This window comes from Phycomyces blakesleeanus (genome assembly GCF_001638985.1).
Source record: "Phycomyces blakesleeanus NRRL 1555(-) unplaced genomic scaffold PHYBLscaffold_22, whole genome shotgun sequence".
Lineage (NCBI taxonomy): Eukaryota > Fungi > Mucoromycota > Mucoromycetes > Mucorales > Phycomycetaceae > Phycomyces > Phycomyces blakesleeanus.
Genome location: NW_017265155.1, coordinates 79,337 through 353,323, shown reverse-complemented (window position 1 = coordinate 353,323; position 273,987 = coordinate 79,337). Strand labels below are relative to the sequence as shown.

At 36.7% G+C, this 273,987-nt stretch overlaps 85 protein-coding genes and 2 non-coding genes across 87 annotated transcripts; 41 read left to right on the top strand and 46 right to left on the bottom strand.

Moving 5' to 3' along the window:
• The first annotated feature begins 1,029 nt into the window (after positions 1-1,029).
• On the top strand, positions 1,030-1,709 carry PHYBLDRAFT_159876 (hypothetical protein). Its single transcript, XM_018434078.1, has 3 exons — positions 1,030-1,183; positions 1,245-1,543; positions 1,658-1,709. The coding sequence occupies exons 1-3, from the start codon at positions 1,114-1,116 to the stop codon at positions 1,685-1,687; spliced, it is 399 nt and encodes a 132-aa protein (XP_018287257.1). The 5' UTR covers positions 1,030-1,113; the 3' UTR covers positions 1,688-1,709.
• Positions 1,710-2,482: 773 nt separating this feature from the next.
• On the top strand, positions 2,483-4,121 carry PHYBLDRAFT_188388 (hypothetical protein). Its single transcript, XM_018439492.1, has 3 exons — positions 2,483-2,567; positions 2,674-3,246; positions 3,350-4,121. Exons 1-3 carry the CDS (start codon positions 2,503-2,505, stop codon positions 3,960-3,962), a joined length of 1,251 nt encoding a protein of 416 aa, XP_018287256.1. The 5' UTR covers positions 2,483-2,502; the 3' UTR covers positions 3,963-4,121.
• A 1,178-nt stretch (positions 4,122-5,299) lies between these two features.
• Positions 5,300-7,377, top strand: PHYBLDRAFT_39715 (hypothetical protein). Its single transcript, XM_018440130.1, has 5 exons — positions 5,300-5,461; positions 5,540-6,086; positions 6,195-6,444; positions 6,586-7,088; positions 7,149-7,377. Exons 1-5 carry the CDS (start codon positions 5,384-5,386, stop codon positions 7,307-7,309), a joined length of 1,539 nt encoding a protein of 512 aa, XP_018287255.1. The 5' UTR covers positions 5,300-5,383; the 3' UTR covers positions 7,310-7,377.
• A 982-nt stretch (positions 7,378-8,359) lies between these two features.
• PHYBLDRAFT_86467 (glycosyltransferase family 39 protein) lies at positions 8,360-11,281 on the bottom strand (the record flags this gene model as incomplete). Its single annotated transcript, XM_018443648.1, has 11 exons — positions 8,360-8,991; positions 9,089-9,354; positions 9,426-9,672; positions 9,759-9,854; positions 9,983-10,166; positions 10,242-10,401; positions 10,474-10,582; positions 10,656-10,804; positions 10,894-10,970; positions 11,094-11,169; positions 11,223-11,281. Coding segments are annotated over 11 exons (2,055 nt in total), but the record flags the coding sequence as incomplete, so codon positions are not given.
• Positions 11,282-13,393: 2,112 nt separating this feature from the next.
• On the bottom strand, positions 13,394-15,129 carry PHYBLDRAFT_188385 (hypothetical protein). The gene is made up of 2 exons (XM_018439491.1): positions 14,921-15,129; positions 13,394-14,825 (listed from the first exon to the last, which is right to left on the bottom strand). Exons 1-2 carry the CDS (start codon positions 15,120-15,122, stop codon positions 13,570-13,572), a joined length of 1,458 nt encoding a protein of 485 aa, XP_018287253.1. The 5' UTR covers positions 15,123-15,129; the 3' UTR covers positions 13,394-13,569.
• A 277-nt stretch (positions 15,130-15,406) lies between these two features.
• Positions 15,407-15,855, bottom strand: PHYBLDRAFT_66821 (hypothetical protein; the record flags this gene model as incomplete). The annotated part of the gene is made up of 2 exons (XM_018441689.1): positions 15,407-15,689; positions 15,722-15,855. 2 exons carry the CDS (start codon positions 15,853-15,855, stop codon positions 15,407-15,409), a joined length of 417 nt encoding a protein of 138 aa, XP_018287252.1.
• A 2,748-nt stretch (positions 15,856-18,603) lies between these two features.
• On the top strand, positions 18,604-20,264 carry PHYBLDRAFT_149614 (hypothetical protein; the record flags this gene model as incomplete). Its single annotated transcript, XM_018432305.1, has 7 exons — positions 18,604-18,730; positions 18,790-19,262; positions 19,393-19,479; positions 19,618-19,752; positions 19,829-19,888; positions 19,944-20,093; positions 20,154-20,264. 7 exons carry the CDS (start codon positions 18,604-18,606, stop codon positions 20,262-20,264), a joined length of 1,143 nt encoding a protein of 380 aa, XP_018287251.1.
• Positions 20,265-20,510: 246 nt separating this feature from the next.
• Positions 20,511-21,634, bottom strand: PHYBLDRAFT_159873 (hypothetical protein). The gene is made up of 4 exons (XM_018434077.1): positions 21,483-21,634; positions 21,276-21,347; positions 20,940-21,120; positions 20,511-20,868 (listed from the first exon to the last, which is right to left on the bottom strand). The coding sequence occupies exons 1-4, from the start codon at positions 21,515-21,517 to the stop codon at positions 20,578-20,580; spliced, it is 579 nt and encodes a 192-aa protein (XP_018287250.1). The 5' UTR covers positions 21,518-21,634; the 3' UTR covers positions 20,511-20,577.
• A 2,496-nt stretch (positions 21,635-24,130) lies between these two features.
• On the bottom strand, positions 24,131-27,434 carry PHYBLDRAFT_172463 (hypothetical protein; the record flags this gene model as incomplete). The annotated part of the gene is made up of 2 exons (XM_018436810.1): positions 24,131-25,326; positions 27,230-27,434. The coding sequence occupies 2 exons, from the start codon at positions 27,432-27,434 to the stop codon at positions 24,131-24,133; spliced, it is 1,401 nt and encodes a 466-aa protein (XP_018287249.1).
• An 83-nt stretch (positions 27,435-27,517) lies between these two features.
• On the bottom strand, positions 27,518-27,820 carry PHYBLDRAFT_149611 (hypothetical protein; the record flags this gene model as incomplete). Its single annotated transcript, XM_018432304.1, has 1 exon — positions 27,518-27,820. The coding sequence occupies one exon, from the start codon at positions 27,818-27,820 to the stop codon at positions 27,518-27,520; it is 303 nt and encodes a 100-aa protein (XP_018287248.1).
• Positions 27,821-27,940: 120 nt separating this feature from the next.
• Positions 27,941-29,602, bottom strand: PHYBLDRAFT_66825 (CCHC-type zinc finger transcription factor; the record flags this gene model as incomplete). Its single annotated transcript, XM_018441690.1, is given in 3 exon segments — positions 27,941-29,292; positions 29,312-29,328; positions 29,559-29,602. 3 exon segments carry the CDS (start codon positions 29,600-29,602, stop codon positions 27,941-27,943), a joined length of 1,413 nt encoding a protein of 470 aa, XP_018287247.1.
• A 2,051-nt stretch (positions 29,603-31,653) lies between these two features.
• On the top strand, positions 31,654-34,040 carry PHYBLDRAFT_116472 (glycosyltransferase family 22 protein; the record flags this gene model as incomplete). Its single annotated transcript, XM_018428520.1, has 6 exons — positions 31,654-31,869; positions 32,006-32,165; positions 32,250-32,563; positions 32,660-32,860; positions 33,006-33,254; positions 33,348-34,040. Coding segments are annotated over 6 exons (1,833 nt in total), but the record flags the coding sequence as incomplete, so codon positions are not given.
• A 792-nt stretch (positions 34,041-34,832) lies between these two features.
• SSP1 (protein kinase SSP1 related) lies at positions 34,833-35,907 on the bottom strand (the record flags this gene model as incomplete). The annotated part of the gene is made up of 4 exons (XM_018439773.1): positions 34,833-35,150; positions 35,214-35,443; positions 35,535-35,651; positions 35,754-35,907. 4 exons carry the CDS (start codon positions 35,905-35,907, stop codon positions 34,833-34,835), a joined length of 819 nt encoding a protein of 272 aa, XP_018287245.1.
• Positions 35,908-36,704: 797 nt separating this feature from the next.
• PHYBLDRAFT_66828 (hypothetical protein) lies at positions 36,705-37,780 on the top strand (the record flags this gene model as incomplete). The annotated part of the gene is made up of 4 exons (XM_018441691.1): positions 36,705-36,773; positions 36,841-37,238; positions 37,357-37,657; positions 37,715-37,780. 4 exons carry the CDS (start codon positions 36,705-36,707, stop codon positions 37,778-37,780), a joined length of 834 nt encoding a protein of 277 aa, XP_018287244.1.
• Positions 37,781-38,040: 260 nt separating this feature from the next.
• On the top strand, positions 38,041-44,077 carry PHYBLDRAFT_66829 (hypothetical protein; the record flags this gene model as incomplete). The annotated part of the gene is made up of 20 exons (XM_018441692.1): positions 38,041-38,063; positions 38,205-38,410; positions 38,779-38,832; positions 38,930-39,028; positions 39,119-39,256; positions 39,310-39,441; positions 39,501-39,641; positions 39,709-39,780; positions 39,961-40,149; positions 40,206-40,332; positions 40,409-40,518; positions 40,600-40,677; positions 40,781-40,903; positions 40,960-41,988; positions 42,047-42,169; positions 42,259-42,758; positions 42,823-42,969; positions 43,056-43,120; positions 43,167-43,843; positions 43,905-44,077. 20 exons carry the CDS (start codon positions 38,041-38,043, stop codon positions 44,075-44,077), a joined length of 4,206 nt encoding a protein of 1,401 aa, XP_018287243.1.
• Positions 44,078-45,338: 1,261 nt separating this feature from the next.
• On the top strand, positions 45,339-46,524 carry PHYBLDRAFT_172457 (hypothetical protein; the record flags this gene model as incomplete). The annotated part of the gene is made up of 5 exons (XM_018436809.1): positions 45,339-45,351; positions 45,419-45,528; positions 45,681-45,788; positions 46,055-46,087; positions 46,249-46,524. 5 exons carry the CDS (start codon positions 45,339-45,341, stop codon positions 46,522-46,524), a joined length of 540 nt encoding a protein of 179 aa, XP_018287242.1.
• Positions 46,525-47,135: 611 nt separating this feature from the next.
• PHYBLDRAFT_172456 (hypothetical protein) lies at positions 47,136-50,202 on the bottom strand (the record flags this gene model as incomplete). The annotated part of the gene is made up of 7 exons (XM_018436808.1): positions 47,136-47,340; positions 47,413-47,983; positions 48,086-48,858; positions 48,910-49,238; positions 49,302-49,625; positions 49,699-49,922; positions 49,968-50,202. The coding sequence occupies 7 exons, from the start codon at positions 50,200-50,202 to the stop codon at positions 47,136-47,138; spliced, it is 2,661 nt and encodes an 886-aa protein (XP_018287241.1).
• Positions 50,203-50,371: 169 nt separating this feature from the next.
• Positions 50,372-51,087, bottom strand: PHYBLDRAFT_149604 (hypothetical protein; the record flags this gene model as incomplete). The annotated part of the gene is made up of 4 exons (XM_018432303.1): positions 50,372-50,622; positions 50,700-50,859; positions 50,921-51,006; positions 51,054-51,087. 4 exons carry the CDS (start codon positions 51,085-51,087, stop codon positions 50,372-50,374), a joined length of 531 nt encoding a protein of 176 aa, XP_018287240.1.
• A 159-nt stretch (positions 51,088-51,246) lies between these two features.
• On the top strand, positions 51,247-53,292 carry PHYBLDRAFT_178080 (hypothetical protein; the record flags this gene model as incomplete). The annotated part of the gene is made up of 5 exons (XM_018437951.1): positions 51,247-51,417; positions 51,527-52,184; positions 52,237-52,465; positions 52,532-53,105; positions 53,272-53,292. The coding sequence occupies 4 exons, from the start codon at positions 51,247-51,249 to the stop codon at positions 52,581-52,583; spliced, it is 1,110 nt and encodes a 369-aa protein (XP_018287239.1). The 3' UTR covers positions 52,584-53,105; positions 53,272-53,292.
• A 2,383-nt stretch (positions 53,293-55,675) lies between these two features.
• Positions 55,676-58,586, top strand: PHYBLDRAFT_1237 (hypothetical protein; the record flags this gene model as incomplete). Its single annotated transcript, XM_018428944.1, has 13 exons — positions 55,676-55,809; positions 55,855-55,960; positions 56,018-56,096; positions 56,176-56,418; positions 56,494-56,702; positions 56,760-56,866; positions 56,969-57,088; positions 57,161-57,300; positions 57,394-57,489; positions 57,547-57,740; positions 57,841-58,009; positions 58,071-58,338; positions 58,511-58,586. Coding segments are annotated over 13 exons (1,941 nt in total), but the record flags the coding sequence as incomplete, so codon positions are not given.
• Positions 58,587-60,531: 1,945 nt separating this feature from the next.
• PHYBLDRAFT_149600 (hypothetical protein) lies at positions 60,532-60,840 on the bottom strand (the record flags this gene model as incomplete). Its single annotated transcript, XM_018432302.1, has 2 exons — positions 60,532-60,731; positions 60,789-60,840. The coding sequence occupies 2 exons, from the start codon at positions 60,838-60,840 to the stop codon at positions 60,532-60,534; spliced, it is 252 nt and encodes an 83-aa protein (XP_018287237.1).
• Positions 60,841-62,436: 1,596 nt separating this feature from the next.
• On the top strand, positions 62,437-67,884 carry PHYBLDRAFT_156181 (hypothetical protein; the record flags this gene model as incomplete). The annotated part of the gene is made up of 16 exons (XM_018433472.1): positions 62,437-62,566; positions 63,096-63,256; positions 63,497-63,639; positions 63,759-63,880; positions 63,967-64,250; positions 64,316-64,506; positions 64,635-64,839; positions 64,896-65,306; positions 65,374-65,656; positions 65,764-65,903; positions 66,024-66,093; positions 66,151-66,247; positions 66,315-66,691; positions 66,772-66,959; positions 67,027-67,542; positions 67,648-67,884. The coding sequence occupies 16 exons, from the start codon at positions 62,437-62,439 to the stop codon at positions 67,882-67,884; spliced, it is 3,555 nt and encodes a 1,184-aa protein (XP_018287236.1).
• Positions 67,885-69,439: 1,555 nt separating this feature from the next.
• On the top strand, positions 69,440-70,514 carry PHYBLDRAFT_21989 (hypothetical protein; the record flags this gene model as incomplete). Its single annotated transcript, XM_018439771.1, has 4 exons — positions 69,440-69,523; positions 69,584-69,868; positions 69,975-70,011; positions 70,138-70,514. Coding segments are annotated over 4 exons (783 nt in total), but the record flags the coding sequence as incomplete, so codon positions are not given.
• A 1,691-nt stretch (positions 70,515-72,205) lies between these two features.
• Positions 72,206-72,446, top strand: PHYBLDRAFT_9437 (C2H2-type zinc finger transcription factor; the record flags this gene model as incomplete). The annotated part of the gene is made up of 2 exons (XM_018443859.1): positions 72,206-72,268; positions 72,348-72,446. Coding segments are annotated over 2 exons (162 nt in total), but the record flags the coding sequence as incomplete, so codon positions are not given.
• Positions 72,447-76,997: 4,551 nt separating this feature from the next.
• PHYBLDRAFT_172448 (transcription factor E2F/dimerization partner) lies at positions 76,998-78,168 on the top strand (the record flags this gene model as incomplete). Its single annotated transcript, XM_018436807.1, has 3 exons — positions 76,998-77,320; positions 77,578-77,983; positions 78,049-78,168. 3 exons carry the CDS (start codon positions 76,998-77,000, stop codon positions 78,166-78,168), a joined length of 849 nt encoding a protein of 282 aa, XP_018287233.1.
• Positions 78,169-84,916: 6,748 nt separating this feature from the next.
• Positions 84,917-86,500, top strand: PHYBLDRAFT_172447 (hypothetical protein; the record flags this gene model as incomplete). Its single annotated transcript, XM_018436806.1, has 1 exon — positions 84,917-86,500. The coding sequence occupies one exon, from the start codon at positions 84,917-84,919 to the stop codon at positions 86,498-86,500; it is 1,584 nt and encodes a 527-aa protein (XP_018287232.1).
• A 391-nt stretch (positions 86,501-86,891) lies between these two features.
• Positions 86,892-88,243, bottom strand: PHYBLDRAFT_156180 (hypothetical protein; the record flags this gene model as incomplete). The annotated part of the gene is made up of 3 exons (XM_018433471.1): positions 86,892-87,444; positions 87,593-87,912; positions 88,019-88,243. 3 exons carry the CDS (start codon positions 88,241-88,243, stop codon positions 86,892-86,894), a joined length of 1,098 nt encoding a protein of 365 aa, XP_018287231.1.
• Positions 88,244-91,408: 3,165 nt separating this feature from the next.
• Positions 91,409-92,893, top strand: PHYBLDRAFT_66842 (hypothetical protein; the record flags this gene model as incomplete). Its single annotated transcript, XM_018441693.1, has 5 exons — positions 91,409-91,446; positions 91,609-91,689; positions 91,798-91,926; positions 92,055-92,419; positions 92,514-92,893. The coding sequence occupies 5 exons, from the start codon at positions 91,409-91,411 to the stop codon at positions 92,891-92,893; spliced, it is 993 nt and encodes a 330-aa protein (XP_018287230.1).
• Positions 92,894-93,308: 415 nt separating this feature from the next.
• On the bottom strand, positions 93,309-94,611 carry PHYBLDRAFT_66843 (hypothetical protein; the record flags this gene model as incomplete). The annotated part of the gene is made up of 2 exons (XM_018441694.1): positions 93,309-94,030; positions 94,158-94,611. The coding sequence occupies 2 exons, from the start codon at positions 94,609-94,611 to the stop codon at positions 93,309-93,311; spliced, it is 1,176 nt and encodes a 391-aa protein (XP_018287229.1).
• Positions 94,612-96,500: 1,889 nt separating this feature from the next.
• PHYBLDRAFT_172443 (hypothetical protein) lies at positions 96,501-97,935 on the top strand (the record flags this gene model as incomplete). The annotated part of the gene is made up of 4 exons (XM_018436805.1): positions 96,501-96,577; positions 96,662-96,752; positions 97,192-97,261; positions 97,724-97,935. The coding sequence occupies 4 exons, from the start codon at positions 96,501-96,503 to the stop codon at positions 97,933-97,935; spliced, it is 450 nt and encodes a 149-aa protein (XP_018287228.1).
• A 1,919-nt stretch (positions 97,936-99,854) lies between these two features.
• PHYBLDRAFT_172442 (hypothetical protein) lies at positions 99,855-101,762 on the bottom strand (the record flags this gene model as incomplete). The annotated part of the gene is made up of 5 exons (XM_018436804.1): positions 99,855-99,945; positions 100,387-100,431; positions 101,026-101,107; positions 101,255-101,308; positions 101,717-101,762. 5 exons carry the CDS (start codon positions 101,760-101,762, stop codon positions 99,855-99,857), a joined length of 318 nt encoding a protein of 105 aa, XP_018287227.1.
• A 243-nt stretch (positions 101,763-102,005) lies between these two features.
• Positions 102,006-104,245, bottom strand: PbIdh2a (isocitrate dehydrogenase NAD-dependent subunit 2). Its single transcript, XM_018439987.1, has 8 exons — positions 104,117-104,245; positions 103,855-103,929; positions 103,395-103,781; positions 103,125-103,258; positions 102,857-102,959; positions 102,483-102,662; positions 102,217-102,405; positions 102,006-102,115 (listed from the first exon to the last, which is right to left on the bottom strand). Exons 1-8 carry the CDS (start codon positions 104,150-104,152, stop codon positions 102,092-102,094), a joined length of 1,128 nt encoding a protein of 375 aa, XP_018287226.1. The 5' UTR covers positions 104,153-104,245; the 3' UTR covers positions 102,006-102,091.
• Positions 104,246-106,867: 2,622 nt separating this feature from the next.
• On the top strand, positions 106,868-107,731 carry PHYBLDRAFT_182870 (hypothetical protein). Its single transcript, XM_018438688.1, has 4 exons — positions 106,868-107,060; positions 107,141-107,228; positions 107,316-107,331; positions 107,415-107,731. Exons 1-4 carry the CDS (start codon positions 106,959-106,961, stop codon positions 107,428-107,430), a joined length of 222 nt encoding a protein of 73 aa, XP_018287225.1. The 5' UTR covers positions 106,868-106,958; the 3' UTR covers positions 107,431-107,731.
• A 1,523-nt stretch (positions 107,732-109,254) lies between these two features.
• Positions 109,255-110,399, bottom strand: PHYBLDRAFT_172440 (hypothetical protein; the record flags this gene model as incomplete). Its single annotated transcript, XM_018436803.1, has 5 exons — positions 109,255-109,332; positions 109,395-109,695; positions 109,775-109,901; positions 109,985-110,270; positions 110,331-110,399. 5 exons carry the CDS (start codon positions 110,397-110,399, stop codon positions 109,255-109,257), a joined length of 861 nt encoding a protein of 286 aa, XP_018287224.1.
• A 178-nt stretch (positions 110,400-110,577) lies between these two features.
• Positions 110,578-111,197, bottom strand: PHYBLDRAFT_66848 (hypothetical protein; the record flags this gene model as incomplete). The annotated part of the gene is made up of 4 exons (XM_018441695.1): positions 110,578-110,658; positions 110,718-110,857; positions 110,963-111,083; positions 111,117-111,197. 4 exons carry the CDS (start codon positions 111,195-111,197, stop codon positions 110,578-110,580), a joined length of 423 nt encoding a protein of 140 aa, XP_018287223.1.
• Positions 111,198-112,629: 1,432 nt separating this feature from the next.
• On the bottom strand, positions 112,630-113,262 carry PHYBLDRAFT_159867 (hypothetical protein). Its single transcript, XM_018434076.1, has one exon. The coding sequence runs from the start codon at positions 113,251-113,253 to the stop codon at positions 112,897-112,899; it is 357 nt and encodes a 118-aa protein (XP_018287222.1). The 5' UTR covers positions 113,254-113,262; the 3' UTR covers positions 112,630-112,896.
• Positions 113,263-113,454: 192 nt separating this feature from the next.
• On the bottom strand, positions 113,455-113,907 carry PHYBLDRAFT_116503 (hypothetical protein; the record flags this gene model as incomplete). The annotated part of the gene is made up of 1 exon (XM_018428523.1): positions 113,455-113,907. A coding segment is annotated over one exon (453 nt), but the record flags the coding sequence as incomplete, so codon positions are not given.
• A 1,000-nt stretch (positions 113,908-114,907) lies between these two features.
• On the bottom strand, positions 114,908-115,862 carry PHYBLDRAFT_159866 (hypothetical protein). Its single transcript, XM_018434075.1, has 3 exons — positions 115,578-115,862; positions 115,328-115,488; positions 114,908-115,267 (listed from the first exon to the last, which is right to left on the bottom strand). The coding sequence occupies exons 1-3, from the start codon at positions 115,606-115,608 to the stop codon at positions 115,061-115,063; spliced, it is 399 nt and encodes a 132-aa protein (XP_018287220.1). The 5' UTR covers positions 115,609-115,862; the 3' UTR covers positions 114,908-115,060.
• A 217-nt stretch (positions 115,863-116,079) lies between these two features.
• On the top strand, positions 116,080-116,403 carry PHYBLDRAFT_159865 (hypothetical protein; the record flags this gene model as incomplete). Its single annotated transcript, XM_018434074.1, has 2 exons — positions 116,080-116,201; positions 116,248-116,403. Coding segments are annotated over 2 exons (260 nt in total), but the record flags the coding sequence as incomplete, so codon positions are not given.
• A 6,174-nt stretch (positions 116,404-122,577) lies between these two features.
• PHYBLDRAFT_149583 (apses-type HTH transcription regulator) lies at positions 122,578-123,374 on the top strand (the record flags this gene model as incomplete). The annotated part of the gene is made up of 3 exons (XM_018432301.1): positions 122,578-122,770; positions 122,819-122,951; positions 123,011-123,374. The coding sequence occupies 3 exons, from the start codon at positions 122,578-122,580 to the stop codon at positions 123,372-123,374; spliced, it is 690 nt and encodes a 229-aa protein (XP_018287218.1).
• Positions 123,375-123,794: 420 nt separating this feature from the next.
• PHYBLDRAFT_159864 (hypothetical protein) lies at positions 123,795-125,908 on the bottom strand. The gene is made up of 10 exons (XM_018434073.1): positions 125,815-125,908; positions 125,647-125,756; positions 125,430-125,587; positions 125,167-125,305; positions 124,990-125,095; positions 124,758-124,939; positions 124,491-124,681; positions 124,192-124,406; positions 124,009-124,112; positions 123,795-123,940 (listed from the first exon to the last, which is right to left on the bottom strand). The coding sequence occupies exons 1-10, from the start codon at positions 125,892-125,894 to the stop codon at positions 123,885-123,887; spliced, it is 1,341 nt and encodes a 446-aa protein (XP_018287217.1). The 5' UTR covers positions 125,895-125,908; the 3' UTR covers positions 123,795-123,884.
• A 696-nt stretch (positions 125,909-126,604) lies between these two features.
• Positions 126,605-127,301, top strand: PHYBLDRAFT_149581 (hypothetical protein; the record flags this gene model as incomplete). Its single annotated transcript, XM_018432300.1, has 4 exons — positions 126,605-126,791; positions 126,878-127,015; positions 127,077-127,160; positions 127,231-127,301. The coding sequence occupies 4 exons, from the start codon at positions 126,605-126,607 to the stop codon at positions 127,299-127,301; spliced, it is 480 nt and encodes a 159-aa protein (XP_018287216.1).
• Positions 127,302-128,991: 1,690 nt separating this feature from the next.
• PHYBLDRAFT_149580 (hypothetical protein) lies at positions 128,992-130,840 on the top strand (the record flags this gene model as incomplete). The annotated part of the gene is made up of 3 exons (XM_018432299.1): positions 128,992-129,155; positions 130,521-130,759; positions 130,824-130,840. 3 exons carry the CDS (start codon positions 128,992-128,994, stop codon positions 130,838-130,840), a joined length of 420 nt encoding a protein of 139 aa, XP_018287215.1.
• Positions 130,841-131,029: 189 nt separating this feature from the next.
• PHYBLDRAFT_172431 (hypothetical protein) lies at positions 131,030-133,885 on the bottom strand (the record flags this gene model as incomplete). The annotated part of the gene is made up of 2 exons (XM_018436802.1): positions 131,030-131,979; positions 132,802-133,885. 2 exons carry the CDS (start codon positions 133,883-133,885, stop codon positions 131,030-131,032), a joined length of 2,034 nt encoding a protein of 677 aa, XP_018287214.1.
• Positions 133,886-134,310: 425 nt separating this feature from the next.
• Positions 134,311-135,552, bottom strand: PHYBLDRAFT_172430 (hypothetical protein; the record flags this gene model as incomplete). The annotated part of the gene is made up of 1 exon (XM_018436801.1): positions 134,311-135,552. One exon carries the CDS (start codon positions 135,550-135,552, stop codon positions 134,311-134,313), a length of 1,242 nt encoding a protein of 413 aa, XP_018287213.1.
• A 699-nt stretch (positions 135,553-136,251) lies between these two features.
• On the bottom strand, positions 136,252-140,786 carry PHYBLDRAFT_172429 (hypothetical protein; the record flags this gene model as incomplete). The annotated part of the gene is made up of 3 exons (XM_018436800.1): positions 136,252-137,213; positions 138,036-139,497; positions 139,629-140,786. The coding sequence occupies 3 exons, from the start codon at positions 140,784-140,786 to the stop codon at positions 136,252-136,254; spliced, it is 3,582 nt and encodes a 1,193-aa protein (XP_018287212.1).
• A 429-nt stretch (positions 140,787-141,215) lies between these two features.
• PHYBLDRAFT_t202 lies at positions 141,216-141,289 on the top strand. The gene has a single exon. It is a non-coding gene; the product is annotated as a tRNA-Val (tRNA).
• A 1,139-nt stretch (positions 141,290-142,428) lies between these two features.
• Positions 142,429-143,227, top strand: PHYBLDRAFT_73738 (CCHC-type zinc finger transcription factor; the record flags this gene model as incomplete). The annotated part of the gene is made up of 3 exons (XM_018442906.1): positions 142,429-142,847; positions 142,910-143,130; positions 143,154-143,227. 3 exons carry the CDS (start codon positions 142,429-142,431, stop codon positions 143,225-143,227), a joined length of 714 nt encoding a protein of 237 aa, XP_018287211.1.
• An 8,820-nt stretch (positions 143,228-152,047) lies between these two features.
• On the bottom strand, positions 152,048-153,117 carry PHYBLDRAFT_66859 (hypothetical protein; the record flags this gene model as incomplete). The annotated part of the gene is made up of 5 exons (XM_018441696.1): positions 152,048-152,169; positions 152,264-152,344; positions 152,853-152,861; positions 152,955-153,045; positions 153,094-153,117. The coding sequence occupies 5 exons, from the start codon at positions 153,115-153,117 to the stop codon at positions 152,048-152,050; spliced, it is 327 nt and encodes a 108-aa protein (XP_018287210.1).
• Positions 153,118-154,141: 1,024 nt separating this feature from the next.
• Positions 154,142-155,306, bottom strand: PHYBLDRAFT_172425 (hypothetical protein; the record flags this gene model as incomplete). The annotated part of the gene is made up of 3 exons (XM_018436799.1): positions 154,142-154,590; positions 154,716-154,933; positions 154,987-155,306. The coding sequence occupies 3 exons, from the start codon at positions 155,304-155,306 to the stop codon at positions 154,142-154,144; spliced, it is 987 nt and encodes a 328-aa protein (XP_018287209.1).
• A 3,898-nt stretch (positions 155,307-159,204) lies between these two features.
• Positions 159,205-162,576, top strand: PHYBLDRAFT_172423 (hypothetical protein; the record flags this gene model as incomplete). Its single annotated transcript, XM_018436798.1, has 2 exons — positions 159,205-159,702; positions 161,326-162,576. 2 exons carry the CDS (start codon positions 159,205-159,207, stop codon positions 162,574-162,576), a joined length of 1,749 nt encoding a protein of 582 aa, XP_018287208.1.
• A 1,449-nt stretch (positions 162,577-164,025) lies between these two features.
• Positions 164,026-169,016, top strand: PHYBLDRAFT_172422 (hypothetical protein; the record flags this gene model as incomplete). Its single annotated transcript, XM_018436797.1, has 15 exons — positions 164,026-164,152; positions 164,256-164,288; positions 164,357-164,566; positions 164,606-164,932; positions 166,063-166,511; positions 166,734-166,972; positions 167,029-167,036; positions 167,093-167,376; positions 167,445-167,529; positions 167,573-167,657; positions 167,723-167,827; positions 168,115-168,116; positions 168,191-168,285; positions 168,393-168,811; positions 168,902-169,016. The coding sequence occupies 15 exons, from the start codon at positions 164,026-164,028 to the stop codon at positions 169,014-169,016; spliced, it is 2,583 nt and encodes an 860-aa protein (XP_018287207.1).
• A 4,440-nt stretch (positions 169,017-173,456) lies between these two features.
• PHYBLDRAFT_172421 (hypothetical protein) lies at positions 173,457-174,026 on the top strand (the record flags this gene model as incomplete). The annotated part of the gene is made up of 1 exon (XM_018436796.1): positions 173,457-174,026. The coding sequence occupies one exon, from the start codon at positions 173,457-173,459 to the stop codon at positions 174,024-174,026; it is 570 nt and encodes a 189-aa protein (XP_018287206.1).
• A 271-nt stretch (positions 174,027-174,297) lies between these two features.
• PHYBLDRAFT_116486 (hypothetical protein) lies at positions 174,298-174,567 on the top strand (the record flags this gene model as incomplete). The annotated part of the gene is made up of 1 exon (XM_018428522.1): positions 174,298-174,567. The coding sequence occupies one exon, from the start codon at positions 174,298-174,300 to the stop codon at positions 174,565-174,567; it is 270 nt and encodes an 89-aa protein (XP_018287205.1).
• Positions 174,568-174,820: 253 nt separating this feature from the next.
• PHYBLDRAFT_172420 (hypothetical protein) lies at positions 174,821-176,335 on the bottom strand (the record flags this gene model as incomplete). Its single annotated transcript, XM_018436795.1, has 4 exons — positions 174,821-175,204; positions 175,232-175,413; positions 175,492-175,839; positions 176,317-176,335. The coding sequence occupies 4 exons, from the start codon at positions 176,333-176,335 to the stop codon at positions 174,821-174,823; spliced, it is 933 nt and encodes a 310-aa protein (XP_018287204.1).
• Positions 176,336-178,348: 2,013 nt separating this feature from the next.
• PHYBLDRAFT_66869 (hypothetical protein) lies at positions 178,349-180,088 on the top strand (the record flags this gene model as incomplete). Its single annotated transcript, XM_018441697.1, has 3 exons — positions 178,349-178,672; positions 178,697-178,951; positions 179,519-180,088. 3 exons carry the CDS (start codon positions 178,349-178,351, stop codon positions 180,086-180,088), a joined length of 1,149 nt encoding a protein of 382 aa, XP_018287203.1.
• A 559-nt stretch (positions 180,089-180,647) lies between these two features.
• PHYBLDRAFT_66870 (hypothetical protein) lies at positions 180,648-181,606 on the top strand (the record flags this gene model as incomplete). Its single annotated transcript, XM_018441698.1, has 4 exons — positions 180,648-180,785; positions 181,100-181,159; positions 181,190-181,415; positions 181,497-181,606. 4 exons carry the CDS (start codon positions 180,648-180,650, stop codon positions 181,604-181,606), a joined length of 534 nt encoding a protein of 177 aa, XP_018287202.1.
• An 840-nt stretch (positions 181,607-182,446) lies between these two features.
• On the bottom strand, positions 182,447-184,793 carry PHYBLDRAFT_172417 (hypothetical protein; the record flags this gene model as incomplete). The annotated part of the gene is made up of 7 exons (XM_018436794.1): positions 182,447-182,598; positions 182,792-182,965; positions 183,065-183,174; positions 183,269-183,318; positions 184,308-184,418; positions 184,660-184,758; positions 184,779-184,793. 7 exons carry the CDS (start codon positions 184,791-184,793, stop codon positions 182,447-182,449), a joined length of 711 nt encoding a protein of 236 aa, XP_018287201.1.
• On the bottom strand, positions 182,873-182,944 carry PHYBLDRAFT_t200. The gene has a single exon. It is a non-coding gene; the product is annotated as a tRNA-Glu (tRNA).
• A 1,324-nt stretch (positions 184,794-186,117) lies between the features above and the next one.
• Positions 186,118-188,921, bottom strand: PHYBLDRAFT_172416 (hypothetical protein; the record flags this gene model as incomplete). The annotated part of the gene is made up of 7 exons (XM_018436793.1): positions 186,118-186,770; positions 186,915-187,054; positions 187,116-187,292; positions 187,419-187,590; positions 188,170-188,641; positions 188,702-188,771; positions 188,836-188,921. The coding sequence occupies 7 exons, from the start codon at positions 188,919-188,921 to the stop codon at positions 186,118-186,120; spliced, it is 1,770 nt and encodes a 589-aa protein (XP_018287200.1).
• Positions 188,922-189,894: 973 nt separating this feature from the next.
• PHYBLDRAFT_149562 (hypothetical protein) lies at positions 189,895-193,186 on the top strand (the record flags this gene model as incomplete). The annotated part of the gene is made up of 9 exons (XM_018432298.1): positions 189,895-190,059; positions 190,111-190,150; positions 190,267-190,325; positions 190,383-190,461; positions 191,994-192,078; positions 192,152-192,422; positions 192,481-192,747; positions 192,807-192,998; positions 193,046-193,186. 9 exons carry the CDS (start codon positions 189,895-189,897, stop codon positions 193,184-193,186), a joined length of 1,299 nt encoding a protein of 432 aa, XP_018287199.1.
• Positions 193,187-195,963: 2,777 nt separating this feature from the next.
• On the top strand, positions 195,964-197,993 carry PHYBLDRAFT_172413 (hypothetical protein; the record flags this gene model as incomplete). Its single annotated transcript, XM_018436792.1, has 4 exons — positions 195,964-196,103; positions 196,178-196,341; positions 196,423-197,554; positions 197,678-197,993. 4 exons carry the CDS (start codon positions 195,964-195,966, stop codon positions 197,991-197,993), a joined length of 1,752 nt encoding a protein of 583 aa, XP_018287198.1.
• A 594-nt stretch (positions 197,994-198,587) lies between these two features.
• PHYBLDRAFT_172412 (hypothetical protein) lies at positions 198,588-199,769 on the top strand (the record flags this gene model as incomplete). Its single annotated transcript, XM_018436791.1, has 3 exons — positions 198,588-198,720; positions 198,805-199,122; positions 199,258-199,769. 3 exons carry the CDS (start codon positions 198,588-198,590, stop codon positions 199,767-199,769), a joined length of 963 nt encoding a protein of 320 aa, XP_018287197.1.
• Positions 199,770-199,980: 211 nt separating this feature from the next.
• Positions 199,981-201,381, bottom strand: PHYBLDRAFT_149559 (hypothetical protein; the record flags this gene model as incomplete). The annotated part of the gene is made up of 3 exons (XM_018432297.1): positions 199,981-200,030; positions 200,116-200,434; positions 200,581-201,381. The coding sequence occupies 3 exons, from the start codon at positions 201,379-201,381 to the stop codon at positions 199,981-199,983; spliced, it is 1,170 nt and encodes a 389-aa protein (XP_018287196.1).
• A 141-nt stretch (positions 201,382-201,522) lies between these two features.
• PHYBLDRAFT_149558 (hypothetical protein) lies at positions 201,523-202,732 on the bottom strand (the record flags this gene model as incomplete). Its single annotated transcript, XM_018432296.1, has 5 exons — positions 201,523-201,733; positions 201,855-202,077; positions 202,157-202,279; positions 202,438-202,518; positions 202,582-202,732. 5 exons carry the CDS (start codon positions 202,730-202,732, stop codon positions 201,523-201,525), a joined length of 789 nt encoding a protein of 262 aa, XP_018287195.1.
• A 272-nt stretch (positions 202,733-203,004) lies between these two features.
• PHYBLDRAFT_73946 (hypothetical protein) lies at positions 203,005-204,729 on the top strand (the record flags this gene model as incomplete). The annotated part of the gene is made up of 3 exons (XM_018442954.1): positions 203,005-203,060; positions 203,088-203,130; positions 203,518-204,729. The coding sequence occupies 3 exons, from the start codon at positions 203,005-203,007 to the stop codon at positions 204,727-204,729; spliced, it is 1,311 nt and encodes a 436-aa protein (XP_018287194.1).
• A 4,206-nt stretch (positions 204,730-208,935) lies between these two features.
• Positions 208,936-210,300, bottom strand: PHYBLDRAFT_172407 (CCHC-type zinc finger transcription factor; the record flags this gene model as incomplete). The annotated part of the gene is made up of 1 exon (XM_018436790.1): positions 208,936-210,300. The coding sequence occupies one exon, from the start codon at positions 210,298-210,300 to the stop codon at positions 208,936-208,938; it is 1,365 nt and encodes a 454-aa protein (XP_018287193.1).
• A 761-nt stretch (positions 210,301-211,061) lies between these two features.
• On the bottom strand, positions 211,062-212,382 carry PHYBLDRAFT_66876 (hypothetical protein; the record flags this gene model as incomplete). The annotated part of the gene is made up of 7 exons (XM_018441699.1): positions 211,062-211,156; positions 211,278-211,409; positions 211,481-211,583; positions 211,638-211,789; positions 211,872-211,927; positions 212,008-212,176; positions 212,355-212,382. 7 exons carry the CDS (start codon positions 212,380-212,382, stop codon positions 211,062-211,064), a joined length of 735 nt encoding a protein of 244 aa, XP_018287192.1.
• A 544-nt stretch (positions 212,383-212,926) lies between these two features.
• PHYBLDRAFT_159861 (hypothetical protein) lies at positions 212,927-214,027 on the bottom strand. Its single transcript, XM_018434072.1, has 2 exons — positions 213,348-214,027; positions 212,927-213,125 (listed from the first exon to the last, which is right to left on the bottom strand). Exons 1-2 carry the CDS (start codon positions 214,015-214,017, stop codon positions 213,019-213,021), a joined length of 777 nt encoding a protein of 258 aa, XP_018287191.1. The 5' UTR covers positions 214,018-214,027; the 3' UTR covers positions 212,927-213,018.
• A 256-nt stretch (positions 214,028-214,283) lies between these two features.
• Positions 214,284-215,857, bottom strand: PHYBLDRAFT_188370 (hypothetical protein; the record flags this gene model as incomplete). Its single annotated transcript, XM_018439490.1, has 5 exons — positions 214,284-215,134; positions 215,238-215,335; positions 215,417-215,528; positions 215,595-215,702; positions 215,763-215,857. The coding sequence occupies 5 exons, from the start codon at positions 215,855-215,857 to the stop codon at positions 214,432-214,434; spliced, it is 1,116 nt and encodes a 371-aa protein (XP_018287190.1). The 3' UTR covers positions 214,284-214,431.
• Positions 215,858-219,509: 3,652 nt separating this feature from the next.
• PHYBLDRAFT_116552 (hypothetical protein) lies at positions 219,510-220,205 on the top strand (the record flags this gene model as incomplete). The annotated part of the gene is made up of 4 exons (XM_018428524.1): positions 219,510-219,642; positions 219,708-219,865; positions 219,927-220,029; positions 220,102-220,205. The coding sequence occupies 4 exons, from the start codon at positions 219,510-219,512 to the stop codon at positions 220,203-220,205; spliced, it is 498 nt and encodes a 165-aa protein (XP_018287189.1).
• A 798-nt stretch (positions 220,206-221,003) lies between these two features.
• PHYBLDRAFT_182862 (hypothetical protein) lies at positions 221,004-225,444 on the bottom strand. The gene is made up of 16 exons (XM_018438687.1): positions 225,165-225,444; positions 225,043-225,119; positions 224,872-224,986; positions 224,620-224,822; positions 224,320-224,559; positions 223,681-224,127; positions 223,396-223,624; positions 223,155-223,333; positions 222,954-223,079; positions 222,828-222,898; positions 222,393-222,772; positions 222,086-222,339; positions 221,684-222,012; positions 221,565-221,631; positions 221,370-221,504; positions 221,004-221,311 (listed from the first exon to the last, which is right to left on the bottom strand). Exons 1-16 carry the CDS (start codon positions 225,409-225,411, stop codon positions 221,105-221,107), a joined length of 3,306 nt encoding a protein of 1,101 aa, XP_018287188.1. The 5' UTR covers positions 225,412-225,444; the 3' UTR covers positions 221,004-221,104.
• Positions 225,445-226,191: 747 nt separating this feature from the next.
• Positions 226,192-227,312, top strand: PHYBLDRAFT_135806 (hypothetical protein). The gene is made up of 5 exons (XM_018429747.1): positions 226,192-226,287; positions 226,349-226,477; positions 226,546-226,567; positions 226,651-226,880; positions 226,946-227,312. The coding sequence occupies exons 1-5, from the start codon at positions 226,203-226,205 to the stop codon at positions 227,275-227,277; spliced, it is 798 nt and encodes a 265-aa protein (XP_018287187.1). The 5' UTR covers positions 226,192-226,202; the 3' UTR covers positions 227,278-227,312.
• A 1,624-nt stretch (positions 227,313-228,936) lies between these two features.
• On the bottom strand, positions 228,937-229,606 carry PHYBLDRAFT_149547 (hypothetical protein; the record flags this gene model as incomplete). The annotated part of the gene is made up of 4 exons (XM_018432295.1): positions 228,937-229,001; positions 229,053-229,135; positions 229,211-229,495; positions 229,551-229,606. The coding sequence occupies 4 exons, from the start codon at positions 229,604-229,606 to the stop codon at positions 228,937-228,939; spliced, it is 489 nt and encodes a 162-aa protein (XP_018287186.1).
• Positions 229,607-230,503: 897 nt separating this feature from the next.
• On the bottom strand, positions 230,504-230,913 carry PHYBLDRAFT_149546 (hypothetical protein; the record flags this gene model as incomplete). Its single annotated transcript, XM_018432294.1, has 3 exons — positions 230,504-230,641; positions 230,708-230,759; positions 230,822-230,913. 3 exons carry the CDS (start codon positions 230,911-230,913, stop codon positions 230,504-230,506), a joined length of 282 nt encoding a protein of 93 aa, XP_018287185.1.
• Positions 230,914-232,867: 1,954 nt separating this feature from the next.
• PHYBLDRAFT_149544 (hypothetical protein) lies at positions 232,868-233,339 on the top strand (the record flags this gene model as incomplete). Its single annotated transcript, XM_018432293.1, has 3 exons — positions 232,868-232,982; positions 233,040-233,075; positions 233,176-233,339. 3 exons carry the CDS (start codon positions 232,868-232,870, stop codon positions 233,337-233,339), a joined length of 315 nt encoding a protein of 104 aa, XP_018287184.1.
• A 122-nt stretch (positions 233,340-233,461) lies between these two features.
• PHYBLDRAFT_149543 (hypothetical protein) lies at positions 233,462-235,954 on the bottom strand (the record flags this gene model as incomplete). Its single annotated transcript, XM_018432292.1, has 13 exons — positions 233,462-233,616; positions 233,675-233,859; positions 233,917-234,028; positions 234,083-234,235; positions 234,320-234,431; positions 234,480-234,554; positions 234,608-234,707; positions 234,760-234,882; positions 234,953-235,031; positions 235,101-235,183; positions 235,257-235,467; positions 235,518-235,717; positions 235,776-235,954. The coding sequence occupies 13 exons, from the start codon at positions 235,952-235,954 to the stop codon at positions 233,462-233,464; spliced, it is 1,767 nt and encodes a 588-aa protein (XP_018287183.1).
• Positions 235,955-236,410: 456 nt separating this feature from the next.
• PHYBLDRAFT_99254 (hypothetical protein) lies at positions 236,411-237,695 on the top strand (the record flags this gene model as incomplete). The annotated part of the gene is made up of 3 exons (XM_018444089.1): positions 236,411-236,770; positions 236,865-236,925; positions 237,016-237,695. Coding segments are annotated over 3 exons (1,101 nt in total), but the record flags the coding sequence as incomplete, so codon positions are not given.
• A 951-nt stretch (positions 237,696-238,646) lies between these two features.
• Positions 238,647-240,388, bottom strand: PHYBLDRAFT_66889 (hypothetical protein; the record flags this gene model as incomplete). The annotated part of the gene is made up of 4 exons (XM_018441700.1): positions 238,647-239,908; positions 239,962-240,090; positions 240,168-240,233; positions 240,340-240,388. 4 exons carry the CDS (start codon positions 240,386-240,388, stop codon positions 238,647-238,649), a joined length of 1,506 nt encoding a protein of 501 aa, XP_018287181.1.
• Positions 240,389-241,853: 1,465 nt separating this feature from the next.
• Positions 241,854-244,573, bottom strand: PHYBLDRAFT_78609 (secreted arylsulphatase). Its single transcript, XM_018443378.1, has 12 exons — positions 244,296-244,573; positions 244,144-244,234; positions 243,973-244,052; positions 243,891-243,904; positions 243,659-243,826; positions 243,496-243,606; positions 243,206-243,431; positions 243,088-243,150; positions 242,783-243,016; positions 242,653-242,726; positions 242,358-242,587; positions 241,854-242,293 (listed from the first exon to the last, which is right to left on the bottom strand). Exons 1-12 carry the CDS (start codon positions 244,565-244,567, stop codon positions 241,925-241,927), a joined length of 1,932 nt encoding a protein of 643 aa, XP_018287180.1. The 5' UTR covers positions 244,568-244,573; the 3' UTR covers positions 241,854-241,924.
• Positions 244,574-253,832: 9,259 nt separating this feature from the next.
• Positions 253,833-254,951, bottom strand: PHYBLDRAFT_149538 (hypothetical protein; the record flags this gene model as incomplete). Its single annotated transcript, XM_018432291.1, has 1 exon — positions 253,833-254,951. The coding sequence occupies one exon, from the start codon at positions 254,949-254,951 to the stop codon at positions 253,833-253,835; it is 1,119 nt and encodes a 372-aa protein (XP_018287179.1).
• A 1,130-nt stretch (positions 254,952-256,081) lies between these two features.
• On the bottom strand, positions 256,082-257,997 carry PHYBLDRAFT_39747 (hypothetical protein). The gene is made up of 5 exons (XM_018440131.1): positions 257,977-257,997; positions 257,760-257,858; positions 257,475-257,648; positions 256,606-257,341; positions 256,082-256,420 (listed from the first exon to the last, which is right to left on the bottom strand). The coding sequence occupies exons 1-5, from the start codon at positions 257,987-257,989 to the stop codon at positions 256,252-256,254; spliced, it is 1,191 nt and encodes a 396-aa protein (XP_018287178.1). The 5' UTR covers positions 257,990-257,997; the 3' UTR covers positions 256,082-256,251.
• A 4,238-nt stretch (positions 257,998-262,235) lies between these two features.
• On the top strand, positions 262,236-264,753 carry PHYBLDRAFT_39748 (hypothetical protein; the record flags this gene model as incomplete). Its single annotated transcript, XM_018440132.1, has 9 exons — positions 262,236-262,418; positions 262,578-262,851; positions 262,931-263,156; positions 263,227-263,320; positions 263,386-263,725; positions 263,796-263,884; positions 263,946-263,978; positions 264,050-264,124; positions 264,217-264,753. The coding sequence occupies 9 exons, from the start codon at positions 262,236-262,238 to the stop codon at positions 264,442-264,444; spliced, it is 1,542 nt and encodes a 513-aa protein (XP_018287177.1). The 3' UTR covers positions 264,445-264,753.
• A 256-nt stretch (positions 264,754-265,009) lies between these two features.
• Positions 265,010-265,618, bottom strand: PHYBLDRAFT_66895 (hypothetical protein; the record flags this gene model as incomplete). The annotated part of the gene is made up of 3 exons (XM_018441701.1): positions 265,010-265,100; positions 265,339-265,520; positions 265,553-265,618. 3 exons carry the CDS (start codon positions 265,616-265,618, stop codon positions 265,010-265,012), a joined length of 339 nt encoding a protein of 112 aa, XP_018287176.1.
• Positions 265,619-266,120: 502 nt separating this feature from the next.
• Positions 266,121-266,407, bottom strand: PHYBLDRAFT_149535 (hypothetical protein; the record flags this gene model as incomplete). The annotated part of the gene is made up of 2 exons (XM_018432290.1): positions 266,121-266,289; positions 266,391-266,407. 2 exons carry the CDS (start codon positions 266,405-266,407, stop codon positions 266,121-266,123), a joined length of 186 nt encoding a protein of 61 aa, XP_018287175.1.
• Positions 266,408-268,239: 1,832 nt separating this feature from the next.
• PHYBLDRAFT_66896 (hypothetical protein) lies at positions 268,240-268,757 on the top strand (the record flags this gene model as incomplete). The annotated part of the gene is made up of 2 exons (XM_018441702.1): positions 268,240-268,450; positions 268,540-268,757. The coding sequence occupies 2 exons, from the start codon at positions 268,240-268,242 to the stop codon at positions 268,755-268,757; spliced, it is 429 nt and encodes a 142-aa protein (XP_018287174.1).
• A 2,701-nt stretch (positions 268,758-271,458) lies between these two features.
• On the top strand, positions 271,459-272,498 carry PHYBLDRAFT_159850 (hypothetical protein; the record flags this gene model as incomplete). The annotated part of the gene is made up of 5 exons (XM_018434071.1): positions 271,459-271,577; positions 271,641-271,705; positions 271,781-271,856; positions 271,965-272,210; positions 272,300-272,498. Coding segments are annotated over exons 1-5 (545 nt in total), but the record flags the coding sequence as incomplete, so codon positions are not given.
• Positions 272,499-273,987: the final 1,489 nt, after the last annotated feature.

Below are 273,987 nucleotides of genomic sequence, written 5' to 3'. Positions count from 1 at the left end.
TATAGATATAGATCTATTAAATAAAATATATATGATTATAAAGTGGAGGCGAAGCTTTTCTTTTCTTTTCTTGTTTTATTTTATTTTATTTTACTTATAAATACCATCAATCAATCGATCGATGGTATTGCACATCTGTTTATTTAGGCATCCCTCAACCATAGACGATCGATGCCTTTTGATAAATCCCGTCGAATGTCTATAAGAGAGTCATGGAAAACAACCAACAGCCGTGGGTCAGAAGAAGATGGTTGGAAAATGTCCAATAAAGCAGTACGTTCTAGCGTTGTATTACGCCCAAATGATCAATTCCAGTTCCAGGAGCAACTCCAACCACAGCAAATACAGTCACCACAACAACAACAACAACAGCAGCAGCAGCAGCAGCAGGTCATGGGCGCTGAGCAATATTATCCTCCTCTTTCTTCTATTCCTCCTCCTCCTTCTTGGCAACGTTTGGATGGAAATGTGACGTGTTATGGATCTCCTGCAAAACCATTGCCTCCACAACCTCCGGCTCCACCCGCTCGACGTTCCTTGCCTGTCTATAGTGGGACAAGCGATCACTTTAGTTACCCCGTCACACAAGAGCCTTACAGTTACTCTTCAATGGGACAAGAGCAAACAGCCTACAGGGTAGCACAAGACCAGTACCCCTATTCACTCCCAATGCAACCAGATCCGTTATATCCTGTACAGACTCATCCTCATCCTCATCCTCAGCATCAACATCAACCTCATGATCATTCATATTCCACTAGCATGTCACATCAAGAAATCTACCCTTACCCACCCACAGCCACAATGTCAAACCAGGAAGTCTATCCTTACCCACCCACAACCGTAATGTCAAACCAGGAAATCTATCCTTACCCACCCACTACAAATACAATCCCAAACCACCAGGATCTATACAACCACAATCTTCCAATCCAGCAAGATCCATATACTAGTTATCCACCTGCACAGCTTCAAGAGACATATAACAACTATCCGCCAACTCATCAACAAGAATATCCACCAGCCGGATTTGTAGAACCTCATAACAATGCCGATGTACCCCCCAATCAAGCATTCTATAGTGAATCATTGGTAGACCAAGATTTCCATCACATGCCACACAAGGCTGGTTCCATTTCACCAAAAGACAACAAGAAAAACAAAAAGGATACCAGCCCAGAACGTAAGCAAAAAATAAAAATAAATTGAACTTTTTTTTTTTGCTTATTATTATTTGATCATAGGAAAGGTACGCCAGATTACAGTCCAGTCAATCAATAAAGAACATCGAGTGTGGATCGTAGTTGAACCTACAGAAACTGGACTTTCGCTAGCAGAAAAGATCCATCAGATTGCTACATTCCGTACTCGTAAGATCTTAACTATCACAAGTGCATCTGGGCGACAAGTGCCTTTGGATAATCGGCCAGTGTTTGGCAGCTGGTCCGACATGGAAAGTTTCCAGGATGGAGAAGGCTGGCAAGTCACTTGGGGTGATCTAGACAAGAGTGTCGTAGACAGAATATTCTCAAAGGTTGTTCAGGTAAATCAACTCGAATGATATAAAAATCATTTCATCTTCATCTGTCTACCCATATTATATTAACAAGCAATATCTTTTTTTATTTATTTATTTATTCTAAATAAAATAACCTAGGTTGGAGGACGAAAGAAAGATCCAAAATAATTCCTTACTTTTTTTTTTATATAAAAAAATTAAGAATTCACATTCCGTATTGCGATGGTTATAATATACAAACGGCGATTAGAATACCAAAGTATTATCCTTTTTTTTTTCTGTATATAAAAATCGTGCTTCTCAACAAAGATATAATTAGAATTGGAAGCCAAAAAATATATATATATTATAATTTATTTTATATTATATACATGTGTACATAAAGCGTGTTTGTGTGTTGCAAATATAATTTATATATGTATATTTTATATTTAATATTTTGTTGGGAAAAATATAACCGATGGTTGTATTTTTGATTGATTGATTGATTGATTGAGTGATTGACTTATCTGCTTGCCTAACTACCTGTCTAGCTGCTTAACTGAATTATTTGATTTATCAGCCAATGAAACAACCATATTTTCTGTCAATTTAACGCGTCTGACTTTTGCCTTATAGTTAAATCAAGTATGAAAAGCACATGAAAACAATGGGTATTTAAACGGGAGAACCCGAGGGAGAGAAAAATAAAATAAAAATATATAGTACTAATTGCTATTAGAAAGATTGAATATGAATCAAGGTACAAGACAAGAAACCCTGGCGAGTCCCATGCACTTTTTCTATATTAATTTTTTTACTTTACTTTATTTTATATTACCAAGATTTTCAACCGTCCTAGTGTCTCTCTCTCTCTCTCTCTGTGTGTGTGTGTCTTTCTACGTCAGTTGAAATCGCATGTTAAAATACCCCATACAAAGATTTAATAAGATCCCCAGTCCGTCCATATTCGTTTCTTGTTCATCTTTCTCTCTTAAAACATAATGTCTCTCTCCAACAAGCTCTCTATCCGCGACATCGATCTCAAGGGAAAGCGCGTCCTCATCCGGTAAGACTACAGACACACCATCTACAGACATCTTATGAGACGCGTCAATACAATAAATTCATTATTTGCATAAATATCTATATTAATCGTTATTTGGTAACAATAGCGTTGACTTCAACGTTCCTATCAAGGATGGAAAGATCACCAACAGCAACCGTATCATCCAGGCTCTTCCCACCGTCAAGTATGCTCTTGAACAAGGTGCCAGCGCCGTCATCCTGATGTCCCACCTCGGCCGTCCCAATGGTGAGGTTGTCGCCAAGTACTCGCTTAAGCCTGTGGCCGAGGAAGTCTCCAAGCTTCTCGGCAAGCCCGTCGAGTTCCTTGAGGATTGTGTTGGTCCCGAAACCGAGAAGGCCTGCAAGGAAGCCACCGGCGGCCAGGTCTTGTTGTTGGAGAACTTGCGTTTCCACATTGAGGAGGAAGGCTCTGCCAAGGATGCCGAGGGCAAGAAGGTCAAGGCTGATGCCCAGAAGGTCAAGGAGTTCCGTGACTCCCTCAGCCGTCTTGCTGATGTCTACGTCAACGATGCTTTCGGTACTGCTCACCGTGCCCACTCTTCCATGGTCGGTGTCGAGCTCCCCGAGCGCGCCGCTGGTTTCTTGATGCAGAAGGAGTTGGAGTACTTTGCCAAGATTCTCGAACACCCCGAGCGTCCTTTCCTTGCAATCCTCGGCGGGTAAGTTGGTCGGTTGGTTGGGTTAGTGGGATAAGTCAAGTACTCAAACTAAAATTAAATCAATTTCCTATTTTTTTTTATTTTTTTTAAAAAAAAAAATTAGTGCAAAGGTTTCTGACAAGATCAAGTTGATCGAGAACATTCTTGACAAGGTTGACTCTCTGATCATCTGCGGTGGTATGAGCTTCACTTTCAAGAAGACCCTCGATGATGTCAAGATTGGCAACTCTTTGTTCGACGAGTCTGGTGCTGGACTCGTCCATGATTTGGTTGAGAAGGCCAAGGCCAAGAACGTCAAGCTTGTGTTCCCCGTCGACTACATCACCGCTGACAAGTTCTCTCCTGATGCCGAGACTGGCTACTCTACTGATGCCGATGGTATCCCCGAGGGCTGGATGGGTCTTGATTGCGGCAAGGAGTCCAACGCCATCTTCCGTGAGGAAATCCTGAAGGCCAAGACCATCCTGTGGAACGGTCCCAGTGGTGTGTTTGAGTTTGAGAAGTTCGCTACTGGTACAAAGTCCGCTCTTGACGCCGTCATCGAGGCAACCAAGAACGGTGCTGTAACCGTCGTTGGTGGTGGTGACACCGCCACTGCTGCATTGAACTGGGGTGCTGGTGACAAGATCAGCCACATCTCCACTGGTGGCGGTGCCTCTCTCGAGTTGTTGGAAGGCAAGGAGTTGCCTGGTGTTGCTGCCCTTTCTACCAAATGAATCTCTCGTCTGTAAATTTTAGGGTTAAAGCAAAAAAAAAAAAAAACAAACAAAGAAGTACATTTCTCTCAAACAACCTCTTTAACATTATATATATATATATTTTTCTTATTAAAAAACAAAAACAAAAACCAAATTGTGTGTGCGTGTATCTCTATCTTTACTGTTCTGCTTTTCTACCTTCTTTGTGTGTGTGGGTGTATGAATGTGTTTAAGTAGGAACACAAGTTACCAATCTTGGAATGTGCACATATTACACAGTGGTTCAATCATTATCATAATGTTACAAGTATTTTTATAATCAAGGTCACAAAACCAGACCAAACCCCCTTTTACCTTTCCATTCAATAATTCCTAAATTACCTAAGAATCATCCAATGTTCTTACAATAAAGACAAGCCATTCTTTAATACTTGTATTCTATTCGCCTTCACCAGAATATTATGCATTAGCTTAGAAAATTCGAATTTATTCTTTGTTTTCTAGATTTGACCGTAACTCCAAGCCAAACTGCTTATAGTAGAAACCTGGTATGATATATAAATGGCTAGAACGTACGAAAGAAAAAACAGAATTATGGAAAGGTATGGTTGGTATGGTTGGTATACACCGGAAACATCTTTATTAACGTATATGGTGTGTTTGTGATGTGGTCTGTGTCTGTGTCTGTCTGTATCTTCTCCCCCTCCTTAGGTGGAGAATACCCAATTATAGACTGTACTACTTTAGGAGGTCCTCAGTCTTAATTATCATCGTACTACACATATTAACAAACCAAAAAAAGAATTATCTCTTATGATCTCTTTTGTTCTCGTAATGCGTAGTATTGTTCTTTCTTTTATGCCCGATTACGTCTAATCGAGAGCTCCAGAACAATGCATGGTACCGCAAATACTTCCATAATTTACTCTATTGCACTCCAATACATTCCCAAATATGATCATGTATTTCTCCTCTTCCTCTCTATAGGCTGCCTTTTTATTCACAAAAAAGCTTTATATATGTCACCTACAAAAATAAAGTGCAATTGAAATTCAATTGCTTTTAAATATTTATAAAAGTAAAGTAAAATAAAATAAAATAACTGACGGTGCTACCACCGTGAAATGGTAGGCTTGAGCCTTACTATTTGATCCCGTACGACCCAACAATCAATGTCTCCTGAAATAGGCCGGGAATTAGAAGAAAAAGAAAGGAAATGAACATTAAACATGTGGAATGAGATTTTATATATATATTTTTTTTTCAATAGCCAAACCTGTCAAGAATCATTACAGCCCCCTCTTTTTATTCTTATCTCTCTTTCTCTTTCTCTTCATTACTTACCACTATTACCACTTTTTTCGTATTAAATAATACGGATAAGAGCAAGACAGTCTATAGATAGATAGATAACATTTGGCTACTACTATCTTATAATTATGCCAAACACTCTCAGAAGTCTTTCGACATACACCACCATGATGCGTGTTACTTCTGCTGGCAGACCGCACTGCAAAGTAAATAAAAACAGCTCTACAATCAGGACCATCAATTGACGAAACAAGTGTATGTGTATATATAAAAAATATATATAGGACCTTCATGATATTCTTGCTGCCTTTATAATACAGATGCCACTTTCTGATCATCGAACTCTCTTTCGTACCTACCCTTTCAGCTTTACGACCGAAGAGGCAGTCGAGATCCTGGGCCACCTTCAGTTCACTCATGTCCACCGTGGCCCAGATCCGCTTGATCCGACCAGACATGTCTCTACCCGCACAACCACAACATTTAGCATGACAAGTGGGATGGCCAAGACGTTGTGCCAACAGTTTCTTCAGGCAAGACTGATCGAAAACGCATCCGACCCTTCCAATCGACTCATCCGAGACAAAGCGATCTGGTGCCCAACCCCAAAAGGAAAATGCATGATCCAAGACTTTAGTATTCGTGCCCAGATTTCCATTGATCATCTAACTGCCTGTCTCGACAAACTAAAAACCATATCTGTCGTTACACTCGATCGTCAGAATAACCGTGATAACACCTTGGCTTTTTCGCGTCCAAGTGTTTCTTTGGCCTTTCAGTTGATGACTCAATACGTTCCCTGTGATGTATTACTCACAGATGAAGTGAATGGTAAAATATAAGATATAAAATATAAGATATAAAATAGTGTATGTCCCTTTTTGTTGTTGTTACTATATGTATGTATTTACACTTCTATTTTTCTTATCCTTTTGATAGGAGTTGATACCAGAATTGCAAAAAATACCCAATATACTTTTTATGGATCACAGTGTATCGATTGGCTGTGTGAATACACCACCGTAGTCAATAGGGAAGAGGCAGAGATGATCGGCTCAGAATTCATTCTGTGTGGGTGGATCAAATGCTTGACAGACAAACCTCCGGGTGGCAATGATATAATATTTAGATCCTCTCGAAATGCAATCTACCACATCACTGACAGAGGGTGCCAATGCCTTGGTTGGAAGTCATCAGACCACTCGATTCCACTATCACTATCACTGACAATTTCAAAATCAAAATCAAAATCAAATCCTGACCCTGATCCTAATTCTGACCCATATTCATCAAAACGTGAACGAAGCGTGTCAAATTCTTTTACTGACAGTGGATACACTACTACAATCACACCTGGATCACCGCAATCGTTCGACATAATCCCTTTAGCCCGACCCCTGAGTATCTCATACGGTAACCCTACCGACAATGATTTAAAACTCAAGGCGTCATATTATTCTCGTCTTCAAAACATATTAGACGATGCCCTGCTGCGGATGTATTTTCGTGAGTTTATGAAGTCCAATTTCTGCGAAGAGAATCTTTGCTTCTGGGTGGATTATAACCGAGTCGAAAAGAAATGGATTTCTGCCGCAGATTCAATAGTGGTTCGGCGTCAGGTGTGGGCAAACGACTGTTTTCAGATGTACATGACCTATCTAAGCCCATGCGCACCGTCGGAAGTCAATATAGACCATATGCTGCGACAGGATATCATTCGGTACGCAACAGCCTATTTTATCAATCAGGCTGGAATGGCAGGCACACACGCACCATTTAGCACGGCCTTACATCCCATCAGTTTCTTGACAAACACGAACAATACGAACAACAGTGAATCGAGTCAGGGTGCCGCCACACACCTTTTCAACGATTCTGATCATTTGACTAAAGGACTCCCTGAGGAATGTTTGCAGGAACTGATAGAAATGCTCAGATGCGTGAACGAACATGTATGCCGAACTATGGCTCAAGATACAGTTCCAAAGTTTGTCCAGACCCAAAAATACCAAGAAATTAGTCAAAGAAACAAAAGTCAAGATATCAAAGATTAAACAAAGTACATGTATCTGGATAATTACTTATAACAGGCAATACAATACATTAACATCAAAAAAGCAAACCCCAGTCTTTGTGTATATATAAAGAGATAGTTGAGAAAAAAAACGGGAGTTGTTGCATATTTCAAATATATGGTTTAAGGTTTACTTAATATGGTAGTAACAAGATGTAGTAGTTTTCTTTTTATCCCAGCGCACAAGAATTGCAAAATGTTTGTAATTCCAAAAAAAAAAAAAGTACTACTAATTACTTCAAATCACTTGTTGGATATCGTGTTTACTAGGCGTGAACTGTAGTAGTGATAGAAGAAGTATAGGTTATACACCATATTGCAATTTACCTAAAGAAATGATTTGTGATAAAACATAAGTTCTTAAAGCTACATCAGTGAGAATGACATTAGACATAGAGTAGTTTCTTTAGCATAGGCAATAGATAAGTCTAGATCTGCCATATTTTGAACATTTGATTGGATCAGTTGTATTCTTTTTGCATTATCTACAAAAAAAACCGCCCAATAATCTACTAGAATCCCATAAATCGTATTTGCTAGTTAAAAAAGAAGAATTACAACTGATAGGCCAAGAGTTGACATTCTATTAGCTTAAGAAATGCTTAGGAGTCATGACTCTCTTGCTACTCCAACACCTTGAGTTCTACAATTTCTTATAATAGTAAATATAAATAAGAAAGATTGGTTTTAGAAGGATATATGATGGTATATTTTATATATTTAGATATTTTGAGTTTTGGATATTTATACACATAAAATCCTCCTCTCTTTTTGTCCCCCCCCCTTTTTTTTTGTTTGTTTCTTATGTCATTTTTCATATAATACAAGCGCCTGAATTGTATATATAGGTTGTATGCAAAACTTAGGGATCTATAGATGTAACCAAGGTGTTTTCGATAACAGTACTTATTGCGTCATCGGTGTTAATGAGTGATGCTGAATGGTTTGTCAATTGGCTTTCATACCTAGAGAAGAAGAAGAAAAGAAAAAGTTAATAAATAAAAATAAATTTATATATATATTCTTACCCGTCACATCTATATTTCCACGAGGGTAACCACCGTGATGCTTCACACGCTTCACGAGTCCATTCAGTACCATAAGTAAGAGGCGAAAACTCCACAAAACTATAGATAACCAAGGAACAGACCAACACACCCACCAACACGCGTTGAAAGGGTCGAAGGCGCAAAAACACAAGATCAAGACCAACACCGAATACCAAGATACCAAAGTACAACGCAGGCAGATAATGGTGCAGGAACAACTGTCGATGCATGAGGTAAAAAGTAATGTAATGGAATGCCCAACCGGCCACATAAAACCCGGCTGCGTTTTCAAAGAACGGGCGGCGATGAGGAAACCGGTCCGGGCGGTTGGTCTTGGCCAAGAATCGGAAGAATCCCCACAAGATCATGTATGTAAATACCGCCACAGTTGAGAGCCAGTAAATCACAGGGTTTCCGATGTAGAATATTTGTGTTCCTGGCCTTGCCCAAAAAGACACCCCAGACTTGAGCATAGGCCATGTCGAGGGCCGAGATTCATAAGGGTGTGCGCCAGTAAGTCCAGCATTTGTGGTCCACATAACTCGATGCAGCTCAAAAAACTTTCCCCAGAAGCCAGGAATATCATAGCCAATCATATCAACAGGCTCAGGTACTGCAAGTACAAATATATATATATATATCCTTCATCTAGTTAATCAATTTATTCTTGACCTTAAATTGCTAATATTTTTTTTTTCCTTTTTACTTACACAATTCATTTGTGGTTGATTCTATCATCCAAAGGGTTTTTGGTTTCTTTGCACTCAACATGCACGCAACCTCTTGTTGTCCAAATGCCCAATCTGGTAGTTTGACATCGTGGGAGAACAATGCACAATTTTGCGTTGCGTGGACAAGACGGAACTGTGTCTGACGAGATTGAAGTCTTTCTCTTGATTCTTCGGTGGGCCCGTCTTCAATCTCTACTATCCAATGATCGTTGGAATCACCTTCATAATTTGGAAATCCATATGCACTATTACCAAATTTACCAATTTTAGAATTATATATATATATATTGGCAGATAGTTTATATTTAGTTTTTACCTGACTTCTTTGGTGTAGTCATTGTCTGTCAAAGGAGCACTTATATCATGGCTGTGTAGTTTGCGAGGACTTGTAGAGATATGTTCAAGACGAACGATATCGCCATCATAGATCCATTCAAGGGGGGTTTCTCCATCAGACCCAATCACATCTCCTTCCACTTCTTCAGTCTCAAGTGTACTGTTTGCTTTCCGAAGTCTCCACCAGTTGTTTACATCACGATGTGGATATAATGTTACTTGCTGCTCTAAACAATTGGTATACAGGCATAAATCAATACTTGGATTTTTTTGTATGTGTGTGTGTGATGTTGAAGGGTGAGAATCTACATACGTTTGCTTCCTTCAGGGTATGTTGAATTGTGAGAGTGAAGAAAACCTCCATTGGTAGCCAAGTGGCGGATAGTTATATGAGAACCATAGGAAATATCTAATTATTGTGTGTGTGAGTGTGTGTTTTTGGGTTAATTAATTAATTAATTGATTAATTAATTATATATATATATATATATATAGGTTCAGTATTATGCAAATGACTATGCCTTTGATAAAACGTACCAATTGGGGTCTCATCTACTGCATTTCCAACAAGAGTTTGTCTAAAAGTGTTTGACATGTGGAAATCACCATCACCAGACAAAGGAAGCAGCTTAAAGTGAATGTAAAATGTAGCAGTATATATCATAAAAGGTACTATGATAAGACACAGAGTACGAGCAAGAAAGTGATGTACACATTTTCCCTAAAGATATACGTATATAAAGTAAATTGGATTAGGTGTGATATTTTGTAATGTACATGTAAAAAAAAAAATTACCTTTGAGATTCGCACATCTCCTAATATTCTCCAGAGATCTTTGATTGTAGAGAATCCGACTGTCGCAATCACGAACAGTCCAACCCATTTACAGCTCACAGTAAGTCCAAGTCCAATACCTGTCAACGCAAGCCATGTCCACCAACGAGCACCAAAAGGGCTTTATTATTTCAATTTCAGCGACCATTCAATTAGAAATTAATTAATTAATTGAATTTTTTTTTCAACTCACTTATTGATCTGCTTGTAAAACTTGTTGAATGCCATGATTGTAAATGCGGTAAAGAACAGCAAGTATGAATCCAGTAATATCAACCTATTGTTGGTCACCAAACTGTTTTCTATCAATTGCACAGCCCAAGCCATTAATAAATAAACAAAGCTTTATATATATATATATATTCTTTTTGTTACCAAAGCAAACTATCAGCGCGGCCAGTACAGCAGCCAACATTGAATGTCCTCCATCACGGATTGTCAAGTAAGCCATTGGAACCATCAATAACCCCAGTAAAGCACTTGCTGATCTCATAGCTACATAAGGCACTGTATCATCATATACACTATACAGAAACAAATATATGGTTAAATTTCTTGGATAAACTTCTTTATATATATATATATATATTAGTGTCCTGTATATCAAACTTACTTTCCAATGGTAGTAAAATCAAAGTTTCCCTTGTATCCAGCCAGCCAGCCAACTAATGCTATCAACATTTTGGCAAGCTTTTATTATAGTAGAATGTACAAGTATAAATGGTACACAACAATTAGAGAAATTCAAGTACACAAGTACACATGCATACAAATAAATAGATAAATAGTTCTTAAATTCAATGTTGTACTTACAGGTGGATGAACATCAAAAAAGAATGTGCCCTGAATGTACTTTCCTGCAAATGCGCCAAAATGTACCTCATCAAAACTAATACACAAATATATTAATACTCGCTCTCTCTCTTTTAAAGAAAAACATACACAACTTGGTTTGGATGACTAATGGTATGGAATCGAACTGGAATTGCCACAAGAGTCAAAAGAGTAGCGATTGCTGCATCTAAAGTGACTGGGGAAAGTTTCTTTGCCAAGACCTTTGGTGGGTCTTCTGGTGTGACATTATTGACAGCTGGTTCTTTAGGTTGGGATGATTCCCATCTTCGCCGCAACATTGTTAAATGATGATAATGGTTATTGTTCTTATGAAGTTTGTTTTGTTTTTTTTTTTAAAAAAACTTGTTTGTATACAAAGAATAGAAAACCTCTTTTCTACCCAAAAAATATAAAATTATAAAATTATAAAATACAAACGCAGCAAAACGCAGAAAATTTATATTTATATATATTTATTTATATATAAAAACTGTGCGTGCAAAGGGGAAGAAAAAAGAAAGAAGGAATCGGGGGGTGGTTTGAACGGAGATTTGTTGTGCACCAAAAAGGTTTTGTTTTATTTATTTAATAAAATAATACATCTTTAAAGGGCTTAAAGGTTAAATGGTAGGTTAAGGCTATCCAAGAGGGGAAAATGTTGGAATTGAAAGCTCATGAATTTTTATCAAAATGTTTCAATTGGTTTCTTTTCTTTCTTTATAGTGAACAAAATAAAATAAAGTTCTTGATTCCAATGTAAGCAACTTTAACAAGAAACGCAGAAAACACTCCAACATTGTTTTACACACCATAACTAAATTAACAGATCTGCTTGGCTTTTAAACTTTGCAAGAAAATATTGTAGGCAGAGAAAGGCTCGTTAAACACCCAGCTGTAAAACTAACTTTAAAATATGTCAGGTATAGCGATAAACGACATCAATAGAGAAAGGGTAATGTTTTAAAGATCGAATGAATGGATCAAAGTATTTGAACCCCGATAAAGTATTGCTCGATTTTCTTTTAAGGGGAGAAACTTGGCATTGATCCACGTACTGCTAAAATAATAATAGTGACAAAGTCATAAAGATTCAAAAGAGGTGGGATACCAAGAAAAAGAAGTCTTATTGCTGTTTGAATATGAAGAATACATAGACCATTTGGTTGATCAGAACTCTCAGTTCTTTGTTAAATATATTAAAGGAAAGGTCAATAAAGAGAAAAAAGAAGGTAAATGCATGCATTAAATTAAGCATTTAAATGTAACCTTAATATTATCTTTAGACGTAGTTAATTTACTATGTTATAAGGTATCAACATAAACCAAAGTCTTGTGTAATATTTCATTGGCTTTTATTAGTATTAGTATGGATATGAAATCCATGACAGTTTGGATCCGAACATCAGTCTGTATCTTCTTTGATTGTAGCTTGTACAAAGGGGCTTATCTTTCGCGATGTCGTATAGTTTGTCGATAAAACCAATTGCTGGTTTGTTTGCTTCTTTTTTGTAAACAAAGAAAACAATAAAGCAAACCATCTTGCAGCATGCTAATATAGCTACATCTTATATAACATTACGAATATTACTCTATGAACGGTTTGGATAAGCTTCTTTTAAATTGTAAAAGAGCTGATTCTTTTTCAAGTTCATCTTTTTGTCACACTTATCCAAAAGTACATTTGCCTAAATCTTTATTGTATTCAGGTACAATGATCAATGTATGAAATATGATCAATCCTTTTTCGTTGAACTTTTTTTGTTTTGTTTGGGAAGCTCATAATTTTCCGAACAATAGGGGATTTCAACAGCCATTTAAGCTTTTAAACGTAAGCTTCGGAGTTTAAATGTGATATATGATTGGTTGGAATGGATCTATAACCATTAAAAAAAAAAAAAGATTAAAACTCTCGAACAAAATCGCTCAAGAGTTTTAAACTTTTAATACATCCTTGCTTAAATTTGATTATTATTATTTTTGGAAATTTAATAAATACATGATGCAACCATTTTTGCCTCAAAACACTACTTTAAAATTATATCCTATTATCACAATACCTAATAGAACTGAAAGAAGCATTTAGGGTACTCAAAAACACTTAGTAACTCTTCCGTATTATTGGTTACTACTTTAAAAATCAAAGCTTAAGCTTAAAAGCTTAAAGGACTGTTGAAGCCCCCTAATAGCTTATTATAATTTTAAATTAAGGCTTTTATCCAATAATATTCTTGAATTTCCGAGGTTTGTTCGATCTTTTTTTTTCAATTGACCACCCCATTAATAGTTAAAATTCTTATATATATATATATTTTGTCTAGGTAAAAGAAGAGAAACAAGCTTGTGTATACATATGGCTAAAAGAAATAATAATCAACAAATAAAAATAGAAATAGAAATAGAAATACTTATTCTATATAAGTATATATATATGTGTGTGCGTGTGCGTGTGCGTGTGTTACGATGTCAAGGTGGCCTCCATAGTATCAAGAAGAATATCAGCGTGATGAGGCTGGAAAGTCAACATAGGTCTCAATCTAACGGTTCGTTCACCACATCCACCAATGTTCACACCGCGTTGACGCATATCAATCAAGAATTTGTCGCGCTTAGCAGGTGTCTCGAGATCGAATGCGATCAACGCACCCTGCCCACGAACGTCAGAAAGTAATTTACGATCGGCCATCGACTTGAGCTTCTTTTGAAGATAGTCGCCAACTTGTTTCACATTAGAGAGAAGGTCCTTGTTTTCAATTTCATTCACAATAGCAACTGCTTGCATAGCTCTGACAGGGTCACCCATCCATGTGTTGTATAGACGGTAAGGTTGGCTAGGGCGAAGACGGGGGTGAAGATAGAATCCAGCTGCCTGAAATTTCTTGGAAAAGGTCACCATGTCAGGGGCTGTAGGTAAATTCCAGGCTTCATGCGCCCAGAAAGTTCCTGAAGCACCAACACCTGTCTGCACCTCATCCACAATAAACAATACATCATGAGCCTTGCAAACGGCCTGTAAATTGCGGAAATACTCGGGCGATGCATGATTGTCACCTCCCTCACTCTGGATAGGCTCAACAATCACAGCCGCAACAGGTCGAGTCTTGTTTTGGAGCAAAAGATCGACGGCTTCAATAGAGGCTTTTTCGATTGCCCGGTTGTGTTCTTTGTTCTGATCGAGAGGGTATTTGAGTGCTGGGAAAGGAGCGCGTGGCCAGTCAAAGGCTGGAATATCGATCTTGTGGAGCGCCTTGCTCGAGGTGGCAGCCAGAGAACCAAACAAACGACCGTGGAATCCCTGTCCAAAGCTGAGAATCGACATATCTGGAGATCCTGGAGCCTGATTCTTCATGCATGAATGAAGCTCGTCCAGAGAAAAATCCTTATCACCACGTCTTTTGGCTGCTTGGTACATGAATGCAGTCTTGAAGGCGTTCTCGTTTGCGCATGAGCCACACATCACGGTAAAAACATTTGACATTCCCTTGGGAGCCACCTTCATGAATGCGTTCTGGACCGAATCAACCCAGTCTTCGGTAGGGTTGACCCCAAGTGCGGCACGGTTGGCCAGAGCGGTCTGGAAGGCGGGTTTGTTGGTGAGTTCGAGAAAAGCAGGGCTGTTGTAGCCCAAAGGAATAGAAGCAATCTGAGCAAATACATCCAGCAAAGTATTGCCATCCGCATCGACAATGTAGTTTCCCTTGGATTTTGCGAAATCTTTTTTGTTTTTTGTTTTGAAACGGTTCATCAAAGTTAGATAACAGAGGTATATAAAAAGAAGAAACAACTCCGTCTATCTAGTATTGACTTACCAGCGATAAAGAACACGGATCGCGTGTCCTGGAATTTGTTCATACGGTCCATAATAGCTTTTGATGCCGGACCAGGTACACTTGTCTTCATAGATGGACCCTTTGGCTCATCTGGAAAGAAGGACGAGGCCATGCCACGACGTGCATTAGGGTGGAAGGATTTAGCTGTATTAAGAACAGATCGACGTGTGAGACGCAACATTGGGAAGGACAAAAGCAAGCTGGTACTGGATTTATCCTAAAAAAAAATCCTTTAAATAGTCGATGAATGAATGCGTGATTGATTTTTTTTCCTTCTTATTTACGCTCGTGGGAAATCAACATATAGATACACAGATGATACAGTTAGGCTTTTTTTTTCCTTCTTCTTTTTCGTATTTTATTAGTACCGCCAGCGCTTACAATTCACGGCGCTTGAAATATAAGATGCAAAAAGAGATAAAGTTAAAGAAGAGTACAAAAAAGAAGAGAAGAAAGCCCAACTAGCTAATCGAGTGGTTTGTACGGCATTGGTCGCAACATTGTCAGGAAAGAAAAGGATACTGTCAAAGGCAGTAGCCTAATGAGCACAACAAATGGCATGAGCTGTGGTGGAGGCGGCCATAATCTGAAGAGATTGGTGTGAATGAGGAGACCAACGGCCTCAGAAACAGACCTGGACGGGCACAATTGCCCGATTACCGTGTTCCACACCCGAAGCTTGCCAGGGCAGAAGAATACAAAGTGTTGAAGACTATCTACTGCAGAGTGACAGAGACGACAGTTGAGACTAGTGAGGAAAGAGTATGTACGGTGAAAAACAAAATCCGCGGTGGGTGCCATTTTGCAAAGGATCTTCTACCACGAGAATCAATCATAAAGGCGTGATGAACATAAACACCCTTCAGATTCCAGCGAGGTATGGCAAAAGGGAGGAACGGAGGTCCAGATGGCATGAAGAGATAAAGTGAGAGCAGTAGAAGGGAAAAAGCGGATAGATAAAGGAATAGTATGGGGAAGAATATGTGCTCTAGCACGTAAAAGAGGTTGATCCAACATAATCGTAGATTCAAATAGAGCGCACAGACAATAAATATAAAGACATATTTAATAAGCGACAAGTATCAAGTACACGCCATTTCTTACACTATCATTAAATAAAGAATATACCGATAAGAAGGTCACACATCTTAGTCAACATCACTTATCATTCAAATAAGAGCGTGGGTAATAACTTAACAGCATATTATCTATGATAGAAGAAATACAGACGTCACATCATATACTCATATCATTATCACCAATCTTACGCGGATGACATTTTCAGGATGGGGCCACTACCTTTTTTTTGTTGGACTAATTTATTGTTACTACTTTTCCTAGGTCTGATGTCTTTTCTTCAATCCTTTGAAAAAGATGTGTCCTGAAATTCTTAATTCATTTAAATATAAAACCTTCTTTTCTATTATATACTCATCTCATAAGAGCTATTAATCAATTGTACTATAAAATATTATTTTTCTCGGAGATAGCAATGAGACTACTTTGCTCATTGAATATTGGCAATTAAAAATCATGAGGTTAATAAGTACTTTCTAGAAATCGCTTCAATACGAATCTTATCAATAAAAATACCCGTTTTTTCAATTGAGAGAAGTATTTTTTTTGTCAAAGAACCTCTTCCTGTCTTACCAGTTAAAGGTTACAGTGGCATGACAATGGTAATTGCAAAGTTCCAGGAGTTTGCGCCTATAACTAGAGAGAGTATACCAACTCAAGTTTACTTGGAATATGTCATAAGGAAAGGGAACGACATTCCTTGTTATGATATTACGTCTTGAAGTAGCATGTTAAGTAACTATTTTATTATTCTCTATATATCCGTTAATACATTGCAGGTAGCATAAGGCTTTAAGTATATCATTATATATTTAAGAGGATGCTTTTACACTCATCCAAAGCTATTATCCCGTCTTATATTAAAGTGTCTTTATTGTGATACGTATGAATCCTTACGGACCAGATATAATTATTTGATACTGAACAGCAAGTCGCAATTTGTGGTCCGGTAAAGTCAAAAATCGTTTCCCATTAGAAAAGATGGTTCCCCAACAGAAAATGCTGTCCCTTTAATATTAGCAAAACTACAGCTAATATTAGGGGGGGCTTCATTTTCTGATCCTCTAGTTTTAGGGAGACGACATTTACTGGTGGGAGATGACATTTTGATTCTACCGGACCACAAATTGTGGCCTTTTTGGCGGCATGGAATAACTCTATCTGGTCCGTAAGGATCCATTCTTATTATAATAACTAATACAAGCCAGGATACAAAATATTCATAAAGCTTTTCTCATTTGCTTTACAAAAAAGAGTGAATGGGAATTACTTACTAGTTGGCGCTGTCAGATTCTGGGAATATAAGTAGGTAAAAGAAAGAGAAAGACATGATACGCGTAAGTAGGCCACTAAATAGTAAAATACTCAACAAGATTGTGTCACACTCTAATAACAGAAGCTCTTTATGACCTTCTGCATAACTTCCTATTGGTATAGTTTATTTGTGATTAACTATTATTTCTTTATTGTCAAGTCTAAACTTAGGACGTAAACGGCCATTTATTTTAAAAAAGTTCAAAAAAAAAGTTCAAAATTAGTGTAAGTACATATTAGATAGAATTGTGCTTATAATGCCATCTCCGTCACTAAATAAAAACCTTTTATTGCGAGTTTTTCTAGACCTCTCATTCTATCACACATTGTCTCCATAAAAAAAATGCTTCTCTTCTCAATCCTAATGGCAAAGGAAGAATACTAGCCAATTAGAGTCGATTAAGTAAAGCTCCTGACCAATAATATAGCTTATATTTTTGCTCTTTTTTTTGAACTTTTGGTCTGTCCACACCAAGAGTTCATATTTCTTCAACCAACAATTCCTCAATATAATTATTCTTATTTATTTTTATTTATTTTTTGAATTTTTGTATTCAAACTTTCGTTTATATAGGAATGGTTAGAGCACAAAATATCACTGATCTTTTCACTACCTTTAATTGCTAGCTTTTAACTCTTGACTTTGGTAGAATTTAAATGAATTCAAAACCGAGACACTCTGTTAGGTTTTAGTGTAAAGTAATACAGTAGATTGAAAAACCAATCACTTTAGCTGCTACGCAACAAAAAAAGAAAAAAAAAAAGAAAAACTCTTTCCAAGTTTGGGATAAGACAATGGAGAACATTTTTCTTTCTCAAATTTGCAGAACAATCTTTTAAGCACTATGGGTATTTTTTCCAAAATCGCCATCAGAATAACTCACTTGTTCCAAATACCCTTGCTCTCAAAATATATATTATTCGATACTGATTAAAGCTAAATAGGTAGATAGATAGATAGAATTAATACCAGATTTGAACAAGAGAAGCAAAATAATAGTAATTTCTAGTGGTCAATGCTTTTTTCTTTCTTTTTTTTTTTGGATGACTGTCGAGTGTGTACTTATAATGAACTCATTTAAAGGTCACCTTTCCAATACAATGCAGCACTGTATCCAGTAAAATACAAGATTTTAACTTGAAATTGAAACAAATTTGTATTTTTTTTTAGATAGAGAAAAATCATTTGATGTGAATTAATGTTTCTCTCTCTCTTCTTTACTTTCTTTTTCTCTTTAAATTATATACATTTTCTTTATCTATTAGATTTCATGGTCTCATTTACAGTATACACGGAGGAAAATTCCGGAAGAAAGATTAAACGTTGCACCTCATATCATGTCCAAAGCATCCTGACATTCATTGGTGTTAAACACTCTCATTGCCAGCAGACCATGGGTAAAAATACCTTGAACAACAATTTTTTGACGCATGCCTTGCACTCATTGCCATGGTAGATCTAATTGCAAAGGACAATCTCTTCTCGGACACCGAGCCATTCAGCCTGACTAGCTTTCTGAGCCGAATTCAAGGATTACTGGTTAGAATGAACTACAGTAATCCACGCACAGATCTTCAAGTAGCCTGGCATATTATGAACAAACAGGCATCTGTTTGTATTTTATTGGGCGGAACTTCAGGGTGCGGAAAGTCTACACTTGCTAGCTTATTGGCCCACAGAATAGGAATTACGACCGTATTATCCACAGACCATGTTCGATCTCTTTTACGCAGCTTTGATCCACAAAAAAATACCCGGTTATTGTGGGCATCGTCTTATCATGCTGGAGAACCTGCAATGAAAGAGATTGATGAAAACCACAAGAAATCTATCGTAGACGGATATGAGGCCCAGAATTTACTCTTGCTTGATACATTAGATAAAACAATTGCAGGTTACAATAAACGCAACGAGTGCCTAGTAATTGAGGTATGATATATACAATACTCCTTCCCCCAGACCCCTATTGAGCAATTAGAATATGACGAGAGAATATCGATAAGCTATTTAATAAATAAACAATGGAATAAAGAGAAACTTAAAAGAGGTATATATATAGGGTGTAGGACTGTCTGTCGAAAGTATGCGAGTATTGGCCAAGAAACACCCAAATTGCATTCCTGTACTTATATATATCAGTAATGAGGTAAACTTGACTAATATTATCTTATAATTCTTAAACATTTTTATGTTTCTCGATAAACCACTTTCTTTATATTTCCTTTTGTTCCAATTCATCTTTATTCTTTATTGTTTATTTATTTTTTTATTTTTTTAAAAAAAGCAAAAGCATGCTGAGAGGTTTGCAATTAGAGCAAAATACATGACAATGGCACCTCAATCAAACAAGTACATCAATTATTTTGGAAACATTCGTCTCATACAACAACATCTCTGCCAGCACGCTGATCGTTGGATGGTAAAAATTATACAATTCAGAAAAATGCCTTTTTTTTTAAAAAAAAGAAATATTCTTAAACCCAATATGCGTATAGATCCCGAAGATCAACAACACAAATGTAGATAAAAGTCTGGCAATTCTCCATACAACAGTGGTAAGTGATACATGACCCGGTTAAACTGTATTAAAGTACTAATATATATAAAAAGGTTAATGTTCTATCTCGTATGGAACGCAAAGGGCTGGCCTCTTTGATGAACATGGAAACCGGAAAATTTCCTGTTCTGTTTGAAGAATATTCAAAAGTGTATGAAGCCGCATGGAGTTCTAAACAGATGCTACGCAAGATTCGTCTAAATGTAAGGATTTGATTTCGTTGTCGTTATTGTCACATAATCAATAATATTCGTTTTATATAGTCCAAGGATCCTGTTACTAAGAAACCCCGTTTACTCGTTTCTTCGCACCTCCTGGACTTTAATGATCTTAACCATCTAGATGATATTGCCTGGGGTAGTCTGGCATCATAGACAATGAAAAAGACAGGGAATTAAACCCACTAATACGTCTATTTTCACTCCCTCTCCCTTTCTATTTCTATTCCTCTCTAATCTCTCTCTCTCTCTCTCTGTGTGTGTGTGTGGGTGGGTGGGTCTGTCTTGGTTAGGTTTGATCCATGGAATCACAATAACCAAACAATCAATATATATATAAATATATAAATATATATATATATAAATAAATAAAATAAATAAATGAATGAATAAAAGGAAATAAAAAGCTTATAACTAAAAAGAGAAAGTAAATATAAATGAAGAAAAAAGAGGTATCTCATCTAATCCATTAGAGAATTAAACAACCCTTCTTCTTGGTAGCCTGTTCAGGTGGAGAGAGAACAGCTCGGATGGCTTCATCGAATACATTCTTGAGGCCTTTTTGAGTGAGGGCAGAACATTCTAAATATTTGCAAGCACCAATATCTTTAGACATCTGAAGTGCCTGAGAATAAGTAATAGGTGCCATTCTCTTCTCTTTAAGACGCTCGATTGTATCGCTATCCTCGCGTAAATCAAGCTTGGTACCAACTAGGATGATGGGAATATTGGGTGCGTGATGGCTAATCTCAGGATACCACTTTTTAAGATGCAACATCCACTGAATTAATACATGGAATAAATTGCTTAAATAATATTATGTTAACTTGCCTTTGTTCGGATATTCTCAAACGAGGCCGGGCTCACGAGTGAGAAACAGCTTAAGAATACATTGGTTTGTGGGTAGGATAATGGACGAAGGCGGTCATAATCTTCTTGGCCTGCAGTATCCCACAGACCAAGACTGATGGGCTTGCCATCCACCATGACATTAGCAGAGTAATTGTCGAATCTAATATTCAGGGGATGAGAAAATACAATAGACAATAATAATGATAATAAAATAAATACTGCAAAGCCCCTCCTGTTTCTTATACTCTCTTTCTTCCTTTATTTCTTTCTCTTTTCTGTGTATATGTTTATATAATGTCGTTGAATTCAACTTACACGGTGGGGATATATTCACCAGGAAAAGCATTGGTCGTGTATGAAATCAAGAGACATGTCTTGCCGACAGCACTACGATCGATAATGTTATTTTGTTTTCATTTCGAGGAATAAAATAAAATTAAAATAAAAAAGGGGGATTTAAGATGATCTTTCATCTAGAACATAATTTTTTGTTGATGCTTTGTTTAGTGTGCTTGCTCTTACCCATCGCCGACAACAACGCATTTGATAGATTGCATGGTTAAGGAAGGTAATAGAATAAAGTAATGAAAGGCGCTCGAGAACTTTGGACTGTTTCGCCGTATTCGAAGAGCCCAAAAAAAAATAAGGAAGGAAGGAAGGAACAAAGGGAGAACAAAACAAAAAATAAAACCATGGAATTGAACGCGGTTAAACTTGTTGGGTTTGAGTGCATCCTGTGTTACCATTCATGAATGTCTTTGTGATACTTTTTTGCTTATTCAGACACAAATTGTCCATTTCGTTGTAAAGCATGGTTATATAACATGAGGCATTAGCGTATAATAGCCATTACGGATACTTGCATTTCAAATGATTAATTTAAAAAAAGCAAACTCACACCAAAACTTGTTCCTTTTTGTTGCTATTAGTATATAATTTGGATTGAAACTTGCTTCCCAGACTATTCAGTGGTTTTATGCCATATTGTACCGATTAAACAAAGCGATCATCAAAGATCAAGGCTTACGAATAAATACACGCTGATACATTTATGCTTATATGTATATAAATATATACATGCATATCTCAAAAGAGGTAATTACTACCGCAAAAATTAATTTTACTATGAGATTAACAGAATATCATAATTCTGTATTCTGTTCTTGTTCAAAAAGTCTTAAATGTGTAGATTTGAAAATTATTTGAGATAAAGTTGAATAATTTAAATCTTCAAAATAAGACACCAACAGTTCCTTTTACTGCTGTTGAATAAGAAAGAAGGGAAAGCTTTCTCATTATACTTAATATTTGTATTTATTTACTAGTTTTGATCCAGTCTTGTCACGCAATAATCAACCAAATCAATTGCCTAAATTAATATTTGAAATATCAAAATCAATATATATATATACATATATATTATATCCTTAACCTAGCACAAAAAATATCTTTTCATGAAAAAATTAAATGATAATTAACAAACGAAATCTAACCAAAAAGCTAATCAAGGTAAAATATTATATGTTCGACTAAAAGTAGACCAACTTTTACTTAAAGGTTAGATAGTCTATATCTTTTAGAAATTTAAAAGAGGCATCTTTTGAGTTTGGATACAAAAGAACTTTTAGGCTATGAATTGGTGGAGCATGCTTAGCGGACTCTCGACATATGCAATTCAATTGTATAGGAGATTATATTACATGTTAAAACTAACTGTGAGTACATTTTTTTGTGAATTTATAGTAAGAATTTAATAACTGAAGTTTCCCACAGGTATGTTGAATTATACAGTAAGGCCAGCAAAGTATCCTGAGAGTAATAGATACTCATTTCTAGCTGTGCCAGTGCAGTCAAACGATAGGAACACAAGCGTCTCTCCAAACTTACTGTTCATTAAAGATACTTTCTTGTTCTTCTATCTAATGTTTTTTTTTTGGTTTCATTTCCGCATACTATCAAAAATGTATCACAAAGAAGTAAAGGGAGCTAATAATTATGGCCCCCACTAAATTGTAAGTTTTGGAATAGGAAACTGTACCTTTCCACATTTCAATAAATTTCAAAACGTTTTTACAAACAATTAAATGAAAATTAATATTTTCTTTTATCATAATGAAGAAAATGCTTGGTATTTATCTCAAGCTATATGTAACGGAAATACTAAAGCTAAAATAATGAAACGATATTAAACAGTTGTTGTCCACTTTTTTTTTTAGGAGATAGCCCACCCAGACGATTACAATGAAGGGGTAATCAGTTGATATTCTTTCTATTAAAGATTTTGTGGCAAAGCCTTTTAGGATTTAAACAAAGGGTAGCCTCAATATGCTTAACTCGTAGAAGATTATTATGGATTAGACAGCCAAAGCCTGTTGTAAGCAAAAATACACTTTTATTGCATTAATTTTTGTATTCTAGATTTTAGGGAGGTTTGTGCAATTTTCTTAACAAAATTAAAAAGGAAATTGCCCGCCTAAAAAGGAGTAGTTTGTTTCATACTTCCAAAAAAGATTTTGTCAAAAGGGCACCTTTTCCAAAAATTTTGTAAGCCCAATTTGGGCTTTACAAAGTGTCTTCAGCCAATAATTGAAGGTTATTTTTAACTGCTAAACTAACGATATATTCAAAGGAAGATGTAGAAGTAAAATATGTAAAAAAAAATATACTTTAAACAATGTAGATATTATATTAACATGACTTCTTTTATGTCATTCTTTAAAAACTATATATTTGGATTATATATATTACGCACTCTATTACCGATTCTTCAATTAACAATATAGTTTATGTCAATTGATTGACCAAGCATTACCAGACTATCAACTTAACCATTAATACAAGTTAATGTTCGTTAGTTTAGCTGTATTCTATTTCCCGACCGTGACGTGGACCTCAATATGGAAATGAAACTTCAGAAAATTGGTAAGACATTTCTGTCCGTATTAGTACATTGGAAAAGAGATTGGTAAAACAAAATTGCACAAATTTTTGTATGGAGCTGTGACAGGCTCAGATTTATTAAAGTTCTCTGAATGAGTAGGGCAAAAGAGAAAATTACAACATTTGTTTTGAGGGTTTATGGGGGTTATTTGATGTTTTTGGCTTTTTGGTTTTTGACTTGTTTTTGTGTGATTTAAACTTTTTTTTTTTGTTAAAATGTTAATGTGGTGTTATGCGAGGGAAGAGTCAGCGGAGTCAAGCTCGAGCTCTGAGCAGATGCGGGAGATTGATTTCCTAGCAGTGGCAAGAACCAAGGAAGGTAAAAAAGGAGCAGAGTTAAAGTGGAGTGCCCAATGGTGGTCCCAGATAGCAAGGATGGTCAGTCCGAAAACCGAGGCGGCTGGAATACTGGGGTTCAGCGTGGGAGGGAAGAGAAAGGATGTGAATGCCGAGGAAAGTGCAGAAGGTGGTGGGACGGTGCCGAAAAATTCTAACCAAATGCCTAACCACACCGCGGATTTCAAAGGACAAGAAAGAAGAAAATGCTCTTGCGTCTCGATTGACATCTGGCAGATATTGCAGAGAGGTGAAGAAACAGTGAAGGGCATAATGTGGTGCAGAAGAGCTCGGCAAGATAGTTTGTTGTGTAAGCCGCGAAACCAAACATTACGGGCCCGGTGAGGAAGTGCGAAAGACCAGAAAGAGTGCAGTTGGCGAGGGCTAAGATGGGGGCTAAGTGGTTGAGCATTAGCATGATGATGAGAACAGGTCAGCCGGTAAGAGCGCGTGGACAAGCGTGACCAAGGTTTGCCGAGGACCAGAGCAGAGATGAAGGGATCAAAGTCAAAGGGGGACCCATCTCGAGGAGGTATATCCAAATGTCGCGATTCTAGGATGAATGTAGGAATACAAGCTCTGAAAAGGATAGGGTGAGCCACAAGTGAACGGTCGAGAAGTCTTTGTAGGATACGATTAAGAGTGATAAATCGAGGAAGAGGTCTAGCAGGGGCAATGGGCATCAGGACGTCCAAATTATGATCAATTTGGTATAGGTGGTTAACCTTCAGGTCTCGCCAAGATTGTCGGTAGGGCGGATGAGAGGGAGGGCTATTAACCATGGAGGACAAGGGCAACATAAGGCACGTGGATAGATTCGTGAGGACGTCGTCAAACTTGTGCGGGAGGTGGTCCATGGCCTTCAGGACAAGATGAAGAGGCGAATCCAGTGAGCGATGGGTGCGAGGTCTAGAGTCTGGGAAGATCCAAAGTAGAAGGGGATCACAATCCGTATTCTCAGTGCGAAGGAGAGAAGCCATCCATTTGGGGACCAAACCACGGGGACCCAATGGGTTCTGGATTATTGGCTTGAGCCAACGAAGCTGAAGAGCGCATTGCTGTGTAATCGGGTCGAGGATGCCAAGACCACCTTGAAAGCGAGGAAGGCAGAGGGTGTCCAAAGCAATGGGGGGGGGGGGGGGGGGGGAACGAACGGAAGCGGAAGAAACGGCGCATCAGAGTGCGTATTTTTTCGAGAAAAGAGACGGGGAAGGATACTACGCGCAAGACATGCCAAAGTTGGGCGAGAATGAGAGAGTTCATGACAGTGGCACGGCCGCGGAAGGACAGGGTGCGTGAGCCGTGTAGAATACAGCTATTCTCAATCTTAGAAAGAAGGGCCTGGCCAAATGAGTCTCGTTGGGCAATGGAGGAGAAAATTGGATATCCCAGATAGCGAAGAGAAGAGGAGGAGGTCCGGTCATGCCAATCCGTAATATTGTGGGTCCGTAGATGTGAGGACCAGTCTGGCAGGGGTGAGCCCGAAAGTGAAAATGCCTGCGTCTTGTGAAGATTTACGCGGGCGTTGGAAGCCGCAGCATAGGTGTTGAGGTGGGTGTGGAGGCGAGACAACTGCCCTGTGTCAGAAAGAAAAACAAGTAAATCATCAGCGTACGCAAGGAGTTTGATCGGTGACAGAGGAGAAAGACCAGCAGGAACAGATGGTTGAAAGCCCGAGAAGGACTGGTCATGGATCACTCGTCGTAGTAGAGGCTCAAAAACTAGATTGAACAGTATAGGGGAGAGAGGGTCCCCTTGGCGTAGTCCCCGAGATTGAGGCAAAGGGCGCGAGAGGAAGCCATTCACATTTATTTGCAATTTAGTAGAAAAGAAGAGGTTAGAGATCGAGGTGACAAGAGAGGAGGGAAATCGAAAGTGTGTCAGTACTTGGCGAAAGTATTCCGGATGTACTCTATCATATGCTTTCTCCTGATCGAGGAGAAGTCCAACACCAGCTGATCCGTCCTTGGCGGCTTGTGCCATGACCAGCCTGGTCAGCATTCCATTATCGGCGATGAAGCGACCCTGAACGAACCCTGTCTGGTAAGGAGAGACAAGTGAAGTGACCGTGGGAATCATGTGAGCATTCAGCAATCGGGTAAATACCTTGGCATCGGTGTTGATCAAGGCAATTGGGCGCCAGTTCTTCAAAGAGGTGAGATCGCCCTTTTTTGGGAGCAGGCAAACGCAGGTGGATTGCCAGGATTCCGGAAAAATGCCTTTTGATAGGGCGTCGTTGTAGACTTCCGAAACCAGATCACCACAGACTGGGTGGTCTAGTATCAAGCGAAGGATCTCGTAGGGTAAGCCATCGGGACCGGAACTGCTAGAGGTTGGAGTGCGCGACGCACCAGAGCGAATAGTAGACAATGACAGAGGACGAGTGAGGGCAGTCTGCCGACTTTCTGACAGACCAAGGTCAGAAGGCAGGTGAGAGAGCAGGTCGTCCAGAGCAGATTGGTCGATAGGGTCCGGGGTATACAAGCCTTCATAAAAGGCGGCAGCTGCTTCGGTCATCTTTTCGGGGGTGGAACATATTTCGTTTGTTGCAGGGTGGCAAAGGCTGGCAATTGACTTGCGTGACTGACGAGTGGCGATGGTGCGCTTGAGATATCCAGCAGAGGTCTCACCTTGTTCCCGCCAGTGTTTCCCAGCCCTAAGGGACATGATCTCCACTCGTTCAAGTTGGACTTGCTGCAGAAGCCGCTCAACAATAGGCAGCTGAAAATTCTGTGCAGGCTGGTGTCGAAAACGGTGTATTAGTCTGTCTCTCCGTTGTTGCAGGCTTGCTTCCAGGTCGGTGAGAGAGGGTCGGAGGTGGCGAGAGAAACACTTGATAAAGCGTATGACTTCGCTCTTTATCGAGTCCCATCGTGCTTGAGGAGAGAGGTTTGCGGGAAGGGCAGGGATGAGGGTGGATAGAAGAGTGTTGAGGTCGGTGCAGAAAGATGTCAACCCGGCAAGTCGGGGGTTAGCACGCCAAAGTCCCTTACCAGAGGATTGGGTGGAAGGGAGAGCCAAGCGGACGGTCAACAGGCAATGATCGGACCAGTTTTGGTGAATATATCTCACCTGGGAGTCAGTAGTGCGAGGGTGAAGATCAGGAGAGGCAAGAATATAGTCGATTGTAGTGGAAGACAAGGCGCGATGGAAGGTGGGTTGTGGGTTCTGGCCAGGAGGAGTGACACAGTCAACCATATGGTTGTCCAGAAACTAAAGCCACGCTAGTGGGGCACGACGTCCGAGAGCGTAGTTAGAGTGAATGGCATGGTTAAAATCACCTAATAAAATGAAGTTGGAAGGATTGGATGGAATGAGGTCAGGTGTCGACAGTAAGGAAGAAAGAAAATCATAGCGGGGAGTTCGAGAGGCGGGAGCATAGATGACACCCATCTTGAATGGAGAAAATTTATTGTCAGTATGAGTGACAGTTGTAATGATGCACCTGCCGCAAGGACTAAATAAAGGGTCTGTGAGAATAATATGGGGGGAGAGGCATACAACACCACAGTGTGGCGACCATAAAGATGAAGATGACCGAAATTGTTGGTCAAAAGTGTCTTGAAGCATAGAAGAGGAGGCATGGGTTTCTTGCAGGGCTAGTATATCAATTCCCTGAGAGCGTAGGTGGCGTATAAAAAAGGAGCGTGATTCAGGGTGTCCAACTTTGGGTAGACCCCTACAGTTCATTGTGCCTATTTTTATCATTGGTTAATCTTGGCCTCTGCGTCGAGGGCTTTCTTGCTATGTGGGGGAGTGAAGCGAGGAGGTGAGAGGGATGTGTTGCGGCCTATTGGACGTACTGTCCGAGAAAACCGGAGATGAGGGAGGTGAGAGGCATTCTGAAGACGGAGAGTCCGAGCCTCGACTCTATCCGTGAAGTCAGTGATCATGTCGTCGTCTATCTCATCGTCCCAGCCCTTCACAGGAGTGTCAACAGAACGACTTCGGGGACGAGGGCCGGAGGACGTGGTTGTCGCAGATGTTGTCGTGATGGCAGGGAGGGTTGCCGGTAGGGTTAGTTCTGCAGACTCAAGCAAAGCAGGTTTGTGCGGATTGTGCTTGGAAGCCTCGGATCCTCCGTAGGTGAGCGAGAGTGCAGTCGGAATCAGAGGCTTAGGCTCGCGGATAGGTCGATCGAGCTTAACGTTGCGGTGGGGGTGACGGGAGCGCTTGTTTGAGGTCTTAGAAGTCTTGGATGGATCGGAGGAGTGCGGGCAATTGGCTTGCAGGTGGCCGATCTTGTTGCATCCAAAGCACGTTCGGGTTTCGGCTGGGCGCTTAGTGCACTGGGTGACTTCGTGTCCCATTTCCTTGCAATAAGTGCAGTGGGAGCCCATCGAAGGCCACTTACCGAGTATCTTTTGCGTAGCGTCGTATGCTATTTGGTACGTCAGGGAATCGGATGGCACCTCGTCAGTGGGGGTGTTGGCAAGGACAACATATCCAGAGCCGTCAAAAAACCCATACGTTTCGTGAATGGCGATCTCACGCACTTTACCAAAAGGAGACATACATTTCGTGAGCTGTGTAGCAAGTTCCGGATAGGGGACACGAGGAAGCTTGGTCAGGAAAACACGGCGAACAATTGTGCCAATGGGAACAGCCGGTTGAGCGGGAAAAGATGAAACGCCGACTACCAAAGGATGAGAGCACGCTCTCTCACAGTCAGCACTAGTAGCCAGGTGGAGCTCGCATGTATCAGGGGAAGAGCGAGATCCAAGAGTGATTCCCATGTTAACTTCGCGAGGGTAAGCTGCGAGAAGGGCTCTCCAGAAAGGGTCGAAGTTGGGTGACGTTTTTGGTGGGGCGGTAAAGAATACAGAGAACTTAGAGGACCCTACACGCCAGGTACGTGGGGTTGTGTTATTTGTAGAGCTAAAGATAACATGTGGTTGCTTTTCGGTGAGTGGAGGTGCATTCTGTGTAGCTACTTGTGAGTATAGTGGTGTCAGAGTAGGTGAGATTGGTGTGAATGAGGTTGCCAATGGTGGAGATGAGCCAGTGGTGGAGGGGTTTTTGACCCCTGGTGGTTCCGGAGTGTTAATGGAAAGAGCTATGAAAATTGCACAAACCTCCCTTTTCTTTTTGGCTTGAAAAAAAACACGCTTTATAAGGTTTCAAACATAAGTCTAAACGCAAAAATAAACGCATTATATGATTTCGGAGTATATTGGTTTAAATTGAATTGCCTACTACAGTGTTTCTACTTGAGCTCTGTCATGGACGAACGAACCCTTCCTTCCTGGTGTGATAGCAGCCAAAGCACTTGTGGTGATAAGGCGCTTCTTGTAGTAGCTTTTCTCTTAGTCTCTTTTTTACCTTTTCCCTCTCATATAAGTACTGTAATACAAAAATTCAGGCATATTAAACCAATCGCTCAGTGCTTTACACTGTAGCCGACCAATAAATACAAAAAAAAGTGTTTCTACTTGAGATTTTCCAATGCTATCTCGTCTCACTCTTTGTTAGAAATATTGTATATATCCTAGCTACATGTTCACCGGGGGTAAAAAACAAAATAGAAAACCCAAAAACATCATAAAACCCCACATAACCCTCCAAACAAATAGCTTAATTTCTCATTGTAATAATCAAAATCGAGACTTTATCAATAAATCTGAGCCTATCAATAGCTCCATACAAACAAAAAAAGGTACTCACAGAGTGGATAATCGATTATAAAATCACAGCTAATTAAACTTGCCTTTATCTTTTGGTAATTATACAAAAAATACTACTACTTATTGCTTGTATTCCATTTCACTATTAATAATTTAAAATATTACAAAAACTCTCACCAACGTATCTTTAGAACCAGAGACGTTTCTAAGATGCCTTTAATTGTCTTTGGAGATGGACTTACAAACAACCCAAGTGTCAGCTTTCGCAGTTTACGGCATGGGGTATCCTAGAAAATTTACAAGCATCTTCTTGTAAAGCAAAATATTGGAGAATTGTGCCTTTTAGATATCAATGACTTTAACACGTCAAAGGGACTTGTGCACTTTTCCTTTGAAGTTTTGTTCTTTATATTCAATATTGCTTGTGTAGGTTTGCAACTCCTGTAAGACCAAAGACCTAAGCTATTTCCGAAATTCCAATGACAGACCTATCCATTCAATATTAGTTTGCAACAACTGTAATATTTTTTTTGGAATAGGGATGCCATGGCAGCAAAAATCATGCTCTATATTGTGCAGGAAATTTGGAGTGACAATGGTAGGCCAGAAATGTTCAATCGTCGGCCAAGAACAACAATACAAAGCACTACAATGAGTGCGGTTGTTCCTCACTCCGGTGGACGAGCTTTAAGATGCTTGCAGATAAAGAACATTCTAGTCATTTTTACCTCGTCTCAACTAAATCCCCTTTCTATCCTAAATTTTATTATTTTGTGTCTCGATTCTCTTTTCTTGTTTGTCCAAAAAAACTATCATCGTCTCAATCTCAAGCAGAAACACTGTAATAAAAGTTAAATCACCGAAAATGATTCTTCAAAAAAAAAAAAACTACAATTCTACAGTCTAGACAGCAGCGCCAACAAAATGAAGGGCAAACCAAATGCCACGAGCAAGATCCGATTTTGAATTAAACATTTAATAACCGAAATGTCAGCGTATGCTCTAATTCGTCTAAAACGATGACCAAAGCTTCTTCATGTCAATTACATGAATGACGCAAACTTTTATTTTTATTACTACTTTTATTGGTTGGTATTACAATTATTATTATATTTATCGTAAACTACTTGGAAATAAAGCACTATTAATTTTTTCTTTTCTTAAAGATATATACAATTTGTAACTTCTTTATGGATATAATATCACCCGGTTAAATCTAGCTATAACCTTGATCACCAAGAGGATCAAGTCAATTTAGAAATTACACGCAAGGACAGGTCGATTTTTTTCTGCTTTTTACGGGGGATCGGCTCCGTTCTAAAAAATAAATAAAAAAAAGCAAGCATCATAATTACCAGATGCTGTATATAAATATTTTTAAATTTCAGAGAGATCACGTGGCTCCAAATTTCTTCAGATTTTAAGTGTAGTAATGATGGATAGAAAAAAAAAGTAAAAAAAAATATATAATTTTTTCCCTATATTTCTAATATAGGTTCTTTGTTCTTTCTCTTACTATTTCGTAATGGTAAAAGACTCTTACCAAGCTGTGCGCCAGCGCAATACAAAGAGGGCACCTCTTGTAGTTGAGTGTGACCCAAATGCCAAATCTGCCGCTGAGGCAAAGTAAGATTTTCTTTATTTAACTATATGTGCATAATATAAAATATCGAGCGCGTATATACAAACAAAGACAATTAGGTATTTCTTGTCATTCTAACAACACTTATAGAGCCGCACGCGATCTTCTGAGTGAATCCGGAACTTTTACATTATCCCTCAAGTCAGCTTTCCGTGTATTGTTGATCATAAGATGCGCATCTGCTCTTTATAGAACAATCGCAGACTGTGATGAGGTCTTTAACTACTGGGAACCACTCCATTATCTTCAGAACGGATATGGATTTGAGACCTGGGAATATTCTCCCGAGTTTAGTATTCGTTCTTGGGCATATGTTGCTCTTCATGCAATTGTGGGTTTATTTGGAAAGATCTTTGTCTCTAGCAAGGTAAAATACCCCCAAAAAATAAGAGAGAGAAATAGAGAGACATATTAGTATTTTATCAATCAATTACACGAAACAAAAGGTGTAAAGGCTGGCTGTCTAAATGGTGTTATATCAAAATTGTGCATGTAAACTTTAGTTGCAATCGTTCTACCTTTTGCGCATGGCATTGGGAGCTTTCAGTTCGTTCGCAGAGGCCAAATTTTATAGAACTGTTACAGAGGAAGTCAATCCCCACGTTGGTCGTTACATCTTGGCAATTCTGTTCTTTAGTGCTGGCATGTTCAATGCTTCTACAGGTAATATAACAACCACACGGATCCACCGTATATACAATTAACACATTATTATTATACATAAACAAAAAAAAAACACCACCATAGCTCTGTTGCCTTCTACTTTTGCTATGTACACTACCTTCCTTGCATACTCTTACATTCTCCGTCCCCCGAACCACATTGAGCGTGAACGCACATACAAAGCTGTTTTCTGGCTCGGCATGGGTGCTCTTGTTGGATGGCCATTTAGTGCTGTAGTTGGTATTCCTTTTGCTATTGAAGAAATCTTGGTCTTTGGTCGTGATACCACAACCAAGAAGGATGGTACTATTATTCAGGTACTTAGATCTCCCAACTGGCGTATCCACCGCCTTGTACGCTTGGTTGAAGCCATTATTCTTTGTGGTGCTGCTATCTCGGTAAGACTAAATACCCAAACAAAAAATCCTATGTACGCTACTAGACATAAGAGATACACAACTAAATCAAAAATGTCATTATTATAAATTTATCAGATCCCTGTTATATTGATTGATCGTTTATTCTATCAACGCTGGACATTCGTTCCTTTCAACATTGTCCTATATAATGTATTTGGCGGTGAAGGCCGTGGTCCCGAACTTTATGGTACCGAACCCTGGTACTATTACATCGTAAATGGTTTCTTGAATTTCAACATTGTCTTTATCCTTGCTCTTGGTTCTGCTCTCTGCGTGGTAAGTCAGCAGAGGAAATTATATATATATATATATATATATATATGTGTGTGTGTGTGTGTGGGTGGGTGGGTGTGTTTCAGTGCTCTTTGCGATTTATTAGTTTCTTGATCATCAATTCCCAATTAATGAATGTTTCATATAGTTTGTTACAGCATATATTGACCGTAACCGAATTCCCGGAACTCGCAAGATTGATGTCATTTGGCCCTATGTTTTGCTCGGATTGAAACTTATTCCCTTTTACATCTGGTTCGCCATCTTCTCGCTTCAGCCTCACAAGGAAGAACGTTTCTTATTTGTTGCTTATCCTCTTATCGCTCTCAATGGTGCAATCTCTCTTTACTTGATCCGTAGCTGGGCTAGTCGTGTTGCTGGGTATTTTGGTGCAAAGGTAAATAGATGAATATTATATGTGTGTGTGTGTGTTTAAAAGCGTTTCAACTAATTATATTTATTTTTAATTTATTTCGTATATGTATAAAAGGTTGAAACACGCGCTGCCGTACTCCGTTATACTTCATTGGCTGTTTTAATCGTTTTTGCTCTCTTGTCCGTATCTCGCATCTTGGCTGTAATCACTCGTTACAGTGCTCCTTTGAAGATCTTTGGCTCAATCTGGGATGAACGTGCTCCAGATCAGCTGTTCAACCTTGACTATCTCCAAGAAGACTACCCAACCGACCTTTCTAAAAAGACGATGAACTTGTGTGTCGGAAAGGAATGGCACAGATTCCCTAGCAATTTCTTTATGCCCAGCGATGTCCGTGTGCGCTTCATCAAGAGCGACTTTGATGGTGCACTTCCAAAGACATTTGTAGAAGATATTGGTGCTTCTTCATATCTCGAAGTTGATGGCCAACGTGTTGAGTATCGCCCTCGCTTTTATAAGTTTGAGGGAGCATCTGCTATCCAGCCATTCAATGATCTGAATAAGGCTGATCCAAGTGTATATGTCCCACTCTCAGAGTGTGATTACTTGGTCGATTCCGATTTCCCTCTGCGTCCTCTTTCTGTAAATGAGCCTCCATATGTACAGGATACCGCAACCTGGGAGACAATGGATTGTTATCCATTCTTAGATGCTCAAAACTCGCATCAGCTAGCAAGAGCCTTTTGGATTCCCGATTCGCAAGGATTGAAGTGGGGATCGTACTGCTTGTTGAAGAAGAGACAATAAGGCAGGTGCGTTTTAAATGTAAAATAATAATAATAATAATAATAATAATAGTAATAATAATAATAGCAATGACAAATAAATAAATAAATAAATAAATATGCAGAACATTTAAATAAATAAAATGCAATAAATGCAATAAAAAATGAGGCTGTATTAGATGAGGTAAAAGGTAGTATAGGTTCATGTACATTAGAAATATAGTTATTTGGAAGGTGTTAAGGGAGTGAAGCCAGTTCGGTGTCTTCCAAATGTGAGGTTGATGCCTGAAGATGATGACGAAGTTGATTGAAGTCGCTGAAGGGAAGGTCTTTCTGTTGGTTCTTCGTTACCGGAAAAAGTAGTGTCTTCCGAAAGACAAGATATTGGCCGTAGCATCGGAGGAACAACGAATGTGGACGACATGTTTCCTGTGTGAACGATAATTGGCTCTCCTGGCTGAATGTTTGATTTCGATGGCTCGGTTATATGGCTACTATTGTTAATTTGATGATGACTGCTGTTATTTATATGGGTAGTTGTGGTTGTAGGTTTAGAGCGACGGGAGAGGCCGTGAGTAAGGTTTGTGAATGAGCAAGAGAGCTTGTGGAGTGATTTGCGAATTCGGTCCTATAGAGCGTGTTTAGTATTCTTCAACTTCACCATAAAAGGTGTCTCACCATGATCGTTACTGTCTGTGTGACATCTTCCTGGGCCGGTATCTGTTTGTATCGTCTCGGGTCAGCCTCTTCCCACCATATACTTGGGTCTCTGAGATCAGCTATAACCCATGGGTGATGCTATCATAAATTTACGCTAATATAAGTTGAATTGTCCCGATGCGTGAATTTTAACGAGTTTAATTTTCTTTATCTTGTTTACCTTGACTTGCTCAAGTGTGATACGGTCTTCGGGGGATTTCTCTAATAATCTCTGAATTAGGTCCTTAAGAGTATCAGGAATCTCAAATCCAATATTATTTGGGTCGGGAAATGTTAGTGGCTCGGTAGGGATTGTGTCGAAGAGCTCAAATTCAGTCGATGCTATAAACGGACATTGTCCAAACACAAAGCAATAAAGCGTAACCCCCAAGGCCCACACATCAATAGCCTTTGTGATTCTCGGTCGACTCGTCTTTGTCTCACTTTGTAATGACTGTGATGGTTGCGATTGTTGTTGTAACTGTTGTTCAACCACAGATTCACCAGCACAGCATAGTTCAGGTGCAAAGAAGGCAGGTGTGCCTGCAGTTTCGGCTAATTCACGATCAATTCTTGCAAGACATTCTGCAGAACATGCCGGAGCATCTCCCGCCAAGACTTCGTTGAAATATGATACACCAAAGTCGCTTATCTTAGCAACATGGTCACTTGTAAGCAGAAGATTAGCTGGTTTGATATCTCGATGAATAATCCCCTGATAATGTACTATATTAACACCGTCAATAATAAGTAAATATATATATATATGATGTGTTTTTTTGGTTGTTTTTGTATATATATATATATAAATACTCACAATAATCAAGACCACTAACTACATCACGAAATATCTTGCGGATTTCTGGTAGACGTAGAATGGGTCTGTCTTGATCATCTCTCCATTCAATCTCTCCTTTTTCGGTATACTCAAGAGCTATTAATAATACAAGCGTAGATTGATATTTCTTGTTTGTAAGCAAACAGATTTATAACAGCTTTGTAATATAAAAATAGTAATGCCAAAAGTTTAGTTTACCCATATAGATCTTCCTACTCTGAGGATCGTCAATTACTTCCTTTAATTGAACAACATTAGGATGAGCACATTTCTTAAGGATGCTAATCTCTCGTCGGATCTTTTGCTCATTTTCTCTGTACTGTGGTAGATCTGATTTTTTATCGTTCCACATTGGTTGTTGGTTATTGCCATTGTTGCCTCTCAACATGCTATAGCCTAGTTGTCGTCGTCGACTGCGTTTGTCGACAATCTTGATGGCCTAATGTAGTAAAGATGATGGTTTCATCAGTTTTAGTTTCCCCTTTTTTTTTAAAAAAAAAAAAAAGAAAGTGAAAGAAAAAAAAACATTTCAATGGTGTAAGCTTACAACAAGATCTTGAGTGTCCATGTCTTGGGCAAGTTTGACCTTGCCATGGACACCTCGACCAATCTCTCTAAGTATCATGTATTGATTGAGCATCTTATTTCCAGTTGTGGGATCGTAGTCTTTGTGAATCGTGTGAGTAGTGATGACTTCGGGGATATGGAGAGATTGATGGGATATGGCGGTGGATGGACGACGCATTGGTTTTGTTGATTGGGAGACGCGTCTAGGTTCGTGGATAGCTGATAGATTGTCAGCACTTTTCCACATGCTTAGGCTGTGTGCCTTGAGGGGTTGGCCATTGGGCATTTGGAGCGGTTCGCTGGAACGACGTAGCGCACAATAAAAAGGACTGTCGGGTGAGGCCATGAAGAAGAAGAAAGGAAAGCGCACCTAAAATCGGACCGCCAATCAAAGGTATCAGAGATCGGAGAAACTTCTCCACTAAGAAATAAAAAGGTGGAGAGTTACCCAACAAACCAGTTGTATCTTGAATAAATTCATTTTATTTGACAAAATGCATTACGATTTTGGTTTTCTAGTATCCATTGTTGCTCTTTCTTTCTCTTTAACTTGTTTTCTATCCTTGAGCTCTTTGTACACAAATGCGTATATTGTGGTTTGGTCTGGGCTCTTTATCTTATGTTGTAGTAATTCAAGCTATTCGAGTGGTGGTAATTTAAGGCTAAATTTTAGGTGACCTTTATGACAAGAAAAAATAATATTTCATTCAATATGTAGGCAACCAATACAACCTATGCCGACCGAATGGCTGCGTTTGGTCCCCGCTTGTCGGAGAGTGGAAAATTAGGCTTCTTGGTCGAGCCAAGTCAAGATCCGACTGGCTGCATCGTTGTAGAACCTCCGTGCACAGACTGGGTTGCTTTGTTACAACGAGGAGGTTGTTCATTTATCACAAAGGTCCGGAATATGCAAAAGAGTGGAGCAATTGCGGTAGCCGTTGGAGACCCAAACCACCAAACAGGCTGGATTACCATGTACGCACCAGGCATTACATCCGACGTTGTCATTCCAAGTGTCTTTCTTGCTCAAAAAGAATACAGGGCTCTTTTGTATTTATCCAGGATGGTCGATACACCTATGATGGTCCTTCTTCAACTAGACGAGATTATTACTTGGTAATATCTAATATATTAGTCTTTTTAGAACTATTACTACTACTACTACTACTACTACTACTACTATGGATATAACAATAATAACTAACTTATAATTATTCTATTATTCTAAATACAGGCCACTACTTGATATGCTTATGATCTTATTTGTTTCTCCTAGCATTATTATGATATTTATTTATATATCCTATAGACTACGCCAAAGAAAGGCTCATTACATAGATATGGCCCCAATTGAAGTTGTAGCTCGATTACCGATCAAGTTGTTTAATCGAGAAAAGATATGTGAAAATGAGGCCGAGGACTGTGCAATTTGTCTTGAAGATTATCTCCCAGATGAAGTACTTCGGATCCTTCCTTGTAGACATCACTTCCATGCATCTTGTGTCGATGCTTGGCTTACAACCCAAAAGAAATTTGTAAGTTGATTATATTTTCTAGCCTTGTCTTATTATGATTTGTTTGTTTAAATATAGTGCCCTATCTGTAAAAGAGACATCACCTTTTCTACAAACGAAGTGACGCCACTACTAATGGTCTAGTTGACATGGCTATTCTCCGTTTTACATTCTCGACCTATTTCTTTTTTATCTCTTTCTTTACTTCTTTAAATCCAATAATCCCTGTTCTATTCTTGTTAAATTAATGTACAAATAACCCACCTTTGTAATAAATAAGTATCATTTTAACATGTAATTTTATATACGCACAAATTCACATAAATACACACAAATGTATATACATATACATATATACGTATAAACGTATATACATTCATATACGTATTAGTGACTTGCCATTCATGGTCCGTCAAAAGCGTGCATGGTAGAGACCAAAAAAAGTAATAAAATAAAATAGAATAAAATTCTAAAAAAAAGGATGTTCCTTTATTTCACCTCATTTCACCTTTTCTCTCTCTTATTATTTCTTCTATAAATATTTCTTTATTTATTTGCAAAATTTTAGCCTTCAATTCCTCATGTCTTCAAACCGTCCTCTCCATGGTGATCGGCCATTGATTCCTGTGCTATATTTTGTTACAGGTCTCAGTGCAGTTGTCATGGTATACTCTGTTTACTCCCACCTTAAATCCCATTCCGAATCGCATGCAACCCTTCCACGCAAAAAGCGGGATATATTAAAACAGGAATCTAAAAAAAAACTCGAGGATGGTAAAAAAATAGAGAAAGAAAGAAATGTAGAGAGAATGAGTTAAATTAGGATAGAATAAGATGCAATCGACATGCTTCATCCCATTTATTTCGGTCTCTATCCCATATTTATATATATACATACATATATATATATATATGTATATGTGTGTGTCTGCGTTTTGTATATTTGTATATGCATATATAATGTATGTTAGCCATTCAGCTAAAGGCACTCGCTTACATGACTCAGTCCGGAGATGTAAATGTGAAAAGCAGGTTGGAAATCTCGGTTTATTAGACAAATCACTCTATAGTACTTCCTTTATATATATATATATATACATATATACATATATACATATCCTATATGTGTGTATACATATAAGCTCACACTGCCACACTTAGTGCAGTAAAAATTATCCTTGAACGTGCCATGTCAGGTAGATATTAAGTTGCCAGTAAATCGAGCAAAACAAGCAGAAACGAACATGCTAGAGAGTATTATAAAATAACAAAGAAGAAAAACATGGCTATTAGATGCCTATCTTCCTATTATTATCAGTGCTTGTCGTAATGATCAGCCTGTAGAGGACCGATCAAATGCACTTACTACACTTCAACTACTTACACGCCGCGGTAAGACAGAGAACAAAAGCTATTGCTTAATACTACAGCTCCAATCCTGAATATCTGTCCACGCATGTGTAATAAAAACCATTGTATTAGAGAGAAACAAGCCAGGGCTCTTGGCAGCAGGTGCTCTTGATGTACTTGTCGAAGCTCTTAGATGTACTGAGCCAGACATGAAAGAAACCACAAAGCGATACGTAGCAGTAGCCATATGTGATCTCATCCAGGGCAACGGTAGGATTCCTAATAAGTTTGAATAATCTAAGACTTTAACCGATAATGTATAGATGCCAACAAATATGCTATTATTGACTTGGGTGTTCTTGACCCGGTCAAAACAATATTGACATCTACCGATATCCGTAACAACGAGCTGAAGTATTGGACCTTGATGATTCTCTATCAGATTTCTTTGAGTGGTAAAGCGGTTCTTCATACTCGATATCCAGTGTGCTTGTTTACCAAACAATGATTTTAGATCCTTTTCCAAAAGTTCTTATTCGTAGTGGATTCATCGGTCTTATAGCCAAAATGGCACGTATGACCTATGGCAACACCAATATGCCAAAGTTCTGTATGCAGAGTCTGGTACGAATTTTAGCCAATGTAAATTCAACAGGTAATATAACCAAGTCCAAAATAAGAATAAATTAATGCTTAATATGGCAATTTATTAAAATCTATAGAATCCAAGAGCATTTTGATTGAGTTACTCGATTACCATATTGTGGACCTTATTTCCATTTGTCTTCGTGGTGGTAAGACCATATTTTTCTAAAAAAAAAAGTAATCTGAGTTGTAGACTCCTCTTCGTGGTTTTTTTATTAACATTTTTGGTTGCACGATATTTCCATTTGGTAGAAGATGTTGAGTTGATCTACTGGGCATCGGGCCTCATGCACGAATTTGTATTAAAGGGTAAAAAACTACCATATTAAGCAAAATGTCCAAATATGCACAGATGCTTACTACCAATGTAAATATTCTGAGGAGATCAGATATAGCAGCCGACGAATTTCGCAACATTAAAGGCGTTCATAATATCTTGGCCAGTTTATTGTCTGCTGAAGAGATGTATATATCTCGTATTGTTTTACGTACAGTTAAATTCATGGCATACGGTCAAGGTAATAGAAAGCGAATACAATTAATGAATAATAAGTTCTAAACTTTATTTTTCTAGACAAGTTCAAACAAGAAATGATACACACTGGTATGGTCAAGAAGATAATGCATTGCCTGACATTGAACGATGATGATGTTCGGTATTGGGCTATACTATGTATCCACACAGTTTCTGGTCAAGGCAGGTTTATATTTATATATTATAAACTTCCATTATATGTTAACTTTTAATTTAAACACATATTCAGTGGAATCGCATAGTGGGATTCTTGGTGCACCAGAAATCGAAATATTACTACAATTGGGTGTTTCACGAAAGGTTCATGTTGCCATATTTGTCTCAGACATATTATCTTTAATATGCTGTATGCGTAAGTAATTACTGCAAACAACTTTATGCTAATACAGATATATATACTAATATAAGTGCTTGTCAAAAAAATTGATTTTAGCCACTAATACGGACGGTATGGCTCCTCATATAGACTCTATTGTCACCACATTAAACTCTCTATTGATGTGGGAAGAGCGTGAAGTGCAACAAAATGCGGTGGGAGCCATATTCAACATTGCTTCTCTTAAAAGTAGGTAATATTGAAGTTCTGTGATGCATATACTTATCCAATATTGTAGAGAGCTTTGCTGATAAGGTACTGGAAGTCTGCTTTGATAACATCATGTCTGTTTGTGTAACTTCAAACTTTGAGCGTGTTCAACTAACATGTGCGAAAGCAATTGTAATGCTTGCCATCAAATGTAAACAATATTATTTTTAAATGTCTATTACCTTTACCAACGTTTTCTTTTATTAGATTCGGATGATCCAGAAATCAGTACACGAGTCGGACTAAAGGTCCTTGAATCACTCATAAAAACCACAACTAGTATTGCCCAGTCAATACTTCCAACAGTTATGATGCAAGCGCTTATCCAAGAAGCTAAAAAAGGTGTATTTATTTTAACGGCTCTTGACTATCATACAAACCAAGATCAGCTACCAGCAGAATCCTATGGGATTTTTGAGCCGGACTATATCAATGTCAATTCATCTGGAACCATAACCAATGCCTCACGTCTCGAAGAAATGCTCCAGAACACGAATAACTTTGAGGATCGCTTAGAGGGTGTACTCGAAGACTCCAGTAATACACCTGTAGATCGCTCTAATAATGGACACTCGGAGAGCTCTATGATAAACGATGAATTTTTGTATGAAGGTACCTCTTCTCAGGGAAGAGATTACTTAAAGTCTGCCGAGCTATCTCTTGGTGCCCGCCGAAGAATTAGTGGCGCATTGAGTGCATTAAAAATCATGCTGGAGAATGATCAACTTGTACGTCAGATTGGCGAAAAACACATAGATAATGTACGAAATACAGTACGAAAACATCCTCGTGAACACGAGACACGTATTGAAGGCCTGTTATCAGATTCCATGTGCGAGTTTGTAAAAGTTTTAGTCTTTATGGCTCTTTACCCAGTTCTTGAAATATGGGCTCTTCGACATGGACCTAGCTTGGATGCAGATAAGATTGACGAAGCCATAGCAAAAGAATCCTACCGTGAATTGCTGGTGTGGATACGAGATTCAATGCGAATAGATCAGAAACTCACTGCTATTACTCCTGCTACCACAAGTGCTTCATTTCACAAACATTCTTTGGATAGCTCATCTGAAGATAGTGAAGATAATATGGATATGATGCCGGGGCAAAAATATAAACGCAAGAAAGGGAACTATCGACACCACTCTCCTTCTTTTGGCGAGTCTCAGGCTACCAAGATTTATACAGGCCTCACTACACGTTCACTTATGACTATCAAATCTCTCCTTCGTTTCGGTAACGTATTATATCAATAAAATTGAAATTCTAACACAATAATATACTCTGTGTTTAGATTCTGCTCGGATTTACTTGGTGCAAGAGATGAATATTGTTGAAGTCTTACTGTATCTGTTTGAAAGTTCCCGCTCCCTTTCTGATCATATACTAGCATGTATTGGTGTTTTAGTGAACTCTGGTAAGTGTCATTATTACTATTTTGGTGAGAAGATCAATTTCTTGTAGTGTAACAAGTTTCAATTTGTTGAATGCCGTTGGCTCATTTAGATTACTACACATTATCAATATCAACAATCTCATTACAAACCTTGATGGTTGTGTTTTGGAAGCATATGTTGTTCTCGTTGAATCACAAACGATCGTTTATTTCTTATGCTCATCTGGTCATGGCCTACGGAGCACACGCTACTCGGTCGCATGACAGAAGCACACATACCATTGGGTTTGCCGAAATTGACATGAACACACGCACACCGTTCTGCTTAGTAAACCCAAGCTGTAAACTGAGTGTACGTAATGAAGCATGGACCTTTGAAACCATTCGTTGTACAGAATGCACACCAATTATATCTGATGTACCGAACAGCTTAGCGGAACGTTATTGTTTCGAAGTTGTTTTGGATACAGATGGACTTATGCAAGTTGGGTGGGTTTCTGATGCGTTTGAAATGGATCCTGAAGGGGGAACTGGTGTGGGTGATGATGATTTTTCATATGGATACGACGGCTGCCGCGCTAAGAAATGGCACGGAAGAAGCTCGGCATATGTAAGAGAAGATATACTATTTGATACGGAATGAAGCTTTAGACTAATTATTTGTATTCTCTCAGCGCACTGCTTATGGACAGACATGGGCAGCTAAAGACGTTATTACATGTGCTATTGATTTACATCTTGGAGAATTACGGTATTACCGAAACGGGGTTGATATGGGTGTTGCCTTTACTGAATTAGATACAAATCAATCTTGGTATCCAGTATGTCTCTCTACTTAAAATTCTATACACACACATCTTATCCGTTGTCTTATCCTTCCGTCTTTTGCAACATGTTTCTCCATTAGGCTGCATCTTTATCTACCGGACAATCTCTTAGTTTTAAGTTTGGTGGCCCTTTGGATCGGATAAAGTAAACAGCCATTCTTTTTTATAAGCTTTTCTAACCATAAAAATAGATATATACCTGAGGGATACAAAACAATCTCTGTGTTGGCTCAAGCTTCCGGTTCGACTTACATGGAGCTCCCACCACCTCAGATAAACGCTCGCATTTATACCGATTCATGCGCTAATTACTTGTCGGATATAGGGATGTCTAGATCTGATATAAATACCTTTACAGAGCTCACTGATGAAGGAAATGTCGAGCCCAACCTTAGACCTATTGACGGGCTAGACTTTTGGAATACTTCTACATCAGAAAATTATACAAACGAGCGTTTCACTCGAAGAGTATTTATTTTGCCTAAACCGAGTTTTCGACTGTTCTCTCAACAGCCGTGCGAAGAAGACTTAAGAACTCTTCCCAGTCTATATTTTGAGATCGCGCTTGTTTTCTGTCAGAGTGAGGAAGACTTTATGGATTGTTCCCTGGAGGGACAGAGTAACTCGGATGAAGAGATTATGGAAGCATGGGCAGGTCATAGTGTTGTCACAATCGGATTCAGAAGTTTATCACCTATTCAAGTCCGCCTCAAGTATCATTCAGCAACTCAACAAGCTATTGTATGCCAAGGTCGCTTCGCACGCACAATGCCTTTTACTTTAAACATTCAAGACGGTGATGTAATTGGAATGTTTTACATCGAAGAGACGGAGCGCGTTGGAATTATCGTTAATGGAGAATCAACTCGTAAATAATCTATTATTTTAATAATCGATAAATGCGTGAATGTTACTGATATATTATCTAGTTGTCGTACACCTCGATAGGAATAGTGGATTTAGACCTTTCATGCCTTATGAGCATGGTGCGGCAAAGTCTCGGATCAATTACGGAGACAAACCATATCGTTGGCAGCGTGCCAGTGCAATATCTCTCAAAGAGAAATCTTGTAGATATCTTAACCGAGTATTAGGATATTAAAGCTTACGTCGACATAGTCTTCTTTTCTTTTGGTTTTCGATATCTAAAAAAAAATATACAATGATAATACCTTCCTCTTTGCATTCACATTGAAACACATTCAAAATATTATTAATGTTAAGGAGTTTGACCATTCTTCAATGCTTTACAATCAAACTTAGCAGCGCTTTGATTGCCATCCTAACGATAGGGGTATTCAGCTGGATTCTATATATAGTTTCTACATTCATAAAGCAATATCTTATTTTGAATAGATAATGATTGGAAATGAAATAAGTGAAATATAAGACGTGAACTATGAGACAATAACTGATATTATAGTTTTTTGCGATTAGATCACAGAAAAAGATTTATATACACTCGACACATTTCGTTTTTCTTTTTAAAAGCGACCAGTAGCAATAAAAGAAAAAGCTGGTCAAATAAATTATGGGATATTAAACAATCTCCCAAAAATCTGAATATTAAGATGATTTGCGGGTTGTTACAAAACAAAATACCATTATTTGATAGAAGATCTATAGTTGTTTCTGGTACATATAGTGCCTTGAACTCGTGAACATAAAGCAAATAAAAAAATCCTAGGCAAGAAAAGGATCCTTAAGTTCAAAGTAAGATTTTTGATAAAGAATTTTATCAACTTTTTTTTAAGAAAACGGTGCGTTCATAAAACATATATCTAGGTTTTTTTTTAATCGACAGACCAATGCTCTATGAAAATATTAGCAAAATTTCGTTTGATAGTCGAAAGCCCAAACTAATTTATCCGTTTTTTTTCTTTCTCTCTACCTTGTACAATTTTTGTCTTAATGTTTCTTATTCCTAAAAACCAAAAGTGATTTAACAATCCCTTAAAAGTTAAAGAAATAAATAAAGACAAAAAGACTAGATTTATTAAGTTGGTAAAATGTATGTATACACACACGTATATATACAGATATAATTTTCCGTTTGTTTATTTTCCTAATACGGACTTAACTTCCTTCTCTGCATTGTATATCTATAATATACATTGTATTGTTTTTAAAAGGCGAAATGTCTCTAAAAGATAGCATGGCATAGTGATATAATAATAAGAAAATTAAGAGTTCGAGTACTAGCTTGAAGGATAAAAAGAAAAGATTGGCGGTATATTTTAAATGGTTGTATGATTTTAATTTTATCCAAAGAATTAAGTAGGCTTATATTTTATATCTCATTTTAATATATAATTCATGTACTAAGTTATCTAGAAACTTTCAAAGATATTTAAGCGTAAAAAATGACAGATCAGAGTAAAGTGACATAGGGCATGCATTTGTACGTCTTCTTAGAGGTACTTCTTTTTATAATATACTTTAGAATTTGTATTTGATAATATTTCGCTTATTTTTGAAATCTTATGTACATTATTATTGAGGTATTCGGGATTGTTATTGGGCCAGTATATCAATATTGAGAAAGTAGATAATGTGAGAGTTTTATTTATTACAGATACAAGAATAATATTGTTTATATATGTAACTATTAAAATTTCAAATCCCTGTTGTGTAATGACTGGTTTATAATATATGATTGTACAATGTACGTGTGCACGGTATATAACAGTTTTGGGTATTGTTAGCTTGCCAGGTTCATTAGCAATAAAGAACCAGTGCCTGGTTGCGGAATCTGTTCTTCAATCAATTATGGTGTGTATACCAAAAATCCAATAAATCGAAGAGGTGTGCAGGTACGAATATAATAGAGGCAAAGCCAAAAGTGACCAACCTTTATTTGGGTGTCTAATAGCATCTATAGTATCTAAATTTGATGTTTACATCGAATAGATGTAATAAAGCCAGAAATAAATAAATAAATCATGAAATTTTGGTTACATAATAAGAAAGTGTTCATAAATCTAAGTTTCCTGATGTGGTCTTTTTTCAACGGTATTTTTTATATTTATTTTTATTGCCACTCTACTAAACATTTGTTTTCTATATTAAATACCAAAAGAGCAATAAGAAATCCAGCATTGACAGCTTTACAGTGAGTGTAAAGTCGAATTTAAAACTTATCACTGTAAATGGTCTTACTTCTTTTATTTTATTAGTAATAGCTTTTTTTTAAATGTTCTTTATTTGAGATAAATATAAAAGCATTCGACATAATTGAAGTATATACATTTCTACTTATTATGTATATTTTAGAGCTATATTACAGTTTCGGTACTCTTAATACATAAAAAAATACGAAAACCTGAAAATTATATCTTTCAGCTCAAAAACATGCTAATAGAAGAACAAAAGGAAGTAACTATTGCTTACCAAGCTATCAGTAATAAAATTATGAGCGTTTTTTTTTGGCTCCATTTAATGACAATGTATCGTAAAGAAGTATGCTACTCTTTTCAGAAGTTTTTTTTTGCTACTTGCGTAGGATACACCCTCACTTATTTCAGTATATTGTTTTATTTACTCATCTAACTCACTATAGTACTAACACATTATCTTATACAAAAATTCAAACATATATTGTAGAAAACAATAATAATAAACTGTATTGTTTGATATATATATTATTCAATCTTTATGCTACTGTTTCAATAATTGTACTTGGACTTAATCCCAGCTAATTTGTCAAATAGTATATGCGATAGCTATAGACATAATACTTGTAATGTTTCTCTTATTTACATCACTTCTTTTGGTCCATTTGTATCTGTTGACTAGATCCAAGTGTTATAGCATTACTTTGCTATACACCCGATTATATTGATTATTTCTTGTCTTCTGAACTCTTTGGCTATATATATTTTATCGGTTTTATGACTGTCGCCTCTGCTGTTAGATTAACCCTTAGAGCTTAGCAGCAAGTACTACTAAAGATCTAACTTTAAACCTTGATATATATTTCTTTTTTTTAATAATATATCATGCTATACTTTGTTTTATTTTCACGCTAAGATAGGAACTACGTTACCCAATGTTTACTGTTTGGAACACCAATATTTTGGGGCTTTAAGTAAAATAATGATAATATACGCTCCCAGTATTTGTGTCTTACATGAAATCATTCTAACTAAATTATGTGCATTCTACAAGTAATTCATTAGCCAGTAGAACATAAGAGTTTCAAAATGCTCATTAACACTAGCATGTCGTAGCCCGTGTTTCTCCGTAGGATATACTTGTAGATAGTGCGGCTTATTAAACTTTACAAGCAAAGAAACCAAAGATTCGGTGTGTCGGAAATGAACATTCTCATCAATCAATCCATGGGCTATTAATAATCTATTCTCGCTAAAAATTCCATGCAAAGCTAAATTGTTAACAATATTCTCTTGTATATGCTTGTGGGCCTAGTTAACTTACCAATCTGGAAACCTTTCTACTTTGTTAAGAATGCTACCCAGATCATAGGCCGAAGGATTTTCGGAAGGTAGCCCAATATATCGTTCTGTATACGCTGAATCATACAGCTCCCATTGAGTTACAGGCGCACCTGCGATTGCTAGCTTGAATATATCCGAATATTTTGCAAGACCCATGAGACTCAAGTAACCACCATAAGACCATCCTGTAATAGCAATCCTCGAAATATCAATCACACTAATTGTACTACCATCAGCCGTTGGTTCTGCGCCAAACTTAGTATTAACGAGGTGGTTTAATCCATCAATCTGATCTCTTAATTCTACCGATCCCAAATGGTTCTTGATACCAGCCTCAAAAGCCAGACCTCGGTCACAAGATCCTCGGCCATCTATTATTACGACTGCAAATCCAAAGTAAACCGACATCAGGTACCGAAGAAGACGAGGGAAGCGAAAGTCATTTGTAACCATCTGACTCTTGGGACCACCGTATACATGAAGAACTGTGCGGAAGCTAGTGCCAGCAGTGTAGTGGAAGGGCTTATACAAGCAGCCATAAAGCTTGATTCCTACAGCATATAATGTAAGTTTATAAATATATTAAGATATATTTTTATGCATAATATAGCTTCTAGTATTTATAATATTAATATATCTTTGAATAGTATTACCATCGTGCGATAGAAAGTCAAACATTATGCCTTTTGGCATCTCCATAGCCGGAAACGGCTCAAGGCTAAATGCGGGAATATGTGATTTACTGAAGTGACAGGTGAAAGTGTGCTCTGGGTTTTTTTTCATGGTAGGAAGTGATGTTAATCGAACCGTGTTATCATTTGAAACAACAGGAAGCCCGTTAAAGGTTTCAAAGCTCAGATAACATAATATTATGACTTGATGGCACTCTAAGCTCGAGAAACAGTCAACAAATATTCCACTTGAGGGGAATACGGTGACGTTGTGACTGAAGCCAAGTTCAGTAAGTCGGGTTGCTGGAACAGGTAAGTCGTGTGCATAGCAAGTCACATAAAGATGACTCTCTAGTGGGCCATCTTTCTTTGCCATAAAGTAAACAAGTCTCCTGGACTCATCCACAAACAGTGGTTTATCTATTACACACCATTCGCCGTCTGTCAGCTGTGTAACAGAGGGTTTGGGCTCGTCAATATTCTTGGTAACAAGGTAAAGATGTCGATAGCCTGATTTTTCCGAGCTCCAGATAAATTGAGTAGAATTTGGATCAGAAGAATCTAAGAAATAGTAGGCGTCCGAAATATTGATCCACACATCCGTCGTCTCTTCCCAAAGAACCTCAATTTGCGCACGAGATTGGGTTGAAGAAATTTTTTGAAGCTCGTACTCTTGTGGGCTGAGAAAAAGGGATATTGGAATACGGACAACCTCAGTTTTCTTCTGGTCTCTAGAGAGGAGCTGTGCCCAAACACTGATTATCATATTAGTATTAATAAACAATTTAATAAAAGAAATTACATACCTCTTCATGTCTGGTAACCAGCCAAAACGTACAATATACTCGGTCCACGGAAAAAGAGTTTCTATTGATGTGTCCCAAAGTCGCTTTCTCACAACTTTCTTAGCCTGAGAATCAAAGGTCACTATATGCATAACACTCGAAGCATTTGGTCTTCCTGCGCGAGGATAATGAAACGGTCCTGAATCTGTGGGGTACATATTCATTGGTGTACAAGGGGTAGTTATCATGATAATGTCAACATTATCTTCAGATGTCTCAAGGTAGAGTATCTGGTTAATATTTTCGTCGCAAGGTCCCCAATAATATCCTGTGAAACGACGAAATTCTTCCTAATAATGCATGTATTGAATATTTTAACTTCTAATATACTCAATACACAATTTTTTACTTACTTGCATCACATATTCTGCCACACCACAGCTCATAGAGGCATGTTTAGCATTCAGAGAGCAGAATGTGAGTTGTGTCTCCTTTCCTTCCAAATCAGTAACCCAGATGTCATTGTCTCGAATAAAAGCAATAAAATTTCCATCAAATCCTCCAAGCTTTGGATCAGCGCGTATAGGTTGATTGGCAGATTTGTGGCCTACTTGTTTGGGCGATGTTAAATTAAGGATATCATCTGTTGGGCTGTTCTGTGGCGATTCTGGTGAATTACAGCATGGTCTTGAAGTATTTACAGAGTTACTGGGCTTAAATGGCAAAGATTCGGGTGTCTAATAAAGAGATTTTGGGTCACTAAAAAAAACCAAAAATCTTATCCCTTTGATCCACGGGTTATATTTTTACCTCTCCTCTTTGGCTCACGTAAATTGCCCCTGTAAATACAAACATTGCCTTGTCATGGATATATTCAAACGAAGTAATTCCTTGTATAGGATGACGATTGGGTGTAGGGCTGTGATCGCAAGGATCAATATACTCTGTTATTATAGGATTCCACGGTATGTGAGGTAGCCGAGATAAACGATGTAGATAGGCGTGCTCTTTGGAAGTGGATGCAGTTCTACAGTCTACAGGGTAACTTTAGTCAGGCATCATACTCGGTGCGTATATACCTTTGCTGTGCGTTGTGACATGATGCCGAAGAGTTAATTGATACAACATCATGTTCCGAGAGAGACATGATTCGGATGAGCGTTGATTCGCAAGGAATGTGAGACTTTGACGGGAGTCATCGAGGTAAAAGTCTTTGACAGTCGCGAGTGCTTGTGGAGAAAGATTGGCCTGGGTCGCTGCTCTGAATGATCTGACCTGGCCGCGAATCTGATCCCATGTATAGGCCTTGGACATGACAAGCAGAAGGGTGGTGACGCTTATTTTCTACGTTTCTCAGTCATCCTGCATCCCCCTTCATGCGTCACACAAATATCCAATACTTCTATATAGGCCCAAAAAAAAGGGGGGTGTGGGTGTGGCTTGATATATCTTGTGAGAGCATTATTCTCTCATTTATTTATTTTTATTGTGCCCATTGGTGATTGTTTCCAACCAAGTTGTGATATATCACTTCTCGCGTTTTGTTTGCGTATAACTCTTCTAACTGGTCTTGTTTGCGTCTGAATTCCTGGGCAACTTGCGCCCGCCGCTCCTCTACTTCCGCCATAAACAGCGCCTTTTCACGTTCCAACAGTTGTACCCGTTCAGTTCCTGATTTTTCCATCTTCATAACTGCTGACTGCAATTCATCCATAGCAGCATTTGTTCTTGTTGCTATTAAGATATGTATATTTGTACATGCTCATGTATGCCCAAGGCTTGAAAAGTTTCTTTGTACATGTTATACACACCTGCATCAACTGTAGCATCCCAGGAAGTTGTATTTTGCAGAGATTTTTCTAATCTTTGATGACATCCTGTCAATTGAACATAATTAGATGCTAATGTGTCTGGTCCAACAAATGTATTCGAGGCAGTTTTTTCTGATGAATCGTCAATTTTATCGAATGTCTTTTGTTTTATTTATTTCTTATGTTAGTCAAAATTATGTAATGACAATTGAATTACTTACATCAAAATGTACTACAAAAGAATCCAGTGTTTGCTGTAATTCTCTATGGGACTTTCCCAAGATAGCTTCATTTAACTGATTCGCATCTACATTGTGCATTCAGAATACAAGACTTATTAAGTTTGTGATTTACCTTGGATAATTGGAGTGACATCAAAGATGACCATGGTAAAGTTAAAATAATATTTTAATCTCCATCTGACCTGAGGGTCGTAAAACACCCAAATGCATTTTGTGAACAGGTCTCCAGCAAAGCAAGTCACATTTTAATTGTATTTTTTCTGTCAAAAAAAAAAGCATCTACTCACCTGTCAAACACCAACACCATGGAAAACATTCATGAGGAACCTGCTCAGAAGAAGCTTCGCGCAGAAGAGGATGTTGCCGTAGAAAATGTAGATGAGACCCAAGTTGTTTCAGATGAAGAAGACAGTTATTCGGCTGAGGATTTAGAAAAAGGCCATGCCCTCATTAAGGCTGTCATTGCTGGTGACCTGGTAAGTCTACAACAAATGACCTCTTTCTATCTTTAGCTCTACCTCTTTTATTACTATTACTATTACTATCATCAAAAATACAAAATAATAAATACTTTATGTCTATTAGGATAAAGCGAAGGCTTTGGTAGAAGATGGCGCAGACTTGTGCTTCCGCGATGAACAAGGCCGTACTCCTCTTCACTTTGCTGCCGAGAATGGTCACCTCGCAGTTGTAAACTGGCTATTGAGTGAAAGACATCCTTACAACCTTGTCGATAATGCTGAAGTAACTGCCGGTGAACTAGCCTTGAAGAACAAACACCTTGAAGTGTATGAACGTCTAGTAGATGAAGGTACCCGTGCGGAACTTGTTATCCGTGCTCTTAAGGCCGCTTTCCAGACAGACGATGATGAAGCACCCAACGATGAGTACCTTCACCAAAAATTGCACTATGACGATAACAAGTTGCTGGACGAGAATGACGATGCAGTTATGATGGGTTGGGAAGGACCTCTTATGGTGGAGCATGCTAAGGTCATGTGCCCTCGTGAAGGTTTATCTGTTCTCAATGTTGGATTCGGTCTTGGCCTTATTGATACTGAGCTCCAGAAGTACAAGCCTGCTCATCATTACATTATCGAAGCTCACCCAGATGTGTATGCTCACATGAAGGAACTTGGTTGGGATAAGAAGGAAGGTGTTACTATTCTCTTTGGACGTTGGCAGGATATGGTACCTACACTCACTCATTCGTTTGATGGTATCTTTTTTGACACTTATGGAGGTAATTGTTATATCCGGCAAGAGAGTGTAAATATTAACTTTTTTAAAAATAGAGTTCTACGACGATTTGCGAGCATTCCATGATGCAGTGCCAAATATTCTGAACACAGATGGTGTGTACACTTGGTTTAATGGACTTGGAGCAACCAACCAGTTTTTCCACGATGTTTACTGCCGTGTGTCTGAAATTGATCTTCGTGAATTTGGCTTGAGCACCGAGTATGTGGAGATGTCAATCGCAACTGCCGATGAAAAGGGTGTTTGGGATGGTGTGCGTCAAAGGCAAGTTAATCAAGAAGATATATATATATATATACTTATTTACTAATTGACTTTTTCTTTACATAGATATTGGGTACTTGATACCTATAAGCTTCCCATCTGTAAATTCTTAAACTAGATCAATCTCTCTGTACATTAGGCTGTCATTTACACAACAATGCCATTTATTATTGATATTTTCATTCGTTCAAAAAAAAAACAAAATTTATGCAATGAGTTCAACAACACCACCAGCAGCCTTAATCTTCTCCTCAGCGCGACGGGATACAAAGCGAGTGCGGACAATGGCAGCCTGGGAAATATCACCCTTGGCAAGGACCTTGCCGTAACCGTGCTGGAGAGCATCAATAACGGGAACCTTCTCGGTGTTCTTGTACTTCTCACGGACACCTTCACCAGCCAAAGACCAGAGAGAGTCGAGGTTGACAATAGGACGCCAGTACTGGTTCTGCTTCAAGTGGAAGTGACGCATACCGACCTTACCGAAGTAACCAGGATGGTACTTATCCATGTTGATACGATGATGGTGCTGACCACCAGCAAGACCACGACCACCAGGATGCTTTCTGTGCTTGCCAACGCGACCGTGACCGGCCGAGACGTGTCCGCGCTTCTTTCTGTTGTGGTGGAGTCTGGTAGGCTACGAATGAGGGGTAATGCTGATTAGCCAATGATGCTCATCGATCATCGCAAATGTCGTCATGGTGGTTGATCAAATGTCGAATCCATCTATTCTCTCGACGTTTCTGCTAATAGCATCCATCTTCCAAATCGTTCTATCAAAGCATATGCTCTCTTTCACTCACCATCTTGAACTTGCAAGGTGCAGAAAAAGGAGGGTTCTATTCAATGTCTGCCATCGTCTGTAATGGTTCATTCATCATTTACAAGACCGACTAGTGCGACAAATTTCGGTTCGGACTTCTTTTTTTTTCTTCTTCTTTTTTGACGTTCAAGTTTTTTTAACTTGAAATTGAAACGAATTTGCATTTTTTTTTAAACCAACCAAAATTATTTCTGGACCAACGTATTTATTTTTAGACAAGCGAGCGATTTATTACAATTTCTTTTTTATATCCTAAAATCAAGTTGGTTTTATTCACTACAACCCTACTGAAGAGTCTTTCTTATACTGGGACTATTGTGATAATGTTGGAATGCTTGGAAACTTCAATACTGCTGTTGAGGATGAGATACGACCAGTAACAATGTAAGAAGTAGTAAGCAGTATTTTTAAAGTTGAATGAAGTTTCCACCATAACACCTCGGACATACGAGGAATATTGAGAGGGCCATGTTGTCCGTTTTATTAATTTAGTTCAGGAAATTGGATGATTAACATCAAAGGCAGTAGAGAAAGACAGTATGTTTCGTACCTCTGCTTAAAAGCTGATTGAAAGCTTCGTTCTTTCTACATTCCCGCCAGAGAAGTGAGCGTCAGATTTTTTGATTTCCTATTCCCAATAAACTACAGGCCAACTTCTTGATGTTATATTTTCCAAAAATCTTAACTGAATAAGATGGAACTCCGTTTCTTATGAATAAAGATATATATATATATTATAAAAGAAAGGAAAAAATAAAGACTGATATATGGCGTGACCATCACGAGCCTTGATTACCACTTGGACTCTATTAAGTATACTTGCTACAAGAGTATGGAGAACTTCCGGGTCAAGACTCTCCAATTTTTGAAGAATACAATCTTTGAGATCTTGGGGATTATTTATATATCTTTTTCTCTCTTGAGCTAACAGCTAATATGTGTGCCTTGGTCTACAGATGATGACACCAGCCGCCGTCGGTAAATTCCTTTGATGGCATATATGCATAACTTTCGAAAGAATTACGTCTCACGCTCAAACAAAGACTTTTCAAATCTATAACACTAAGCTTCTCTGGCCTCCAAGGTTTGGTCTTTGGCTTTACAGTACAAATCTCTTCTCGACGTTTGATGGCTATGTTTATTAATAGCAGAAAGACGCCCATGAGGCTTGTAATAGCAGCTTGGGTGTTACAGGCTTTATAGAGCTGAATAATGCATATGCCCTCACACCCTGGTAACTCATGTCTCTTCCAGAAGACAAACATCAAGCTATTTAATTTCTTTATGACATTAGCTATTTAGTCGTAAGAAAGAAAAGAGTTTTACAAAAGGAAAGAGAATAAGATGTGCTCAAAAGAAAGATGTGCTTCTGGGGAAGCAACGATGTTTTTCTTTTCTTTTCAAAGTATATTTTATCTGTGCAGTTATATATATATAGTTTTTACAGTTACTGAAGAAAAGTTTTTCAATAAAATTATGCTGAAAGGTTTGCTTGAGAACAGATAACTGATAGAAATTGCGTCTATACTTTCTCTGAATTTTATAGATTTTTAATAATATTCTCTTATTCAAATTACAATGTACTTGACGAAAGACTCGAGTTGGATTGTATTGTCTTTCTTTCTTTCTTTTTGAAGTATTGTTGTACTAATTTATATCTGACCAGGAATCCAAAAAGCGTGAGGAAGCATTGACTGAAATAATATTTAATCTCGACTTCCATAAAACTCAGCTAGACCGGATATCAAAGCACTCAGATACATATTATTCCATATCACCCTACGTTCTCAACACATCCTCCATATTTACTCTTTATGTAAACACATAGCAGGAACTATAAGTATTTATAAAAAAAGGTTTATATCACTGGTTGTACTATTTTATGCGAAAGTTACAATTTATTTGAGGTAATATGATTGGATCATCTTAACGAGAATATGTATTGATTTGAAAAAATACAATAAAAAAATACTTTTTTTTTTTTTTTACAATTTGCGAATAATTAGTGAAAAAAGTATTCCCAATGCACCGGAACTATACGTCACTCTCCGAATGACGTCCGCCGGGAAGAGGTGCAAATAGTATTGATCAACACGCGACATTACTCGTGGAAAGGCGGCTCTTCTGGTGTATGCGCCCAGCTTGACATGTCTAACTCACCTGCGCAACAACAGATTACGCCTGCAGTGGGTCCTTCTGGAACCGTCCCTGAGCTCATTCAGCAGCAGCAGCACCAGCAACAACAGCATCACCAACAGCAACAGCAACAACAACACCAGCAACAGCAACAGCACCATCACCAGCAGCAACAGCAACAGCAACAGCAGCAGCAACAACAGCAGCAACAGCAGAGTAGCAATGTACAACAGCAAGCAGCTGCCGCTTCACTTGCTAATCTGCCATCGCAGGCTGACCTCGATAAGATCGTCGCTTCTTACCTCCAAAAGAAAGGATACAAAGCAACAGAAGCTATTTTTTTGCGCGAATCGGGCGGAAACACCCAAAGTCTTGAGGAAATGTCCCAAGAATTCACTCCTCCAGCTGACACAAAGTCTGTACCGAGCCATGTACTGAAGTATAAGGATGCTGAACAGGGCGATCCAGATGCTTACAATGTGAGCTACAAGAGCTTACGAGAATGGATTGAAAATTCCCTGGATTGGTACAAGGTGCAGTGATCTCGAGTGCGCGATTGAGTAGATTTCTTATACAATTTTGACTACTAGCCTGAATTACGATCCGTTCTCTTCCCTATTTTTGTTCATGCTCATCTTGATCTGGTCAGTAAGAATCTTCCTGAGCAAGGTAAGAAATATGTGAATGTTGATTAATATATATATATATATTAATTTTTTTATTCGTTACTATTATAACCGTTCAATAGCCAAATATTTTATGGAAACCTATAAAGACGATCATGTAGAGCTACACACTCCCGATTTGAATAGACTTGCGACCATTACAGATCCACAACATGTTCGAGAGAATGAATTAGCACAGATGTACAGAAACAACAAGTATAATCTGCGTATGTCTAGTGTTCCATTCGAGCTATTCTTGAATTATCTTCAGGACAACAAGTTTATGCTGTTGCTTCGCATTGTGAACCAATATTTGAATATTCAAGGTAATCTTAGCTAGCATATATATATATATATATATATATTAAGAAAAAAAACTTAGCGTACTCACCAAACTCTAGTGGTTCATGGCAAACTCTTGAAATCCGCGGGCGGATTGGAAATGGACGATGTTATTGGCATTACTGGGCACGACTCGCAACAGATTGAGGCATTCAATCACCAAAGCATTCAACTTGGACAACCGCAGATGGACCCATCATTTAAGGAAGAAATCGAACAAGCGTTAAAAGAGAGGGACAGTGCGAGAAAGGACGAAAATGGAGAGAATGTAATTATTCATGTTAGTTAAGCAATAATAAGCTTATGTGGCCTATTGACATTGTAGATTACCAATGGAGATCCTGTACCTTCGTTGTTAGAAACATTCAAACGGGTAAAACAAGAATCTATGACAGACGGACCTGCTTTTGGAGACATTCCTGTTCCACCATAGTAAGTCCGAGAACGAAATATTCTGTGTATTTTTTTTTGTTTTAGTCTTGATTTTTTTTTTGGTTTGTTTTGTGCTTATTTGTGTATGTATTTACGGTATAGTCGAGGAACTGATATTCAGGCAGAGATCGACTCATTAAAGGATCTCGGCAAGCGTATCACTCTTGGGAGTACATCACTACCTAGCATATGCTGCTATACATTCCACAATACACACGACAGGTAGCATAAGAGTAGCATGAATATACGATATGTTTTGATGTTGTGAGTTCTGATGTGATGGTGAACTTCTAGTCTGAACTGTGTTACAGCAACAAAGGATGCCAGTCTCCTTGCCGGTGGATTCTCAGAATCGTACATCAAGATCTGGAGTCTCAAAGGCGAGAAGCTCCGAAGTCTTCGAAACACATTAAACCCGGCCCATGTCAATGACTGTAATGATGGTGTAGACATTACCACGGAAGAGATCTAAATGATTTACTCTCTAGATGCGGACCTCAATCGACAGAAGGAGCGCCACGGATCAGATTACAAACGCTTGGTGGGTCACTCAGGTCCAGTGTATGGCCTGAGTTTTAGTCATGACAACAAGTACCTGATTTCTTGTTCTGAGGATAAGACTGGTAAGATAGTCGAGAGTTTGCTTAAATAGTATATATCTAAAATACTATTTAATATAGCTCGTCTGTGGAGTACCCAGACATTTACAAATCTGGTTTGCTACAAGGGACACAACTACCCTATTTGGGATGTTGATTTTGGACCCTTTGGTTTCTATTTTGCTACTGCTTCTCACGATAGGACGGCAAGGTTATGGAGCTGTGACCAGATACACCCTCTTAGAATTTTTGCTGGGCATCTTTCAGACGTAGACGTAAGTATATTGTTCAATAATAATAATAGTAATAATAATCATATACCATTTAATATGTTTTCTTTTAATTTATATTAACCTTTATTTATACTATACTTAGACCGTCAAATTCCATCCGAACTCTAAATATTTAGTGACAGGCTCGAGTGATCGTACTGCTCGTTTGTGGGATGTTCAGAGAGGAACGTGTGTCCGTGTATTTACTGGACACACTGGAGCAATCAAAACTGTGGCTGTTTCTCCCAACGGTCGTCTTATGGCATCTGCTGGTAAAAATATATGTTTCGATAATGAAATAGGACTAAGTTGGTAACTGACAGAATATTATAGGTGAAGATAAATCTATCATGCTATGGGATTTAGGATCCGGAAGACAACTCAAGAAGATGACTGGACACACCGGATTTATATATTCACTTGATTTCAGTGCTGATAGTAATGTACTTGTGTCTGGTGGATCTGACGGAACTGTCCGCGTGTGGGATGTCAACAAGGATACACACACAATTTCATCATCCCTGGTAGCAGGAGCCGAGAGGACAGATAGTAAGCGGATACGAGTAGATGAATCCGCTAGAAACGATGAAAGAAATGGCAAGTCAAAAGATAAGAAGGACAGTTCTAAGGACAAATCAAAGGAAGACGAGAAACGAAGAAAGGGTGTAGCTGAGAGGTACGTTTTCTTTTTTCTTTTTTTTTTTAAATAAAATAAATAAAAAGTGTGTCAAACGAGTGTATTGAAGCAGAATGACTTTTGGATTTTATAGTAGTGATCATCTTGGCGTGTTTCCCACAAAGAACACTCCCATCTATGATGTCCAGTTTACCAACCGTAATCTTTGCCTAGTATCTGGAGCATTCTCTTCACCTAGTATTGATAGTTAACTAAACAGCATCCGCATAAACAAGACAAATAGGAATACTTTTTTTTAAAGAAAAAAGAAAAAGAAAAAGAAAAGAAAAAGACAAAAGAAATAAAAATGCACAAAAAAACACAAAAAGAAACAAGCACATGTAAAGAAGAATAATAAAATTAAAGAAAGTATAAGGTCGTTTCTAAAACTGCGTATCGTTTTATTATAATAATTCTGGGCTAGGACAAATCCGACATTACATATACATGTATATTACCACAGTGATAGATCAAACAATTGATTTTTACAAATAAAAGCTAAGCTTCATATATATATTTCTATACTGTCAACTCTTTATTTACAAATATAAAAGGTGTTATTTTCACCCCTTCTCTCAGCTCTTTTTGTAGTGATTAGTCTAAGTAAAGTCGAGTTCATATAGGTTCTGTGTTTCCTATTTCCTGTAAGGATATCATTTCTGACATGCCTTAAAAAATATATTTCTTGTATCGGAAATTTCGTTTAAAGAATTCAATAATTATTAGAGACTTATCTAAAACATCAAGAGCCTGATATGATCAAGCTTTGTCATTCTTTATATAGTGCAAATAATGATAGGTATGTATGAATTTTCAAAGATCTTTTTAATGTTCAAAATTGAAGACTCTGGGATTTTATTTAGCACTAAAAGTATGGACTAATTAGAAAAAGAAGAAACTTTATTATTTAATAGAGAAAAATATAAAAAAAAATCATTACTATTTTTGATACCTTTTTATTTAAAACATATTTTTATCCGGAATATTTTATTCATATTACATAGTCTAGGATAGCTGTACTGCTGGTTCCAGTCACATTCCCTAACAAAAGGATAAAGCTCGATCACTTCAGTAGTGTCTATTTACTAATTGCTTTTCTTTTTCACTCATTTATATATAAAAACACTATTAGTATCTAAATATCTTAAAAAGTAAATTTTGGGAACGTCTGTTATGCTTTGCACTACTATTCCTTAATAATCTTACGGGAATCACTCCTTTCCTTGAGAAATCATCTTGACACTTCACTTAACAGTATAACCTCATATCAATAAAACTCAACTAGGGATTCGGCATTCCGCCTCCTATGGTATTGTGACGAGATTTCGTTAATATACATGTTTACTTTTTGCTTTCTTTTCTGTATTTTACTTTTGCTTAAATATTGCTTTAAAATATGTATATTGGTTTATTTTTTAGTAGCTTTTGGATTGCTTTTGTGTCTACTTGTAAAAGCAAAAGAAGAAGAAAACTTTCTTTTACCCTTTTTAACAAGAAGTGCACAGACCAGTTTAGAGTAACCTACGAATCGCCGTTATAGAAACTTGTACTCCACTTTAAGAGTTATTACTACACCGATAAAAACTAAACTCTTCCTTACTCTTTTTACTTCTTTGCTTATTTGCTTTGATTTACTTCACTTTGCAATATTTGTTTGATCAAATTTTACTTGTCATTACTACTGTCATAGAACAGTTACACAATCCTACTAAAAAAGAGTATAGAACTATGTCACTGCTCTGACGTGGGAGGCAAAAAACACCCCTGGCAAAAAAAAGCGCAGTCCCAAACTTTAGTCGCAGACTGCGGGTATATCAAAATAAAGCCCATTCAACCGACACGGTTTTCTTCTCTTTAGCTTTTTTTATACTCTGGAGACGGGTACCCCCTGATTGCCTGTAGTTGAGTTTGACGCGCTACCTATGGGTCGATTGGGAGACATTCTTTTTCCATTCTGTGCAGGAAAAAGTGGAAGTGCGTCGTCTCTAGCTTCTTAGTTAATTCTTAGAGGCGCAGATCAACATTGTTCTGAATTGTGAATTTAATTGTATAATTTCTGAAACAATGGCGACGAGCAATGTTTAAAAAAAGCTGCCGCCGAGTTAGCATCATGAAAGTTTATTGAGTGGAGGACGGGGAGGAAGTGGAGTTTACTGCCGACTCTTCATGAAATCCTTGTTCGAAGCTCTTTGGAACTGACGGTGTTGCTTGGTAGTCGAACACGCTGGACCCTGCTACTTTGTGGTAGGTTTCTCTGGTACGTTCGCAGGCCCTTCTCAGTGATGAGATAGGGCAGTTGGGATGAACCCGGTTGTTGTCTTACGCCACGGATTAACACCATTCCCACACCTCCTTCGCTACCAAGTCAGGTTTACGTCCTGAGGGAGATTGAGCCGCGTAATGCGGGGACAAAGAACTTGGTGTCATGCTTTTTATTTTTTTACATTAGTAAAAAAAACATTAAGTGAAATCATATAAAATAAACTAGCTTCTTTATGTATATATTTAATAAATAAATAAATAAAATGATTTTTAAACTGTTGTTGACTCTAATGAAAAAATACGCGTTTAAACTTTTTTTTTTACTTGATTGAAGAGGTTAATGTTGTAATTAGGACAGACACACTTATAAGAAAAATTAATCTAGTTAAATAAATCTGAAGATTAATATAATATAATATTTCTTTTATTATAAACGTGTCAATCCCCGTGTTTGATTGTATAACGTGTTTTTTGTTGATACAATCGAAACGATTTTTGAGAATGTCAATGATGCGAAGTATATATTACTGAATTTGGCTAATCAAGACAGACCTTGCGAATGACACGCATTGGAATGAGAGAGAAAGAGCGAGTGTCTATAATGGTAAAATAGATTAATGGTTTTCTTATACGTAAAGAAGTATTATTTTTTAAAATAAAAAATAAGGCGTCTCTCCAGAAATACTATATATACATATAAAATGGAAATAGAGACAGAAAGAGAGAAAGAAGAAAGATAATATATATACATATATATGTGTGTGTGTGTGTTTGAATGAAATACAGAAAAAGTGTAACGAATTGAACACAAAAGTAATATCTCCTATCGTACTTAAACAGAACGTATACAAAAAGTTATTTGGTATGTATTTATAAAACCATTGATATTATATAAAGAGACTATAGAATAACGCCCAGGCTTATACCAATTAAGCTCTAATGAGGCTAACGATGACTCTAACGAGTAAATATCTAATTGTAGAAACAATGGTTCAATTCAGTACTCACTGAAAGAGAGCATGGTTGTGCATAAATACAACCTCAAAAGTAATAGAGAAGTAAATAAAGTTATATAAATCGATCTATTCTACCAATAGTACACATGGTATCCCAGTGAAAGCATGAATTGATGACAGTATAAAGCGCCTATCAGAATTAGCAACAGGATATATTACTATGTATATTCAAGTGAATATACAAGGTATCGAATAAAGAAAAAGAGATTATTTGGTTAATATGCCTATATTTCTATCACTGCTCTATTTGAACCAAAAGCTTCAGATTTTTAAGGATCATTTTTCACATTCTTTATCCTTTTCTTCTTTTTAATCTTGGTATTACATTACTCTACTTTAAGAAGAAGAAAAAAGATAGCTTTAACTACAATATTTACGGTAAGATAGACATCCGTGTCCTAGTTTTTTTTTTTTTTTTTTTTTACTTTGAATATCATTAGGTATATGGTACTAAATTACTGCTGTGCATACATACACGATATTGTTGATTGTTAGGGATCAAATATTAATTATAACAAGCTTAAAAAATAAATGAAAAAATGTCGTGTCCCATCAGGAAATGCTTCACCTTTTAAATTTTTCCCAGGTCCTTACTACTACTTCGTATCAATCTGTGACCGCTCAATCACGAAACACGTCCTCTCACGCGCAGGTAAGCTAGCGGGGTTTACACGAGCTTCAAGATTCAGGTTATTTTATGAGCTTTCCGCTTTCCAAAATAAAGAAGTAAAAACAAAGAGCAGAAATGAATGGCCAATTTGTGCTTCATGAAGAGCTTCTTCGACTTCAACAAGATGCTGTAACAAACTATTACATTGCCAACGAGGTGGTCATACATGGCCGCAGTGACCAAGAACTGGCACGATACCTCAATGGTAATCCCCTTTTCTTTCTTTTTCTCTCTCTTTCTCTCTCTCTCTCTCTTTCTCTCTGCTTTTTTTTTAGACAAAAAAAATACGCCTTATTACACAAAGGTCATCAAAAAATTTATAGACTGAAGTATTACTTGAATCAATTTTAGACATTACAGACAGGATAGAAGTAGCACCTGATGCAATTGTTGATCCACTCGTTTACGACAAAATTCGAAGTTTTTTAAAGTACGTTGAGTAGAAAGACAGCTTGTCAATTCTGTACTTGATTAGAGAGAGAACGAGAACGAGAACAAGAGAATTTTGTGCATCTTCTTTACACTTTATAAACAATTCAGAAACTTTGGAACTGTAAACGAACGGATCCTAGCAAGGTTGCTAGACATTCTTTTGTCTGGTAGGGATAATTTATATAGCCCAAAAAAAAACATCATTGAAACAACGCTTAATTAGTCGGTACCTTTTCTTTATTATATATATGTATATATATATATGTGTGTGTGTGTGTGTGGTATTTCTTCTTCTTCAATAGCCTTTAGAGCGGAAGTCAAGGCTACTTCAGATGGCTTGGAAAACAATGAAAAAGAAACATTTCAAGAACATCGACGATACCTTGAATTGTATGGATTCCTTGTTCACTGGTTTCTTCTAGCTGCTGAAGAAAAAACTACCAATGTTTCAACAAAATCAAAGGTGTGTTTGTGTATGTGTATATTAAAGAAGTAAAGAGAAAGAGAAAAAGTATGATAGACCATCTATCTAAAAGTACTATCAGACTTATATAAAACAAAAACAAAACAAAAAATGATAATGATAACAATATTATTATTATTATTATTATTATGACCTTGTTGTTTTATCTTATTTGTGTTTTATATATATATATATATATACTTCTTTTCTTCTTCTTCTTTTGGTTAAATTGATCTATAGAAAGGAAAGGCACGCACTGACGATTCAGGTCGATTTGATTGGAGTACTCAAAAACAAAAAGCCTTTGATATTGTTGGTTGGATGCTTGAATTGAAATTAACCAAGATTTGGACCATGACTCCGGACAGAAACACATTTATTAGGTACATACATACATATATCTATACATCTATACATCTATATATCTATATTACTAACAAAAAATGATAATTATATAAATAATTATATCAATAATAATACGAATATAAATAATCATCTGTAGTTTATTTACCAAACCTGCTTATCAGATATTTGAAAACCCTTCCAATGCAAAGTCAAATGAGATAAAGAAGCGTGTATTCAAAGTTCTGGGGATGTGTATCAAGAATTACAATCATGCATTCGGTAAATAGAGATAGAGATATAGATATAGATGTAAATATAGCTATTCTATGAATCCTAATAATCATAATCACGATAAACTCTTTAAGCCGCTCAAACGAGCATTATGCAGAATTTGCAGTATTGGGAGCATTCGGCAGAACCCATGGCTGAGTTCCTTCATTATCTTGTGGAGCAACAAGGCTACACGCAGCTGGTGGATGAAATCATTCGAGAAATAAGTAACAAAGAATTCAAGGAAACAGCCGCGAAAGAACTCAAAGATTCTCCCAACGCAAAGACATTTGCCATGTTCCTTCAGAAATTGGCCGAGTTATTGCCAAAAACGATTTTGAAGAACATTGGTGTATTGATCCATCAATTGGATAGTGAGGTATATAAAAAAAAACAACGACCAGATTTATTCGCTACTAAATCCTAATACTTTATTTATTTTAGTCGTACACTATCCGAACTGCTATCATTGACATTCTCGGAGATCTTATCGTAAATCTATCACAACAGTCAGAGGAGAATACAGCAAATGTGGATCAAGTCAATGGTTTCTTTGATATCCTTGAGGAACGTATGTTGGATCCTATTGTGTTCTGTAGAACAAAGGTCCTCCAGACGTACCTAAAACTATTAGAGTAAGTTTTGTATATATACATGTAATTCATTCCCTTTATTCCTTTTCTCTAACCCAAGAAACTAATACTATTATTATCATCATCATAACCATGATCAATTTATTTATTTATTTAAAAAAAAAACATAGTTTGCGCACAAAATTTCCCAAAAGACGACACACACTGGGTATCCTTGCTCTTCGCCATTTGGAAGACAAGAGTAGCTCTGTGAGAAAATATGCCATTCGTGTATTGACAAAGTTGATCGCAACTCATCCATACAGTATTTATGGAGGAGAACTGGATTTGGAAGATTGGAAACAAAAACTGAAGAAATTGAAGGCTGAAATTGCAGTATGTATCTATATATACATATATATATATATCGATTATCATCTAAATTTCAATAGAATGTAGAATCACCTGATATGGCGTTAATGGAGGTAGCAGTATCGACGGTGCAAACAGAGGAGAGTCAGCCAATCTCGACAGATGCCGAGGACACTGAAATGCCGCAAGCTGGGGAGACTAACGACAACGCAGAAAACGCAACTGAGGTCCAAGTTAATGTTGATGTTGCAGTGGAACAAACCCAGGCAGAAACACCGGCACAGGCACCAAAGGTCTTTGTTTCTGAAGAAAAGATGCAACAGTTGATCTTGATGAAGACCTTCCACACGGATGCTATCCGCTTCATTCAGCAAATCCACACTGCCATGCCAACAATTCTACAGCTGCTGTCATCCAAAACAAAGGCTGAAGTATTGGAAGCCATGGATTTTTTGGTAGTGTGCTACAATTACAAGGTTAAACCAGCAGCTGTAAGTTTATTTCGGATAAACAAGATTTATATATGCATAAAATATGTAATTATGATTATTTTTGTAGGATGGAATTAAACGAATGCTTCATTTGATCTGGACAAAAGATACCAGTGATGAGGGCAAGGGTGTAAAGATGAAACTTCTGAAGAGTTACAGAAACATCTACCTTGAAATGGACGCAAATCTCACAAGACGCGAAAACATCAATGTTATTGCACGGAACTTGATCAGATTGACATTCAATACCACCCTGGCTGAGCTGACTTCATTAGAACAACTTTTGACTAATCTTATGGCAGAAGATGCTGTTCCAGACGATGTGATTGAGAGACTCTGGAGTGTTTATGGTAATGTATTGCAATGAATTAAGTAATACCGTAAAGAATTGATTTTAATTAATTTAATTTAATTTAATTTAATTTAATTTAATTATATATGTATTGATTTGTTATAGGCTTTGTTAAAGGACATATTCCAAAGGCTCAAAGACGAGGAGCAATCATCATCCTTGGTATGCTGGCCAAGGCCAAGACGGAAATTGTTACAGAAAAGGTCGACTTGCTGCTACGAATTGGATTGGGTCCTTTAGGAAAAGTAAGTTGGATCTATTCACAGTCATATATTATATATATATATATATATATTAAATTAAATTAAATTGAATTAAATTAAATTAAATTAACTTGGCTGTTATTATTATTATTATTGTATTAGGATGACTTGGCTTTATCAAAATACACTTGTATTGCACTTCAAAGATTAGCTGGAACTCGAACTGAAAAAGGTAAGATAATAATGACTACAATTCAAAACCATCGTATACTTATATATCATCTACAAGGTCGTGGAGTGCATGAAGGTGTACGCTTCCCAATGAACCATGCGATATTTGCAAGATTAAGAGATGTGGTAGAAAGCTCTAACCACTCCATGGAATGGTAAAATCGACAATAAATAATCAGGATTTTGTCTTTTATACATAAAAATAACATGTCATACTATTAGGTTCAGCGTTACTGAGCAGGCTATCAACACAATATATCTGCTAGGTGAACATCCGGACATTCTTTGTGCGGAGATGATTAGAACCAAAACCATCAGTGTGTTTGATGATAATCAGGGCACATCGGACACTCAAAAACCTTTTGAGGAGGAAATCCTAGGTGATTTGATGGATACTGACTATGACATGAGCTCAACCCAGCCGACCGCAACCTCGACTACAGGCACAGGCACGACTCAGTCTGTGCACAATCCAGATCAAAAGAGTGCATTTGAACTTAGCCAGTTGTTTTTTATTGTCGGTCACGTGGCATTGAAACAAATTGTTCATCTGGAAATTGTAGAGGCAGCCTGGAAAAGAAAAAAGACATTAAAGGATGGTATGTACCTTTTTCTTTTTAATATTTATATTTATATTTATATTTATATAATTTAATATGTATTTTTTTCTTTTTTGTAGTCGAGGAAGGAAAGAAACACACTTCCACTGAAGAAGAGCTTGAACAAGTGAATGGAACTGCTGAGGATGATATTGGTGATGCAATTACGCACATACGAGAGAGAGAAATCCTGTTTGGATCCAATTCTCTTTTGGCAAGATTTGGGCCAATGATTACCGAGGTTTGCGCACGTAATAAGATATACACGGTAAGTATTCAAAAGAAAAATATAGTGATTGAGCGATTGATCGATAACAAAAAAAACTCCCCCAAAGGATCGTACACTTCAAATCACTGCAACTCTTGCGCTTGCCAAGTTTATGTGTGTGAGCTCAGACTTTTGCGAAAAGAACCTCCAGCTTCTGTTTACGATTCTTGAGAAGTCCAAAGACCCTACGATCCGTAGCAACATTGCTATCGCGCTTGGTGACATGGCCGTGTGTTTTAATACGCTCATTGACGAAAACATCTCATTTCTCTACAACCGGCTTGGCGATGAAGATGGGCTGGTTAAGAAAAATGCAGTGATGGTCCTGACGCACTTGATTCTAAATGGAATGGTCAAAGTAAGAGGTCAGATTAGCGAGATGGCCAAATGTCTGGAAGACTCGGATCAACGGATTGCCGACCTTGCCAAACTATTCTTTACCGAGCTGGCCACAAAGGACAATGCGATTTACAATAACCTTCCTGACATTATCAGCAATCTGACCAATAGCGAGCCCAAAGTGGAAGAAGAAACATTCCACAAGATTATGAAGTTTATTTTCTCATTTGAGTTTACAGAAAAGGTAAGTCTATGAATGATTTGTTTGTTGGATTTGATCCAAATGATTCCCAGTCATTAATTGACCGAGGATACTTTTTTCTTTTTAATTTTCTGTTATCATTGAAAGGAAAAACAAGCAGAGAATGTCATTGACAAACTCTGCCAACGATTTTTAAATACCAATGACAAGCGAGTGTGGCGTGACATTGCCTTTTGTCTATCCCTCATGCCATTTAAATCAGACCGAAGCTTCCGAAAGCTACTTGAAGGCATACCTGCTTACCAAGATAAGCTTCAAGAAGAAGCAGTCCACAGAAGTTTCCTAGAGATTGTTGCAAAGGTAAATCAAAGACGACCCATTTAGATCATCATCAGCATTATTATTCCAATTCCAATTCTGCATAACAAACAAACAAATGAGACACAGAGATTTAAAGGATTCATGCGAAATAAATTTTAAAATTTGATTTTTTCTTGATTATTTAATTTTAAAAAATAACAGGGACGATCCCAGAAAGTCCAGAAACCGGAGTTGAAGGTTGCGGTTGATGAACTGGAACAAAGGATTGAAAAGATCAGTGGAACCACTAAAGAAGAGTTTATCAAAAAGGCAGCAAAACCTAAATCTGGTATGATTTTTTTTTCTTTTCTCTTAATATTATTTCTATATATAAAAAATATAAATAACAATGATAATTAGTACGACCTGTCAAAGCGGAAAAGGAAAAAGGTGGCCAAAGACAAAGAAGTTCAGTCAAGAGACGTTTCGATGACAGTGATGAATCTGAAGAGGAATTGGATTTGGGCACAGACGATGATGATGAAGATGATGATGAAGATGAAGATGATGAGGACGACGACGACCTGATGGATCTAGTTGACGACGAAGACGACGACAATATTGATGATATTGAGGATATTGATGAGAATGAGGACGATGCAAAAGAAGAAGAAGAGGAGGAGGAGGATGATGATGATGATGATGATGATGATGAAAAATCCAAGTCCAAGTCTAATGCAAAGGCTAAATCTAAGCCTAAGCCCAAGGTTAATACTAGAGCTAAATCAAAGGCAAAGGGAAAGGGAAAGGGAAAGGCCGATGATGATGATGATGATACTGATACTGAGAATGATATTGATAATGATGACGACGATGAAGAGGACTATAGCGAATGATAATCCAAAGAGAATATATAAAATAAAATAAAAAAATAAAATTCTTCGAATGATGCAGTCTAAAGCTCAACTTCTTTTTAATTTTTATTATTATTGTTATTATTATTATTATTATTATTTTAAAGAGATTACCCACTTGCCTTTCTTCTTCCGCTGTAGCTTCTTGGTTTGTTAAATTTCTTGACAGCGACCCTTGCCCCACATGGGTCTATAGGACTCCAGCCCCAGACAACTAAAGAGATAAACGTTGGTATATAATTAAGTCAAAGATCCCGACTTTCCTTCTGGCAAATAAAATGCATAGAATAGTTAAAGATATGCATGAATTAAACGGAACAGATGTCTCACTTCTTTTTATTTTATTTTATTTTAAATATTTTCCGGTGTCTTGACAGAAGCCCTTTTTTTTATTTAATTTAATCTTATTACTCTTGTGTTTCTTTTCTCTACTCACTCTTTTTGCTGTTCTGGTTTTTTGGTTTGTTTATAACAAAATCAAGTAAAAAGAATACATGTCCTTTATTACTGAAACCCAACGTTCTTATGAGGTAAAGGGCTTTGATTTTTATTATATATAGTTGAATCAAATTTACTTTATTTTTAATTATTGAAATAACTTGAAATAATCTGATTTGATCCCTACTCCATTTCTTCATCATTATCCACCTCCTTACTTGAAAAATACCATATTAATTCTCTTTGCGATCATCAAGGTCAAGCCTCGCTCATGCAAGATATTCGAAGGCCGCTATGAGCAGAAGCATATGTTGGGTAAAGGCAACTTTGGTGAAGTATGGCTAGCAGTAGAAAAGTCGACAAAGAAACAGGTAACAGACATCGAAATACAAATATGACTTTTATGGACTGCTTATTGTCAAGTTGGTCAGGTGGCTGTAAAGGTGCTGAAGAAAAAGAACTTCAAGACCGAAGACCAGATCAAACATGCCCAGAATGAGATGGAAATCTGCAAAGGATTTGTAAAGAGCTTGGGCCATAAGAACATCGTCAAGGTATACGAGGTTGATTCTGACAGCGACTATATCTATATTGTCATGGAGTGTGTCAAGGGAGGCGAACTCTTTGACAAAATCAAGAAATATGGTCGCATCAAGGAAATCGATGTCCAGAAATGGTTCAGGCAGCTAATCGAAGCAATGGAGTATATTCACAAGGTAATGTATAAATCTATTGAGAACGTTAGACTGGTATGACTAAAATACAAAAAAGAAATTTCTAACCCCCCCTTTTATATACACATTATATACCTTTGGTCGTTAGAATGGCATTGTTCACAGAGATTTAAAGCCTGAAAATGGTAAGCTCTCTTTATATATATATATATATATATATATATATCTTCTTTACCATAACCCCTCTCTTTTACATATATAAATAAAATTATCAATTGGTGTGATAATTCTAACACAAATATCGTCTATAGTCTTATTGGACGAGTTCAACAACATCCGGGTCTGTGATTTTGGGTTTGGGAAAAAATGCAAGGAGCTCGAATTGCTGGAAATCTATTGCGGAAGTCCATACTATGCCGCCCCCGAGATGGTCTCCTCGACACCTTACAGAGGTCCTCCGGCAGACATGTGGAGCTGTGGTGTGATGCTCTTTGCCATGTTGACCGGACACCTGCCATTCCACAGCAGCAATCCGTCCGAACTGTTCCGCAAGATCAGAACCGGCCCATACTCTCTTCCGCGCTACGTGTCTGCCGAGGCATCCCAGTTGATCGCCATGCTGCTGGTCAAAGATCCCGACGCCCGAATGACGGCCAACGAGTGTCTTGGCCACCCTTGGTTCTCTCGGGTCTGTGACGATTCGGTCAGCTCAATGTCCTACAGTTGTTTTGGCGAATCGTCCACAGTATCTCTGGCGTCTTCCTGCACCGAACCGGAACCAGAGCCCAAACCACAGTTAGAACTCCTTGACCTAGAGTTAAAGCCAAACCCAAAGCAAATCCCGATGCCGATGCCGATACCAAAGCTAAATCTAAAGCTAAAGCTAAAGCTAAATCCAATTACAATGCTAAAGCTAAAGCTAAAGCTTAATCAAAAACCAAAGCCAAAACAAAAGCCAAAACAAAAGTCAAAGTCAAAGTCAAAGCCGGAGCCGGAGCCGGAGCAGGTTGAAATACCAGAAGCTTGTCTGAAGGAACTAAAAGTTGGTCTAGAGAGTCCAAGAACATTCTTTTGTGGAATGACCAAAAAGGCAACCATCAAGCCATTCTGGCATATAAAAGACAAGGACTTGACCAAAGGAAAGAAGCAAAAGGCTGGTGAAATCAAGTTTTCAAGCCGGTTAAGGAACTTTTTCCATTCTGTAGTCCACTACCGACGGATAGATAATGTTCCTGCGCCCAATTGATTGATTAAAATTAAAATTATTAAAATTATTATTATTATATACCACTTTACCCATTTACTTGTCTAATTACTTAATCCTTGTAATTTCCCTCTTATTTTTTTTTGTTCATAGTCCTTTATCATTTTCTTACCTTTTTCTTTTAGCCTTTTCTTTGGCTGACTCACTCATTCACTCCTGCTTGTTCTCTATGTAGAATATATATATATATATATATATATAATATAGTATTTCTACTTTGATCTCTAGCTTGAATACGGACCTCTTTGAAATAAGATATATAAGAGCAAGAGGTCGAATAAAGAAAAAGAAAGAAAGAAGATGAAGATGAATATTTAATAGAAAGAAGAAAGTTCCTTGTTGTCGATATCAATGACAATGACCGTAAATGTCGATGGTTTTGTTGTTGTTGCTATGATTTATCTCCTATTATTTGATTAATCTTGTCTTTCAGGCCTCGTCCCAATATTTGGAATCTTGGCTTACATTTGGTTGAATTCATCCTAGGATATTTTATTCAGACTCTTGCGCACATTCGGAACATTTTAACTGCCCTTTTGATCGCCTGGCTGGCTTGGGATTTCAAAATAAAATAAAATAAAGGGGGATCACATACATACATACACACATACATTCATTTATGTATACATATATAAAAAGATCTTAGATTCCACTTTCGGAAACTATTCCATTCCTTTGATGTTCGATATATAAACATCCAACACAAGAAGAAGAGGAACAAAACCAAAACCAAAACCAAAAACAAAAAAAAAAATTCTTTGATTTGACTAATTTCTTCTACCCTCTCTCTTGGATTTGCCTCTTACTGTGTTTCAACTCAGTCACAATAGATTTATCTTTTCGTCTTTTTCAAATATTAACAATCCAATACACTAGATTATCTAGAAGAATTACACATTAACTATAGTTAGCTTTTGGATCTGTAATAGTTGTATGATATTCTAAACAGTACATAATATAAGCAGTATTCCCACTTATCCAATATTCTGTGCATGTAATACACATACCATATTACTTTAAATCTAATGACCAAATCCGAATGTGAAATGACATCGACCACCAGACCAGCAAAGAAAGAAAGCGAAAAGATATTCGTCTGTAAAGGATTTAGTCCTTGTAACATGGGATTTTCCCGGTCTGAACACCTAAACAGGCACCGTCGTAAACACACTGGCGAGGTATTAAAATCAAACCAATATTATTCATTGCACAAACAAGATAATTAATTGATTAATCAATCAATCAATCAATTAATAGAAACCCTACGCATGTACATACAGAGGATGTCTACGAAGCTTTAGTCGGTATGACAACATGAAACAACACTTGAATACTCATAAGGACAACAAGAGTCGTGGACGACGATTCTGTACACTTAACAGCAACAACAACAACAATGTCAAAACGAACCAAAAGAAAGTACTAGTACCCAACTTGACCAACAAAAATGGAAATGGAAATGGAAATGAAAATGAAAATGAAAATCTCCACTACCACAACAGAAACTATTCCAATATTTCATCTTCCACTGATCACTCGTGCAGAGAAAACAGTGTCAGTCAGTCCTTGTCACCTTCGTCAAGTTATACAAGATCCAGGAACGCTGGTCCTGATTCTCACAGTCTTAAAATAAATTACAGAAACGACAACAGCAATATTGATAATCAAGATAATGATGATGACGAGGAGGACGAGGACGAAGATAATGACAGCGACGACAAAGATAACACTGACGATGAGAATGTCAACGATGATGATGATGATGATGACATTTATGATGACGATGATGATGTAGAGATGAAGAATTTTGATAATGTACCTCGAACACGACAGCTGTCTGAACGCAGCAATTCGATGCCCAACGCACAGCTCAATTATAATAGACCCACACTCCCTCCACTTCGACCAAGACATTCTATCCAGCTACCATGCATTGATCATACGCTTGATTATTGTAAGACAAGCAAAGAAATGAAGAGCGTTCTACACTCTCAGGCTGATCAAGCTGCAAAACTAGACAGTACGATCTGTCGCCTGGTTCCCATTACATCAAATATTCGGGAATACACCTTTGATCAAAATCAAAGTCAAAGTCAAGAGATGATAGCTGAATGCAAGGATCACTTTCAGAACTATCAGCACCACGGTTTACAGATCACCAGCCTGGAAAACCTACCTACCTTTCCTTTAACTGCTATGTATGAACCACATTACTCTAGAGCTGACAGTAGTCCAGAAGAGTCTGATTTTGTTCAAGAGCCACGGCGTCGTCTTAGTATTAAAGACTTGTGTGAGCCAGAATTGGTGCCAGATGGCAACAGAACTTCTGTCGGGACAGCGCTGGAGCTCAAAAGTAAAAAGGCAAGAGTAACGACGGATGATTATGAAGCTGCTCTTTCCTTGGAGAAATTTCGTATGGGAACTTGAGCTCTATGTCTCTCTCTCTCTCACTCTTTGACTCTAAAGCAAAGAAAAAAAAGGAATGCTTGGTTGATACCAAAAGTATTTTTTTTTTTAAAAAAAAAAACCTCGGAATATTCTCTTGTATATATGTACCTGTACCTACACCTACACCTACACTTATTACTTACACACATATGTATATTTAGTAGCAATAGTAATATGTATTGTTTAATTTTTACATATCAAACCAAATTTATTATAATAATAAATATTATAAAGTATCTGTTCTCTTTATTATTTTATTTTATTTTATCATCGTCTTCTGACCAGTAGTTTCTGAAATTCTCTTACAGCAACAGCAACAGCAACAACAAAGAAAAAGGCTATACAATTGTCAAGTATTTATAATGTAGTTATTTTTCCGCACATACTACATATACTACAAATGTACAAATGTACAAATCGGCTTACTACATCTTGTCATTCTAATATACTTTTTCTTTTATTTTGTATTTTAATTACAATCACAATTACACTCAGAATTACAGTCCTAATTTTAGTCACAATTACATCCAATGAATGTAATTATATCCTTTTTTTTTAAAAAAAAAATGAATAAAAAAAAACCTACATTTGTACAAAATTACTGATAAATTGAAAAAGAGCTGGAAGTATTACATTTAATCAAAAATATATATATATATATATATATATATTATATTTTCTTCTTCTTTCTGTATTGTATATTGTATATCAATATTATTCTCTAATGCAGGGTGTATAATTCTATAGGAACTTTGAGAAGAATAGATAAATGAATCAAATGAAAAGAAAAGAAAAGAAAACTTTGACGAATTCTAGATTTTTTTATATAGAGATAGAATATACAAAGCTCATTCGTCTCTTATTGACACTGATAATTAGAACAAAAATAAAATTTGAAGAGGGGTAGAAAACAAAGGACGATTGGGCTATGGTATAGAATAATATAGAATAATAACAATTAAGTATCATACACATTTGACCTTTAGCTCCAGGGAAATGATATCCTATATTTTGTATGACCAAAGAAGAAGAACAAGAAGAAGAATAATAATTATGATGATAAAGGGGATAAAGAAGTCAAATAGGTAACAAGTTAGTAGGTAACTAGGTAACTAGGTAACTAGGTAACTAGGCAGGTGACTTGAGTAATTGTGGAGTGCATCTCTGCCTCTGAGATTATATATATATATAACAGAGTAACGCCGCAAAAATAAAATAAAATGTCTAGAAAAATATTTCTTTGAATCTAACCCCCACCCCCCCTGCCCTGCTCTGCCCTCTGCCCCTTTTTGTTTTACAAGTATAAATTTATGTATGTATGTATGCGTGTATGTATATATCGAAAAGGTACTTGGATGTATGCCCGCTTATTGTATAGCTTTGGTTTTATAGATACAATGATAGATAATTTAGGCTAGCATGATTATATATATGTATATGTATGTATAGAAGAAGAAAAGCATGTTCACTGTGCTGGATAATTTAGGATTTTGCGATCCACACCTTATTGTGGGCGCCAGAAATAAATACAGAGCATATATATATATATATTATCTCCTTACTTTCAATTCTTGAATCGCAATTTTTTTTTAAAAATAATAATAATTGATCCAAAATTAAGAAAATATTTATATTACAAAAATAAAACATACTTTTATCGCATATCTTTGAATCTTGGAGAAATATATAGAGAGAGGGGTCTAATATCTATCTATGTATCTATGTATCAATCAAAACCCTATATAATTATTATAAATTTTCAATTAAATTAAATAAGTTTTAGGCATAATAATTAAGAAATAATATGAATAATGATAGTTATATTGTTAAAACCATTGAATTGAATTGAATCGACTTTAATATTTGCATGTCGAGTCATACAATTAATTGGTGTGATTTGTAGGCTAGGTAGAAGTGAAGCAATTTATATACCAGATAAAAAGTGCTTGGGTGTGTATGTGTGTTGAACCAATATTTAGGTTTCCCATCCTCCTCTTCCTCCTCCTCCATATGATTACCTGAAAAATCCGAGACTAAGCTAAATTGAGTCAGATTCTTATGGTGTTTGGTAATTATGCTTTTTATTATTTATTTATTTATGATTGTGTCTGTACTTGTGCCGATGATTATGATGATTCTAATGCTGATAATAATCACAATCACAATCACAATCACAATCACAATAATTATGCTTCTGATTTTACTCTTTATTTTTTATATACATAGGAAAGGAGAACGCCTATTTGGTATATAAATCTGTACCTTAAAAATAAATAAAATAAACCATAATAAAGTAGCCGCCCAAATGTATATTCCCTTGATAACCTTTCTTTCTTATTTCAGGAGTAATATACATATATAATATGCACTATTTTATAAAAGAAGAACAAGAAAATAAATAAATAAATCAATCAATCAATAAAAAGGTGGGGAAAACAATACAATACAATGCAATACAAAATAGATTGTCACACTCATGTAAGATTGACACTTTGTAACCATTTGAATTAAAATGAAAGGTGAAAAACATAAAGAGTTTTATGATCATCCTCTATTAACACTTGCCCTCTTTTTCGATTCTTATTATTTATTTATTTTATATAAAAGTATAATATACAAGATACCCTTCATTATCGTTATACTTCTTTTATATTTATATATATATACTCGAGATAATCAATTATCAATTACAAGATAAATAATTCATAAATGAGATCAATATATATATATATATATAATGAAAGGAGAAAAGGAGAAAAGGAAAGAGATTGAAAGGGAGGGGGTGAGAGGTAGGTAAAGAAAGAGAGAGAGAGAGAAGGGGTGGGAATAAGAGCGGGGTGGGGCGGGATAGAGGAGAGGGTTAAACATATCAATATTACTATTATATATATATATATATATATATATGTATGTATGTATGTATGTATGTATTTGGGTATAGTGTAGTGTAGTGTAGTGTAGTGTAGTTTAGTGCGCGTGTGTGTGTATGTGTGTAGTGTGTGTATGTGTGTAGTGTGCGTGTGCGTGTGTGTGTGTGTAGTGTATGCAGATCTCACATCGTTGTAGACCCAATGGTATTATAGCATAGATTTCATGGTATTCTTCCCTTGACCTTCTACTTAAACCATTGCCCCTACTCTCTTTCCTTCCTCTTTTTTGTTTCGTCTGCTTTCAATTTCACTATTGCTATCCATATTTACTACCCATATTACTATTATTATCCTTTAAATATTACTACTATTATTAAACCATTGCTATTGCTATTGCTATTGCTATTGCTATTGCTACTACTACTACTACTACTACTACTACTACTACTACTACTACTACTACTACTGCTGCTACTGCTATTATTACTACCACCAATACCACCATTATTACTATTATTATTATTATTATTTTTACTATCTGTCTGGTTCAACTACTGCATTTTATTTTTATTTTTATATTATTTTCACTATGAATAACTCTCTGTCCAATCCCGAATCAGACGGCCATTTTCAAGACCCGACCCATTCACAGTTCATAACCGATGAACCAGCCTCCTCTTCCTCTTCTTCTTCCTCCTCTTCCGCTTCGTCAACCCGTCGCCAAGATTTCTCACTTGGCAATATAACAAAACATTTTATTGACCTCATTCACTCTTGCACAAATGGTGATCTCGACCTCAACAAAGCAGCAGACAAACTCAAGGTCCAGAAAAGACGCATATACGACATAACAAATGTACTCGAAGGCATTCGTCTAATCGAGAAGAATTCAAAGAACCATGTCCGTTGGATGTATGTTTCAAGATTCTTTTTTTTTCTTTATAATATTATATGATATAATATGCCCTCTTTCTTGCTCTTATTATTTGTTTGCTTGTTTGTTTGTTGTTATGATGTTTGGCTATTAATTAATTATATATCTTTCTCTCAAAACAACAACAACAATAATAATAATATATATATATATATATATATTATATTTACTTATTTTGTTTACCCATCTAAACACACACACACACACATATATATATATATATATATAATTGCAGTGGAGATATTCCAAGAGACAACTCTTATTTGACACGAACATCGCCACATTCGCTGGCTGAACTTGAAGAAAAGGCTTCTCGGTTGAGAATTGCTAATCGAGCATTGATGGAAGAAAAGGAGCGACTCGATGCAATGAATGTTGCAATTGATGACAAGACCAGACAGCTTATGGCACAGAATAAAGCCCATTGTCATATCACGAGAAATGACCTCCACCAATTTGAGAAAAGAAAGGCGCCTGCAGCCCAACAGGAGACCAAATTTTTGGCGGACCCGACAACCTTTGACCACGACAGGCCGTACAAACAAGATTACAGAATAAGCCATTCTGCCACAAGGTCGGGCAGATTATCAATTCAGGTCCCAATCAGTCATAGTCATCCTTATACTTTACCGCCCCACAAAGTAAGATGCATTAATATTTGTTCCTAGTGTAATATTTATTTATATAAATTTATTCGGCTCTGTAGTCAAGTAAAAAGTGCTTCAACCTGGCGCCAGATTACTCGGATCAACCAATCCGTCTCCTAGGATTACCTGCTCGGAAACATAGAAACAGCACATTGTCCTTGGACCATAATTTACAATAAGCTTTCTCCCTCCCTTTCTATCTTTAACATCCACATAATTCTTGTTTTACATACACCTCTATTCTTATATTCACATCATATTCACCTCCTTGTCTTTCCTAGTCATTTATTCTCCTCCTCCTTCTCTTCTTCTTCTTCTTCTTCTTCTATTCTATTCTCTCTTTTAGATGTATATATATATATACATTTACCTTGCACTCCTTTCAATAGCCCCTAATCGCAATACTCTTATTAACTCAATTTTTCTTTTATTATAATTCAAATCTGCTTTCAATATATATAAATATATAATACTAATACTAATAATAATAATAATAATAATAATAATAATAATGCACACAACATCTGAAATGTTTCAATTTATAAAGTAATTTCAAAATACCGAAAAAAGTAAAAAAAAAAAAAAGTTAAATAACCTGTTTCACGTCAATGTATGCATATTTATATATGAAAGGATGAGGGGGAGGGGGGGAACGATTGAAAATAAAGTGAAGATCAGACTATAGAGTTGAAGTCAAGGGAGAGAAATATATATATTACCATTTGTGTACCACAGGTTTGAAATAGTACACAAGCAATCTATCTAGGCGTGTTATCCAAATACTCGTTTTATTTTAATTTTAATATATATAATTTCTTAAGAAATACAAATATTCAGGTACATTACTTGATATTAAAATCAAGTGTATTTTTAAAATGAAAACATACTGATCACTCAATAGAATGTAACGTGTGGTTGGTTAGACGAACAAAGAAATGTTTCCTTAATTGCTTATTTCAAGGTATCCAAAGTGAGTTTCTTCTTCTTGTGTTCTGTAGAGAACAAACAAGGCAATTAGGCACACATTTATGACCCATTTAAAGGCAATGGTGTCAAATTAATCAAGACAAAGATAAAGATATATTTATTGCTCTTTTCAAATTTTTTAGATAAACTTTGCATTTGGATTATCAATCTGTTAATTAATTTTAACTGAGCTAAATATATTTTATTCAGGCACACAAATTTGGAATATATCAAATCTCTGACCATATTCTGTGCCGAGTGCGGGGAATGTGGCAATTGGCGTGCAAGGAAAAAAGAAGAAGAAGAAGAAGAAGAGGGGTAGTCGAGAGTGACAAAGTAGTTGAGAGAGGGATGATATGATATGTTATGATATAGTGTGGAGAGGAAGAAAGATAGTGAGAGTAAAGAAAATAAATAAATTGGGATATAGAATAACGGTAGTATTGGTGACAATAGCAATAGAAAAAGACGACCACGCCGAAGAATACAAAGAAGAGGATGATGAGAGGAGGGGGGGTAAGGGTAAGGGGAAGGGTAAGGGGGGAAGGGAAGGAGGGGAAGAGCGCCACATTGAAGGTTCAACAAACCTGCATAGATGTTATTATTATTATCTGGTATTTATCTTTCGCTCTCTTTCTAAAGAAGATCGTCCTGTTGTCTACACAGTAGGAAGATATATGTGTAAATATTAGTATCATGTACAGCCTATTATGTATGTATGTATGTAGGTATGTAGGTAGGCAGGTAGGTAGAAAGTGATCCTTGAATACCTATAGAAATTATTAGAATTTCATAATCCTACCCTACCCTACCCTACGACCAACATCAACAATGACTGGGATGCTTGTCCTAAAATCCCCATAACTTTTGGTACATCCTCTTGCTTCGCTGGCCCAAAAAAATAAAATAAAAATAACCTCCCACAAACAAAGACTTTCTATCCAATTGTTGCTGCTTCAGTTGACGGGTTAGTGAAAATCTAGATACAAAGAAAATAAATAAATAAATAAAGAAAAAGGTAAAAGATTCAATCCCATTCTTCAGTGTTGAATTCTCGATAATTATTACAGGTCATATGTATTATATATATATATATAATACATATGACCATTGTGTCTTGTTTTGGCTGTACTGAGCTGCCAAATCAAGGGATGTCTGTATTCCAAAATGCCAGACATTTACACATCACCAATTTGTCTTGATAGAAGCAAGTGATCGAAAGCACAAGATTTGGGGATTTTCCACAACAAACATATTGTGTACCAAACTTTGTTGAGGTAGAAGGGCGGGATAATATATATATATATATATGTATGTATCTATGGATACCTAAATGTATACATATTTGAGGAAAATATCACCAACAGTCTGTACTTGTGACTCGATGCTCTTTCTCTTGCACTAAAAGACAACAACAAGAAACACCTTTAAGCCTTAATACCAATATGTTTATACTTTAAAGAAGATGATATAGTTAGAGATACCAAGACCATACTCTATTAAATCCCGAATAACCTCAATAAACACATACAAAAAATATTAATCTAAATATAATTGTGCCATCTCAAGATCTTTTAGTTTGATTAATATCTCAGTCCTATGTTGTATAATTGATTCCTAATAAATGTATACAAGAAGAGGTCTTTTATATACAAAAGGCACTGCAAATCAATAACACAAAAAGTATAGCCAATAATATATAAAGACATGTATCATATATGTATATATTACTTTTTTTTTCTTTCTTTCTTATTTATCTACTTACCTACCTAACTACATACATAAATGTCTTTGATGTTACCATTCATGACGATACTAGGCATAATATAGTATATAATAATAAAGTCCACTGTTATGTCACGAGAAGTAACCTGCACAAATTTGAAAAAAAAAGAAGAAAAAAAAACGCCTGCAGCCCAACAGGAGACTAACTTTTTTGGCGGCCCCAGTATCATTTAAACACTACAGGCCTTACAAACAAGATTACAGAATAAATTATTCTGCCACAAGGTCGGACAGACTATCACTTTAGGCTCCAATCAGGCATAGTCATCCTTATATTTTACCGCCCCACAAACTAAGATGCATTAATATTTGTGTTTAATGTATGTGATGTATGTAATGTGTGCGTATTTTATAGATGTATTAAGTCCGTCTTCTTTATACTCTTTTTGTAAGCACTAAGCTTTTTGCGAGTAAATGGTGGGAATAACAAGAAGGAATAAACTATGAAACCAAAAAAATATATATAAAAAGACTTTGGAATTACTTCTTCAATGTTGAATTTGGAATGGTAACCGCTCCATATTTTGCATTTGCTTATTCTTTTTTTTCTTTATTGTAAATAATTTGTTTCTGTCATATTTTATGTCTCGAGCATGTTTAATACATAGGCTTTAGATAGTATGTCTTGAAGGCAGCATTAGTTAAACTCCCGGTTTTCATGCATGGTTTCACTGCATGTACAGAGGAAGTTTTAAATCACTGCTTTGGTACTTACTGATGCTCTTATAGACTAGACATGAAAAAGTTCTAGTATCAACATCTGCATCATTAACCGTCTTTTTTTTTGTATTTCTTTATTATTCAGCTTGATATACTAATTGAGCTAACCCGTTGACAAAAGATTGCTTTTTTCTTCTCCTTCTTCTCAAAGGGAATTTACCAGGAAAATGCGATAAGATTTTAGACAATATTTCCCTTGCGTATCATCTCTTTTGCTCTCTGATGGAACCTTTATAAGGTGGTGGAAACATCATGACAGGCCATACCATGCCATCCTTATGAGTTAGCAACGGTCCCGAGTTTCGACATTTTCGTATTCGTATCCATAATATTTGGGGTTGATGTGCTACTAAAGATACTTTTCCCCCAGGGAGGGGCTTGACGGTTTCATCTCATTGGCAATGAAATGGACATCCTGGAATTAAAAGTTTCCAATATTTGATATAGATATTCATAATGTATCAATGACTAACAAAATAATTCCCTATTTGTATTATATTATATATCTTGAAGACAGCTTCGTAATTATTCGTCTGATTTTCTCTTATACTACTAGAAAAAATAAAAAGAAATACATCATTTTCTGCAAGTCAAATTTATTTATTCTTACTAGCAATGGGATTCATGTCTTGGGTGATTTTTCTGGGTATTTAAATCCTTGGATGGTGAGAAAATTGCAGGTAAATTTGCTTAATTGTACCAAACTTTGGTATTAATAATGATATGAGACATGGACTGTCCCACCCACTGACATTGGTTTTTATGCCCAAAGTTTCGGGCCAGATGTTTCTATAAGTAAAGATGATGCTAATAGAGAAATTCTCTTCTATTCTGGTATCATGACAACTATTTTCCCAATAATTCCCGTGATTTTGCCTGTATAGCTGTGGTGTAGTAAGCTTGAGCTTGGTCTAAATGTTCTACTCGGGTATGTAGATTGTTTATCTTCAATTGTGCCAAAATAATCTTCCTATTCTTGAGGTTACTAGTAGCCCGGAATTAGACCCTATACAACTTGAACGTTCTTCCTTAAAACAGTATGGCAACTAGCCAGATTGCATTCTACAAGTGCCCTGGATGGCAGAATTTTCTTAAAGTGTTTTCCAAAAGGTGGTAGTACTCGTTTAGGCTACCGGACTTGAATAGACCTGAAAAAGAAGAATTGAGCTTAAAGTGATCTTTTGTTGGAGATAATAAACCAGCTCTTTATACAAAAGAGGCGCAAGCCAAGATACAGACATAATAAGAAGAAAATAGAAGAAATCTTATGCGACCATATGCACTTGCTTTGCAGTAGACCTTTACTACCAAGAAGTAATGAATGTAAGTGGAGAGATAGAGAGAATATCCAGTCCACATAGTAGTTGGTATGGACAGACTAAAAAAAAAAAGTTCAAAATTAATTCAAATGAATGTTAGATAAAATCAAATGTTCATAGTACTGTCTTTTCCATAATGTAAAGAATCTATTATTCGAAGGGGTTTCTAGACTTTAAATACTATTGTATACCTCTTTTATAAGAAAACATACTCTTCTTCTTAATACAAGAGGAAATCGAAGAAGAACTAGCCAGTCAGAGTCATTTTGAAATCAATTTTTTTTGAACTTTTAGTCTGTCCACTCCAGTCACATTAGATAATATAACATTTCACTGCATTGTTCTGCATTGTTCTGCTCTGCTCTATAATTTAATGTATTATTTTTGTATTTTGTTATCTTTGTAAGAGTAGATAGGATATTGTAAATAAGATGATTTCAAATGACTTTTGAATAAAAGCTCTTTGTCTAACTTTTCCATGTTTTAGTTTGTTTGGAACTCTTTCTGTTATAATTTTTAACATTTTAAAAACAAGATTATCTGGTGCATAACCTCTTCTTGTTCCCATCTATCTATCTATATTATTATTATTATTATTTGCACAGCGTCAGATTGATTGCTTCAAATGAAATCATATGTCTTTTATGGGTACGATAAATAGAGTCATTAGATGCAATATCTCTCTCTCTCTATATATATATATGTGTGTGTGTGTGTGATGAGAGACAAGGTCCCTTGATATTTTGGTTCTCTCTGTTTATTATTTATTGGTTTCTATTTTGTAATTAAAAGATTCTATATATAGTTTGGTCTACAAGATTTCTAATATGTGTCTATCTATGTATCTATGTCAAGTGCCTTTAGGTTTCATGTCTCTTTTGTATATATAAGAAAAAAGAAGAAGTAGGAATAAAAATTTAAACCAAAAAAAAAAGCGGGCAAAATATGTGAAAGGAGCTACAGAATATGTGTATATAAATATTTGGATATAATAGAGCAAAAGTAAAAGTAGGGGTAAAAGGAAAAGAGAAAGAGAAAGATAGACAGCGATATAGAGATAAAAGTAGAAGTTAAACTCTAATGTATGCACCTCTTAAACACATACCCACACTGTAAGTATACACTATAAGTATACATAAGAGTGAATGATTTATTTATTTTTTGGTATGTTAAGATTCACCACGCGTTCAGGTATAGATATCATACTCGTGGATTTTACTCCCTGACCAAAAGATATATATATATATATATATACATCAAAGTGGTTTGTGCTCAGGCGCAAATCACAGTGATCGCTATGCACATCAAAGTACTTTTTTTTATACTATAAACTATATAGAAAAAACCATAGATAAAAAGGATTTAGGGAGGTTTATTCTTCTTGTATATCTTTTATGGCATCATTACAAAATGGCGGTTATTTTATATTTATTTTTTAAAGAAAAAAATTCTTGGGGGTTGCAATTTTCATTTATTTATTTATTTGATCAAGGAGAAAACCTGAGGATTCTCAACCTAAAATCCAAATACATGCTTTCTTGTTTCTACTGTTCTGATGAGCATATTTGCATTGCTGCACAGCACAACACATTACAGCACATTACAGAACACTACGATTATCAATATCCCAAAAGAAAAATATCAGTATCAGTATCAGTATCAGTATCAGTATCAGTATTAATAACTAATTTCTTCAAAGATAATAGTTCTCAGTGTAGATTGAAAAGGAAATAGGAAAAGGCATGATATTATTTTTGAAATTGAAGCCATCTCTGTCTATATGGCTATATAGTCACTATTGCTTATCTGAAGAGGAAGAAGAAGAAAAAGAAGAGTAATAAGAAGGATTGGCATTTAGTGTTCAGTATTAAACATTAATCATTAATAGTCCATTATTAATGTTATCAATTAAATCCAAAATATTATATATAAAATAAAAATATATATATATTCTTGTTTAACAGTATGTGTAACCATAGTGATGTACCAAGGCTAAAGTCGTCTTAAACACTTTACATAAAAAAAAAACATTATTATTAATATTAAGAAAACTTTCTTTAATTTTTTTTATTTAGATTTTAGATTTTTAGATTTTTAGATTTTTTTTGATGCCTGTTTGTCTGCTATACTTATTCTAATGCGTTTAAATTTCTTTCGCTCAAAGTCTGACCTATCAGTTAACCAGGTAGTAGTAGAACCAACCAATGGATGCCCAACAGACGCCGTCCCTACAGCCTCTAGGCAGCGACGGCAAAGATCCTCAACAGAACCTTGCCATACCAGAAGATCCAGATCAAATACACTTGATAATCTGATGGATATATTCCAAGAAACATCGCCCTCTACAAGCACACCCCAGAATATCGACTACAGTCTCGACCATAGTCTCAACCAGAGTTTCAATAGTCCATCTGAATATTACAACCACCAGCAATCACAACAGCAATCACAACAGCAATCACAACAGGAGCAGCTTATAGAAAATCATATTTCTTTTCCTTCTGAGGCATCAAGAGCAAACAGTGCCCAGATATATCCTAAATCAACATTAAACACTCGCTTTTTGTCAAAGTCAAAAAGATCCGTAGCCTCTTGGATCTCAAAAACACACAACGACAATAGTACTACGTGGCCAAACTACCAACAGAAACCACAGTCTAGATACCAAAACAGCACCCCTGACAACATCGTCGTCCAGTCTGACTCCTCTCATACAACTTTACAGATAGGATCCTGTGAGCCACCGACAGCTTTGTTCGGCTGTTATTCGCCAGACGGGAAGACTAGGCACCATCAACAGCACCAAGCACAGCACAAAGCACAACAGCAGAACGAGTCAAACATTCGTTGTTTATCCGTCGCACACGACTCCTTTGTTCCCTCAGCCTTGTTGACCTCCCAGAAGGAACGTCCTAAACTAACTCCGGCTCAGAAACAACGCAGAAAGACAACAGTGTTCGAGACAACTCTCTTGGTTGCCCCTGACTTTATTGAAGAAGAACCCGACAATATGGACGATAACATTGACGGCGGTAACAGTAACAACAATGAAGATGATGATGACGAATGGACCTGCTGTGAGCCATCCACGACCGCAAACTCTGCAAAGATAAGCGACATGCTCGAACTAATGGAGCGCGAGACCCAGAGACTTCGACAGTGTGTCAACAAAGAGCGAGACCAGTATTTCATGTGTCTCCAAGACAAGCAGGACACCCTTGACTGTCTGAGGATGGCCGAGCAAGAAATCAAATGTCTGAAACGCAAGATATCGATTGGGAAATTCATTGGATTCACAGGCACCTTTGGCCGACACCAACAATTACTGACAAACAAAGACCAGAATAACTATGATTATGAGTATGAATATGAGCATCATCCTATTCTACAGCAGAAGAAACTGTATAAAAGAAGACACTCTGTTGCTCATTTGTCGTATGATTCGCCTGTACATCACCATACACAATTCGACAATGAGGAGTATATCTATCCTACAGATCCTCTTCCGAACCTTCATACCAACCCCATGCCCATAGAACGAAAGATCCACATCTTGCTTGAAGAGATCGATGCCATGCAGACTGATGAAGTCAATATGGAAAAAAAGTATCAGCGCCTAACTAATAAGAAACATCAATTGGAATACCAAGTAAAGCAACAAGACGACACTATTAATCAACTAAGACATGAACTGGAAATAGCCAGATTAAACTTCTCCTAAGATACATTTATCTATATACATACATTAATACTCTTACTATAATATACTATACTATAATATACCTTTTACTATTTATTATTTTCATTGTTCATCAATCTATATATGTTTTCTTTATACTTATTATTTCTAACAAAAAAAAATACCCAAAATATATATATATATATATTATATATATAAAATATATAATAAAATTCTAATTTTATAAGAAATATTAGTGTAATTATTATCTTTATTGATTGGCGTATTAATATATATATATATATAGTTGAGATTATCTCTATATATCCAATTGTCTAAACCAAAATCTTTCTTTACTAAATTTGTATATATATATATAATATGTTATGAGATAGGGAAAGAATAAAGGGAGGATTTGTGAGGCGTTTTTTTTTTAAATGGAAGACTTGAATTCATCAGTTGGATAATACTCTGGGTATTTGGCAATCAATTCTCGCAACTCTTTCTTTTGTGCTTCGAGATTCGGGGTCAATTCATCATAGACATCCGTAAACAGGTTCTCAAGCGCCGGCTTCTTCTTCTTTTCGGCCGATGCAAAACTATCCAGGACGGTCTTCCGGGCCTGCTTGCGACAGGCATCCTCGTCCTCCTGAGACCACCAGCCGTGGTTTTCGATATAGTGTCTCAGTCTTGTGATTGGATTGTCGTTCTGGATGATGTCCGCAACTTCTTTTTTGTTGCGGTACTTTGTCGAGTCATCAGAGGTACTGTGGTGGCCTGCACGGTATGTCATGGCCTCGATAAGAACCGGTTTGTTAGAAGTCACGGCAATCTCTCTGGCTTTCTTGGTGGCGTTGTAACAGGCCCAGATGTCATTGCCATCGATACGGATTGTGTCAATTCCGTAACCTAGGCCACGAGAGGCAATACCGTCTCCCTTGTACTGCTCGGAAGAAGGAGTAGAGATTGCATAGCCATTGTTACGACTATAGATATATACATAAAAGAGATAAAGAAAGAATTCATTTATTATTATTATTATTTTTTAGAAATTATTTATACGTATTATATATAATAAGATATATATTGTGGGGTTGATATTTATATATATATATATTCTTCTGTCATACTTACCATATAAAGATAACTGGACAGCTTAATGTGGCAGCCATATTAAGTCCTGCATGGAAATCACCTTCAGACGCTGCTCCTTCACCAAAGAAGCACACAGATATGTTTCTATTTCCGGCCATCTTGAGCGCATAAGCAGAGCCGGCTGCCTGTGGAATCTGTGTAGCAAGTGGCGATGAGATTGTTTGGAAATTGTATTTCTTTGAACCATAGTGGACCGGCATTTGACGTCCCTTGTTCATGTCCAGTTCGTTTCCAAAGCACTGACTGACACACTCATCGACCGTGAGTCCTCTGTAAAGAAACATATATGCCTCACGATACTGCAAATACATATTTAATATTTAGTATTTAATACATAGGAATTACAATGTATGTGTATATAATGTATTGTTTGTATCACCCCCGCTTCACCCTCGCTTCGCTCACCTGTCCAAAAACGACATCTTCTGAATCTAAAGCAGCCGCGATACCGATCAAGGCTTCTTCTCCATAATGTGTCATGTAAAAACTGATACGGCCTTGGCGCTGGGCATCATACATGATTCCGTCCATTACGTTGAGCTGAATCATTTTCTGGTAGAGATTGAGCACCTGGTCTTTATCAAGTCCTGGGTGTTCGGTTTCGTTCAAGAGGTTTCCGGAATGATCCATTACGCGGTATGCTTTGAGAGGTTGTGTGCCTTTGATAAAAGACATTTCTCCGATAAACTTTTCTGGGCTTAACAGGCTCTTTTCTGCCGGTTTGTTGGTGTTGACTGCCTTGGCAGCAGCCGCACTGTATAATCTTTGTGATCCCTAATTTTATTTTTATGTTTTTTTTTAGTAACAAGACAATTATAGGTTATAGGCTTATAAAATTTAAAACCAAAACCAAAAGCAAAATACTTGTATTTGTGCTTGTTTTCTTGTTTTATTACTACTCTTTTGTTGACATAACTTCTTTTCTGTTTGTTTGTTTGTATTTTTGCGATGGATTTACCTGCTGTAAGATAGGAACATGGATCAAGGATTTTGGTAAAAGAGATCTCTTGATCAATGTACGTGCACGCAACATTATTATGATTTAAAAATGAATAAAAAGAGGGAAGAAGAGGAGGTATGATAGAAAGAGGAAGCAGAGGCAAAGGCAGAGGCAGAGGCAGAGGCAGAAAAGGGGTTGATAAGAAAGAAAGAAAGAAAGAAAAAAGAAGAAAAAAAAAGTAGAAGAAAATATAAAGAATAAAGAATAAAATGATGGCTCTCTTTTAATCGTGCGAAAATTATTCTTTTTTCAGAAATTGTGCGTGGGAAAAAAATAACCATTATAATAATAGTAGTATAATTATTAGAATGATAAGTGGCAATGTCAATGGCAATGTCAATGGTAAATGCAATAATGGCAATAATAATTATAATTATAATGATAATTGTACTGTTATGTTTCAAAAACAAAACGAAAAGGGCTGTATTAAATATATATCCACTTGTAATTGTAATTGCACTTGCACTTGCACTTGATTAAATACTTTTTTTTCATATTCATATTCATATTCATATTCTTGATATTATTGTCAATTGCACTACTTATCCTTCTTACTATTGAATGATTCTTGTAACCTTGATAGGATTCAAGATAATGTATAAGACATTAGACACCTTGTTTTCATGTATTTCTTCTTTCTTTATGGTCTATGCACTATACCCAAAATCTATACATAGCACATGTATGTATAATTTAAATAAATGAATAAATAAATATTTTTTTTAAAAAAAAAATAAAAGAAAAAAGAGTAAAATCTTAAAGTAAACGCAATGGATCCCAGAGCTTGCAAACTTTAATAAATTACATGTAAAATTCACAAGAAGAAGCCGAAGAAAAGTGGTATTTTTTCCAATATCAGCCAAAAAAGCAAAAGTATATACACAAATGCACAGAATATTATTACTTTTATTATTATTCATGAATGTATATGATGTACTGGATACATATAAATTTGTATCTTTTGCAATTATCACTATTGCTACCATATCTTTCATGCTGTGGATGATGGATTAACTGAATAGATAAAATTGAATTGAGGCTTCCAATAATATTCTCACGCTTAAAATGACAGTGGAACTCCTTTTTCTCTCTCTCTTTTTTTTCTTAATTTGGAATACAAATGATAAAATATACTGCTTACCTTGTCAAAATACTCTTTTATCTTGTTCAATACACACGCACACACTACTGTATATATCTGTACAAAATAGATAGATCATAGATGATCCTAATGTATTCATATCCTACTTTAAAAAATAAACTAGTCTTTACAAGGGCCACTTTCTAAAAGCAATATCTCTAATAAACCTTTCCTTCATTTAGGAAGTTTTTTCTTTCTTTCTTTTACACGGCCCGAATGTAAGCTAATGTGGTTTATTTTACTAATCCTTTTGTCAAAGAAAATAAATGTCCCCTAAATGGAGAAAGGAATGTTGAATGAGAGATTGATGTGAATTGAAGAATTATGATGATCCAGAGTAATAAGGATCATTCTCTTAAATATATTCAAGGTATATAAGCCAGAAAAGAAAGAAACGTATAAGATGCATTACTGATTGCGTTAGTGATTGTGTGATTGTAGGGGATAATTTACTCTGACTGAAAAATATATGTCTGTGTGTTTTTAACATTCACTTTTTGTTTTGTTTTTGATTTCCTTGTTACACTTGAGTATGATTCCAATTCAAACATATGTTAATATGATAAAGATTCATTTATTTTTCTAGTTTTCTTGAAGGTTGAAGAAGAAAAAAGAAAGGTAAAATTTTGGTTCATACTACAATAATTGCATTTCTGGGTTTAAGGACAAGGTTGTGATCAATTTTCTTCCCAAAAAGAGGGTAAATGATAAATGGGATAAGGTTACAAAGATTGAAGTGTTATTGGGATCAATATTTTCAAGATTAGTGGGCAGGTTGAATTGGGCTGGGAAGGGAAGTAAAGAAGGAGGAGAAGGGGGTGGAAGTATTGGAGAAGCATGGGAGAGGTCTTCCTACAAAGAAAATTTAGATTTAAGCCTGGCCAATAACATAATCTGGATCTTTGTTGGATAATACCACAAATTCAAAGCATAATATTTGCCTGTAACTACAGCAACCCTGAATCATTTTGAAGTCAAGGCTATATATATATATAGAACTGAATGAATGACCAACAGATCAGAATGCGCGTGAGAAAATCTGTCTAACTATGGATGAAAGATTAATACATTAAACATACATTCACCTATATTATTTTCATATATCAGCGTTAAAGTACCCGTGGTTTTACCTTACTATATAACAAAATCTTCTTCAAAAGTTAAAGTCTCAGAGCCAGTGGTTATGTTCATAAAGAATATGCTCTATATACAAAACAAAACAAAACAAAACAAAACCTGGGGAAAGATGTTGCACACTGTCTGTGTACCTCTTTGCTTTCACATGCCGATATGCTTGTTAAAAGATAATAATAATAAAGGTCATGGTTTTAAAAAGCCTGTAACTTTTTTCTGTTCTCTTTAGTACCTTTAGACTTTTTTCTAATATATATATATATATTTAGCTTTGGTGCTTGATATCAAAAAAAAGAAAGTAAATGTTATCCAGAGTCTTTCACTCAAAATCCACCTGTATGTACAAATAGAATCACAGCTAAACAGTTAAACAACCAATTAAGCAAGAAAGAAAGCAAAAGATGCATGTAAACCAATGATATACATTCATTAACAACAACAAACAATTATTGTTACTTATAATGATAATAATGTGCAACCATATAAAATAGCCTCTCTTTCCAAACCTCACTTTGGTAAAATGTCTCAAAGTACTCTCGCCATCAGACCTTCAGCATCGTAAGCTTTAGTTCTCAAAAAAAAATCAAAAAAAAAATCAAAGAATTGAAACAATATAGAACATTTTACTTTTACTTTTATTTTATAATGAATATAACGAATATAATAATAATGCTATACTAATTCATATACCTTTATCACAACAACAACAACAACAAAAAGACTCATCGTTGCTGCTCCAATTCCCACGAAGAATGTACTCGACAAGGACGATTACGATTTCCGAGTTCTGATGTTGAAACGGTATTAAAGCATTATGTATATATAAGAAGAAGAAGAAGAAAAAAAAATGGTGTCAAATATTGTATATTCTTACTAATAATACTGATAATAACAATGACAATTTATAAGTAATGGGAAGAGTAACTTTGTACATGCTCATGTGTTTCCTGGTGGAATTGTTGATTCGTTTGATCATTTCTCACATTGGAAGTCCATTCTTTCTGTTTCTGGCCAAACTCAAGAAGAACTTGAAGAAGCGTACGTTTGAAATGATATATTAATGTCCAAGGGGATCTTCTATCTCTCTTTCTCTTTCTCTGTATTTTTGCTGCTGTTGGAATTGTTGATTTGATTATTTTAACTACATATACACGTATACATATTAGACAGAATACATTGACCAGCAAAATTTGTGCAATTCGTGAAACATTTGAAGAATCAGGATTACTACTCACCAATCCACCCGCTCACACGGTTTCTGGGTTTTTGACCGACGAATGGAGAAATGTGGTTCACAAGGATCCTTCGCAATTCAAAGTGATGTGTGAAAAATACAAAATTGAGCCAGCCGTTGACAAGCTCACACCATTTTCCAACTGGATTACTCCAACTATCGAAAAAAGACGCTACAATACCCAATTTTACCTGACTGTCCTTGGCCAGACGATTGAAGAAGAACACAAGGAAATTGTAGAAGTATCTGCAGATGGGCAAGAAACCGTTCAGCTTGACTGGTTCAAACCTCAACAAGGTTAATAATGATAATAATGTTACTATTACCATCACTAGTCTATACATAAATCATTTATTGACTAATTCCTATTACATTCCGTTTTTTATCGTAGTCATCGAAAACTGGAAAAACGAAACAGTCAAGCTGTTCCCTCCCCAATACTACACCATGGTTGAATTGGCAAAGGTCCTTCATCACAAAGATCTACTCGAGAATGCAGGCATCAATGTATTCAGAACAAAGTCTGGCCAACCTATTGAATTACTCCCTCAAGGAAACCAAACCGACCCAAACGATATCTTGGCTCCAAAGGGCTCCAAAGTATTCTTGTCTTTACCTGGTGATCATGAATACAAAGCTACAGATACAGATACAAATTCTGATGGTCCCAAAGTAAAAACTGGAAATTTACATCGAATTTATATTGAGGGGCCCATGGCTAGCTTTAAGATTGTGAGAAATCTTGACTTTGACACAAAAGCAAAGTTGTAATAAATCTTCCTCATTTTTATTTTTGAAAACATATGTATATGTATGCTTCCAGTACTATGCTTAATATAATTCTGTATTTACTACACACGATTACAGGCAGGACATCTTATTGTAGAGAAAGTCAGCGAGAGGAAAAATATTGATACAAGAAATAGAGTTTAACCATTTTCTTATTAACATTTTATGTTTAATTTTTAATATATATATGTACATGATATGAGTTGAATATACATATGTGTATGTATATGTATTTGATTCTGTTTGTTGTTGATGTTATTGTTGCTTTGCTAAAGATGAATCATATGGTATTTAAGATGCTTAAGATGAAGTATGATGCGGTAAAAAAAAAGGAAGAAGAAAAGAAAAAGAATACATGTATAATGACAATATATATATATATCTATATACATAAGTCTTAAGAATATTGAGCAATGTTAGCAAAAGTTTGAATCGAATGGACAAGAAGCATATTTTGAGAACTTGAATTCTTGACCGGGTCTCCTTCTACTCCTTCTTCTCCTTCTTCTCCTTCTTCTTCACCCCCTGCTGTGTCTTCATTTGCCCAGTGTGCAACAGTCGTAAGAATTTCATCTACAGTTGACGTCTTAAAAAGCCAAGAATAATCATTTGAAATTGATAAAGCGTCTTGTGGCGAAAGGGTCAACTCAAGCTGTACCCCAGAAGACACTAGGATGTAGCTGTTAAAGTGAGCAAGTACTCCTTTCACTTGAGCACGAGTTGCGCTGTAAAGGTGAGGTAAGTTGTTGCTCGAAACCATGTCCGACATGGCCTGTCTGATATGTTTTCCAATGTAACCCTCCAGAGCGGAGAACAACAGGCCAGAATTGGCATTTAGACAGACATTTGACACAGTCAGGACTATTTCACTGTCGGTAGTTTGGTGGCCTTCCTGTTGTTTTTGTTGCTCGAGATATTTGTTGTATTGGGTAAAATCATCATCCTGATCATCGTTATCGTCATCAATTATTGAACTTGTGATTACTTCATCTTGATCGTATTTGTCTTTGGTTTGGCATAATCTAATTACGGTATATTCGATAAATGATTGAAGAGAAGTCTTGTCGAGAGCAGATGCATGCATGTTCCACATTGCAGGAACCCTATCTTCAATGTAAGCTGCTCGAAAATAAAAGTATAAAAAATAATAAGAGTAGATCATTTAGAATTAGTAAGTGAGTGAATGAGTGGATGTATACTTTTTTTAAAATATATATATATATATATATATTAATTGGTTATTTACCTGCTACGGCACCTCTAAGTTGATGCTTTAGAATTTGAACATCTACTGATGAACTAGAGTTGATGACCAGTTGTTCGGGTAATTTTGCCGTGAGTTGAATGGTGTCTTGAAAGAAAAGTGAAATCTTTTTTGAGACTAGTAGATAGGTATTCTCGAGGTGTTCGAATAATAGATGGGATGTCAACAGCTGTGAAAAATGGGACACGTTGACTCTGTATTCTCCTGGCTCTGTACTGCTTTCATGTTGAACCCTTTTGTTTGAATCTTCTGTGTTTTGGAGGCTAAATTTTTGCTGCTGTGATGGTGGTTGTTGGTTATCCGCATAGAGTGAATTGTCTGTTGTACTGGAAGAGAGCGGAACTGGGAAAGCCTGGGTCGAAACTGCGAAAATCCAAAGATAAAGGGCGAAAGCAAGAAGCCAACAATAGGAGAATCTTGGCCAGCTTGCTTTCATTTAGAAAGACAGGAAGATTGGAGAATAAGAGAGGCAAATAATGGTAATAATAGTAACAATAATAATACTAATACTAAATAGAAAGAGAGAGAGAGAGAGAGGCGCCTATTGTTAATGGATGACAAGGAAGAGGTCCTGGGATTCCAATGTTTCTCCTCGTGTTTTTATAAGCTTGGTTACAGGAAACACATATACATATTTATATATATTTATTTATTTATGAATTATCTGTTTCATTATCCGCCCTCCTTTTCTTTATTGCTTTCTTTATTTCGTTCTTTTGTTTTCTCTCTCTCTCCCCTTCCTCTGGGATGAAATATAGTCGAACCAGAGTGGTGGGTAACATGGATAATATAAATATGTATATTACATTTCGTTCTTTCGTGTCTAGGCTTTTCTTTCTAGACTTTATTGTTGCTTATTATCTTGTAAAATATATTTATATTTATATTGAATTAATATGCTTTATTTTATTTTTTTACTATATGCTTGTTACTGAACATAGTAAGTACTATTAAACGTATCTCTTACAAGCCTATTACTTGTATAGCTTAAACTGAAAATAAAATAAAGAAAAAGTTCCAAGACAGACAGATATCTATAAATTGTCTTACATAGTCCCAGTGTAACCTAGACTTGGTCCTCAGTATTGATCAGTAAAGGGATCATCAAAGGTCCTTGTGAAGGAAGGAGAAATAAGAACAATAACCACGTCTTATACACAAAAGTACAGATTATGTATGTGTATAAATATATCTTTTTATTCATTTATTCATTCATTAATTTTGGCTATGAAAGTATTAAAAGTATTTTGGAGAGTTATTACTGGTAGTATTGACTTTTTGAGAAGAGAACAGAACTCTGACTTGCCTATTATATGCCAATAGTACAGATGGCAAAATCACCAATTTATACTGCTACAGAATTCATTGGGTCTAAAACAATAATAGTAACAAAAATGATATTGATATTGATATTATTCTTATTAACAATAAACGTTTTTTCTTGTATTATTCTTTTTTTTTCTTTATCAGGTTCTTTTAATAGGACATGATATAGTTTGTACACAACCCAAATGATTTACAAGCTTAACTTGGCTTGGCTTGGCCTGTAATGGATAAATAGAGTAAAATATATACAAGTATGTATGCATTTTATGTATTCTTTTTATAAGACCTATTATTATTCTGGATTAAAATTGACAGAACCGAAGGTCCATTATCACTAGAATATGTGTACAAATATAAATAATTGGTGTCACATAAAAGAAAAAGAAAATTGCCTTGAAGAGCCAAGAATAAGACGGGTTTGTGGCTCAAATAGAGTACAGAAATAAACTACAGAATCGATTCATTCTCTCTGTACAGCTTATTATGACACTTATTTAATTAACACTGCAAAAAAAAAGAGGGGGAATACCAACAAAGAACAAATAACAAAGAATCAAGACTACTTTTTTTTTGAGGGATAGGAGTAGGAGGAACAATTTGAAGAGTATTCTCAAAGGTAAACTTTCACTGTGTTTCCCAGTTAATCTCTTGAAAATAAAATATTTAAGCAAACACCCCCTCCTAACCCTTGCTCACATAGTGGCGCTCTCAAACACCAAAATACTAAGCCTACCATGGTATTTTTCAAGATAGAATATATATATATCAAGTCAGTCAATCAGTGTTTATTTATTTATTTAATTATTCTTCTAATGGTACCATTATCAGTATTAGTCTTATGAAATCCACTTTAAATGAACCAATCCATAATTGGCTTGGAATTAATGGCTTTGTTACAGCTTAAATAAATAAATACAATAAATATCGTTTGTGGAATTTGATATCTTTGCTGTTCTGCTATATTGAATTTAAGGTGCATCTTTTACCAATGTTAACATTATGGCCCGATTCCGGAGATGTTCATCATCCCTTCTCTCTCTCTCTCTCCACCCCGTGCTTCTCAAGTTGGAAATACTGTGAGATCCAAGAGAAGATATGTTCCGGGAAATTGCCATGTGAGGTACAGAAGTATATAAATATAAAGATAAAAAAATGAAAAGGTTCCAGAAGCGTATCACTGACCATAAAGAATTTTTTTTTAAAAAAAAGGGAACTTGGCTATCGCCAGGTATTTCCAAAAATACCATTTTAGTAAGTTATTACGTTCTTTGAATATTTTTAATGAATTGTTTTTTATCTTATTTTTGTGTTGCATGAAGAGGAGGGGGAGGGGGAGAAAGGGAGGGGTCTGTGTCTATTACAAAGAAAAAAGTTTGAGACAAAAGTGAAATATTCAACAAATGTCTTCGTTTTTCTGAATCACTATAGCAACACTAATAGGTAGATATTGAAATTGACATGAATACTGAAACCTATTATATATAACACTTGACTATTGTCCATTTTTTTTTCTTTCTTTGTGAGTCTAATTCTTTTAGCCTTTGATTTGGGTAACTGAGATTGTTGCTATTAATTCCTCAGCCAGTGTGCAATATTAGGCTAAAAGCAAGGAGGCGAGTCTTGGTCCATTAAATAACCAATTAATGATTAATTATTAAATGTTAATAAGTGAATATTAAGTATTAAATAGTGTTATATTATTCGGATTATATCAATTAAGCTTTGTCATCTTTTTAATTGTGTTTATTTTTTGTTCGATTGTGAGTGAAAATATCTATATATCTATAAGAGATTATTTCCTATTTTTGTGGGCATTCTTTATACTTCTTATCTATATATCTTTACTGAAACTAATACATTGAATAGCTTTTAAAATCAGTCTTTTTACATTATTTTTACATTCTTAATCCTACGCATTTGTTCTTACTTTGAGCCTGAGTAAATTATACAAAGAAAAATGAACAGGTGAAATAGATTATAAAGGCTTTTATGACGACTTTAATATTCTTTGCTATGGTTTACCATATTAACGGTATATTTATTATTCCTTTAATTTTACTTTTATTTGCATGTATACAATGATACAATGACATATTTTCGCTCTAACCATTAAATTGACTCTTGGTGATAATAAAAGCACACAAGCTAAGACTTTATCTTACTTCTAGTAAATCTTTGTGTTGGGAAATACATTTATTGTTTTTTTATTATTATTATTTCAGGGAAACAGGTAAAGATATTGCCGAGTGAAATTAATGAAATAGATCCCCCAATCAAACCAATGCTTTCCAATTCATGCTGTCCAAAGGACATGTCTCTAAAAATGGCCTCCCTTACTTCAAAATATACTCTCTTTAGTACAGGACTGTTCGATAAAACTTTGTCAAGAGCGATTGTTCCTTCTAAAAATCGAATTTTTAGATCTCTTAAATAAGGCGTCATTTCTAAAGGGAAACGGCAACTATGATTTTTAGGTGTTATTAAATCCAAGTGTAGGGGTTCAAGTGTTTGGTTTATCGTAGGTACTATATATATTAAATAAAATGTTTTAAAATCATATTCCCCAAGGTAAGCTGAGACGGTCAAGAAAAGATGAACAAGTGAAGCTCTTAAAATAATGTCTAACGCCCTTAAGATATCGACTGTAAAGTCCAGATAGATTGGCAATATATACCTCATCCGTTTTGATATTACCAAGTCAGTGGCTAGAAGCTAAGAGTTGGGGTTAAAGTAAATGGCAGAGGGAAAAAACGGCATGATGTCTCATGGTTATCTGCCTTGTCATGAATAATATATTTGTAATGTTGTGCGGGCTTGAGGTTCTTTTATATGTGGTGCGATATGAACTGATGATCCGCCAAGAGGGTGGAGAGTTATACGGCCATAGGCAAAAACATTTCGACTACTGATCCCAAAATATTTATGAGAAAAATTATAGAATAAATTCAACATGAAACTGATCATAAATAATAATAGCTAAAGCCTTCAAACTTTAAATAAAAGACAATATACATGCTTATTATCGAAATATATTTTTTAGAAAAAAAAAAAGATCAGTATTTGGTATGGCCTCCTTTGCTCTCAATTACAATCTGACATCAATATTGCACGCTGCAGGCCAAAACTGATGCAAGTTTGACTCCTACCTTTTTCCACTCTTGTTGTATCACAACCTTTTGTTCACTAACGTTGTCGATGCTGTCCCTTTAATCACTAATATGCTTCTTGAGCCCACCAAAGGTGATCATGACTGTCTTTTTACCACCTCGAATAAGAGCCAGTATGAAAGATGGTGTTGCCTTCTTGGAACACAAAATACCTGTTCTGTTTCCATGAAAGATTTTGAAGCCAAAGGAGGAAGCTTTGAGCCAAAGTGTTCACGTATTGGTCTTGGTGTACGTTGCCATTTAGGAAAACAAAAGGTCCCAAAACCCACCGGACCCGAAACATCTCCAAGCCATCACACTACCCTTCCCTCACTTGGTTCCATCGATGATGTGTATATATATACTTTATACCTTTCCTCAACTCTTCTAATAGTTCTAGCTCCTCTGTCATTACCATCGACTATAGATCTTGATTCATTAGACCAATTGACTTTAGCACGAACCCAGTCCTGTCCACCTTTTATTCTTGTGGTCTTTTGTCAAGGCTTAACATGGGCTGTGATGTATAAACCAAAGCGTAAACGTGTGAAGAAGTGGAATACTATTCTTTTCATTCCTCTTGTCATTCTTTCTAGGTCGTTTGGGCAATAATTTCGGCTCATATAATCCTGTTTTTTTTTAAGCTTTCTTATCGCGGTATTTGACTATGGGCAGACTCGTGTCAACAGCGGCGTAAATGTTTGTACCTTGATTTACACAAATTCATACACATGATGCATCTTTATTTGTGAGAATTGGCTTTCGTATATGAAACAAGTGGAAATTAATGAGATTGTGCCTTGCATGTTGGATTTAAGTAATAGAATGAAAGAAAAAGACGTTTTTATTTTTTATTTTATCGATTTCTTTTGACTGTTTTTGCGTGCAGGCTGATATTTTTTTCAGCGTGAGTGTATTTTATTTTATTTTATTTTTTATTTTATTTTTTATTTTTTAATTTTAATTTTAATTTTAATTTTTTATTTTTAATTTATAAAAAAAAATTGAAAAAATATAAAAAAAATCAAAATCTATATAAAATGATTTAAGAAAATCAATTTATATAGATTTTGATTGGTTCATTTTCATTTATTTTATTGAATTTATTTACCATTGGTGGCCAGCCAATGATGAAAGTGGGATCTCCCTGTTGGACGAGAAAATTTTCAAAAAACTCGCAGTGGGCAACAGATAGGTTATCAGCATTCTACACCTGCATAGACATCGCGTGGTTTATATAGTTTGGTTTATAGGTCTTCAACTGTGAAAGTCTTTCGACCGGTTTACTAAGGCCACATCTATGAGCAGACTACGTAGATAACCGCCACAATAAAGATCTGAAAAATTTGCAAACTTTTGGCCCCTTTTTATAGACAAAATGGTTCAACTCTTGTACGACCTTTTGCAATTGAAAGAAAGTCACGGAACGTGAAAATTAAAATGATTGGTGTTTGAAAAATGAGTCAATGACTTTTAAATTATTTTGATTGGCTTTTAACATTGTGACGCCATATGAAAAAAAGAGTCCTTGAGATTAAAATAAAAAAAGTCACATCAGACAAGAAAACCGAGGCGGCTAAAAAGAAAAGTCACCGCAAAAATGGCTCATAGTGTTAGGAAGGATATTGGATACGTGACTTATTATTTCTAGGTGACGTATATTGTTCTATAAGGTTCTATGAGAGAGAAAACATTTAGTGTGTGAGTATTTTGGTGATTGTGTAGTATCTAAAGCGTACCGGGCCGTTTGCTGCCCAAAGTAAAAGAACTTCTTTAAGTGAATCCTTTTTTTTAAAAAGAGAATATAAATCCAAGTATTTATGTATTTTTAAACGGCTCCTACTTAAAATCCATTTAAAGGAGTTACACTACAAGAGGTGTGCACGGCCGTTTTGGCCGTTTTTGGCTTTTTTAAGAACTGAAAATCTCAAACATTATTTTTGAATATTTTTTTTGTTAAATCGTAAATCTCCAATCCTCACAAGAATTGTTTACAAACCAATACCTCTTCTTCTTTTGCATTGGTATTAAGTACATCCTATTCAATGAGTAAGCTACGATTGTTGGGTTTAAGAGAATTGGTGCTTTATAACTGACAAAAACGCATATTTGTGCCTTTTTTTTCAAAAAATAAAATAACAATAATTGACCAACATTTGGTTACGACGTGTCAATTTTTAAGAACAAGACGCTTTTGTAAAGAAAAGGGGTATTTAAAATGAAACATTAAAAAAAATAAAGATTCCATTTGGTTTGGTTAATATTTTGTAGTGTGGATTTAATTACGTGTGCTTTATATATTTATAGGGACAAGCTTAACGTTAAACTTGGTTATTTTTCTATTCTTTATTCAGTCTCGCTCGCAAACACGCCCTTACTTGGTTCCCGTAATGATACTTTCTTCCTTGAACCTTTCCGCAACTCTTCTAATAGCTTTTGCCTCTCCATAATAACCCTTGACTATAAATCTTGATTCAAAGGACGATATAACACTTTTATATTAGCCATCGGTCTAATTTATATGCTCATGAGCCCAATGCAACTATCTTTTCTTACGGCTTTATACTATACCCAATTTATGAGCTGCAATACATGATCCATATGTACCTGTAGGAATTGCTTTCCTCACAAGAATCTCGGGTATTTTGTGATAAAGATGTGCTTTACATGTTGAATTAGATTAATAAAATTAGAAAACAATGCTTTTACTTTAGTTGTTTTTTGCTTTTTAAATTTTTGCAGTGGTTGAGACGTTTTTTATCGAGAGTGTAGATATTTGAGATATTTGGATAAGAATTACTAGAGCAATAGAGACGACTGGCACATATTTCACACCAAATTGACAGAGTTATTTATATCAATCCTTAAGGCGGTATACAGGATAAATGAATCAATCAATATGATAAGTAACCCAAACGAAAGCAGGAAGGAAGGAAACAAATGGTACGACTATTTGCTTTAGGTCTGGTAACTTCTGTACCGCACACATCATGAAAAAAGAAAGACACCTTTTCAACTGGGTCACTTTTATTTTTAATGCTAATAGTATTGAGTTAAGCAAATTCCTACATACAGACTTGATGAGCGCATGGGAATCTTCGTCAATCTTATCCATACAGACAGGCAGAAAGACAGTCAAAATGTATTATTATTATTATGTATTAAATATTTAATTGAGATCTGTTTCAATTTGTGGTGTATGAGCCTTTTCAATAGGCTTGACCAACATTTTCTTCTATATATTTATTTTTCACAGGGTCAAGTATAAGCTTTTGAGGATCTATCCTTCCTATCTCTCTATCTCTAAAACGAAGGTTTTTAATATCGGATTTTCACATAGTCTAAACACACCAATTATATATTATAATCATGTAAAGATTATTTATTTATCTTGTTGATTGATTGATTGATTTGGTTTATGTAATAAATGGCATTTTTTGAGGTTTAGACCATAGTGGCTTTCAAGTTCTAAATAAAATATTCTTTTGTAAGCATATGTTTCTTCGTCCTCTTCATTATCAGCTAAATACATATATACATATATTCTATTAAATAAACAAACAACTTACTTCGATGACTGCTTGGGTGTATTCAGTGTTTGTTGAGCGACCGCCAAGATCGCCTGTCAAGTGCTTTCCTTCGGCGATTGTCTTGAAAATAGCCTGCTCGATGTCTGAAGCTTCCTTTTCCAAGTTCATGTGTCTCAACATCATAATACTAGACAAAAGTAATGCAGTGGGGTTGGCCTTATCTTGACCCTACAATAAGAAATTTGGAGTTTAGATTAGCATAAACCTCAGTCACAACATATGTCATAACATATAAATCTACTAACAGCAATATCAGGAGCAGTTCCATGTACAGCTTCGAACACGGACGCATCACGACCAATGTTTCCAGATGGTGTCAGACCAAGACCACCAATCAAACCAGCACACAAATCTGACAAGATATCACCGTAGAGGTTGGGCATAACCAGAACTGTGGAGGCAAACGGAGCAGGATCCATGGTAATCTAATCAATCTACGGGTTAATATCACTAGTCCAAGATCTCTTTTTCACACACGCACGCGCACGCAAACACATGTTCATGCCCACACATTTCATTGAAAATATTTCGGGTTAAAGTCAACGCACCAACCCACCCACACACACACGCGCGCGCTATATATATATATATATATAAAACGGTATTATTTATTCATTACCTCTAAACAAGCTTGATTCAAAAGCATATCATCAAACTCGATATCGGGAAAGTCCTTAGATACCCGCTTGCATGATTCTAAAAAGAGACCATCGGCCAATTTCCTATAGTGTATGTGTGGTTTTGTTTTTGTTTTAAGCAAGATTAAAAGAAAAATATTGTAAGTGGACTTGACCGAACAAATTAAATTTATTCATTTTGAGCTCAAGGGTCCCCCCGCCCTCCTCTTTCTCCCCCTACTCCCGTTTTCCAGCTATTTTTATACTTACATAATGTTTGCCTTGTGTACTGCAGTAACCTTCTTACGGCCAATTGATCTAGCATATTTGAAGGCATAGAGAGCCACACGCTCTGAGGCCTCCTTTGTGATCAATTTGATAGATTGAACAACGCCATCGATAATCTAAAATAAAATAAGATTAATGTTTTTGATAAGTTGAAGTCTATAGCGTAGGGCCGTTGTGCGTACAGATGATAAATATCCTTATAGATCTATATATCTTTTTCTTTTCTTTTCTTCTTCTTCTTCTTATTTTTACCTCGTGCTCAATACCAGAATACTCTCCCTCGGTGTTTTCACGGATAATGATAGTATTGACATCATCATAAGGAGTCTTGTAGCCAACAATAGAGCGACAAGGACGAACGTTGGCATAGAGGTTGAATGTGCGGCGAAGGGTCAGGTTTAGAGACACATGGCCCTTTCCGATTGGGGTGGCAAGAGGGCCCTTGAGGGCAACAGTACTGCGGAGGATGCTGTAGATAGCCTTGTCGGGAATAGCAATTCGGCCGTCCTTCTTGACAGGTGTCACATCAACCTCTTCCCACTCAATGGGAACCTTGGCTGCCTCAAAGATTTTCTTGACCGACAGAGAAATCTCAGGGCCAATTCCATCTCCCGGGATAAGAGTTACCAGGTATTTCCCCTAGCATTATAAATAATTAAGTTAGTAATTGCAACAACTACAAGAATTAATAATTTATATATAAAAAGCTTACATTCTCTTGCTTCTTTGCGCAGAATGTTCTGGTAAGAGTGGCATCTTCGGTAGAAGGCTTACAGACACATCCTGGCTATTAAAATAGAATGTATTAAATGATAAGTAATCTTCAATTTATGTGTCTTGTAAGATTATAATGATAGTAATCATAAATGGCATACTTGTTCTATTTATTTATTTATCCTGTCTTTAATCAGCTCAAATAAAATAACAATATGTATATCATTTATATGCAGAATCCAAATAAAATAGAATATAACCTTTACGATCTTTTCGTCTTCGCAGCTGCAGATCATCGTGGCTTGTGGTAACTGAATTGGCTGAGTAGAATAAGGTGTACAAGTAATGGGGGTGCAGGCTAAAGCAGAAGATAAAAAAGTAAGAGAAGCTATTGTTTATTGACAGAAGGAAGAAGATTGAGCTGGATCTAAAAACCCCTTTTTATTTTTGCCATTATGCTTTTTTTTTTTTAAAAGACAGCCGACCTAGTGGGCTATAAAGCATTTTTTTTTTTAAAAAAAAAATAAAATAAATAAAAATAAAAGCGTCAGTTGGTTACACTTTTTGTCCGGTATTTTTTGTGACCTTTGATTATAAAGTTCGGTCCATACTCAATCTCCCCCAAATCCGTCTTCATCTCTGCCAGTGATATAAGGTGCTCACTGAATCCTTTATATCAATAAAGGATTCCATGAGCACCCATAGAAGCAGTGTCCGATTATGACTGCAAAATAAAAATGATCTTTGGGTAGGGTTTCTGGATTGTTAAACTATTGACAGCCATTCAATATTGCCCGGACAGTAAGAGTATATTGTGACACATATAAAGATATTAGAAAAAGATCTTCCCTATAATAAATGCTTGGATGAACCACAAGTATTGGTTTGAATTACCGCTCCGTGAAATGAAAGGTTTATCCGTGGGGGTAAGGGAACTGAGTAGAAAAAGAAAAAGACCCATGTTGCCCGCATTTGCCAAGTTTGATGTGTGTTCAATATTGTGACAACTGGGGAGAGGCAATTAAAAAAAATATACCATGGATAATTAACAATTAACGATGCATAATAGTCTCCTAACAAAGACACGACTTTTTGATAAAAGAAAGACAATTAATAAATCGTATGTGAACATTCTAGACAATACACATATATACATGTATATATATTTAATGACTGTGGAATAGAAGAATAAAATATTTCAAATTAAAGATGTGTGGGGAGAAGGGGTTATTATTTTTGGTTAAGTCTAATCGATATCTTTTGCCATTTGAATAAGGCATTGGATTGAGAAAAAGAAATAGGTCATTTGTTTGACGCCAATGTTCTGGGCACCATGAATACACAGCCATAAATATCTTTTACTAGAAAAGAAAAAGAAAACAATAAGAATCAAATGAAGGATAGATATTTGCAAGATTAGGAATGATACTGATCCTTATGGTATTGTTACAATGTGATTTAATATAAAATGATCAATAAAGGTCTAGTATTGAAGATGCTGCCTTGGTTACAATATAATTGATTTATTGGTAAATTGTGCTTTTGCTTTGGATTTTGCTTTAGATTCTGGCATATATTATGTTATTGTATTGGTTGGCTATGTTACTATATATTCCCCGGGAATTGCTATTGTGTGTGGGACCAATAATAGCGTGATACGGGATATTCCGAAAGAAAGAAATGGCTGTGTGGGATTTACCTTTGGTCGAGAAAATCATTTGTGCATTTCGGGTGGGGAACCCTGCGTTTGTGTGTCCCTTTGTCCTTTGTCTTTGTCGTTTACCTTTTGAAGACTGGCCAGATCTATTGTTGGGTTGGGAAAAGGCGGAAAGATGAAGTGTGTAGAACAAGTGCGTAGGGGATATGATATCAATACCCGGATCTCTCCACACTAAGTCCCTGATCCAGTTTACTTCATCTTCCCAGCCCTTTTTTTTCTTGTATTCTTTTTTGGCTGGTCTTTACGATAAGATCAAGTTTTCTATCTGTAAAAGGATGAGTTCCCGGTACTTGTTTTCGTTCTTTCTTCTAATAACATCATGAAAATGGCTAAGCACGTACATATATAATTATAATTATAAAGATGTATATATGTATATATGTATTTATTTATTACTTGGATTTGTTGTGTGGGGTATTTCTTTAATATGCCTTGTCGTTATTGTTATACTTTATATTTTAGATAATTCATTTTGCTCCCCTTATACTTCTTGCTCTACTTCTTTTCCTTTTTTAATCTCTTTATTTTATTTATTGATTCATCATATAATAAAGACATTCATATATATATATATATACATTGGTCCACTTGTAATTTATACTCGTGTGTCTCTTGGTGGTTTTTTAGATCCATATCCTAATAACAATTAAAATATATATATATATATATATAAAACAGGCACATAACCAATTCATTTATGCAGGTAGGAGTTTGTTTTGTTTTTTTCTTTCCTGAGCTCTCTATTGCTCATTCAACCATCTTATCTCTAGGTCTCGCTCAAATAACCAGTGAAAATAAAGAAGTTATACCAAGCTAATAATTAACTTCAATTCAAAATAAATAAAAATAAAAATGAAGTAAATCATTACCAATCTAGAGGATCAATCTCTCCAAATCTATTAAGACTGTAAAAGTATTGGTAGCTTCATTCTACAGAATCACCTCGAGAATTCCGTCTATTAAACACGATTTTAAATCAATTAGATTCTTTACTAAATCTTAATTAGACATCGTTGAGAAATCAAGATGAATTAGTATTATTTTTTGTCTTTTTTTTTTATCAATTAAAATAAATATAATTACAAATTTTGCCTTTCCCGTGTAACTAAACCAGTGTACCCTATAAAGTTTTCACTCTATGATTGCTTGATTCACACAAAATAATAATAATTAAGTGTGTGGTATATGCTTACGTCAGTAGTTCTTGTGTTCTGGGTTGTTGGTTATGGGCCATTCACAACCAGAATAAGAAACGAGAGAGAGAGAGAGAAAAAAAAACATACGATTAAAGCCCTGTTAATTTACTCTTTTATTTTATATTCTTTTTATATACATTTATATATTTCTCTCCTCCCCTCTCTCTTATACACCAAGAAAATCAAATGTACGCCAACGTCCTTGCTCGTTCTGCCCTCAGATCCCGCGTCGCCTCTCGTCAGGTCATGCGCTCTGACTTGTACCATTTCTCCAACAGCAATGGCCAGGTACAAACACGAAAAACATAATCACAATAATTTTAGGCAAGATGTTAATAAATATACTATTCTATTCAATTCTATTGTAGAACCTTCCTTTTGATACCACAAACAAGGCTGCTCTTGCTCTTAAGATGACCTTGTACCTTGGTGTTGGTTTCGGTGCTCCCTTTATCGGTATGTAAATAGTGTTCATCTGTGCATTCTGTAAAAAAAACAGACATTATTAACACAAAATATGTAAATTTTCAAATATATATATAGCTGCTGCCTGGCAATTGTAAGTCTTGATATCTTTATAAAAGCTATGCATAAACAACTTGGCACTTACTTACTCACTCTTTATTACCATTATTATTATAGCCACAAGGCCGGTTAAATTAGATCTTCACGCCAGCCTTTATATATTGTAAAAATGAAACTTTTGTCTCGTTTTGTTTTTGACTCTTGATCTTCATTATCCGAAAATATATCAATGTCGAATTTCAAAAAAAAAAATCAAATTTTGAAGAGAATATGGGATAACAGGCACGGCATGAGCGCACATAAGTATACCGATTATCAAAGAAGAGAGAGAGAGAGAGAGCGAAATAGGGAGAGAATGGGCATTTTGACTTTTCGTTTTGTCAAGATATAAAGATATACAACCTACCTACAAATACAATTTCAGGATATAACCTATATTAACAATCTATACTGGAAAATTAAATATATATATGTTGGTGACAGCTATTACTAAACATAGTAGAGCTATTAGGGTATTTGAATATGTACATGACAAAATGGGGGTTGGTTGACCAAAAATCAATTTTAAAGTGTCTTTATTACTATTATTTAAGAGAAGTACGTAGAGATTTCTTTGGTGGGGAGATGAGAGTGTTTGTGTTGATTGTTATAAACTTCCACTTTAAAGAGGGTACATGACATAACGAAACCAAACTTATACGCGTAACTATTTTGGACATATCTATTACTGACAATTACATGCATACCTCTTCAATCGCTAGCAGTTTATCGTTGTAAGCTTTAGGACTAAGGATTGTGTCTAATATAATTTTTTTTTCTAGTCTCAGTTGTAGCATTATTTTTCAAAAAAAAAACTTTGTACTTGAACTTACGCTTGCGCTTGTTTAATCATCTTGTGATTATAATAGTCTTTTAATCTTGAGCTCTTGTGGCCTTTCTTTTATGGCAGCTCGAACATACAGAACTACTTTCTTTTGGCTCAGTTTACCTCTTTGCCATAGTTTTTTTCTGCCTTTCTTCTTTACTATTTTTATACCTAGTACTTCTTTTGTGGTTTGTGCCAACTACACACATATATCCCATTTGAGCTGTTGTCTGTTGTTAGAGACTACTTTACTTATTAAAAGTTAATGTTGATTCAAAATGGTCACATTGGCTACCTCTCTTTATGCAATTGCCAGGCTTACTATAATCCTTGTATATGACTATAGCTAAACACGATATTTTTTGTATAAAACAAACTGTACATTCTATATACATAAATTATAAAAGCAAGCATATTAAACTTCAAGTCAAACCTGTCAAAAAATAAAAATAAAAAAAGGGACTTTCTATGTAAAGAGTTTAATAATACACTAAACTCCTTTATTTCATAAAACGTCTGTGCTTATATATATATATAAACAGCTGCTTATCAGTCACCTAAAATGTGTCGAAGATATGCTTCTGTGCCCCTAAATTCATAGATATATTTGTACAACTGGTCATATTGCAAGTCTTGAAAGATAATGTGCGTTCTAAAGTAAGTAACCTTCATCTCTACTTATGCTTTGTCCATTCTTCTAGTTTTACAAATAACTAATGACCTTATACTACTATTGTCAACAAGGATAGCTTTTAAAAAATCATCAATCTACCTGTATACTGACTTTATTACTATAATTATATAAGTGGGGTCCTTCTTAACCTCCGCAGAAAACCTTTAAACGATCAGTTCAAAGGTGTTACTCAAAAAGTTTGAATCTTTTCTTTTTGTCTTCATCCAAAAAAGGTAAGCTGAGCATTTAAAAATTGATTTTGATTCGCCCAAAAAAATAACATCGTCTGAATTTAAAAATAAGAATTCTGTAGTATCAATATGCTTGAAGAAAAAAAAAAAAAAACTCAACGATTCAATATCCGACCGGATCACCTTCAACGTTTGAGTGTATGAAGACATTTAAAGACCATACATTTGTTATGCTCCGAGGAGAGGTGTTTGTTCATTACTTCCCCCAGGTGCCCGCTTACAGATATCATATTTACATATGGGACACTTGTATTGACAAAAAATTAATTATGTTACTTTGAGTACGAGCAGATTAGATTATAACTTACAAATTTCTTATGAGAGGTAAGCCATGCATCAACACATCCAGCATGGAATTCATGGCGACACGGAAGAGTTCGTAGAGTATCTTCATCTATATAATCTTCCAAGCAAATCGCACACTCTTCGTGATCGACATCTATGGACTTTTCCCGTCTGAATGTACGTAACGGAAGTTTGGTAACTATATCAGAAGGTGCTAGTTCTTGTTTACGGAATTGTCGTTGTCTCAATCGCCATGTGATGTAGATGGAAAGCATCATGACTGCTGGTGAAAGAACAACCACAAGAAGCATATCTAGTAATGGCCTAACAAATAGATTTTTTTTGCGTGAAATTCACACTTAATATGCATATTAAAGCCGACATTTTCTTTTCTGTTAGTTACCAGGTTAACATATCATCCTTTAATAGTTCAATCCTTAGTGGATGTTGCTTGTCGGTCAGCATTAACAGAATTTGATATTGGTGCTGTGCCACAAATACACTGGGGACACGCACATCAGAAGTATCACCTTTCATATAAGAAATTAAGCCATTTGATAAGCCAAAAAATAATAATCAAGATACAATAATTATACTGTGCTTGTCTGCTTACCTGGTGCATACATAGTAATCCAACCGTTAAAGTGTCGATCTCCGACTACGACCGCCAACGCTCCGCTAGCTTGCATAGCTCGGACCTTGTCAATGAACGAGCACTCGCCACGCTCGACAAAGGCAATCCATTCGGTTGTCGGTGGCTCGATAACCTCGCAGCCATAACGATCTTTCTCTAGAATGGGTGGTAATAGATTTCCCTGCAAACCAGGTCCATCTTCCACTCCCCCTAGTAATCGAGGACCGAATGCCGCTATACGGTCATTGTAAGTGATGTTTGAATCCTTTTTTTTTACATTACGTTTGGTTAGTCACTGGTAGTAATCTCTAATGATGCCACTTACCACCAAGAGAATTGATGCGCAAGCTGTACATGATAAAATTGCCAATATAAACAGTCGGCTGTAGATCATTGCTGTGTGTGAGAAGACAAGAAGAATGACGCTTTCCAAGTTGGAAGAGTGGAAATCATACCACTGTCACGCTGGTTTTAATTTTATTTTTATTTTTATTTTATTGTTTAATTTTAACCATTCACTATTATCCTTCAAATATATATATTTATAGAGTAGAAAGAGAGCAATCATGGCTTTAATCAGAACAGCTCTTTGGACAGCACACCCAGTCTACACCATCTTCTGAGGCTACGCATCGAGGTACTGGTTGGTCTGACTGTGTTTTGTATAGTATCATTGTAAGTTATACATGTATCTTATGTCAATTCTACTCACAAGAGACCAATCATGGTTGCTTATCAATGTCAGGCAGTTTGTATTGAATTCCCATCGCTGGTGCTCTGCATTTTCAAGGGGTTCTCTCATCACACTCGTAAGACATTGTCCCTTGCTTGGTTGATTCTTGATAGCCAACACTGAGTAATATCCAAACAATAGCATAAAGCAATACTAACAGTGTCAGATGATAATCCTTATCGTAAAAAAGAATAATAATAATAATACTATATGGTTGCCTTTACCACAGCCGGAGAGCTTGTTCACCAGATACCCATCGTCGTGACTCCACAGCTGATGATCTCCCTCTACATTTGGACGCAGTTCGATCCGAGATGCCTGCGACACCTTATTCGTTGTAAGCCTCTATTACAACAGATCGTTTTGAAGGGAGTTTACTTGGAAGGAAATAGGTGTAATGGTAAGAACATGACCATTAGTACTGGTGATGAAGAACCATCCATGTGGGAATCCTGCCATTGTAATGACGATGACTGTATTTGGAATAAAATTTTTACAATTTTTTTTACAAAAAAAAAATAAAAAGAAACGATTTTACAGTAACTTTAACAATTGATAATATACTTCCTATTTAAACCAATAACATGCTTTCAAGTAAATTCTATATATTTCTTCCTTCTTCTTCTCTCAAGACTCTGTTTACTCTCTACATATTTTACGGTAGCAAAACTACCATCTTGTATTATTATTACGCGTATGTTGTAGAAAATCAATTCGGCTGAAACTGAATGAAAAGGATATTATGCTGTCAAAAGAATATATGATATACTCTTGTATCTACATTTATATAAACCATTTGAACGTTCCAAAGTGCCTAGGGCACCCCGATGCTTGAAAGCAGTTAGAGTACTTTTAGTAATAAATATGCTTTAGGCTCGTTAAAAATTACCTGTCTAGATTTCGAAGATGTTGGCGGGCAATGTTAAAATAGAAAGAAAATTTATGCACTAACTTAAGGAAACTAAAAAATAGCTGTCAAATAAACCGTAGCTGATATTGATATGTAGCTTTTAAAAGTGTACATTACGCCCATTTTTAAACTGTTATGTATATATATTATGTTTTAAATCCCTAATCAACGATATCAAACGTCTCTTTTTTTTTCCCTCTTATTACTCTATCACCATAGATTCTTGATAGACTTAAAACACACGCCTGTCCCACATTGAATCTTATCCTACTCTGGAAGCCACGTGTTGTGTGTCATTTGAATTCAATTATGCTTGTTAAAATAGATTATTATAAGGATTGTACATTAGTCAATGGTACAAATAGTGAAGTAACTTCTTTGGATAAAGTAATATAATTCGTTCTGAACTTTTATAATAATTACGCAGCTTATATTTATCAAATCAAGTACGTAATAATTGATTATAAACGCAGAAACGATCATTTTCAAGAGTTGTGTTTTGCTCTACCAAACCTGATAAGAAGGAAATAATTAATCAAGATGGTCCTACAAATTCTTCTTAAGGGATCCACACGCACATATTCTCACACATTGTCTGTATTACACCAATAACTAAGTTTAAAAAGAATGAGCTTACTAGCAGAAATCCAAGTATCTACAACTATTTATGGTGTTGGTTTCAAGGCTAAATTTATGTCTTCAAGGTAAGAATTAATCAATACGCAGATAATCAAACTTCGATATTTGGCCTACAAGTACTTTTGAAAGAGCAGGGCTGTTAACTATTTATACAAGTATTATTAATGAATATGCTTATTTGAATGTAGTGCTGATCATTATCATTTTTTCGAGGCAATTTGTAGTTATTTATTTACATACGCATAATCAGAATATTACTACGAAAGAAAGGATCTTTCTTTTTTATAACTCTTATTAATGATCGCATTTATATTATTTAATAAATAAATAAAATATAATCTTGAGATGACACCATGTTTTATTTCAGATAAATGCTTTATAATGAAAGGGAAGGATGGCACGAAATATAAACAGAAAAAATGTCTTATTACAAATAATATATCAGAGTGGAGTAAAGTAGAGCAGAGTAGAGTAAATGGAGTGAGGATAGATATAAGCATAAATGTAATGTAATTATGGTTTGAGATATACAAATTCTTTTTTATATAGTGTTCAGAAAACAGGTTTTTATGTACAGATGAGGTATGGGCAACGAGGAAGAACGTTCCTTTATTGCACAAGGTATGTGTGCCCTCTGTTCCTTCCCCATCGAAGGACTTCAAGGGTAAGTTTCGTGGGTTGAATATTGTCACCTTTCATGGTCTCGTAAGTTTCTTGAACTTGGTCCCACCTACCCAATTTTGCCCAGGCACGCATGACAATGGTATAAAGCACGGCATTAACTTCGAGCTTAGCGTGCTTCATTTCATTCAAGATATGTACACACGAATATGGATCAGGAACAAATGAATGAGCGAGCATCAAAACGGCATAAGTAACAACAGTCGGTTTAACTTGGCGTGCAATCATGTCCTGATAGACCTGACTGACCATTGATATCGAATTGTGACGCAAAAATGCTCGCATAAATAGTGTGTAGGTGTATACACTAGATTGGCCAGAAAAAAGAGGGGAAGTGATAGCCTTGCCATGTGGAAGAAGACTATCCTTGAACTGTTCATAGTACTTTTCAATTTTATCTTCGTCTGTATTCGAGATAACAGCGTTTAGCAGTATATTACGTGTGTGACTTGTAGGGACTAGTGCTTTGTTTCCAGGGGCTTCAAAGAACTGGCGATATAGTTGTATAGTGTGTTCATTGTCACGATGTTTTACATGCATACCCATAAGGGTCGTGGCAATGTGAGTATTGATATCCACGTTTTCTTCTTTCATTGTATTATAGAGGCGCCAGGCCTCATCTACTCGACCCTCTTCTCCCAAGCCATGCATGAGAATAGCAAAGGTATAAACGTCTGGCTTCAGCCCAGCCTGGAGCAGATTTTCCCAAAAGCTCATTGCAGTTTTGATGTCGAGTTGAGTGACTGAATGGTGCATGAGGATGTTGTAGGTAACCAATGTAGGATGAACATTATTCATCATCATAGATCTGAACACGGACTCTGCTTTGTCAATATCAGCAATACGCATGTAACCATCAATCAAACTTGTATACGTGTATGCGTCCGGTTCGCTGCCGTTTGTTTTCATACGCTTAAACCATTTTATCGCGCGGACCATGTCAGATTGTTTGCTGTAGGCGTTAATAATAATAGTGTAGGTATAATTGTCCGGTTTAATTAAACGTTGTTCCATTTCACGAAAATATTTAATTGCCTTGTTGATTTGGTTGTTCATGGTGGTGAAGAGGATTGCGCGATTGTATTCCTCAACTGTGCCTGGTTTTCGTTTTTTGTTTTTGTTGTGCAAGTGTAAAGGTACATAGAACCCATGACTAGTACGGTCTCTATAACACATACGCCATTTTTCTGCGCATTTTTCTCCTGGGACTATACTATTATCATTCTCGTCTTTTGGTTGGATGGTGTCGATCAAGGAAAGCATTTGCTGTTCAGTGACATCTCGTGATTTATCTTCGCTGCAAAGAGCTGCTTGGGCTGTATACATTCGACGGTCTGCCATGAATATTGAGCGATTGTGATTATGTTGTCTCCATGTGGCTCTTAAGGATGCGTTCTGGGTAGTTGGTAGAATAGGTCGAGAGACGATGGCACGAAGGACCTCAACGATTACCGAATGAGAGAAATTCAGGTACCTTGGCATCATGATATACTGCTTTTAAGATAGTAAATAACGAGTGCGTAGGGGTCGATGATTTTATCAGGACAAGGAGGCCTTTCTTCTAACACTGAGTTTTTGATGGACTTGGTGTGTTTACAAAAAATAATAAACCGGGGATTTAAATTAAGAATGATGACTTCATAGACTGGGCTCATTGTGCTTTACTGCACTTTTCATAAGGAGTATAAGCGCTGTTAAAAAAATCATGGTACTTATTGGTTTGAAACATGTTAACTGTCCATAGGCACCTTGAAATTCTTTGAATATGAAATAATGTAAAATAGATCAGTAGTCTATTCAATAAAACATCATATCAGAGTCTGATTAATTGGAGTTAGTTTAGATATATGTATATAAATATAAGCATATTAGTAGCATATATATCAAATGAATAAAGCAACAAAGATTTATAATTTATTATCTGTCAGTCATACCTTTACAAGAATTCGCAATAAGTAGTTTATTGATATTACATTTATAGTATACTCTAAAATCCTGTTTGCTTAAATCAACCAATAATGGAAGAAGTAAAGGAGGTAGGTTGAATCGTAAGAAAAATAATTGCAGTATTTATTTTGTATTTATTTTCTTCTTAGCCATAGCGAAACCCGATTGCAAACCCAACGAGAAAAGTGGATTTGAATTGGAAGTTGTGAGTTAATAACTTTGAGAAATTGTCCCAGTGAGACGAAATATCCCGGCCTGTCACTTTTCCATCCCGATCCGTATCAAGGCTTTGACGATAATGTCTATCCAATTTCTTCCAGTTGACATTCACATAGCCTTTACTTGCCATATACTATATTTATCAAAATTAATAAAGACAGAGAACATCACTCCCATAATTGTAAAGCTTTACCTGTAAGAACAAAAATCCGGTTCCAATCAAGCCTGCTGCCAATTTTCCAAGCTTTTTTGTTAAAAATCCTGCACACAATCCTAGGACAGTCCCAAAGGTCAATTCAGTCTGATTAACTAATGGGCTTTTGCGCTGTGGGAGTATGGTAGGTTCCTGAATAGCTACACACAATAATAAGGTTCATTGTTTTAGTTAAAAGTGTCAATAAGTATACATTCACATGCACATATAAATATTTAATGAGCTATACCTTCACATAGAATTGGCTTTTTAAAAGCCATGGAACTAGACGCTACACCAGCAGTAAGCACAGCTCCTATATTGAGTTTAAGCCATGGCGATTCTCTAGGAAGGGTCCCAATAATACGTGTAGGTTGTACACCTGAAAGCAAAAAATACAAGTGTGAATATATCTGCTTTAGTTTATATCTTTTAAACTGCCTTTGACGTACATATGGATCTTCCACTAGCAAATCGCGGGCTGGCAATACGAGGAGTAACCAGCCGCCTAGAGCATATCCGAGTAGCGTTTAACATCTGTAATTAAAAGGAGAGAATATAAAGAAAGAGAAAAGTGGGTTTGTGGGAATTGACAGTTGTGCTTTATAGTGTACATTCTTATGTGGTTATGATGATGTAATATGTGCAACCAACAGCGACGCAATCCATCTTTACATCGTCGGGGTCTGCATAATTTGGACTATAGCAGTTCTTGCTTTCTTTCTTTCTTTCTTTTATTTTCATCTCAATCACAATGCTTCCCTGCAATCGTAATAACGGAAATGTCCAAGATGACTGCGACGGATGGCGCGATAAACTCGTCGGAAAGTTTATCTTGGAAAATGACGAAGCGACCAGTCTGTCGAGTGATGAAGTAAGTTGAGTCCAACAACCTTATCATCATACTCACAGATATAAAGTATGTTCGCCATAGCGATCTTCCTCAGCCTAATCGCGTATTGCCTCCCAATTCTATTATGACCATGGATTATCGCCCAGATCGTCTAAATATTCGTATTGATAAGACTAAACGTGTTATGGGTGTGAATTATGGATGATATGAATATGTATTATGGTGTGTGTATAAATAAATAAATAAATAAATAAATAAAAAGGGGTGTCTTTTTATATTCTCTCTCTCTCTCTTCTCTGTTTCATGCTTGTTTTTATGATTCTACCCATTCTAGACTCTTTTTCAGCCACTGGTTTAGAAGAATAGAGAAATCACGCATGACAAAAGCACAAATAATCCGGTGGAATGAGTCTGTACATAGTTGCAGCTTCTCGAGGACATGGTCATAAAGGCCTGCTTTATCGGGTGCCATTTGTTCGAGAGTATAAAATTCTTTCCAGTCATCTTTAAAGATATTTAGTAATGGTCTTAGGTGCAGAAAAAGTGGCAAGCTTCTTACCTAAGACTTGGGCCGCAGAAAAAAGTTGGGCAAGTATATCAATATAAGCCATATATTGTTCCTCTCTATAATATTAAAGAAGAAGAAAAGGAAAATTCTATAAGCCATACAAGTTATACGCACAGACAAAAGACCTTTACTTGTGTTATCATTATCATTATTATTATCATTATTTAAAAAAAAATTAAAAAGAAAAGAAAACTTACGAAGATTTGGAGCTTTCGATTTTCATCCGCTCAACGGATTTAGAAATCTTATTTCCCCAGGATACAATGGTCTGTGTGTTTTAAAAATTTAAAGAATTAAGTAGTTAATAAAGTGATCTGCATATATCTTTATTTTATATGATTTACATGCCTGTGAACGCCGACTTGAATTTAGACCGGGTATACTTGCATCGTCTGAGGTTACTTCAGGTGGAATATGGTCAAGGATACCAAGTTTTTTTGCAAAAGTATACTTGATATGTTTCAACGTATGCTCAAACCCACTTAGTTCGGTATAGGCGTCAACTGGCGAAACATGCCTTCTGACTTCCATACTTTTCAGTACTGGTACTAAAAGTTTACAGGCTGTTACTTTGGCACTGACTTCTGGTAGCCGTACGTTCGATTGATGCCTTTAAGTTTGTTTTTTAAAAGAAAAATAGGAATAAATGAGTACTACATTAGCATTATTATTATTATAATAATAATATTAATAAATAAATACCAGAGTTGCTTAGGAGCATGAATAGTGGCTGTAATGTAACCTCCGTATTCGATACTCTTGTGTAGTCGCTTCATAAGAGGTACATCATTATTAAAGGGTGTGTTATTAACGCTGTCTAAAAATACAGCTGGGTTGGGTTTGTCCTCAAGAACTATCTTCGGATTAATGACAAATGTGGATGTGGAAGTAGTGCGGCTAAGGGTACGGATAGGAAATGAGGAGAGAGTTGAAGCATTACTATTGCTTCTAGGTCGTGGAGATGTTTCTGTGTTGGTTAAGGTGGAATGAGGTGGTGCTGTATTTTCTGTAGTTGATGCAGGCGCTGTAGTTGTATTTTTAGTTGTGGTTGTAATGGTTGGATTTGGTGGGTGCGTTATTTTCTTGGTGCGAGTGGTATGTGATTTGATAAATGATCCGACTAATGCAAGATTAGTCGAAGTAGCACGAGCAATAGATATGCTTGCAGTTGGTACTGGCCCAATGTTCTTGGGATTTGGGGGTGTATGAGTTGAGACACTTTTGCTGCGAGAAGGGGTTGGTGCAGGCTTAGATCTTAAGAGTGTTGATGTTTTGTGGCGTATGATATTTGGGCGATTGGCTTCAATAGATGGCATTACATCCTGGCCAGGAGAAGATGTTGGTAAAGGTGGAAGAGCAGATATAACTAACGATTCTTTTTTCGCTTTCTCTAGGGCCTGCTCTACATCAGAGGAATATCGATTCTTACTAGCAGCTGTTTATTGGCATATGGATATAGATGAGTTATTTCATTCCCAGATATTGTATTTAAACCGTACCTCCATTTCGCCATGGCTTTGATGGACGTTCTGATACAAGTGGTGTGCTAGCTGAAGGTTTCTGTGGGGCTGGTAAAATTGCAGGTGGTCCTTTAGGTCGAGCTGGGGCATGTCTAGCAAAAACCGACGTAAAAACCGAGTGAGACGGAGTTACAACCTCAGGAACAACTACCACCTTGGATGGTGGTCGAATTGTTGTGACGGCTGTACTTAAGAAGTGTATGCGTTCAGTGTAAGAATCATGCTAGATATTTTGGGTATTAGTGTCGGTAGGATATTAAAACACTGGTCTGATTGAAAAAAAAAGATATATATTACAATCTTTTGAAGTCGCTTCTTGTCTTCGTTACTGACTGTTTGAAGAACACTTTCGAGTAAAACAATTGCTTCTTTATAAGTCTTCCTTGCGTCTTTACGTTGGCCCTTGGTATCAAACTGAACAGCAGTGTTTGCTTTCTCGATAGCTTGTTCGAGATTTTTTGAATTCTTGGCAGTTTTTGTGGATTTTGTGGATGTAATGACAGGGCGTTTTGTGGTTGGGCGGGGTGTGCTGAGACTTGAGGGGCGACTGGCAGGGATGTGAAGGAATGGGTCATACATTATGGATGATGATTTGACTTCAAGTCAATAGCAATTTGCACTATATGTTGTTGCTCAATTGTTGGAAGTTGAATAATTGGGTGAAAAATAAATGTAAGGAAAGAGTGGTATGAATATAGAAAATAAAGCAAAGGTGTGTGTATAAAGCGTGGCTTGTAATGGAATGGTTAATACCAAAGTGTGCAAATCGCTTATTGGCTGTGAAACCAACGACTTAGTTTACTCCATTTGTCTGTATATTTGATTTGGCTATCGTTGCACACACACAGAGATGGCTATTATAGTGTATAGATGCAAGCTAGTAAGGGGATCATGTATACATGATAGGAGAGGACATTCTTGACCAAATAGTTTGATAGACAAGAGACGCTTATGAGTTAAGGTCTCCTTTATTCTTGCTACGTTGAAGAATGTATAATGCAATTGGGATTACTTTTGGTACAAAGGCCATTCTGACACGTGCAAAGGCCTTGATTTTCTGTATACAAACCAAAGATAAATCATAAATCTTCTTAATTTCCTACCTTTGACTGGTTTCCGAAGAACCGTTTGCGTTACTTAAAGTGCGCTCTGCGCCAATCTAAAAACGTGATAGTAATACTCTAAATCGATCACAAATACTCCGAAAACAATAAAATGCGTTTCGTTTTTACGCTAATCGTGGCATATCTCGAATCTATTTTTCGCATTAGCCTTTGGGCATATAATTTCCTCAATATAATTTCCTCAATAAACGATACGAAAAAATATGTTTTCGCATTCGACACAAAAGAAACACACATCATGTAGTACATTCTTTTATGAGAAGCAAATAAAGCTCTGGCTAATATTTTATTGATTTGTGCATAGCTTTTGGGTCATATAAATTCCACATTTAACAAACAATACCAAAATCCTCCGTTCCTAAAAACATATTTTATACTGGTTTTATAATAAACAGATACAAAGCATAAAATTTAAACAGACAAAAATCGTTTAGGTACAGAGATTGTCTTTTTTTTTGCACTGACTGCTGGAAATTGGAAAGTAAATATGTACGTAAAATAGAGGGAGTGTACCTATTCATAATCGTGATTCTTGAAACTATATTGCCTTCTGATAGAGCCGAATCTGTAAACATTGCTCAGAGTGTGAGCTTTCAACAGACTGAATAAGACAAAGGATTTAAGGATTTCTTATGTCATGCAATAAAAATGCAAACCTATATTATCAAACTCACTAAAATTACCTCTGTTAGTATTATTGTGACGGGTAAGTCTCTTTTCTAGCTTTAACCCTTTATCTCATGCTCATCCTGTTATTCACCACTTGCAGCTTCCTAAGAACTTGAGTAAATATTTTCTTCTGATCTGTAAAAAATCTTTGCTGTATTATACTCCCGATTTTTTTCTTTACTCTTATTTTATTTCTAGTATGTTTTCCGTGGATCATGAAGACAGTATTTTCTTTTTTTTTTTTCTATTATTTATTGAAGGTATTATATACCCGAAGACATACTTTTTTTCTGTATTGTTACCCGAAGACATACTAAAAATTTGATGACTCGATTAACGCAAAAACAAAGCGCAATTTAGTATTGTCGGGGTTTTTGTAATTGGATTGATATGTCACAAACACGTTTTTCAACTGACGCAGAACAGACTTTAAGTAACGCAAATAATTCTTCAAAAAACATTAGTCAATATAAACCCAACTCTTCCCTCTAGTATTTGTTAAATGAGGGATTAATCAACATGTGATGACTATAAATGCACTGAGATTGTTAGTAAACTCCCAAAGTAAAAAAAAATAAGGCATAGACACGCTATTGTTACAAAGTCAATGGGAAACCCATGAAATTTTTGCTTTATTTCTTGTGAATAAGACGTGTCTTTAACCTTACCAATCCCCAGTCCCCCATGTCTAACTTCAATTTTTTTCATCAATAATAAAGCCAGATATCTCTTTAAACAGTACTTGTCTTTAATTAAGCTAATCGCAACTTGTCTTGTGGCTGTTGTGTTTACTATCAATAGATGCAGATAATTTTATGTGTAACAAAGTCTCGATTTTGTAAACTTAATTTAGGTTCAAGGTACAAACTCATCAATAGTTTTTTTTTAAATCCCAGAGATGAATGTAAAGCAACCTTGTTGCCTTTATATTTCTTTTATCATTTGTATTTAAAGCTAGTAGCTTCGGATCACAGTCATAATAATATTACATTAAGTACTTTATCAGACAGGAGGAAGTAAACTTTATTTAATTTGAAATGATTTAACAATTTTATTTTTACTTTTACGTCTATTAATAAAATATGCATGCTGAGAAGATATTTTGTACAAATATCTAAACTTATCGTTGGCTACCTCTATTCCAAAGCCTCCTCTAACCAATTCTGGATTTCAGGTTGGTAAGACCTCAAGTGGAAAGGATTATCTAAGAAATTCCTGATATATTCGACTGTGATTAGATCTGGACTTTCAAAGGTCACTCAGGAACATCAATGTTAAAGACATATTTGCGTGTGCTTTATTCTTGCTGTCTGTGTGCCATGTGCGGGGTAGCGTTATATCCTTTACAATACAATGTTTCTACTTGAGATTGAGACAAATTAAGAGATGTTTTAGACGAATCAAGATGTAATTTTAGACAATATGCTTACCTTTTGTGGACAAAGCGAGAATAAAAATTACGCAAAGAGAAATTCGTTTTTAAACCAACATTGATGTTCAGATGTTTACCTGTAATTTTTTTTTGTAGCATTAACACCTCGCTGTCACAGCGTATTACAGGCTTTACAGAGCAGTAAAGAAATGACAACTTTAGATAGTTAAAAAGTTAAGATTTCCTTTTATAGAATAAGCATAACTTGATCATTTCGTTTTGACCAGTATTCAATCCTCGGTGTGGCTAATATACACTATATGTATAGTTTTCTAGAATCTAACCGCTGTACATGCTCTTAATTAATCTAAGTACTTAGGCAGAAATAAAAATTCAAAATTCAAAAGTCTAACCGCTTTCCAAAGATCTGATAAAAGCAAGCAGCAGTCAGCAGCAACAGCAACAATGACAATAACAGCAATCAAATCACTGTAACGTAAATAGGTTGCTTCTTTGAGACATTTAGGCAATTACAGGTAAAATGTCTGAATAAATGTCTACTTTGCCTGAAAACTAATTTCTCTTTGTCTAAATTTCATTCTCGTTCTGTCCACGAAAGGTAAGCATAGTGTCTACAGGTACATTTTGATTCGTTTAAAGCGTTTTCTAATTTTCCTCAATTTCAAGTAGAAGCTGTATAACTTTACCTGGCGGCTTGTATAAGCATAGCCAAGGCACTTGTAGTGATAAGGCGTTTCTTGGAGTAGATTTTTCTTAGTCTATTTTTTACCTTTTCCCTTTCATATAAATCTTGTAATACAAAACTTCATACGTGTTAAGCCAATCACTCGGTACTTTACACTGTAGCCAACCAATAAATACAAAAAAAGGCTTGTATAAGCATTAGCCTTCATTTTGCGTGTGAAGAGCACTATCGTTTTTTGCGTCCTGAAAACTAACATTTTAGCAAAACTAAGTTTTTTGGCGTAATTTTTGTTTTATGATACGCAAAATCATTCGCACTAATCAATAGAAAAAAAACATGATTTTCTTCATAAAATAATAATAATGTTAATAATGATAATAGTGTCGTGGTACTTTTGCAACGTCGAGAATCTTATTCATAATTGTTTAACTATTTCCAATGAATTTCATTCCAATCTTACCAGCACCTCCATTACCAATAAAACTGGCATCTAAACCTCCAGTCATTCCATTCTCTAATCATCTTTCTCAGTGGTCTGAACGTCCTCGGTTTACTACGGTTGAATGGGTTGCTGAGCACACAATGTGCTATCAAGTTAATGTCAATGGAACTTGTGTCACTCGTCGTCAAGGTAATTTTATCAAGTATGTTCTGTGTTTCTGATTCATTAAACATCTAGATAACAACATGATCAATGGAACAAAACTATTGAACATGACTAAAATATCACGTGGAAAGCGAGATGGAATCTTGAAGGTTGAAAAAGATAGAATGGTTATCAAGGCTGGAATAATAGATTTCAGAGGTGTCTGGTAAGTAATAAAATGTGTGTAACTAATTAAAATTATATTCATAAGGGTATTGTGAATAGGATAACATTTAAAAGAGCCAAGCAGTTGGCATCTCAGTATGGCTTGATAGATACATTGTATCCTTTACTTGAGGACTTTCTTACCATACATGCTCCTAGCGAAAACTCACAAACATGGACTGATGATCACTCAAACATCTCACTTGGCTTGAACCTAATTCCTTCAAGTGAATTCGACTCCCAGTCTTTTGCTTATGATATGGTCGAGTCTGATGCGTTTATACAAGCCGATAAGTCCTACCGAGGAAAAATGGTACCTCATCTTAGCCATCAATGGCTTTCTGAAGACCCATTACCTTTTCACGGACAACATTCTCGAGCCCACTTTACCTATGCGTTTTCTTTTATAAATGGACCTCTCTGATATCATTCATATTTGAAAGATAGATCATATAGCTTGTCTACAATTACTTACAATATTATATCTATTTATGCCATATTTTTATCTACGATTTCCTTTGTTTATCTTTTTTTAGCGTTGATCCCAGCATGTATTTATATCCTCTGCGATCAAACCAAAATATTAATCCTTTGTCTCAGTATATTGAGAATTAATATAATTTATAGAACCAAGTAAAAGTATTTTATTCGCTATAAAGCTAAAGCAAGAAATACAAACATGACAGTATGTAAGCTACAGTGGTCCCTCGATAATTTCAAGGCCAAGGCGGGAACTAAGTACCTTGAAATTATCGAGGGACCACTGTAGACAAAGCTTGTATCCGACTTTTCCACTGGTGCACTTAATCTATAAATTTTACTCAGAGCTACAAAATTCTTATATGCAATTTGTCCTATTTCTTCATTAAAATTTAATTATATAATGTATTTTAGATATTTAGACTTCATTACAAATTTTACAGAAGAAATATCTTTAATTATTTGAATAGGCCTCTCTAAAGGCTACTAATTTTTCACCCTTGACTTGCGCTAGAAACAAATAATTAATAAGATCAGTAAACAACGTAAAAATTATAATTTTTTAGTGAAAAACTTACAATCCTTTTCGACCACATAAGCAGCAGCAACTTCACAATCCTTGAGAGATGATTTCTCGAAAACCTTTGCGTTATTGCAAATAACACATCCATCGACCTTGGCACTAGATAATCACAAAGAAAGACCGAAGGGATTATTATCATTATCCAACAAATAAAATAAACCAAACCCTTCAAACTTACTTGTCTGCAATTACTACATGATCCATAATCACAGAATTGGCAATCTTTACATTTTTGCCAATAATACAGTGGGCACCCACGCATGATTTTTTAACTGAGGAACGTTCATCGATCTTGGTATATTCACCAATGGTCGAGTCATTTCCAACCTGGGTTCTGGCAGATACTTCTGTGTGAGCACCAATTCTCTGGATCTGGGCGCCCTGTTTGGTTACCTTTAAAAAGAGAGAAAGAGAGATGTATTAACAAATATAGACAATATATCTATTTTTGAAATATTATATTCTATATCTACTTACATGACGGTTGAGTTCGCTGTAGCTTGTAATAGTATTACCACGCCCACAAAGTCCACCACGGTAAACAAAAACATTGGTTTTTACGGGACTATTAAAATCGGAATTTATGGGATCCGATTCATATGTTTCTTCAGATAATGTCGTTGATAGTGACAGGGCTGTGCTCAAGAGGTTCTTGTTGGCAGCAGCATCTAATATATACCCACTATCATAAGTATATGTACAATACTTATAATGCAATCTAATACAATACAATACAATCCCTACATTTCTCCACTGCCTCTTGTTCGACCATTTTCTTTTGATATTGGCACTTAACCAACATTGGTATAAGATCCTCGGAAATACTCGAGATGTTTTCCTTGTCAGCCACCATGTCAAGCACCCATCGCTTGAAAATATAAACGTGAGCATCCTGTAAATCTGTGTGAACACGAACCCGCGGGAATCTTAATGTAATATATTAGTAATATATTCGTAAAATTATTTTTTGTCGTACTTGTTAAGGAGTGACATGCGAATAGAGAAATCTTCGTCTTCTGATCGACTGGTCTTGTAGACAAGTGCACCGCGAGAAGAATCAATGCCAACAAATGGTAACAAATCTATATGAAATATTACATGTTAATATGGACTATTCTTGGGTTAAAATAAATAATAATCCGCATTTACTTTCCATCATCTTTTCCAGCCTCTGTGTTGTTTGGTTCGTAAAACAAAGCGGTCATAGTGGGATCGTTAACACGATGAACATCCAATAACTCTCTAGGGTTCATCTCGGTAACAAAATCACAAGGAACTACAATGAAATCACGCTGTTTTCCCAAAAGATCCCACATATTCAAATGCAAAGTTAAGTATATATGCATATATAGATATGCGTTGATCCGTCGTCGTTTCCAAATCATTCAGATTTTTTTGTATAAACCCAGAACTCACGTCAATCTTGTCTTTAAGGAATCGTAATGCATCGGCAGATCCACAATCTTCATCCACGCTAATAACATTGCAGTGAACATTCCCCTGGTAGCCACGAGCCAAGTAGCCAGCCACTTTTTGATGGACATTGCCTGAAGCCTGAACAACCACAAGAGCATCTTATTCGAATAATGAGATGTCTGGACGTTGGCAAGTCTATTATGTTTCTTATTTGTACCATGAATTCCTGCTTTTTCGAGCCATTCAAGAGTGTAGGAGATAATTGGTTTATTTCCAACTGGTAAGAGAGCCTTTGGCATATTATCGTCTTCTGCAATTGGATACAATCTTTGCAAAGATAGATTTAGTATGCATCTTTATAGACAAAAGCCCATTCACTTTGTACCTGTTACTACTGCCATATCCGGCAAGTACAATAGCCTGAAATTCGCATACACGATGATGCTTGGTCTTTTCAAACACCATTTGATTCAATTAAGAGGTCGCTTCGACTTTGAGGCCTGAAAAAAAAACGAGACGACATTAAAAAAGAGGACCTTCACTCGGGGAGGCGAGTCACATAAAATTTTGTGTCTTTCAATAGGTTCAAGACGACCCTGAAGCAAATAATGCAAATCTGGTAAAGATCCTAGAGCTACAGCTAAATACACAATAATTCTGTAATAATGGGGCCATATCTGTAGCTTTTAAGGACTACATGGTATTTTATTAAAGTATAAGTGATATACAACCAATTTAATTAAGCAAAATGCAGTGTGACTTTAGCAATTAATGATTTACCAGTAGAACAAGTAAAGTTTGACTAGACCACTCTTTGAATAGAAAGAAACTTGGCTACATTCAAACGCACTCCCGTGTATAAATAAACTAGTAATTTTTTGTTGGAACTTGACACAGATAGGGTTTAACTAGAACTAATTAAAGAGGGTGATTTTTAATACCAATAATAATATAATAATAATAGTAAAAGAGAATGAAAGGAGGATATTTCCTTTAAAAAATGTACTTTAATTACATTAAAAATATTCTCTGGTCAACTTTTATTAAACTTTTCTCATAGTCTATTTTCATTCTTGATCTTACTGGCTGTCACACCAGCCACAAGAAGTGAGAATAGGAGGGGGCGGAGGCTTTATTTAATATGTTTTGTATACTTAATTATTTGTTAATCAACAATGGTCCGTGTTAAGAGTCGTTGGCTGCTATTTGAGATTGTCGAAGATCCATTTATCCAAGACTCAAAGGTTGTCTTTCCACACACACCATTTAATATAACGGAAGAACATTTGACAAGAATCATACGTGAGACAATTACGATTCATCATGGTGATTTCGGTTCAGGAATGGCATGGAATACTAGTGGTACTTGATCTTAATGAAAATTTTAAATGAAGATTCTAATAAAAGTATTGGCATTATTATTATTATTATTACTGACTTAATTATAGTAAAATGGTTTAATAGCACAACACGAACTGGAATTATGCGGGTGGGTAGAGAATATGTTGATCTTGTGATGGGATCATTATTCTTTGTAAAACAAATTCATTCCATGCAGGCCAGCTTTAACATTCTTCATTCTTCTGGTATGTTAGCTGCTGATTTTATATAATTTTAATAATAGTAATAATGTGAATCGATATGTAGGTACTCTTATATCCATTCAAAAGACGGCTATTGAGAGAGATAGATCATTCTACTTGGAAGAAAAGGAAAGAGCCGAGAGAAAAGGTAAGAGTGTCTCAACCCAGATCAGATAAGTCAGTCAGACCCACTGTACAACATGCCATGTTCCATGTAGGGCAAGCATACGATGCCATGAGCAGAATAGAAGCCAATATTTCTAAGATTAATCAGCTCGAGGCGCACTGATAACCCCCAGATCAAGAGATTAAATGCACACCCAATTATATTTATAAAGAAGTTATAATATATGTATATGTATAGTCACAAGACCTCCCAAGCCTAATAAAATGCTTTTTACAAACAAAAAATGTATATGTATATGTATACCGTTTGCAAATATCACTTATATAATGTCTAAGTCAAATAAATACAGTTTCTAAAACAAAGGATCTAGTGGTCTTTCATAGAGATATCATTATGTTTTTACTCGTTATTTCAAGGCATGTATACCTTGAATATACTCAAATATATCTTTACAGTGAAGACTTTCTCTTATACGCTAAATATTATGCTAGCTATAAAATATACGAGCTTTCATTATAATAATTTACTGATAAGAAGATTACTAGATAAAAACTGTTAGTTATATAATACTAAAATTATATATGTGCACATCATTTTGAAGAAATGTACACTTTTGCCAGAGAAATGAGTATTAGTTCTCTTAATTTCTAATGCTGAATAGGCTATATATCTACTTTACATTATAGCTTCAAGAAAAAAAAACATCCATGCTGCAGAAGATAAAACTTCATTTTCTTATAAACAAATATATATATACTTGGTGTGGACAAACTAAAAGTTCAAAACAAGGGCAAAAAAAGAGCAAACATTTAAGTCATATCATTGAGCAAGAGTTTTAACTAATTTTGCCCTTTTTTTTGCCCTTTTTTTGAACCTCCAAAAAAAAGGCCAAAATAAGGGCAAAATTTTTAATCCACTCTAATTAGCTAGTTTTCTTCCATTGCCACTAAGATTGAGAAGAGAAGCATTTTTTTATAGAGAAGATGTTCCATATGATAAGAAGTCTAGAAAAACTCGCAATAAAAGGTTCTCACTTAATGACATAGACGGGATTATATACACAATTTTATCTAATATGTATTTTGGACTAATTTTGAACTTTTTTTTAAAAAAAGTGTGGACAGTCATAAATTAGTCTGATTGACTAAGTTCTGGATGAAGTTGTTTTACCCTTTTTTTGCCCTTTTTTGAACTTTTATGGTGCGATCGGAGATAACTATCTAAGTTTTTAGGTATTTTTTAAAAGTTTATAACTTTTGCAAAACTTAAGTTAATATAATTCTGAACTCTTAATTTGATAGATATGATCATTATCTATAGAATTAAGAGTTTACAATTGCTCTAACTACTCTGAATAAAAAGTCTTAGACTTTCAAAGTTGGGATGTATTGGCCTATTTACAATGGAGTTTACCCAGTTTTTACGATATTGAAACAAGTTAAATGGCTGTCACTGACGGACATTAAATATAATTTTTTAAAAAGTGTCATGAGCATGTCGTTCCTAGAATCTGAATCCTAATCTGGCCAATCCAATTCCATCCTTCTCAGAAATACTACACTTTGCTGGAAGTTTCCAATATCTGGTAACTTCTAGCAAAATCCCTTTAAGATAGTATAAATACAAATTGCTTCATCGAAATAAAACATTATCTTTATTCTTCTGAAAAACTACTCTTGTGATATCTTCCAGCTGCTTCAAAGGCAACTTCCAATCCCGACATATCACACTTATTTTAAAAGGCAAATCACGTGTGTGTGACTTTGACTTTTATTGCGTATCTTTTATTATTTTGGTCTTCCTCAAGTGTTACTACTCAAGCTTAACACACTTATATTTAAAATACTCTAAAATGCCTCGTCCAAAAAAGAGATCAACAATGGCAAAGAAAATAAACAGATTGGCTAGTAGTAGAGCTTTTATTAAAAAAATACAATTGGAAAATGAAGATTATGTGGACTTGGAGTTTGACCATGAAGATGATATTGTTTTGGACAACAGAGAGCTCCAGAGAATGTCAGAAGAAGTTACTTCAGCTGCATATACAAACCAGCTACTGAAATGGCATTGTTGTGGTGGTTGAAGTTGAAGAAGTTTTTAAGAGGAAGAATTGAAGATTTGAAATTAGGAATGAAGATTCGTGAGAACTTGTGTAGGTTTTGTTTATTGAGAAAGATTTTGTATCAAAGTTTGACCAGGTTCCTACACTGAACTACTACTGCTATTTATATTGTTTTGGATTGGGAAAATTATATGACTGGGGTCAGGTAATCGATCCTATCTGAGCCTTAATCAGAGCAACGTGATCTTGGGATAATTAATGTATGATTAATTATATAAATGTGTGTAGTCCCAATGAAGTATTAACATCGAAAGTAAATGTGTTTATGAGTTATAATTATACTTATAATAATCCACTGATGTATCCCATATTATGGTGATATCATCATATGAAATATAATCACTATCATGCATGCTAAACCTGTGTGTTAAATAATAAAGTAATTGGTAGACACCTTTGACTGGAATAGCTGAGGCCTTATATTATTTCCTTCAGACTTATTCTCAATTACAGCAGTAGTCAATACTCATTTACAACACATGTAACTGGTGTTGATAGTAGAAGTTAAATAGAAAAATATAAAGATGATAAAATAAAAGTATAGTAAAAATATAGTAATTGAATAAAGGTAAAATAAAAATATAGTATATGAATAAAGATAAAGTAAAAATATAGTGAGGTAGAATAGAAATAAGATAATAATATAATAACAATATAGTAAAGTAAAGTAAAAAAATATAATAATAGTATAATAATAAAGTCTAATAAAAATGTAATAAAAAATAATATAAATAAACATTGGCAATAAAGAAGTATATAAAATTAGGGGAAAGAGGTATAATTTTTTTAGTGGGTGACAGGTGTTTCTAAGGTGACAATGTTTAATTTTAAGGAACGGTATTATATTTTTAGAAAAGAAAGAAAAACAAAGTGCAGATGAGAAGTACAGTGAGACTTTGTTTATTGATGAAAAGAGAGATGATCTTCTATTGCTATTTGCTATGTGAGTTTATATAGACATTGCATGTGTATTTAGGATAATGATATGAGTATATCATGTGATGTCTGTTTTCTTATATCATAGATAATATATTGTTAAGTTATTACCCACGCTCTTGTTTGAGTGATTAGTGATGTTGACTAAGGTGTGTGACCTTGTTATCGGTATATTCTTTATTTAATGATAGTGTGAGAAATAATGTATAATTGATACTGGTCGCTTATTCAATATGTCTTTGTCTTATTGTCTGTGCACTCTATTTGAATCTACGATTATGTTGGATACAACAAACGGGATTATATTGGGGGTTTGGGTATAGGGGTATCGGAAGCAAGATTTCCCAAGAAACCTGGGGGACTACTCCTGCCCCTCAAGACACGTCACTCGGTCAACTCACCGTCGACGTCAACGCCCACAAGTCCGGTACCACCCGTCATGGCTCACTGGTGAAGCAAACCACCAAAGGAATCCACCGTCTGGTATCCCTCACCAGAAACTGGCCAAAGCCAAACTTGTCTACAACACACGTGAAACCAATATGCTGGTTTCTTGGTGTAGGTAAAAGATTTTTATTGAAAGGCTAGTGGGCACACACACTATAGAGCTATTGCCCGCCTTTAAGAGTACAAAAAAGAATAATAGAAAGGAAAAAAACCCAAGGGGGAAAATGGGAAAAGCTAGAAAGGGAAACTAAGCTAGGGGATACAAAAAAAAGGGAGATAAGGATAAAATATGAAGCATGCATGAAATGCATGCAATAAATGGAAACTAAGACTAATACAGATCTAAACTAAAAATAAAAGGAGATGGCTAGTCTCATTTGGGTAGTCAGTTCAAGAAGAGTTGTCCTCTGTCTGTTGCAGCATGATCAGCAAGATCAACCCCAGGGAGACAGATCTGTTCTATGTCCAACATGATTCTACAAAGAATTGGCCAAGTAAAGATCCAGAAGGCATTGTTCTTGTTGTTTTTAAGTTTCTTCAGAGGCAGCATATTGAGTACATAATCAATTGGATTGGGTTGTACTGTAGAATAGAGATGGAGACGAATTGCAGCTCCAGTGCACTCAATGACATGATGACGGCTGGTGGTATGCAATCCACAGGAACAAGGTTGAGGACGTCCAGGAAGCCACCCCATACGCCAACGTATGAATCTACTACGTTCATAGTTAGTCATGGGAAGCCAGAGAATAGGGTCAACACCAAGAGAAGGACGGCAAGCAGAGAGAAGTATTTGTTGAGAGCGTTGCAAGAAGAGGCCCTGGTTCAAAAATGAACGAATGGCATGCTTGCAAGCTTTAGAATCAGCATTCTGACGATTGGAGAGAGACAACCAAATGGGATTAGCTAAAAGCTTAAACCATTGGTGTGCTGGGTTTGTAAGAACAGGTCGAAGAAGAGTAAACAGAGCCTCATCAGGCAACCAGAAAGCACGATATACAAACTTGAAACCAAGAGTCAAGATCCTCTCCCTCATGCTAGGAAGATTCCCAAGGTGACGGAAAACAGATGTAGAAGATGTGGAGTGACCTCCAAAAATCATGCGTAAGCATGTGTTCTGGGCCTTTTCAAGCACAGCAACTTGTTTGATGTTGAAGCAGGATATTGCCAGGCCATACTCAAATTGTGGACGAATAAACTGGCGATACAAACGAATTGAGAGTAGACGTGACAACCCAGTGTGATTGACACCAAGTGATTGAAGAGCACGCATGCTGTTGATAGCAGAGACACAATTACGAGAGATGAGAAGAGATGGATCAATAGTCCCCTTTGCTGAGAAGGGAACACCAAGGTAAGGAAACGAATGAGCATGAGGAATAGGCACATTGTAGAGAGAGAATGACAAAGGAGAAAGAGAACAAGAATGGTGAAGGATCATGCACTTGGTGGGACTCCAACGATATCCTAGCTCTTGAGAATGTTGTTCAGCAGAATTCAGAATGACAGGCATAGCTTCTGGTGTAGCAATGATGGCAACATCGTCAGCAAAAAGTAGTGAATTGACTAATTGATCATTGAGTCTTGTGGCAGCAGTCTGATTAAATACTGTGTTACAAAGTTCCCCTGCAGCACGAAGAGCAACTGGTAGAGAATTTATGTACACGGAATAAAGGTGGGGAGAAAGCACAGATCCTTGCATAACGCCAGTCAATGGTTGGAATGATCTGGATGTTGCACCAGAAAGCAACACCTCAACTTGAACGTTGTCAAAAAGACTTTGTAACAAAGCTAACATAGCATCAGAGGCAAGAGGACGTAACGATGTCCATACTACAGAACGATCAACAGTGTCATATGCAGACTTGATATCAAGAAAAGCCAAGACTGGTGGTGCTTTGAATAGAGCTGTGTGACGACGGACCATCTCATGGAGACAAAGAACTTGATCAAGGGAGCTACGTTGACGTTGGAATCCACCCTGTGCAATGTCAATTGTTGGAGACACATCTTCAAGAGGAAACTGTAGACAATATTCCATGGCTTTTCTCAGGATAGACGTTAAGCTAATGGGACGATAGTTAGCAGGGTCATGAGTATCACCCTTTTTAAAGATGGGGACAACTTGTGCAGTACGCCATGCAAGAGGTGCAGAACCCCATTGCCAACAAAGCTGGAACAAAAGACAAAGAACAGGAGAGACTTGCTTAACAATTGGGTGAAGCATTTCAGCACGAAGATGGTCAACACCAGGAGCCTTGCGTGTAGGAAGCTTGAGAATTGCACTCTCTACAGAAAGATGAGTAAAAGGACATGATTCATCAATTGCAATTGGTGATGAAATCATCACTGTCTGGTCTGGAGGGCGGCGTGCAGGAAGAAATTGACCTGAGAAAATCTGTTGAAGATGATCAGCCATTTTGTTAGCAGCTACTTGAGGTCCACCCGGATCCACAAAGACAGGACTGGTTTGACGATGGCTTTTAATACGTTTCATTGTTGCTGTGGTCTTTGCAAAGTCTTGTGTTGCCAATTTGTTGCAGAATTCTTTCCATGTTTCACGTCGACGACGCTGGACTGATAACCTAACAGCATGACATGCATCCTGATGGCGCATCCAGCATATAGCCTTCTGCAAACCACTAGAATGACGCCAGCGTTGGTAGCTGCGTTCTCTCAGATCCATTGCTTCTTGAAGGTCCACTGACCAGAACCAGTACTTTTGCATGGTACGTGGTGTACGACGACCAACAGCAGTGTCCAGAGCATCATAGATAGCTTGAGCAAAAGCAGAGCACAGAGAATCTACAGGAGGAGGAGAAGAAGAAGAAAGGAAAGCACTGAACTGCTCTGTCAGATTGTCCAATGACCCAGAAGCTGTATCAATGTAGATCTTGAGAGTGTCAGGCTGAGCAAGCTTGGAAAGATTCCAAAGTAGGCGCGGATGATTAGTAGGGGGAGGGGGAGGTGAAACATAGGGAGTGAAAGTGAGGTTGACCATTTTGTGATCAGAGCCTAAAGAAAGATCAGAACGAATTTGCATAGAAGGATTGAGAAGGGGGGACGTAGAAAGAAATAAATCAATGATACTGGAACGTGAGGTACCAGAGCCACCAGAAAGAAAGGTAGGAATACCAAATGCAAGTAATTCATTCCAACAAGTGAGACCAGTTGCCTGGATCCACTGAAGAAAAGAAGTTCCTCGCGAAGTGATAGCATGGTCACCAAGAAAGGATCCCATATGTGAATTAAAATCACCACAAAAAATAGTGTTAGAAGAAGGAATAGAAGGAGAAGAGAGGGGGAGGTCATAAAGAATAGAAATTGCATCGTCATTAGAAAGAGAAGGGGGAAGATAAATGCAATGAATAAGACAATCAAATACAATACAAGAAAGAACATAAGGAGAAGAAGAAGGAACAATAGAAATGGGGTAAGGGAAAGAAGGATTTACAAGAAGAGAAATACCCATGCAGCCACGGCTAGCATTGGGGACAGACTGACCATAGGTATGGTACTGCTGCCAAGAAGTAGGATAACGATGGGGGGACAAAAGCCACGTTTCAGTGATAAAAAGAAGGGAAGTAAGTGGAGCATATGAAAGGATCGTAGGTATGGTCTGTTTTGCAAGACCATTTGCATTCCATAATGTAATTGTTACTGGATTCATAGATCAGAGAATGAAGGGATGGTGATGCTGGCAGTATGTATAGAGATGTCCAAGTCTTTTTTGGTGGGTCGTGGGGGAACAATCTCAGCTAGTTGGTCATCACTAATCCATCCCTGAGAGCAAAAGGAACGTGCAACAGCAAACTTGACAGGAGCCCTAATGAATTCAATGGCACATAGCATACAATCATTGTGAACATGTATAGCTTTTGTTGCCCTATCATCAAGTGAAAGAGAGGCCAGAGCTGGGTCACGGAGGTGAACAGGGTCCAGAGGATCAAAGTTATCCAAAGTAGTAACACCATAACTCGCCAAGATAGTCTTGAGCTCAGGAGTATACTCATTATGTACAAGCATTCCCATCACCTTACGATCAGGATAGTGGAGATCCAGCACACGTGCATTGTCTATCTTTAATTTCCTAAGACGTTGACGTTGAGTACTAATGGGGAGACGGATAGCATTAGGTACATAAACAATTTGAAACCCCTGATCAGCATTTTCTTTAATTGTCATGCCACGAACAACAGCAGCAATGGCCCTAGCAGTTGGAGCCCTTTTACGTGGTGTTTTAGAAATGAAAGTCTTGGTGGGTTCAGTGGAATGATGGGTCTGGGATGCAGGAAGTGATGGAAAATCAGCCTGAGAAACAACTGGAACAGAGGCAGCAATAGTAGCATATTTGGATGCTGCAGCACCAACAGAAAAATCAACATTCTCCTTTGTCAAACGTGCAATAGTGGCGTTTGCAGTAGCAAGAGCCTTACGCAACTCAATGTTCTCTTTTTGAACAGCCTCCAATGCAGAAAGACGTTCATCATAAGCCTGGAAACGGTCCCAAATATCCTGAAGAGTGGGCATTACAGTTGGAAGAACAGGTGCAATGTCAGATTCAATTTCATGGATATCTGCCATGGAAATACTATGACCCAAGATGGAAACAGAAGGGGACACAACAGGCTCACTTGCAGAATGAACTTCAGGAATTTTGTGTTGGACTGCATTGATCAAAGATTGCATGGATGAAGCAGTAAATGTTGCACCACATTTGCATTTAAACTGTGGGCTACCAGTACGAGAAGTAGACCCATTAGAAACAATTTTGCCTGTAGTCTGGCAATGTGAACAGGACAAAACATTGTGCAATTTTTTAAAGTCTGCCTTGAGGCCAGACAAAATGAGAGCAGTGGGAGTAGGGCGGCCAGTGGAATTAATCACCTGTTTTTGGGAACCAATCATTGTTGGAGGAGCTTGAAAAAAAAATTCGTGGGAACCAGGAGCAGGCAAAGCAGAAAAAGAAAGGTCTGAAACTGGGACAAAAAAGTGCGAAGTTGATGGTAAAACACCAGAACCACCTTCAGAGAAGGAGAAAAGAACTGGAGACGATAACAGAGGTACAGGCAATTGAGATGTAGTTGGAGATGCTGACAATCTTGAGTGATTTCGGCGCAGATGTGAAGATGATTGCAATGATGATTCCAACAATTTGAAAAAAAAGTCAATTAAAAAAATGAAAATTGGTAGATATATAAAAACAACTATGACAATCAATCCTGCTGCAAAAAACAGATAGGTTTGATATAGTAGTTATAGAGAAAAAGAGGTAAAAGTAAAACTGTGCTGGGTTTGAATTCAAAAAATAATTTGGTTGTGGAAGAGAGTGTGTGGTTTCTTGGTGTAGGTAAAAGATTTTTATTGAAAGGCTAGTGGGCACACGCACTATAGAGCTATTGCCCGCCTTTAAGAGTACAAAAAAGAATAATAGAAAGGAAAAAAACCCAAGGGGGAAAATGGGAAAAACTAGAAAGGGAAACTAAGCTAGGGGATACAAAAAAAGGGAGATAAGGATAAAATATGAAGCATGCATGAAATTCATGCAATAAATGGAAACTAAGACTAATACAGATCTAGACTAAAAATAAAAGGAGATGGCCAGTCTCATTTGGGTAGCCAGTTCAAGAAGAGTTGTCCTCTGTCTGTTGCAGCATGATCAGCAAGATCAACCCCAGGGAGACAGATCTGTTCTATGTCCAACATTATTCTACAAAGAATTGGCCAAGTAAAGATCCAGAAGGCATTGTTCTTGTTGTTTTTAGGTGTCTTCAGAGGCAGCATATTGAGTACATAATCAATTGGATTGGGTTGTACTGTAGAATAGAGATGGAGACGAATTGCAGCTCCAGTGCACTCAATGACATGATGACGGCTGGTGGTATGCAATCCACAGGAACAAGGTTGAGGACGTCCAGGAAGCCACCCCATACGCCAACGTATGAATCTACTACGTTCATAGTTAGTCATGGGAAGCCAGAGAATAGGGTCAACACCAAGAGAAGGACGGCAAGCAGAGAGAAGTATTTGTTGAGAGCGTTGCAAGGAGAGGCCCTGGTTCAAAAATGAACGAATGGCATGCTTGCAAGCTTTAGAATCAGCATTCTGACGATTGGAGAGAGACAACCAAATGGGATTAGCTAAAAGCTTAAACCATTGGTGTGCTGGGTTTGTAAGAACAGGTCGAAGAAGAGTAAACAGAGCCTCATCAGGCAACCAGAAAGCACGATATACAAACTTGAAACCAAGAGTCAAGATCCTCTCCCTCATGCTAGGAAGATTCCCAAGGTGACGGAAAACAGATGTAGAAGATGTGGAGTGACCTCCAAAAATCATGCGTAAGCATGTGTTCTGGGCCTTTTCAAGCACAGCAACTTGTTTGATGTTGAAGCAGGATATTGCCAGGCCATACTCAAATTGTGGACGAATAAACTGGCGGTACAAACGAATTGAGAGTAGACGTGACAACCCAGTGTGATTGACACCAAGTGATTGAAGAGCACGCATGCTGTTGATAGCAGAGACACAATTACGAGAGATGAGAAGAGATGGATCAATAGTCCCCTTTGCTGAGAAGGGAACACCAAGGTAAGGAAACGAATGAGCATGAGGAATAGGCACATTGTAGAGAGAGAATGACAAAGGAGAAAGAGAACAAGAATGGTGAAGGATCATGCACTTGGTGGGACTCCAACGATATCCTAGCTCTTGAGAATGTTGTTCAGCAGAATTCAGAATGACAGGCATAGCTTCTGGTGTAGCAATGATGGCAACATCGTCAGCAAAAAGTAGTGAATTGACTAATTGATCATTGAGTCTTGTGGCAGCAGTCTGATTAAATACTGTGTTACAAAGTTCCCCTGCAGCACGAAGAGCAACTGGTAGAGAATTTATGTACACGGAATAAAGGTGGGGAGAAAGCACAGATCCTTGCATAACGCCAGTCAATGGTTGGAATGATCTGGATGTTGCACCAGAAAGCAACACCTCAACTTGAACGTTGTCAAAAAGACTTTGTAACAAAGCTAACATAGCATCAGAGGCAAGAGGACGTAACGATGTCCATACTACAGAACGATCAACAGTGTCATATGCAGACTTGATATCAAGAAAAGCCAAGACTGGTGGTGCTTTGAATAGAGCTGTGTGACGACGGACCATCTCATGGAGACAAAGAACTTGATCAAGGGAGCTACGTTGACGTTGGAATCCACCCTGTGCAATGTCAATTGTTGGAGACACATCTTCAAGAGGAAACTGTAGACAATATTCCATGGCTTTTCTCAGGATAGACGTTAAGCTAATGGGACGATAGTTAGCAGGGTCATGAGTATCACCCTTTTTAAAGATGGGGACAATTTGTGCAGTACGCCATGCAAGAGGTGCAGAACCCCATTGCCAACAAAGCTGGAACAAAAGACAAAGAACAGGAGAGACTTGCTTAACAATTGGGTGAAGCATTTCAGCACGAAGATGGTCAACACCAGGAGCCTTGCGTGTAGGAAGCTTGAGAATTGCACTCTCTACAGAAAGATGAGTAAAAGGACACGATTCATCAATTGCAATTGGTGATGAAATCATCACTGTCTGGTCTGGAGGGCGGCGTGCAGGAAGAAATTGACCTGAGAAAATCTGTTGAAGATGATCAGCCATTTTGTTAGCAGCTACTTGAGGTCCACCCGGATCCACAAAGACAGGACTGGTTTGACGATGGCTTTTAATACGTTTCATTGTTGCTGTGGTCTTTGCAAAGTCTTGTGTTGCCAATTTGTTGCAGAATTCTTTCCATGTTTCACGTCGACGACGCTGGACTGATAACCTAACAGCATGACATGCATCCTGATGGCGCATCCAGCATATAGCCTTCTGCAAACCACTAGAATGACGCCAGCGTTGGTAGCTGCGTTCTCTCAGATCCATTGCTTCTTGAAGGTCCACTGACCAGAACCAGTACTTTTGCATGGTACGTGGTGTACGACGACCAACAGCAGTGTCCAGAGCATCATAGATAGCTTGAGCAAAAGCAGAGCACAGAGAATCTACAGGAGGAGGAGAAGAAGAAGAAAGGAAAGCACTGAACTGCTCTGTCAGATTGTCCAATGACCCAGAAGCTGTATCAATGTAGATCTTGAGAGTGTCAGGCTGAGCAAGCTTGGAAAGATTCCAAAGTAGGCGCGGATGATTAGTAGGGGGAGGGGGAGGTGAAACATAGGGAGTGAAAGTGAGGTTGACCATTTTGTGATCAGAGCCTAAAGAAAGATCAGAACGAATTTGCATAGAAGGATTGAGAAGGGGGGATGTAGAAAGAAATAAATCAATGACACTGGAACGTGAGGTACCAGAGCCACCAGAAAGAAAGGTAGGAATACCAAATGCAAGTAATTCATTCCAACAAGTGAGACCAGTTGCCTGGATCCACTGAAGAAAAGAAGTTCCTCGCGAAGTGATAGCATGGTCACCAAGAAAGGATCCCATACGTGAATTAAAATCACCACAAAAAATAGTGTTAGAAGAAGGAATAGAAGAAGAAGAGAGGGGGAGGTCATAAAGAATAGAAATTGCATCGTCATCAGAAAGAGAAGGGGGAAGATAAATGCAATGAATAAGAAAATCAAATACAATACAAGAAAGAACATAAGGAGAAGAAGAAGGAACAATAGAAATGGGGTAAGGGAAAGAAGGATTTACAAGAAGAGAAATACCCATGCAGCCACGGCTAGCATTGGGGACAGACTGACCATAGGTATGGTACTGCTGCCAAGAAGTAGGATAACGATGGGGGGACAAAAGCCACGTTTCAGTGATAAAAAGAAGGGAAGTAAGTGGAGCATATGAAAGGATCGTAGGTATGGTCTGTTTTGCAAGACCATTTGCATTCCATAATGTAATTGTTACTGGATTCATAGATCAGAGAATGAAGGGATGGTGATGCTGGCAGTATGTATAGAGATGTCCAAGTCTTTTTTGGTGGGTCGTGGGGGAACCATCTCAGCTAGTTGGTCATCACTAATCCATCCCTGAGAGCAAAAGGAACGTGCAACAGCAAACTTGACAGGAGCCCTAATGAATTCAATGGCACGTAGCATACGATCATTGTGAACATGTATAGCTTTTGTTGCCCTATCATCAAGTGAAAGAGAGGCCAGAGCTGGGTCACGGAGGTGAACAGGGTCCAGAGGATCAAAGTTATCCAAAGTAGTAACACCATAACTTGCCAAGATAGTCTTGAGCTCAGGAGCATACTCATTATGTACAAGCATTCCCATCACCTTACGATCAGGATAGTGGAGATCCAGCACACGTGCATTGTCTATCTTTAATTTCCTAAGACGTTGACGTTGAGTACTAATGGGGAGACGGATAGCATTAGGTACATAAACAATTTGAAACCCCTGATCAGCATTTTCTTTAATTGTCATGCCACGAACAACAGCAGCAATGGCCCTAGCAGTTGGAGCCCTTTTACGTGGTGTTTTAGAAACGAAAGTCTTGGTGGGTTCAGTGGAATGATGGGTCTGGGATGCAGGAAGTGATGGAAAATCAGCCTGAGAAACAACTGGAACAGAGGCAGCAATAGTAGCATATTTGGATGCTGCAGCACCAACAGAAAAATCAATATTCTCCTTTGTCAAACGTGCAATAGTGGTGTTTGCAGTAGCAAGAGCCTTACGCAACTCAATGTTCTCTTTTTGAACAGCCTCCAATGCAGAAAGACGTTCATCATAAACCTGGAAACGGTCCCAAATATCCTGAAGAGTGGGCATTACAGTTGGAAAAACAGGTGCAACGTCAGATTCAATTTCATGGATATCTGCCATGGAAATACTATGACCCAAGATGGAAACAGAAGGGGACACAACAGGCTCACTTGCAGAACGAACTTCAGGAATTTTGTGTTGGACTGCATTGATCAAAGATTGCATGGATGAAGCAGTAAATGTTGCACCACATTTGCATTTAAACTGTGGGCTACCAGTACGAGAAGTAGACCCATTGGAAACAATTTTGCCTGTAGTCTGGCAACGTGAACAGGACAAAACATTGTGCAATTTTTTAAAGTCTGCCTTGAGGCCAGACAAAATGAGAGCAGTGGGAGTAGGGCGGCCAGTGGAATTAATCACCTGTTTTTGGGAACCAATCATTGTTGGAGGAGCTTGAAAAAAAATTTCGTGGGAACCAGGAGCAGGCAAAGCAGAAAAAGAAAGGTCTGAAACTGGGACAAAAAAGTGCGAAGTTGATGGTAAAACACCAGAACCACCTTCAGAGAAGGAGAAAAGAGCTGGAGACGATAACAGAGGTACAGGCAATTGAGATGTAGTTGGAGATGCTGACAATCTTGAGTGATTTCGGCGCAGATGTGAAGATGATTGCAATGATGATTCCAACAATTTGAAAAAAAGTCAATTAAAAAAAATGAAAATTGGTAGATATATAAAAACAACTATGACAATCAATCCTGCTGCAAAAACAGATAGGTTTGATATAGTAGTTATAGAGAAAAAGAGGTAAAAGTAAAACTGTGCTGGGTTTGAATTCAAAAAATAATTTGGTTGTGGAAGAGAGTCGGTTTGGGTTTCTTGGTGTAGTTGGTTATCACGTCTGTCTAACACACAGACGGTCGCCAGTTCAAGTCTGGCAGAAATCATATTTTTTGATATTTGTCAGATTGTCGGACATTATTTTTGTCGGACATTATTTTGATGAATCCGAGAAATCGGGATAATTGACCGCAGCAGTTCTGTATGTCAAAGATACCTCATAGATAACGAACCACAGTAATGTCTTGTAAAGATTAACCACAGTAACATCTTCTGAGCATCAACCGCAGTAAAAGGACTTCTCTTGTAATTAAATAGAGTATAATAGTTTACTGCGGATAATGCGCAGTATTAGTTTAGAAAACTATATAAGACAATTCAATTCCTATCAATAAAAAGGACCTTTTATCCTCTCTTCGATTTTACATATACTCTCCGATCCCCAGTGGGTTTGACCTTTTGACTTTGCTATAGTAAAAGGAAGACCATCCCAGATCAGGAACGACAATTGGTAGCTGAAGCTATTTTTCCTCTAACAAGACCTTTGATGAATCCGGTTGAAAGACACCAAGACATATTTGATAAGAAGACCCTTAGCCAATTCGAGATTGAAGAACGAGTCCAGGACTTGTTACCCAGCGAATTAGTAAACGACTACAAGAAGAATCGGCGTGTTTCTCATATCCCTGAAGAACAGCGTATTAAGAAGACCCCTGCCCGAGAACAGAAGTGGACCGAACTAGCCACAAAACTAGCCGCAACCTTAACAGGAAAGAACAAACAAGAACAAGAAGAAACAATGGCCCCCCAAACCGCCACTCTAACAGCCGAAGCAATTGCTGCTGCTGTCGCCGAAGCAATGAAAGCAATCATGGTGCAGCAGGAGGCCCGTGCTGAACGAATCAAGCAACCTGATTGCTTCCATGGAGAACGTTCTGCCACAGTAGTGGATGGTTAGCTGCGCGCAGTCGAACGTTACACCAGATACTACAATTTTTCCGCAACAAAAGCCTGTGAATTTGCAGTGAATCTGTTGCGTGACAGAGCAGACACATGGTGGAGACGCATGGAAGTAAAGGACAAACATCCAACAACCTGGGATGAGTTCAAGATGGCTCTGTCGGGAGAATTTCGTCCAGTCTACTCACTACAGACGTCCAGGGACCGCCTTGCTCGACTATACCAAACAGGAACGGTTGCAGAGTACATCGACGCGTTCCACAACATCCAGTTGGAGTTGCCTGGAATGAACGATGAAGAAGCCCTCGACAAGTTTGTCCGCGGACTTCACCCCACCATACGAGGAAATGTTCTTGCCGCCCGACCTGTCGACGTTGACAATGCCTGCAACATTGCTTTGGCATATGCCAGTGGCCTCCACTTGGGGCAACAGAACAACTACGCACCCGTTCCCCAACCGTACCAACAGACGTACCAACAGCCGTACCAACAGCAGTACAGTGGTCCCGAGCCCATGGACCTGGATGCGATTCAAGGTCGCCGTAATAACTATCGATCTCGCCCCCCTCAGAAACGTAATGTGGCTACTTGCCATTGGTGCGGCGAAGTTGGTCACTTCAAGAGGAACTGTAGGGATCGATTAGCAGTGATTAGACAGTTAGATGAGACACGTAGCAAGAAGCAGGGTTTTCGCGAAACACAACCGTAACGGGAGGTCGGTTGTGTTCAATGGAAGAAAAATCCTCCCCACAGGCTAATAATATTAGCGAAACTAGCGAACCAGAAATTAATAAAGACGTGTCTGAACAGTATACAAATGTTACCAATGAAGAGCCTGAGACTATGTCTGAAGAAAATTGTGACCCTTGTCTCACTGCTGACCAACATTTCTTAGAAGATCTCCATGCTGCCGTGGACACAGACTTGCCCTTATACGCCGCTATACTTGACGGACAACAAATCCTGGTGTTAATTGATAGTGGTGCTAGTGCAAACTATGTATCACCCCAGATCGCCCATTTGGCCACACACATTTTGGATATACCCGGACGATCAGTCGAAACTGCAGGAGGACACAGCATTAAGATCCATCAGAAGGCAACATTAAACCTCTCTTTAAATGGATACACTGACACCATCGATGCTTTTGTATTTCCCACTAAATTCGACTTGATTCTTGGCCGCACTTGGTTGCAAATGGCTAAACCCGTCCCAGATTGGCATGTCGATAGCTGGTCTTTACATCGTGATGAACAAGAATTTATTTTGCGTCCTCATGGGCCCCGTCCTACTAAACCTCACCTAAACTATCTGATATCTGCAAAACAAATTGAGAAACTCTCTAGGAGAGAGGAGGCCGAATGCTTTTTGTTGCACATTAAGACAGAAAAAGAAATACATAATGATGAACACTGGATGAAATTAGTAAAAGAATTTGAGGACGTTTTCCAAGACGGTTTACCTGGATTACCGCCGAACCGTGACGTCCAACACGTTATAAACACTGGAGATGCCTACCCTGTCAATAAACCACCATTCAAAATGAGCCCTCGAGAACTCGACGAATTACAGCAACAACTAAAGGAACTTCTAGACCTCGGCTTAATTCGTCCGAGTTCTTCGCCATGGGGTGCTCCAATTTTATTTGTTAAAAAGAAAAATGGTGAGATGCGCATGTGTGTTGATTACAGAGCCCTGAACAAAGTTACTATCCGCAATAACCATCCATTGCCACGCATGGATGAGTGTTTGGAACGCCTTCATGGAGCAAACCATTTCACCAGTTTGGACCTCAAAAGCGGTTACCATCAAGTGAGAATTCAAGACTCAGATGTGCCAAAAACCGCCTTTAACACCCGATATGGCCAATACGAGTTTCTGGTTCTTCCCTTTGGTCTCACCAATGCCCCACCGACGTTTCAGCATCTTATGAACAAAGTTCTTGGAGATTGTTTGGATAAGTTTGCCTTAGTCTATTTGGATGATATCCTAATCTTTAGCACGACACCAGAAGAACACGAAGAACATGTACGACATGTGTTAAACCGACTACGTGAAGCGAAATTAATTGCCAACCTTAAAAAATGCGAATTTAACAAAAACGAACTAACTTTCCTTGGATTCAACGTATCTGCGCAAGGCATCTTACCATCGCCAGACAAAGTAAAGACTATAAAAGAATGGACACCACCAACAAATGTACAAGAAGTTAGACAATTTATTGGCCTTGCATAGCACTACCGCCACTTCATCCCTGGGTTTGCTGGAATCGCTGCGCCCTTAACAGACTTAACTAAAGGGACAGGACCAAAACGACGGCCTATCGTTTGGACGGAGACATGCCAGGAAAGTTTCGATTTACTAAAAGAGAAAATGAGTACTGCACCTGTATTACTTGCCCCAGACATGGATAAACCATTCCGCATTGAAACAGATGCTTCAGATTTTGGTGTTGGTGCCGTATTAATGCAAGAAGACGAAAACGGAAGTTGGAAACCATTAGCGTTCGAATCAAAAAAACTCTCCCCTGCCGAAAGATCGTATCCTGCTCAAGAGCGCGAGTTACTCGGTATTCTACATGCCTTGCGTACTTGGTGCTGCATGATCGAAGGAAAACCGTTCACTGTATTCACCGATCACTTACCACTCAAGTATTTTCGCAGTCAGGTTAAGCCCACGCCTCGCCTGATAAGGTGGATTTCTGAATTCGAGCTGTACGACCCGATAATTCAATACAAACTGGGCAAAGACAATGGTGTCCCTGATGTGCTCTCTCGTCTTGATGGCCCAGAATACGATGCAACATTAATTAAATCAATGGAACCAGAATACCTGTACACCATACCAGACTCACAAACGTCCGACTGGCCAAAATTTTATGCACGAAAAGAAGATGAATGGCCAGAAGACATAAAAGAATTACTCCATCGGCAACGCAATAAGTTTGTGGTCCACGACCAAAAGGTTTTCCGTCTCGTTAAAATAGGTGACACGGTACAAGAAATTCGTTTTGCACTGTTTGCCAAGTGTGCAGACTTAGTAAATAATTTCCACAATGGTTTCGGACATGCTGGAGAAACAACGGTGTATGATTTAATGAAGAAGCGTTGGTGGTGGCCAGCCATGAGAAGTCAAATTCAAGAATGGTTATCGAAATGTCATCAATGTCAATTGGCCTCAAACGCAGAACGCAACATACACCATGCCCCTTTGGAACCATTGGATATCCCCCCTGCTTTCTCTCGTTGGCATCTCGACTTCATTGGAGAACTTCCCACTACAATCAACGGAAATCGATGGATTTTGGTTGCCGTCGACTACGCTACGAATTGGCCAATTGCACGTGCTGTTCCTGCTGCTACGGGCGAAGCCATCGCCAACTTTTTGTACGAAGAAATAGTCATGCGTTTTGGTTGCCCAGACGAAATTCTGACAGATCGTGGTGCAAACTTTATGTCACATATTTTGAGCTTTTACATTAAGAAAATTAAGCTCCATCATAAATTAACCTCAGCATTTCACCCACGTACTAATGGAAAATGTGAAAGGTTAAATGGTGTTCTTAAACAGATGTTACGTAAATATGTACATGGTGCCATTCACCAGTGGGACGAATATCTGGAAACAGCACTTTGGGCTTGCCGAATCAGAAAGCATCGTACAACTGGGTTCAGTCCATTTTTCTTGACTTATGGCCGCGAACCTCGTATTCCTGGCGATCCCCTATGTCCATTTATGGATACATCTATCCCTGACGACCCGACCCTCGTATCCGATGGCGCTATCCCTTTTCTTCGTAATCTCCAACAGGCTCGCAAAAATGCTGATGCTCGAGTAACCGCCAACAGCCAACAAGACAAGGAACAATGGGATTCGATCATGAAACCTCATCAGTTCGCAATCGGTGAACATTTGTTGTTGCGGCATGAAAACAAATTTGGACTAGAATATAACTGGATGGGCCCATATATTGTAGTAGATAAAAATTTCGATAAGAATATATACAAGCTCACAACAATGGAAGGTGTCCCTTATACTTCTTGGGTTCATGCTGACCGCCTCAAAATAGCCAAATCCGACGATTTCAACCGCACCTGGTATCACCCGACCGCTGCTCGTAACAATATGCGACGTGATCTGGCCATAGATTCCTCTTCCACCTTGCCGTTCTCGATGATAGAGTCTACCAGAGTTGACCGAGGACGATCAACAGTTTCGAGAGGGGGTGATGTCGGACATTATTTTGATGAATCCGAGAAATCGGGATAATTGACCACAGCAGTTCTGTATGTCAAAGATACCTCATAGATAATGAACCGCAGTAATGTCTTGTAAAGATTAACCACAGTAACATCTTCTGAGCATCAACCGCAGTAAAAGGACTTCTCTTGTAATTAAATAGAGTATAATAGTTTACTGCGGATAATGCGCAGTATTAGTTTAGAAAACTATATAAGACAATTCAATTCCTATCAATAAAAAGGACCTTTTATCCTCTCTTCGATTTTACATATACTCTCCGATCCCCAGTGGGTTTGACCTTTTGACTTTGCTATAGTAAAAGGAAGACCATCCCAGATCAGGAACGACATTTTGATGAATCCGTAAAATCTGAAGATAGTTAACCGCAGTACTTCTTTATGCGCAGTAATATCTTCCTGAGCATTAACCGCAGTATAATGACTATTTCTTTAATTAAATATAAATAATAACTACTGCGGATAATGTGCAGTATTAGTTTAGAAAACTATATAAGACAATTCAATTCCTATCAATAAAAAGTATCTTTGATCCTCTCTTTGATTTTACATATACTCCTTGATCCCCAGTGGGTTTGACCTTTTGACTTTGTTATAGTAAAAGGAAGACCAACCCAGATCGGGAACGACAATTGGTAGCTGAAGCTATTTTTCCTCCTAAAGACCTTTGATGAATCCTGGTGAAAGACGCCAAGAAAATTTTGACAAAAAGACACTTAGCCAGTTCGAGATTGAAGAACGAGTCCAGGACTTGTTACCCAAAGAACTAGTAAACGACTACAAGAAGAACCGGTGTGTACCACATATACCTGAAGAACAGAGACTCAAGAACACTCCTGCACGAGAACAAAAGTGGTCCGAACTTGCAAAAAAACTTGCCGCAACATTAACAGGAAAAAATAAAGAACTAGAAGAGATGGCCCCACAAACTGCCACCGTAACCGCTGAAGCAATCGCAGCCGCTGTTGCAGAAGCAATGAAAGCAATCACAGCACAACAGGAGTCCCGTGCCGAACGAATCAAGCAGCCTGATTGTTTCCAAGGTGAACGCTCCGCCGCAGTAGTAGATGGCTGGCTGCGCGCAGTCGAGCGTTACACCAAGTACTACAATTTCGCCCCGACCAAAGCCTGCGACTTTGCAGTAAATCTTTTGCGTGATAGAGCTGACACATGGTGGAGACGCACGGAACTCAAAACAGACCATCCCACTACTTGGGTCGAATTTAAAGCAGCCCTCACCAGAGAATTCCGCCCAGTTTATTCCCTCCAGACCTCTAGAGATCGACTAGCATGATTACACCAGACTGGGACTGTTGCTGAATATATCGATGCCTTCCAAGACATTCAATTGGAATTGCCTGGAATGAACAATGAAGAGGCACTCGATAAATTTGTCCGTGGACTACACCCGTCCATCCGTGGAAATGTCCTTGCTGCCCGCCCTGTTGATGTTGACGATGCTTGTAACATCGCCTTGGCATATGCCAGTGGTCTCCAACTCGGATACCAGAACAATTATGCGTCTGTACCACCTCCACAACAATACCAGCAGCAGTACCAGCCACAGTACCAACAACAGCAATATCAGTACAGTGGACCCGAGCCCATGGACCTGGACGCAATCAACAACCGTCGCAGCAACTACCAGTCTCGCCCGCCTCCAAGACGCACTAATGCTACTTGCCATTGGTGTGGTGACTCCGGTCATTTCAAGAGAAATTGTAGAGACTGTCTGGCCGCAATCAAGAAGTTGGACGAGGAGCGTCTTAAGAAGCAGGGTTTTCGCGAAGCACAACCGTAATGGGAGGTCGGTTGTGTACAATGGAAGAAAAATCCTCCCCACAAGCCAGTATTAGTAATGAGTCTACAGAACATTTAAGTAATAAAGAAACTTTTGACCAGTACAAAATTGTTACCGATGAAGAGAAAAAAGCCATTTCCGAAGAAAATTGTGACCCTTGTCTCACCACCGATCAACGTTTTTTGGAAGACCTTCACTCTGCTGTGGACACAGATTTATCATTATATGCGGCAACACTTCACGGACAACAAATCTTAATTCTCATCGACAGTGGAGCCAGTGCAAACTATGTGTCACCCCGGATCAAACACCTTGCCACAAAAGTCTCGAATATTCCTGGGCGATCAGTTGAAACCACTGGAGGGCATAGCATCAAAATTAACCAGAAAGCCACACTTACACTTTCTCTTAATGGTTATACTGATAGTGTTGATGCTTTTATCTTCCCCACTAAATTCGATTTGATTCTCGGTCGCACATGGTTACAGACTGCTAAACCTGTTCCTGATTGGCATCGAGATAACTGGTCTTTATATCGTGATGGCCAAGAGTTTGTCCTGTGTCCCCATGGCAACCGCCCCATGAAACCTCAACTTAATTACCTCATTTCTGCAAAGCAAGTCCAGAAACTCTCTCGGAGGGAGGAGGCAGAGTGTTTTTTGCTGCACATCAAGACCGAGAAAGAAGTAACCAACAATGAACAATGGATGAAACTAGTGAAAGAGTTTGACGATGTGTTCCAAGACGGTTTGCCAGGGTTACCACCGAGTCGAGATGTACAACATGTAATAAACACTGAAGATGCACACCCTGTAAACAAACCGCCTTTTAAGATGAGCCCCCGAGAACTTGACGAACTCAAAAAGCAACTCAAAGAACTCCTTGACCTTGGTCTCATTCGCCCTAGCTCATCTCCATGGGGTGCTCCTATATTATTTGTAAAGAAAAAGAATGGCGAAATGCGCATGTGTGTAGACTATCGTGCTCTCAACAAAGTCACAATCCGCAATAACCATCCTTTACCAAGAATTGACGAATGCCTAGAACGATTGCGTGGAGCCAACCATTTCACCAGCCTAGATCTCAAGAGTGGCTACCATCAAGTACGCATTCAAGATTCAGATGTGCCAAAAACAGCGTTTAACACCCGCTATGGTCAATACGAGTTCCTGGTCCTTCCTTTTGGTCTTACCAATGCCCCGCCAACTTTCCAACATTTGATGAACAAAGTTCTGGGAGAATGTTTAGACAACTTCGCTTTGGTCTACTTGGACAATATTCTCATATTCAGTAAAACCTCAGCAGAACACGAAGAACATGTACGACATGTCTTGAACCGTCTCTGCGAAGCCAAGCTGATTGCCAACTTTAAAAAATGTGAATTTAACAAAAAGGAACTGACATTTCTTGGTTTCAATGTGTCTGCTCAAGGTATCCTCCCGTCTCCAGATAAAGTCAAGACCATACAAGAATGGGTTCCACCCTCTAATGTTCAAGAAGTGCGCCAATTTATTGGTTTGGCACAGCATTATTGCTGTTTTATCCCAGGTTTCACTGGAATTGCTGCTCCATTAACTGATCTTACCAAAGGAACAGGACCTAAACGACGACCAATTGTATGGACTGACACTTGCCAAGACAGCTTCGACATCCTTAAGGAAAAACTCAGCACTGCACCTGTACTACTTGCACCAGATATGGACAAACCTTTCCGAATTGAGACAGATGCTTCTGATTTTGGTGTCGGTGCTGTATTGATGCAAGAAGATGAAGAAGGAGTCTGGAAACCACTGGCATTTGAATCCAAGAAACTTTCCAGTGCTGAACGTTCCTACCCAGCCCAAGAACGTGAACTTTTAGGAATACTGCACGCACTACATACCTGGTGCTGTATGATTGAAGGGAAACCATTTACTGTTTTTACTGACCACCTGCCTCTCAAGTACTTTCGTAGCCAAGTTAAACCAACCCCTCGATTAATAAGATGGATTTCCGAATTCGAGTTGTACGACCCCATTATTCAATACAAACCTGGCAAAGACAATGGTGTCCCGGATGTACTTTCTCGAATGGACGGTCCCGAATTTGATGCATCTACAATTGAGTCTATGGAGCCAGAGTATCTGTACACCATGCCCAAATCACAGACTTCAGATTGGCCCAAATATTATGCTCGCACAGAAGATGAGTGGCCAGACGACATAAAAGAGTTGCTACACAGACAACGCAAGAAATTCGTGGTTCATGATCAGAAGGTTTTCCGCTTGGTTAAGATTGGTGACACATTTCAAGAAATCTGTTTTGCTCTGTTTACCAAGTGTGCTGATCTGGTAAACAATTTCCACAATGGGTTTGAACATGCTGGTGAGACAACAGTTTATGACTTGATGAAGAAACGTTGGTGGTGGCCAGGAATGCGAACACAGATCCAAGAATGGCTTGCAAAATGCCCCCAGTGTCAATTAGCGTCCAATGCCGAGCGAAATATCCACCATGCACCCATGGAACCCCTAGATATTCCCCCTCCATTTTCCCGCTGGCATCTAGATTTCATTGGAGAGCTCCCAACAACTGTAAATGGTAACCGATGGATTCTCATTGCAGTAGATTACGCCACCAATTGGCCAATAGCACGTGCTGTACCTGCTGCTACTGGTGAAGCAATAGCCAATTTCCTGTATGAAGAAATTGTAATGCGTTTTGGTTGTCCCAATGAGATCCTCACTGACCGCGGCGCCAATTTCATGTCACACATCCTCAGCTTTTACATTAAAAAGATTAAATTACACCACAAGTTAACATCAGCATTTCACCCTCAAACCAACAGAAAATGTGAACGTTTAAATGGTATTTTAAAACAGATGCTTCGAAAATATGTACATGGCGCTATTCATCGCTGGGACGAATATTTGGAAACTGCACTCTGGGCCTGCCGAATTAGGAAACACCGAACAACTGGTTTCAGTCCGTTCTTCCTGACCTATGGCCGTGAACCTCATATTCCGGGTGATCCTCTACGCCCATTCATGGATACCGCTATTCCTGATGATCCTTCTCTTGTCTCTGATGGTGCTATCCCTTTTCTCCGCAATCTGCAACAAGCCCGCATTAATGCTGATGCTCGAGTAGCCACCAATAGCCAACAAGACAAGGAACAATGGGATTCTATTATGAAACTGCACCAATTTGCAATCGGTGAACATTTATTGCTCCGACATGAAAACAAATTTGGCTTAGAATATAACTGGATGGGACCATACATAGTTATAGACAAGAATGCAGATAAAAATATATACAAGCTCACAACTATGGAAGGTGTCCCTTACACTTCCTGGGTTCATGCCGATTGTTTAAAAATTGCAAAATCTGATGATTTTGACCGTACCCGGTATCACCCAACCCCTGCCCGTGCCCAAATGCGCCGCGATTTAGCCTTGGACTCTTCTTCTGCCCTACCGTTTTCCCTTGTGGATTCTTCTGGGGTTGATCGAGGACTATCAACAGTTTCGGGAGGGGGTGACGTCGGACATTATTTTGATGAATCCGTAAAATCTGAAGATAGTTAACCGCAGTACTTCTTTATGCGCAGTAATATCTTCCTGAGCATTAACCACAGTATAATGACTATTTCTTTAATTAAATATAAATAATAACTACTGCGGATAATGCGCAGTATTAGTTTAGAAAACTATATAAGACAATTCAATTCCTATCAATAAAAAGTATCTTTGATCCTCTCTTTGATTTTACGTATACTCCTTGATCCCCAGTGGGTTTGACCTTTTGACTTTGTTATAGTAAAAGGAAGACCAACCCAGATCGGGAACGACAAGATATTTTTTTTGTCATTTCTGATCTGGGTTGGTCTTCCTTTTGTCAGACATTATTTTGATGAATCCGTAAAATCTGAAGATGGTTAACCGCAGTATAATGACTCTTCTTTTATTGAAATATAATATAATAGCTACTGCAGATAATACACAGTATTAGTTTAGAAAACTATATAAGACAATTCAATTCGTATCAATAAAAAGTATCTTTTATCCTCTCTTTGATTTTACGTATACTTCTTGATCCCCAGTGGGTTTGACCTTTTGACTTTGTTATAGTAAATGGAAGACCAACCCAGATCAGGAACGACACTTTTATTATAACAAAGTCAAAAGGTCAAACTCACCAGTGTCAGAGTTGACATCGGTGAACAAAATTGGTAGTTATAAGCGACCAGTAAGAGTTGACTTTTTAGGATAAAAGATCTTGACTTTGCCAATTGATCTTTCATATATGTTTTAGATGTTTAAGATGATGAATATACTTGTAGAAAATATTACTGAACAACAAGCATCTAAGACATATTATTGTAGCTATTCTTTTAGTCAGAAATCAATTATTATTTTGTATAAATAGTCAAGAAATATATTTAATAAAAAGCATCTTTATTCTTATCTAAAAACTCTTCTTAAAAACTTAACGATCCCCAGTGGTATTGATTCTGCGACTTAGTTACAAATGTCAGAAAAGAAATACCAGATCGTGACTTGACAGGGGATCAAGGAGTATACGTAAAATCAAAGAGAGGATAAAAGATACTTTTTATTGATATGAATTGAATTGTATTATATAGTTTTCTAGACTAATACTGTGTATTACCTGCAGTAGCTATTATATTATATTTAAATAAAAGAAGAGTCATTATACTGCGGTTAATGCTCAGAAAGATGTTACTGCGCATAAAGAGATACTGCAGTTAACCATCTTTAGATTTTACAGATTCATCAAAATAATGTCCAACATTTTTGTCATTTTCGATCTGGGTTGTTCTTTCAATGCTATAACAGAGTGTCTATATTTACTGGTATGTCATAAATATTTAACCAAAAATGAGGCTTACATACCAGAAAATAAGAACTTTCATAATTTACTAAGTCACTTTGAAAATTGTTTCAATTTACAGAAGGTTTTTTTTTTTAAAAAAAAGAGAAATAATTATATTTTTATTGATTATTTGATCAACAAAAATGTACTTCATATTTATCTTTTAAGGATTGAATGGAACAAAGTAATTGCTGCTGTATGTCATATATATGCTTTGCTTTGTCGTCTGTTGTATACTGTGCTAATGTGGCAAGGTCTTGATACTATTGATACAGTGTTTGATTTGTTTGAATGTACTGATTGAAGAAAAGGGAGGAGCAATTGTTTGTGATGATGGGTTGAGGGATTGAAATGACATTGTGTTCATAGGTAAAGTTTAAAGGAGTGGTTGAGAAGTGCAAAGAAAAGGCAGTATGCATTTTTAACAAATACATATGCTCGCATGGTTTTTGTCTTCTTTCAAAATCGAAACAGATACATTTCATAATCAGTCTATCTGTAACCTCAACTACATATGCTGTGTTCTCATCAACAAATGACTGCACTTGCCAGCTACTGTCTTCTGCTGATACTGAAGCAACAATCATCAACTTCTTCTGCTTCCATCTCTCTAATTCTTTGCTGTCTAGTAAAAGAACTCATTGCTCCATTGTTTGACATAAATCTTTTGTACTCTTGTGTTAGATAGTACTCAACATCATGTACCAAAATAAAGACAAGTTTGTCTAATCTCTTATTTCTTAACCTCTTCATGAACACGGTTTTAAGCTGATTATATCACAATTCAATATAGCTGTTTGTGAGTATATGAGAGAATTGCTGTTCATGATAAGCATGGCTCCAGATCTTAAACTTTTCTTCAGTGCACCATTTTTTTCAAAGTAGTCTAAGAATAATTCTTGGTCACTAAATTCACTTTTGAATTTCACAAGTTTTTAATGGAACTGGTCCAGATCATCTTCATACACAATATTTTGAAAATATCTCTTCATTTTACCACAAAGAAGATGAGCCTCAGAAGGCAAAGCACCTGGAATCTTAACAGAGTCAGACAGCTTTCTGTTTCATGCTTGAGTGCCATGAAAAATGCAGAATTGAATCTGTGTGGAAGGGAAAGTGGTCTGGATTGCATGTACTTCTGCAGAGCAGCAATCAATAGTAAATTGCTGAGGATTGATCAGCAAAAGAAAAGACTTCAAAAACAGTAGCCACTGTACAATAGGGCCAACACCCCGGTCGTTTGTTACCATGAAAGTAACAGGCCATCCTCTACCAATTTCTTCATCACAAACAAGAAGGGTATACAAAATCTCATCAGTTTTGCCAGAGATAGCATGTGTAGCATCCAAACAAAAGGAAACGGCATTCCTCATTTTAATCTGCTGTGTTGGTGACATAAAACTGTAAGCAAATGCATTTGTGTTGGGAGAGTAACTCATATTGCCCTTAAAAATTGAAAAATTAATTGCAAGAAGCTTCTCATTTATCCATATCAAGAAAGAAACCATTTGATCTTTGTCAAAATGATACAATCTCTTGTTTATTTATAAACAATTAGTTAAATAAAATATTATTTGAAATAAATGAGGTTTATTTACCTTGTTCATCAAGTTCCAAATGTCATAATAGTTGACTTACAATCAGAACTTCTTCCATATCTATCAATAGCTCTCAACATGTCGATACGTATCTGGCTGGCAGATTTAGATGCTTGCTCTAATTGCTGGAACAGTTCATGCAGATAATTTTTGGCAAGAGAAAGAGTATAAATATCCTTATGGATATCACCAGGAGTATTATCAGCGTGATCTTTGGTCAGAGTTATCTCATACCACTCAGGTATCTTAAAGAATTGTCTAATGCAAAGAAGAGCAGGTCACTTATTTTTCTTAGTTCTCTTTTGAACTACTCGCATCTCTGCCTTAGATTCATAAATTCCTGAACGATGACACAAGTACTCCTGTGAGAAGCATATCTTAATGCCACTTTTTTAGCTTCTTCAGCAGTGATATCAGTATGCTGTTTGTTGGAGTTATGAATAGTCCATTTGACCGCATAGAATCCAGAAAGTTCTACAAGACATTCTTTCCACTCAGATGTTCTAACTCTAATAGTACTGTTGAGTCTAAGTGTCATTACTCCAGGAATAGATGAGCACTCCAATGCTTCTGAAATTGTTGCAAGAGTGTAAATGGTTTCATTTGTTGGTATAATATTGACAGTAGACATATTTAATAACAATATGTGTAAATAAAAAACGCGCTTTCAGGGGATATAGAATCTTTGTTTCAAACAAACAATTCAAAAACAAGAAAAGTATTGGCAGTCACTATTTTGGTTAAATATTTATGATATATCAGAAAATATAGACTTTCTTATAACATGGCTGTCAGAGTTGACATCGTAGATAGAAATCCTTAAGTCATATATCTAATCAGTTATTCCTTTTAACATATGCTTTCAATGTTATACCAATTGGTCCCCCTTTTTGTTAATCAAGACATATTATATTGCCTTCTATAAATGTAAAACCAATATGTCTTGAGTAAAATAATTAGATTAGATAGTTTCACTTGTAAGAAAGCTTTATAAATACTCCAAGATCTATACCAATAAAAAGTATTTAATTCTTTGTATTCCTATTTGTTCCTATTTATTCACAACGTTCTAGTTGGTGGTGATCTACTATCAAAACTTATACAAGTTAAAATAATAGAAAGATACACCCAGTTGAGACTTGACACAGCCAAAATTGGTCAAACCTACTGGGAATTGTAAACGAAGATAAAATAATAAAAAGAGAATAGAAAAATAAATAACTTTTATTGAATCAAATATTGCTGTTGTATCCAACATAATCGTAGATTCAAATAGAGCGCACAGACAATAAGACAAAGACATATTGAATAAGCGACTAGTATCAATTATACATTATTTCTCACACTATCATTAAATAAAGAATATACCAATAACAAGGTCACACACCTTAGTCAACATCACTAATCACTCAAACAAGAGCGTGGGTAATAACTTAACAATATATTATCTATGATATAAGAAAACAGACATCACATGATATACTCATATCATTATCCTAAATACACACGCAATGTCTATATAAACTCACATAGCAAATAGCAATAGAAGATCATCTCTCTTTTCATCAATAAACAAAGTCTCACCGTACTTCTCATCTGCACTTTGTTTTTCTTTCTTTTCTAAAAACATAACAATTGCCCTCTTTTATATCTTTTCTAAACCTACTCAGTCATTATAAATGTCTATTTTGATTTCTATTCTACTTTTGTTAAGCTATATGCTTTTTAATTCTTTTGTGAGCAAAAGAAAATCACTTTGGTTGTCATTCTCAAAAGAGAATTCTGTGTAATCGTCATTCTGATTGGTTAACAAGAAATTGAGTACAATATTTTTAGAAAGGTTTGTGCAATTTTATTTTACCAATCTCTTGTCAAGTCTCAATCTGGTATTTATTTTCTGGCACTTGCAAATAAGTCGCAGAATCAATACTATTGGGAATTGTCAAGTTTATGAATAGCTTTTAGATAGGAAATAAAGATGCCTTTTATTAAATATATTTCTTGACTATTTGTACAAATTGATACTTGATTTCTGGCTAAAAGAATAGCTATATTAATATGTATTAGATGTTAGTTATCTAGAAATATCTTCTACAAGTATATTCACTATCTTAAATATCTAAAACATATATAAAAGACCAATTGACAATAATACAATCTTTTACCCTAGAAGTCAATCATTATTGGCTGCTTGTAAATTTCAATTTTGATTGTCAATGTCAACTCTGACACTCTTTTACAATGCACTAATACTAACAGAAATGTCTTACTAATGTCCTGAAGTTTCATTTCTATATTGAGGTGCACATCACAATCAAAAAATATATTGGGACTATAATGTATTTTTTTAATAATTATAAATTTCAAGATTTGTGTCAATTTTTTTTATTTCAAATGCGAGTATATGAAAATGACAGTAAATGTCTGTCAGTTTTTTTAAAAATCCTAAATATTGAACTTTATGCAATTATAACTTCATATATTCATAACAAAAGATCTTTTAAACACTGAGTAATACATAGTATTACTATTTTTGGGGATCAATTCTCATTGTCTGCCATTATAAATAGAAAATCTAGTATCAATATTTCTCTTTTTCTACTATTAAATTCAAATACTGCATTTTTTCAAGACCCAAAAAGTGCTGTCACAAATGACAAAACTACTGTATTTCCACTAATTATTTGCCAACTTTGAATAAATTATTCACACATTGGTAAATAAATTTTCACACATTTCCTCCAACATGGCTATTCCCACTAAAGTACCAGACCCACCTATTGGGTCCACCACAACACTAGGTCAAGCCAATATAACCACTCCACAACCCTCTACTACTACCTCTACCACAACCAACACTAGGTCATATCTCGATGTCGCCACAGCCACTCCCGCCCCCGGTCAAGTACCAGTCGTTCTTTTCTCTAACTTGCCGACATCTACGGATCGCGTCTGGCGCGAAAGTACATCTTGTCATTCGGTATTCTTCACCCCACCAACTGATTCCACCCTTACCTCTGAATTCTGGACTGCTCTCAGAGCAAGCGTTCCTATGGCATGCACCTTGGGAATATCATTCGCTCATCATCAACCGCTCATCCACGAATTGCACCTGACCAATTCTACCATCTGCACCGAACTCTGTTCCAAAGGCTTCCTGGTTGGAGGCCAAACGTACTTCCCCTCTATGGGTATTGCCCCAGGCACAAAAATCTTGCGTATCTCCCTCTCCCAGCTTCCATACCTTCCTTCCCCTCTGCTTGAAGAGGCTATCAAAACAGCCTTGGCCGCATATGGCACCATCCGCAAAGTCGGTTTGCATCTTCGTGCCAATTTTTTTGATGGCACTGGTTTTGCTTACCTTGAATGACCACCCAACCCCGATGCCACCCTTGCCAAACTCTCATACAAGATCCCGTATGATGGCGACTTGTACTTCTTAGGTACCTGGAAACAGATGGGTATTCACTGTAATTATTGTAAAGTTATGGGCCATGCTATTGAAAACTGTCCAGACTGCCCCAAAGATTCCCGACGCTGCTTCACTTGTGACCAGACTGGTCACTTGCAACATGCCTGCCCCAGAGCACCCCCCACGGACGCCAGCTCTTCCAAGAGACCCCGCAAGGTTCCCACGACACATGACTCCCCTGATCACTCACGCAAGACTACTCCCGGTGCGTCTCACAGACCTCCGGCCAAGAAATCGATTCCCCCTCACGGTACACCTATGATGGCTGAGGGATCCCAGGCTACTACCACCACCTCCAGCACGAATTCCTCGACACCGCGACGACCCTCTGTCCCCACTGTTCCTACTTCCCCCCGCCAGTCTGCCAACAGGTTTGCTGCACTTGACGGACTAACTGACAACAGCTGCACAGGCGCACTCTTCGACCCCACTCTGCCTCTTCCTCAGACACACAACACCCAGTATGATCCCGTCTTTCACCCCCTCCACAACACTTTTCTTCCCTCCAACTACACTTCCAGCTCCACTAAAGACGAAGAAGAATTTCACCCCAGCGCTTTTGACGGCAACGATGACCAAGACTCCCAGAATATCCTAACTGATGACGAGATGGCAGATGGCAATCATTCTTAAATTTATGATTAATATAGCCTCCATGAACTACCGCGGACTTGTCAAGTCCGAAAACACCAATAATCGCTCTCTCTTTATTAGATATCTTTGCTCCCTCTCTCTAGACATACTTGCCCTTCAAGAAACTCACGCCAACACAGACGCTCTTCAACAGACGTTTCATCTTCAATTTCAAGCATCTGACTCACTATGGTCTCCTCACTGTGGTTTGGTTTCCCTCTCTCCCCTCATTTCTTTTACTGATCCTCTTTTTTCTCTCTGTGGTCGTTGCATTACTGCCACCGTTGTTCACTCTTCCAATTTGTTTGCCCCATTTCGTATTTGCGTTTTATATGTCCCTGCTTCATATTGTCCTCGATATGATTTTCTCACCTCTCTCCTATCCTCCCCACATCTTCTCCCTTCCCTTCCTTCTCGCTTTCTTATGCTAGGAGATTTTAATTATTCCTCATATGCAAATGCCTCTCGTGCTGGCCTCGCGCCACGTCTATGGCTGCATTTTGTCGCTAACCACTTTGTAGACTGTGTCACTTTGTCTGACGCTCAACCTATGCCTACCTTTCATCGCGACCTTTCCTCTTCGACTATTGACTACATATATGCCTCCAAGGATATAGCGTCTTGTCACTCTTCGTCCACCGTCACATTTGTTCAGCCCCTGTGGACCGATCATTGCCTTGTATGTACCTGTCTTAGTTTTCCTATGCTGTCTCACATTGGTCGAGGTTTGTGGTGTGCGAACCCTCGTTTGGCAAACATCCCTTCCTTCCGCTCCTCCCTGTCCGACTGTCTTTCATCCTTCATACCACTACTCTCGCCTTCAATTTCCCCCCAATCACAATGGGATCTGATCAAAGTCGAAGTGGCTCGTTTCACATGTTCATATTCATGCACAACCCGCCCATCACTTGCCACTTTGGAGGTAAAGCTTCAGAGTAAACGTGACCATTTGATACATAGATTTCGACATCAGCCTGCTCAGAACTTCCAGCTGCCCATCGTCGAGCGTCAACTTCAGCAAGTTCAACAGGAACGCACCAAGATACTAGCACTCCGCGCCGGAAAACACTGGAGAGAACAAGGCGAAACTTCCGCTGGGTTTTTGAAACGCACAGTTGCTTTTCGCCAAGCTCGAACCACAATAACCAGCCTCCGCCACCCCTTCGCCGACACCTTATGCACTGATCCCGATGATCTTATGGAAGCTGCTGCTGCATTTTATGAAGATCTTTACACATCCGACCCTCCTGCTCAGACAGCTATCGACGACCTCCTCCTTCACTTGCCACCAGACCTCTCTCTTTCCGAAACTACCTCCACGACCCTCCTTAAACCCTTCACCTTGGATGACATCCGAGACGGCGCCACTCGCACTCCTAATGCCAGTAGCCCTGGGCTGGATGGCCTGCCTTATGAGATTCTGCAATTAATTATGGATCATCCGATGTGTGCTGTCTTACTTGTTCGAATATTTAATGATGGGCTTGCCCTTGGTGTGTTCCCTTCGTCCTGGCAATCAACCTGCGTCTCTCTTCTTCCCAAGAAAGGTGACCTCACCTCCCTCCGCAACTGGTGCCCGATCGCTCTCATCAATACCGATGCCAAAGTGTTCACTCGCCTCATCAATCGTCGCATGGTGCCTGCTGCTTCCTCCCTTGTTACGCCCTTCCAGACCGGGTTTGTCCAAGGACGCTTCATTGCTGACAATGGCATGCTGACCAAGTTGGTTATGGCACAGGCTAGACAGGACGGTTCATCTGGTATAGGCCTTCTTTTGGATCAGGAGAAAGCTTACGACAGAGTCCATCCCGACTACCTTTGCCAGGTCTTGCAGCATTTCAACTTTCCCCCTTCCCTCGTTACCTGTATATCTCAACTTTTCTTCTCTACACAGATTCGAATCAATGTCAATGGACACCTATCCCGATCATTCCTTCAGGCTCGTGGACTCCGGCAGGGTGATCCTCTTTCTCCTGTACTCTTTAACCTTGCATTCAAACCTTTGTTGCGTCGTGTGATTCATGATCCTTCCTTCACCAGATTTTCTCCATCACCACGCACTGCTATTCCACCACCTCCGCCCATCAAGCTCTTGGCCTATGCCGACGATCTGCTAGTCTTTCTGCCTGATGCCGCCCACTTGTCCCATCTTCACCATCATCTTCTCACATACTCTCATGCCTCCAATGCTCGCATCAATCTCCATAAAACTGAAGCTTTCTCCCTGTCTGGTCTCCCACTGCCAGAATGGCGCCCCATCCTACAACAATTCGACATCACCGCCTGGTCTGACAGATCTTCCTCCACTCCCCTGTGATATCTTGGCTTTCCTCTTATTCAATCCTTACCTCAGCACAATTCTTTCTGTGACAACATTCTTTCCAAGATTGAATCTACCTGTAATATCCACCACTCTCGCTCTCTCTCTATTTGTGGCCGTGCCACAGTGCTCAACTCTCTCATCCTCTCTAAGCTCTGGCACGTCCTCAGAGTTGTCACTGTACCTCTATCCTTTTTCTGTTGACTTCACTCGATCATGAGTAAGTTTATACAATACCGCTCCTTTCCTCCCATTTCTCTCGGCACTTTCTGCCAGCCTATTTGGCTCGGCGGTCTAGGGGTCCTTGATCCTCAGGTTCAACAGGCTGCTCTTCAGTTGCGCTGGCTCTGGCCTCTTGTCCGCTCTCCGCTGTCCCCCTCTGGCCTGGTCCCGCCTTGGTTCTCTTATGTCCTCTGCCTCGACTCCTCATCTGCTGATCCACTTGTTCCTTTGATATTTCCATCTCTCCGATCCTCTCATCAGCGTGATTTTGACTCTCCTCTGGCCACCCTACTTGCTGCCATTGATCTTCTCCCTCACAACTTCTCTGACGTGGTAGTCAACCTCCCCACCTGTCTCTCTCTGCCTCTCTCCTATCTCACTACCGCACAACCAGACCACCCTCCCTTTCCATCTGCATGGTGCGATCTCCAGGTTTCCGACGCCTATGAAGTAGATCCTAGTTTCAGCGTGCTTGCCCAATGCCCCCTCCACCGCATACTCCATCGTCCTATTGTCCTTCACCAGTTCTTCGAACGTCTCTACACTCGCTCTCTTGTCTTGCACCCTGTCTTGTATCGTGCCACCATTCCCCCCGCGATCTGTGCCATACAGTTTCCTTTGCTAGATATGCCTTCCGGTACAGCTGTCGATGTGCGTCCTTTCTTGACAGCTCTTGTCCCCGGCATCCCTTGGCATTGTTTGTCCACCCAGTCTTTCCGCCTACTCTGCAATTTCCACTCCAAATCCGCACGCCCCATAAGCCCCACACTCGTCCCTCGCCAGCTTCGTCGGTTTTGGTCCTTCCCCCTGCCACATGGGGCCCGCAACGTTTGGTTTCGTGCCCTGCACAAGAACATTCCTTGCTGTTCTCGCCTCAATTCTAGGATCCCTACCGCTTTCCCAGACCCATCCTGTGCCCTCTGCTCTCACCCTCTGGACAATCAAACTCATTTTTTGTTCCAGTGTCTGGTCAAACTGTCCGTATGGTCGTCAATCTGGACGTTGTACTTTGCCCAGACCGCAACACCCACTGTCTTGCTTTCTGGTTTGCAATCCTTCACATTCCCTTCTTGCACCGATTCTTCTCTTTCTGCTGCCTCAATTTTTGGCTGCACGCTGCTAGCTATATGGCGCCATCATTGGCTGTTCATATTTGATCACGTTCCTTTTGTCTCCTCCGCTGCCTTTTCCACTGCTTCCTCTCTTCTCGACCACCTCAAGAGCGAACTTGCTCTCGACTTTCCCCCCCTTTAGCTTCCTTCCATACCTCCACAATATATATAATCACAAACATATAAATAGAAAAACATTGTAAAAATATAAAAGCCAAAAACAAGTCGTGATTTTCCTCTTTTGCCTTGCAGCATAGAGGCTCACTAATAAACTAGAGCCTTTGGCTCCCTACAAAAAAAACACATTTCCTCCAATGAAAGTCACACACTTTACTTAATAATAATTCACACATTTGAATTTTATTTTCACACAAAATTATAAGAATAATATCACCTAATATTCAAAAAAATTTATGAAAAAAAGATCAAGATGTTTGATAGTTAAGGCTGATCCATTCTTCTATGACTTTTTTCTCTCCCTCTAATGTTAAAAAACTATTTTTTTCAATATTCTAAAAATAATTTTATGTGAAAATAAAATCCAAATGTGTGAATTTCAGTGGAAGTAATGCATGAATTTAATTGGAAGAAATGTATGAAAATTTATTCACCAATGTATGAATAATTTATTCAAAGTTGGCAAATAATTAGTGGAAATACAGTAAGCATGTTTTCTATTTACTTTGTAGAGAAACTGTCTCTTAACAAAGTAAACAGAAAATATTCAGTTTTGTTATTTCCAACAACACTTTTTAGGTCTTGAAAAAAAATGATTAGAGTATAATTTTTTTGTCAATTATAAAAAAATGCACTATAAAATCACAAGAAAGTCTCCATTCAATATTATATGGCTTATAAAAACAACTTTTTTCTTTGCATGAATAATACACCGTTTTAATTTTCAAAAATATTACGAAAAATTCATATAAATAATTTAATAAATGTAGCTATTCCGTATGCATCAGCAATGTAGGTTAATAAATAAATTGAGAATAAAAACAACTAGCTTCAAGAAGAAGGTGACTGTAGACTCTTCAGATTATGTGAAGTAGGATCACTTGATATTAGGCTGGTGAAGAATAGTAAATTTCAATTTCTCTTTCAGTTTATATACTTCCAGATATAATCAACAGCATATTTCAAGCTAAGAGATGTCAATAGTATATATATATATATTTATCTATGAGAAGCATACTCAGATCCAATTGATTGCTGTAGTAATTAATTTAGGGGAGAGAGTACATTTCTGCAACAAGATCCAATCTCATTTCTCTTTGCCAACCACGACTGCACTTGCTATTCTACTTTGTCAAATGATATATTCTGCTAGATTAAATGAGCTAGTACACTGAAAAAATAAGGACAATTAACATATTGTCCAGGTTGTTGGATCATAGTGGATATGTCAGGACTTTTTTTCATCTCAGCAGTTTTTTTTCATCAAGTTGGGGGTGTAGTTTTGATGTATTCTATTGGCTTAAATAAAAAAAATAAAAAAAATACGTTTTGGTTTACTATAAAACTGTATCAAATGAAATATTTGTAGCACTCTTGTTTCCTTTTTTATTTTATAATTCAAAATACATACACTATGTTTCCTTCTATTCAAATGCACAACACTGATTGTCACTGCACCAGATGCAATAATAATAATCAAGAAGTTTCCCGAGTATTGAGATGTACTGCTCAGCATCATAATAAAAGAGCTAGATTTGAAGGTACTAAGATATTCAAGAGTTGTATAATTTATTCAGTGCTGTTATCTGTCCACCGAGTAATAGTCACTTTTATTTTTATTTTTTATTATTTTAAAAAACATAGCTGAAAAGAGAAGCATGGAAGTAGATACTGAAAGTAAGACATTTTTTATTTGAAAAGCAGAAGAAAAACGAATAATAAACTATTATATTCCATATTTGTAGTAATCCTGACATATCAATCAAATTCTGTGGAAGCAATGGATGGTCAGGCCAACTCACCTATTTCGGATGCCATCTCAATGTTTGACAATGACATCTTTGTTGGTAATGACTACAATGGTGATGAGTCTAACACAACCGATGACAATGACAGTGATGACAATGGTGAAGAAGACACTGCCAAGATTTATGTCGAAGAGTTTAACAATGAGAGTCAGTTTTAAATACATAAAAAAAAAAACTAAAAAAAAGACCCTTTTGCTGTTTCTGGTATGCCCAAGAATCCAGTGCACAGATTTATTGCTACTTTTACAGTACTGTTTGCATCTTGTTACGTGGTCAATAAGGGTTCTGTTATCTTGATTGAGTTCATCAACAAGCTCTTGAAGATTTATGGACAATATTTCCAACTTCCTGAAAGTCTGGCTGGGCTACATAAAATGACTGGCTTTTCGTCTATCACCAAAGGCATCAAGCGATTTGTGTCATGTCCAAACTGCCATTGCATCTATGAAGAAAACATGTCCATATCTCCCCATTGTGCTTTCACAAATGTTGGTGCACGCTCTCCTTGTGGTTGTAAGTTGATGAAAGAGTCAACTTCAGGTGCACTGGTATCAAAGTGAGCATACTTGTACCAGTCCCTTAAGCAAGCTTTGTCTGTTCTTTTCCTTTGTTCTGGTTTTGAAGAGCAAATCTGTCACTGGAACACAGAGCTTAAGATTGTCAATACTATGTGCGACATATACAATGGAGCAATATGGAAAGAGCTGAAGGATGCAAGTGATGTCTCATTTGTTGCTTGTCCTCGCTCATTGATGTTGACACTCAACATAGACTGGTTCCAGCCGTTTGATGGAGTTAGTTACTCTTCTGGTGCAATTTACTTAGCTGTAAATAATCTGTCTCGAGAGGTATGGTTCAAGCCTGAGAACACAATTCTGGTTGGTTTGATGCCTGGTCCCAAGGAGCCAAGATGCGAGGAGATAAATAACTATCTCAAGCCCATGGTAGACGAGATGAAACAGTTGTATGTTGGAATGCAAGTCCCAACCTACGAGTGCCCTTCTGGTGCTAATGTCTGTGCTGCCTTGCTGATGGTTGCGTGTGACATCTCTGCTGCCAAGAAAACAAGTGGATTTACAGCCCACAATAGTACATGTGTGTGCTACAAGTGTACAACCCAGTTCCCCAGATTGCCCAACACAAATCAGGTGGACTTCAGTGGATTTGATTAATCTCTTTGGAATATTCGTAATGGTGTAGAGAACAGGTTGCATGCTAAGGAGTGGAAGAGTGCGAGTACACCCTCAGAAAGGCACCAGCTGGAGGTTGAATATGGTGTTCAATGGTCGCAGTTGCAACGCCTTGTATACTTTGATCTAGTACGTGGAACGATCATTGATCCCATGCATAATTTATTCCTGGGGATGCCAAAGAGAATGATGGACCAGTGGGTTAATAAGAAAACAATTGGAGCCAAAGAGTTTGCTGCCATGGAAAAAATCGCAGAGACAATGGTCCTTCTGAGGGATTATACAAAGCTGACATTGAAGATTGGAAAAGGCTTTTCTTATATGAAAGCCGACGACTGAAAATCCCAATAAGTTTAAAATCTCAAAACTGGAAGCAGTCTTACATTTCTTGGACTCACCAGATTTTTTTTGGTTTGGCATTTTTTGTTATTATTATTGTTTTTATTATTTCAGGTACATCTTTTCCTTCACTTACACTTTCCCCTGTATTCAAAACCTTTGTACTCATAATGAGCAACTCCAACCACACCCGATTATCCATCAATGACATTAATGATGATCATATGATCCAAATCGCCCCAGATTACAAGATGGCCAATCCCAAAGTCACCAAGACTTTTGCTGATGAAAAGAAATTTACTGTTTGGTTTGAAAACTCGGCCAAGAGAAATTCCAACTGGAATGTAACCAACACTCACTTTTCCCAGGCTACTGGTACAGCTAGTCCTAGAGACGTTGTATCAGCTGTATACTTTGTCTGTGACCACCAAGGCTTCCTCAAGAAGACCAAGGTTCAAGAAATGGCTGGAAAGCCAAAAGCAAAGAGGGTTCGAACTGAATCCATCAAGGATGGCTGCAAAGCCAAGATTACCAAGAAAACCTTGCATGATGGGAGTGTCCAGGTAGATTACCTGTAGCAGCATGTAACCCACCAGTCTGAAAAGGTTCAAGAGATGGTGTGGTCAAGACTCCCATCTGAGGTCAAGCAGTGGATTGTCTCCCATGTAGACAACAACATGAATTGGAAGGCAATCAAAACTTTGCTTCAAATCAACCCTCAGCACTTGGATGAGTTAATAAATTTGTTTTCTTTTATCTTAATTACTAACTTAATTGTGTTATAGCTCGAAGGAGGTATTGATATTGTCAGCTTCCCAATGTCTCTTCGCATTAACTATTATGATGTTCAAAACGTCATCAATGCACGTCTGAACAACCTTTTAAGACAAAATGCCATTGACAAGACAAGCGTTGAGCAATGGATTGAGTTCTTGGAAAAGAAAAGAACTACCTGGTTCACATTGTCTTCCATGAAGGTAATGAGCCATACCTTGTTTCGTGGATCTCTCCTTGACAGAAGAAGGTATATTATTTAATTTAATAATCATTTAAAATAAAATATTACTAACTGTTCAACAGATTCTCGAGTCAGCGGATGAGTAGTGCATTGACTCAACTCACAAGACCTGTAAATCTTTGGTAGATTCTAGCAAGCACTCGTATCTGTATATGATAGTTGTGAGAAGCAACGTTACCAACAAGGGTGTTCCTGTTTGCTTCTTTGTAACAAACGCAGAGTTTATCACAACCTTGTTGCAATGGCTCAATTGGGTTAAATCCAACTGTAGCCTGCGTGTCAAGTGCGGGATGATTGACTGCAGCCCAGTTGAGATTGGTGCCTTGGAGGAAGTCTTTGGCCAATCTGTCCAGGTCCTTTTGTGCCACTGGCACATTAAGAGAGCACGGGAGATGCACATCAAAAAAGATGTAAATTATGTTAATATACTTATTCTTAAATATTACTAATAATTATTTATATTTAACTAATACTGTAGGTAAAAATTACTGGAGCCACCCACAAAAGCAAGCGTGAACAGGATGCAGATCGGGTGGCTCTCAACTTGCTGATGCATGCCAGAAGTAAGGAGGCATTTAACTAGCAATACGAGGAATTTGTTTCCAGATTTGCTGGCCACGTCAAATTTGTGGCATATTTTGCCACACACTGGCATGCTAAGTGTGACCTTTGGTCAATGGCCTGAAGAGCAGTAAAACTACTATAAATATCAATGTATTGTTTATGAACTATTTGTTATTATTATTAGGATGCCAGTGTTATATTTTTAGAAAAGAAAGAAAAACAAAGTGCAGATGAGAAGTACGGTGAGACTTTGTTTATTGATGAAAAGAGAGATGATCTTCTATTGCTATTTGCTATGTGAGTTTATATAGACATTGCGTGTGTATTTAGGATAATGATATGAGTATATCATGTGATGTCTGTTTTCTTATATCATAGATAATATATTGTTAAGTTATTACCCACGCTCTTGTTTGAGTGATTAGTGATGTTGACTAAGGTGTGTGACCTTGTTATTGGTATATTCTTTATTTAATGATAGTGTGAGAAATAATGTATAATTGATACTGGTCGCTTATTCAATATGTCTTTGTCTTATTGTCTGTGCGCTCTATTTGAATCTATGATTATGTTGGATACAACAGTCGTAAGTTATTATACGTCCCATATATTATCATTACAAATAGCTGATTATTACTATTTTTTAAATATTAATAATAGATACTTCAAGAACTGGCACTCGTTTTTATACCAACAAGTCCAGAATAATACTCTGTCTCGTAGTGTTTTCTGACCAGTGCAACATTACCTGGTCCGTATACCCTATAACATCAAGCAGCAAGGCTCCTTGCAATGCTACTCCACTCACTCAATAGAGAGAGTAATTGGCATCTTCTCAAAATTAATAAAATCCAAATCAAAGGGTGGCCAAAACGCCAGTTTTCTTGTCAAGCAATTTGCAATTCACAATTATACCAGCATGGCAATCAGCATCTGTGATAAAATCAACCTCATTCGGCTAAAGCTGTATGGAAGAGAGAGCTACATGGACCTTCCTAATGATCCTAGTGGTGCGCAGTTGTGGGAGCCATTTCATCAGTTTGTTAATTTGAACAATGATTTGGTGGAAGGTGTAGGCGGCCCTAGTGTGAAGGAAGCTTTATTAAAATACTACCGGAGAACAACAGGCTTGACTGGCCACAAGTTTGGTGACTCTGTTGTTGTTGTAGCTGCATGTCTGTGGATAGACTCGACTGTATATTCCTTATGCATGTACCAAAGAAAGAAAAACGAGACCAGCCGTGGCAACCATTACGTGATGTTTACTTGCCCCTATAGAAAGTGAATATAATATTTTTTGATATACGGTCAAAAGTTGCTTATATTCTATTTATTTATTTATTTTAGCAGACATAATATAATTGTTCACAGCTGGCTCGTCAGTACAGTACAGTTCTACTTTCAACATGTAGATTTCCATGGCTTCCCACACTTTCTTGCTTTTGTAGAGGTCATAAAGAAATATGATATAACTTGCCATGCCTGATCAGTATCTATTGTCAAACAACGGTCACAAAGCACTCACACACTAGATCACCAAATGCAACCAACTTATGCCGTTATAAGTGTAAATTGTGGTATTTCAGGTACGAAACAATAGAAAAATAAAATATTTGATAATCGAGACGTATAGAAATACTTTGAGACTGTATATAAGTTGTCTTTATTCATAAATAAAAAGTGTCCCTTTTTATAAGAAAACACAATCTGCTCTTGTCATTACGTCTTAGTTTCTTAAGGCTTTCTTCCTTTACTATATTTGGTTATTAGAGTGTATTTACTGCTTAACTAGTGTCGGTGTTACAATTATGACATCAAGTCATAAATCGTACTTCTTTAGCTCTTAGCTATTCTTTTCTCTTTTATACTAGAGCTTTAGGACTTCCTACTAAATTAGCTCCATATCGATCTGACACAGTTTACCCGGCAGTATGATATAATTATCTTAACAATCTTTAAGATATTATCTACAGTACTAACTGTAATAATTATTGGGCTGATTACTTAATCGTTTATATATATTTTATACTGACAAGATGATAGCTACTACGCTATCCCAATATGAATATGTTCTTATATGTGATAAATCCAACATCCGAGTGTCTGGATCACCACATAAATGACATTTGTCATCAAGTTGGTCTGATCTAATACCCACCAAATGGAAACCAGTTTTATGTAATTGCGCCCTATTATATCTTTAACAACAACATATACATTATTAAAGGCAATCTTTTCATTCTGTAATTCTTTTTATTTTGATCTTATTTTTCTATATGCTCTATATCTTTATATCTTTTATATTTTTTATATCCTTCTTATATCTTATATTCTTTTTTTAATTCTCTTTATATCTTATGTTTTTTTTAATCTCTATATGCCCTGTCTTTCTTTTCTTCTTTATATACTTCGTTTTTTTCTATTCTCTATACACCTTATGCTTTTCTCTTCATTTTCTACATGCTTTATATGCCATTATGCAATTTAAATAAAATCAAGTTGCCAATTCATCAAGATGAAAAGAATATCTAAAAAAAAAAGAACATAGTTTAAAAAATAAAAAATGGTAGTTATGTTACTATTTTGTTCACACATTCTAAAAATTATTAATCTTTGTTGTAAATGAGTATTGACTACTGCTGTAATTGAGAATAAGTCTGAAGGAAATAATATAAGGCCTCAGCTATTCCAGTCAAAGGTGTCTACCGATTATTTTATTATTTAACACACAGGTTTAGCATGCATGATAGTGATTATATTTCATATGATGATATCACCATAATATGGGATATATCAGTGGATTATTATAAGCATAATTATAACTTGTAAACACATTTACTTTCGATGTTAATACTTCATTGGGACTACACACATTTATATAATTAATCATACATTAATTATCCCAAGATCATGTTGCTCTGATTAAGGCTCAGATAGGATCGATTACCTGACCCCAGTCATATAATTTTCCCAATCCAAAATAATATAAATAGCAGTAGTAGTTTAGTGTAGGAACCTCGTCAAACTTTGATACAAAATCTTTTCTCAATAAACAAAACCTACACAAGTTCTCACAAATCTTCGTTCCTAATCTCAAATCTTCAATTCTTCCTCTTAAAAACTTCTTCAACTTCAACCACCACAACAATCTTAATAATTATTGACATCCTTGATATTCAATAAAACATATATTTTAGTATTCAAAGTGGTCATTACAGCTTACAAACATTTTTTACATTATTGAAAATATTGTACAGCAACAAAAAAAGTGTTTTCATGTTACTTTTTTAAATTTCTACCAATGATATTATTATTCTACAACAAATAGCAGAGATTTTAGTAGGTTTCAACTAAAAAAAAATAGCAGTTATGTGCCTACTTTCGGCCCAACTGCCATTCATCTTGCTGTAGTGAAACCTTTTTATGTCAGAGTTGATATTGGTAACCAAAATTGGAAGTTACAGGCAATCAGTAATAATTGACTTTTTAGGATAAAAGATTTTGATTTTGCCAATTGGTCTTTCATATATGTTTTAGATGTTTAATATAGTGAATATACTTGTAGGAAATATTACTAGTCAATAAGTATCTAAGACATATTATTATAGCTATTCTTTTAGCTAAAAATAAAATATCATTTTATACAAATAGTCAAAAAATATAATTAATAAAAAACATCTTTATTTTCTATTTAAAAACTAGTTATAAACTTGACAATCTCCAGTGGTATTGATTCTGTGACTTACACTGTGGAAAAAAATTCGGGTATTTTTTGATACTCATAACTTTCTGCCCAAAACTTGTAACTTAGAAAAGTCTGACACAGACTTACTAAGTTTAGTATGTGTTAAATCTATTTTAGTGCTCAGAAGCTGATATTCAAATATAACTGTTCTACTTTTAAGCCAGAAGGTTATTTTAGATAAATATAGTATATGAAACTGCTTATCAGACTACAAAACTGGGAAAGAGACAAACATGATCTACAGATTACTTATATTTTTAATCTGAAATTAAAGAAGTTTTTGCCACCAAAAAGTAATGACGGTGTCTACTTTTTAATACATTGTTGTTTTTTTATTTTGTAAGTCTTTTTTAATTTCATTTTTTTACAAGATCTAAATTATCAAACGTCTTTAAAAAAACATACTTAATAACTATCAAGGCTTGTATTAATAAAATACGAATCAGCAAAGTTGACAAAAGTAAGTAACTTGAGAAGAATGGACAGAAAAATATATGCGTCAAGTACAATTTAGTTGTCAAGATTGCCCACATGCTCATTAGAGATCTTGATAGATTTTGAGAATTGCAGATAATCTGTCTTCTGTTTTTTCAAAAGTAGAAATCAGACATAACAATATTAATACAAAGCAGGTTAATACTCTTTGATTAAAAGAATCAATTAATATATATATATGTATTCATCAATATCATAGTACTTGTGGTGATCCAGACACTTGGATGTTGGATTTATCACATATAAGAACATACTCATATTGGGATAGCGTAGTAGCTATCATCTTGTCAGTATAAAATATATATAAATGATTAAGTAATTAGCCCAATAATTATTACAGTTAGTACTGTAGATAATATCTTAAAGATTGTTAAGATAATTATATCATACTGCCAGGTAAACTGTGTCAGATTGATATGGAGTTAATTTAGTAAAAAGTCCTAAAGCTTTAGGGTAAAAGAGAAAAGAATAGCTAAGAGCTAAAGAAGTATGATTTATGACTTGATGTCACAATTGTAACACTGACACTAGTTAAGCAGTAAATACACTCTAATAATCAAATATATTAAAGAAAGAAAGTCTTAAGAAACTAAGACATAATGACAAGAGCAGATTGTGTTTTCTTATAAAAAGAAACACTTTTTATTTATGAATAAAGGACAACTTATATACAGTTTCAAAGTATTTCTATACGTCTCTATTATCAAATTTATTATTTTTTCTATTGTTTGGTATCTGAAATACCACACTAATAATTGATATCATGTCAAATATAATAAGTTTTACAAAGAACTAATTTACATTTCTGATTGACATTATATTACATGTTAGCCAAGGGCCTCCTTCTATATTTTATGCTATAGAACTTAAAAAATGTGAAGTAAATATGTCTTTAAGAATTCAGAGGCTAAGATTTAGCTTTAAAAGCTTAGATAGTCAATAAATCTTCAGCAGATAGCTTTAAAAGGAAGAAAAACATCGGAGTTACAATATTTTCACAAATTTGGAAATTTACTTAATCTACACCTAAACATCTACTGGTTTTTTTAAAGACCAGCTGCTGTTTTTTGAAATAAAGTTGACCGCGCTAAATTTTCTTATACAGAACAAGGAAACACAGAACTTTTTCAAAAAGTGATTTATCAAAAGCAGAAAATATGGGAGGTTGGATGATGAGGGTGAAATTATGGAAAAGAAATTGTTTTAAAAAATATTTTATTGATTTCAAAAAATAATAATCTTAAAATTATGCATCCTATAAAATAGTAGCTATTCTACAATAATTGAATCTCTGCAATAGTAGCTATTATATAACAATAGCATACATAGAATAGAACAATACTTTGAATATTCTAAAAGCCAGATGTTGTAAATGAGTATTGACTACTGCTGTAATTGAGAATAAGTCTAAATAAAATAATAGGGTGTTTTAGCAGTTTTAGATGTTTAGATTTTACTTTTACAGTGATTTAATTTATTAAATGATTGGATATCAGTAATCTAAATTTGAGATATTTTCAATCTATAAACAACTAGGCACTATCATTAGTTGTTTATAGATTGAGGTTTAGAGATTGCAGAATTTAATTTTTTAACAAACAAATTTAAGCATAATTGATTATGTTCTCTATGTTTTCTCTGTTTCTTCCCTACGTTTTCTTTTAACAACTTGACCTCTTATTCAGAATGCCTACATTAAATGATAGACAGATTATTCTCAGAGATCTGAAAGAGAAGATTCTCAAAAAGCTTATCGAAAGACAGCTTTCTCTGAATACATCCATATTAAATATCGTTAAGGACATCTCTGAACTTTTAATGTATCAGATTGTGCTTGAAAACAGATACCTTTCCCCAAGACTCCGTATTCAACGAGCTCCAAGCAGAATAGACTGGCTTTTATATCAATTATATGATGACCGATTCAGACAGGAATTCCGCATGAATAAATACTCTTTCCATGCAATACTTAGAATGATAAAGAGCCATTGGGTTTTCAAAAGTGATCCCCGCAAGAAGCAGCCAGAACCAATGATTCAGATGATGGTGGTCTTAGAGCGGCTAGGTACACATGGAAATGGTGCTTCTGTGGGTTGCACTGCACAATCAATGTGTATCAGTGATAACTTTTACTGTTTCTCAACTATTATATGCAGTGTACATACCTTGATACTTATATATATCTCATTGCATAGAAGGATCAGTTTGCTGCTATACAGAAAGATTTCTCACTGTCATAATGTCATTAGAGACTAGCACTGTGGTTTGGCCTGATCAGTTAGACCGTAGCAATATCAGTAGAAGAATTGAAGAGACAACATGCTTTCTTTCTTGCCTGGGCTTTGTAGACGGAATCTTGATTGGCCTAGAATATAAGCCAACCTGGAAAGGAGAAGACTTTTACAGTTGAAAGTCTCATTACTGTATTTCAGCAACCATTATATGTGATGACGAAAAGGTTATAAGATATTGTCATACTGGATGGCCAGGGTGCTCCCATGATGCTCATGTATTTGCAAATACACATATGGCAAGAAATCCTGGCCAATATTTTTCTGGGGATCAATACCTGTTGGGGGATTTAGCATATGCACCGAGTCATATCATTATATCTACCTATAAGAAGCCGCAAAATGGATTGATATCAGCAGAAAACAAGCAATTTAACTACAAGCATGTCAATGCACAGGTCAAGATTGAACATTGCATTGGTATTCTAAAAGGGAGGTTCCAATCCTTGAAAAGCTTATGGATCTTGGTGAAAAACAAATACGATGTGGCTAAGATTGGGATATAGATTAGATATTGCTGTATCCTACACAACCTTTTATTGAAACGTGGTGATACCAACCTCCGGGGACTTTCTTATGATGATACTGATGAGAATGATAGTGAGGATAAGAATGATAATGAGCATAGAGAAAACTTATATAAAGTAGAATTGGGTAAAGATAAGAGGGAAAGAATAAAGCACATTATCTTGGAACAATAAACCTCAAACGCATTTTTACTCTTACATAACTTGATTGTCTAGTATATAATATGTTTTATTAAAGTTTTATATCCAACTTTTTCAATATATACTCTTTGGAAAGTTCTAAACTCTCCAACTTAGCAATGTATTGAAGCTTGCTTTGAATACAATCATTTTCTAACTGCTTTGCTTCATTCTCTACCCACTTTGCTTTAATGTTCAGCTGCCTCTCCTCCATTATCATTCTGTCTTCATGCACAATCTCCTGGTGGCAAAGCTGTCTTTCATTAACCTCGGCTTCAGCTTCAAACTTCTTCTGCATCAGCTCAACGTGAATACAATTCAGCTTGACAGACTCTTCTACAATCTCTGAGATGCTTGCATCAATCGTTTGTCTGGCCCACTTGGAAGGTTTTTGGGAACCGGAAGACATGGCAGACAGATGGTAGACTGGAAGTGTCTTGTCCAATTATTCATTATCTTGAACTTCTGCGTCAAATTCTACTTCATCTTCAGCATCAACTTCTTCATGACTACAAGCCTCTTTGTACACCCCAGAGACATCAATTGGGTCACCACTTGTCATTGGAAATGGCAGGTTAACTGATGGTTTATGAAGCATTACACACTTAAGGTCATAGTAGTAAGTGCATTTTTGCTTTACTTTCTCTAACAGCCATAATGAAAATTTATTATTTATTAGAAGCCCCTCTTTTATTGATATATAAATTGAGCATACAAGTATACCTTCAAGTGTCTTTGCAGCTTCCTCTAGAGTTTTGCCACTTTCATCAATATCATTCAGAATGCCTTGCCCAGTTCCATTTAGAAAGTTGGTGGCATCCTTAAACTTATCATGCAAGTACTGAATCTTGCTGCGAATGTCACCATTACTCCGGTTGGTAATACCATTTTCGACCATGATTTCTCTGATTTCCGAGCAAAGAACCTCTTTTGTTTTACCACTAGAATCACCATCTTTCCAGCAAGAGTAGTTGCTTACATCAGTAAGCCAATTAATGAGAATCTGGATGGATGATGGCTTATCACCATTATTGTTATCCCAGCGTTTGAATGTTCTTCTTCTGGTGATGGCTACATAATCTTATATGAGTACATGATATATTTGTAAAGACGTATACTTTATATATATATAGACATATAGTTCTTGGTGCTTATATTTTAAATTAGAAATGTAAGGGTAAGAAAGGTGTATTTTACAGTTATGTTTATTAATTTATTTAAATTAGGATTTTATATAGAATACATCTATTTAATAATATAGCATCTGAAAGTAATGTTAAAGCTCAATTTCTATATCTGTAGATGCCTTCATCTATAGATATCTTCATCTATAGATATCTTTATCTAAAATATCCTAATATAGTAAGTTCTATATTATAAGTAATTGTTAAGGGCACTCAATTGATTTTTTAGATATTAGCTGTCATTGGTCATTGTATTAAATCACTGCAAAAGTAAAATCTAAACATCTAAAACTGCTGAAACACCCTAATATAAGGCCTCAGCTATTCCAGTCAAAGGTGTCTATCAATTACTTTATTATTTAACATACAGGTTTAGCATGCATGATAGTGATTATATTTCATATGATGATATTACCATAATATGGGATACATCAGTGGATTATTATAAATATAATTATAACTTGTAAACACATTTACTTTCGATGTTAATACTTCATTGGGACTACACACATTTATATAATTAATCATACATTAATTATCCCAAGATCATGTTGCTCTGATTAAGGCTCAGATAGGATCGATTACCTGACCCCAGTCATATAATTTTCCCAATCCAAAATAATATAAATAGCAGTAGTAGTTCAGTGTAGGAACCTCGTCAAATTTTGATACCAAATCTTTCTCAATAAACAAACCCTACACAAGTTCTCATGAATCTTTGTTCCTCATCTCAAATCTTTAATTCTGCTTCTTAAAACTTCTTCAACTTCAACCAACACAACACTAGATATAGGAAAACTAACTATGAAAGAAAAAAAATAAATTATTAAAATGTTATTTGCTAATAAAAAGCATTGAAATTATCTTGATATTGGATAGATACAAACATATTATGATCAGTTTACCTAAATATTGGCATGATCATTAGTGTTGTAAATGAGTATTGACTACTGCTGTAATTGAGAATAAGTCTGAAGGAAATAATATAAGGCCTCAGCTATTCCAGTCAAAGGTGTCTACTGATTACTTTATTATTTAACACACAGGTTTAGCATGCATGATAGTGATTATATTTCATATGATGATATCACCATAATATGGGATACATCAGTGGATTATTATAAGCATAATTATAACTCATAAACACATTTACTTTCGATGTTAATACTTCATTGGGACTACACACATTTATATAATTAATCATACATTAATTATCCCAAGATCACGTTGCTCTGATTAAGGCTCAGATAGGATCGATTACCTGACCCCAGTCATATAATTTTCCCAATCCAAAACAATATAAATAGCAGTAGTAGTTCAGTGTAGGAACCTCGTCAAACTTTGATACAAAATCTTTCTCAATAAACAAAACCTACACAAGTTCTCACGAATCTTCGTTCCTAATTTCAAATCTTCAATTCTTCCTCTTAAAAACTTCTTCAACTTCAACCACCACAACAATTAGAGTGAAGATCATAGTTGGTTCAGTTATATTTTGAGTACATACCTTATAAGTCTTAACAAATATTTTAAAAAATCTTCAAGTAATTTTTTATTACATTTCTATATTGCAATCTAATTATTAATCTATTAAAAATCTTGAATTAATATTAATTAAAAAGCTACATATTATGTAGTGTACTTACTTGAGTGCTTTAAATGTAGTAAAGAATAACTTTTGATTAGATTACACTTTGGACTTACTTTACAGTAATGAAAACATAAAAGAAAAGAAAAGAATGCAAGTAAACAAAGAAAATTATCTGGTATCTTCTCAAGTAGGACTGTTTTTAGCAGTCTTCTTTTAGCATAATTAAGGATATTGTGGGCATGGAATTAATTAGCATTTTCTACCTCTTGCACTTCAATATTTTGAACATGCAGAACACTTTTTCCACAAAGAGAAATAAATTTCTCAGCATCAATTCTACTGCAAACAGAGAACTTGTATGCACTGTTTGCTCAAAGCCAAAGATATACGAGACGTTAAATGCCTTTAGAAGACATTTTAATAAATGTCAATCAAAGGAAACTGAGTAATATGAAAGAATTCTTTTGAGAAGAAAGTTAGTAATCTTTTATATTATAGAAATTCTAAAAAAATACAGCCAGTTTTGAACTTACTCCAATATTAGCAGTGTAAACTTGAGAGAACCGTCTTCATCTGCAGTCATCACCCCAGAAACTGACAACATGTCTATGCAAATGGAGTTCATCTTAGAGTCACCTCAGAATTTCTATAGCATGTGTACTTCTGATGATAGTGAGGATGATATATCAAAGTGAGCTTTCTTAGTTAATACTGTAAAATACAAATGCTTACCACTTATTTAATTACTTATAGTGACCAATCTTGTGATGACTTACTTGACTAGTACTTTTGTGATGATGAAGTCATGTCAAGCAATGGGGAAAGTGCAGACTTTAATGTTGAAAGTGATGTTCTGAATCTTGATGCTGAAATGGAAGCAGTTTTTATAGGTGCTAACCCTATAGCTGCAACCATGAATGTCTATTTGGATGGAGATAGCAGCACACAAACATTCTACCATCAAGAGAACAATACTGAGTGTTTTTCTGAATATATCAGTCCTTTCAAATCCAAGGCAGCATTTATCTTACATGTCTTGTTCCATAGCAATAAAGATCTTTCTTCTGAAAGATCGATCAAGAAAATCATGTTTGCAATAGAGAAATTGGATTTTACAAAGCCTGACGCAGTGATAAACTATCACTTGTGAAAGAAGAATGAGATCCCAGTATTTCCGACAACAACATGCACTGCCGTAAATCGAAAAGGCCAATGCCATGAATTTTCAATCAACAAACCATCTGAGTATATCAGGCATATTCTGGCATGTCCAGGAAAAACGGCGCAGATGTCATCACTTTCTGATTTCACTGAAAATCAATGGTTGAACCTCAACCAAGGCACCAAGTACAAGGAAAATCCCATGTTTCAAAACCCAATGATTATATCTGAAGGTTCGGATTATTGGGTAGGTAGTGTTGTTGAAGTACAAGGGTAGTCAAATCGGTTCTTCTTAGAGAAGTTTTATACAAAAAACAGATCTACATATGCCAATGTCTTCCAAGTGTATGGTGATCATGGTACTATGCTAAGTCATTGAGATGATGCTTACTTCTGGTTGTGTCATAGATCCACAAATTTTGCTGTCTCCCTCCTTAAGTATACTATTGAAGTTGATAAGATCCTGTCTATTGTTCAGAAAGACAGCAATCTTTTTCTCAGATGTGGTTCATCTGTTTCTTTCTGCTCTTCTGAGATTGTTTATGACACTCTTGTTGGTATTCAGTCTCAATTGTGACTCAACACGTCCTTTGTTGAAAGATTTAAGATAAGACTTCCCAGAGACAGGTTAATGAAAGTAGTTATTTGCTCACTGAATTTGTATTCTGATGACACTTCCAGAAACTTTTCAAAGCAATACAACAAATACAATAGCTATCTCATCTATTTTGCTGTGATATCTCTTGAGGTGAGAAATAATTGAGAGAATGTGATATTCATTTTCACCTCAAATCATGTGTTGAATGCTATTGAGATGCTGCCCCTGATTGTTGATGATTTTGTGGAATTGGAGAAAGGAATTGTGATGTACTCCAAAGATCATGATGAAGATGTTCTGGTTGTAGCTCCTCTGCTGGTGTTCATGGGTGATAATCCTTGGCAATCGCAACTTGCTATGCACAGTAAAACATTGAGAAAGCATTTCTGTAGGAAATGTCATTTAGAAGCACCCCAAAGCACTCAAAAAGACAACACAGCAGAGATATCTTATCTTCCAGGCAATCATAATGGAGCTGAAAAAATAACAAAGGAATTCTTATATGCTTTTGTCACTGTCAATACAGATTCAGAATTGTATAAGCATAGGTGTGGTCTAAACTATAGCAAGAACGGCAGCAAAGAGTTTCTCAGACTTGAGGCATTTGATGCAATAAAAAACATGCCCATTGAAATTCTTCACACCATCCCACTTGGCTTATCACAGTATCTAGTCACTTATCTTTTTAAGTTCTCAAGAATGTCAACAGCAGAAATTGCAAGGCTTGAGCCAGCTCTGAGTTCTTACAGAGTCTGCAAGAGCTATAACAGAAGATTCAGAAACTAGCTTTGTCATAATGGTTTGTTTGTTGGGCACGGCTACAAACAGCTGATGCAAGTGCTCCCAAATGTTACAACAGTACTTTTTCCTGAAAATAGCAAATTCGAACTTCTCACAAGACTCTCTATGTAGTTGCTAAATTGTCATCTTTGTTGTATATGCGTAAAATAAGCAAAGGCTTTGATTATTGCATTGTTCTGATAAAACATGTTGTAAATGAAGTGGCTGATCTGCTCCTTGCATTGGACATACATATTAAAAAGAGTAAGCACACCAAGCAGGATCTCATCTTCAAGCCCAAAGTTCTCCTCCTCTATCACATAGCTGAAGACATTGTTTGTTTTGGATCAGTTCTCCAATACGAGACAGAGAATGGCAAACAATTTAATAAGTTCATTCACGAGCATCTTTTCCAAACAAACAGACAATCAACTTCTTGAGATGTTGCTTTCAGATTTAAAAAGCAATTCATTTGCTGTTATTTGTATAATGGCTGATATTACTGTTGTGGTGGTTGAAGTTGAAGAAGTTTTTAAGAGGAAGAATTGAAGATTTGAGATTAGAAATGAACATTTGTGAGAACTTGTGTAGGTTTTGTTTATTGAGAAAAGATTTTGTATCAAAGTTTGACGAGGTTCCTACACTAAACTACTACTGCTATTTATATTATTTTGGATTGGGAAAATTATATGACTGGGGTCAGGTAATCGATCCTATCTGAGCCTTAATCAGAGCAACATGATCTTGGGATAATTAATGTATGATTAATTATATAAATGTGTGTAGTCCCAATGAAGTATTAACATCGAAAGTAAATGTGTTTACAAGTTATAATTATATTTATAATAATCCACTGATGTATCCCATATTATGGTAATATCATCATATGAAATATAATCACTATCATGCATGCTAAACCTGTGTGTTAAATAATAAAGTAATTGGTAGACACCTTTGACTGGAATAGCTGAGGTCTTATATTATTTTCTTCAGACTTATTCTTAATTACAACAGTAGTCAATACTCATGTACAACAATTACAATGCAATGCGGAACATGAATAGAATAAGTCAGCAAGTGAGATGAACTGCTGTAAAATATGTATAGAAACTATCTGTATCTTCTGAATTCAGAAGGCACTTCTTTGGGTCACAGCCTAATAGTGACAATTTCGGCTTGCTGACTCCCACTTTGTGCAATACACTTGCAGATGTTTTTCAAGCAAATAGTCAAGTCTTCCTTGGTCAGGTCAAAACAATTTCTATGCGAGACACTATGAATAATTTTGTTAAAAAATACTATATGCAAAACTATCAAATGATATCTAGCAATAGTATTGAATGAATATACACTCCTCCTGTAATAACTGCTAATGTGCATAACATTTTTGTTGTTCTTTTTGGCCATCTCCTAGAGATTTGTGAAGTAGAACTTAAAGTTGTCCAAACTATAGACATTCACTTGCAGCATGGCAACAATAGCAGAGAAAAACTGCTCAACGTTGAGAAGTTTGGTGTGTTTTGATAGATGCTAATGAACATTGCCAAAATTGTATACTAAACAAAATGACTTAACAAAAAAAAATGAACTATTTCCCAATGGGGTTTGACCAATAAAATTTTTCTTTCATACCTTTTCATTTCTCCCCTCATTTTAAAATCCTGTATTATCTGAAATTAAAATAATATTCTGAAAAATACAGCCATTCTTTTTTTTGTTACAATTCTAGTCATTTTGTGCAGCTACTTCTGAATTTAAATATGTTAAACTAAAGATTTACTCTCTAAGCCAATAAAATCATTTGGCACCCTTGAAATTACTATAAATAAAAAAAATCAGTGAGTGTGTATATCAATAGTTTAATGGCTTAGAGCATCTTCAGCAGTTGGCTAACTTTTATTTTATCTGGGATCAAAAATTGTCACTTTTATATAAAAAAAGCCACTCTACTCAGCAATTTAATTCTTTTAACTTTTAAATAACTTTTGACAGTGTTTTCAGCTAAAAATTTTAAATCTCTGTCAAATATAGCAGCTATATAAAATTTAGAACTATAAATTATTCATAAAATAAAATAAAAGGAATTGCTGAGAAAATAACTTTTATCTAAAAGTCTAAATGCGGTATAAAAGCTACTGCTGAAGATACTCTTGTCCTTTTCAATCTAGATTGTTCTTCCACTGCTATAGCACAGCCAAAATTGATAAAATCTACTGGGAATTGTAAACAAAAATAAAAGAATAAAAACAGGATAGAAAGATAGATAACTTTTATTGAATGAAATAATGTCCTCTTTTATATCTTTTCTAAACCTACCCAGTTATTATAAATGTCTGTTTTGGTTTCTATTCTACTTTTGTTAAGCTATGTGCTTTCTAATTCTTTTGTGAGCAAAAGGAAATCACTTTGGTCGTTGTTCTCAAAAGAGAATTCTGTATAATTGTCATCCAGATTGGCTGACAAGAATTTGGGTATGACACTCTTGTCATTCCCAATCTGGGTTAATCTTCCTTTTACTATAACAAAGTCAAAAGGTCAAACCCACTGGGGATCAAGGAGTATATGTAAAATCAAAGAGAGGATAAAATATACTTTTTATTGATATGAATTGAATTGTCTTATATAGTTTTCTAAACTAATACTGCGCATTATCCGCAGTAGTTATTATTTATATTTAATTAAAGAAATAGTCATTATACTGTGGTTAACTATCTTCAGATTTTACAGATTCATCAAAATAATGTCTGACACTCTTAGATAGCAAACTGGCTAACATTTTGACAAAATGTTTTCCCCAACGGGGAATTGAACCCCGGCCACGACGGTGAGAGCGTCGGATCCTAGCCACTAGACCATTGAGGAAGATATAGTTTGTCACGTGTGCTGTAAACACATTTGGCTTTGGCTAATTTCTGGTGAGGGATACTGGATGGTGGATTCCTTCGGTGGTTTGGTCTGGCGGTGAGCCATGACAGGTGGTACCGGACTCGTGGGCGTTGACGTCGACGGTGAATCGACCGAGTGACGTGTCTCGAGGGACAAGAGTGGTCTCCCAGGTTTCTTGGGAAATCTTGCTCCCGATACCCCTATACCTAAACCCCCCAATATAATCTCATTCCTTAAAATTAAAATGCCCATCTACATCGTCACCTCAGAAACACCTGTCACCCACTAAAAACATTATACCTCTTTCCCCTAATTTTATATACTTCTTTATCGCCGACATTTATTTTACACTATTTTTTATTACATTTTATTAGATTCTATTATTATACTATTATTATATTTTTTTTACTTTACTTTACTATATCGTTATTATATTATTACTTTACTTCTATTCTACCTCACTATATTTTTACTTTATCTTTATTCAATTATTATATTTTTACTATACTTTTAATTTACTCTCTCTATAATTCTCTATTCTACTTCTACTATTAACACCAGTTACATGTAGTAAAAATTTTCACTTGACTTTCTTTTCTTTTCCTCAAAAATTATTTTAAACAAACATTTTTGTTTATAAAAGGAACAATCTTTTCAATCAATAAAATCATCATTCTATCCTTGATCTTATTTATTTTTGTCCGTTATTATCATTATTCTTCATTTATATACAGTGTTCTTGTTCTTTAGAGTGTTGTCTGTCGATTTTGATATATTTCATTTCTCTGTTTTCTATTTTCTGTCTTTCTTAGACTTTGTCATTGTCACAATTTCCATTTTAATCTTCTCCCTATTTTTTCTACCTGTCTGTCACCAATTCTTACCTGTCAAATTACCTATTCTTTTCCATTCTTATTGTATTCTTCTTCTTGTATTTCATAATTCACATTACATTTATTTGCCAAGTGATACTGTTACAATCCACAACAAACAAACACATCACGCGTCAGTTTTATTACATGCGTTGTAAACAAGTCTAGCATTTGGCTATGTTGTGGTGTCCAGTACTGGAAGGTCAGTCTGCTCAGTAGGTTTGTCCAGCGGTTTGTTGTGATATGTTGTCCTGGTTATGAGAGGCTGACATCAACGGTTTGTTGATGTGGTGCTGTGCCCTCGGTGGTAAGAAGAGAATTTTTCCATGTGTTGTATCCAACATAATCGTAGATTTAAATTAAAAGTACAGACACTCAATAAATACGTACATTGAGTTACCGACAACTAGTAATGATACTAAAAGATATATCTTCCCTTATACAAGGAAATTACGTAAAGAACATACTAAGACAAATACTAAGACTCTAGTCAATAACACTAAAAACATAAGAACTAAATCATAGAAGATAATGGTAGAGAAACAGACATTACATGATATCATCATATCATCACCAAGCTAAATACAATGTCTATATAAACGCACAATACTAATAGCAATAGAACAGCATCTCTTTTCTGATTCTTTCACTTCTTCTAATAAAACAAAGTCTCACCGTACTCTTGTCTGCACTTGTTTTATTTTATATCTTATTTTTACCTCATACATAACACCGTGCACAGGAAAAAACTCATTTCTATTCCTTGTTCTTTCTACACACAATACTTTTTTCTTTTCCCTTGTTAATATATTTGTCTACATTGTACTCATTTGAAATTATGGTACCCCATGCTAGTAACATTCCTCTTCTACAATGCACATAATTCATCTTGCTGACATCTCTGCACAATATCAGTATCTTTATTATTATATTTTTACCATATTTTTATTCATATATTTTATCCTTGCCGTATTGATTATTCATCATTTTATTTTTACTATTACTGCAAGAGACTTTGGATTTTAGACTCTTAAATTTAACTAAAATATATCCAAAAAATAGGATTAAAATATAATATATATATAATATTAGATTCCAATATATTACTGCTGATATACTAAATGATAAGCATTTAGATTCTAATATATGACCAATATTAATGAACAGAATAACAACTGTATGCTTTTAAAATACTGTAATTCTTTAGTATTTTGGCTATAAATTTATCTATTATGAAGAATTGTGTTTAAATCCTGCTAAATATAGATTATTATTTAATACTACCACCTCTAAAAAGTGTTCTTATGCTTGAAATATTTATTTAACTTCAGCTAATTCTACCAAAATATGTCTAAAATTTGTTCAAAAGATGTCCAGAATATGTCTAATATATGTCTAATATATGTCAATACGTTTTATTTTATTGATATGAAACATTAAAAGCTTTAGAAAGCTTGTTGACATCATCAAAAGATGATGCTTTAGAAATAGAATATCATAGAAGAATTGATTCTTATTGATTTTTGAATAATTGGAAAAACAATTTAACTATTTAATGTTTACTACTAATACTTCTTTAAATATACATATTTGGATAGTAGTATTTGTATACCTGTTACACCTCCATTCATTGGATAGCTTGAGAGATCTTGATAACGCAGTTTATACTACACTTTCCCACCTTATCAGTTTCATGTATTCATTGTAACTATCTTTGATTTTATACTTTTTTGACTGAAGATGATATTATTGACATTTCCTTTAGACTTCCTTAGACTTTTTTTTGCGGCTGCTATATTTTAAGCATTTAAAATAAAAAATGAATTTATTAATATTTTCTATTGATTTATAGATATATGCATGGATACTTACATGTTAAGACATTTTGAAATATCTGCAATAGAATTGTCAAAAAGTAATAATAATGTTTTGATTACTAATTATTACACTACAACAAATAGGGGTGGTTTTTTGTATTTGTGACTTTGTTTTTGACCTATAATAATTAAAAAATCACCAAAAATCCAATTTGAAACTAGAAAATCTCTGTTTTTTGAAAAGGTTGACAAAAAGCAGATTGACTACCTAAAATTAAATCTTCTGATAGACAAAAGTACATTTTAACTACAGATTTTACATTTTTAGTAAATGTAGATTGCAATTGATAACTATTAAAAGTCAGAGGTAAAAGAGAGAAAAATATCTAAACTTTTTGCTGGGAGGATAAAATATGTTAAGACAATTTGAAAAAAAATAATGTATTACAAGAAAAAAAAATTATAAGTCTGCAAGAGAACCAAGTGACAGTTTTGGGCCACGGTTAAGCTCTAGCCACACTACATATGTTGTTATTGTGTTTATAGTCATGTCCGACTTCACCAAACCAACTAATTCTTTGATATCTGCCAGGTGAACTACCATTAGCTTCATTTGCCCATTGTCTATTGCTGGTATACTATTTACCAAACGAACTGCATAAACATTGACAAGAACAAGTGGCCACCTCTTGTTGTTGAGCTTGTGCTCAAAGAAAACGACGACTTTCCCAAAGAAATCCTTGTAGACTGGAGAGTAGCTTTGCCCAATGTTGCGGTTCTCATCAACCTGAACCTGAAGTCTGACGTTATGTGCCTCTCTTACACAATTATAGTCGAGTGCAGAGTCAATAACACAACCATTTACAAATGCCTTACGGCTTGTTTTAATGGCTGCTTCAATTATACTACACTCTTCCCCCTTTGGTTCATAGAACTTTTGAAGAAGCTCTGGAAGACAAGAAATGCCTCCACAACTATCAACAATTGTTCTGTTCCTCAAAGGCCCCCAGAACTCAATGTCAGAATCAGTACCAACATTACTACCTTCTCGGTCAACTGGCCAACCAGCAGAGGGATTGTCATACTGAAAAAGAGTTGTTGCTGTTACTGTTGCTGTTGTAGTTATTGAATTTTCAACTCTCATCTATCGAATCTGTGTCAAGCCAAGCATGATGTTGCCAGCATTGATTCCAATTGCCAAATTACTCTTTATTGCTCGCAAGTATTCCCCAATCACCCTCTTGACAGATCACGCACTATATGCTCTGGGGGGACCATACACTTCTATCATTGTGGGATAATGCTGCAGGAGGTGCTGGTTGATTGTAAAGACCTTGAGCTGGACCTCTCCTTTAGCTAGCAAGGCTTCCAGATACACATTCCATGCGACAAGATTTCTAAAAAAAATAAGTTAACACAAGTTATAAAATAGTAATATTAATTATAATTAAAGCTTACGTTTTGATCAAGGTTTTCTCCTCTGCTGATAGCTCCCAGCTCATGAGTAGGTTGCATGTCTGCACCAGGTCAAGCAATGCCTTACAGGCAGCTTGGTCACAGACATGCTCTGCCACAAGCATGGGGATAACAAACAAGATGAAGTCAGCCCAGTCCACAGCCCGGAAGTACCCTGATCTTGTTGTGATGTTAATTCATGCATCATGGAAAGATGTCAGAATACTTCTTCTGGTTGACACCATGGCAGTACCAATTTCTTTCTGAGCAGCAAGGGAGAGAGAGAGAGGATGATCTTTTCCATACTTGCCACACACGAGCCCCCAGACCTGTTTGCCAATGCTGTGACAAATGCCGTGCATTTCATCTAATGCAAAGAAGAATGGATCAGAGAAGGAATCCAGTAAGGAGAAGGGAGATTGGCCAGTTAACCCTTTTTTGCTGGATGAGGCTACCTTATCAAAGTGCTTGAAACTTTCTGGTGTGCATATAGTGATAGCAGATGGTATTTGGAAATATTGGCCATGGCCAGGAGATTGACCCACAACGTGGCAGATGCAGCAGCCATCCTTACTCATATGGCCCACATGACAAGCCATCTTTTCCAGAGCTGGAATGTCGCCAGTTGTCATTAGTACATAGACTTTTGCACTAATATCTTCAGATGGTGTCTTCACAACCATTCTACCGGCTTAGAGAACCCAAAGTTCTTTCAGAACAGGCTCTAGGAATGACCAGAAGTTGGCAGGTGCTTTGGGACCAGGGATGATTGCGACTTGGATCATATGGCTGCACTTGTAGCAGATCATTGAGGGAAGGTTGAGGTTGATAACATGGACAATGGTTACCAAACCTGGAACACTATGGGGAGCAAACCCATCAACAGACAGTGAAATGGCGATGTCGTTTTCACCTGAGAAAAGATGCTTCTTTGACTGGTATGCCTGTCCGTCAAAGACATCGGAAATGCTGCCATCAGCCTTTTGCATATGATGGTGGCAATACAACATCTCTTTTCTGGTGCAGTTGTTGGCCAAAGCAACTGCAAGCTGTCTACCCAGAGGAAGCTGTATCATTGTGCTGGCAGGAATTGAATTCTCACCAGCATCTTGGCTTCTCTTGCTGGTCTTGTAACAGGCTTCATCACAATGTGGGCACTCCGTTTGCTGATCATTGTTGTACAGCATACACCCATTGCAGCAAACGTGATATGTCTCCTCATCGACACCAAGAAATCGAGAAAGAAGCTTGGTACCAAGGTAGGGAGTGTAAGCTCTGTATAATATCTCACTTGATCTGCTGAGAATTTCATTGAAGTGTTTTGCCAGACTAATGTGGGCCTTCTGGGAAATGCCAAACTCCTTTATGATCTTCATAAGCTCGAGATTCTTTGTATCGTCATAGCCAGGAACAGGAACAGAAGCACTAAAGTCATAGACCAACTGAGGAGGAGTATCGTCAATGGCATTTTCAGTAACATCCATAATTGCCAAATCATTTTCCATAGAATCCTCATGTTCAATATCATACTTTAATAAGGCAAACAATAATTAGTACATTGAATACATTTGTATATTTATCTTTCTTACCATGAGCTCATCAATTTCGTTGATAACGGAAGGAGTAATATCCTCGTTGATGCTCATGTTGGTGTTTTCTCTGTTTAATTATTAAAGAATTAATATATTTTATTTAGTTGCATCATTATAATTTGTAGACTTACTCCAAGGTTGAGCTAGATGCAAAATTCAAGATAAGATTACTCTGCTCAGAAACAGAAGCAACTTGTGAACCTTGGGTGTTATTCATCTCTTTATAAACTTTTTTCCAGGCACTGAACTTCACACTTGGCTACAAGTTTCTTGTTTGTGTAGTGTTTGTGGAAGATACTGCACTCGTGGTGGGAAAGCTTTGTGATTGTTGTGGTGGTTGAAGTTGAAGAAGTTTTTAAGAGGAAGAATTGAAGATTTGAAATTAGGAATGAAGATTCGTGAGAACTTGTGTAGGTTTTGTTTATTGAGAAAAATTTTGTATCAAAGTTTGACCAGGTTCCTACACTGAACTACTACTGCTATTTATATTGTTTTGGATTAGGAAAATTATATGACTGGGGTCAGGTAATCAATCCTATCTGAGCCTTAATCAGAGCAACGTGATCTTGGGATAATTAATGTATGATTAATTATATAAATGTGTGTAGTCCCAATGAAGTATTAACATCGAAAGTAAATGTGTTTATGAGTTATAATTATGCTTATAATAATCCACTGATGTATCCCATATTATGGTGATATCATCATATGAAATATCATCACTATCATGCATGCTAAACCTGTGTGTTAAATAATAAAGTAATCGGTAGACACCTTTGACTGGAATAGCTGAGGCCTTATATTATTTCCTTCAGACTTATTCTCAATTACAGCAGTAGTCAATACTCATTTACAACAGTGATTGTAGACATTTTGTTAATTTGAATTTATTCTTTTGAAGTATGAGTAAGAATAGAGATATTCGCTTTCAAGTCTGAACTCTTTTATAATGATTAACTTGAAGACAATAATGGCGCAGTAACTTGAATATAAGCTCAGAAGAAAAAAGTAAAACATATATATATCATGTCGTTATGTAAGCACAGTAAGCAAAACTGATATTCACTGAAACCAACCCAATAAATTCAAGCTATATTGCTATGAAACTAATAATAGATAATTGAATTTTTTTTCTTTATATCTTATTTTCACAACAACATCTTTTTTCTCAGGTAAACAATATTTGCAATATGAATGACACAGATAACATTATCGAATCTTTACTCCTAGCTATTCAGCTCCAGTTATCCGTCTTACGTGCCAATCAAGAACAAATTAAGATGGATATTAACAGCCTTGGAAATGAAATAATGATCAAAGGATCTCCAAAGCAAAATCTCTCTTTGTTTATTAATGTAAGTTCAACTCAAAACAGTATTGCTGAAAACTAACTTTAACTTCAATAGATTTCAAGTGGGTTTGTTTTCAAACCTGTGATCAACATTTGTAATGTCACTTTAGAACATGTTTACCAAATAATGAGTCAACATCTTGGAATCAAGGTTACAGCATAAAAAAAACAATACTCAGGACCTATACAAAACTTATATGTAATGAGTTAGCCACTCTTCCTTCTGTACAAGCTCTTGGCCCTCGTTCTAGTTGGGGTCCATATCTTCATGTGATTGAACAATGATTTGCAATAAACATGCAAACATGCTTAAGAGAATTAGTGTAGATTTCACCAGATGCCATCAAAATTGGGCATCCATTGCAAGAATCAGTCATCTCTGGAAAGACCGTCAAAGGAGGCAATTGTAAGTAACTATCCACTACAGTGTAAAGTAGTATATTTAATATTGGAAGTATATGATGTATTTGACTGTTTATAACCAATAAAAATGATGTATAAAATGTAATGTCTATCATAACAGCCAATAAAAGTGATATATAAAATGTAATTGTGTAGTGTAATAACCAATAAAAACAATAAATAAAAAATATATCCATTTAAGAAACCAATAAAAATGTATTTTTATAAAATACACTACAGTACAATTATGTCTTATCCAATAAAAACAATGATTAAGCAAGAAATATTTAAAAGAATCTAAATTAAAAGAATAATGAATTAGTAGTAACCAATGACATATAATATTTCAACTATACTTAAAGAAGTTTTGTCCAATTGAAAGACAAATATTAGCAAAAGAAAAGGTTATCAATATATTAATAGAATCTTAAAACTACTGGTAAGTGGAGATGTATTAAAATGCACATGAACTCAGGGCTGGAAAAAAGGGGAGAGGACACAAAACATGCCCTGGCTTCCCCTCCAGAACCACCTGTGAAACCACCTCTAAAACTCCTATTTTTTTGGCGTAGTGTTAAATAAATCAATAAAAAAAGTATAGAATAAAAATACGGTTGTTAGCATATGTCAAATCATTAAAATAAGTATTATACTTACATATTATAGACACGAGTTTATACAATAGGTAGTCAGATATAATTTGGGATAAAATTATATGGTACTTTAATAAAAAAATGATTAACGAGATAATTGAATATTGCAAAATAATTGCTATTATCTTTGACTGAACTGTGAACATATAATTAAATGTATTATACAAAGAATAAAGAAGTGTGCTTACTTTATCAAAACTAGCATTATAAAATTTAAAAAGATAACAAGTCAACAAGCTACTCATATTGTGTTTGAAAAAAAAATTACCTGAACCTCTCAGATACTTGCTAACAGTGTATTTTTTTTATGAAAGACATGTAGGATATGTAATAAAAAAAAATTATATAAATACGAATGGGTTAGTAAACGTTCAGTTTTTTAAAGTAAACTTAACAGAGTATTTAAAGTGACCAAAAAGATAAAACCAAAAGAGAAGAAAGTGAAGTAAAAGAAAAGAAGGGACGCAGTTGTTCCATTAAATATAAATTTTTAAAAAAAAATTAATATTTTTTGATGTGGGTGTATTTATTAAAACAAAGTAAAAATAAGCTTTGGCTTTTATGGTGATAAATAACAGCTTATCGTGTTCAATCTATTTAACAAAAATTGACATATTAAAAGTATCAGTAATATTAGCAGACATATAAGAATATTAAAATCAATAACTACTCTATAGCAAAGCATAAATATATTACTATTATGATATAAAACATATTTATTTTTATTCAGTTAAATAAAAACATAAAGCTCTCCTTGTGTTCCCTAAGAAAAGAAAAGTCAAACGTCAAGCCCAAATCAAACTTGGTATAAATAAAAAAAATATGTTTTAAAAGCTACTATACTTTATTGTTTACCATGCCAAGAAAATACACTTCTAAAAAGCTAACAAGGCTGCCAGAGCTACCACAACTACCACCACTACTACTGCTAATGATAATAGCAGCAACATTGATTCTGCTGAGCAAACGTAATAATATGCTGTTTCTTTTTCTAAAATAATATATTTTTACTTATCATAACCATTATGATCACTTATCAAGAAATGCTGGCAAGATTTTTGCTTTGATGCAAAAAAGATCTCAGGGGATTGATAATTCTGATGCAGATTTATCATCAAAAAGTTCTTGCTTGAACACAGTTCAGGTTTCATTAGGTGATGACCATACCATTGACGAGATTTACGAAAAAATCTCAGAAGTCAATACGTTTTTGCGTAGTGGCAAAACAACTATTACTTCTGAAGATATAGAAGCAGAAGCAAGCAAGGCTGTTGAACAAGCTCTCTCACCTGAATGCTATCCAGTCTTGGATGTAAGTAGTCAAGCTAGTTTTGTAGTTAAATGAATTACTCATCGTTGAATTCTTTTAGCAATTATTGCAATTGTACATACAAGAAGAACAGTTGTATGAGAAATATGATAAAACGCAAAGTACATATTTTGAGGCAAACAGACATATTATCAAGTCTGTTGTAGATTACCTTCGTAATCAGGCTGAGGGCAAACTCATTACACCAGGCAAAATCAAAATAAAGGTTTTGCGTTATATTTCAAGCCAAAAGTTGAAAAGAAAGAAGACTGGCGATCAAACTGCAGAAACAAACCAAGTTGAATGTCTTTCCCAAAGACGTGTTCAGGTAATAAGTGCATATTCCTTATTACAAATATAATAATAATAAAAGATAAAAATGTACAGATACAAAACAAAAGAGCTTTAGCCTTAGAAACAGATAGGGAATACTTTGTCAAAACGTATGGAGAGGGTCTTGATGACTTTCTTCATGCTGACTACATGTCTGACCTGGAGACTGATTGCGAAGTTGCAGACAACTCATCTTCTGCTGATCAAGTCTTTGGGCGATTTCGTTCAAGTTGGAGAAGTGAAAAGGTACAATTTTTTTAGTAATAATTAATGTTACTTATATGAATGCATAGGGTGACAATTTCATAGAAGAACTTGATGCTATTTATCAGAATATTCCAAAAGGTAGCCAGACACGCTCTTTTGACAGAAAGATCTTTGGAAGAAGAGAAAAGAAGCTTACCAATGCAAAGATGAAAAAACTGCCTTCTTAGGCAAAGAATTAAGACTAATAAAAAAGCCCTTTTGCAATAAAAAAATTATTTGAAAGAATAAAATACTGGATTTATAGTGATCTTTATTATTATATGCTAATATTCAAATTTTTTAGGTAAAGGTATTACTAGACGTTTAAAGTCACTTGTTATTGTAGGCATATATTTTGCTACAGCAACTGGTGAGTACAATTGGTAGACAAGAATGATGTTCTCATAAGTTAGCAAACTGGATAGTTCTTGCCACAATTCAATTTTTTTATTTTTCAGTGGTTGGACATTTCCTGACGAGTAACTTGCATACTATTCAACAAAGGCAAAAGTATAAATGACATCAATGTTATCAAAGTTCAATGTGTGTTGAAATAGATATAAAATGCGGCCAGGAAATGCGGAAATGTCTTCACTTTTCTTTTCAACAAAAAGGGCTTGAAAGTAAGAACCAGAAAAATACTGTTGGCCAAGAAGGGATATCTGCTTGACTTTTATAATACGCACTGTAAGAAATGGCAGCATTTTTAATTCTGCCAATGCAGATTACTATGTAAAAAATGCATACTTGCAGATTTGCTCTAAACCAATAGGAATTTAGTATTTAGCTAATAGTGTTACCTATCTCAGCAAATAAGAAGCATATATTCTTATGATTTAAACCCTATTTTAACCAATAGCTTTAGAGAATATCCTTTTTGTATTACAATGGTTTTTTATACTTTTGGGGATCAATGCCCTTATTAGGAAGTTACAGATACTCAAATTCATAAAAAAAAACAATTAAAAAATAGAATTCTGCTGAAATTATAGCTGAAAATTTTTATTTATTTTTATTTTTCCAAGTTGAAAATATTGGGAATAAAGAGCCTAATACGCGTCTAAGTACTTAAATGACTTATAGAAACATTGCTAGCTAATTGAAAGGCATTATATAGAATAGGCAGAGAAATGGTAGCAGTAACTGATATAATTTTAATTTATACATAAAGAAAAAGAAGAAAGAAAAAGGAAAAGAGAAAAAAGAACTTTAGTATTTGTGATTTAATTTAATTTACTTTAAATGACATACCTTTGATATTGAATAAACATGAAGAAATGCAAAGCCTTGTATTTTATGTTTTTTATACTAATAATTCTTTTATTTTGAGTATGCATACCTTTGATAGTCTAGATGATGTGAGCCTACTTATAATCGAAATGAAGCTTCATTAGTAATTAATAATTAAAATCTTTTAATATTAATAATACCTTTTCACTGATGTTTACATCTATGTAGCAGTACTGGCCTGTAACAATGGTATTTAGTATGCAGCAAAGTCAGAAAGTATCATTACTTTTATGATGATTAAAAAAATAAACAAAAAGTTAGTGTAGAGTTAAAAAGCACAATGTTTATTTTTGTAAAAAAAATCTAAGCTCCAATACAATAGTTGAATTTTGTGATTGTAATCATGAATTTTTGCTAAGTCATTTTTCGCCTTTGAGAATCCTGCTGTGATTTGGTTTAAGGGTGCTTGTACTTCAGATTGTGCCTTATAAAGATATTTTATTTTTGAAAAGGACAGAGATGATATTCCGCGCTCAATGATTTTAGCAAGCCAATAATATAACTGATATGTTTTTCATTTTCTAATATATTATCTTGAATATTCGGTGATCAAGCTTTCATTTTAACATCCGTCTCAATATGTCTAAATAGGTTTAGCAAGTCCTAAATTAGATATAGTCAATATAATTTTTACAAAGTTACACAATTTTTGCAAATGTGCAATTTTTTTTGCAAGTACTTGCAGATTTTTTTCTACAGTAACGATTATTAACAAAAATCTGGCCAGCACGGCAATCTGAGTACACACCCACTGAGATTTTTTTAAACTCAATGTCCAAGCTAGATTTAAAGTTGGCCTGACTAAAATTTCCTAAAGCGGAATATGAAGTGTCCGCTCGAATTTACCGTGAATGGAAAAAAGGATGGATACAAAAAATCTGAAAAATGGGGGGTCTAATAATTGCAATTATAGGGTTTCAAAAAATGTGTTTCAAAAAAAATGTTTCAAAAAAATGTTTTTATTTTGGTTTCAATAAAAAATAGTACTAGGATTACGCGCTCTATATACTAGTAGCTAGTCTAGTGTAGCAGCCTCTCTTATGCAATAGATTGGGAGATAGACATGGTAAAAGTAAAGAAGAGCAACTATTAAACAGAAACAAAGTATTAGTGTTATGACCTTTGAAGTAAATAATATGGTAAATTACCTTTTTATACTAGACAGACAGTGATATATGAGACTTACCTAAAGAGATGAGGGTAAAGTTATTAACAAAAGTAAAGGAAAAAACTGCTTGTTTAGTTATGTTAGGAGTAGACACCTTATAATACCACAACAGACAGCTTGGCATAGTTTGAAGTAACTTCCTAATACAATCTCATGTTGGAATCTCCATAGAATCTAATAAAAAATATATATTAGTATCAATATGAAGTAGGGCATAATAAATATATTACTTACTGAGGGTGTTCGGTATGATGGACGCTATCATCTTGTTAGATTACGCTTGAAACTTACCTTTCAGTCATGAGAAAAAAAAAGAAAAAGAAGGAAACAAGTAAACAAAAAAAAATTAGCTCACATTATTTCACATGATTTTTTTAGCAGTCATTTTTTGCATGATTAAAGATATGATACCTCGAATTAGTTTACGTTTTTCTACATCTTTCGTTCCAAAGATTTTTAAATATAGAAAATCACTTCACAACAAAGAGGAACACATTCCTCACACCAATGGCTACAGACAACCGAAAATTTGTGTGCACCATCTGCGAAACCAAAAGAGTGTTAGGGTCCTTGCAAGGCCTCAGAAGACATTATACAAAAAAACATCCAAACGAAATGGGGGAGTATGAGAAACTTCTAAAAAGAAGGTAAGTTAATCCTAAAAGTAGGATGAAAAATACTATGTAATGTAAAGCTGAAATTGAGTATACCTTAACATTAGATCTGCTATGTTTGATGGCCCTTCTTCTTCTGCAAGCACTGTCACTGCCACTACCACTGCCACTACCAACCTGAACAGTAATAATGGACCTGCCCCAATGGAATTTATTATTGAAAACCCTCAGGACACATATGGCCATGAAATCTCTGACGAAGACGAATATAGTGATGATCACATTCTATCATAAGTAAAAATTAGTAATGCAATATTGAAATAGATAATAACCTGTTTTTTTTGCTGAACAGTGATTCATCAGATGACTATTATGAGACCACTGACGACGAAGACATGCACCAGAGTAGAATATGATAGCCAGGATCATATCGCTAGAATGGCAGCAGAAATGAGAACCTTCCAATCTCTTTCTCATGCCATGAATGCCTACTCGAACGAAGACAGCAGCAGACAGATATTGTACTGGCCCGATGACTTTGCTGACATTTTTACTGGACCCACCCGTCCGTTTAAATCGAAAGTAGAGTTTATCTTACATGCTCTCTTCTACGGCAATGAAGATCTTGCCTCAGAAAGATCTATCAAGAAGATCATGTTTGCCATGAAGATGGTCTTGGATGTCCGTGAAGAATCTGGAGTAGCACTGGATTTTCCAATACCAAATGCTGTGATTAACTATCACAAGCAGAAAAAGAACCAGATCCCTGTTTTTCCTACTGCCAGTTTCGATGTTGTGAACCAAGACAATGAACGACATGTACTTTGGATGAACAAACCATCTGATTACATCAAGTTTACCATGACATGCCCCGGAAAATCATCTCAAATCTCGGCCCTTCCTGACTTCACGGAAAACCAGCAGTTGAATCTCAACCAAGACGAAAAGTGGAAGGAGAACCCATTGCTCCAGCACCCGATGATCACTTCAAACGGAATGGACTACTGGGTGGGTGATGTTGTCGAAGTCCAAGGCTCCCCGAACCAGTATCTTCTTGAGAAGTTTTTCACCAAGGACGGATCCATACTTGCCAATGCGTTCCAGGTTTATGGTGGCCACGATCCTCGGCTGAACCATCCTGATGATACACACTTCCTGCAGTTTGGAAACTCTACGAACTTTGCTGTCTCTACCCTGAAGTATACCATTGAAGTTGATAGGATTATGTCTACTGTTCAAAAAGACAGTGATCTTTTCCTTGGACGTGGTTTCTCTGTTTCTTATTCCCCTGCCGAAATTGTCACCTATGCTCTTACTGGTGTTAAATCTGACTTGTGGCTCAACAAATCCCATGTTGAAGAATTCAAGAGAAGACTTCCAGGCTCTGGTTTGATGAAAGTGGTTGTCTGCCCACTTAATCTCTATTCCGACAATACCTCCGGTAATTCAACAAAGCAGTACAACAAGTATGACAGTTACTTAATGTACTTTGCTGCGTTGCCACTTGAGACGAGAAACAAATGAGAAAATGCTCTTTTCATTTGTACCTCGAATCATACACTGAATGCCGTTGAGATGTTGCCCCCTATCATCGATGACCTCGTTAGGCTGGAGAAAGGTATTGAGATATATCCTGAGGATCATGGTGAAGTAGTTCTTATTGTTGCGCCCCTGTTGCTCTTTATGGGTGACAACCCTCGTCAATCTCAGCTTGCCATGCATAAGGGAACATCTGCCAAGAAGTTTTGCCAAAAATGCCTCATACCTTCGCCTCATATTGAACAGGGTTCCATCCCTGACGCTCCGCCGTATTCTCCATTTGACCACTGTGGGTCAGAAGAAAGAACGAGGGATTTCTTGTACGCCTTTGCCAATGTCAATTCCCAGTCAGAGCTATATCTCAATGGGTGCTGTTGTAAATGAGTATTGACTACTGCTGTAATTGAGAATAAGTCTGAAGGAAATAATATAAGGCCTCAGCTATTCCAGTCAAAGGTGTCTACCGATTACTTTATTATTTAACACACAGGTTTAGCATGCATGATAGTGATGATATTTCATATGATGATATCACCATAATATGGGATACATCAGTGGATTATTATAAGCATAATTATAACTCATAAACACATTTACTTTCGATGTTAATACTTCATTGGGACTACACACATTTATATAATTAATCATACATTAATTATCCCAAGATCACGTTGCTCTGATTAAGGCTCAGATAGGATCGATTACCTGACCCCAGTCATATAATTTTCCTAATCCAAAACAATATAAATAGCAGTAGTAGTTCAGTGTAGGAACCTGGTCAAACTTTGATACAAAATTTTTCTCAATAAACAAAACCTACACAAGTTCTCACGAATCTTCATTCCTAATTTCAAATCTTCAATTCTTCCTCTTAAAAACTTCTTCAACTTCAACCATCACAACAGGTGAGAATTGAGTTATATCAAGAATGGAAGTGAGGAATTTCTTAGACTCGAAGCCTTTGACCCTACCAAAGACATGCATGTCGAAATTCTCCACATTATTCCTCTTGGCCTAACGAAATACTTGATGACTTTTCTCTGGAAACAGAAGATGCTGACTACAAGTGAAAAGGGAAGACTCCAGGAAGCTCTAAACTCTTACAAGTCTTGTAAGAGTTACAGTTGAACATTCAGGAACAAGCTTCGCCACACTGGTTCGTTTGTTGGATGCGATTTCAAGGAATTGATTCAAGTCCTGCCTGGAATTATGAGCAAGCTCTTTAGTGACAAACCATTGGCAAGTTTGTTCATTAAAGCCTTGCATGCATTAGGCTGCCTGTCGTCTTTGGTGTACATGCATGGAGTCAACCGGTGCTTCGACTACTATATTGCCCAGATAAAACACGCTGTCACTGATGTAACAGATCTGCTTTTTCAACTGGATGTCCAGATTCTCCAAAAAGGATTTTCTAAGCAAGACTTCACGTTCAAGCCAAAGGTCCACCTTCTGCATCATATCACTGACAACATTGTTTGTTTCGGTTCCGTGCTGCAATACAAAACTGAAAATGGTGAACAGTTCAATAAGTTCATCCGCAAACATTTATTCAAGATCAACCGCCATTCCACCTCTTGAGACGTCGCTACAAGATTTGGCAAGCAATTCATCTGTCGGCATCTTTGTAATGGAGGATTGTATGTCGTAGAGAAACCAGCTGGTAATGGAACAAGATCTGTGAGAAGTTCAATTGGTGATTTTGTCAAGCTGGCCCCTGTCAATTTCCCATGCTTTAATCTCCATTTCTTTGGCTCTCGTGTCAACAGTGACAATTCCGGGTTGTCGACTCCCACTTTGTGCGATACACTTGCAGGTGTTTTTCAATCAAATGGTCAATTATTCCTTGGTCAGGTAAAGATCGTTCAAGCAAGAGACTCTGCAGACAGAATGAGGAAGGCATTCTTTATGCAAAAGTACCAAATTGTTCTGAACAGCAATATAAATTGCATCTATACCCCAGCCATGGTAATGGACAATTACAACAACATTGTGGTTCTGCCCCTTGGAGGCCTGGTTGAAGTCAACAAAGATGACATCAACATCGTTCAGGCTGTTGATATTCACTTGTCCGTCGGGTCTTCCAATAACCAAAAGATTCTCAACATTGCAAAATTCGGCATGTTCTGGTGGATGTTGATGAACATTGCAAAAATCTATTAAAAAAAATGACTTATCAAAAAAAAAGTATTTTTCCCAATGGGGTTTGTCCAATAAAATCTCTTCTTTTCCAGCTCTCTTCGCTTCTCCCCCCCATTTCAGATTTTTGTACCATCTAAAATTTTATCATGACACTTAAAACATTACACTAATCCACTTTTGGCTCATTTATATCAAATTCGTACACCCAAATCTGAGCCTTAACAGGTTCAACTTAAAATTGGAACTCTAAACCAATAGAAACAGCTGTACCGTTAGAAATTACTATAAATGAAAGAAATGTCAGTAGGTGTGTAGTGACCAAAAATATTGTGACTGTTGTATGCGTCCTTATAATATTGATATAAACACTCGTAATGCTCTTTGCACATGACAATTTTTGGCTCGACCTTGAATGACAGCACATCTGATGGCAAAGGTTCACATCCCATAACTGATTTTCGAGGATTCATAGAGTATTCAACAAATGTGGACAATATAAATGAGCTGCTCATTGAAGAAGGTTGCTCTAAAATAACTTGACTGCGAGTGATGCTATGTAGAAAATTAACTGTGCTTGCAGGGAATTTCTTTTCAAAAGATTGGATGTAGTTGCCAACGTACGCCTTTTCCAAGAAACGCTTCATCATAGTTACTTCGAATCCACCCTTTTGATTTGTGTCGAGATTCTTAAGCAACCCATTATATCTTTCAAAGCTGAACAACCAGAAAGCATAAATCAGACCAAAATTGTTAATACACTCGCCCAGATAGAGATGTAAATGCATGTTTGGAGTGACAGGGAATTCTTTATACAGCTTTTCCAACCCTTTACAGAACTATTGGAGATGGGCATAGGCACTGGATATGTCGTCAGGAGTAACAGAGGGTTTTGTGATAAACGGCAAGCATTCACAAAAAACATCCAGTTGGAAAGATGCTTCACTGGAAGAATGCGTTTCAGAACAAAAGGAGAGTAAATAAGGCACCACGATTTCCACTCGTCAGCTTTCATGAAAGAAAATCCATCAGCTATCTTTTTGTTGATACGTGTATAGTCAGGTGGAACAACAACACCATTTGCCAGATCTTGCATGGCCAACAGAGCTTGGTTGTCAAAGTACTCTAGCTCTTTCCAAATCTGCACCATGCGCTTGGCAGTTCCAAGAAAGAGATTGTGCATAGGGTCAATGATTGTACACCAAACAGGATCAAAGTATGTAAGCAAATGAAGTTGAGACCATCGAGTGCCATTGCTTCTTTTAAGTCGGGTACGCTCAGCTGCATTTTTGGCTTCCTTCCACTTATTGGCATAATCCAGATTTCTGGCCTTTGTACGTTTGATCCATGTGGAATATTCAAATCCAGAGAAGTCTACCTGGGTGGTCTCGGGTATCATGGTAAACTGACGTTGGCACTTGTGGCATGCACATATGCTTGCATGTCCTGTGAATCCAGATGTCTTTCTTGCAGCAGGAATATCACATGCAACACACATTAATGCGGCACGGACAGTTATATTTTCATTGCTATTATCGGACATCTTCACACCATTGTACAGTTCAAGCAATTTGTCAACAAGTGGCTTCAAGTAATTGTTCATACTGTCAGTGCTCGCTTCTTTTGGTCCTGGCATCATACCAACAAGAATAATGTTTTTTGACTTTAGACGTTCACTTCGAGGGAGATTGTTAATTGACAGATAAATGGCACCACTGGAATGAGTTCGTCCATCAAAAGGTTGGAACCAATCAATGTTTAGAGTCAACATTAGAGATCAGGCGTCATCAACAAATCGTTTGCCATTATTGTCTTTGATTTCGTTCCACATTGCGCCATTGTATATGTCCATTTTTGTTTCTGCAAGTGTTTGACGATTTCGCCAAAGGTTGATTCGGTATTCGAAATTCGGTGTTAAGAAATGTTGTTGTAAAGCGTGTTTGAGAGAACTGTACGGATACACCATCACTGGAGAAGAACGATTGCCACTTGTAGATTTAAAGAGGGCGTTGTTGCAGTTATTTGAATGAGTGAATAATTTGAATGTACAATTTTTTTGTGCTTGTGTTTGGAGGATTAATTGTATGACATTTTGAGCATGTCACATACACGGTAATTCCGCCTGTTGCTGTGTTGAAACCTGTGATGTGTTTCAAGCTGTCAATTGTCAAGGGAAGAGCACCAGTAAGATCAAAAAGAGAAAGAAGGATATTGCAAAATTCGATGAGGATCGATTCACCATTATCCACCAGAAACACCAAATGAAAGATAACAATGAAGATAGCCATAAAACGGATATAGACAGGCATATTGTTCAAAGGATACTGATGAGCTACAAATACAAACATTTCGGTTAGAGATCAAATCAAGTGCTATAATGAAAGAATTTTAGGGTTTGTAAAAATTCATACCTTGCATTTTCATCGAGCTCAATGCAGGATCCTCAAAGGCCTCGTCTTTCTCAAAACCAAAGCTTGTTCCGCCCTCCTTAATATCATCACCATCAATAACAAATGACTGCGGGCCTGCGTCTTCTGAAAAAAAAAATCGCAACCTCTTGGAGTAAAGGTACGTGAATTGGCTGAGTATATTCATTGTCGATTAATGGATTGAGAGTAATAGCATAATCTATAATAATAAAAAACTATTAGACGTCAACTTTTTTTTTCCGCTTTGTTTTTTTTTCTCTTACCTTCTTCATTGACATTAAAATCAACATCAACATCAGAATTATAGTCTATTTCCATACGATCAACATTTTCATTTCGCATATCTATTTAATTGAATAATTTATATTAAATTCACAAGAATAACATTTTTTAGTTATATTATTTACCCATTGCACTGGCTGCCAAAACTGGTGCACCATATTGTTTGTAATGTCGTTTTGCGTTTTGCTTTCTTTGACGCTTTCCAGATGGATTAGACACTGTGCACCGAGTGCACATGCAGATAATATAATCTTTTCTTGTTCGATTGTTAGACATAGTGATGTTATAAATTAATAAAAAGATATGGTTTTTGAGATTTTTTAATCATGGCCTTTATATAGTGAAAAATAAATTATAAATAGATAGAATACTGCTCCATGTCATGCTTCCACTTTGCCAAGTTTTTCTTCAAGACATCTACTGCGCATTTTATCACAACACCATTCATATATTGCTTAGTCAATTTCCAAGATGTATGCTGCGCGAATTATTAAAATAACATCTTTTCTTTCCGTAGTATTTTTTATGCAAACCCTATATTTGGATTTATGACGACTTGTATATTACACCCAAAATTCTGTGAAAGGAATTCTCACCTCTCACAGTATGTGATTTTTTTTAAATAAAATAGCCCTTTATATGAAAGGGAGAAATCACGCGAAAATATTGCTGCAGTAAAAATGAAATAACAACTTCTGCTTTTTCCTCTTAATATATTTTCACTTTGAATACATTGAGTAAATATTTGCTCTTCCATTTATACTTACATCATATAAAAAATACTGTTAATATATAAATTATTCATTTTAAAGAAAAAAAACTTTAAGAATATCTATATCTTATTCAATATTATATTAATTTTCATATTAATATTTTTTTAGTGTAATTTACAATTATATTAAAGAAGTGTAAAACATAAAGAAAATAAAAGCAATGTTGTAATTTCATAGCCAGAGAAAGTGATGGTGGTGTAATTTTATAGCCAAAAAAGAGCGATCTGAAATTACAACATACAAAAAACAATAAAAATTAAAATTAAAAAAAATTGAATATTTTAGTAAGACATTTGGAGGGATTTTAGAAATCAATATCTGCGGACTTTTGCAGTGGGTACACAGATCCTACTGGATTTACAATCATTTGATCCATTGCAAGACACGCCCATAGAGATCTTGCATGTTATTCTTCTTGGTATTGCAGAATACCTGGTAAATGATTTGGTAAATTCAGTGCTGGTAAAGAAAGATGAATTAAGACAACTTATGGGATATTTGAAGGATTATAAGCAATCCAAAGGCATGTCTCGAAAGTTCACAAGATTGCTTAGTGGATGCGCTTCGTACCTTGCCAGAGACTACAAATGTCTTATACAGATTCTTCCAGTCATTTTAGTGATAAAATTTACTGGTAATCCTGTATTAAAAAACATTACTCCATGTTTTATCCAACTTGGTCAACTTTGCTCACTTGTGTTTGTTAGAGCCATAGAATCTGGTCTAGAAACATATATTCATGAAGTTGACACCGCTGTTAAAGGTCTTATCAAACAGCTTCTGGTTTATGATAAAAACTGCGAGCTCAATAGACATAACCCATACACATCAAAACTTAAGGCACATTTATTGACACACCTTCCAGACAACATCAGAAGATTTGGCACCCCTTTGCATTTTGAAACGGAAAAAGGTGAGCAGTTTAATAAGCATATACGTGAACACCTATTCCACACCAACAAGCTTAATACCTCTAAGGATATTGGTCTAAAGTTTGCGAAGCAAACTATGATGAGACATATCCTTGATGGCGGTTCATGGCCCGTTGAAAATGGACTAAGATTGTCTCGTGGAAAAGGTATTAAGACATATATTGATTACACTGCTAGTGTTCACAAGTTTTGGAATGTTTTGTTTGGCGGTTCCAGAGAGTTTGCAGATAACAATGATGACGGTAGCATTGTAAACAGTGAACTTTGTGACGATACCTTTGCCTTGTTCATGCCTATGCACGGTGGAAGCCAAACCGTTCATCCAATTATTGAAAAGGTTTCTTCTTCCCAAGTGATTCATCTTCACATAGATCTTCCTACTGACATTGCTCAAAAGAATAACTATCTACTTGCGCGAGAATATTCTGGTATGTCTACACTGTTGGAAGAACTAAAGATGATTCGCATTCTTGACATGTACACAAAGGTTGGTGATGCATATGTGATCAATTTGAGCAAGTTCGGCTCTTATTGGCATTTCTACCCTTACTTCTCAACAAGTACTTAATCATCGTTTTTGACGAGCCAGAACCTAATGGTAGGTATGGCTCATATATCTTCCCGTAGTTAAGATATGCGAGTGGAGAGTTTTAGTCGATGTATAGCACTACCAGAGCCTTTCTGGTGTCTTGTCCTCTGTCTTGAAGGAGGGGGGTGAGATTTCTCTTCATTGGTTTGCCCAGGCAAAAAAAAAAACCATTTTCTTTATTCATTTTTTAATTTTGTTTGTATGGAGCTGTGACAGGCTCAGATTTATTAAAGTTCTCTGAATGAGTAGGGCAAAAGAGAAAATTACAACATTTGTTTTGAGGGTTTATGGGGGTTATTTGATGTTTTTGGCTTTTTGGTTTTTGACTTGTTTTTGTGTGATTTAAACTTTTTTTTTTTTTTTTTTTTGTTAAAATGTTAATGTGGTGTTATGCGAGGGAAGAGTCAGCGGAGTCAAGCTCGAGCTCTGAGCAGATGCGGGAGATTGATTTCCTAGCAGTGGCAAGAACCAAGGAAGGTAAAAAGGGAGCAGAGTTAAAGTGGAGTGCCCAATGGTGGTCCCAGATAGCAAGGATGGTCAGTCCGAAAACCGAGGCGGCTGGAATACTGGGGTTCAGCGTGGGAGGGAAGAGAAAGGATGTGAATGCCGAGGAAAGTGCAGAAGGTGGTGGGACGGTGCCGAAAAATTCTAACCAAATGCCTAACCACACCGCAGATTTCAAAGGACAAGAAAGAAGAAAATGCTCTTGCGTCTCGATTGACATTTGGCAGATATTGCAGAGAGGTGAAGGAACAGTGAAGGGCATAATGTGGTGCAGAAGAGCTCGGCACGATAGTTTGTTGTGTAAGCCGCGAAACCAAACATTACGGGCCCGGTGAGGAAGTGCGAAAGACCAGAAAGAGTGCAGTTGGCGAGGGCTAAGATGGGGGCTAAGTGGTTGAGCATTAGCATGATGATGAGAACAGGTCAGCCGGTAAGAGCGCGTGGACAAGCGTGACCAAGGTTTGCCGAGGACCAGAGCAGAGATGAAGGGATCAAAGTCAAAGGGGGACCCATCTCGAGGAGGCATATCCAAATGTCGCGATTCTAGGATGAATGTAGGAATACAAGCTCTGAAAAGGATAGGGTGAGCCACAAGTGAACGGTCGAGAAGTCTTTGCAGGATACGATTAAGAGTGATAAATCGAGGAAGAGGTCTAGCAGGGGCAATGGGCATCAGGACGTCCAAATTATGATCAATTTGGTATAGGTGGTTAACCTTCAGGTCTCGCCAAGATTGTCGGTAGGGCGGATGAGAGGGAGGGCTATTAACCATGGAGGACAAGGGCAACATAAGGCACGTGGATAGATTCGTGAGGACGTCGTCAAACTTGTGCGGGAGGTGGTCCATGGCCTTCAGGACAAGATGAAGAGGCGAATCCAGTGAGCGATGGGTGCGAGGTCTAGAGTCTGGGAAGATCCAAAGTAGAAGGGGATCACAATCCGTATTCTCAGTGCGAAGGAGAGAAGCCATCCATTTGGGGACCAAACCACGGGGACCCAATGGGTTCTGGATTATTGGCTTGAGCCAACGAAGCTGAAGAGCGCATTGCTGTGTAATCGGGTCGAGGATGCCAAGACCACCTTGAAAGCGAGGAAGGCAGAGGGTGTCCAAAGCAATGGGGGGGAACGAACGGAAGCGGAAGAAACGGCGCATCAGAGTGCGTATTTTTTCGAGAAAAGAGACGGGGAAGGATACTACGCGCAAGACATGCCAAAGTTGGGCGAGAATGAGAGAGTTCATGACAGTGGCACGGCCGCGGAAGGACAGGGTGCGTGAGCCGTGTAGAATACAGCTATTCTCAATCTTAGAAAGAAGGGCCTGGCCAAATGAGTCTCGTTGGGCAATGGAGGAGAAAATTGGATATCCCAGATAGCGAAGAGAAGAGGAGGAGGTCCGGTCATGCCAATCCGTAATATTGTGGGTCCGTAGATGTGAGGGCCAGTCTGGCAGGGGTGAGCCCGAAAGTGAAAATGCCTGCGTCTTGTGAAGATTTACGCGGGCGTTGGAAGCCGCAGCATAGGTGTTGAGGTGGGTGTGGAGGCGAGACAACTGCCCTGTGTCAGAAAGAAAAACAAGTAAATCATCAGCGTACGCAAGGAGTTTGATCGGTGACAGAGGAGAAAGACCAGCAGGAACAGATGGTTGAAAGCCCGAGAAGGACTGGTCATGGATCACTCGTCGTAGTAGAGGCTCAAAAACTAGATTGAACAGTATAGGGGAGAGAGGGTCCCCTTGGCGTAGTCCCCGAGATTGAGGCAAAGGGCGCGAGAGGAAGCCATTCACATTTATTTGCAATTTAGTAGAAAAGAAGAGGTTAGAGATCGAGGTGACAAGAGAGGAGGGAAATCGAAAGTGTGTCAGTACTTGGCGAAAATATTCCGGATGTACTCTATCATATGCTTTCTCCTGATCGAGGAGAAGTCCAACACCAGCTGATCCGTCCTTGGCGGCTTGTGCCATGACCAGCCTGGTCAGCATTCCATTATCGGCGATGAAGCGACCCTGAACGAACCCTGTCTGGTAAGGAGAGACAAGTGAAGTGACCGTGGGAATCATGCGAGCATTCAGCAATCGGGTAAATACCTTGGCATCGGTGTTGATCAAGGCAATTGGGCGCCAGTTCTTCAAAGAGGTGAGATCGCCCTTTTTTGGGAGCAGGCAAACGCAGGTGGATTGCCAGGATTCCGGAAAAATGCCTTTTGATAGGGCGTCGTTGTAGACTTCCGAAACCAGATCACCACATACTGGGTGGTCTAGTATCAAGCGAAGGATCTCGTAGGGTAAGCCATCGGGACCGGGACTGCTAGAGGTTGGAGTGCGCGACGCACCAGAGCGAATAGTAGACAATGACAGAGGACGAGTGAGGGCAGTCTGCCGACTTTCTGACAGACCAAGGTCAGAAGGCAGGTGAGAGAGCAGGTCGTCCAGAGCAGATTGGTCGATAGGGTCCGGGGTATACAAGCCTTCATAAAAGGCGGCAGCTGCTTCGGTCATCTTTTCGGGGGTGGAACATATTTCGTTTGTTGCAGGGTGGCAAAGGCTGGCAATTGACTTGCGTGACTGACGAGTGGCGATGGTGCGCTTGAGATATCCAGCAGAGGTCTCACCTTGTTCCCGCCAGTGTTTCCCAGCCCTAAGGGACATGATCTCCACTCGTTCAAGTTGGACTTGCTGCAGAAGCCGCTCAACAATAGGCAGCTGAAAATTCTGTGCAGGCTGGTGTCGAAAACGGTGTATTAGTCTGTCTCTCCGTTGTTGCAGGCTTGCTTCCAGGTCGGTGAGAGAGGGTCGGAGGTGGCGAGAGAAACACTTGATAAAGCGTATGACTTCGCTCTTTATCGAGTCCCATCGTGCTTGAGGAGAGAGGTTTGCGGGAAGGGCAGGGATGAGGGTGGATAGAAGAGTGTTGAGGTCGGTGCAGAAAGATGTCAACCTGGCAAGTCGGGGGTTAGCACGCCAAAGTCCCTTACCAGAGGATTGGGTGGAAGGGAGAGCCAAGCGGACGGTCAACAGGCAATGATCGGACCAGTTTTGGTGAATATATCTCACCTGGGAGTCAGTAGTGCGAGGGTGAAGATCAGGAGAGGCAAGAATATAGTCGATTGTAGTGGAAGACAAGGCGCGATGAAAGGTGGGTTGTGGGTTCTGGCCAGGAGGAGTGACACAGTCAATCATATGGTTGTCCAGAAACTGGAGCCACGCTAGTGGGGCACGACGTCCGAGAGCGTAGTTAGAGTGAATGGCATGGTTAAAATCACCTAATAAAATGAAGTTGGAAGGATTGGATGGAATGAGGTCAGGTGTCGACAGTAAGGAAGAAAGAAAATCATAGCGGGGAGTTCGAGAGGCGGGAGCATAGATGACACCCATCTTGAATGGAGAAAATTTATTGTCAGTATGAGTGACAGTTGTAATGATGCACCTGCCGCAAGGACTAAATAAAGGGTCTGTGAGAATAATATGGGGGGAGAGGCATACAACACCACAGTGTGGCGACCATAAAGATGAAGATGACCGAAATTGTTGGTCAAAAGTGTCTTGAAGCATAGAAGAGGAGGCATGGGTTTCTTGCAGGGCTAGTATATCAATTCCCTGAGAGCGTAGGTGGCGTATAAAAAAGGAGCGTGATTCAGGGTGTCCAACTTTGGGTAGACCCCTACAGTTCATTGTGCCTATTTTTATCATTGGTTAATCTTGGCCTCTGCGTCGAGGGCTTTCTTGCTATGTGGGGGAGTGAAGCGAGGAGGTGAGAGGGATGTGTTGCGGCCTATTGGACGTACTGTCCGAGAAAACCGGAGATGAGAGAGGCGAGAGGCATTCTGAAGACGGAGAGTCCGAGCCTCGACTCTATCCGTGAAGTCAGTGATCATGTCGTCGTCTATCTCATCGTCCCAGCCCTTCACAGGAGTGTCAACAGAACGACTTCGGGGACGAGGGCCGGAGGACGTGGTTGTCGCAGATATTGTCGTGATGGCAGGGAGGGTTGCCGGTAGGGTTAGTTTTGCAGACTCAAGCAAAGCAGGTTTGTGCGGATTGTGCTTGGAAGCCTCGGATCCTCCGTAGGTGAGCGAGAGTGCAGTCGGAATCAGAGGCTTAGGCTCGCGGATAGGTCGATCGAGCTTAACGTTGCGGTGGGGGTGACGGGATCGCTTGTTTGAGGTCTTAGAAGTCTTGGATGGATCGGAGGAGTGCGGGCAATTGGCTTGCAGGTGGCCGATCTTGTTGCATCCAAAGCACGTTCGGGTTTCGGCTGGGCGCTTAGTGCACTGGGTGACTTCGTGTCCCATTTCCTTGCAATAAGTGCAGTGGGAGCCCATCGAAGGCCACTTACCGAGTATCTTTTGCGTAGCGTCGTATGCTATTTGGTACGTCAGGGAATCGGATGGCACCTCGTCAGTGGGGGTGTTGGCAAGGACAACATATCCAGAGCCGTCAAAAAACCCATACGTTTCGTGAACGGCGATCTCACGCACTTTACCAAAAGGAGACATACATTTCGTGAGCTGTGTAGCAAGTTCCGGATAGGGGACACGAGGAAGCTTGGTCAGGAAAACACGGCGAACAATTGTGCCAATGGGAACAGCCGGTTGAGCGGGAAAAGATGAAACGCCGACTACCAAAGGATGAGAGCACGCTCTCTCACAGTCAGCACTAGTAGCCAGGTGGAGCTCGCATGTATCAGGGGAAGAGCGAGATCCAAGAGTGATTCCCATGTTAACTTCGCGAGGGTAAGCTGCGAGAAGGGCTCTCCAGAAAGGGTCGAAGTTGGGTGACGTTTTTGGTGGGGCGGTAAAGAATACAGAGAACTTAGAGGACCCTACACGCCAGGTACGTGGGGTTGTGTTATTTGTAGAGCTAAAGATAACATGTGGTTGCTTTTCGGTGAGTGGAGGTGCATTCTGTGTAGCTACTTGTGAGTATAGTGGTGTCAGAGTAGGTGAGATTGGTGTGAATGAGGTTGCCAATGGTGGAGATGAGCCAGTGGTGGAGGGGTTTTTGACCCCTGGTGGTTCCGGAGTGTTAGTGGAAAGAGCCATGTTATTCATTTTTTAAAATTCTATCAATAAAATAATTAAATTTTTCTAAGTCGTTTTTTAGTTTTGTGATATTACACCAAAAATCTATTTCTAGATGTCTGTACATCCGATTTTACCTTATAGAGATTGCTAATTTTAAAAAAAGAGATTAAAAGGAAATTATATAAGAGATATATTTAACTAGCCAATCAAAACATTTTTGAAATTTGGATTTCCTTATTTGATATCAAAAATCTCCCGTGGTGTAGCGTTTTCACGTAATACACGGAGTACGCTGGCAAAGACCTTTAACCCGAGATTATCTCAGAAAAGTTTTGACTATCTCATTTTTGGATGCGAAATTCCATACACAGTATAAAACGTGCCACATATCGTAAAAGGCTGAGCCGGCAACTTTAAATAAAGAAAACATATCTAGGCTGTATGTGCGTATCGGCGTGCGATGCGTGTGTATGTTTCTGTTAAATAATAATTACTCTAGGTTATATAGAGAGATTCTACCTTTAATTTTAGTTTGACTTATTAAAGCAAATTGACTCGCCTGTTAGGTTTATTTTGATATCATCTTGAAAACTTGGCACACACACACACACGTATCTTTACCTAGCCTTGTATTAAGTCTTAACTCCCATGTATTTATTAACACTAATTAAGAAGTAAAATAAAGCTATTTCAAAATATTGTAAATTGATTTATTTGAAATACAGTTTAAAGAGTTTTTGCATTTTTGCCTTTTTGCGTTTATACTTTTTTGTTTTGTTTATCAATGTTTATCGAATTTTCATACTGATAAAATCAGCCTTTAGTTCTTCTTCTTCTTTTGAAAATGGCTGTGCGTGAATATTGTGAAGAGTTACGACTCGTGCTAAGAGAGAGAGAAAGAGAGAGAAAGAGAAATAAAGAGAAATAAAGAAAGAAGAAAGTATAGAGCACAAGTAATGAATATGGCAAGTTGTACAACGATTGTAATTCGTTGGATTAATTACCTTGTCGTCGCCTAGTGGGTTCATGTCGTGATGATAATCCATGAAGTTTGTCACCTTGTGGCTTTTTATTGTTACGAAGGTTACGACGGTGGGAGATGCGCGAATGGGCATCCTGGAAGACATCTACAGGAACTCGAGGTAAGTAAAGTATTTTTTTTATAAAAATTAAAATTAAAACAAATTTAAATAAAATATCAAGGCACCTTCTATATTGAATGACTTGTCTTCCAATTTATCCTCCTTGATTTGTTTTCGTCGATCATCAATAATTGTCATTAGAGTGGTGTGCAAGTGACGGCGTTCCATCTACAACCAACAGGGTTAGTTCCATTGGCTGCATCGAAAAATAAACTTTCATACTTCGAATTCGTCCTGAATTGTATTCATACTCTGGGCGTGCTGTCCCTCTGCAAATTCTAGCTGATACGCCATAAAGCACTCTGCACTGAAAATAGTCTTTTCTCGTTTAAGCTTAAGATCGGATACCTCGTCCAAGTAGGCAGGATGAGAACCTAACAATTTTAATAGTAACAATAATAATAATCTATAATTTTAGTAGTGACATTAATTAAGAAAAAGAAAAAGAAGCTCTACCTTGTTGAATATCGAGCATTTCATGCTGCATGCGTTCGAGTTTCTTGTGGAAAAGGCTGCAAATTAAGAAGCAAGTGAATAAAACGAGAGGGGTCGGGGATACGAGGCAAGTTGGGAGGGGAAAAGCTGGCCTCACTCTTGACTTTGATTCTGGAATTCGCTGTCCATCCATGTTATTAGCTCATTGTATTCCCGTAGTCGATGAAGTATTTCAGTCTCTTCTAATATGGCTGGTATTTCTTCTTCTTCGTCTTCTTCTTCGTCTACTTCTTCTACTTTTATTTTTACTTTATCCTCGTTTTTATCTACCCAAAAAATGTTAATATAACTTAATGATGATGATATTTTTTTAAAGAATTGAAGCACACGCCTTGCCAAAGGGTTCTTTGCCCGTTAGATGGTACTGTAAACGCAGAAGAGGATGAGGCGGGTACTTGTGTAATCAAAGGGGAGGAAGGGTCTAAATAAGGTTGCGGAGTATACCAAATTGGAGGTGACTCGCGATAACCATGTTTTGTGTTTTTGGAATCTTGCCATGGCTGCCATGGTGGTTGGAATTGTCGGAAGGCAGTTGGTTCTGGAGGTGGAGGTGGAGGTGGTGGTAAAGGTAGAGATTGCGGTGCTTGCGGTGCCTGTGGCGCTAGTGGTCTCGATTCTTTTTGAAAGTAAAGAGGTGGTAGTAAATGGGGAGGTGAATTACTTGATGGTTGCCCATAATAGTGAGGGGGAGCATCATTGGATGATTGCGAGTAATGGATGAAGGACGACGTGAGATGAGCCAAAGGTTGCTTAGGTATAGAGGTTTGAGGTGAGCTGGCATCGGCCCCCGCTTGGGCCACAACATAACCAATCTGTGGAAGCATCGACAGACAGACAGACAGACAGACAGACAAAAAAAAACAATATTTTCTTTTTCTTTTCTTTCTCTATCTTTTTTTTTTCTTTTTTTTTTCTTTTTTTTTCAAGGTGTGGGTTTCCACGGTAACCCAAAGTCAAACAATGGAACTTCAAAGAGAAGAATCTCAGAAAATCGGGGGTTGCAAAGGCTTAAAACTCTCCAAAGGGCCAAATCTGGCAGTTTGGCTATTTGCAATGGCAACAAGTCACACACTACCCACTACCACCACCTCTTTATTGACATATCATTCTAATTTTCTTCTTCACCTGCGCCCACGTTATTCTGGCCGTCTGCATACACATGTTTGCCTCTCTGTTGGAAAGTAGTCATACCACGACCACTGCCAACAACACCAACTAATAAAGAAAATAAGCAAATAAGCAAATAAATAAGCAAATAAATAAGCAAGCAAACAGACAATCAGACGAGCAAGCAAGTAAGCAAATGAAATAATAAATAAAATAAAAAATTAAAAAAATTAAAAAGTTTCTTAGCTTTCACTATAAAAAAGTAAATAAATCAAAACCTTCTATTTCTTTTTTGGATTTATACTTTTCTTTGCTTTTTTTTTTACCCACCTCTTCCTTCGGGATTATCCGGTGTCTTGAAAATACTCTTTTTGTTAATGGGTGCTGCTACCTTCTTCTTCTTTTTATCAGATCCTGATGCAAAGTTTAACCAAGCGTTCTTCTTTACTTCAGTCTCGTTGACTTTTTTTACTCCTGGTGTTTTCTCTTTCTTCTTTTTCTTTGGGGGTGCAGCAAGTGGTTGTTTAGGTGCTTCCTCAAAGATTCCCTGTCGCTTTTTATTATCAAGTGCCTTGATATCCTCCGCCTTCACAAGCTCATTGTCCTGGTATCCACGAAAGACAACCGAGAACACTTGGTCCGCACCACCGATGGCTGTAATGGTAGCCCGGTAGAATTCCCCATCACCAGCGTATTTCGCCATTACTTCTTGTCCAACCGTAAATTGATTGGATTTTAAAGCTGTGGAGATTGGTGTTGAAAGGATAGGATTTGTTGACGATGCATTGCTTCGTTTTGTTGAAGTCTGCTGTGTTTGCTGTTGCTGTGCCTGTTGTTGTTGTTGTTGCTGCTGTGCAGACTCAAATTGAGTCGTGAGGGCGATTAGTTCTTTGAGATCATGATGAAGTTTCTTTAGTTCTTCATTATCTGGATCTTTAGAAAGTGCGAGATCGACTTGATCTAATTGATATTGATAAGATTCAGCTTCTTCGGCGTTCATGATGGATTTCAGACAATTGCAAAAGAGCACACAAACAAGTCAGAGAACAACTGGTTCATTCCATATAGTGGTATATGTGCATCATAGACCTTTGTGCAAAGTGACGTAGACTTGGATTTGATACCCGACTTTACTTTTTTATTTTTTTATTTTTTTTTACAGTACCCCAGGAACATCAGATCCAAATCTGACTTTGCGAAGTGAAATATATTATATATATATTCTTAAAAGATCAATACTTCTTTTTTTTCAGAAATTTTCTTTATAAAGATTAATGATTTAGAAATGTATTTTTGTTGTTCTTGATGATTGTGGTCTTAAAGATGAAAGAAATAATACATATAAAAGACATGATGTATAATGAAGAATTACTGCTGGAAGAAAGAAATATTTTCAACCATTTTTTTTTAAAAGTTATGGTCTCGGAAGAGGAGGCTCTGGAGTACGCTCTGTCATCTCAGGGCCTATAGAGTCGCTGTATCTCTGGGAAGTTCGGTTTGTGTGGAAAGAGGGTATTGAAGGTGATTCGCGTAGCTTGGTGGTTGAGCTGTTTCTCCACTGTAACGGACGTGTCAGACCCAGAGCTTGGGATTCATTGTAGTCAGGTGTACCCAAGTACACCACACTAGATTTGCTAGGATTGGTACGTGTAGCAGAAGTACCGGCCGGTATTTCGCTTGTGCTAGGAGATGTACGATCAGGCTGAACACTGTACATTCCAGTAAAGTCGCCGTCGGCCAAAGCGTATCTTGCAAATTCTTCGTTATCGCCAAAAAACTTGAGAATCTTTGCGTGTTCTTTGCGTGCCTGATATCTATGCAACACCCAAAGTGCAGCCAATGTCAAAATAACAAACAGGAAAACCGCTACGCCTACAACAGCCCACAGCCAGACTGCAATCTTTTTGAATACTTCTGGGCCATTTACGCAAATTCCATCGTTGTTACAGGATGCAGAGATGCACTCGCGATCTTGTTGGCATTGTGCTCCATTCACACGAGAGATAACACAGACGGGTGAGGTCAGATCATCACAGTAACTTCCGACTGTGCAGTTGTCGCGAATGATCGTCTGTTGTACTGAATATCCTTCGGCATCATATGACACATAGTTTGTCCTATTGAGTTTTTTTTTTAAATGACAATAACAATCATTTATGTGCAAAACAATGCAAGGTCCTCATATTTGTGTATATTACGAGCAAATACAAAAATCCTTACCTGTCAGAGCCACACTGGCCACCGATGGGAGCACCCTTGATAAGGCATGTAAAGTTCAAACAGACGGTTCCGTTTCCTGAGCACTCATCATCTCGTTGCTACAAAAATAGATAATCCAGGTAAACAACATTATCCAAAACTAGTTAAAATAATAATAATCTAATTCTTGATCTTCTTACAGGTTCACATTTACCACCAATAGGAAGCAGGGGTGTGCAGAAAGAACTGTCGTCAGGACAATATGTATCAGCACCACATCTTTGTGGTAAATCGTACAAAGTAGTATCCCAACTATTTTGCAAACAACAAGTCAATAACGAAATATATAAGAAAACGATAAAGCGATGACTTGCTTACTTTTTAATATAGTCTGTATTTGAACACCCTTTGAATTTGCAAACACTGGAAGCAGCATCACAGTAAAGATAGACATCATCGCAAGAATCCTCATACAACCAAGATGCTCTATATATATTATATTATTGCTGTTAGACTTGATAATAGTATACATAATAAGGTTATTACGAGTAGTAGACACTGGGATCGCATTGGTCACCAAGGTTGAGAGCAAGTGCCGAGGCAAGAAACAAGAGGATAAGAAGAGAGGAAAATGGTAGCATTAGGTGTGTAAATCCCAAGCGACCAGTAAGTATAAAGTGTAAAGAAAGGCAAGAAAAAAGTAAAACTACGAAAATACCAATAAAAATAGGTTCTCCAATAATTCTACAGCAGGAGATGCACATGTATATTTTTAAAAATAAATAAATAAAAATAAAATCAGCAACTTCTTTTTTCGATCAAAGGCCGATGAATAACGACGGCTCAGTTCCGTTATGGTATATCTATTATGTATTCTTTGAATCGCTGTACTAGGTCCTCGGGTCCCACACCTCCTTGTCCTACTCGCATATCTTACTAGAAATCTCAAATCAATGGAATAGTAAGAACACGAAGAAACAAATTCTGGCTTATACAAACTCTTTAAGCGTTCTCTTTGAATTAAGCGCATTATTTTAAGCTACGTTTTTTAGATTCACGTACCCATTGGTAGGCTTCTCGATCCATTGACGATGTCAAGCATACTCAGAAAAAAGGGCGCCATTGACGGTCTATTTTGTACAACCTGATTACCAACTCCACAAACCAAAAAGACCATTTTCATATATACATAAACTGATTTGCACGTTATTCTCAATTGATACATTCTAGCCCATTCCCTTACCTTTTGATTGTAAGCGTTTCTCATCAAAAGTGTTACCATTTTCAAACGATCTTACTGATAAAAGAACAGCAACAATAACAAAATAAAAGCTTGTTATCAGTCTCTTTAATATTTAACTTTTTTTAGCTTATAAACTATTAATGCCACATCTACTTTTTATTATATGTATATATATTTATATATCAAGGAAAATAAATAGAGAACATCTCACACTACTTCAATGGTAGAAATAATAATGTTTAACATAGCTTATAGCCTGAATTCCAACCTGGTTATATTCACACATGTTTGAGATCAAGCTTAAGTAAGTAGTTCTTCTGCAATAAGCTTTTAATGCCTTTTGTAATGTATGCTAGTCTCAATGCAGAATAAGTAGAATATCTACTATATACATGTGCTATTTGTCCCCGAGGTAAGCACAAATATGTTTCATTGGAATAATCCGATATTGTGAGGCCAGATAGACCAAAGAAAAAACTGTAGTATTAAATTAAGCTTTTGTTGGGCTGCTTTGTTTGTTTGATGCTTGTTTGCTTGTTTGTCTACTGGTACATAAAGATGCTTTAAAAGTAGAATAAGAAGAAAAAATCCAAGAAAACTTGAGTAGCTTTATATAAAATGGGTGTAGATACCTGGTATTTATGTTTAATAAATTGACAGGTATACAAGTATACATAGAAAAGCATTTTTAATAAATAAAGCTATTTAATATATATATATCGGAATATTCAGTAATTGTATCACAGCATTTTTGTGCGTGTGCATGCGCGTGTACGTATGCATGTACGTGCGTGCGTGTGGGCTCACTGCTGTGGGGGAAGATAAAAAAACTGAACACAGATCCGTTCTATAATACATTTTAATTCCATCAAAATTGTCCTCATTTTTATTTGAGACGTAGGGCTAATAGGTAAGAGTTTGTGAAACTCAGAAAAATTTTAATTGCATCGATAATACATATAAAAACTCTCTTATGAAGACTAGTTTTTTTTCAAGAGTTCAAATTACTTTAGATTCTGTACGCTATTCTATTTTCAATGAAGAGGTAAGAGAGAAAGGAAAGTATACATGGCTCTAAGTGGACTATTAAATGTGAGATCGTAGCCATACATGCATATCATCCGTTTTAATAACATTGAAGATATTTCTTTCTCATTTTATATTACGAGTCAAATTAATATACCAATAGTTAAAGTATATATTATTTACTCATGAGAGCAAGTATTGATAACCTCCAGTATCTATAGACCGGAAGTCAATATTCTTTATTTTCACTTCTCACTCATTTTGTAAGTATCATAGTCATTTTCGACTTGAACAGCCCCCAATTGATAGGTATGTATTATCTTAGAAGTTGTAGAGATTCTTTCTTTTCCTTTGTCAGCCACTTTAATACTTAATGTGCAAGATCCCGTCTTACAAGAAACGAAAGATACAGTCGATCCAAGCCAACTTAATTATTCGTATATGCTATTCTGATGCAGCCCAGTCTTTTTTTTTTTTAAAAAAAAGAAAAAGGGCATAGCAAATGTCAAATTGAATCAAATGAATAGATTCTAATCTGTTCTTGACTTCTTTTCGGGAGTTTCATTTGCCTCTGAGGTTGCCTTTCTTTTTTCAGCTTGATCGGATGACGTCTTGCTATCCACAGACTTTGACTTACGCTTAATGAGCGATGAAAGGTCATTTACAGTAGCATTTTCTGGAATTGGCTGATTGTTGATTGTACTGGCATCAATTATGGACTTTAATAACTTTTCTGCCTCGTTTCCAGCTTCCTGGCGGCTAATAAGCTCCTCAACCTAAAATGTACATTTGTAAGGTACATGTTATTGTATACTAGTAATTAATCTTACCTTGGCCTCCATCTCAGGCAAAAGTTCTTTGACATCTTCAATCTCTTTTTGGATATCCTCATCCGAAATTTCGATCGAAGATGCTTTTTTCTTTCCCTTTCCCTTATCATCAATCCCCACTGTGCCTTCTAAAATCTCCAGGCGTTTCTTCAATACATCAACTGCCTTTTGAATCTCAGCCAAAGCTAGTGTTGGGTCACTAGAAAACTCTAATGCAAGTGCGTATTTGTAGTGAGCTTCCGCCAGTTGCCGGTTGTCGCTATTCAAGTGGGCCTTTTTAAGTTCAATAGCCTGTCGATAATCAGGCAAAGCATCGTCAAATCTCTCTACAATAGTTTATGTTGGCTTCCTTCCAAATTCTTTCCGTTTATTATTTGATAACTTACCTGTCTCTAAGCATATATCACCAAGAAGAAGGAGAACGTCAGCTAGCTTCAATTGGTATTCAGGTTCATCATCTTTTTCAAAGATAACTCTTGCCACATCCAGTATGTTCCAAGCAGCCTCAAAGTTGTCTTCAGTTGTTTCCTGCTCGTTCTCTTCAGTATCAGATCCATTCTCTTCTTCTTCTTCTTCTTCTTCTTCCTCCTCCTCCTCCTCCTCTTGTCCATCCTCTTCGAACTGGAAGCGAGGATTGGTATTTTCTACTAAGATTTAGATAAGCTCTCATACTTTAAAGATTATATATTGTACGAACCCTGAGATTGCTCAACAGGCTTTTCAACAGTAGTCGGCGGTTCCTGAGAAGACTGTCCTAGGACAGTACTTTGCTGTACTGCATAACGCAGTAATGATCGGCCGTATAAAAAGTATGCATCACCATTCTCTACCGCAAGATCACCGTTGAGTGCATCCCTAAAATATGTCAAACTCAGTATATAAAAAAAACCAGAGGACGCACGTATTGTTGCTTCGATTTCTTACAGAAGCTGGCAAGCCATGCCAAAGCTTGTAGCGCTCTTTTCATAATCCATCATAGAGTAGGCGAGATTGCCATGATCAATCAATTTTCCAATCGCGTCCATTAGGTATTTAAACAAGAAAGAGGCGCGATACCAAATAAACAAGATGGCATTAGACGCGGTTAATCCGTTCGCGATAGGTATGCACGTGATGATAGATGATTGAATTCATTTCTTGAACTGTCTTTCAATTTGTAAAGATCAACTCTCTTTCTACCTATAACTTTCAAGTATGAGCCAAATTAACCCTGATCGTCCACTTATTGTCGGCCCCGAAGTACCAGCCAAACCGTATCCCTGTGCATTTTCGGGCACTGTCATCAAGGGCTACGGGCGTGGGTCAAAGGAGCTCGGAATCCCAACAGGTATACATTTTTTAGCATACTTGAGATTAGTCATCTTGAACAATATCTCATGTCCTCTCTACTAGCCAATCTGTCAGAAGATGCTCTTGCTACAATGTGCTCCGAGTTCGAGGCTGGTGTCTATTACGGATGGGTTCAGATTGGAAAGAGTGACTCAAAAGTCTACCCCATGGTAATGAGTCTCGGCTGGAACCCTTATTACAACAACGAAAAGCGCTCAGCTGTAAGTTCATCGATTGTGCACTACATAATATTGAGGATTAAACTAAACATTGCAACTACAGGAGGTACATATAATTCACGAATTTCCCGAAGATTTTTATGGTGTGTCTATTCGAGTCATTGTTCTGGGTTATATCCGTCCCGAGCAGAACTATCCATCGCTTGGTAAGCAAAATACTTTGGGACCAATATTTTTTTTGAGCTTTATTTTGACACTATGAATGTATGTGTTTTTAGATGCGCTGATTCGGGATATTAAGACAGATGTTGAAGTTGCAAAGCATTCGTTGAAGCGTCCTGCTTATGATGCTTTCCAGAGCGATGCTCTTTTCACCCAGTAAATTTGTAAATGTATTTCTTCTAGACTTTTTGCTTGGAATAGAACTCCAGACTTCTTCCCCCAGATTCAGTCGTGTTTATAGTATAATGGCAATATTGGTGTTTTATGGTACTCAAAACCAGCTGCTATGACCACACATTACTTCTACTTCTCCCTCTTTTATTCCACAAACCAGTTTGTTAACACTCAAAATGTGATCGTTATTGTCGTCATTTTTGTTTTGTTAACATCTAAAACTCGATAACTTACACCCAGGTTGTTTACTTTGAACTGCGAATTTTATTGAGAGGTTATATACATGGCACAGACTGCTCGAATGGGGGTGTCAAAAAGAGAGCACTCAGGCGTGGTATTAAAAATTAATAATGGATTTAGTACGGTAGTTTAAAAAGCGTAATATATATTACAGTATTTACTATGTTTAATATACAACTTGAGAGCCAGGTTCTAGATAAGGCACACAATCTCTAAAAGCTGAGCACTAATTTATCGAGCCCAACAATACCACTCGTCACATCGCTTATAAGTAATTTGTTTATGGAACGCTATATATCCCTCGCTAGAGGATATGTCCTAGACATATAGTTTTTTTGACTTGTAGCTCTGTAGCATAATATATTATACATTATACATGCTCCCAGGAGAAAATACATCCAGGAAGTAGGGTCACAGCATGATTTTTTTTATTGCCTGTATTTTATATCATTAGATTGTGCATTAAACATCTAAAAAAATTGCATATTTGATCAACGATTAAGTACATGGACAAAAACGTCCAAATAACGATGTAATATCCAAAGACCATTTGAAACTTTGAAGTACTTTATAGATAATATTTGTGTACATACATAGACACATAAATATATATTATACTGCTAATATCGACCTTTTTTGCGCTTATTATTCGACTTCATATATTTCTTCATCGTCTTCGTAATTAATAATTCCCATCATTTGGGCACAATGCAAATGCAACGGGAATCCACCTCCACTGCTGCGTACAATAGTTCCGTTTCCTAAATATATCTCACACTTTTTACACACAGATTGCCTATCCACATAGACAGGACCAATATCTTTGTATGTTTCGATCAACTCACTTCCAACCTAAGCCCGCCCGATTGTTCAGTATCAATTCTATTGTCCAACTATTCATATCACATACCATCACGTTTTCGCCTCGACTTAATCCCAGAACAATATTGCTCTGTCTATATGCATGTAGGGATCGACGCAACGATCTTGTCAGATAACCCTGGAGGATCTGGATTGGCAAATCTTCCGGAAGAGATGACAGTACCTATAATATCAAGCTTAAGTAATGGGCATATGCTCATTAATTAACGCAGTGAATTATTACCTCAAGTGTATCCAAATAAAAACCCTGAGTGTTTAATAGATGCATTGTACGAGCCAGCATCGTATCTCTAAGACCCACACTGTCAGCCAATAGTCATTATGATATTCATCTTTACTTACTTATTTTGAATGGTCAGGTATGTTTTTAAAAGCATCGAAAAAAGATTTTTACGTTCCTCCAACTCACTGCCAGAAAGCTTTTTCTGCTCAATGCCTTTTCTACCAACGTTTTTCTCGTCTCGTTCTTTTGGTAATGGTTTTTTGTCTTTCTGGGCTACCGGTGCAGCTAGAGAGGACGTTCGTACAGGAATAGAATGTTTTGAAGGAGTATTTAAATTATCTGAGATTGCTCCAGCACTATGTCCATTAGTCACACAATAGGTTTCTGCACCCATAAAATCACCAAGGTCATGAATCAATATATGCAATGACTCTGTGTGCATTCTCATCTTTAAAGAAAATCAAAACAGCGTAAGGGCTAATGTTTTATAACCAAATTAACATAAAGAAAATCATACTTACACGCCCATAAACGATCACCTTTTCAATATCCAAAGGACCATCTTTTGAGAGTGCTTCCAGTAGTGTTTCAGCAGAATAGAGTGGGGAACACTGCAATAGTTTGATCAATGACAGCCGTGCTTTTACCAAATTTGTTTGTTTTTGGTGGGAAAGGAACCCCACAAAAGTAGACTGGATAGGCGGTTTTGAAAGATCCTCAGTATCACTAGCTTTTTTTATCTCTTTGGTTTTTATAGATTGCTGGTATAGCTTCACTGTGGAATAATGTAAGTTTATAGATAAATAGCGAGATATTTGGTAAATGTACCTAGTTCTTCTAATTGGTGCATATGGTCTGCTCGAATTTCTTTTTGGACATCATGCACATAGCTACAAGCAAGTCTAGTGTGGTATTCTGCACAGTCGCTTTTTCGTTCTAGGACTATGTACTCTAAATAAGTTCGTACAACCTCATTTCCATACTTCTCCAAGCGCCTAAGAATCTCATCGGGATCCATGTCAGCTGTACGCGGAGAGCGTATAAACACTTCTACACCATCCACAGGACTTTGTTCTGTGAGCCACCAGGTATACTCCATGACAACAGAAAGTGGCAGTTCGTCTATGTTGATATCTTGAAGCAGCATCTTTTTGATCCGTCCTAAGCTGTCTGCGACAGAAGGGGCAGGAAATTCTCCTGTGTGTATTCTAAGGCATATGCAATGTGAGTCATTTTAATCAGTAAATAAATATTATGACTTACTTCGACCATGTATCTAGTACTCTTTCGTACATACGTTTGGATTCATACAAAATAGAAAGTGCATAATATCTCTAATGAAACATAAGCACAGTTTCTGTGCATATAGAAATTATCTCGAAATAATACCTTGGATTTAAGAAGGGTTTCTGCACAAAGCTTTGGATTACACATATTAGGTTGCTTCAGAAGCCCGTGAATCGACTTTTCATCCTCTTTTATGACATAGACTTTTAAAAGTGCAGTATCGATAACCTATACAGATTCAATTTGATCAGATAATATATATATATATATATATTCAGCTGTTATAATATTATGTTTTTCTACCTCCAGAATTGAATCCTCTTTTCTCGTGTTTCCCTGTAGCTTTCTGCGTTCCATTTCCAAATACTTTTGGAGTGCATCTCTCGCATTATTAAGCAAGACACAACTTAAGTCCATAATCGGACTTCGTTTTTGGCTCTCTTCTTCCTGTTTACCATAGTTTTTTTCAATGTTAGAGGCCACTATATATATTAATTAATCAAAATAAGTATTTTGCACTTATCAGTTTACTATCTTAACAAACCAATATCTTCAATTGATCCAAGCCTGTTTAATATTTCCAAAACTCCCTCAAAAAGTACAATCCGAGGTGACACGTGAAGCCATTGAGGCTGGAAAAATTCTTGAAATCGACTAAGGAGAACACGTGGATCAAGGTTTCCCTTTGACAAAAGTTGAAATGCATCTTCAAATACAGTTTCTTTTAACAGAAGCAGTCCTGATTTCTGGAAAATATAATCTAATTCGCTTTGCTAAAAAAGCGTCCCTGGTCAATATCTCATCCGGTTATCACGGACCAACAGCTTACCAGTCTTTCTCCATACACACTATTATCAACAGACATAGCATTTCGTGCCTGATCTGCCATTTCCATGGCTTCTTCTATACGATTTGTGTCCAACAGTTGATCAACCTGAATCACCAAAGGTGTAGCTAGCTGAGCCATTACTGAATCTCGTCCATACACCAAGATTCGTGCCGGAACTGTTGAATAGCGCGCTACTTCTCTACCGAGCTTATTTTCCAGCTCTGAATCTGTATCTGTTTCCGAGTTACCAGTATCATTTTCCTTCGGCCAAGCACATTTTCTTAATCTTACTGCTAGATCTTCCATCCATACACTGATACCATGGCCAAGGGAAATTCCACGTGGTTCAAATGAAGGGTCAAGTGTGATAACCTGGAGGCGTTGTTGGTCCAAGAAATTGTGGATCTCAATAGTGTGATTGCGTAAAAGAGCTGCAATATATGGTGGCTCGACACAAATTGCTTTGGGGTAGCTACTCCATTGAATTGTGCCTCGTATAGGGTCTCCAGCTCCATTTACAATTAAACCGATAGTAGCATGTATCAAGTATCCTGGGTTAAGGTGAAATATAATAATGCATCAAACAATAAATTCTATCTAATATCAATAGCACAAAGAGTAAAGGATATGATTATGAACAATATCGCTCACTACCAGGAATTCGTCTTCTTTCACAACCGTCGCTACAGGTCTCGACACGGGATTGTGTGATCCAAGGTATGTAGAGCCTGAAGGCGAGACGGCAATTTTGGGTGTATTACACAATGTAATGGCTGAGGATTGCTCAAGATTGATCATCTTGTAGTTTTGTGCATCAGCTAGACAGAGATTTCTGTTGTAGCGGGTAATCATTATTGCACCATCAGGTAGAGGAAGTTCCTACCACATGAATCTTCATGAGTATAGAAATGTTAAATATTATCATTATTTTATATATACCTTTCTTAGATGGGCATGTTCACCAATTTTTAGTACTTGTACAACTCGTCTCTTAACCACACACAGTTCTATAGTGCCATCTTCTCCAATACGACCCTCCTCAGCTGCATCGTGTGAGAAGCAGGACACACCCTTTATGTGTGGTATAAGTGAGACGGGAATAGGGTCAAAGAAAGGTAGGGTATAAAAAGATAGAATAGAATCTATAAAAAATGGCTTAGTATCATATATAAAATATAAGATGTCACTTACCGCACAAAACAACGGCCTTGGAGACTTGGGGAAGAACAAGAATACGCTCAACCGATTTTTTACCAAAGCCAAGGTTAATTTTACGTTCTAGTCTCGACGCGTAAGGGACATCCGCCTATTACGATGATAAGTGATGGGATTGAGATCGTTTTTTTCTTCTTCAATTATTACCTGATCAAGTCTTCCCTTTGCCTCAAGTGTGTAATGGAGAACATGACCATCGGATGTGCCAAGATAGAGGTCGGTATCTACAAGACAAATGAGTACAAGCCTGAGACTCTTTTATCACCTACCCCAAGCCTCGACCGCATCAATAGACAATGAACTATTCCAAGCAGGCGATGGTATATTGTGCCCTGTCAGGAGTGTGTTGATGCGTGAAGGTTGAGCTGGTGAGCCATCCAGAGGCGGGGATGTCGTCCGTCGTCCGAAAAAAGAAGAGGGTGGAGAGGTGCTGGGAATGTTGGGCTGAGGCCCGAAAGGTTCCTCTAGACTCGCAGAGAGAAGAATAGGCTGTAGCGTATAAGGTGTGTAGGGCATTCTCTCCACAGCTCCTTTGGCTTATCGTATTTTATACATCTCAGTCGACCGTGTCTTTTTTTGGCGCTTCTCTGTGGAGACACAAATTCCCGGGAAATTGCTACGTGCACCGCGAGTGCAGATTGGCAAACTGTGGGGATACGTCACTCGTTACGTATACCATGAAAGAGGTTAATAAAGCTAATGATGGCTCTATCAGGCGTAAGGCGTCCAGGCAAGGCATATACCCTGACTTGACCTGAAGGGGAATCGATAAATAAAGAACTTCTTTAGCTATGGGCTCCATTGAGCAAGTAAGGAAAGATGGTCACTCTTCAGGGCAAGAGAACACTCCGCCTACCACTCGAGACCAATTTACCTGCCCTTTTTTTAGTAGGACTTCCCAAGAAAATATTTCTGAAGCAACCAAACAGTTTATATAATTTTCAGCACACAAGAGTGTGCATTTATTATTTGTTTAAGAAAAATAAATAAACAGTAGCTGTTGTGTACCTGAATTGGTATTTTCTTTGATATTATTAGCTTGAAAGATCAAGCTTAGATTTTGACAGTTTGGCTGATCCGATCTTCTATAAAGAATAAGCCGGCCTTGATTGGAGTTTGGGGTTAGTTCTTGGTTTATTTTCCTCTTTCTATTCCAGACAGAGGACGGAGAACAACCGGCTTATAGGATGAGTGTTGGTGAGTCAGCTTGCAGGTCACAGAAATACCGAAAATGCACGTTGTTTTTAAAGTCAAGAAGCTTCACTTCCTTTTCTTCTTCTTTTTGTGCGTGTGTGTAGAAAAGAGAAATGAGCAACTTTACAGAAAACAACCCGTTCTCACTTGATAAGCTTCGATCAACTCTCATTCGGCTCGAGGATACCATTATTTTTGGTAATTTTTGTTTTTGACATTTTCTTGATTTCACATTGTGATTCTTATAAGTCATGACCAGCCCTCATTGAAAGAGCACAATTTGCCTTGAACAATTGCATTTACACCAAGGGCGCTCTCGAGTTTAACGGTGCAACTGGAGACCGTAGTTTTCTCGAGTACTTTTTGTGGGAAACCGAAAAAGTTCACGGTAAGCCGATAACACCACTTTTTCTCTTATTCTGAGCCTAATTATTATGTGTAAATGTAACCTTTTAGCCAAAGTACGACGCTACACCAGGTAAGTAACTTCTTGAGCTTGCTTTTCTTTTTAAAAAAAATATCCAAATTAATCGTACTTGTATATATATATATATAATATAGTCCTGATGAATATGCTTTTACTTCTCCTCTTCCCGAACCTATTTTGCCTGTATTGAAGTTTAAAGAATTTCTTGCTCCGAATGATATCAATGTGAATGGCAGTATCATGGATATCTATGTCAAAAGTATTGTACCTGTCATCTGCCAAGACCGCGATGATAACAACTACGGAAGCTCTGCAACAAAAGACATCGAGTGTCTCCAGGCCCTTAGCCGTCGTATTCATTATGGTATACTTTCAAATGAATTGTAATAACCACATAATGCTCAATACTCACTCCCCACTGAATTATAGGAAAATTTATCGCAGAATCGAAATTCCGTTCAAGCTCGGAGGAATACATCAAGCTTGCACTAGCTAATGACAGGAATGGTATTTACGAGTTATTGACCAACAGACAAGTCGAAGAGAAATTGCTTGAGCGCCTGCGCCGTAAGGCTCTGGTGTACGGACAAACCTTCGACCAGGAAAAAGAGGGCCAGAATTCCCATTTACGTGTACCTGTTAATGTGGTCGTTGAGTTGTATGAGCGGTGGGTCATACCTCTTACTAAAGAAGTGGAAGTGGATTATTTAATCGAGCGTGGTCAAAAGGCAGCAGAGGGTCAACAAAAACAAGACTCTTAGTTCAAATAAAGATTGTATAGCTTTTGTTTTCTTGTATTTTTCCTTTCTTTTTTTCTTTTTTCTTTTCTTTTTTCTTTTTCTTGCAAATGCCTATTGCCATACCAAGATCTTCCTCTCTTTTGGCAGTTCATTCTGATCATTCAACATCTGAAATTCTTTCCAACCAAGAAAACATGGCTTCTAATACTGAATCAGAAATAGACGATAACCTTCCTCGACCTTCATTTTCAAGAACAGCATTTGATCGAAATGCCTTGAGAGAGCGTAGTACACGGCATGTACCGCGTATACCACGTCTCAGACGTCCGTATGCAGCAACTTATCCATTTGACGTCCGAGTTGAAGAATTACACAATGTAGCACGGATAGAGGGTCGGGACACGATAGTCCAGGTACCCAGTACGGAAATACAAAATATAGATTATAACATCCCTTCTACTCAAAGTACTACAGTCGAGTCAGTCCTTGCAGAAGTCAAGGATGGGTCATATGAAAAGTTATTGGATTTCATTGCCATCTTTACGGATGGTGGAGAATACAGGCAAGGCCTGGAAATAGTAATTTAAGTCAAATTCTGGTCTCTAACCTTCATACGAACTTTTAGCCCATATTATTCTCTGTCAAATATCCAAACAAATGATGAATCTGTTTACTGGTAGGTAGTATTCACCAAGGTTGTATGCCCAGGTTTTAATTTTTCTTTAACAAAACAACAGTAGCTCCAACCGTACTGGATCTATGAATATCAAGCTAATGTACTGCATTTGGATGCGAGACACAGCTCTAGCAGAAAGAAGCTGTGTAATTACCAAAATAATAATCAAAGTTCCTCGTCAACAGTGAGTTTAGCTACTTTCGCATATACCTATAATATCTGATAACCTACAATAGATTTTTTTATCCATAATAGCACCGATGGACCATGTAAGTCATGGGAGCATACGAGATGTAATATAGTAACAATATGCTTCTAAAAGGCAGATATGGGTTGATCTTTTTCACGCATAAGCCTATAGCAATTGAAAACACTACAAAATATGATCATTTCACAAAGAAAGATTACGAAGCGCACATAGCGGATATGGAGAAAACTGGCGGAGTGGATGATATATGTCCAGTTGGATGGTTTGAAATCTCGGGCAGCAATCAGTGTGTGGTTAATATTAAGGACAGGTAAAATAAACATCAACATGGCATAGAATGAGACTTGACGTTGTAGATAATAGATCTGGTCGATATCTTTTGATAAAGCTTCTTCGCGAAGAAGAAGAATGTAGGTATATGGACATTCAGTATATTGGCATCGTTGGGTACGTTGGTCCACGCGCATTCTTCTCAGTTCCTGTATTGCAATAGACACTTTGTTTTTAATGGATTTAATTTTCTGATGATACTTCAATTGGTTTATAATATATGGAGTAGTTTCAACATTTGATCTTGTAAATAGTGATAAGTGCCCTCGTACTTTATATATCAAGAATGCTGTATTTTGATGCTATAGTAGTATCCGACTCCTATATAGTCATATAAAAATCCTTAACTATCTACAGTAAGCCTGAACAAGGTGTGCATATATTGCCGATACTTCGGTTTTGAACATGGATAAATTCTGTAGGCACTAAGCAGTCTAAAAGGAAGCTTCCTAACACCTCTTTTGTTTTATATCGATCTTTCAGTTAATGGCTTTGCTTCCCAAATATTAGACGATACTTTATCCAGACGCTCTAAGTAATACTGTTAGCACGATATTAAATTATGTGTTATGATTCACATACTTAATAGATCCTGCCCTCTGTGAATCTTACGACCGTCCATACTGTTGAGCATTCCATTGATTAAACCAAGTGCTATACGATCACTGGGCAGTACATTAACATAAGAAAGAAAGGAAAAACAATATAACCAGCGAATTTGTAAAGATTAATCAACTTACTTCAATTTCTTGTCATCGTCGCTTCTTTCTTCTTCTCTAAGGTTAATATCATCGTGACCAAAGTAACTAGGCGCTAGTTCAAAATGCTGCAACTCAAATCCTCCCAGGAACCGATCATCCTGCGTGTCACAAAATTCAAAGGAATCTTGGGCATCCATAATCATCTGGTAATCATCCTCATAATTGACTACTCTCGGCTGGTCTTCTGTATGTTGAGACGAGGGTTTATCTTGGGCAGAATTCACCATCACAGGAGCAGTACAAATGCCATTGAGATATACAGAACTAGTGCATCATTAATACTTGCTATAATACCACTGGCAATGTCAAGGAAACGTACTTGGGTCCATAAGCTACAAATGTAATGGATTCAGTCGTCCCAAATGAGCATTTCATGATTTGAGAATCTAACTATATAAGCCATGAGCTTTATAATGATAAACTGAGATTGAATCAACTTGCGTCGTTTGTGATGAGAGAGCATAATGCATATTCACTATCATTTGTTTGAACTACAAATGTTGTTCTTCCTGGTAATGCATCTTCTGAAAGGGATGCCTGAGTAAGGAAAAAATAAGATATATTAACATCCGGTACAGAAAAAAATCAATAGATCATCTTTGCCTGGGTTAAACAAAGAGTGCCAGGGATAGTAATGCGGTAGCAATGACCTGGAGAGATTGTTTGTTCTTTACATTTGATGAGCAATTCGTTTGGTTATTGGGTGCTATGAATATTTGCTTATTTATTTACTCCAAAGGGTGCTTGGCATATTGGGGTTTGAGCTAGAATACATTAAACGTTGTTGTGCGTGTGCATAAAAAAATAGTGTCAAAACCAGCCGTCACTTTCTGTACACGGGTAAATGTCACATCCTTTTGAATTGTAAATCCTTAATGAAAAGCTTTATGCATAAATCAGCAAAATGCAAGTAATTCAAAGTCATAAAATAAAGTATGTAGTGAATTGCGGTATGTATATAGACTGTACAAGACATATATGTAAGATTCAAGTAGTTTATATCTTGAAAAGAACTTATTAATCTGATTGCTCTTTGGAGAAGCCAAAACTTCTAAAGAATTAAAGTCTTTAAATTAGCTACATAAATTGAAAATTGCACATCAATTCATAAACAAAAAGTCTATTGATATCAATATAATTTGATTTTCCCCTTTTTTCCAGGGCAAAATATCATTTTAAAGGGTTTATACAATTTAAAGAGAAAAGAAAATATAGTACAGCAATAAAGCTTGACGGTGGGGAATGAATATATGATGCGATAGTCCAAGCTATTTACTTCTTCTTCTTGTCTTTCTTGTCTTCTTCAGCTGCTGCCTCAGCCAATGTCTTCATAATTGTGAGTTTACCAACAGCATTTGCTTTGACAGACATTTGTTTCTCAATATTCTTGTTGATCTTTGCAGTCATTTTCTATTTCAGCAATAAAAAAAGTGGAACATTAATACCGTGCAAATTATAAAGCTGATCTATACTTACTCTTTCCATGCTGCGCTGCTTAACGAGAATGCTTTGCTTTGGTGCGATCACTCTGGCTAAATTTGATTCATAGATTAATTTTTAAAAGCTCATAAAAATTCACATTAAAAATACTTGCATCCTTTTCGCAGCTTAATGGGCTTTGTTTTAGCATTCTTGCTCTTCTTAGCTGGCGATGCTGCTTTAGTGAGTGCTTTTTGGGCCATTGTGTAGAGTTAGCCAAGAGATGACTTTCCAAGGACCGACCTTCCAAACCAAGGAAAAAAAGAGGCTTGCTGTGACTTTGAAAAAAACCTCGGTGCGTGCCCGCCTAATTTTTTGTTTCGGGCAACTATTTATTTTGTTTCCTTTTGACAGCCGAACAGAGGAAAAACCCTCTTTTTTTTTTCAACCACAATCTCGGTTTCTCATCGTTGTTGTGATCCTATTTCCCTTTAACTCTTTTCATTTCTTTTCAACAACACACAATGGGTTATGAAGGCGGACGCGGTGGTGGACGTGGTGGTTTCGGCGGCGATCGTGGAGGCCGTGGAGGTTTCGGTGGCCGTGGCGGAGGCCGTGGTGGTTTCGGTGGCGATCGTGGAGGCCGTGGTGGAGCCCGTGGCGGTTTCGGTGGAGGCCGTGGTGGAGGCCGTGGCGGCTTTGGTGGCGATCGCGGAGGCCGTGGCGGTTTCGGTGGCCGTGGCGGTGGCCGTGGTGCTCCCCGTGGTGGCCGTGGTATGTAACATGTCGACTAATATCTTCTATTCAATTGAACTAACACATTGTTTTTATTTTTATTTTAAAGGTGGAGCTCGCGGAGGTCGTGGTGGAGCTTCCGGTGGAGCCCGTGGTGGAGCCAAGGTTATTATCGAACCCCACAGACATGAGGGTATCTTTGTTGCCCGTGGAAAGGAAGATCTTTTGGTTACCAAGAACCTTGTTCCCGGAGAGTCTGTTTACGGCGAGAAGCGCATTTCCGTTGAAGGTGCCGAGGGTACCAAGATCGAGTACCGTGTGTGGAATCCTTTCAGATCTAAGATTGCCGCTGCTGTTCTTGGTGGTATTGACCATCTTCACATCGCTCCCGGAAAGAAGGTTCTTTACCTTGGTGCTGCATCTGGTACTTCCGTTTCTCACGTTGCTGACGTTGTCGGCCCTCAGGGTGCTGTCTACGCCGTCGAGTTCTCTCACCGTTCCGGCCGTGATCTCATTAACATGGCTAAGAAGCGTACCAACGTTGTTCCTATCATTGAAGATGCCCGTCATCCCCACAAGTACCGCATGTTGGTCCCCATGGTTGATGTCATTTTTGCTGATGTTGCCCAGCCCGATCAGGCCCGTATTATCAGTAAGTACAAGCATAATATTAACTTTATATGCTTTGTTTATTGTGTTTATCTAATTCATTTACTACAATCAGCTTTGAACGCCCATCACTTCTTGAAGAATGACGGTCACATCGTTATCTCTATCAAGGCTTCCTGTATCGACTCTACTGTCGATGCTGCTACTGTAAGTCTTAATAATCCCCGTGGAAAAAATTCGGGTTAATTAACTTATATATCTCAATAGGTATTCGCACGTGAAGTCAAGAAGCTCCAGGAGGAAAGAGTTAAGCCCCAAGAGCAGCTTACTCTGGAACCCTATGAGAGAGATCACGCTGTTGTTGTCGGCAAATATGTCCGCAACAAGTAAATCAAAGACAACCGTCATTTTACTAGAAAACAAAATCAACTTTCATATTGCGTTCCCTTTCATTATCTTCTATTTTTCTCCCTTTTCTTTTAGCTTTGCTAGACTGTATTGTAAATATCTTGGGTTTTTGGAAAACAGCTATAATACGGCCCAAAAAAAGAAAAGAACAAAACACTTTGGCATTATTCTCAAACATTTTACTATGATGTCCGCTTAAATTTGTAGAAAATGACTTGGGTTAATTATATGATGATTTAAATTTTGAACTGGCATTATCAAAAGGTTTTTGAATTATACATTATGAGACTAAAAAGGTAGAAAAGGCTGTATTTGATCAATATTCTGTAAATTTCAAGGTTGGGAACTGAAAAGAGCAACATTTTACGGAGTTTTGGGTACAACTGCCTATTTCAAGTGTGACGCTTACTTTTTTCTCAGACACTCGAGAAGCTCACATTCAGGCATGGCGAATGAACAACTCTAATGACAGCTACTTACCATCAACCACTTCATACCATCTTACCCGATCAACATGGCATTGAATGCATCGTAAAGGTTATAGATATTCTGGTTACTATCGAGAAATTACATGAGTCATGTAAGGAATTTTTGATTGACTATTTTATAAACTATGCTTATACACACATACCATTAGCCAACACTCTCATTCAAGTATCCGAATATATTGTTGGTGATGCTACAGGATCAATGATCTTTCAGACATCAGAAAGCAAGTAAATTAAATCTGTCTGTCTTCAACAACTAATTCTTTAAAAATTTAAATTATAAAGAATGGGAACCAGAAGACGTTATTCATCTTAAAGATGCCTATACGCAGGTCATTCAAGGTTCTTTGAGACTTGTTGGAACAGCAACACTGAGCAGCACAAAAGCTCCTTCTTTTATTCCCGTGGAGAACAACTTTTCACTTGTCAACTTTGTCAGATCAGTTTAAAAACAAACAATCAAATATTCATTGTGTGGGTTTGGGAATAAACATATACCAAGATACCAAGAAGTTTAAATACGACAACCATTATTGCTTTTTGCTTTTATATAATTTTTTTATATATATTTTTACAGAATTACTTTGTTCACTTGACCCATTTGGTCTATTTGCTGTTGAACAGCAGTTTTGGAATCTGCTAATACCTTATGCAACTGCAAGACTAATATAATTTTTCCTTGTTGCCCCATAAATTCACTCGGTGCTGGTAAACCTCTTGTAATTTCTATTAAATAAAATATTGTTAAGCACTCAAAAAAAAATAATGGTTTAGTATTCCATACCAATTAGAGCATCCATAATACGAGGGGCAAAGTGAGGAAATGCTTTTGCAAGATTTATGAATCCTGGGATAGCCTGAACTAGCGGTTCAGAAGGAACACATACTGTGGGCTGAGTTCCATCTCGTGAAGGTGGGAAAGCAACACGCAATAAGCGAGGTAATACATGATGTTCAACCATATCTAGACTATATAAAATGGTATTAGTTGTGTCTACAAACGGGACATATATGCTTAGTCCTTACTAGTTCTCTAAAGGATACTTCTCGCACAAATGGCAGGCCATAAGGATGCCAAATACTTGTTTATGCATTTGTGGTTGTCGAACTAGTTCCGGAACAAAGCTTAAAACAATATCTGTTGATGTAATTAGGATTATAAAAGTATACTTATAAATATTATTATACTTACATATAGAAGGGATCATGGCTACTACCATTGGTATCAGTTCAATGGCATATGTCTGAAAGTGTAAAATCTTGGCGAGTAGCATATCCCGATCACCATCAATGAATATACTGTGTATAAAATGACAGATGTTTTTCCGAGAAACCTGTAAAGCCTCTTAAATAAAAATATGGTTGACAATTTCTTTTTAAATAATAATAATAATAATAATAAACATATTAACAATTGCATAAGCATTACCTGGATCATTTTTGTCCATGGGCTGAGATCGGCACAGTTCCAGCAAGAGTTGAAGCATCATCGTATCTTGGGCATTAATAAGAGCCATTACATTTCGGGAGTTCAGGGCGCTCTAATAGTATTGTTACGATGTGTATATTGCCCTTAATTAACCACTTACATCACTGTTAGTATATGTAGTATGATATCTCTTCCATATCCTATGTTTTGAGCATATGCGCAAGGATCCCAGCATCTATCAGTATGGTTATCAATATAAATTTGTTCTGTGGATACACTGAAATTTACATGTAAAAATATAGGAAGCAGCCGTTCGGATCTGAATATTCTAGCATCGCACTGGAAGATCAAGAGGGGATCTTGAATAAGCATATCAAAAGTATATGCACTAGAACGAATATGTTAATATCAAGAATACTATATTTCTATTTTCAACTCACGTGGATTCTGACTCGTTCTTTAATACCATCACATTTGCTGTCAAGGTCCATAATTCATGAGGTGTGATGCGATTAAATGATTCCCAAACAGAAGCAAACGATTCAGCAATATACTTATCAATTCTAAAAATACAAAATGTGCATTAAGTACACATATAAATGCATATACATATTTTTGTAAGCCAATATATACTCTTCGTCAAGACAAGCTGGAATTAATGTAGACAATACAATATCTGCATATTCTGCGACTTTCAGGGATGACAGTGTTTCTAAATGCGATAAAGCTGATAGTTGTTCTCTTTCATTAGTAACACATTAATTTATCGTTATTAAGCTACCTGTCAAGACTGCCTTAGGTTGAGTTTTCCATTCAGATAAAATATGCCCAAGTTTTTCTCGTGACATATCAGTAGTCCACCATCTAAAAGGAAGAAAGAAATAGAGTCAAACAACCTTCTAAAAGTAATTAACTGATAATAATTAGTTTAGCTTACCTTGTTGCTTTCTTTGTGTCATAAGCAAGATCAAATTCTTTTCCTTCTTGTAATAGGAAGCCAACAACATCGAATATCTCGGGGAACAAATTGGCCATAAGAGAAACTAGCTCTGGGTATATACTACGATAGGCATCTCCTTTTTGATAACTCTCCACATGATTAAGGAAAAATCGAATTGGTATTTTCTCGAGTAGGGAAGATGAATATACTGTTTAAAATTTTGTAAGAACAATACGTCTCTATATGTAGAGAGGCTACCTTTATGAGCTGTGTTAACTTTAGAAGAAGAAGCTGCTGCTATAAGCCCAGGATCTGTTTTGAATGCAATAAATGAATCATTGTACTGTAGCACATATAGAAGCAATAGGATCTGAGTTGGAGTAGGATTTGAACAGTCGTGAAAAAAAGGCACGATTTTGTCTTCTGGAATGGTGTGTAAAGGCTCGACAAGAAATATGCTATTGTTGTATAGAGACTTAATCTTTCTGATAATACCAACAACACACAAAATGGTACCTCGAGACGAATTCTTTAATAACGAGACTAAATTTGGGATGTATTGGAAGAGTGGCATTACTCATGCAATCCAATAACCATCCAGCATAGTTCGTTGTATTATGAAACACACGGCCACGCAAAAGTTGATAAAAAGAATCTAAGCTTGGCGATCGCTTTGAATCAGAATTTGGTTGCATCTCGGCCGGTTTTTATGCGTCCAGTTTCTCTCACAGACAGACGCTTGAGAGAAGATAAGGGATTATGTGACTTGTGTTTATGGATTAATATTGCCTTTCCAGTATCTAGTAAAATATACAGCTCAAAAAGTTTGTGTATATATGTATGTATATTTGACTGATGTATAATATACACACATATATATACAGCATTTTAAGTATTTATTGAATCCATTTATATGAAGCAGATGTCAATATAAAGAGGATAGTCTTTCCAGTTTTCTTGGTTCTATATTATTAAATTAAACAAAGAAAGATGGAGCAGAGCAACACCTTAACCTTTTACCCAAAATTTGTTTTGGACTGATTTTAAAAGACAGCCAATGAGGGGTGCCTTCGTGTCTTGCGAGCTTGCCTACTTTATCAAAGACGATCATCTGTTGGTCCTGTAGTCATTCTTAGTTACATCTGCGTTCCATGGAGATCAATAAGGATGAGGCACTTCGTTGTCTCTCGATTGCAAATAACCATTACAGCTCAAGAAACTTTACGGCTGCTGTAAAGTTTGCTAAAAAGTCAATTTCTCTTTTCCCCACGGACCAGGCAAAGACATTTCTGGAGAAGGCCGAGAAGTCAATGGCCTCAGAACCTCCTTCAACAGGAAAATCGACAGCTGTCCCGACAAGACAAGCTTCTGAACCAGTGCCTGAGAAGAAGTACACAGCTGAACAAACAAAAGCTGTACGGGAAGTACTGTCCTGTGGAACAAATTACTACAAGGTTTTGGCTGTGGAAAAGACCAGTTCTGATAGTCAGATAAAAAAGGCTTATCGAAAGGTAAAGAGAATATACAAAAATATAGCGAATTCTCTGTTTCGAAAATGGGGTTTCTAGAGGTTATGTATCTAAACTCTTTTTTGACTTTAATAAGCTTGCCTTGCAATTCCACCCCGACAAAAATGGCGCACCAGGAGCAGACGAAGCATTTAAATGTAATGTTTGTCATTTGTTTATTATTGTGTGTGTGTGTGGGTCTATTGCTGTATAGTGTATTGACTTGGTTGACTTGTGATCCTCTGCAGTAATCTCAAAGGCATTTACAGTCCTTTCTGATCCTCAGAAGAGAGCAATTCATGATAGTGGTGGAGGGGATCCGGAACAACGTGCAAGTCAACCACATCCTGGGTTCTCTGCTCATAGAACCCACTCTGGATACAGAGAGGAAGTGTCTCCTGAAGAACTTTTTAATATGTTTTTTGGTGGAGGGAATTTCCCAAGACGCGGTGCAGGCCATCGTACGTTCAATTTTGCTCAGGCCCAGGCTCAGGCACGACAACAAAGACAAGAAGGCACAAACGTAGCTGGGTGGATTCAAGTCTTACCCCTCCTACTTCTTTTTGCCTTTACAATCTTATCTGCATTTTTAACCTCCGACAACACACCACCGCTCTACAGTTTCTCTCCTTCAGCTACATACACCCACAAGCGGGCGACTAAAAGCCATCACGTTCCGTATTATGTAAACCCAAAAGCGTTTAAAGCATCTGAGCAGACACGACACAAACTGGCTCGAGTAGAGAAAGAAGTAGAATCGGATTGGGTACACAATCTCCACCAGACTTGCCAGGCAGAGCGCCGGGAACGAGCAAACAGAATAACTCTGGCGCGGGGTGTACTATTTGGTATCGGCCGAGATGAAAAGAGATACCAAGACGCCTTGAAAATGCCGACAAAGAGTTGCGACGAACTTAAGAAATTTGGCTACAGTGCAAATTACTACTGAGTTTATTTATAAAGAAAAAAGCAAGGTGGCTATTGATCTTACGTAGATTGAATCTATTCACTTTTTTTCTTAAAAGAAAATGAAAAAGAAATGGGAGAGGTTTTAGCCAAGGATTGGAATTCTTGTTTTCAAATATATATATATATATAATTTTCATTCCTGAATTACAATAGTAATTAGAAAGAAAAGGCAGCTTTTTTACCAAAATAATCACCCTAAAACTATTCCCTAAAACACAGAAAAATTTGACAATAATACACCCTTTAAACACCCCTTTTTACTTTTCAATTATTGCTTTGTAAAACCATTTTTCTTTAAATCATAAAATATAATTTTAATAAATATCTAAAACGTAAATATACGCATAAATATGCATTTGAATTGGACACATATGTTTATATGATGAATTAGGGCTATAAAATTAGTTATTGATGACTAGAATCATATTCCAAAAATCATTGTGGATTCCGTTCCTCCTCTACACTTTTTCGATCCAACTCATTCCAGTAATTCCATGCAAATTTACTTTTTTGTCGTCCTATAACGGAGCTTAAGGAGTCAAAAATCCTAATAAAAAGACAATAACTGTAACAGCTCTAACCAGTGAAGAATGTAAGCTTCTTATTCTGGAATATAGAATGGATTTCTTGGTATAGACCTTTGCCAAAACAGAGATTTTTTTTTATTTTACTTATTTTTTCCCTTGCTAGGCTTTCTATGGATTTAAAGAAACTAGTTAATAGTTAAGGCTCTAAAATAAACTGCCAATAAATTATGATGTACATCATCTACACCCAAATATAAAAGGGTATTGGCTGTTTATTGCAAAAATATATAAATTTAATCTATTTCTCTGTCGTGTGCACTATAATGCAAAAGAACTAAGACTGATATGTTTCTATTCGAAAATTGAGAGGAGTATTTTATAGCTTATGGTAAAGAAAGTGCACTTAAGATAATAAATGTCACAGTAGTAGTAAAAAGATGAATAGTGTATGCCGCAGATGAAATGTATATGTTTGAGAGCCCTGAAGAAGGAATGGCCATAGCATTCATGACATCAACATCCAGAAATCCTAGACCTGAGACCATACCAGATACTTTGCCATTTTTAGCGGTTTTGGTGGCGGAGGAAGTACCATTTTTGACCGGAACGGAGTTTTCACTTTGAAAAGGCATGGAGACAAAGAGCAGCTTAGATATACCAATAGAAGGAGGATAGATTCCCCAGATCCAATCGTCCGGAGATATGTAAGAACTTGCAGAAATATTATCTGGGCTTAGGTCAGTGTACCATCCAGCGGCCGATCCATCACTAATATTGACTTTGTTGTGGTATTCGAGACGCCCTTCAGAGTAATTGCCGATCGAGATTCCATAAGTAATATTGGTTCTTACTTGAGTGGCAACGTCTATAGGGGTTGTGTTGTTCACGTCAAAAGTAATCTCATTCTCCTCAAAAGTATTCACAAGCTGAACAAGTGCTAGACGAGCAGAAGTGGTAGGGTATCCCTCCACCTTAAAATCGTATTGGAGTGAGTTAGGCTGCACAGGAATCGAAACAGTTGTGTTTAACCGAATGTTAGATAGGCGCCATGTAAATTGTACATCAAAATAGCTACTACTTCCATTAAAAGGTATAGTGGCATTAGAAGTAGCCATATAGTAGGTCAGCGATGAATTAGTAGGCATAGGGACTTCCTCCCAAAAAAGATCTTTCCAAACTGCATTTTGGAGAGAAGACACGGCCAGGAGATGATCTTGATCAGGATCAAACATGCCATTTTGGTTTACATCATCAAACTCGACGACATGTGAAAAAGTAAGACGGTAAGCAAAATCTGCAAGTGAGGCACTAAAATCAGAAGTGGCCCAATACGCATGATCTACCATTGGATACCCGTTGTTGGTGCTAATATTAAAGGTATAATGGTAATTGTCCTCGTCGCTTGTGTATTCGGTGCCGTTTATCAAAATATTTGATGGATTATCTGCTTGTGTAGTAATATTAGGAGCATAGTAAGCTCCGGTTTCTGGATCAAAACGGCGAAAAGCTTCATAGTAACCAGCATAGAATATTGCAGGTGTAATAGCCCAATAGACCATTGCAGGATTATATGCACCCATCCAACCACTGCGACCATTTTCTGAAAAATGTTGTGATGTTGTTTGTTTATAATTATTGTTTAAAGCTATATTATAAATTAATACAAGTATAATTTTTTTACTACGTTTGTACAATTACCTCTTGTGTTAGGATAAGTTCCTCCTGAAATAGGTGGGCCTTCACCACCTTTTGTATAGCCCTTTGTCCCTGGGAGAGAATTGCTAGAAATTTCGGCCTTCGGGCGAGATAGACCTCCACCTCCACTATCTAAGTACAAGTAAGTGGGTGTGTATATCTTAAAATATGGGCTGCAGTATGCTTTATTACAGAAAACCCCAGCTTACCGCCTGAAAACTTTTTGATCGACAAGACACGCGCTTTGAAACGAGTAAATCCTTTTCCTTCACTATCTTTACCAATTATGGTTACATAAAAGAATTAGACGGGTTTTGTGCCTATAAATTAAACATGGCACATAAAACGTATATATTTATATATATACGTATTACTACTCACAAATGACATGGCACAAAAGGACAATCAGGGTAAGCGATAGAACGCGCATAATTCAAAGTAATGCTTTTAATAAAGAAGATATATGAAAAAAGTGTACGTTTTATATACTTACCTAAGTTAATGTGTTACAATAGCATTGCTATTGTTTTTTGTTTTCATGACAGTCTCAACAAAATAAGCCATATAGCAAGAAAGAAGATGTGTAACCAGTGGCCCACACGCTTAATGTATACTTTATTTTAGGGCTTATACCTGGTACTCAAAATTTCAGTATTATGTGTTTACTTAGCCATAAATGTCAATAGGCTAAGTTGGTGTAAGTCCCTGCTTTTTTTTTAATATCGAGGTTTGACAGCGAATGTTCACACCAATAAAACACCCAAGAGCTTCTTTATTTATATATTTATACTTTATATATGAAGAGCTTCTAAAACCAATTTGAGATCCAATCTGATGAGTGGTAATGCAATAAATGACTATTAAGTAATGGTTTGTACTATTTTTCATCAGGGTCAAGGCACATTGTACTTTATATATATATAAACATCAATTTATAACAGCCGGATTATATAAAAAGGCTTACTAAAAAAATCATCTTTATGAATTAGAATACTTTTTATAATTAAATGAGACCAAGTTATTTGCCAGAGATCAAATAAATAACCAAAAAGATTTGCTATATTTGTTCGTAACTTTATCTCACATGGCAAGGTAGACAGAATTCTTATTTTTGTCTCGCATAAGGCTTTAATATGCTCAGCCTTTGGATACTACTTCTTGGTATTAGCCCCGTTAATAGCTTGTTCTAGAAAACAGACAAAAATAGTTTTTCCAGTATTAAGAGAAATTCGCCTATATATGTACTTTAGAACAAATATGAACAGCCGAATGAATTTCCTTAATTTGTAAAAATATTACAAATAACTTTATTAAATTCTATTGACTTTTTTTATATAACGAAAAAGAAATCATCTATGTATATTGTCTTTGAGTATGTGTATACTAAAAAAGTATTGAAACATATTTTTTTGACGCATACAGAGAGCGATACATATCCGATTTTTCTATTTTAATACAAATCACAGTTGGTGTGGTCAGACTAAAAGTTCAAAAAAAGGCAAAAAAAGGGTAAAACAAGTTCATCCTGAACTTAGTCAATCAGATTAATTCATGACTATCCACACCTTTCTTTTTTTTAAAAAAAAGTTCAGAATTAGTGCAAGTACATAGGTAAAATTGTGCTTATAATGCTGTCTCTGTCCTTAAGTGAGAATGTTTTATTGCGGGTTATTCTAGACCTTGCACCCTATAGAACATAGTTTTCATCAAAAACATGCTCTTCTTCTCAGCCCAAATGACAATGGAAGAAGACTAGCCAATTAGAGTCGATTAAAAAAAATTGCCCTTTTTTGAACTTTTTGAACTTTTTGAACTTTTTTGAACTTTTTTGAACTTTTAGTCTGTTCACATAAAGTGTATACTATGATCGGAAGAAATTTACAGCAAAACAATTTATCTAGCTTCGTGGATATTTCTTTTTATTATCTTAAAAAACAATATATATATATATATATATATTATATGTTTATGATCCAACATTATAGAAGCCATACTCTGACCAATTTATATGAGTATCAATGAGCTCTTGGGGTACAGGAACAGAATGTTTTTCATAATCTTCATCAAGACTGAATTGACCGGCTTGCTCTGGTTTAGGTATCAAGTACAAAAGTCCTAGAATATCTTCTGGGATACTCTTTAAATCGGGTTTAGTTTCATCGCGTTTTTGGTTTCTTGGTGCAGAGAATACAGCCTGTGAGCCCGAGTTTGTATGGATGTACGTAATGTTATTTATAAAATGAGATCCAATGTGAGGAAGCTCGTTACTGGCAGAGTAATGGTTTTCACATTCTCCAAATGTAAACTTTTGGAACTGAGTATAGTGATAGTCATACTAAGCAAGCAGAATATTAATATCTAGTATCTATAATTCAGTGTACAGACACAGCTAGTGATACCTTTTCATGAAGAGCATCCTCAAGGGTTTTAATAGAAGGATCTTCAGGATGAATAATACGCCATGGATCACGACAATTATCTGCACGGCACGCCTTTAAAACAATAATAAGAGCATCCAATCGACTGCGAAGCTGGATGTGGGTATTGCCATATATATTATTCAACTCATATGGGTCATCCTTCAGATTGTACAGCTCATGCTCGCCAGTACACCAGACCGAATACATATCTATATAAAAATGGCCGGGCAACAAAGTTAATAACATTTCACTATAAATTACTTTTTTGACTTACAATTGTAATTATCTGAGATGACTCTGACAGTTTTGTAGGTATTGGGTCCTACGATCTTAATACTAGGGTAGTTTCTACGTGAAATAAAGAGTAAGAAACTGTCTAAAAGCTTGCAGAAAATTGTATTTACTCTGCCATATTAAAAGTAGCCCAGAATTCAACAGCAAAACTTTCTTTCGCAACAGGCTTGGGATGACGTTCAAGGTCCTTCGTGAGTGGAATTACACCTCCATCCACCCAGTCAGGAACATACTCATCTCCTTTAGCTAGTGCCAAGAGTGTAGGCGCAATATCATGATGAGAGCTAACTACATCGCTTATTTTTCCTTTTTCAATTCCAGGACCACGTACAATGAAAGGAACACTATTATTATTATTTTTCAAAGAAGATACAAAAAATAAATCAATTTGCACTTAATCTTGGGATATACTTACTTTATGTCCTCTTCTATATTGGAGCATTTTCCAGGGTAAGATCGATGCTGTCCAAGGTGATATCTTATAAAAACCAGCTATTAATTGTCTCGCGTAGTTCTGGAATTTCTGTATTTACCCATTATCAGCACTATAAATAACATAAGTGTTATCTAATTTTCCTTGCTCTTCAAGTTCTTCAAACAAAGAGCCAATCATCTCGTCTACAGCTTGAAGAGCACGGAGTCTGTCCCGATAGGCTTCATCGAGCTCTTCAACAATTGTATCGTTAAGCCTTTCCATGTCTTTCCAGAAAGAAGCTGTTTTGGTTTGGTTTTCAGGATTGAAGTTTGGATTGCGAGGGACTGAAAAATAAAGTATTAGTCTATGGTAATTTCTATATATATATATTTCTATCCAGAAGCTTACTTTTAACATCCTTGAATAGATTAGCATGTCGCGTGGCAGGCACAGCAGGCATGGTTTCGATAGACCCATTATCTCCAATAAAAAACTGACCATGGGGTGCCATTGGAGCCACTATAAATATGTTAAGATGCATTACTTTAAGAATCAAGTTTTGTTAGCTTACCCCACAAAAAGAAAGGCTTATCAGTATCTCTCTGTCTCTTCAAAGCGTCCCGCGCTTTGGCGTGAATAACGTCTGTCTGGTACGTGTTGTTGTAATATACAGGAGGCTCTCCATTTCTAGAGAAAACCGCGGTATTGTAAATGTAGGTAAATGGATCTACAAGCTGGTCTATAGGTGGGAGTAAGATTGGTGGTTAGCTACAAGCTTGTTTCTTCTTCTTTTAAAGGCTTACCTTGGTAATCAAACCTATTATCGAGAAAAAAAGGGTTTGATATTTAGTATGGTCAGTTCTGTAAAAATGATTAGCGACTTACCCTTTTGGCTTGGGGTTATTGTAGTTGTTTACAGTATATTCATTCATAAGCTTTCCAATGTAGTGAGTCGAATATCCAGCCTAAAGGATGATACATATATATATATCGCCAAGAAGCATACTAGTAAACATACATGCGAAAACATAGAGAAGCTTTCGACTAAAAACATACCTCCTGCATCCAGATGGGCAGATAATTATCTCCCAATCCAAGTCTACTAAATCTTGCATAGCCTCCGTATGGAGGGCTCACATCTGTAATACTATACAAGGCTGTTATAGCTAGAGGTCTTGTGGATTAATACAATACACAACAGGCCTTACTTTGTGTTATGCGCGTATTGACCTCGCAAAAGTGAAACTCTGCTTGGACAGCACACCGATATAGTTGCGTAATGATTGCGGTATATAGTACCTTGCTGGACCAGATATTTTTGAAGATTAGGCATGTAGTCAATTGAGTCAAGCTTTGCATCCTGATCGTCGGTAAATATAAATAATATGTTTGGTTTTGAGGGGGTTGCTTCTCTCTTGGCTTCAGTAAGAAGGAAGCTTTGTAATAAAAATAAGGCTGCCCCGATAATAGTGAACTTCATTCTTTAATAATAAAATAGAACGGAGTAAGATGATATTAACTAGCTGTTAAAGCATGATTATTTATATCTTTTTCTTTAGTATAGAAATGTATAATATGCAATGAAAATCAATCGAGTCGGTAATACAATAAACGCCAAAGGAACCACTGATGTCGCAATATGATTGAGGCTACACGGGCATGCTTTGACACATACTCTTTACTAGCTTAACACTCTTTATCTCTCTTTGTCTTGCTTAAGAGCATACACTTGAATGCTAATATGAGAATATACTTATACAGTCTATTAAATATGGTTATTTCGAGTGCTTTCAATTATATTGATTGCTTGAATACTAGCCCATTAGATATAGGAGATTATCATTTAGGCGATTTTTTTTAGATGTATCCCAATATCTGGATACTATGGCGCAATTATAAAAAATAATGTCGTAAAACAATAGTGTCACGAAACAAACTATCAAAAAAATGTCTTTCTTCTTCTCAAGAAAGTTGTGCTGTAAGCTCCATTAGCAAAAATATTCTGAAACCATCATGAACTGTGAAAAGAAGATGTTTCTTACCAAAAGCGAGTATATTTGTACTATTGACATTAATATCATTACGATATTATACAAGGAAAATTTAATATCTAGGATTGTGATCTTGTTACTAGAAATCAATATGCTTATTGCAGTATTATACTATGTTTATTTTCTTTAAATTAAGATTTTTTATATATTTTTCTGGTTAAAATATAGACAGGATCCTTTACAAATATGTAACTGTAGCTATATATTTTTTGGCTGTCCATTTGATGATTATTTTCCTAACATCTAATCTTATATATATATATATTATTCAGTACTACAATAAGAAGAGGAGTTAGAAGAATAGGTTTTAACATCTAATTTTTTAGGACATTTATCTGTTAAAGTTTGATATTTATTTATGGAGTTAAGATATTCCTGCTATCTTGAACTTCTAGTACATACTTCACCAATTGCGACTTGGTATTATGCTTTCGGTGAGGTTTATTCATGTTATTTAGGTTGAAATTATTGTGATACCAAAAGAGAAAGCTTTGGAGAACTGACATACGAGACAAAGGCTGGAATTGAAACAAATGTATATATATAGCAGATATTTGCATATACATTGGTGGCATAAATCAATCAATAAATATCGGATATTTCCAAGTGGTTTGTGCTTCGAATATTATTATTATTAGTTGTAGCAAGCTTTTGATTTGGAAAACTATATAAATTGATTGTCGACTTTCAAAGCAAGGAAGTTGGATTTAATAGTTGCAAACCTAAATAAAAATAATAAGAAATCTTATCAATATACACCGCATAGTGAAAGGGTACAAAAGATGATGTAACATTTTTATGTAAGAATGAAATCTACTTTGAGAAAATCATTGTATTAAAATGGCTCTGAGGATATCTTTTTTTTCAACTTTAATAACTGGCTAGCCACACATAATTCAATATGAACTAAATGAAAAAACGGGTAGTATCGCATTATCACTAATTGCTCACCGATTTCAAATAACAAAGAAACTCCCCCAAATTTCCACAACCGTGGGTTAGTGAGAAAGCTTATGACGGAATGTTTCTAAAGAACTCCCAGAAACCCTGTAAACTCAGATGATCACTAAAAAAAATCTTTGTTTAAAGAGGCTGGCAAAAACTGTATTTCTTTGACGAGCCACAGAACTTTACTTTTCAGCCTGCGTGTAATTCACTTGGAAACCCCATAGTACAAGAAATAAACCGTTTTAAAGAGAATTTCGACCAACACTCCAAAGGAAGTTCAAGACAAACCCACACCCAAAGAACATCGTAATAAGAAATTAAATGAAATTTTATATACTTGGATTGTAATTCTAAAGATTAGTCAGGACTAGTGTTTGTTCTGTTTGCATATTTCATTTGTAATTATTAATCTCTGAGATATATAAGCTTGATTAAATCTTTAATAAAGGCTTACAAAACAAGGGATTATATATTGATAAATTCGCATTGTATTGTATTATATATTATTAGTATTGTTATTGTTAGTGTTATTATTATTATACATACGTATCACTGTATATTTATATATAAAAGAGTAAAATAAAGTGAGAATATAATTGTAAGAGTAGGAATATATATATATATATATATATGTAGCAAGAATCTACAAGCTAATCAATACGCCAAACAATATGCATGGAAAAGTGACCATATACAAGGGAGTTTTAGATGCTAACGATTTTATGGAACTGTCTGCTGAACTTGAGGCAGATGCAATTGCATTCATGACATCAACATCCAAAAAACCCATTCCCGAGACCGAACCGGATATCGTAGCACCTGTAGTGGTTGCATTGACTGCGGCGGTACCATTATTGACAGGTGCAGATGAGTCGGTGGTAAAAGGCATAGAAATGAAAAGTAGTTTAGAAACACCAGTGGAAGGTGCCTGAGTACCCCAAATCCAATCGTCAGGAGAAATGTAAGAGTTCGCAGAGATATCGTTTGGCTTCAAACTGGTGTACCATCCAGCGTTCGACCCGTCACTGATGTTTAGTGTGTTTTGGTATTCCAGACGACCCTCAGAGTAATTGCCGATTGAGAGGCCATATGTCTGATTAGACCTGATTTGAGCAGAAATGTCAACGGGAGTAGTGGAATTTACGTCAAATAAGACATCACTGTCTTTCAAAGTATTCATAAGCTGAGCAAGGGCTAGGCGTGATGAGGTGAGAGGATATCCAGACACACCAAAGTCATATTGCAATGAGTTTGGCTGAATTGGAATAGATGCTGTGGAGTTTAACTGAAGGTTGGACATTCGCCATGTGAGCTGGACGTTAAAAAGATTGTTGGTTCCATTGAAGGGGATGCTTGCATTAGTGGTAACAGCATAATAAGACTGCGACGAATTGGTAGGAACAGGCTTCATAGATAATACAAGCTCTTTCCAAACTGCATTCTGGAGAGATGAGGCAGCCAGTACGCGGTCTTGATCAGGATCGAACATGCCATTTTGGTTGACATCCTCAAATTCGACGACATGTGAGAAAGTGAGACGGTAAGCAAAGTCTGCAGGATGAGCACCATGGTCGGATGAGGCATAATAAGCATGGTCTGCCATGGGATATCCATTGTTTGTACTGATATTAAAGGTGTAGTGATAATTATCTTCGTCGCTCGTATATTCAGTACCATTGATTAGGATATTCGATGGACCGTTGCTTTGTGTGTCGATTTGGGGAGCATAGTAAGCCCCGGTATCTTGGTTATAACGATGATAGGTTGAATGATATCCGAGGTATAGGAACGATGGTACCATAACCCAATATAGCATCGCAGGGTTGTAGGCACCTACCCAGCCACTACGACCAGCTGTTCCGTAACCACTGGCTGTCGTAGGAGTATAGTAGTTATAACTCCCTTTATTTATTTATTTTTTTATAAAAAAAAACACATATAAATATATTGCCAACAAATTTTTCTTCACCTTAATAATAATAATAACTATTGTTACCTCTTGTGTTTCCATAATTGGTGTTTTGAGTGGGAACAACACCCGCACCTCCTTTAGAGTATCCTACACTTCCAGCAGGTGCTCTACTAGGTATATTTGTTCTAGGCTGAGAAAATGCTCCACCTCCACCTAAACAAATAATGTTAATAAGTTAATAAGTAAACTTTGCTTAATAAACTGAGGGTCGAAATCAAAGATTACGCACCATTTGGTCTTGCACCAGCTGAACTTCCAGTGCTACCGCCGGTACTGCCGGTACTGCCAGTGCTTCCAGTGCTTCCTGTGCTTCCTGTACTTCCTGTGCTACCACTACTAGAGCCTCCAGACGCCTTTCCTCCGCCACCACCTTTACCAGCGACGGCTGTGAAGATGAAGAAAGGAAAGGAAGAAGAACAAAAAAGAATGGTAATATTAGTTAAGTGCTTTTGTTCATATATGTATATATATATATATATATATATCCATGTGTATTTCAATACTTACAAAGTATGTGATAGATTAGAATAATTGATAGAGGTGATATAATACGCATAGGTTCGAAAGAGAAAGAGAAAGAGAAAGAAGAATCAAAGAACGTAAAAAGCCGAAGTGTTGGAAAACAGAGAAATACTTGTTTGCAAATTATCTAAAAAAAATAGTGTAACAACGGTGTTTTAATTTAATAAAGTATTATTTTTTTATTTGGTTTTCAAACCTTTTCAAAAACTTCGTAACTTTATTACTCTTTTTTTTGGACTAACTCAAGTTTATTTTCAGACAAGTTTTGCCTCTCTTTTTTGGTCTTAAATTAAAAGTGACTACGTTTGAGATTTAAATACCTATGTCGGATAATAAATACGAGTTGGTTAAAAAGAACATTGATAAGATCAGGATTTTTTTTTTGAAAAGGTCTGAAAACCAAGCAAAAAAAAATGTTCATGCCGTTGTCACAATTCTTCCTAAGCAAGTTTACTTAATACAAAGGAATATTCCTGGTATTTCACTATCTTCCTTTTATAAAACTTTCTCTAAAATAATACCATACCTCTCTTGAAGCTAATTATAGTTTGTTTAAATTCTATTCTACTACCATCTCTATATATATCTGTCTATTCTTTTATCTTTCTGTATATATTATTTGAAATTAAGTTATATGATGATTCTTGTCTGAAATTCAACCAGAAAAAAATTGCTTTATGCAAGTTTTTGTATGAAGGCTATTGCTATGCTTGAGACAATGCAATCTATTATCTGTAATTTGTTGATAGTTAAAGGTATTGCTAACCATACAAGACAAATACATCAAAGAACTTTTTGATTTCGATATTCTTTTTTTCTGTTTGTTTGTATGGAGCGGAAAGTCTGGGCTATTGCTAAGACTCTTGTCCAAAAGGCTTAAAGGCGCCACATTGATCTCAATGTATGTCAAATATCCATAAAATCAAACAAGGACTGTCTTTATCGAGTCTAACAAGATGAGCACAGAGACCAGGCGGACATCAGAGTCCGTAAAACTGACTTTGTTCGGAGCAGCTCGTGACTGTTATTAGATGTTTAGTCAGTCAGTCCTTTGACTAAAGAATGTTCTTTTGATTCATTGCCTAATGTGTCATGAGTTTAAGCACTGTATTTATAAAGTGGTATAATAATTTTTTTTTCATAGCAATTATATATAAATGAGGTCATATACACTACTTATACGAGAAAATCTTGCCCATTTCTTAAGAGCACTCTTAACAAAAGAACCTATGATTAAAATATTAAAAATCGATACAGTTTGTAGCCCTGTACACTTGCTGAGCATAGAAAAGGTGAAGTATTCTACTTGAACTCATCTTCTAAAATGGTACCACAGATTGGGAGGAAGCTGAGTCTGCTAAAGCAAAACCACGTATTACAGTATGTCCGCACTAAAATATTATATTGCAAAATCAAGGCACATCGAGTAAAGAAATAACAGTCTACAACAAGTACACATAAAAAACGATTATATATTTTTATTTGATAGCTTTTATTAACATTATTGAAACTACCCACCTCAAATAAAACAGAAAATGACTTAATAGCTCGATTATCTTGATCGATCCAGAGAAAATTCAAATGACACTGGATCTCTTGATGTAATACTATTATCTTGTTTTGGTCAATAAGGCCGCTAATAGTCGTATGTTTCAATTGAATATAACCAAGAGAAACGATAGTAATTTGTGGTAAAATATAGTATTAGTGATAAGTAACATAAATTTTATATTTATTTTGTTTTGTTTTGTTTTGTTGTGCTATGCTATGCTATGTTTTTCTCTCTATTTTAAACAATGAGTTAAGCTCTCGGTCCCCGTACTCAAAATATATTTAAGTTAAAAGTACTAGAAAGTTTATCGTAAAACCCATAATTCTACAGTTTTATCCTAAATCAGGGTTAGGATACACACCCGACAAATCGAGAAAAATTATCCAAATAATTTAACCACTTTGCCACAAAAGATAACTTGGGTAATGCTTATATGCTATTAAGATTACGTCAAGTTTGAAATAGTAATGTTACTCAAATACGATCGTGCTTTTTTGATGTCTTATTATTTAATGAATGAAAGTCTTGTATAATAGCTTCAATTACTTTTATATTTCTTATTTATTTATTAAATTTGTTTTGAATCACAAATACATAATTGGTATCCAATGAACTACACAAATATTCCACCATATTTATATCTTTAGTGGAAATCTATAATCAAGTAAGCTAGCCCTGAATCATAATGAGGTAAATAAAAATGTATCTGCATAAAGAAAATTGCAGTATGAATATTATAATTCATGAAGCGGTACCGCACTGCATAAGCGAAGTAGTTTGGCATCCTAATCAGTATATAATTTTAGCTAAATGTATTCTATAATAGGAATATTTAGTAAAATAAATAAAAGAAAAGTGAACAAGACATGTATTTATAAGCCATTGTCAAGCGGCATTTCTGTAACAGAAATCAGTACTTTTCACATAGATACATAGTAGATATTTTGAAACACACTTTTAGTACCAGGAATTAATTATCCATGTTAGTGCACTAATTTTTTTTTTAAAAAAAAAAGTAAACTAAAAACTTCAACAAGTGGAATAAAGTATGTATTATACAATAAGTAAACTTTAAATAAATATCTTATACATACAGGCTCAGGAATGTAAATAAGCACTCTACTAGAAGATTCAGGCCATAATTTCTTATTAGAGATAATAATAATAAGCGCTTCAACCAACATTTATATTTAGAGTTATAGACAGTGCTTGGACTTGGGCTTGGGCTTGGGATTAAAGCTCAAGCTACTCACTTTCGCTACGTTCTGTTCTTTATTGAGTCAATTTCTGGAATTGGTGATACATAGCATACTTTTTTATTAGTACTTTCTGTATTTGCCTTACAAAGAAACCCGAGTTAACATGTATGAACATCTCGCATACTTAATTGTAGCTAGTCTTCTCTGTTCTTACAGTAATTAATTCAGAAACTTCTATGTAAAGACGAATATATATATATATATATATATATATATATATTGTAATAAATTGAAGGCGTTAAAAACTATTGTTTTATATGAGCCAATATATAGTATTTGCGATTATGCAAAATGTGGGAATTGTTCTTAATAAATTTGATTAATTGAATAGCTCTTTAATCTCACATGCATTGACAAAATCAGAGCGTTAATACTAATTATATTTAAACGTATTAAAAGTATAATATTGTGGTCTATGATTTTTGACGGAAGAAGGCAATAACAGTAGTAGGAACATTGTCCTTAGAATTAGCCATCACATCTTAGACATCTATTTAAGCTTTTTCAAAGACAATTAAAATAAATTCCAGGTAGTTTTTAAAGGAAGAGAGGAAACCAAGTCTCATCTTCATACGTCAGCTTTTGTGATAATAGTTATTGTTCTTTGGAAACAGCCCAAGGTTCTGTGGCTCTTTGAGTAGACTCTCGGTCCTTTTTATTTATTTAGTCTTCTGACCAATGGTATTCTAATATCGATAAATACAATATACTGATCGCGTAAAAACTACGGGAGATATAAAGGTTCCGATTGTAGTAGATACACAAGAGTAGCTGTGTGAGAAGTATACTTGGATTATGTTACCATCATAGGGTTTTTTTTTTAAAAAAAAAAACAAATATAAATAAGTAAATATCTTGTAAATCTTAAAAGCACAGAGGTGGAGTACATCAGTGTGGGGTCGATTTGAAAACAGGCCTATAAAATAATATACAAAAAAAAGAGAGCTTTAATAAACAAGCCTATTTGATTTTCTCGCTGATCACTTACATTAAATTAACTTCTCTCTGTACCAGTTATATAATGCTCTCAGCTCGATTATTATTTGCACATTGTTTAATTACATTTGCTTGTACAGAGGAATTTGTACTCTGCCTATTGACTCATACGTACCCCTGTTTTTGCGATCTTAGCGCTATATCCAAGTAACTGTGATATAATCATTTTGTAAAGGCCAAGCTAAAAGTATTGTATATTGGTGGAAAAATTACTCATCAAATCGATAACGACAAAGCCTTGTAAGACATTGTCTTGTTTATTGGAATGCTCAGCCCCTTGTACATGAACCATTCTGTGGTTTGAAGCTAATAATAAAGCCCAACTTCTATCAGACTCTTACTATTTGTGATCTTTACAGTTAAAGCTTCGCTTTAAACAGAAAAAAAACCAAAGAGTGTACTTATTAGCGGGTAGGACAAAATGCAAGCCACAGTCTTTGATGAGGAATATATACTAAGCCCATCTAAAGAAGCATAGGGTAGAATCCTTAAAAAATGTGCTTGAAATATCTAACGTTGAATTGGACTTGGTATTTAGTGAATTTTTTTGAGTACCTTTCTTTATTTTTCTTGCTTTCAGAACGGAAAGAAAGATTAGGTATTTGTGCTGGATAGACAAAAACGAAGAAGAATTGATAACAAAATAGTAAAGAAAAAATAAAGGCTTGGCGAATTTAACTCAGTAGATCGTGTAATACATACTGGGTATGCAGTACTTTAAACCAGACTCGATTCAAAGTATATCCTTGACTGAAATAAACCGTTGGATTAGAGAGAAGAAACTTATGGGCTCCTCATCTGTTTTGAGCTGGTCTTGGGATTTATAATAGCAAACACACCCTAGATAAATGTGTATCTTTGTTTATTTGTTTCCTAATTATCCAAAATAATCCAAGGATCCAAAAATATAACATTATGATATACCTTGAACTATACTTGAAGAGCCCAACAATGCACTTACAACCTTGTTGTAGAATAGAACGAGTCTATATGACAGTTTGATTGTTTACTTATAAGAAAAAAATCTCAAGGCGAGAGATTATCGACAACTAAACACTATCGCATACTTACTCTTGTCCTCTCCGCATTATCGGTATTACACGTTTTATTAGGTTTATGGCTTTGCAAGATATAATTGATATATAGGTTACATATTGTTTCAAATGTAGCGAGCATTTACTTGGTAAGGTTGTATTCAATTTTTTTTTCCTTTCTTCTATGGTACCTCAGAAATATTTGTGGGTTTGTAATATGCTTATATTTTTTTTTGATTGTTTGTAGATCCGAGCTATTAGGTGTATCCAATCGGTTTAAAGCTACTAAACCGAGAAAGCTATCATTTTCCAAAATCTTGGATTTGTATCGTTCCAGAATGAATAAATTATAGTAGGTTTATTGTACATGAGATTATAATATAATATGATAAAAGAAAAATGTATGATTAATCAAAGAGGAAGAGGTTCTGTTCTGTTTTGGTAAGACAAAGGACGCGAGTGGGATTCAACAGGAGCAGGGGTGTGACGAGCAGTCTGCAGACTTATTTCTCTAGTAACGTACTTCATCTCCTCTTGAGCATGGGACTTTGGGCCCATGGTTGCGCTCTTACGCTTGGTTTCCATGTGCAAGCTGTATTGATTTTTAATTAAGGATATCTTCTTCTCGCGTATATAGAACAGTAAAAGCGCGACCAGAGGTGTGTATACCAGCAAAGCTTCGATTACTATCCAATATGCGATGTCAATTGACGCTGCGTTTATTTGAAGAGACCAATAAATCCAAGAGACAATCGCCATTCCTGTGATTGAATAGGAGAATAGAAGGGATATAATCCACACACGCTGGGTATCATTCTGGCGCAAGCGGAACAGGGGAATATGACGAGAAACATCGTTTCTGGTGCCATAAAATAACATGGTAATGTTGATCCAGGAAATTGCAGCTAAAATTGTGGTGCAGATTGCGATATGGGTATAAACCTGATAGTTGTCTTCGATTAAGCGGATACAGATGAAAGCGATGGCTGTTATGGTGTATAGTGTGAATATTCCTATGACGGATACATAATATTTTTTAAAGACTGCATTCCCGAGAGTATTAGGTACCCTAGAAGGGATTGGAAGCTTGGGAGGCATAAGCTCTTTTTGGTATGATGGTTCTTTGGAAAACAGAGGTGGAGGTTTTTCCATATCAAAGCTTCCTGAGCTTCTCGTTCGAGTGGTAGATCCAGGCGGGATAATAAATGCTTCTGATGATGATATAGAAGGTCCAATTTTGAATGCGTGCTGAATGTATGCTACTTGTGGGTTAAGTACAGCGGCAAAAAGTAGGATTGATATCAGTGGGAACTGTCCAAGGATCTGGCTGTGTCCAGCCATAAAAGAAAAGCTTCCATATTCGGAAGACTGGCCAAACAGGAGGACACACAAGCCAACGATGCAGAGAAGGGTGAAAAAGATAATGGGGGTAGTCATTACACTGAATTTACATCTCCAGACCAACGAAATAAATATTGGGATGAAGATGATAAGGTAGATAATCCAGGCAATCTGCTGTTGACTGGGCATTATAAAAAAGTAGAAGACGAGACAAGAAAGAAGCCAAAAAAAACCAAAAGCCAAGAATATATATATACCTTTGTAAGTTATTTTTGTTGCCTACGCTAAAATATGCCAATTGAAATCCATGGTTAAAGGGCTTTGAAGCCAAGGCCACAAAAAAGCCAAGCCCCAAGGTGAAGTCTGACATTGGATAAAGCACACCAATATATATATATGTATATTTATAGTTGTTTATAAATACAGTACTCACTCTGTCAGTTTTGGTTTTTGTGTTCAATTTTTATCGGATATTTAAAACGAAATCTGCAGTTGTTAAAGGTATACACCTTTTCCAGATAAAATTTACGCATTAATGGGGTGCTCATGGAGTGGATAATTGATTAAAAGAAGAAGTTATAATCTATCATATTACAAGTATCATATTTAAAAGGCTACGAGCCTAAATATCACCACCAGAGGTTCTCTTTGGTTTCTGGTTTTGGTTGTATAGTTATATTCCCAAAGGACCTAATATCAGACCAGCTGAGTCAATAGGTTTGCCTTTTATTGATGACCTATTTTTGACGATGGATTCTGGTTAAAATTACTATGCATTTAAAAATAAATTTTCCAAACCATCAAAAAATAGCTTAAAATACAGTAGATGTGCAGCTGGCTGTAGTCGGCTAGCTTTTTATCGATCGACCATATTTCTTTTGATTTTTTTATTATCTATGGCTATATGTGCTACACTATAGAAAAAAGAAAAGGCAATTTTAGGGCATCCACAGCGGTTTGTCTAAATAAATGTTTTAACCAATTTCTTTAGACAATTATTTAACAGATATCTAAATTCGGCTCTTCACTAAAACATTCGAGCAATAAAAAGATGCGATTCTAGATTTAGATAATCCGCTGTGGATGCTCCAAGGGGTTATATTTAACAATCAATATGTTCAAGGTAAAGAAGAAAAAGAATATCTGGCAGAGGTCTCCTTTTTTGCCATGCTACTAAAACCGAAATTAGACACAAAATCCAAAATGAGTAAGACCAGCAACAGGGTTAAATGGTGGTTGCTTTTATCATCAAAGAAATCAGTAAAGCTGTTAAAGATCAATGCGGATAAATCGTGCATTGTATATAAGCCTTTTATGTTATGCTGCTACTTATTATTATTAATACTTAATTTTTATTGGGAATGTGAACATTGTATGGCCACTTTTGGTTTTCTAAAAAAAATTAGTTTGCACTACAAGTTTCTGCCAAAAGTACAATGACTTTGGATTATATATATATATATATATTGTTATTATTTATTTATTTATTTTACAGGCGCTCAATAACAATTGCGGAAGCTCCTCCACCACCGTTGCAGATACCAGCAACACCATACTTGCCACCCTTCTGCTTGAGGACAGAGGTAAGGGTCACAATAACTCTAGCACCGGAACATCCAAGAGGATGACCCATAGCAACAGCACCACCCCAAACGTTGCTAAGAAACAGTTAAAGATAGATGTCAGCGCCCAAAATTAAACATTATTTACATTTGACACAGCAAAACCAAATTTCTTAACTCTATTTCTCTTTTTGTACATAGTTACAGTAATCAAGTACACAGCAAGATTTTTCTACTAAATGTAACCACCAATACCCATATATATATAATACTTCACTTACACTTTGTCAGCAGGGAGACCGAGGATCTTGGCATTGGCACATGCGACAACGGAGAAAGCCTCGTTGATCTCGTAGAAAGAAATATCAGACTCCTTGAGACCAGCGTGCTTGATAGCCTTGGGAATAGCAAGGGAGGGGGATGTGGTGAAGCGGGCAGGTGCCTGAGCAGCATCAGCCCAGCCAGAGATCTTGGCAATAAGGGTCAAACCGTACTTCTCGGCAGCATCCTTAGAGACCAAGACGATAGCAGCAGCACCGTCAGAAAGAGGGGAGGAGTTGGGGGCAGTGACGGTACCATCCTTGGGTACGAATGCGGGACGGACGGCACGGAGCTTCTCCTCGTTGAGCTTAGCAACCTCGTCATCCTGAACAACCACACGATCGGGCTTGCCACGACCGCCAGAAACAGTCACAGGGACGATTTCATCCTTGTAGTTGCCCTGAGCAAATGCAGCCTGGGCACGCTTGTAAGACTCGATGGCAAAGTCATCTTGCTGCTCACGGGTGATCTTATACTCAGTGGCACACTCCTCGGCAGCGACACCCATCAAGTAGGCGTTGTACACATCGGTGAGACCATCCTTGACAATACCATCAACAACTTCGGCATTTCCGTAAGTGGCACCGAAGCGCTGCTTGGGCAAATAGTAAGGAACATTGCTCATGGACTCCATACCACCAGCAACAATCACATCGGCATTGCCAAGTGCAATTGACTGAGCACCCATCATGACAGCTAAAATTATGTACAAGCACAAACACAAGCACAGGCACAAAGGTACACACGCACGCACATATATGTTCATAGATTAATAATCGTACATGAAACGGACGCGTTTAAAACCCGTGCGAAATTTCTAAATATTTACCCTTCATGGCAGAAGCGCACACCTTGTTAACAGTGGTGGCAATGGTCTCTTCCTTCAAACCAGCACCAAGGGCAGCCTGACGAGCGGGGTTTTGGCCAAGTCCAGCAGACAAAACACAGCCAAAGATTACTTCCTCAACAGCATCGATAGGCAAGTTAACCTTCTTGATAGCGTCTGTGCGTGTGAAAAAGAAGAAGAAGAAAAGAAATGGAAGAATTGTCAATACACCGATAAAATTGGCTGTGTTTTCGCGTGCTTAGTAATCAATACATTAGAGTTACTTACCAGCAATAGCAATGGAGCCGAGCTTGGTAGCAGACAAAGAGGCAAGAGAGCCATTGAAGCCACCAAGGGGAGTGCGGCAGACAGAGGCAATATAGACGTCTGAATATGACAATAAACAATAAACAAGAATAAGTTTCTGAGAAATAGAATAGGTAGATATATAATAGCGTACTGTCTCAAAGCTACAAGTTTAATTTCTATAAAAATTACTACATACCACGAATGGCCATGATGATGATGAAAGAAAGAAAGAAAGTTAAAGATGTTGTTCTCGACGCAGGACCTTGAAAAGTAGGAGGCTCAAAGAGAAGACGAGAATATTAGCTTGCACGTGATTGGCTTCCCTGTGTTAGGATGTCTACAGCGAGGGTCTTTTTAGCCAATCAACAAGCGTAAACTTAACTAGCACATTTGATTCAGACGACTAATTTAGACAGAACAGGTCTGGCCATTTCTCTTCTCTACCCACAGGCGTATTCCAAAGAGGTCAACAGGAGTACTATTTAGACAAGAATGAATATCAGTTTTCTTACAAGACTATTCGAGAAAGTCGCACTAATGATTTACGTTATCTAACTTCCATAGGTTTACGCCTCTGCACCTTATCCCCTTTTGTTGATCTGAAAAGGGGTTTGTTGCCTTGGATACAATGTATCTATAGTAATTGAAGTCTTTAGGTGTGACATTACAGCTTTTGGTTTTTCTTTTCTTTTCTTCTGAGAGTACGGGTTACATATTCCGCCCTTGAATTTGCTCTTAAATTAGCGCAAACCCATCGCAGCCACCTCCGCCACTATCTACAGCTTTCTGTCTTTATTTTACTTTTCTTCAAAAAAAATGACACCGAGAAGCATTCTTTTTCTTCTTCTGCTCTTTGAAGCAAATATTATAATATTAATAAAAGAAAACGTGACTATGCACCAAATAGCTTTTTTGGGGGTATTTTTTTTTTCAGATAAAATTTGTCAAAGCATCATTTCTATAGATAAAGATATGCTTATAATAGCTATTAAGATAAAAGTTGGCTACACAAACCAAACAAGAAGAAATATGTTTATATTTGTATATACGTCTATATTCTGGAGGATAAAGTTAAGATATTTCAGGCACAAGGAAATCAACACAAATAGAGATATACGCAAACCATGATATACGTATACACGCACAGATATGTATATACATGTCTTTATTTCAAAGGTACAAGAAGAATGAATGAAAAGAAGTAGTACAATCATTAGACAAAAATTCAGTAAAGCCATCTTTTCTCTATACAAAAAATCTTGAATTCCAAAAATAATAGAAAAAAAAACCTTGACTGTCCAAAGTAATTAGACCCCTACAAAATTTGTTTTTGTTTTTTTTAAAACTCAACGCAAATCTTAAAATATTCGTTGTCTTTCAGTAGTCTGATTTTTCAACTAATATTGCTTGCTCGAAAATCTCGTCAGCCAGCTCTTCTACTCCACGACAAACAAGCTATACTTATAAGAATATATATAGCTTCTTCTTTCTTTAAATCAGCCTTAATTATATAGGCTGCATAGTGCCCAAAGCTTCTGTTACAATGGTACCTCCAACCCAAATCGCTTGTCTTTTTTGTTGTTGGTGTTTTAAGGAGGCTGAGGAGCAAAGGTTGTTATTGAGCTATGTTGGTTTCAAAGACGATTCAACCCATATTCATTTTTTGACGAAATCAAGGTTGCTTTTTTGTTTAAATTTTGTGACTGTTTAAAAATGAAAAGCTTGAGATGTCCCGGGAAACTGGCATCCAGCTCTAACTTACCAAAAGGTTCAAAAGTGTGATCAAGTCAGAGATCAGCTTAACATATGAATTTTAACCACCTTATCAACCAAACTATTATTATCATTAGTATCATTATGAGTTTTGACCAGCTATGTATTATTTTTTCTCTGAATGCTCATACCTTTAACAGATAAGAAACAAACCATATGTATGATTTGTATTTTACGATCCTCTTTACTACTCACGGTTCATCAATTTACCCTATTTACTTTAGCTGAGTTTGCCTTTGTGACAACATGTCATATGTCTTAACTGATTCCAATCGGTCTTATTCTTCGTCTTTGACTTTTATATGTTTATTAATTTTTAATCAATACGGTCGAGACCATTACCAGACACTATCGTAACTTATATTCGAGCGTGAAATAGATAAGGGTGTATTATTTGATCTAAGCACCTTCAAAGCTATGAAATATGGTCAGAAGCTTGTGCCAAATTGCAAATGAATTCTTTACCTGACAAATGTACAACATATTCTGCGCCACACACACGCACACGAAGGTTTTGATTTTTTTGCTAGCTTCTGTATTCTGTGTGTAAGCCTAACAAATAAAATAGAAAATTACTGCTTTTTTATTTTATTTTATTTTATTTTATTTTACCTGTGTTCACAGCATTGTTTTTGTGCTGTATCATTTGGGGCCTGTATAGCTTACCGTGGTTGTAGAATGAAATTTTATTTAAACTCAAATTACCTAGTTAATCGCATATTTCCTTAAGTCCGTATGGCCAATCTCTTATAAAGTATATATTTGATGTCTCATAGTTCTATGATGTATTTTTGTAATTTATATCCTTAAATTTACTTTTGTTGTTACCTTGAGCTCATCTTATGATAAGCATGTATTTGCCAAGCTTTTTTGGCTGTGTGTTTCTTGTTATTTCCCGGTGGGTACTCAAGACATCCCACTTGAATCACTTGTATATATAGCAAGCCCTGCGGCATATATGTTTCCTGTTAATATTTATACCAAATGCTTCTTACTCCGTATGTTCTCTACTGTTACTTACCGATGTAGTACAGATTCACCTTCCTCTCTCCCTCTTTATATCTATGTTCCTCTCTGTACATTTTGATTTTGATTTTAATTTTGAGCTTTTTATAAGATATATAGAAATCTATGTGGCTATAACGGCATCGCCTATTTTAAGTTTCTTAAAACGAGATTTTGCTTTGAAATAGAGTAAACTTTAACAGCAAGTGTAATATCTTTTGACATTAATGATCCAGAGGATCAATAAGCTCGCTCAAAATGAAAACATATTTTTTTTCTGATATAATTTTCTTCGCCTGTTAATAATCTAAAGATGTTTTGAAGTAAACCTTTTTCCCTGTACAATAAGCTTTCACTTATTCTTTTGGATATGGCAGATCATGTAAGCTTTTATTAAAGTATTACCTAAATAAGGGGTATAAAATATTACTTCCAAAAACGTTAATTTGATTTTTTTGATTTCATGAGTTTAAACCAAGCTCACCAAAAAAAAATCACAGATCAGTGTAGAATTTTCCAAATCCAAGAATATTTCAAACATTAAGACAGGGTCTCACAAGCACGGCTAAGTTGTGACTCAAAAGTAGACAGAAGAGAAAATAAGCAAGAAACTCTGGGCAAGTGAAGTATATCTATATTCATACCTATGTCTATATATGTATATTATAGCTTACATACAATTCCAGGTGGCTCAATACAAACGTATCATATAATGTATCAAAGCAACAATGTAAATGTATATATGTCTATAGTAAAATAGATATGTAAGATTTAACTACCATCACTTAATAGTATAAAGACACAAGCAAACTCTTCTTATTTCATGTTTTAAATAAAATATATCAAATAAACGATATAATTTTCTAAAAAAGTGACATAAAAATCATCATCCTTAAATAGGATATAATCGTATAGTAATTCTGAATCAATTCTTCACCTCAGCCCACATATCTTCAATGTATTCTGTACTTTGCTAATAAATTTACGTACATACTACACATAGTTGTAGTATTTCTTTTTCAAGACCGGATAAATCAAGGAACATTGCTAGACCAGAGGTTTATATAGACTTTAATACGATCGTGTAGCTATTCAAGAGTATATTCTAGCCAATTCATTTCCGTAAAGTCTCGCTATAAAGATAAGCAAAAATAAACATTATAGCGGTAAAATGTTCTGGCAGTAATCCTCAATAAAATTGGAATACATTTGTACATTTGCACAGCAGGGTAATCCGATCCAGTTCCATTGCACCAAATTTAGCCATGCGCAGAAAACTCAGATGGGTACTATATAAATCTTTTGATTTTTCTTTTTTAAAAAAATATAAAAGCTTTTATCTTTCCAACACTTAGTAAACTATTCTACTTGACCTCTTATATAAATCAAGCTATGCTTGGAAAATACGAAACTCCCGATATGGTACCTAATATTACCGAAACCACCTATACTACTACTACCACTACGGACGGTGGAGAAACTATTACAACAAGTACAAAATGGGAAATGTCCGAGAAAACAGCAAGTCTGCATTCCCAAGACCTTAATGAAGGATCCCACACGAACCTGCAAGGATCCAAAGCAACAGTTTACGGTCAAGATACAATCATAAAGCAAGAGAGCGAAAGTAGCGAAAACATAGTTATAGCCAAAAAAGGATTTTTGCCATCGAGCAGAATGCCAGATAAATTAGTATTTGTTTTCCAAACTGGTGTTTGTGTACTCTCGACCTTTTTGATGATCCTCAACGGAACAATTATTTCGCCTGCCATGACAAAGATTGCAACCGATCTTGACGGTGTTGACAGTCAGGCCTGGATTGCGTCTGCCTTTCTGGTTGGTGCATGTGCTTCTCAACCAGTTGCCGGAAAGGTAAATTACAATAATATTTTAAGACAATGTAAACCAATAATAATAACAATATTTTTTTTCGATACTGTAGTTTTCTGATCTCTTTGGAAGGTATGTCTCTTATAAGATCTAGAATATCCTTAAATTACCAATCGAATAAAAAAAAAGACTTATACCTTTGTGTTCTATCTTATCATTAAAAGGCGAGTTGTCCTCGGATTTGGTGCTCTATCGTTCATGATCGGGTGCTTGGTCTGTGCTTTATCCCACACTATCAATATGCTCATAGCTGGGCGTACTATTCAAGGCGCTGGCGGAGGATGCCTTTTATCCATGTCTTTTATTATTGTTGCTGATATCGCAAGTGTTGAAGTACGTCCTCGTATTCAGGCCTTGCTGGGCATTTCTTATGGCATTGGCAGTGTGTCCGGTCCAATTATTGGTAAGTGATTGTACAAATAAATTCTATTTTTGGATATACATTACACAAAAAATAATAATCTTAAATCTTCTTAATATAGGTGGTGCACTGGTAGACTATGTCACCTGGCGATGGGATTTCTGGCTTGGTTTTATCCTCTCCAGTATCATCTTTGTTGTTGCGGTCTTTTTCTTTAAAGAGCCTGCTAATGTTTCGCGTGATTCAGTCTTAAGCAAGCTTAAGAGAGTCGATTGGATTGGTGTGGTACTGGCTATGGGTGCTATTTGCTGTATATTGATTGCATTGAGCTTTGGTAGCATATTAGGGCAAGTTATTGCTAGTATAGAATCGAAACACACTCACTCATGTTAACTTACCGACTATCTTTATATATAGGTGGACAGATCCCCACGCTTATGGAGCCTTTACCGCATGCGGTATCGCTTTAATCCTCTTGTTTATTGTTGAAACCAAATTTGCCGCTGAGCCTGTAAGTACATCTATCTTTGTGAATCAATTTTTAGTCTATTTTTTATTTATTTATTTTTATGTTAGCTCTTGCCAAAGTCCATTTTCTCCAACTTCCATGCCGTCGTTGTTTTCTTCTTTATGCTCTGCGTTGGTGCTCAATTTGTGGCCAATATGTTCATTAGTCCTATGTTATTCCAAGCCCTTTATGGAGTAGATGCAATTAGCTCTGGTATTCGTTTGGTTCCATATATGGTTTGCCTTATCTTTGGCGCCATAGGTACAACAGCTGCCCTCAAATTTTTTCCTTTCACCAAATTTTTCCTTGTCCTTGGAGCTGCCTCGGCAGTAATTGGCTACGGTCTCTTCCTTACTGTCAATGAAAACAGTTCTTGGGGTGCACAGGCCGGCTACCTAGGATTCTGTGGTAAATAGAAACATAGCACATACACAAATTACTTTTTACTCTAAAATATACTCACTTTGGTGTCTTTTAGGCTTTGCCTTGGGTATTTCTCAAACAAACGGTCTTGTTAATGTTCAATCCGTGGTAGCAGAAAAGGATGTTGCCATAACAACAGCTATGGTAAGAACTAAACATTTTAAACCCGAAATTCTGACATGACTTAATCATTTTCTTTCTTTAGTTCAACTTCTTTATGTTTATGGGAGCTGCCATTGTAAGAAAAAAAGGCAGACTAGACATCCTTTTATTGCTAAAGTCTTACTAATTACATTGATTATTCTTTAGGGCGTTTCTATTTACCAAGTCTTAATAAGAACCTTTGTTGTTCACAACGTAGCAGATGTTCCTCTCGAATATTTGGTAAGCTTCTGTTCACTTCTAAAACCTAGTATATACATATATATTCCAAAAAAAATGAATGCTTACTTATCAAATAACAATTATCTGTATAGTATGTCGCCAACAAATTTGGTGCCCTAAAAAATTATCTCTTTATTCGTAATATGCCTGTTGAGTACCAAGGACCTATTATCCATGTTTATGCCAGAGCGATGCACTCAGTGTTCATTATTCCCCTCGGTGTTGCAGCTGTTGGCTTTATCCTTTCACTGTTTATCAAAAATGTTCGTTTTGGACAACCAGCTCAAACAGTCAAGGACCCCGAGAATGTTCAAGCCTAGAGGTCTAGTGTTTACTGATAATAGTACTGTCAACCTCATACACCATACACACATATATATATGCCTGTATTTATATGTAACATACATACACATATACACATACGTATGTGTATTTTCATTGATCTCTCATATACATATATACACTTATATACTCCTTATTATTTTCTTATGCACACAAATTTTAATATTACTACCTGAATTATACATATTCTTCTGTTAGACGTTATCTCAGAGACCCATTTTACTACTTAAACCCTTTATATTAATATTAATAAACTATTACCCAATAAACTTCCGTGTCTCTTTTTTAATTCGTCTTTGTTCGATTTCCTTGTCCGAGTTATTTGACAATATCACCACTTGCTTCACATCATTATCATAATCATCGTATGAGCGGATCTGGTATTCTAAGGACTAACAAAGTATAGAAATGTTCTCTAAAAAAAGCTTTTAAAAGAGAAAAGAGTGGAGGCTTAAACTTATGTTTTCGACTGAAAGTAGTCTAAAGGCATTGAAGGTTGGTTTAAGGCTAGGCAATCAATGTTGTTGAATATCTAAGAGCTTCTCACACTATCAAGATCATAAAGATTGCGTATGAGAGAGGGAAAGGAGATACTGCGCCAAAGGTCTCAATTCCCGTATGAGAACAAGGTATACTGCATATATCATATATAGACTGATTTTAGAGAATACCGTATATATATATATATATATATAGTGAATATAGCTGTTTGCCTACCATAATAGCCATTACTTATACTTTATCTCTCTTAAGAATATTCCTCGGTAGTCTATAAATATATTATCTGTGATTTGAAAGGGATAACTCGTACAATTCAGTTGTTAATCCACGCCACTATTATATAAGCAAAGTAAATTTTGGTTTGAATATACCACACAACACAATAAGTTGTGCTGCAGACTATTTCCGAAAGCCGAATCCTTTCATATTTCAAGAAATTTACTACAAATTTAAGCTTTACTCCAAGCCTATTTCCGAAAGCCGAGTTTTTTAATATTTCAAGAGATACAATACCCAACAAGTTTTTACTGCAAGCTATATCCAAAAGCCGAGTCTTTACATTTTTTTAATAAATATAATCTTAACATTATCGCGGCTAGAAGCACATGTGGCGCAATGGGCAGCACATTGTGTTTGTAGTTCAAAAATCATATAAATGTTTTTAACGGCTAGACTGTGTGTTTTGCTTTATAGGTTGGACAAATTCTCATCCGACTTATGCTCAAGAACACTAAGTTTCTTAACATCTTTTTTTAAACTTATTAACATCTTGGTACATTAAGCTAATTAAAGTCTTTCATGCTGGAATTTGATGTCTAGTCTAGACTTCTTCTAAGTACTCGAACAACATTTGTCCAGCCACCTCTCTATTACCCCAACGTCTGAGCAATAAAAATGTGAGACATAAGCTCTCAACCTACAAAAAAAAAGACACAGACACAGGAACACATGCACATACCTTGGGACAGTCAAATAATATATATATATATATGCATCTAAGGAATAAACAGATATACTTTCAGATTATCTAAACCAGTAAAGATGCTTTAATTAATTACTATTGATTATTATTTTTAAAAAGAATAATAATAATGATAATACATTTTTGATAACTAAAGCTATGACTAAATTCAAGTACTATAGTTTTGGTGTTCTAGACCCTGTTACACGGTAATGTGCCCTTCAAGTTCGTTGGCTCCAGCCTCTCATCCACGCCCCATATCAGCCCCGTGGTTTGGTCTCTCAATGGATGGCAACTCTCCTCCGATCCGAGAACACGGGCTTCAACTCCTTTCTCCTTTAGGTCTTCCCTGAAGCTCGATCTAGAGTTCATCAAGCACTCGGTCTACCTCTAAATCTCGTTACGAAAGCCATATAATTATCTCCAACGCAAGTTTTAGACCCTTTTTACCAACCTATGTACTTTCCTTCTATTGCCATTGTCTCACATGGTTACTAATCCTCAGTCTAATCTTCATCTTTGTTGTACTTATTAAACATCCTGGCGTAATTTGAAGGCTCGCCACATATACCAAATTGGCGGGCACATGGAACGTAAACATCATTGCGCCCTCTCCTTTGCACTATCTCTCTTAACCGTATCCTGCAATGCATTCTCACAAAAAAAAAACGCTTGTTTTTTTTACCCCATCCTTTTCTATCCGCTACGGTGTTCAGCCGAGCCATAGTCCTAACTACCCACACAATCTTATCGGCTAATCTTCTCCAATGAATTTATCCATACTCGCCCAATTAACCCTTCTCTTGGCCAACAACAACAACACCTTTTCTAATCATTCATTATTCTCCCCACAGAAACCGTAGCGTTTGGTTCTACGGCTTGTACCCATAAATTAGCTTGTTATATTTTTCTGCACCGAGTAATGCCCTTCTATCCTATGTCTTTTATACTTTCACTTTATTCCTTCTCAACTATATTCTGTCCTCTGCACTGTCCATACATCAATATCACGTCTCTGCTCTGACTTTGCTCTCGACTCAACAGGCTCCTCCCCCACATAAAGCCACACTCTCATTTATAACATTCAGAATACAAAATACCTCAACCCCTTCAAAATAAAATTAAAAACCATCAAATAAATAATCTAATTTCTCTTATAATTTACCCCTCCAGAGACTTTTTACAAATAGAACTTCTCAAAAGTCGTAACAATAGATTCAGTACTAGTCGCACCAGCGATTCAAGTGTGTGTATGTGTATTTGTTTTTTATCTTATGTCTTATGTTCCTGATTTAATTAAAAGGGTGTTTTAAGTTTGGTTTTATATAATATATAAATATATATCAAATGAATTATATTAATAACCAAGGTCTAGATTTAGATAAAAACTAGGTATATGACGATGATATCCATAGTGTTATAAACTCTGTTTCTGTGATAAATTTTGTGTTGGATAAAAACCATCCTTACCTAGTTACAGTTCATGCTCACAAATAACTTTATGGATTTCCTTTACGTACTTTTTTTTATTACTTTCAAAGACATTTAATGATCATTACTATATATGCCGTTCAGTTAGGGGGTTTCGAAAGCTATTTTGATATATATAACACTAAAATTAAAAAAAAAAACACTTTCCAGTATATTTACAGTATGTTAATGTGTGATCGAAATACGTAGCAAAAATATGTCTTTGTCATTTTCTGAGACCCATTCTCACTCCAAAAAAAAAGAGGCGATTCAGAGGGTGGTTTTGAAAAAGATTAAAAGCATTCTTCAAAAGAGTCCTCTTAATCGCCCCCCCCCCCTTTTTTTTTCTTCTCATGGTGTGTCATCTAAAGTTCTTATTCTTCGGCTTAGTTATATCTTTTCGTTAATATGTGCTGAGATTCAGGTACGAATAAAAGCAAGTATAACTGTATCCCTTTGTTTAAGCTTTATGACCCTTGGTCTCTGTAAAATATATTAATTATGTAGAATATACTTTAAATATCACTAGAAAAAATAGATAAATTTGAAAATCGTTCATAATTACTTCCTACTAAGTATTATACTTTTCTGTGCTATATAAGGACAAACAGAAAGCTCTTATTGTTTCTATTATGAGTATTATGAATATTACCATTATATCTCTCGTATTCAGGCACAACGCAACACTAAGATTGGATTATCGGTGTCGAATTCTGGGTATCTGATTTGCTTGGCTTTGGTTTTTTCGGGGGTTTAATATCAGCTTTTGTAGTCTACACAAACAAACTCTGCCATTCCATTCCCACACAGAAAAGAAAAAAAAAATCAACCATCGCATTCAATGATTCCTAGACTTCCCCCATTTTTGTTGGCTGTTGTAGGAGGCGCATCTATATATGGAGTGAAGATACTTTTAGATAAACTAGAGCCAAAACTACTTGGTGCTCCGGGCAGTTCTGATCATGCAGAAAAGCGGATTCGATTTCGACAGAATGTTAGACTAGGGGGTGCGGTCATTGTAGGAACTGGTGTTCTATGTGCAGCCTATTGGGGTAAGCCTTGTTATTCTTTTTAAGAGTGTAACTATTCAGGAGAGTATCAAGCTTATTCTCGTTGTTGTTATTATTATTTGTGAACAAAGCATACGATGCACGTATCAATCGGCCCTCCCCAGCAGTCAGTACCCAAAACTCGGTTGATTTTTACCAAGATCAGTATGATGCACGTGAGAGGCGTCAGAGAGATGACGCAGCTCGCATAAAAGAGGAGCAGCGAGTATCGGAGACAGTTGCACAGAAGCGATTGACAGAGGAACAACTTTCAATGGAGAGAATAGCTTCTAGTAATCAATTGAAATAATATATTGCTATTTTGTCTTGCTTCTGATATTGTCCTTATATCCTACTTTATTCTACTTTATTATGCTGTAATATTCTTATTTTTTTATTTTCTTTTTTTGCTCTTTACAATATTATTAAGCTACTGTACTTTATCACAATTTACAGGCGTCTATTCCTGTATTTGAAAATTGATGACTGTTACATTTGTGTAGGACAAAATAGAAACTGCATGGTACACATCAGGCATAGAATACACCATAATACAGGTCGGGCAAATACCTAATTCCGCGCGATGATGGTAATGTTTCCGACACCTTTAATATAGTGGTTGCCATGGCAAATATAGTCCAAATTAGGTAGAATTAAAGTAAAATATGTAGTCATTCGATATTTGAAATATTCTGATCGATCTCTCTTTCTTTATTCATTTCCCTCTTTCTCTCTCTAAAATGAGATAAAATAAGGGGGACAAGGGATGTTTTAATGTCTTGATATCAATTAAGATAATGAACTATGAGAGAAAGATAAGAGGAGCTAATGACAGTAGTGCCATGGAATACATGGTGTATTTGAAAAATATTAAGTCTAACAATGCTTTTGTAAAAGACTTGGTTTTCCCTAAATACAAGTTGCTAATGTGGGCGTTGTTACTGTTGTTGGCGTTATTGAATCTCTTTACAGGCGTATATAGATATATAAAACTGCCATATCTCAACAGTGATATACATACATAGATACATACATACATATATTTATTTTATTCTTTTTATACTTTGAATTTGGTTTTTTGACAAATCAAAACATTGGTTTGATTTGTTGGAATCACAAGTATTTTGCTGCAAATCATTAAAATAATAATTATATATACTACTGAGTTTATATGTTCAACCTGAGATTTAACTGTAATTAGTATTACAGATTTTAATATATAAAATGTATATATATTTTTGTTTTAATTAAATTGACAAAATTTATTGTAAAGTACAAAAAAGCTATAGCTTGATGCAGTTACTTTTTATTATTATTTTAGCTCGACCATAAGGTGGAGATAGATAGAGAGAGATAAGCAAGGGGGTTTCATATATAGAATAATAATACGTTGCATTTATGGAAGTTTAAGAAATATATATTTAAGGGTAATGTTTTTCATTTGCTTCTTAACATAATTAAAGGTATACTTGTTTAAATATTACAGTAATAGATTAGCCATTTGCACTTATATTGAGTGTTAAGATAAGTAACTATGAACACACACACCCAAGACAACATACATTTATAAGAAAATACCTTTTTTTTTTTTGGAAGATTAGGAGGCCGTCCCTAGACATATATTCGCCGCTTTAATATGAGTGTGATTTCTAACAGCACAAAAATAAATATAAAGTATACAATACTACTGAAGCCATTAATACGCTTTTATAATAGAAACCAATTCTTGGATGAGATCAAACTCCTCCTCCTCCCCTTATTTTGGCGGGATAGTAAATTGCAATTATACTCTCACATTTAATAGTAATATAATATATGTATGAGAAAAGTACTTATTTTGTGATTTAGCTGTGAATTCAGTTCAATATTTTTTCTTTTTTCATAAAATACTATTGTTAACCTGCTAATGACAACCTTTTAGTAGATGAGTATTTTACTGCCTGCTATTATTCATAGTTATAACAAAGTAAACATATATTTTAGCTTGGCTGTCGATTTAAGGCATAATATGCAGAAAAAAATGAGAAAAAAAGGGATGCCTTGACATTAAAAGATGTGGAATATTCTTTTTGTTTTTGGAAAACCTGAATCACTTTCTTTTGGGCCAATTTTTTCTTTTTTTTTTTCGACTTCAAACAGTAATCACGTGGCGGATCTAATTTCAATATAATTATCCAATAATCGATTAAATCTGACGATAAATTCTCTACTTATTTTTGTTCACCATACAGCTTTACCCGAATTGCTGTCACCTGTTCGTCCAGTTGGTAAACGCCTTGAGTTCAAAACTGATTTTGCTTTTGTAATTTTTGGGGGATTATATTGGTTGCTAAGAAGGGAAAAATGCTTTATCCAGTCTTCTAGAAGTAGTATTAAAATACATTAAGAAAATTAGACCCAGAGGAGCATGTATTCATTATGGTTACACAATAGGCAAAAGCTTACTGTGTATGGGAGAGCCTTCCGAGTTTTTGTGTTTTTGGGTAACATTTAACTGACATGTAGGCTGCAAAAAAGCTCAGGCTACCAGAAAGACTAAATGGAATAGAACTTCAAGTACCAAACTAGGCAGTTGATATCAGCACACGTAATAATTTTCAACGTCAGACACTATGGCAGCTTAAAGCAACTCAGCCAAGCACAGTATGCGCTTTTCCACACTTGTACATTACAAGGATAGCCAAAAAATGGGTTCAGCATTGCACAACCATCACACACACACACTATATACACACACTATATACACATACTATGTACACACACTATACACAGCCAAAACAACCAACAGCAACAAATAATAATAAGCACAATATAAAAAAAAATTACCCCCAATTTTAATACATTAAATATATGGAAAATTACACCTTACAAGCCCCTCCCCCTTTTTTTTGGGTACTTTCTTCTTTCTTTCTTCTTCTTCTTCTTTTGCTTCTTCTTTTGCTTCTTTCTTTCATATTCACACACACACAAAGTACAAAGTACAATATATTTAACATTCTCCCCTTACCCTCCCTCTTTTTCCTTTTCTCTTTATATACACCTCTTTTTTTATTGTTATCATTATAAGAATGAGCAGTCAACCCTGCTTGGAACCAATGAGTACACATTCTAGTCAAAACAACACTTCATTGTAAGCAAACAGGATTCAATCAGATGATCATGACATTTGACATTATATTAACGCAATTACCAGATCATTTGAACTCGTCATAAGACAACAACCCGTTCGGTCTAGGATGTGTGGCATAGGTGAACGAGGTAAAGCTGCGACTATTATTTTGTTTGAAATTTTGTTCACACTCTCTAAACTTGTCATCAAAATTTATTCTCTAGTTGATCGCAGACCTATCGATCCTCCACCAATAGTAGAGCTAAAATTAAAGCGAAAAAACGATGAAAATAAAAATCTGTGAGCCAACATATATAATATATATAAAGAAAGGGTGGATAAAAAAATGTAGCACGTATGACTAATAATAATAATAATAATAATATTTTAATTAATTAATTAATACAGACTTCAGCTACGCTCGCCTTATCTATTTCTTGCTGCGATTCTTATTCCCACAAACGCAACAGAATCAGACGATGATAGTTTATCCCTAGAGTTTCACAGCAGACTGACTGTTGGCCGAAGTGTGTCTTCTTTGTATCTTCTCAGAGATCTGGACAATACAGAAGGTGCCTTTTTTGTGTTTTCAGAAATGTCTGTTAGAGCAGAAGGAACCTATCGACTTCGGATGTCTTTATTTGATATGGAAAGGTAAGGCTTTTATATATATACATTGCGGGTAGTGTGTGTGGGTGTGGGTGGGTGTATGTATGTTTGTGTGGAGTCTGATACAGCTGTAGTTCCCATGTTTGCTTTAGAGAATCAATTACAACCGATGAATTTAGTGTCTATTCTGCTAAAAAGGTCAGTAAACCTCTTGTGATTTTCTTTTTTAGATAAAAATGATAATCGCGTATTCCAATGTTCATACATTTGATCATATAAGTTTATAGTTCCCTGGTATGTACGAATCCTGCCCGCTTGCCCGATCCTTTGCAGATCAGGGTTTAAAAATCAGAATCAGAAAAGAATCGAAAACCCGCAAACGAGAATCTGCACGTAAAGCCACTACCAATAGCAATAGCCATAATAATAGTAGTAGCAGTAGCAATAGTAAAAAGGCTCATTCGGAAGCTATTGTGTCCAATGAACCCTATGAATCCATCTGCATGTTCGAAGACGACGAGGATTCCCAGGACGAAGAATCTGCAGATAACGAGAGTGATCAATGCGACACAGCCGAAAACCAAAATTACTATGATGAAATGATGCTCACCACTACAAGGAGCTCAATCTCAAACCAGAGCGTTACAACAGCGTGCTCGTATCCTGATGAATACATGGGTGCTCCTGTACACAATGACGATTGTAGCCTTCCTATCCCCACACGAGACAACTTAATACACATGGACACAGACCCTATTGAAAAGCACCAACACTACAAACATTCTACACCATTATTATCATCATCTACACCAGATCACAGTTCCAGTGGACAATACACTGTTTCATCTCTAATTTCGGGTAAGCAAAAAAAAATTGCACACACACACACACACACATACATATATAAAATAGGGGAGTGGCTCAATTGGTAAAGAAAAATAACCCAAAAGATAAACCACCCTTGTTTCTATTGATGCTTATTTTAAAAAAAAAAACATTTTCATTTGATATTTTGCGTTTAGGACTTGGGATTTCTAATCAAGACTGCCTGGCTAATCAAAATACCACAAATCAACAGCTATACGAAACAAAACGAAAATACTCACCAAGTAAGTATCCTAGAAACGTTAATAGATGTATTAACCTATTTAGTTAAATTCTTTCAAACGATGATATTAATAAGATTTAACTATAATATTCTTATTTGATTAATAATAATAATATTATAACAATAACAACAATTGTATTAATAATTGTAATGATAATGATAATGATAATAATAATGATAATAATAATAGCAGCTCTCACGGATCAAAGCTACAAGAAATTAAGCCTAGCGAACCTGATTCACCCTGAACATAGTACATTATCAACCCCATCTCCTACCTCGACAGGGCTGTCAAACCAAAGAGTACATTATCATCACCAACATGAAATTGGATCATCTAATGCACCATTCACCATGCTCCCACCCATCACACACAGACAACCACAATCCCAATCACCGTTAAACAAAGAAGATAACGGCAGCAGGAGTATCGGAAATGTCAATCTACACACAAATTGGAATCAGCAAAATGATGCCCCATATTCATTTATTAATATGCAACACTCAAGGGCAAACGGGAATCTAATTCCACTTTCTCCCCAAAATCTTGCCCAAGGTAGAAGAGTTTCTCTAGGAGCTCGCCCTGATCGCCCTGAAATAATTCTTAATGCCAATGAGCAAAACGTACGTCAACACGCACAGGCGCTACCCTCTCTACGAGAACAACTTCCCGAACAATTACAGAATTATGGAATTCAACAAGATTCCCATGAA

Coding starts and splice junctions, on each gene's coding strand:
- PHYBLDRAFT_159876 (XM_018434078.1), top strand. CDS start 1,114: ATGCCACACAAGGCTGGTTCCATTTCACCAAAAGACAACAAGAAAAAC. Junction 1,184..1,244: donor AAAGGATACCAGCCCAGAAC/GTAAGCAAAAAA, acceptor ATTTGATCATAG/GAAAGGTACGCCAGATTACA. Junction 1,544..1,657: donor TATTCTCAAAGGTTGTTCAG/GTAAATCAACTC, acceptor AAAATAACCTAG/GTTGGAGGACGAAAGAAAGA.
- PHYBLDRAFT_188388 (XM_018439492.1), top strand. CDS start 2,503: ATGTCTCTCTCCAACAAGCTCTCTATCCGCGACATCGATCTCAAGGGA. Junction 2,568..2,673: donor GGAAAGCGCGTCCTCATCCG/GTAAGACTACAG, acceptor TGGTAACAATAG/CGTTGACTTCAACGTTCCTA. Junction 3,247..3,349: donor TTCCTTGCAATCCTCGGCGG/GTAAGTTGGTCG, acceptor AAAAAAAATTAG/TGCAAAGGTTTCTGACAAGA.
- PHYBLDRAFT_39715 (XM_018440130.1), top strand. CDS start 5,384: ATGCCAAACACTCTCAGAAGTCTTTCGACATACACCACCATGATGCGT. Junction 6,087..6,194: donor ACTCACAGATGAAGTGAATG/GTAAAATATAAG, acceptor TCCTTTTGATAG/GAGTTGATACCAGAATTGCA. Junction 6,445..6,585: donor TGCCAATGCCTTGGTTGGAA/GTCATCAGACCA, acceptor TTTTACTGACAG/TGGATACACTACTACAATCA.
- PHYBLDRAFT_188385 (XM_018439491.1), bottom strand. CDS start 15,122: ATGTTGCGTCTCACACGTCGATCTGTTCTTAATACAGCTAAATCCTTC. Junction 14,826..14,920: donor ATCCGTGTTCTTTATCGCTG/GTAAGTCAATAC, acceptor AAAACAAAAAAG/ATTTCGCAAAATCCAAGGGA.
- PHYBLDRAFT_159873 (XM_018434077.1), bottom strand. CDS start 21,517: ATGCAATCTATCAAATGCGTTGTTGTCGGCGATGG. Junction 21,348..21,482: donor TGCGTTGTTGTCGGCGATGG/GTAAGAGCAAGC, acceptor TATCGATCGTAG/TGCTGTCGGCAAGACATGTC. Junction 21,121..21,275: donor GGTGAATATATCCCCACCGT/GTAAGTTGAATT, acceptor CCTGAATATTAG/ATTCGACAATTACTCTGCTA.
- PbIdh2a (XM_018439987.1), bottom strand. CDS start 104,152: ATGATCTGCAGCTGCGAAGACGAAAAGATCGTAAAG. Junction 103,782..103,854: donor GCGCAAAGAAGCAAGAGAAT/GTAAGCTTTTTA, acceptor TTATAATGCTAG/GGGAAATACCTGGTAACTCT. Junction 102,116..102,216: donor ACACCCAAGCAGTCATCGAA/GTAAGTTGTTTG, acceptor TATTTTATTTAG/AACTTGAAAGCCACTATGGT.
- PHYBLDRAFT_182870 (XM_018438688.1), top strand. CDS start 106,959: ATGTACGCCAACGTCCTTGCTCGTTCTGCCCTCAGATCCCGCGTCGCC. Junction 107,061..107,140: donor TCTCCAACAGCAATGGCCAG/GTACAAACACGA, acceptor ATTCTATTGTAG/AACCTTCCTTTTGATACCAC.
- PHYBLDRAFT_159867 (XM_018434076.1), bottom strand. CDS start 113,253: ATGCGAGCATTTTTGCGTCACAATTCGATATCAATGGTCAGTCAGGTC.
- PHYBLDRAFT_159866 (XM_018434075.1), bottom strand. CDS start 115,608: ATGGCTTTTAAAAAGCCAATTCTATGTGAAG. Junction 115,489..115,577: donor AAAGCCAATTCTATGTGAAG/GTATAGCTCATT, acceptor TATTGTGTGTAG/CTATTCAGGAACCTACCATA. Junction 115,268..115,327: donor CCGGATTTTTGTTCTTACAG/GTAAAGCTTTAC, acceptor TGATAAATATAG/TATATGGCAAGTAAAGGCTA.
- PHYBLDRAFT_159864 (XM_018434073.1), bottom strand. CDS start 125,894: ATGGTGTTTGAAAAGACCAAGCATCATCGTGTATGCGAATTTCAGGCT. Junction 125,306..125,429: donor TCCTTAAAGACAAGATTGAC/GTGAGTTCTGGG, acceptor TTGGGAAAACAG/CGTGATTTCATTGTAGTTCC. Junction 124,682..124,757: donor ACAAGAGGCAGTGGAGAAAT/GTAGGGATTGTA, acceptor GGTATATATTAG/ATGCTGCTGCCAACAAGAAC.
- PHYBLDRAFT_159861 (XM_018434072.1), bottom strand. CDS start 214,017: ATGAACGCCGAAGAAGCTGAATCTTATCAATATCAATTAGATCAAGTC. Junction 213,126..213,347: donor GGATAATCCCGAAGGAAGAG/GTGGGTAAAAAA, acceptor TTTCTTTATTAG/TTGGTGTTGTTGGCAGTGGT.
- PHYBLDRAFT_182862 (XM_018438687.1), bottom strand. CDS start 225,411: ATGCCCTACACACCTTATACGCTACAGCCTATTCTTCTCTCTGCGAGT. Junction 222,899..222,953: donor AAACCCTTCTTAAATCCAAG/GTATTATTTCGA, acceptor ATGTTTCATTAG/AGATATTATGCACTTTCTAT. Junction 222,773..222,827: donor GTACTAGATACATGGTCGAA/GTAAGTCATAAT, acceptor CATATGCCTTAG/AATACACACAGGAGAATTTC.
- PHYBLDRAFT_135806 (XM_018429747.1), top strand. CDS start 226,203: ATGAGCAACTTTACAGAAAACAACCCGTTCTCACTTGATAAGCTTCGA. Junction 226,478..226,545: donor GGAAACCGAAAAAGTTCACG/GTAAGCCGATAA, acceptor GTAACCTTTTAG/CCAAAGTACGACGCTACACC. Junction 226,881..226,945: donor TAGCCGTCGTATTCATTATG/GTATACTTTCAA, acceptor ACTGAATTATAG/GAAAATTTATCGCAGAATCG.
- PHYBLDRAFT_78609 (XM_018443378.1), bottom strand. CDS start 244,567: ATGAAGTTCACTATTATCGGGGCAGCCTTATTTTTATTACAAAGCTTC. Junction 244,235..244,295: donor CAATACGCGCATAACACAAA/GTAAGGCCTGTT, acceptor AGCCTTGTATAG/TATTACAGATGTGAGCCCTC. Junction 244,053..244,143: donor TGCCCATCTGGATGCAGGAG/GTATGTTTTTAG, acceptor ATCATCCTTTAG/GCTGGATATTCGACTCACTA.
- PHYBLDRAFT_39747 (XM_018440131.1), bottom strand. Junction 257,649..257,759: donor CGGCTCCATTGCTATTGCTG/GTAAGTAACTCT, acceptor TCACACGCACAG/ACGCTATCAAGAAGGTTAAC. Junction 256,421..256,605: donor GGTCTCCCTGCTGACAAAGT/GTAAGTGAAGTA, acceptor ACTGTTTCTTAG/CAACGTTTGGGGTGGTGCTG.